This window comes from Clarias gariepinus, chromosome 17, assembly GCF_024256425.1.
Source record: "Clarias gariepinus isolate MV-2021 ecotype Netherlands chromosome 17, CGAR_prim_01v2, whole genome shotgun sequence".
NCBI classification, from domain to species: Eukaryota; Metazoa; Chordata; class Actinopteri; order Siluriformes; family Clariidae; genus Clarias; species Clarias gariepinus.
In genome coordinates, this window is record NC_071116.1 from 18,430,352 (window position 1) to 18,646,697 (window position 216,346).

Consider the following 216,346-nt stretch of genomic DNA (forward strand, 5'->3'; position numbering starts at 1 on the left):
GAAAGTGTATTTATGCATTAAGTATACAACTAGCAATCGGCCAAAGGGGTACAGTAAGTAGTAAGTAAATATGTTGTCCCTGCCTTTTTGTATGAGGTTGGTCACGCCAGTGTCTAGGGTTGCCAGGTCACCAAAGAGATCCAAAGGTCTTTTTTCCCCTTTAAAATGTATTACTACAGTATGTGAATCACCCAACTTCAGTTTCCAAACTGTAGAAAACCAGTCTCTTACATTGAGTTACACTACTACACTGACTGGTAAACACTTATAGTTATATTGAACACAGCACATGCCAAAACACATAAAACTATAGCGCTCTTGTGGTCACATGATCTACAATCAAAACATTCCCCATTTTGTCTGGCAGTCATGCCTGCTACCAATAATACTGCTGAGCCAAAACATGATGAATCACTGGATACATTCACCCCCACGGATTTTACTGAACGCATGACGAGAGACCGGATAGCAGTGTACAGTATGCTGAGAAACTTCAGTCTATGGATATTATCATTTTTTATCAAGGTCCATCTGTTCTTTATAACACTTGTGAGGACACTGCGCTGGCGCAGTTACAGTATATGGGGATATTTACAGCTATCGAGGGCTGTACAATTTGATCAGAAAGTCACACTGAGATTATTTTCACACATGTTGTCATATACAGTAACTATATAAATATACAGTACTATGCTGTATTCAAATGTATTCATCCAGGCTAACAGTATGGCTAATGGCACAAATAATCTCGTTTACCAAAATGTATTTTTCAACTCAAAATTATTAAAAAAATGTAATCATATACTTTAAATTGGAATGTAATAAATTTCAGCTTGTTTTATTACATATATTACCATATTTTTATTTATTTATTTATATACTTTTTAATGCAATTAATTGTGGAGCGGCAGCACAGGGACGTAGTGGTTACCACCGTGGCCTCGCACCTGCAGGGTCAAGGGTGCCTTGGTGGAGTTTGCATGTCCTCTCCGTGCTTGGTGGGCTTCCTCTAGGTACTCTGGTTTCCTCCCACATTCCAAAACATGCAAATTAGGATGATTAGCATTCTGCAACCCTGTACAGGATAAGCAGTATGGAAGATATACAGTATATATATTAGTGTATAATACTATCTACAGTGTACTAGCTGCTAGCGAACTGCTACAGATGACCAGAAGCACAGCAAAGGTTTATGCATTTCAACATTTATTATAAATAATCAACTGAAAGCGTTTTTTTAGTTGCCATAAAATGAACTTTTATCACAAAGCAAAAATTATAAAAGATGCAATTTGTTCACCACAGCAAAGCTTCAGAAAAACAACAAAAGAAAAAGACTGAATACAGCAAATGTCGAAAGGCAACCAGTACCTTAAAATACCAATCCTACTGCAACTAGAAAATAAAAGTTACAGAAACTTTAAAAAATACTGCAAAAAATAAAAATTATTTTATTAGTATAAAGAAAATGTTTCTTCTGTCTCCTTTAAAGCACATTCATGGTACTTTTATTAATATTGCCCCATGGAAATATATTAATTTATTAATAATTTATTAATTCATGGTGGTGTTTGTGTCCACTTTAACTTGGAAACAAGAGCACTTCTCATACAGCTTTAACGGCAAGGATAATACTGGACGTTCACAGACGGTGGTCATGTGATGAGAAATATGCTCCTGAGTAAATCAGCAGATTTGATGTTTTCAACAGAGAGCACGAAACAAATGGTTTTAACATTTCTCTACATGACCTTTGAAAGACGCTGTGAAATAAATTTGTTGTGCGCAAACGTCGCTAGGGTACCTTTAACTTCACGCGTTTGCTTAAGCAATAGAGGTACAGACTCGCACGATCTGTCTTCTGTGTTCAGATACTGAGGGACTGAGGTAATCTCCAGGGACACTGACGAGTCAGCCGGAATGTCAGGAGGAAGTTCTGTTCCTGTACCCTACGCCTAAATGTTTCTCAAGCCACAGTTCGGCTAACTGCATCGCAGACGCGTACATACTCGCCTTGGACCCCAGGCACATTTTGTATTGCTTGGGCTCTAGATTAGTATCGCATTGGACGGGATGATAAACATGCACTATGCCGGGTTCTTGTGAGCGGAGCACTTTTAAATCGGAGTTGATGATCTTGGTGAACAAGTCGACATCCTCCAGCCCCCAGCCTTGTATTGACGTGTCGAAACCCCCAGCTTTCAGCAGGTCGCTTCTGTATATGCAGGCGATGCCGAAGCCATAATCTCGCCAGAAGCCAGTTTTTTTGGTGAAAACAAAGTTGCTGTCTTCTGTATGGCTGCCGGCGAAGACTATTTTGGGATTGTACTGGCTGAAGACGACAGGAAAATAGGCCTGTCTCCCTTCAATGGTGTTATCTCTACAGCGCTGGAGTGCATCACTACTGAAGACCAGATCCACATCGCAGAAAAATAGCAGGGAGCTATTGTTAAGGCCAGAGGCACCCATTTCTAACGCGAGACCCCTAGAAAACTCTCCCGTCATTGGTATCACAGACAGATCTGCTTTGGGATATTTATTATGGTAGTCCTTAATCAAGTCCAAATGCTTCTCTTTGTCCTGGTTGCTATCATTATCCACCAAGATGATTACTAGTTTTATATTCTGGTTAGAAATAAGGCAGACCTTCTCAAAGTTGTCCATGAAGCGCACAAACGTATCGTAGCGACCAGTAAGCGGGACGAGCATGTGCAGCTTCTTTTGACCTTGCTCTCTCATCTCCCTGTTAGACTCTGAAAACTGTAAAGGGTAAAAGATTTTGAGTGAATTCGAAAGAAGTGAAAACGACTGAAAGTCACTATTGATCGCCTCCACTAGTTCGGCTACATCGAGCTGCTCGGGTTCAGTAAAATAAGGCCTACTGAAGGACTGCTGCAAATAGACATGTCTCCGGACAGGCACTGTCACTTTGCGTCCTTTGTGTCTCTTATAGAGCAGCATGAGGTCTAGGATGTACTCAGCACCGTGTAAAGGATTCACCCTCTTATAACCGTACTGGATCTTTTTGAAGTCGATGACACGGCCTCGGACTTTGGAGTTCTCGTTGATCATTTCCATCACCTGGAGCACCGTGTCCTCTAAGGCAGAGCGTAGTACGCTCCCGAGACCCTGTCGAGGCATGTTCTTCTCGCTAGTAGAGTACAGGTACCTGCCATTGAGGAAATCCCACTCGATAACATCTGCTCGTTCGGTTGGTTGGTAGCGGGCATAGGAAGGGGGCGCACCTAGCTGCTGGTCCTCCCACTGCACCTCAGTGTTGCTGAGGTGGCTCATGCTCATGGTCTCACGATGCAGCTGGATGGTGTGGTAGCGCAGCTGGGAGATCTGCCGGCTGAGCATGTAGTTGTGCAGCCGGTACTGGTAAGCTGGACGCTTGTTGGGGTGCAGGGTGATGGCGTTGTGGATCTTGCTGCTGTGCAGTTCCTCAATGAAACCCTTCTTGTGTTCATAGTTCTCATAGAACAGCTCCTGCATCTGTACAGGGAGGAAAAAAAAACACCAATTTTTACAATCTTTAACCTGGGTGATGTAACTTAAAGCAGTTTAAGAGAAAAGGTACACTGATGCTTTAGATACAGTAGGAATAACTATAACATATCATGTCTTCAGTATCCGAATGCTCACTTACAAATGTATTTGTTTGCTTGCTTGAACAGAGGCTGTGCTACTTTTTTTTTTTCAATTTAACAGATGGAACAACATCTGCACAAGATTAGTCTTCCTACCAAGTCTTACAATAAGCTTGGAACAGGGATGTAATTGATGAGTTGACACAGTAGGGGGCGACAGATACACATGACAGGTGTGATAAACGACTGCATCAACGTGCACATTGTCAGTTTTATTTGTACATGAAGCATCTTCGGTTCATCGTCTATACTGCTTTATCATGTACGGTATACAGGGACGCCTAGAAGTAAAGCAAGCTTACTTTATAAGCCTGAATTATATCACTTCTGAATCTTTACCCCTGATATATTTAATACAATAGAGCACATGAAAATCTTGCTTTAATGTAAAAACTCCCTGAGTCTAATTTTATAATGTTTTTAAATTCGCTGCAGTGTGTCTGTTTAGGAAACCTGCGAAATAAACAGAACGTCTTGGCCACTTTTCAAGTAGGTCCTGAGGAACGTCTTTATTCTCTTCTGAAAGGCAGCTTGTCCTGTTATCGAGAAATTGCAAAGCACTTCGTACTGAAGATTTTCCTGTGCAGCAAAGCTTAAAATTACCTCTGAATTTTACTAAGCTTCGACACTGTAGACTCCTTCCAAACATCCTAAATAAAGCTCTACGTGAAAAAGATTTTTGACTTTGTCAGCAATTACGCACAAAATATTAAAACACATTTGGTCTCATCAAAATTAGAATTCAATAATGCTGTAAGGTGATCATGTAATTTTATGTTTAAAACAGAACATATAAATGAGTTAAGGTGAAATCGAATTCTCTAATGGCTCTCAGGACACAATAATAATAAACTGCACAATAATTTATATTGAGATAAAAGTCACATTATTGGAGTATATTAACCTTTGCATGTGAATATGAAGGCAAATGTGTGTAAAAATATATGCAATTTAAAGCAATGGAGGAGCCAGAAGTTAGAAACTATACTATAATAACATCACTACATGATCTGTACGGTTAAGACATGCTGATGCGGTTTAAGTTCAGACAGTAGCAGGAGCGCTGATGCTGCGAATCCATTAGGATAAGATTTACCATGAGCTAATCCCGTTATATTAATGATCTAGGCATAAAATAACTTTATGACAGTTTTATTGTAAATGATTAAATACAGATACCACTAATGGGGGACGATTACATTTTATCTAATAAAAAAGGTCGACATTTCTTTTTCCCCTCCTGCACTAAACCTGCAAGTATTTCACCAGTCAGCGTAAAATGTAATGTAATTGGGCAGTAGAATATAATTAAACAAATGAATACCGTTAAATGTTGTTAACAGCTTTGTCTTTTCATCAAATAAAAAAAAAGGAATGTAGTTTGACATAATCAAACCACTGGCCACGAAATATTTTCATCTATTACCCACAGGAAAGTGAACTAAAGCACTTCACTACACACCAAACAAACCTACTAAAGTTTTTACTATGGTATTTTTTGTCTTTTGGGTGAAGCTATAAACGCAGCTTACTAACAATAATGATAAAAAAAATTGATGGATCTTTAAAAGCAGAGCATGTTCTACTCAATCACTGGGAATTGAAGGTGTCACAGCAGCATGATAGTAAGAAGAAGATAATGTCAAGTGTGCAGAAACAACAGAAAAGCAATCAAAATGAAACCATACATCAAAAATGGAAGGAAGTTATGACACCACAACCAGCAGGCAATTGTAACATAGCTGTGTAGTAAAAAAGAAAGAAAAGAAAAAAAGAAATAAAGAGAAAAAAAAAGAGAAAACATGCTACTATGTAGGATTTAGGAAAGTCGCTTTAGCAGAGAAGGAAGCTCATGTTTAGGACATTCCTCGGCTGCAGCATAATTCCTTCGTTTTTTCACACCAACGTTCCAGACATTAGCAAGCACATTTTCTCTGCTCGATTCCTCCACTTATCTGCAAAGTACTGCTCCACTTTTGCCTGCCAGATGAACTGAATACAGCTTAATCTTTAATTAAGTATGACCCAGAGCAATCTGAATGACTATTTACGCAAGAATTAAAACAAAAGTTGCTGAACAATATTAAAATGACCTTCATGCAAGTCAACAGAATTTTAATGTAGACACAAGAACACATCGGCACTATTGACAGCTACAGTATACATGCATTACAGTACTCGGATTTGACACGCATGTTCTCTGCATAAATCAAAACCACCGCCTCTGTAGCCATTTGTGTACAGTACGAGCATTGTGAGAAATTCTCAGAACGAATCAAGAGAAAACTTTCAGCAACTGCTGTTGGATGAACCTGACTGTATAAATCATGATGGCATTATTCAGACAGGCCTTCTGTTAGTCTAGTCTTTCCAGCCAGTTCTCAACAAATAACCCCAGCAAACACCATTATACATTTCAAACATTAATCGCTTTTCATACTGAATCCATGATTGTATGCATATTGTAAAATTACAGACGCACAGTCTCCCTTAAGGACATGTTTTACAAGCCTAATGTGCTTTTTTTTCTGTTTTTTTACGGCTCATTTATCAGTGCATTAAAATCATTAAATACGAAATGCTATTTTGAAATGATGATTTAATTTTATAAGGGCAAAAAAAGCTGTTTAGACCTGCCTAGCCCTACTTGGGGTATGCAGCAAGACAATGATCCGAAACACACCAGCAAGTCCACCTCTGAATAGATCGAATAAAACATAATTAAAGTTTTGGAGTGGCCTAGTCAAAATCCAGGATTAAATCCAATTGAGATGACCTTAAACAGGCCGTTCATGCTCGAAAACCCTCCAATGCGGATGAACGAAAACAATTCTGCAAAGAAGAGTGGGCCAAAATTCCTCCACAGCAATAGCATTGCCGATTATTACAGAGGCCTTACTGCAGTTGTTGCCACCAAGGGTGGTACAACCAGTTATTAGGTTTAGGGGAAATCGTCTCGAATCACTCATCGTCTATACACGGTTGCGTGGGGCCTGGAGCCTATCCCGGGAGACTTGGGACACAAGGTGGAAACACGGAAGAAACCCGACAAAAACATGCAAACTCCATGCACACAGACCCAAGGGAGGAATCGAACCCGGAACCTGGAGGTGCGAGGCGTCAGTGCTGATCACTAAGCCACCATGCCGCCACTGCTCAGTTTATCTTTGTGTAATATTAAATTTTTTTAGATGATCTAAATCATGTATTGTAAATATGACGAACACTTTTTCACAGCACTGTATTCTTCATTCATTCCATTCATACATTTCTTATCAATTCACAGTTTTCCAAAGGAAGCAGCGTTTACTGATAGAGTCAGGGACATTATTTGATATTGCTAACTCACTGATATTATGTGTTGGCTCTTAGAAACTGAAGTCTAAGAAGTAAGTTCAAGGCTAGCGTATTCATAAAGCATGATAAACCCTGCTGCGCAGCCCACTGACCTTCATGAAAAAGAAAGGAAAGAAATTACATTTAAAAGATGATGATAACCATGTCATGGCACTTACACTCTTTTTTGTATTTTCTAGCTAACTATTTATTTGTAAAGCAATGTAGCAGACTGGGAAATCAGCATGGTGTTCTGAAAGCTGCTATGCAGATTATCTCTCAATCACTAATTCAATTAAGCAAATAAATTATTGTAATCGGGTGCGTTGGCGCACGCTAAATACATTAACACCGGCACATCTGGGGTTTGACAAACCTGTGAAACAATTCCATGAGTATCTATATGCTGTCAGTGTACTGCACTAATATTTATATTGTTGAACGTCCTTTAAGCAAATTAGCTTCAGTTATGACTTACTAGCAGGTCCATGAATATTTGGACAGCGACAGTGATACTACCTTGATGAGACTGCTAAACAACCAATGCTGCTATATGACATATATATCCTGGACAAAGCAATAGGGGAGTCATGTACTTTTAAATATACTGTAGTCTATTATCCCTACAAGGGTGAGTCAAAAATATTCCTCATTATATTAAATATAAAGTTATATTAAAACTTCTTTTGGCTGCATCGTCTTGTCAGCACTTTCCGTTCAAGGCTACTGTCTCCGCAGTCAGTGCTGTGCAGGTTTGAACGTGATATCAGTTCATTTGTAACTGCAGTGCTAGCAAAAATAAATGCGCTACGTGATTAGCATCAAAGAAGTGCAGCATGAAGTGATTAGTTTTTTGGGGGAGTACCTGGTGCCGTTATTTATCGAAGCCCTTGTGTGCAGTGTGGAGACAAAATGTGGACCAATACTCTAAGGAAGGTAAGAGTTTCTTAAAGAGACATGGCTTCATCACTACGAGTCTGAGATTGAACGGAGGATGGAATAGAAACATCCTCAATCGCCGGCCAAGAAAAAATTCTAAAGTCAACCATCAGCTGGAAAATTGATGCTTATAGTTTCCTGGGGTTCTCAAGAGTCAGTACTAAAATATTATCAGAAAAACGATTAAAACAATTAACAGTACTCGTTACAGTGAATGCTTATTTAAAAGATGAAGCCTAAATACCGGATTAAACGCAGAGGACTGCTATCCAAGTTGGATGTGATCTTGCTGTGGGTGATGCACATCCACACACTTCTAGCCACGCTGTCGACAGTCTGCAAAAGCTTTATTATGAGGTGTTAAAGCGTCCTCCCTATAGTCCGGCTCTTGCTCCTGTTTGTACTGAAATAAGTGCTACGGGGACGACGACTCACTCCTGATGAAGAAGTGAAGACAGCGGTGCATTCGTCACTCACAGCTTAGCCTAAGACATTTTTTTAATGAAGGAATATGAAAGCTTGTTAACAGATGGACAAAGTGTATTAAAAAAGCAAGGATATTATGTCAAAGAATTAGGTACAGTAATTATCTTTTCTAAAAGTTCATGAAAGTAAATTCTACAGCTGAAGTGTGGATCATTTTTGACTCACCATATTTTTATTCACTGTTATTTTCATTCTCACCACCATGACTAATCTTGATCTTAATCTTATCATTTTTTTGTGTTTTTGCCTGTGTACACCATCACAATAGATTTGAGATGACACAAACAAGATGTGATTGAAGTGTAGACTTTTAACTTCAATTCAAGCGATTTTAGAATATGATTGCGTCCTTTGTTCAGGAATATTAGACTTTTTTCCCCAAAGTTCCTCTATTTTCATAGGCTTAAAAGTAATTTAAATCCATGGAAACTGTCACTGTATAAATATTTATAGAGCTGATTGAATATTGTTATAAGTTCTAAGCATTCACTCTCTCTCTTCCTCTTGAAGTTAATAAGTGTAAACAAAGCCTTAAGGAACAGCTTTCATTCTGACAGTTTATGTGGCGCATCCACAACAATGTAAACTCCATCAAGTAGACTTTACACAAAGTGCTTGAGGAAATTCGTTTCCTTAAAGCCTTTAAGTTTTGAAACTCAATTTTTTGAAGTTGACTGTAATTTTTTCTTGTGTTGAAGACATGCACAACTTTAAATAAAAGGAACCAAGGCTGAGTAGTTACTACATAAAGCCACTATTGTTTCAACTATAATTTATGTTACAAAAACTCATTATAGCACACTGAAATTCTTTTTACACATTTCCAAGCGTGAAAATTCTTTTTACACATTTCCATGATTCAGCATCCCTTCAGCAAATAGGGTTAAAGGGCTTAGTGGCAGCTCAGCAGTCGACGGGCTTGAACCACAGATTGTTTAAAAAAAAGACTACAAAAAAACCCTCCGTGATGTCACTTATATGGTTTCTGAAGAGCGGTTTTGAAGCTCAAATGTAGGCGCTCTGGCTGCTGCCATCTTGGCAGGACCTGAATCCACCTAAAACCTGGATAATCCATAAATGGGCAAACAAAAAAACAAACAAAAAAACGCCTGAAATCTGCCGGTCTAAGACAATTACCACCAACAATCTAGTGAGTTTAGCTTTAGTGTAGTTAAAATGCCACGGTGGATAAGGTTAATTTATATACACCAGCAATGCAGCTGTCACACACTGGCCACACCAATAATTATGCATCATTCCCATAATTCCCATAAAAGGGGCAACAGTTTGGGGATTGTCCATTAAGCAATCCTAAACTTCCCAGAGTTAACCAATGAAAGACATAAAACATGTTATGTTTGACTAAAATTTTGTTAGATTACTAATAGACCAATCAGATTCCAGAATTCAACATGTGTATAATCATCAACAACGCCTCACACAAGAGCAATGTAGTGAATAACAGGCTATGTTTTTTGATCCAACAGTTTTATAAACAATACATTAATAATGAATAACTGACCTTTTTGGCACAATATAGGCTTCCTTTTTTTTGTTTTGTTCAGCTATCAGACAGAGATTCCTGAAGAAGCCACAGATGGAGAGTATTTTGTGTTGCTATGCAACATACAGACTGCAGCTAGCTTGCTGCTTATTGGCTTTACACTGATTCCCACTTTCCTGTTTAAAAGGCATCCTGTAATATGGGCTTTACTTTTGCATTTTTATCTTCATCTAATGAGCTTTTATATTTTAAGTCAAGCTATGTTGTTGAAAAAAAAAATCTTATGCTGTGTCCTCTGACAATGGTAAGTCTGCTGTACTACCTATTTCAAAGTAAAAAAAAAGCAAGAGCTGGAATTTTCATGGTCAAACAAAGCTTAATGGAATGATGCAAACATTGAAATGCATCAGTGCTGTCCAAGTCAAATGGAGACTTGTGATTATGCAGAATAACAGTACAAAGCTATGATAGTAAAAACCACCTAATCATCTGCTACTCTAATGCACATATCTAATGATACTATCAAGGCAGAAAGTTTTCTCAGTACACTAGAGCCAACCTCTGGCCTCCCAGGAACTCCTTTAATGGCCTAAACATATCAGAAAAACTCTTAGCCAAGTTCCTGTAATGTAAAAGTGGTGGAATTTCAGGAATGCTTGCATGTGTATTTCCCACAGACAGATGCATCTCTTCTGCAAGGTAACCGTCAAACTTTTAACTATCAGACGTTCCATTCACTTGAGTTCATGGGAATGACTGTGATGGTCTTTGAGCCAATACCTTCTTTATAACCTTTGCAATATTCAAATGTTTTACAGCTTAGATTATTATTACCATACTGTGTGTGTAAAGTCTTCCATAAATCGGTTTTAAACGGTCATTCAAAAGAAATTTCATGACAAGTCCTGGTTTGACCTGAACGCCCCTCATAAATATTAACACTTTTAGAACGCTGCATGCCCAATCATAATACTGGACTGAAACAAACTTTTGTATCAATAGCATTACGGTTTCTCATCCTGTGATCACTGGTGAGAAACTGTCGTAGAGGAAATAAAACACTAAATCATTCTTTTAAAAAATTGTAAGATGCAAACGAGTTGGATTGCAAGTGCGGTTATTCTATTTGGCATAATCTATTTTAGTCACAATACATAAAGGGGATACATAAATCAGATCAAAACCAGAAAGTATGCTAACAAGGAACGTGGATGAGAAATTGGGGAATTATGGAAAGTCACAGTTATACACAGTTACACAATACTAATGCCTCATGTCATCCCCCTGACAGCATTGTTACCGCATCATACAAGAGCTTTGTGTTTTTTATTCGGATTTACTGTTCCCTCCTAAGCAAAATCTATAAATGTCTCAGTGGGATTTGACTATAGATATTTTGAAGGTCATTGCCGTCACTGCAATTTGCTTGATTGCGGTCAGGGTTTTAAAGTTGCCTTGAACAGCACTTCTCTCGTAGCTGCTCTGCATCTAAATGATACACAACGGCGTAAACAAATGCCATATTGGATATTATAACATTACTGATTATCAGTTATTCAGGATGTGACACAATTTGCATGAAGAACTGACGGAAAGAAGTGAGAAAAACACAACCTGACGACATGAGGATAGAAATCCTGCAAGCATATGAAGGCTTTAGGCAAAAACACCCACGCAGGAGAACTGCCAAAACACTATTTGTTATTTCTCTATTCATAATTCAAATTAAGACATCGAGACAACCCCTTCTGCATCAGCACAATCATGTTGTCTGGATGACAAATAAGGTTATTGGCAAATGGTAATTATTCTCTTTTAAAGGCCCATCCCATTAGGACGCTGCTCGACTCCGGGCCTTAATGTCTTTATAAGACACAGTGCATCTTATCGAAAGAAGCAATATTGATTAAATGTGTTCCTTTTGTCAGTGAATAATTAAATATAATGTTTTCCTGACTTCACCTAAATCTATTAAGGTAAGAAGTGAAGCTCACTCCATATGCTGCTCTTTATAGTTCGATTTCTGTCCTAATGTAAAGCAGTGTATAATGGCACAAATAAATGCCAGAGTTTCTGTGAAGTACTGGCTCATGGGTATAGATTTCGGTGGGGAAGGACAACATTAATAATGACATGTTTATTATCAAATAAATGCAAGTTGAAAGGCTGTAACACTTGACATATGCTACAGGCTAGTATTTAGTGAATGTATGAGAATAACCCCACAATAGGTAGTTGAGAGTCGAGAACAGCCATCCAGCACACCAATTAGCATCTTGTTTTGAGTGGTTTTAGATGTCCATTTGTTCAAATGTACTCTACACTGCCTGGGCTGGGTTTCAGGAGGGTCAAATTATTGGCCTGCATTAAGCCAAAAAAAAAAGTGATTTAGAATAGGGTTAAAAACTCTCAAGATATAATTTGAATAGCAAGAAAGAAAAAAACTTTGCAGAAGAAAACACTTAAACACTTAAGGTGAAGCTGCATAGTGAAAAAAAAACACGAACGTTGACCTTAACATTATGTTGAATAGTGAAAGTAAAGGCATTTCCACATAAGTGTTCATAAGTACTTGTTAGTGAGTCTAATAAAAATAAAAGTTTCATTCATAATGATTGGACATTAGCGCAATGGAAAACAGTCATGTGGTCTCTATTCTAGAGCAATGTGTACGTCAGAGTGAAAAGGGGAAGCACATGTAGTGCAGTTTTTGGCCAGCCAGTGTAGGTAATATTATTAATCGGTGTTGCTAGGTTTCAGCAAATTGGGAAGTCCAACTACATTTGTAAAAAGCCCTGAAACTCATCTTTCTCTGATTTTGAGAGGAAAACAAGCTCACTGGAGTGTTCTAACCTTTTTCTAGTTCTGCACTTTATAAACACAATTGTGGAATTGTGTCAGATTTAATCTTGAGTATTTGCTAGAAAACAAGATTTTTTAGAAGCCGTAGATTTTTTTTATGACTGGCAAATAGTCATTAACTATCCTTTCCACTGCTACACTTAAGCATAGGGAAGTCAGATTTCTGCTCCAATCAACCACTATTAATGCATGAAGAAGTTCCCATGTTTGACCATTAGATATACTCATACCATGAAATGAGAAACGCTTATAATCTATTAAAGAGCAGCATTTTAATTATTCTTCCAAAGAGGTAATCAGTCGTTCAGTTTAATCAAAAACAGGTCGAGGACTTGATGAAGCTGAGTGGCTGATACAAACAGACAAGCCTCCAATGTTCCTAAAGTAAAATGCATTATGGTTGTCAGGTCTGCCCTGGGCATTCGGTTCACAGCATGTCACATCCATTTTCTTTGGGATAATAGAGCACTTGGAGGAAGCCACAGAGTTTCTAAACTTTTTGAATATTTCTGCTGGGCTCCAGACTGCAAAATATAAAAATTGCTAAAAAAAACAACAACAACAACAACAAAAATACACTAATTAATTTATCACACCATTACCCAGCGTTTACTGGAGCATCCTTTTGTGTATGGGTATTAGGATGGATTTAAATCTGAGAATCAGTAATATGGGGGATGAATTAACAGCTTTTTATTGTGGATGTGCCTGCCTGTGCAAAGCAGTGGGACCTGAGCGTATTCATGTGAAGAAGAGGGATTAATTTCCACAGGAAGGCCTTTGAAGGCTCAGCCTGTGGGGAGGATCACTGAGCGCTGCGTGGTTTCAGCTTGATGAGTATTCAGAATGAATTGACTTCACATACTATTTCTCAAGCTCCTTTTTAAGGCAGCGGCACTCTGGATGTATCATTCACAGACGGGCTTCGAGGCGAGATAACAGAAGAGTATTCGACGTAGCACAAAACGTATGCGCGCCCGCTCCGCTTCAACATTACGCGCTGTGTGAGAGCAGAAGGCTTAGAGAGGCTGAGAGCAATGATTTTCGTCATCTTAAATTGCACAGCGCAAAGCCTCAGACAAGTAAACTCATCAAAAAGTGTTGCTTAGTATAAGTTGCGGTATATGCGGCGGACAGGAAAGAAAATGGCAATAAAACCACACTTCACTTATATATACAGTATATATATATATATGTTTCACTGTTTATTATGGTTTTATTGAAGGATAAATTTAAAGGTGAATGTAAACGTTTAAAAATAATCTCAGTGTTAGACTATTATACCAGGCCATTAGCGTAATTCTTCCCACTGCATATTGATTTCTGCAAAGACTCATGCCACCACACATTAGTCCTTCAACTGTGGCTAATGTGCAATTAGTGGAAAAAGAGAATAAGGCATGAAAATGGCACAATAGTATTATTTATATTTACCGGCTGTACATCAGACTATTAACTAATAAACTGCTGCATACTTGAATGAAAACCTTATTATTTATTTCACACTGTGTATCAATAAATGTTTTTTTTTACTTTTAAGGTTATTATACTTTTATGATGTGTTATCATTTGATTGACATGAACAGTAAAAAATAAGGCAAGCAAAACTGGCTTCTTTATACGAGTCTAGTTTAATTTATTAGATTAATAGGATTTGATTGATAGGATCATCTTTATTCATCCACCTTCTTTACCGCACATTCTGCACAAGGACACCTGAAGACTATCCCAGGAGACTTTGGGCAGGATACACTGTGGACAAGGTGCCAATCCTCTACAGGGCATACACATATACACACACCATGGGCAGTTTGGGAACAACAGTTAACCAAATTTGCATGTCTGTGGGAATGAAACCTGAGTACCAGGAGGAAGCCCACCAAGCATGGAGAGAAAAACACGCAAACCTCTACCCACACACACCAGGCAGGAATCGAAACCTTAAGCTTGGAGGTGTAAGGCCACTTTGCTACCACTACACAACCGATTTATATTAACAATTTATCTTAAAACTGCGATCAGAGCTCAATATTAAAATTGTAAACAAAAAAAAAAATAAGTTCTTCATTTTTGAAATATAGAAAAAAATCCCTTACTTTTGGAGCGATAAAAACTTCTGAATTAACCCCATACCCTAGGTCACAAGTAGGGAAAATCTAACTGGCTTGTTTAAACCCTGGCCAATACAAACATTTTAAAAAAGGAAATAGATTTTTTAATGGTCTTTTGTCTGTGCATGCACACTATATGAATATATAAAAATAACTAAATAATATAACCCCCTGTACGGTTTAGAAAATTATCACAGTTTGTAAGAATAAAACACTTTAAAGTATGAAGAAGGAAAGAAGGGAGGCCAGGGCTGATTGGATGTAGATTCATGCACCCCATCAGTGATGGTCCTGTCAGGTGATTACGCAGACACCCACTAGATTCGATTTTCATTTGGGCCGCTGTCTTTCATCTGAAACATGTCATCAGCAGTGTGACAAGGTTCATCCACAATACAGCTTCAGGTGTAATGAACTTGGATGAGGTGTGTTATTTACTCTGTCATAATTTTTCCGCTAGCTAGACCTAACACACACTTTCCAATCAAAGCACATGACTGTGAGGTTAATGTGAAATGACTTGAATGATACGTTTATGGCATTTTTGATTAACATATTTAATATTCAGACGAAAAATATTTAAACTCACAAACCCCGTAGGATATAAGACTTGAAGAAATATTAAAATTTATAAACGCAAAAAATGTATACATTTATAAATGCTTATCTATTTTTAAACGTGTGTATGATTATTTTGTCATTTATAACACTTCATGATGTTATCTACTTTTCAGCTGTCAAAGTTTCATTGTAAAGCTTTTAGCTCTGCTAATCTAATATGACTATCCAGTTCTGACTGAATCATAGAATCAATCAAAAATCCCATACCACCAATCTTTAGTGTTATATTGTGGTCAATTAAGAACTACTAGCCAAGCATAAGGAATAGACTGTAGAACACTAGAAAAAGGTCACATGGTCTAGTCCAGATTTACCCTGTGGCAGAATGAAGGGCACATAAGGATAGGAATAGAGGTGAAGTTATGACACAATCCCCATCATGCCTGTCGGGGCAGTGTTATGATCTTGGGATGTTTCTGCTAATCAGGTCTAGGTTCACCACCATTATGTGCCCCAAAAATTAGATCATCTGACGACCTGGATATACTGAATGACCATCAACGGATTTTTTTTTTCCCCTGATGCACAAGCATATTCCAAGATTAGGATGCCAGGATTGCTCAGGTTCAACCTGTGAAAGAGTGGTTCCCGAACCACACCACGAGACATCATTTTCACATAAGGATTATGTGAAACCCTAGTCCTTAACCCCTTGAAAATCTTCAGGATTTGCTGGAGTAGGCTTTACACAGCAGTCTGACTCCCCCAAGATCAATACAAGATCTTGGAGAGAAATGAATGCAACTCTGAAATATAGTGGGGCAAAAAAGTATTTAGACAGCCACCAATTGTGCAAGTTCTCCCACTTAAAAAGATTTTTCATCATAGGTATACCTCACCTATGAGAGACAAAATATGAAAAAAAAAATCCAGAAAATCACATTGTAGAATTTTTAAAGAATTTATTTGCAAATTATGGTGGAAAATAAGTATTTGGTCAATAACAAAATTTCATCTCAATACTTTGTTATATAACCTTTGTTGGCAATGACGTCAAACCTCAGAGGAGTTAGAGGACTAAATACTATACAAATATTATTTGCCCCACTGTAAATGTTTTGCCATTCAATATCGAAGCAAATGTCTGTCCAACAAAAGATTGTTTCTTTTAATTTTTTGGCCGGGCAGTGTATTTTTAATAAGGTGTTCTGAAATAATATCTGAACCTAAGAGATTAGTCCTCAGTGATGTGCTGCTTGTTTACCCAGTGTGCAGGGTTTAGGGGCAGCATGGGATATATAAGGCATTTATCAGGTTATAAGGCTTTGTTTTTCCTTCTCAATGGTTCTTACAGAATTCACAGTATTACGGAATGTTTAATCAAATATGCATACATACTGTATAACATGATTAGTACTATCTCATTAAGGGTTTTAAAAAAATTGTGTTAAAACATCTACATATACATCTAGGCATTTGGTGGACGCCCTTATCCAGAGCAACTTAAATTTAATTTCATTATACATCTGAGCAGTTAAGAGTTAAGAGCCTTGCTCAAAGGCCCAACAGTAGCAACTTGGTTGTTGTGGGGTTTAAACCTGGGACCTTCTAAACCATAGTCCAATGCCTTAAGCACTGATCTAACCCTGACCACAAAACAAATTGTAGAAAAATGTAAAATTAACCATGGTCATAAAGTAGCACGAGCCAGAAGAGGTCGTTGTGAGACCTTCGTTGACATAAGAACGATGAAGTGACATCCCATGGACAACTCAATCAGAACTCCATCCAATCTATCTGTTCTGCAGCATGCATGTAGAACCTCAATGAAGTCATTAAAAAGTGTTAGTGATGTCGTTATCTGGACAATGTTATTCTTACTGTGTCCTTATTAGGTAAGAATTGTTTATGTACTCACTTACTCATCGTCTATACCGCTTTATTCGGTATTTAGGGTCGCGGGAGCACTAGAGTCTATCCCAGGAGGCTTAGGGCACGAAGCGGGGTACACCCTGGAAACCCTGGAATTATTTTATTCATGTCCAAAAAAATGAGACAAGTGGGACAGTACCACATCCTTCCCGGTTTCTACTACGTTTCTGCCAAGTTATACAATTCTTACTGCATTCACTTAATTTTTTTGTGGACATACGAGGGAGCATAAGCTACTGTAGGTAAGACCTAGCTTTGGTTTCCTGCTTTTTTATCTGCTTTTTTATTTTTTTCCTGCTTAGTTATCTCAGATGAGCGCTCGAAACATTTTTGTCATTGAAGTCAACTGATTTGTCAGAAGTGAAGAACGATTACCTACATTTTCATTCATATATTCATTTTTAGTTGCTGAATTACATTATGTTCCTGTAATCTCTGGCTTTGCTTTATCCTTATCAACTTTCTTTCCTATGCTTTTGTACAGTGTCACCGATGTTAAAGGCAAGAAGGCATTTTTACAACCGATGTCGGGAAGGTTAAACGTTACAATTTGTCTGTAGTGTCCCTTTAAGCAGTTTGAGGTCCACTGCTTAGGGCATTAAAGTGTATCTTAAGAGAGGCCATAATTCAGTGACAAGTGCTGCTTCCTGCCTGTAAAAGCATTTTTCCAGCTTCAGTTCACCTGGGAATAAAGGCGGATATTGGAAAGCATCACTGCCCGAACATTTCCAGCATACATTATTACAACTTTAGAGGCAGTAGGAGATTATGATGGGGCTTATGTGCATCACGAGCACACAGGAGCAAATGCTCAGCTTTTCCATTAAGGTCTAAAAATATATCATATTTTAAGGGAACTGTCAATTTTCTCAGTAAGAAAAAAAAAAAAACCCGCCGCTGTATACAGGAGTTCACACAGCTGAGGGTGGATGTATTGTTATTGAAAGTGTACTGAAAATCAGGAAAATCTTCCTGAGGTTCAATTTGCTTTAAGCCAACGTCTCAACTGCTGGGTTAAAATGCTGCTGATAAATCACGTCCACAGCAACTGTTTTAAACCCACAATGCAAATGTATTTTTTATTGGAAGCTTCAGAACAAATTCTGTTTTTGTGAAAGAAAAAAGCTCTTCGTGTTAAAAAAAAATTCAGAAATTTCATCAGGCACAAAATTGGATTGCTACTTGATTAGAAATCCAGAAGCCAATTGTCTCCTCTTTTGTAATACCACACAGTGGCGAAATGAACAGAAATCACTCATGGAAATAGAATAAGTGTTTTAGACTTATCTTGTGGCAGCAGCCTAGGGATTTTTACACGCAAAAATCTCTAGCGTTTACACAGAATGGTGCAAAAAAAAATCTTTTTTAATCTGTCGGAAGCAGATCAGCTTGCAGAAGGACCTTGTCAAGGTCAAAGGAAATGGCGAGTCAAAGGAAACTAGTGTAACTTAAATAACCACTCTTTACAGTCATGGTGAGCAAAAAAGCAGTTGAAGAGAAACAGAAAATCATGATCTGATAGTCAGATGAATCTCATAGGCTGATGGAACATGTAGGGGGGCCTGGAGCGAGCTGATTGGCTAAGCTCTCTCAGAGGAGTGTGATAAAAGGTACTCTGCACTTTCAATCGGCTCTAAGCAAATTACGGACGTCTGTGAGCTCACTAAAGCAGAAGGAGCTGACTGTTAGTAGTAGCCTTGATGGGGGAGTGCCCTAATGACATTCTGAATTGGACATGACTAAATTAATGGGAAAATCTGGACAAAAAGAGCTTAATAATTTAGTTATATTTGGTTTGTTTGTTATATATTATTGGATTGATATGTGTATTTTCAATTGCCAAGATATCATTTTTGCAGTGTAAAATGTAGACATGATACATTAGGTGCTTTCACATAATAGTCCAATCGGTAAAAAAATGCATCGTGTAACCACCTCAGTCTGAGCCGATCTGGCCCAACCGGAATAAATTTCCAATCAGAATAAGGGACATTTGATAATCCATTCAATAGGTAAATACTGGCCATGTAAACTTCTGGTTGTTCATATTTGATCATTGGGATAAACATATTGCATGTTTGCTCCATGCGACATTAAAAAAAGCGTGTGCACTTCAAAAAGGTTATATTCTAATTAAATGCTTCGAGCATGTAAACACCGATTATTTCGAATCAGTGTCCATGTGGACTGTTAAGTTTCCAACGCTTCCCAATAGTGGTAACCTAGTAACCCAGTGTAAGGACAATCCTGTATCTGATGATGGAAACTTCAAAGTACTTCAAAGTCGCTCTGGATAAGAGATTCTCCCAAATCCCTGAACGTGAACGAAAGTTGAACTCTCTAATCAGATTAAAGAAACATTGTCCATGTAAACATAGTTTTGAGTAATTGAGAACGATCTTCTCAGTGCTAACATGGTGTTCCCAGTGCAACTGGTTAACAGTGGTGGGTCATTTTGAAAACCATAACCCATTATTTCCTTTAGATTATTACCTACTGTACCACTCTGTTACCCAAAACTCTTTTGCAGTTCAGGTGTAAAACAGACACGCTAACCACATCCTGTAGCACAAACATACTCCTCAGAAAAAACACAAAAGGTTCATTGTGTAGAGGAAGGTTTTTAGTTTTTGTGTCAGAGCAGATTTCGAGTGATTCAATGCTGTACTTGTTAATGAAGACGTACGTTTTTTTGTGTGACTGAATATTAAAAATGTGTGCGTAGATTTTAATCTAGTAATTAAAAACATTCCTGCTGGGTTTATCCATTAACATCTCAATGCCTCCGGTGAATAACATCCACATTCAAATGCCCACCGGCAGAACCCTCATCTCTGAGCATATGATACAAAAGAGATGTTTGTTTTTATTTGTTTTATTAATCTTATAGTGTTCGTATTTCATGCTTGGCCCCCACACTGCAGGGATTAGAAAGAGATCAAATCAGTGCTCTGTGACTGAGCGCACTAATAAAGATAGATGGCAGACTTAATCGACACAAATTATTCCCACTTGAAGGTTCACTACAGTAATGTCCTTCTTTCCAGGGACGGCATGCTACAAGATTAATGTACATCTATATAGCCGACGCTGTTGGAACGGCCTGCGATAATCTGACAAATATTAATGATTCCCAGCACCAGTGGAACCTGGTTTATAAAGCTAGGTGAAAAAAAAATACAATGAAAGTGAACAAGTCAGGAGGCTACAAATGTTTAATCATTCTAACGTTAAGGTTTCAAGGGCACTTTATCATTCATTTTCTTAAGTTGAGTCGTCCATCACGAAGGACCAACCGGCTGCTTGATAGATATTTTTTTTTTGCCTGGATTATACAAACAGAACATCCAAAATATCTGCAGTATAATTATTTTATCCACCATCAGCAATAGACAGTGACTACTGCAATGTTCTACAATCCAAATAATATTCTAGTCGTTTATTAAGAACACGCAGTACGTTTATACTTAATTGATATATACGGATGGAGAAAAAAAAGCAATTTTTAGAAGCACTGGGATCCTTGATAATGATGCTTTATTAATAAGAGTGAATTTCATTCTGACAGCTGTAATGTTTATATATTCCACTAGTGGTATTCATGATGAATGAGAATTATAATGTGCATTAAAAAAGCAAAAGGGAAACGGGTATATCATAGTAGGAATCAAAAATAAAAAAAGATAAACAATCGTTCTTAGAACTACTGTACATCATGGTATCAAGTTCACCTTCAAGTGTTTGCTTTATTCAGGTCAGTGTCGCAGTGAACTAGGAGGAACTTTAGGTGTAAATTGGGTACACACCCTTCATCAAACACCAGTCTATTGCAGGAAACGATATACACTTTCACACACTCTTTTTACGTCACCAATCAACCCATGGTGTGCTTTTAAGAGGCACAAAAAAAACAACGGTTTGAAATAATGACCTCGTTCTGTAAAAAATAGCTCATGAGCTAAAGTTCTACCAACGCCTGTTGAGTGATCTAATCACATCACGGGAAAGGAATTCAGTTTACATACTGTACAGCACGCCAAACTGGGTCATAGCTAAACTTGTACCAACAAGCACTCCGAGATATATTCATTCATAATCTAATGTCAAGCATAAATGTAGTCCGGGCTGAGCTTCTTGTCAGACCTGGTCCATTTTGTAGCCTGTCAGGTTTGCAAGACGAAAACTGTGATTTTGACCTGTGGTTTGAAAAAAACTTGCATGATATTACAAACCACAGCCCTTCAGGCTGTACTGGAACCTGGCAGATGATGTGCTATTAGTACCAGACGGAAGGAAAGAATGATGATCTTACCATTGCTCCATGCCTTTGCTAAATGGGCAGAGGCTGTATAACTGACAAGCACTCTGCTGCTGCTCGACGTCCCAGGAGGATAAGAAAGGTGATGAGTGCACAGAGGAGTAGGCGGTAAAACAGTACAACTGGCACAAAGGCAGCAATGCTTTCACTCATGTTCGTGCATCTTTTTAACCATGTTAGTTAAATAATTTTAATACATGGAGTTGCATTCCAGTGAAAATGCCACACTCTGTCACAGAGACTGTCGGGAAAGCTAATAGGCAATTCTTTAAAATAAAATAAAAAGTTTAGTACATTATACAAGTCAGGTTATGCATTTAAATGAGAAATATTAAAATAATTAATCGAAGCAATCCTTCTTATTATAATTCAGTGCCTGGATCTTTATCACGCATTTGACTTTCTCCTTTCACCTTCTCAAAGAGTTCTACGTGAGGTCGAATAAAGATTTCAGGTATACATATAATAAAACAGTTAAGTTGGCGTGTCTGTACATTGAATATATTTGCGCATTTTGGGGGTATGCAAGATAAAAAATAAAACACATCAAGATGATTTTTGGAATTTTTGTCTTTTGTGTAAGATCAAACTACTGAACAGGTGTATTTGACCGAGCTTGAGGTAACATATAGGCTTTTTTTATCGCAATTGTAAAAAATTATTGAAGAACATATTGAGGAACAGGGTCAAAATTGAAAAATGTGAATTTACCAGGTTTACACTAGTTCCTAGCCACGTCTCTCAATGCATCACTTATGTTGTCACTAATTTCCTCTCCTGCACACAATCACCAGGTCAAATCAAGTTATTACTAAGTCAGATCAGATTGCATCGCGCTCTTACCAGATGTTTATCACGCACTTATTACATGGTCACCGCATCCGGTGGACTGGAATCACACAGAGCTTTTCATCATTGAGTGATGGAGTGAGAAATTGGATCAGTATTTATATTAAATTCTCTGAATGTGACTTAGATGTGCTTATAATTTGCTGTATGCATGCCATAAATGTGGTAAGCACCAGAGAAATGTAATATGAACTTAATGCCATCTTCTACAATGTAGCTTGAACCTACCATGGTCGTAGCACAAGAGGTTGTTGTGAGAACTCCATTAATGTAGCAACAACATCCCAGTACCATGCTTGTAGTAGTCCCTAATCGGTGTTAGTTATGGCAGTTTTTACTCAATACCAATGTTAATACTGCCTTATTACGTTCTTCTTCCGTCTTGCTTTGAAGACGTCTTCTCCAAGGTTTTTTATTTTTGACATGTCTAAAAAAAAGCGGGCAGCTCCACATCAATGGAGATAATACTAGTGGGAATATGGCTCATTGTGACAGGGGTTTTATGTTATAGCTTTAATTCACTGGCCTGACGCATTGATATTGTATACTATACAAACATAATGCACATGCAAACTGTAGGTACAGTAGGGGTCGAGCAACATGTCCCTGAGTGTTACTAAATGAATAACTTTTAATAACCTTCATACTAAAAAAAAAAAAAAAAAGCCTTTCACTGCCGCACTTCAATTGGCCATGAAATATACACAGTGAAATAAAAGGGTTTTTTTTCCCATTAATGTGTGAATCTTTTTAACATTTCATGCTTGAACCATCCACGCCGACACATCATCAATTATAGATTTGCACACACATTTTATTTTCATAACCTTCAATCAACGCCGTTACCTGAACACATTCACGCCATTAAATATTTGCAATATTCCACAATTTCAACAGAAACTTGCATCATCCAAATTTCCTGAAGATAAGAGGGAGAAGAAAATTAGGTTCTTCCTTCTGCTCTATTTCTTTCAATTATGTTGACTGATAAGGTTACTTTAAAATTACATCCCGGTTACTGAAATTATACATTTGGGTCAATTATGGATAAGAGGAAATTACTGATTAAATGTATGCATTTAAACTAAATCATAGTTTTCTCATGACATTAGAACACAATTCTAATTTAAAAAAAGAAACAGTATTTAGTGCATAAGTCCAGCACAGAACCCAAGATGTTGCCTGAGACTGGTTAACACATTTTTATACCAGATACAAATGCATGTTATTTTAGATTCTATGTTGGAAAATGATAAATATTTGATAAAAAGGTAAATTCTACAAGGGTTTCTCACATATTCCATTTCTTTGCACATCTTGGTGTACGCTGCAGATCTCAGCATGTGTTCCAGCTACCAGTTGTTTACATGGCGAAGTGAAAACTGTTTTGGTTCATGTCTCATCTCTACCTCAGTCCTGTAACTGCTTGATTAATCTATATATTTAAGTTCTTGTCTGCCTTTGTTCCAGAGTCAATTGCACCGTGTGTTTCTTTCTTGTGTACCTGGTTCACGATGATGAATCTTCCTCGGATGATGGCGCCCATCTGTGCCTTGACCTTTGATAAGAGACTCTGACAGTGATTCCTAGTTTGCTCTAATTAATAAAGAGCACACTGCTCTCATACACTCGGGTCTTGCCTTTTTGCCTCGCTGCACTTTACAGGGTTACGAAAGGTTAATGGTACTGTAATTGTGGAAGAATCAAAAGCCTGGGATGTTGTTCTATACTGTAGCAGGATGGTTTACCTTCATTGGAACTAAGAGCCCAAATATGTACCAGCTTGAAGACACCTCTGTGCACAAAGTCAGGTCCATGAAGAGATGGTTTGCCAAAGCTGAAAAACTTGAGTGACCTACACAGAACCCTGACCTCAACCCCACTTATTACATTTGGTGGGAACTGGAATGGCAACCGCATCGGCTGAATGAGCACAAATCCCCACAGTTGCACTCTAAAATATAGAAGACATCTTTTCAGAATTGAGTTAAGTAGCAAAGAGAAGATTTAATCTGGAATGCACATAATGATGTGATAATAAAAACTAGAAATTTGAGATGAAAATATGAAAAAACCTTGAGATGAACAAGTCTCAACGAGGAGTCCAAACTGAGGACTATATCAAATAGTCTGACTAGAAATAAGTCTATAAGCTATAAAACTGAAAGTTCACTATGGTGATCAAGTTAGTATAGTCCACTTTTTTTGTCCATGAGATTTGTATATAGTATGTTTATACTCACAAGCCAGTAGAGAAAAACTCCCTGCATCAGCACAGTCCAAGGTTATCTTCATGGTCATTGATTAAAACCGTCCCCAGTCACCAAACACATACAGTTCCATTCACAGCAGTGTCCACTGGTTCCCATGTGACGATAATTTCATTTCATTTTTTATATGGTGAATGGGCTAATCTAATGTGAGTTACTGTACAGTACTTGGATCAGGATCACATTAGAAAAACACTGCTTAGCTGATAGATCCCTTACATACTGCAGATAATAAAATGCATACAGCAGAATTGAGTGCATGTTCTCATCTGGGTTTATGCATTTAAACATTTATACACAAAAGCAGTGGCCAAAAAAAATGGAAGAAAAAAAAAAACAGCATGACCTGCCCTAGGCTTATTATCTTTTCTAACAACCCAAGTAATTTCTAAATAATATTCAAGAACTAAGCTTTGTCTTTTCATGGTACAATAAACAACATTTAGATGCATCTGCTTTAAGAAATCAGTGGGTCTTGATTGAAGGTCAGAGTGACGATAAAGTTTGTTCTGTCTATAACGTGTTCACTGTTTTATGAAATATAGGATTTTGAACCATAGAACCACCTTCTGAATATCTGCAAAGCTTGGAAAGGATTTTACACAGCTGCAATAAAACAGGCAGACTAGATCTGTTTGCTTTTGGAATTCTATATAGGTGTGAGCAAACTGATTTTTTTTTTTTTTTTTTTTTTTAGACAGACCTTTGTTCATAAAGACGGATGATCTGTCTTAAATGGCTGTGCTTAGATTCAGGTGAGCTCCAAATACACTCAATCATAGTGATAACGCTTTGCGAAGCTATAATGTTGTACAAAACATTCCAGTCCTCCTTTAAAATCTGAAAATAAGGCTTTAAAAGTCCCATATTGTGTCTTTTTCCTGGTTGAATAAAGAATTCACATAAAAAATAGATGTATATTGTTAATACATAATTAAATTTTTGTTGAGGCTCAAGTCCTGTTGAAATTAATTCAAAAGTCTAATGATATTCAAACATAGGATATAGTACATAATACTACAGTACATCATTTTCTTATACCACTTAAGAGCTACAGTATATACAGTATTAAGCTGTTCATATTATGTAATTTCTACAGTAACAATTTATTCCCAATAGTCAAAATTCTGAGGTGAACCCTCGCGAAATTGAAACCCTACAATATAAAGAGGTAAAAATTATGGATGGTCCAAGCAAAGTCTTTAAGAAAAGGGACTTGATTTAACTGATTATGTGAAAGTGTAATTAGTTCAAGACAGAGAGAAAAGTGGAGAACAGCCAAAGAACGACGTTTGTAGGTACGATTGTAAAATAAAAGTGAGAACGAGAACGAATTTAAATTCGCCTTGTGAGATCAATGTATTCCTTTCACACTGGCATCCAAATGGTCCAAAGAGTAGAAATTATTAGGCAAAATAGGCCTGTTACAGTCTAACTTAAATAAATAACAAAAGTACTGAATGACCAGGTTATCACATCAGTGAATTTTTTTTCATCAGTAGCCAGGACTCAAATTGTGAAAAAGTGGTTCCTTTATCAATATCTCAGTTAAAAATGTATGCAACGCATTACAAAAATAAATATTATGAGGTTGCATAAGATTGTTGGAACAATACCAAGGCAAATGTGTGCTGCTATCAAAGCTGAAGTCAATCTACAAATAATTGCAGATTCTTTATGCAACTCTTTATAGAACTTAATATTACTAGTCACTTTCTGGTCCTATTGCAAAGATTTATAGAAAGACAGTGCTAGTATTAACTGTTAAACATACAGTAGGTATGTGGTGTACTAAAATACTTGTGCCAGATTTTTTTTTTTTTTTTTTTTTGCCTTTTCACTTTAATATACATACTGTATATACTCTTCCAATCAATTATAGTCAGTTTATTGAATGCTGTATTATTTACCGCTTGGTTTTTGACTGAGACTCTGGGTAAAAACAGAAATAAAAGGTATTCTATGCTATATTAAAATACATTTATCCATACATTATATCTATCTATTATTCTGTATAGGGATGCAGGGGTGCAAGCACACACACACTCCCACAGCCAGTCATGGACAATTTTGGAAATGCTAATGACCTATAATGCATGACTTTGGACTGTGGGAGAAAACCGGTGTCCCCAGAGGAAGACTGGAGAGAACATGCAAACTCCACGCATAAGAAGTGGGGGTGAGATTTAACCCCAAAACCCTCGAGGTGTAAGCCTTTAAGCCACCATATACAGTACAAAGATTTCAGTATTATAGTAGCTCCTGAGTACAGTAGCTCCTGAGTAGCTATTATTGCAAAAGAAAATGTAATGGTGAAGCTACAGTTTGCAGAGTTTTTCTATATGAGTGTTCTGATTTAATCAGATGGTGCAATACCCACAGAATTCACAGCCAAAGCCCTTAGCGGTTTTTTTTTTTGGACAGTTATTTCCAAGATTTTTATGCTCTTATCTCTGCTACAAACTAATGTACAGGCCAGAACAGGTTTTTATGGCACTGTAGTGCTGGAGTCATGCTGATGTATGCTGACACAAATATGACATCACAAAGATTTGGAAGCTGATGGCTCATAAAGCAGTTCACAAAACAAGCTCAGTTTCTTCTTATGGCCTAAACCGGATTAAAGTGAGGGCTGAGGATTTTTTTTTTCTTGAACTTAACATTAAATACTTAAAATTCTCAAGGTTAAATATTTTTTTTTTTTACATATGGGACCCTCTTTACTCAAGTGTAGCCGCAATATGAGTTAATGAAAGAGTGCAGAACTTGCTTTATTAAACTACAGACTTGATCTTTTTTTTTTTTTTTTAACTGCTGTTATGCTTATTATTTGATTTCTCCCGGTGCTACTCTACAACCTGCTTCGCAGAGTCACATCTCTAGCAAAAAATAAAGATATTATTTGTACTAACTCCAGTCATGCAGGACCCTCATGTCCCAACTATTTTGGACTATGCAGATCCAAGCAATTATCACAAAAATGATCAATCTGTAGAGAAAGAACGTGCATTAGACATCATTCTCATTAGTTTATTAGTCGTGCCATCCTATCCCTCCCTCATAATAATACAATTATACAGTACTGATCTGTTGAACCCACAACTGTTGTATGATGTGAGAAAGGGCAAATCTATTAAAGCTTACAGCTCCAGTGCAGCAAGAGCATAACCACAGCAATGCTGATGCAGTAAGGTGCAACTGCAAAGGTCACTGAACGTACTGTACACACAATGAGGTCTACAGCTCTCTAACAAAACACCTGCATATGCTTCCTGCCTGCAAATGCTCTAATATGAATAACATGGACCTGAAACTGTGGTCTATTTTCATTAGAGTCGAAATCTGTTTCTCGTGACAGTATAGTCTTAACTTTGTGTGTCCTGTTGGTTTGGCGTTATTGTGTATGATACAACAGGACTGCTGAAATCTCTAATCTGGTTTGTCAGAAGGTGTTGAAATATTTTCTATAGCAGCAGCTCTGTTACTGTACTTACAGAGGAACTTGTACAGCATAAAAATGTCACTTTTGATATAGTGGAATGTTTTATGAAAAGAAAAAAAGGAAAACAAAAAGCTTTAATAGAGCTTTTTCTGGAAGGAGACTCCAGTATTAGTGCCTTTCAATCCACTGCTTTATTCAGGCTTTAATATACATACAGAGACATAAGAACACACGGATTAGGGATTAGATAACAAATTATATAATAAATAGCTTGTCTGGTACATAGATCATCTGCATGAACACTAATAACTCCACTGTCAAAAGTTTGGACACACCTTCTAATTCCATGGTCTTTCTTTTTGTAAAACAGTGCTAAATGCACCCAATAAATGCAATAATCTCCTTTTAACAGGTAATATTGAGATGTGTCTGCTACTTATGCCTTGTAAAGCTTTCATAACGGTGCTCACCCGAGGTGCTGATTGGAGATTTTTAAGGCTGGTAACTCCAAATAAACTTCTCCTCACGTTTCTGGGAAATTCTTCATAAGAGCCAATTTCATCACGGTGCTTGATGGGTTCTGCTAATGCACTTGACACAATACTGTTCCTGCAAGAACTATTCCAGAACCGCGACCTTCATGTCACAAAATAATAACTATAATTACTGTTGTTGTATGTGTCATTTTAAAGTTCTCTCCAGCAATTCTACAAAATCTTCAGTATTGTTCTAGAATGTAGAAAATAAAATCACAAAACCCAAATTCTGACTGGTACTTTAGTGTCTTAGGTTTTTTTTTTTTTTTTTGGTGGAACCTGACAGTATAAACCCATGAGAGCTGTTTTACAAGAAGCAATACATTCTTGTCGTGTGATAGTAAAGCTAGATATATTTTTTTTATAAAAATATGTCGTCCACTGCGCTCCTGCTGAGTCATTATAAGTGTGCTATACTGTACACAAGGGATTATGGACTTTTGTAAGGAGCTACTTGTTATTTTTCAGAGTGATAGCATAGTCTGGCCCGTTGGGTATTTAATATTATGGGCACCTTTTTTTATTATTTTTTTTCTTAACATGGGTGGCGAATGTTGTATATAATTCCCTTAAAATTGCTCAAATACACTTTCAGGAGCATCTACGAAATGTCAGTCGCCCACGCTAATGATCCGCCCACACTAATTATCCCCTCGCACCAATCGTCCACCCACAGCAATAACCTACCTAGAGCAATAATCCACTGGCCATGAGGTACAGCGCTTACATGATCCTAATTAGCTATTCAAGTGCAAGCTTTTAAGTCTCAAGCATCATGTTATACATTATCTTTATGCTGTTCAAAGTAGGAAAATGCAATCAGTGAAAAAACTGAAACCATGTCCATGTTTGATTTCAATCTGCATTTCATGTACAGTAAGTACAATAATTACAAGAAAACTGTTCCTGGTGTAATTAAGGCATTTAATATACACGTGGTATACCACCCACCAACCTACACTGTCTGGCCCAAAAAAAAAAAAAAAAACAATTGTGTGAAAATGGGTCCTCACACTCCCCGAACCAATCTTTCACCATTTGCGTTCTGGACTTTGCCTGGGCCGTCATCCATAGATTTTTTTTGACCATCCAAAGCAACCCCAGGTCATAACACTGCCTTCAGGAAGCTTGCACATCGGGCACTTTGCATGATGAGCAGTGTTGGGGACGTTACTTTTTAAAGTAACTAATTACATTACAAAATTACTGTCTTTAATAAGTAATCAGTTACTATACAGCGTTACTTTTTGATAAAAGTAACTAGTTAGAGTATGTTTCCTTTGAAGAAAATGAAAACTTCCTTGTGATTCCTCATGCATGTTGTTTTAGTCAAGACCTTTATAATTATTCTTCATTATCACTCAGCGAAGTTTGGCCCATAATCTGTTAACTACTAATACCCCTATCTCACCTACGCGGTTTTGCGCGGTGGCCGTAAGTACATTTCATCATGATTCACCGCAAGTTTTGGCGCTGTGATTAGGTTTCCATCTTTCCGCGTGTCGGTCCTCTCATAGTCAAACCACATAGGTGAGATAGGGATATAACAGCAGAAATAACAGGACGGGGGTTATCGGTGACAGGGCATGTGGGACGTACTTTCACACACACACTAAGGGATTGGATTACACACTCACGGATTACATAAATTGTCTAAATAACGGATTACATTTTTGAAAAAGTAACAAAATAAATAAGTACTTAAATGGCGGACCTAACGCGTTAGATTACTCGTTACATCAAAAAAGTAACCCAAGTACTTTGATGATGAACCCAACACTGATGATGAGTGCATCGCTTCATGGGTGTCCCTTCTTACTGACACACCCATCGCTCTGGAATAGGCTCAATCTGATGATATCAGATCACATCACCTTTTTTTCATCGCTCTAATCTTCAAGTTTACTCTTTAGACTCTGAAGACTTTTTTAAATTAGCCTCATTAACAAGAGTTTTTTTTTTATGAGTACATAGCTGTTTAGTTCAAATCTCATGAATTCCTGTCACATACTGTAGTGAATGTGTAAATGCTCTTACTAATGATTTCATTCGATTTATTTAATGACAAAACTTTACCAAGCATTTAAGTGATCTCTGGTCACGGATATTCATTTTTTTTAACCCCATTTCTTCAGCGAAGTTGATGTCCTCCCAGGTTTTTAAGAAGTGTGTTGGAAGGTTCTTTAGCAATTACACTAATTTCAAATCTCATTAGTTGTTTTCTTCGCTTGCCAAGAATTTGACCTCTCTGAAATGGTGACTTTTTGTATGGCCAGGCAGTGTATAACACTGAACTAAGCACTTTATTTGAACAAATTAGAATTGTGCTGCGTCGACGAACCAGAAAAAGGACAAAATTCTTTGAATCAAGGTGAGAGACTCTCGAGCGTGCGTTAGCTTCGGTGCACTGACTGTCACACTTTGCTACTTCAGTTTCTTTGAACAATTATGCCTCCTTTGTGTGCTTTTAAATATGCAGTGTCAGAGCATCATGCAGGTTATAATGCGTTCCAGTTAAGGATTAAAAGAACAGGCTTTGAAAGGTTGATTTAGCATACTGATTGTAATGCTTCTTGGACCTGTACGGAACATTTTGCTTATCTAATAATCTGCATATTATAAAAAAATCTCACAGACTATGACAAAAAAAAGGGGGCCGATTTCCTCTTGCATTATCCACACTTTCGGCATACAACAATAAACACAGCTTGACCTTGCTCGGTATTTGAAAATCATTTTCTTTGTCTCAATTTCAGACACTTTTCATTCATCCACACTCACTTCCATAGTATCAAATTCAAATGATGAAATCTCGCAGAGAAGAAAATATTGTAAAAGCATATTTGTATTGTTGGGGGGAAAGTAATGCATTGTGTAGTCTGTGCTATACAGCACAGCATCTATGCAAAGGCTCTTGCAGGTAAAACATACACGTACTGATGCTGTAAACATACAGTATGTATTTTGTACATACAGAATAATAAGAATAAAATTATATTACTCATTGAAAAAAATTTAAAAGATGCCGAGCATTGGAGCTACCCATTATGTCAGTTTATGATTGCTTTGTGCCTGAAAAACTGCCGTGATCAAAAGGTGCAATTAGCCGAAACGGCTGATTCAGTTTAATTGCCCTCATGAAAAGCATACGCAACACACAATAACAGAAAATGTATAATATGAACTTTAACTACATAAACATGAACACACAAAAACACAAGGCAGTGCAAACTTAAGTACACAACAGTGAACAGAATTCAGGAAAAACTTACAACAAGAGCACATGATCTGAGATACGTGATTAGCTTGGCAAAAACACACAGCTCATTTAACCTACACACATCAAGGTACCAAATGAGCCTGAAACTAACAACAATAGACTCGTTATTTATTTTCATAGCACATACAGTAATGACAGAGCTGTTCATTCCATTGTTTGGTTTTAGCCCCTTTTCTTTTTGGTTATCTTTTGTATTGATTCATTGTGGAGACAAATGATAAACTTTCAGAGGAAGATTTCTATAGACAACTGAACTTGAGTCTACGTGTTGACAGGTTTATCCATCTATTTCTTTATAGAATACAGCGATTATTGTGGCAGTGGTAGAAGTACATTATAGGGAAAGTGATACCTCAGCCGTTTAAGGCAGTTCAAACCCTAGCTCCACCAAGCTGCCACCGTTGGGCCCCTAAGCATGACCCTTAACCCTGTCTGCTCCAAGGGCTGACCTGGATTTTTATTATGTATTATGGCTGACCCTGTGCTCTGGCCCCAGCCTTTTAAGTGGAGGATGCTTTAATTAGTTCTTACAGAGTGTCAACAGTGTGGGTAGAAGTATGCGGACATGCATTGTCATGTCATTGTCACCGCCCATGAAATGCATTTAATCGGATACAGATAGTCCCCAACTTACATGGCCAAAAACCGTAACCGTGCCTATGGAAATAAATCTCACACGACATATGTAAGTGTTGTCTTTGCGCCTTTAGATTGCGAGGCGAATCCTGGACGCCATTTTGTGTCAGAGCTGTTTTCCACTGTATTGGACTGTGAACTCTTTTTTGTTTTGTTGAGGATTGTCCAAAAAATTTTGATTACCTACCAGCTTTACAGTTCAGCCATTTTCCATCACTGTGTCCCTGGACTGATTCATTAAAACCGATGGGACCGACTAATTTCTCTTGCACCTCCACATACAACCACATACAATATACCAGACTTTAGACATAATTGTAAATATTGTCATCTTGTGCACTGCATTGTCTATGTTTGTACAATAAACGTGATCTACTTCTGAGATTTGTTCATGTCTACTGTACGAATGTTCATAGTACCACACCATCCATCTTCCCATCCCCATGACATGATATTTCCACCACCATGCACAGTGTCAGGTTTCCACCACACGTAATGCTTTGCATTCATCTGACCAGAGCATCGTTGTCACAAACTGCAAATGGGACTTCCAGTGGCTTTCTTTCAACAATGCCTTTCTTTTGGACACTCTTCCATAAAGGCTAGATTTGTGGAGTGTGGAGTGACTCTTCCAGAGTCACGGCCTCTTGACTGTTTTTCTGATAAATGCTCTCCTTGCCCGGCCTGTCAGTTTAGGTAGGCAGCCATGTCTTGTTAGGTCTGCAGTTGTGCTACTGTCTACTCCTTCCATTTTCTGTGAGATTTTTAAAGCTTGGGATATTATTTTTTATAACCTAACCCTGCTTTAAACTTCTCCACAACTTTTTTACTGACCTGTCAGGCGTGTTACTTGGGCTTCATAATGCTGTTTGTTCACTAATGTTCTCTAGCAAACCTCTGAGGGCTTCACAGAACAGCTGTATTTATACTGAGATTAAATTACACACAGGTGGACTCTGTTTACTAATTAGAGTAAAATGAGCTGAATGCAAATGCATGCCACTCTTTACAGATTTTTATTTGTAAATTCAAGTTTAAGGGATATGAATACTTTTGTAGGCATTGCATTTTTTTTCTTGGCTATTTTTGTCCAAATTCAGCCACAGTGGCATCCAAACGATGAGTTGAAATGTTCCTTTAATGTCACATCATGAGCTTAAACAGGGCCATGTTCAATCTATAATACTTTAGACCTCATCAATCTCATAGTTGTTAATAATTCAATTTTGTTTTGGTGAATGCTGTCATGTTATAAAATGAACCCTGCCAACATAAATGTATGAGAACCCCAGTTTGCATTCTGCCATTTTCCTAAAGGATGGATGATTTCTGTGGTGGTGACATTAGCTTATTAATAAGCAGCAGCTCGCCTACAGCTAGAGTACAGCACTCAGAAGTGTCCCGTACTTAATTAAACAATCCTGGCATACATTTCTGATAAGCAAGACAATTAAATTCAAGTTGCTGCCATCAACTGAAGTGTGACATTTATGGAAATGTGCTGCTCGTTTTTCAAGATGGTCTTCAGTTGCTATGGAATAAATACCTGGCAATCGTGTACGACGAGGTGGCATGGGGTTCTGATACAGTATAACATTGTCAGGGTGCAGATACACTTATTGTATCTGGTGACACTGCTTCAGATTGTGCATATTTCCTTTTCCTTTTCAAGTAGCTGTTTTCCTGGTGCAGTCTCTAAAGCTCTGCGTTCGCTGCATCTATCCGTCACCCGCTGCTGAACTGACAGGTCCGAGGTGCTGAGTAGGATTCAGTTAGGTTGCTCTGAGGCTTTGTTGCACTATGCATTAGTCAGAATAACGCTGTGTCAGTAGAGCTCCCTGTGGATTGACCACTCATTCCTAGACTGAAAGACAAACAGCCTTGGCCAAGGATCTGTCATTCTGAAGAGCAGCAATCATCTCCATGTTGTCTCATCTGGCACCTCAAAGGACAAATATGCGACAAACCTACAAATTGTGCTGTCTATTCTTTGTAGATTGGCATTTTCACTCCTGTGCATTTTCTGTTCGTTTTTACGGCTTAGCAAATAGCGACATTTATTTCAGGAGCGGACAAAAATGTAAAAGCTTTGCTTCTCTACCACCTGGCACTTTAGTCTATTTATATCATGATTGTACTCATTGAGATATTATTGTTTCTGCAATAGCATGCTTACTAAAAGCTTTTCGAGATTATAAAGGTGAACGCCTTCCAAAAAAGATCCACTTCAATCCCTCGGGCTTTAGTTAAAGCATTACAGTGCATGTAATCCTTTTATAGCTACAGATCTCGAGCTGTGACTGAGTTCGATGATTGAATTCCAGCTATAGTTTGCTCACACTCGATATGCAAATCTGAAATATTACCACAGTACACAATATATCCTGCCATGCTTTGTGATCATCATCTCTCCTTAGCTATTACGATTTTCTCCATTACATGCACCCCGGTTTCCTGATGGAAATAGTTACCGATCATTAATTGCACCATTATGCACTTTTTTATGAAGCGTATATCCATTTGGCTACAAAAAAAAAACAAAAAATGGGAAAGAAAGAAAAAAAAAAACATTCTGTCTAGCACTCTGAAGTGCTGGCTTATCTATGCTAAAGCCTGCAGGTGATCAGCCTTTACTGCGCAGGATTAGCCTTAGCGTCTGGGCAGCTAGGTGAGCTGAACTCAGCGCATGCTAATGCATGCCTGCAGGCAGTCTAGCGCTGGAGAACACAGAGAAAGTCGAGCACAGAGCCTACCTTAGTGCCCTCCGCTAAAACTCTCATTAACATGCCCTGCTCCAACCGCCTCGGTGCCATAAATCATACTTCTCTCCTTTACACGCTGAATACATAAACAGTACCATTCAGAGAAAGAGAGAGAGAAAATAAAATAAAGAGGGAAATAGAGCGACAGTGTAGAAGGACGCCTGGTGTTTATGATCTTTAACACAGGACTCATTGTATTGCTTAATCTGATTAGTTCAACTGTTCAAATACACCTTCTTCATCTTACACAATGTCCTATATTTGATATTATAGGTATATAATATTCTATACTTGAAAGATGGAGAAACTTCTATCACACAGGGAAGTTTACATTTTGAATAATAGACCACGATATAGTGGTTTAGCAGGAAGCTTAACATTGGATCCAGCAATAAGTTTTGTACCTAAGCTTCCACCAGCAATAGTGAAGTCCATATTATCTTAAACACCTTTCCTGTCATACTGGACTTCCACCTCCTGGTACGCAGCATGGCTACAAATCAGTGCCTACTGTATCTATCCATCACATCACCTACATGAGAATAGGTTCTCTGTTGAGTCTGGTTTCTGTCAAGGTTTCTTCCTCTTGTCATCTCAGGGAGTTTTTCCTTGCCACGTCAAGAAAAGACATGGCCTGGAGGTGCAAGGCCACAGTACTGTACTAACCCCCACATGCCTCCCAACCTTAACCTCAATTCCCCACTGTGGGCCGAATAAAGGTATATCCTATCTCATCTTAAAACGATTACATTTTAACCTTTATATGGACCATCTATGGCGATTAACACCTGTTTCGATTAACATTCCAATCATAGATTAGGACAGACACGATGGTTTCCACACACAGGATGTGTATCTCATGTCCTACATCTTTTAGAGTTGTAATGTTATCTCTTTTTCTATTTTTGTAAATATTGCTGTGAAGCGCATATTATCTCTTAAATCAAGGGATTGCAATATGGTGCTCAATGTGATGTATGAGACTTTACAAAGTTTACCAACATAGATCTTGCTCAGGCCAGTGTTTTGGTATTAATATTGTCTTAAAGTAATTTTCGCATAGGAGCATTCATCGTCCTATCGTCACGAACTGATCATTGACCCTAGACCCTGGAGACATTGGACACAAGGTGGGGTACACCCTAGACAGGGCGTCAATCCATCACAATGCACACACACACACACTACACTACATTACGGGCAATTTGGGAACTTAATCTACATGTCTTCGGATTGTGGAAGGAAACCGGAGTACCTGGAGGAAACTTGAAGCGGGGATCGAACCAGCATCTCTGGGAGTGCGAGGCCGCAGTGCTAACCACATGCCGGCGTTGTGCCAAGTTAATTAGACAACACAAACAAATCAATAAAATAAAAGAACATACTTTTTAAATGCAGCTTGTCATGGCTCTGGAAGGTACAGGTTCTGTCTGAAAACTAATTAACGCTACGACACTGACACTGGAGACTCCTTCCATACACATTAAATGATTGACGCCTTGCAGAAAATTTTACCACAGAAAGAATTATACTAATTCACTTAGTAAATAATAGCAGGTTTAAAAACAAACAAACAAAAAAAAACGGACGCATGAGTTTATAAACCCTTGTTTTCCTTCCATATCGTGTACCTCCCCTCTATAGTACATTCCTTGAAGTGGAGTTGCTATAGTAATTGAATTGGGTGACTGTGTAAAAGAATCCTGTGCAGTATAAAGCCGTCTCAGTGGACCGACTGCAATCCGCATTAAACTATTGCCAGGGTTTGTAATGGAGAGCGCGACAGCTTGGAGTGTAACCCAACACTAAACTGAAAAATTCATCAGATGTCTTATTCCCACCCTTGATTCACATTGCTGGATGGGTGTGCTCCTGTTTTTAACCACGTTCAACATTTCGCGGCCGTAAATCCACATGTAGAGGGTATAAATAGTGCCAGTGGCTTCGATTGGTGAAACCACTGTTGCTTGCGATGGGACTGACATGATTAAACGTGTGCCAGTAAACATGAGTGAGTGTTTAGAGGCACAAGGCTTATCCCTGTTTGGCCTTGCTGCAAATCAAGATAACTCCACCTTTAAAACTCAAGGCTGGACACACAGTGTTTTTTTTTTTACCCCAGCCAGCCAAAAATGAACAATCAGGCCGGTCTGCAGCTCAAGCCGACCGCTTCAACATGACGGATTCGTCCCAAACGAGTGACGTCTGGCAAAACTAGGTGCTAAAGTCGGACCTGCTGCTGACCTCGGCATGCGCCGGACTTTAATGCCAGTACTTACGCATTGCATGCAGGTGGACTGACACAAGGTTGACACTGGGCAGAGCAATAAATAAACCATAAGTGTAAGTCATACATATGGATTAATGCAAGCTTCGAGCCTGCCTTCAGCACATCACCCTGGAGCTAGAGAGAGGAGCTGAATCTAAAGTAACACCCGAGATGTCATTGTCATTCAGCTTCACTGTGCACTGACACATACATCAGTATATATACACACACCAGGGCTGACTATATAGTACTGCCGTAATATCCTTCCCATCCCCCTTCGGGGAAAAAAAAAAAAAAAGACGATGTTCCTGTAGAATAGAAATGTCGTTAAGTCTGCATCTATCTTTCGTGGTTTTTTTTAGATGATGAGCAGAAATGGGTTAATGACAGAAAAAGGAACGTGATCTAATGCTGTGAACACATCGATCAGACAATAAAACTAAATCAGACAACGAAAAGCTGGGCTTCTGACTGCAGAAGAATCTAATCTTTGTGAAATATGGCTCATTGCAAAGGCAAGCGAGGCAATTCATCTGGGCTGAAGTGGGGCCAGTGTGTGTGTGTGTGTGTGTGTGTGTGTGTGTGTGTGTGAAATTGTGTGTGAGTACTGGGCGAAGTCAGCACAGCTCCCACATACAGGCTCTGTCACTCTAGCTGTGGTGCAGGAAGCCACGTTTGCAAACAGAGTGTGTGAATCAATGCACACCAGTCAGATCCACAGCTGGCAGCAGCAAACACAGACATACCAAAGTCAATGCGATAAGAAAGACTAAAAATAGACTCAGGACTAGTGGAGGGTTCATTAGTATCCAATGTGTCAATGATGCATTGAAAGTCGTGCGGGGAACTGATCTGATTTTCTTTGAATATGTGTACGTGTGTGTGTGTGTGTGTGTGTGTGTGTGTGTGTGTGTGTGTGTGTGTGTGTGTGTGTGTGTGTGTGTTTTACAGCTCTTCGTCATCATGTACAGTAGCAGCAACACAATGTATAAAATCACGTAAATCCGGGTCGAGCTCTTCAGTTAATGTTTATATCAAACATCAGTGTAAAGAAAAAAGCTGATCCGGTGCTGATCTCCTGGGATATACAGTACACGTATACACTCTTTAAAGTTTACGCAGTGGTCCTGAGAAAATGCCTTGTTAATGAGGGAGGTCAGAGGAGATGGAGATGGTTTAAAGAAGGCTATGGTTACTCAAATAAGCACTCTTTACAACCGTGGTGAGCAGAAAAAACACACCGAAGAGCGAAAAGCACAATGCAGTATGTCGGAACTTCAAATGGATGAGCTACGACAGCAGAAGAGTTCATCAGGTTCCTGTTCTGTCAGCCAAGAACATGGACCTGAGGCTACAGCAAGCACAGCTTCCTCCAACCCAGACAGGTGAAATAAAAAATAAAATAATAAAAAAAAACTGATGAGGCTTTTTCCGAATCCATTTTTCTTTTTTAGTGTTCGATTTGCAATGCATGAATGAGAAGCTTTCTCTTTTGTATGTACTGTATCACAACCAGTTAGGATTATAGCATTTAAAATTCTGCTTACTTCGAACAAGAAGGAGAAAATTGCGTATCAATTATTAATCCAGAATTTCAATTTACAACCTAATCTAGGTCTAAAATATCTAACAAACGTAAAAGAATATCAGGTTTCCAAAGGGAGACAATCAGTCTCTGGATCATCACCTGAAGTAAGAGTCACTCACCGCATTTAAACACAAAGCCTTTTCCATCATCTCTTCACCCGACTGAGCTCTAAAGCTAACATCTGTGCTGAAATCGTACCAGATTTATTTTGGACATTTATGTTTACTATTAACGTCATTTTATTAGGTCATTAAAAACAGTTAAAGCATTGCCTGCTGTCATCTGTACAGAGTCTAAACTCTCTTCTCTCATTTGACAATGATGATGATGATGTGACAGAGCAGGCGTATGCATTACTGACATTTTGAAGCACAGACGTTTTGATTTTGTTATGATATGCACCTGTCTGAAAACCTAATCAAATCAAAAGAAAATAAAAATAATAATAAAAAGAAATTTATATTTCCACTGTGTGCTAAATTACTCTGCAAACCTGGACTTGTGATGCAAGACTCGTGAATGAAGGCATAAAACCTATTGACATTTACTGAAGACTTTACGCACTGCACTTTGATGAGACTCTTTAAAACATTTGGATGTACAAACCTTTTAAAAAAGGCTGTACATCCATGAATGATGATACAGACCGATGTAATTCAGAGCCCACTGCAGTCGTTTCCGTGAAAATTTGGGTAAAAAACTGACATATAGTTTCTCTGCAACTTGCGGAAGAGACGCATAGGTCTTTAGGGACTGTACACACAATGATTCACCAGCACCACTTGCACATTACAGGAGGGTGGCTGGGAGGTACAGTACAGTATGTCCACATCCTGTAATTTTCTGAAGGAGTTCCTGGGAGGCCAGGGTTTCACACAAAAATCAGGAAATCCGATCAGGGCTTCGGCATAACTTATTTAAGCACTAATAAAATGCTGGGATAAGTACATTAGTGTAGCTAAGGGATTATATAGACAAGTAAAAGTAGTTTTTATTAACAATTTATAACTGTGTTGTTATTCTACACAATCAAATATTCTGTTTTTTTTTTTTTTTTTTCATTAAGCATTTTACAATTTAAATTGATGCATACAGCTCAAGCCATACACATTCAGCACAACCTTTAGATTTAGAACCTCTGGCAGTGGATGAAATATATGACACTCAAATCATTTTTTGTTACTGAGGCGCCGGGGGTTTAAGCGCGACAAATCAATTTAGGAAACTTTCTCTTGTGACAAATATGCATCAAATATATTCAGTTAGAGGCTCTGAGTAGCCGAGTGTAAGCTGTATATAAGCGAGTGTATATAAGCCGTAGTGTGGCACGCTTTATTTATAAGAATTATATTCATTGTATTCACCGGCCACTTTAAAAGAAACAGCTGTACACCTGCTCATTCATACGACTACCCAATTCAGCAATCATGTGGCAAAACTGCAATGCATCAAATCTCACAATATACAGATTAAAAGCTTGAGATAAACATCAGAATGGGAGCGTTTTTGATCTCAGAGCTCTTGATCGTAGTGGAGGTGTTAGTGCAAGTCCCACATCCTGTGAGTGTGGCGTCACAGGTGTAAAATCCTGGCTGATAAGAGATTTCAGTGGAGAAAACACAGACCGGCGCGAGTGAAGAGGAAGGCTAAGTTAACTGGGGAAACCATGTTAACCATGGGGAACAGAAAAACATCAACAAAACACATATCACACCTTGAAGCGGATGGGCTACAACAGCAGAAAATTACAAAAACAGGCTACGGTGGGCACTCAAAGAGGACAGATTGGTAAAATAAAAAAAATATCACCCTTGTTTTAACTTACGTAAAGGACACAACATCAAGCGCATGCATACACTCATTAACAATAATGTTAAAAACATTAACACTATAATTACTGAGGTTTTAGGAGTGTGCTGTAGTGTCTGGCAACAGGATGCTGGCATCTTTTGGGTGCTGTGGGTTACGAGGTACAGTACGGCCTCCATGAGCTTCCCCTGAGTTCTCGATCAGATTGGAATCTGGGGAGTTTGCAGTCTTGGGCTCTCTACTTGTGGGTCCCAGTGGGTAGGCTGTGATGCATTGGACGTTCTGGTGCCTTTCCATAGTGACCAGAACTGATTGTACGGGCTGGCCTTTGGTAACTGTGGTCTTGGGTGATTACAGTCAAAATTTTCAAATAATTTAGAATTACAATATTTTTAGAATAACAATAACGCTTAGCTGCAATGCAATAGAACACGTGGTGTTACGTAGTAAGAAGAAAATATAAGCAAAATGTAATTCCGACCACTATTCCTAATGAAGCAACTTCTTGGAGATGCTTCCTCCAACACACCGAGCACCTCTCTGTTTTTTTTTCAATTAAAGCTACTTCTTACAATATTTGGGAATTAACGTGTTCATTTGTAAGTTTTAAATTTATTCATACTTGTCTTAGAAGCAATTTCAACCGTAATCTTTGTCAAATGTATGAAAAAAAGGGAATATGCCCAGTAAAAATCTACACGTTATGTATTTTTGAGATTACACCCCATGTTGGCATGATTACATCACACAATTCCTGCAGGTTTTTTGGTTGCACTTTAATGCTGAAAATCTCCTGTTACACCTCATCACAAAGGTGTTCTACAGTACAAGTGGGTATAGTCGGATCTGGAAGGCCACTGCAGAACACTGATCTCATTGTCATGTTCATAGAAGCAGGTTGAGAGTTTTGCTTCGTAAATGGGTGTAATATCACACGTGAAGTAGCCACTCAGAGATGGGTGAACTCTAGCTATAAAAGGGTGCATATGGTCAGCACCATTAAGCCGTGGCATTTAAGTGATGATCGATTAGTATTAATGAGCCGATACGTGCCAAGAAGCCATTCCCATAACCATTACACCAACTCCACCAGCCAGGACGTTTGACGCAAGGCAGGTTGAGTCCATGGATTCACGCTTTCCATGCCAAATCCTGACCTAACCATCTGTGTGCATCAGTGGAAATCAAGACTCATTAGAGAAGGCTATGAGCCTGTCCCTATCACAGCCTCAGCTTAAGTGGGGCCCAGCATGGCCAATGCACCACATGGTCTGACGTTTCAATATGCTTTTCTGTTCACCACAATTGTACAGAGTGGTTTATCTAAGTTACCCTCTGTCACCTGCTTCACAGTTGACCTCTTTTATCAGCAATCTGCAGAACCGCTCTTCTCTGGATTTTTTATTATTATTATTATTAATATTTTTGTTGAGTGTTGTGTGTGAAAATCCCAGGATCAGCAGTTATAGCCACTGTACTACGTGTACGGTTGCAAGGCCAATTCTTGTGATTTTGCTACTGTATATACTAAACGCATTTAGGTTTGATTTGAAAAGATGAGTGTGGGTCAATGGTGCAGAATAGCAGCGGCGACATGACGCACCTGGCAGTCGGATGTTCCAATATTTTTGATCATGCCCCAGATTTTTTTATATTTCTATCTTTTGAATTGGCCCTGTTATTTCAATACTTTTGGATGTCTACAGTCCATCTATACACAGGTACATCCATGCATACAGTACCATGCTTTCTCACAGCAGCCATCTGTCAAGGCGTTCAGCACCTCCCTGCTAACACACTGCCTCTTTCTGTGTCGCACAACTAGTTCAAGTTTCCAGCTCGGGCACAGGAACCCCAGTGTACATGCTCATGTAATGCTTTTCTGTACATATTTACACAGCCTTACACTGCACCACACCTTACCATCATCCACGAAGACCTCTACCACACATATTTGCAAACTGTAGGAATTAACAAAATGAAAACGATTTAATAGTTTCGGCTCTAATAAATATCATGTACATTATTTGTGAATTACTTATGAGTTTCCGTGATGCACGATACCAAATGATCGGAGAGCTCTGTACATGACAAGTTTCTCTGGAAGACAAATTATTCTGACTCTGTTCAATGCTCTTCTAATGGAGCAAAGAATTCGCACATTAGGAATGCTAGGCAACGAATGAACTCAAATATACTGAGTTGTAGGTGAAACACTGGTTCTTTTACTAGTACATAATTTTTGACATAATCTCATCACTTTTTAATATTCTTTGTCCATCTGTCAACAAGCTTTAATATTTCCTCATTAAAAAACGTGTTAGGCTGAGCTGCGAGCCACGAATGCACCGCTGACTTCACTTCTTTATCAGAAGTGACTCTTCGACCTTACCAGAGTTGGGTATAACTGTAATCTAATTACTTTTCCTGATAACACAGTAATGTAATGCATTACATTTTAAATGCATGTAATTTTGATAATGTCCATAACATTACGTAACTAGCGTTACAAATGTTTTAAAAAAATTAAGTAAAATGCTTTTTTTTTTTTTTTTACATTTTATGTTGTAATGGGTTCGCTTTTTTTTTTTTGCATGGGCGTCACCACAGAGGTGTAATTTTATTTAGAAAAAAAACAGGAAAAAGAAGGGTTAAGGGAGGGAGGAAGAGAAAAAATGTTTTTAAACATTGTTTAAACAGATGTTTTTAAAGTAACGTGATTAGTAACGTGATTAGTAATCTTATTACGTTTTAGATGTAATAATAAGTAATGTAATCAAATTACAATTTTAAAAGTAGTAATTAGTGATTTTTTTGTTTCCTAGAGTATCGATCTGAATTTTGTTTGCCACCATCACTGCATGCTGCTTTTCTGTTTTGCCTATCACAAGGGATGGCATCCATTTTTTCTCGCACCGCAGTTACAAATGAACTGATGTAACATTCACACCTGCACAGATGACTGTGACTAGGGAGACAGTAATCTTAAACAGAAAGTGCCGCCAACACAAGTTTTAATATAACCGGAGTGCGGGTAATTTTTGACTCACTCTTGTATTAAGAATGCAGACTATTCACAGACAGGTTTGACGTTTGCAACGTTAAGCCATATGGGAAGCACATGCCAGCACAATATCAGCTTTTTAACAACCTGGAGCTTCTTGATGTTAACTGAGGTACCCAGTGAAGATGGCTCATAAGAGCAGATATTCAGCTTTCTGAAATTGCTTCACAGAGCAATCAAAATGGCTTTAACTGAGCTATTCTTTTTTTTTCTTTTTTTTCTTAACACTGCATTTTCATCGTCTACCCAATTCATTCATCCTCATTCCTCGGGGCTCCCAGCAGCTGCCTTATGAAATAGTTCATTTCCTATTTAACGGCAGCGGTGGCATAATCACACTAGAATGCCCATATACAGTAAGCACAGCTCTAACCTCGGATTTGGGAAGTGCAATGGGCTACGCATGTACACTTAATCATTTTCTAAACCTTCATTTTTTAGCCTGTGAGGAACGCACTCGAAAATGAACAGAAGGAGGATAGTAAAGACCTTAAAGTCCAACACTTGACATGTGGACATGACGATCCATCATTCTGCCATTTATATTTGGCTCTCATTTAAGGGCAGATGGCAAGATTAGCACTTTCAGTGCCGCTCCAGAGGGGAGGTGGGTGGAAGAAAAGGAGGAGGAGGAGGGGCTTCTCTGTCGAAAACGTTCCTTTTTTCCAATCAATATGGCGCTTTTCACTAAAAGAAAAGAATTCAATGTTCTCGAAGCAATTACCACAACCATCAAAAGACGCACTTATGTAGGCAGAAAGGTGCAATTATACTGCAAAATGCAATTCTGCTTTCTTCACATGCTGTGGTGTATTTCATACAATTATTTTAATTGCTTTGAAGAAATTTGGTATACTGTATGTGGCCCATCAAATCAAGTCAGATTTTAAGTCGCACAGGTCAGTTTCGCACTCTTGCCAATAGCCAATGGTCAACAATAAATTTTTTTTGGCCATAATCAGTTAATAAATACCGTATCTTCCTGATTCATCACAAGAACTAAGACATTTTATTCCTAATTTTTGCTTTAAAGCACTCTAATGATTGTCACGGTGTGCGCCTGTGATGGGCGTGCGCCCAAATTAATATCGCTCCTCGCTCACTCCGATGCTCACTAGGCGCCCTCTCCTTCTACTGGTGCGCGAAGGAGTAGGGCCGCGGAATTAAGCACGGCTACTAAGCTATCGCCGTTAATGATCCCGGGCTTCTCACTGCGCTATAAAACACAGCGGGGAGTGTAGCTGGGGGTCTGACTGTTGGGAAGCTAGATTTGCTACGCGGTGGATTTTTATAAAAGACAGTGCGAGCAGTGCATGCGAGCAGGGGCAATGTGATGCACCCTAGAAATGCCGCCCTTTGATCTCTGCGAGAGAACAGCGCGTGAACAAGCTGCACGAGTTCCCGCGGCACCTTGGCTCCCGCTCTCGCATCTCCACCGCCGAAAAGGAAAAGGCTGCCGTTAGGGCCCCCGATCACAGCTGGGAAAGCCGCCCAGCCGACGGACGTCCAGGAGAGGTCGCCGTTATCGGGAGCGTGCAGAAGCACTACCTCTGAGTGCTCCAAAGCTGTCACTCTGCCTGCCACCAGTGCTCACCAGCCTGTGCCCGCATGCCAGTGGGGCACTGCCAACCAGACCAGCACGTGCATCACAAGCTTTCCTTCCCTTTCTCTCCATCCTCCGTCCTTTAACCCTTTTTCCTCCCCCATTTTTTCTAAATAAATTACCCCATTTCCTGTAAGGCCTCGCCTTGTGTCCGTGTTTCAAGGTGTCGAACCTAGGGTCGAACCCGTTACATGATCCATACCCAAGATGGTTACTCCAAAAAAACAATTTTTATTTCCTATTACTCCGATATTTTTAGGGAATCTTTGTGTCAAAATAAGACTGAAGGTTCACTCTTTCTTACTACTTCACAAAATTGTTTTGTTCCTGGTAAACAAACTTGACCTGTCCATATCTCAGCAACCGGATGTGATACAGTAATAAACCAAGTATCATAATGGAGCTTGCTGAACCAGGAATCTGACAATATTCATACACTGTAACACCTGATTTGATGTCATAGGTCACAAGTCAGGTGAACCAACCTCTATTACCACATTACCACTTTTTATTTATTCGAAGCTGCCATGACAACGGCGCAATGCTAATGCAGTTCATGAATAGCACGGGATAACAGCCCTTCACTTGCTGACTAAAGGACCTTGAAAGCAATCCTTGCCGTTTTGAAGATCTAATTACAGCACGGCATTAGGAGACCAGTTACGTTATTGCATTATTATGCATGCATGTGCTGTTTTGAATTGGCCATCTGGTAGAACCTGACGCCTTCTGAGATGAAAGATCTCTGCCTTTTGATTTTCGTTTGATTTACTGTTGTTAGTTGGTTGCAAATCTGTCTTGCCATGTGTGCTATGTTTTGCCAAAAATAAAACCGTAAGAACTCGAACAGCCTGCAGAGAAGACTATAACCCTACCGAACACCCTTAACATAAATAGGTACACCATCTCTAAGCCATTAGTGATGGGTCGTTCATGAATGATTCATTCTTTTTAAACGAATCTTTAACTTGACTCAGAGAAACGAGCAGTCTCGGAGAGTGATTCGTTCATTTTCTACTGGGCGCACATGCGCAAATCAACGCAAACAAAAAATTGAGCGATTCTTTCTTAATGACTCTTCTACTCCGAGTCATTCGTTCTTTTGCCACGTGACTCCCATAGATGCTATGTGGTGCAAAAGATTCAAAAGAACAAATGACTCAGACTGGAAGATATGAGAGGTGACCTACTCATTCTGTTTTCACTAGCTGCATTAGTGCTGCACGATATATCGAAAAATTATCATTATTGCGATATTGATATACGCGATATCTGTATCGCAAAGATAAATTTAATTTAATTTAATTTAATTTAATTTAATTTAATTTAATACACAATATTATATTTTCCTAATATCATGCAGCCCTAAGCTGCATTGTAATATTTTAATTACTTTTAATTAGTAGACATATTGGGACTCCTTATATTGAAAATGCAACATATTTGTACAACAAGAACGAAATGAACTAAAAGATTAAAAAAAAGATTTGTTCATTTAGATGAACGAGATTCAAAGAACCGAGTCACTAAAATTATTCAAACTTCCCATCACTACAAGCCATATATACTGTATATATTTACAAGAGTGAGTATATTAAAACTTCTTGGCCGCACTGTCTTATCAGTGCATTCCGTTCAAGGCTACTGTCTCCCCATTCACTGCTATGCAGGTGTGAACCTGTTACATCAGTTCATGTGTAACTGCGGTGCAAGCAAAAATGGCCGCCCCACTAGTAAGAGCAGTGTGCAGTGATTAGTTTTATGTGGTCTGATGGTATACAGTACCTGGTGCTAAAACAATTCCTGGAAGAGTATAAAGAGGAGTATTGGATATCTACAAACAAAATGTGGATCTTTAACCTAAGGAAGGTGAAAGTTTCTTAAAAAGAATCATTACTGGTGACGAGACATAAAGATTACGAGTCTGAGAGGAAACAGGGTATGGAATGAAAACATCCTCAATCGCCAACCAAAAAAAAAAAAGTTCAAAAGTCAACCACTTCTGGAAAATTGATGCTTACAGTTTCCAGGAAGTCTCTAGGACCATGGAACATAATCAGGATAAATGTTCAACACTCAACAGTCCGAATTTGTTCCATCAGACTTTAACCAGATGAATTCCTGATGAAAAAGTGATGACAGCAGTGCATTCATGGCTCGCCGCTCACCCTACATTTTTTAAGAAGGGGATACGAAAGCTTGTAGACAGATGGACAGAGCGCATAAAAAAAGCAAGGATTATGCAGAAAAATTATGTATTTGTCTTTTCGAAAATGTAATGTGTTTCACAGTGGTGTAACTATAGTGTGCTACTGGTTCTACATCCCGCCACATACTGAACTACTGTATGCACGAGATGTGAGAACGCAGACACAGTTAAGGGATCATGTTTTTATCAAATCTAAATGGATACGGATACACTGAAATCGTAATGAAAAATCTCAATAAACTGCGGTGACAAGCTGTCATATATGTAACCACGTACAGTACCTAGTACCATGCACAGTTATTTTGCAGTTAAACATGTAATATACAGTAAATGTGTCAAACCATTGGACAAAATCAATGAGGCAAACAACCATATACTCATGCAATAAAGCAACTGTTTGTCATGAGCTATCTCAGTACAGATACAAATTTTGAAGCCTATTTAAATTCAATTATGGGATTGGCAGCAAACTGGATGTTTAAGTAATGTATCCACATTTCTGTTTACTTTAAAAATATCACTTTGATAAATCACAAACTGGAACAAAAATTCTTTCTTTAAAAGCAGATCTCTCCAAAATAATCAGAGACGAGCAGACCTATTATTAAACGAACAAGACGAGCTGAATGACCAGTCATAGCTGTCCTTTTCTGAGGTTCATTTTCCTCCAAATCATACACATTTCCTCTGTCACTAAATCTCAGGCATTTCTACAAGAGTGGCCAGTGACTAAGCACTGACATAAACTGTTCTCACTTCATAATCACACGACAACCATCCAAAATAATAGCAGCTTGCTTTCTGTCAGGATCATACAGGCCTGGGTTTCAGTATTTACTGAGAACAACTGCTTTTAGCAGTCAATCCGACCAAGACAAACACAGTCTCAAGCCCAGTTGTGATGAACAGAGGAGACAAGTGATGATGATTCTTGCATTTTTTCCCAATGACTTCCAAACAGAGAAGAATAAACAGAAGAAAAGATCAGGTTTGCCTGGATTGCTGTTTGTTAGACTTAGTTTCATAAAAAAAAAAATAAAAAAAAATAACATTAAAATAAACAGCATGACAGTTTAATTTGGCAGAAAGAAAACATAAAACATCTGAAGCAAGACTAAATGCTATAATGAATACTTTCTTTGTTTTTACTTACTTTAACATTTCAATAATGTAAAATGTCACGATGATTTACACTTGAGTGAAAACAAATGTATTGCTCCACCAAAATCCCGCAGAGTTCCATAAGAATCATCAATCTACTGTATATATGTTGTTACTAATACTACCACTACTGCTTCTCATAACATCATCATAATATAATCATCATCATAATTATAATCATCATCATCATAAGAACACCGACAAAGTTATTGTTTATTTAAGTGTCTTGTGGTCTGCACTTTTTAAGGGACCAAAAGTAATCGGACAATTAGTTGCTATGCTTTTCTCTAACCAAGTGTGTGTTATCCTGTTATTATTGCACTTACATGTAAGCAGATCGAAGGTCTAGGAAAAACATAAGTTGTGGCCAAATCGATGGTCTGGTACATAGTTAAAAAGAAAGAACACTTTGGTGAGCTTAGGAACACCAAAACGCCTGTTTTTTTATTTCCCTCGTCCAAAAAATAAATAAATGCTCCAACAGCTGGCCAAGAAAATTAAGAACATATTCTGGCGAGAAGTAGTCGTAGCTAAGTCAAAGTCAATAAAAGACTTTACAAAAGTAATTAATAATAATAATAATAATAAAAGCAGCCCTGCACAACATCAGGATGAAGGGAAGAGAACAGGATAAAGAAGAGGAGAAATTGCTTATGATTCCAAGAATACCAATTCATCTTATGGCAATATAACATTACCCAAATCAAATAAAGTCTGAAGGTCGGCCAGTCTGTACACTCATAGTCAGTATTTAATTCCAATATTCTCTGGTGGTCAGCTAAACTAACAGTACATTTTTCAATGTCCAAATATTAACCTGCCTTATTTTATATGTATACATATAGAGCATCCTTACCATACCTATAGCATCAAACTTCTGTGTTTGCTTAAAATGTGTATAGAAGTGAATCACGTAAAAAAAAAAAAAAGGAATGCATGCTGTGATGGTTTTAAGCAATATTGAACAATATTCAATACTCAATATAGAAGGTCACGTGAGGGTTAGGGTTAACTTAGAGGTTAAAGCATTAGACTATGGTCTGGAAGGTTCCAGGTTGAAATCCCACAACCCCCTTAAATGTATAATGGGATAAAAAATGTAAATTGCTCTGGGTAAGGGCATCTGCCAAGTGCCTATATGTGAAGGGCTTAACATTGGTTATGTCATTACTATGGCTCATTGTCACACATCTAAACTGGAGCACTCCCAATCAGGCTCCATCTCATGAAGCCTGACTGGGCAGATGGTTTTAATATTATGGCTGTTTACATAGCATAAGTTTAATGTTGTGGAACTTCAGGGAACTTCTTTGTTTTCTCACTTAAAAGTAGAAAATAAATTAATTACAAAAACGAGGCTTATCATATTATCATTTTATACTCCCTTAGGCGTCACTGCATGAGTTAGGGTCAAAAGTATTGTTGCCACCTGAAGCATATGAATCTCTGCAGTAATTATTTAACTTCTTAGGAATTTGCTTATTAAAAATCCTAATGGCAAACTCAAAGTGTAGGTAAATAGAGGATGATAAAGCTACTCATGATAAAATTCTCGTCTTTTTTTTGAGTGTTCCTTAAGATAATTTTAAGTTTCAAAAACAAACAAAATATGCATGAGAATTTTCTATTTCATGTCTTTCAATTCCCGGTTTGACATGAACTCCCCATAAATATAAACGAACTTAGAAATTTAAGTGGCACATATCCGTGCCAGTCAAACCAATAATAAATTTTTTATATGAAAGGCGTAAAAAACGATTGACATTTACAGAAGACTTCAAGCAAAGAACGGTGATGGGACTCTTAGCCTCAGTTAAACATTTAAATCATGCAAAGTTTTAAAGAATGCCCTATTGTACATCCAGGAATGTAAGCTGTCGCCAACTTCACGGAAAAGATGCATCTGTCTATGGCACAATTATTCACCAACACCACTTGCACTTTACATGAACCCGGCAGAGAGTTACTGCCACATCCTCCAAACAGTACTGACCTCAAAGTAATTTCCACATGCTTGGGCCATTAAAGAAGAAATGAAGAAAAAACCTGATCATGGCTCTGGTGTACTGAAAAAACTTTCTACCTTAAGGTATCCAACAATAGTGAAACTGTAAGATAAGTGCACTAGCGTAGCAGGGGATTATATAGTAAAATAAAAGGAGTTATTCTGCAGAATTAAAAGTCCTGGTTTGACTTGATTTTTTCTAATTTAATAAGCACAGATCCTTCCAGGTTCTGTTTAAATTCGCATCCAAATAACTATTAAATTATACTTAACCTAGAAGAAAGAGTGGAACATTTACATACTGGACAAGTTTTGCAACTGTTTCTTCCTTGTTATGTGTAACTCATCTAACATTTATTAATGTATATCTATACAACTGGGTCTAATAATAAGTCATGATGTTACATCTAAACTGTCAGTCCACTTCACATACTGTACATACACACCTGCCAAGCAAGCTTACTGTATTTCTAAAGCAGCCTACAGAAGACTTACTGTGTACACCTTTGCACATTTCTATGTTAAATGTATGTTATATTTGCCTTTTTTAAGGAAAGGCTAAATGAAGTCCGAGTCAGCACATTGCAGAATCTAGCAAATAGGATATTTTTTTCTTCCTATTAGTGCAAACATATTATTTCTCATAACCTGGACATTAATGCAAATCTATCACTTGAACATCCAATAGCTTATTTTTTTTGTATAACCCTTTAACAGGAGGAAAATAAAGCATCGTGACAAAAGCAGCGTTACAAAAAATTTGGGCTCTAGTGAGCAAGCCAGATGTTGCAGAGGCAAGAAATAAAAACATTCTCAAGAATAAGAACAAAACCTTAAGAGGAAACAGATGTATAAAAGTTAAGACTTGTATCACTATTTCCATGTAAGGATGTGAAGTTAGATTACCAAGCAATCTGCCAATTAAAATCGATTTCCCTCTGTATACTAACCGTTCCTGAGCCTCAATCTGAGGACCTTGCCTAACTTCCTGATCGCAATCTTACAAACCTCGTCGGTTGAACGCGTTTTCACCAGAATGGAGCCAAACCTTTCACAAACATGATTTGCACACTCTTGTTTTCTATTTACAGCCAGGCTTCTGCATCAAGCATTTGTCAGTTTCCCTGAAAATTATGAAAGTTGTAGGAGTGAATAGAGGCAAATTGTTGTTCTTGTGATTACACACCCCCGGACTCAGCGCAGCTCAATACAAACTCTGCAGAATCGGTATTATAGAATTACCACTGTCGCCTGGGTTACAACACTAAAATTGTAGTCTAATTTAAAGCCCTGAGTAATGCTTTATGAGCACTGCAGAGTGGTACACAGCACAGACGGCGGCCGATGCAACAAAATGAGTTAAATAATTATGTCCCTGAACACAAAGAATAATGATGTAGACTACAAATAATTTAAACGAGTTATTATTTCTGCCGACAAGTTTTAAATATTACTCTAATTTTTATACAGCTCTATGAATTATCAATCAGTGACTCATTTTTTATTGATGGATAACTTCATTTCCTATGTGCTGATCAAGAGAAATTGTCTGCTGCCCAAGGTGTTGTGTACTTGCCTGTAAAAGAATCAGGAAGATCGGCAGAAAATTAATTTTAAATAAGGGTTTTATAAATCTTTAGCTACAGTTATGTACTGTGGTTAAATAAGAGTGGCCAAAGTATTAGAAGCAAAAATTTTAATTTAATGTTTTAATGACGTTCCCAAAAAACCCAGAGCATGTTTAGCATGTTTTGCGATACTGTGTTTTAAACGCTTCAGGATTGTGAAATCTACAATATCTTATATGCTTTTTAACAACAAAACCTAATCAATATGATGTATTAAATTTAATTTCAGTTTAACCAATTATATAAACACAAATAAGCAAAATAATAAAAAAATTAATAATAATAATAATAATAATAATAATAATAATAATAATGTCACATAGGCAAAGAAATACCGCAGACACATACTTTATGATCACATGTTTCTGGTTGTTTTGTGTTAAAAATGATAATAATAATAATAATAATAATAATACAAACATTTTGTGAGTTCTACATTTTTTTGACATAATTCCTTTATTCCGGTAGCAGTTAAATTATCTTGTTCTATGTAAATACACAGTATTTGATGTCTGAAGCCTCCCCGTCGACACACCGCCAGTTGTCAGTTTAAAAATTAGTCTTTAATCAATGCTTTGTTTCTGGCGCAGCTCCGATTCTATAATTCTGAGATTGAAGGGTTACAATAATGACAACCAGGATACCAAGAATAGTTTGTTAGTTTATGTAATGAAATTATTTGCTAGTATTTCTTCATAATTAATATTTAAGTCTTTCAAAACCTTCAAAACTCTTCGAATTTTTTCAAAACCTCCTGGATTTGCCACAGAGTTTTGCATTTCACTTTACAATTCCCCAGTTTTAGCCATTTTTTTGCAGAGGTGAACAGCCAGGCTTCATAAAGCGCAAGGGGTGTCACATACTTATTTCGTCTGTCAACTAAACCAGCTGATTCTAGTTAGCAAAACTCTTCAGCCAGACAGGCTCGAACTCATTAGTCTCATCATCTGTTTTGTGCACAGTGAGAACGATAATACAAGGCATATGTTGTCTTAATACTTTTGGTCACCACTGTAATGTTCATGTGAATTATATTATTATTATTATTATTATTATTAGCAGTAATAGTAGTAGTGGTGGTATTAAGCTGTTTTTAATGTTTGAATCCATAAGTGCATCAGTAGATACATATAACCAGGATATTTTTTATTTTTAAAAGCTTGCCAGAAAGGGTCACAGGGCATCTTGTTGAGGATACAGTTATACATTAGGACCGGAATATCATAAAATGGGCGATTTTACATTTCATGAGAGAGCTCAGGAACAAACGGCAAAGACTATGTCGCATGATGCACTTACAGTGATTAAATTAATGCCATGTGTCAGATGCCAGAGTCGGCTACAGGTGTGGTTTAAAATGCTTTATTTGAGAAATGGCAGACAGCAAGGCAAGGTCAGCAGAGCGGCACAGACATGGGTCAGAGGCAATCACCAAACAGACAGAAGTAGACGGGAGTAGAATCAGTAACCAGAAAATGACACGAAAAAAATAAAACCTACAGCAGAAAAGCAATAACAATGATAAGGCTTGGTGTATCAGGAGGATGAGCTACACTAAGAGATACTTTGCATCAGGTAAGTGTGAACAGTCTGTTTATACAGTGTGTGCATGTGATACAGAGCAGTAATCAGATGAGCCTGAATGCATGAGCATTCAGAATTGTAGTCTGTGGCAGCCCTGTTTCTTGGACTGTTTTCTTTGGAGCTGTAGCAAGACACTGCTTTGATGTGATAACATGCTGACAGTGCAGACATTTTTGTGTGGACTCTTTTAAGTTATAGTAAACCTACGTTTAAATCTATTTACGTCTCGATACAGATACACATCATGAAACTGTGAAAACATCCCTAATGTAATGTAAATGCCGTATAGAAGTATTCAAGGAAATATTGCTGATTTGTTGCTGAAACTTTTTTTTTTTTTTTTAAGTTTTTTATGAGTTGTACTTTACTCTGTGATTGTAATATTTATGCGGTTGGCTTTAAAAGTCTAAGCGTAAAGATATGGTTGTGTCCTTATTAACGATGGAAGTTGCCTAGAGTTACGTGAACAAGCAAAAAAATCCAAAAAATCTCTTGTAAAAGTTGTAAAAGCAAACAATGCCCAAGGGCTCGCTTCAACAGCAAATGGTCTCACTATGAATCACATTATTTTAGCAGCAGGAGTAGCTACAGATGCTGTTTGGGGAATATTTAAGTTAGCTTTTATTTGTTGTGTAAAAGGTCACAAATGCAATAAAATATGTATCGACCCAATATGTGTGGATGCCTGAAATGAGGTCGCTTCACTGGCCATCATGTGCGATTATATGAAGTGGCAAATAACGGGAACGGCGAATATAATAATAAGTATGCCAACACCACCATGGCAAGCAATAAATTAAACATCATGCACATGAATAGATATTAATTATTGTTTAGACTGTCTGAAACTCATCAGTGCTGTTAAAAAGCAGAAGGGGGTGATACCAGAGAGGAGTGAACCCAGGCTGACTCCTGCCAGGGGAGGAGGGGGGGGACTTTCAGGAATCTCCTTTAATCAATATGGATATGAGACCTTGAAAGCTGTTTCAGTTTGCAGTTCGGAGGATTAAACAAACAGAAAAGTCTTTGAATAACAGTGCTACATACAGTATGTTGGTAAAAGCTCATATCGCCAATGAATAAAATTATTGCATTAATCTCTGGAAAATGTGCTTTGGACATCCCTGTGATTCTAAGCGAATAGGTATTGCTTTCATTTACAGTTTAGCAGTAAGCTCATACAGCACACGGGGTCTGAAATGAGATTTGAAATTGCTGCAAATGCCAGACATGCAGGACTGCACTAAAAGAAGTCCTTGTGAACTTTCCAAACTAAAACAACTCACAAAGTTAAAAGATGAAAGACGCAACCCCACTGAGCATCTTTAAATAAGCTTATTGTGATGTTCTCCCTGCCACTTGAATAGTTCGCCTGCAGTTGTTTACTTCAAGACAGCAATGGCTGTTTCCTTCCATGGGAAAAGCAGCTAAACGGTACCACAGCCTCACTCTATATTCAGGCCTACGAACCTCGTTAATAATGAAATGGTTGAGAAGGCGTTAAGATGGAGATAACACACCCGCGACAAGGCAGGCTGCAAGGATGCCTGAAGCTGAGCGCCCTTGATGACATCATGAATCCAACCGAGTTCCAAATAACTGCCAATACCAGCACACCTGTCTTCTATGGGCTGCCTTTAGGACATTCCACAGTCAAATTTAAAATAAAAGCATCTGCTTTAACTGTAAATAAGGAGGCACGTCTACATCCTGTCATATTCTGTTTTGCGATTTTGAGTTTCTTTGCTTCGGGAGTCCAGTCCACTATGGCAAAGTAACCGAGCACGATGAATGCTGCTGTAAATTTGAATGGCTGTTAAATCAAGAGACTTCATTCTCTAAAATGTTTTCATTTCATTAAAACGTCTAAGTGATTGAAATCCAAGAGCAGAAAGATTCTATTAAGTATGTGCAATTCCCCTTCACTGCTTTCGTTCTTTCATTCGTTTCTGATCTAGAGCCTATCGCAGATACACTGGGCTTAATCCTGGATTACATACTTCACCAGGTCATTACAGGGCACCATGCACACAACCACAACCCTACTCGCATCTAAGGGCAATTTAGAGCTTGCAATGTAAGGCAGCCAATCCAGCTACTCTCGTTTCTCCCAGAGGACACCAACAAGTACACCGGGAGAACATGAGTAACTGGACACAGAGAGTAACCCGAGCTCAGGACTACACCTGGAATCCTGGAGCTGCGCATTCAATTGGCAATGCTATTGTTTATTATTTCATCAGTTCATCATCTGTTTCTGGAAAACACATTAACTGTTAACAGCAGCGCATAAGACAGCAGTATGATATGGGTGAATCACACTGCAGCTGTTCAGTTCCACACAAATGAAAGATTATTAATTATTATATATACACTATAGTTTAGACACAACATTTCACATACAGATCATTCTTGTTTAACTTAAGAAAAACAGGAAACAAAGAAACAAGTACATCTAAGCCTCCACACCATGCATTACCAGTGGCTTACCTCGTATGACCAGACACACTGGGTTCCCCCGAATCGGCGCACGCAGCGGCCCACCTCTACATCCTCATGCGTCGTGTACATCTCCCTCAGACATGTCCCGATGTGCGGCACCATCATACGCAGCACCTCGCGGCTGAAAATCATACCCGGGCCACCCATGCAAAAATTCTCTCCAGGCTCCAATGCCAGCTTTCCCAGTTCTTCTGTGGTACCTAGACCTGTCTGACCCAGGTACAGAGGCTTACTGCTGTTGAGCGAGCGCAAGAAGAGCTCCAGCTTTTCACCTAAGATAGATAGAGAGACAGTTGGGGGAGTGATATTATTACATTCGGGTTATTTTAGGGCATGTAAACATTAGCTGTTGAAGAAAATTCACTGTTTTACAGCTTGGAGCTTTTTTTTATGAAGCCAATATGTGATGGTTTGCCACCTCAGTGTTTATATGACAGGGTCAGTAAAAGGAGCACACATTTCATCTGGAACTGCTCCATGCTTTCAGTGTTTATTCAATGAATTCAAACAAGTATAATTCACACTTTACTTAAAAAATTTCTGTGGTTAGAGACTCTTTCTTAGAATTTGAGAAAGCACCACCAATAAAAAGCAACAAGGATTAGCACAAAGCTTCTAAAAACTATAAAGCATATTACTCCAACTCAGCAAATAGAGCATTCCATTACATTTTACTTAGAAAAATGTAATATTACCGTTAATTAAACATGTTTATGAAAATGTGATCTTGGAGAACAAACTACACTTATAGTAGGAGGACAGTAGTAATGAGAAGCACAATTTATCCTCCTCAAATACATGACATTTTTTTCAAGTCATCATGGCAATCTTCGGCCTACTGACTTCATTTTTCGAAGGTCACTGTTCATTTTTGAAAACATGACAAATAATGACATTACGCTATAAACTTTATGCTTGAAACGATTTAAATAAATAAATAAACAAGGACCGGCCCCACATCACATGAGAATAGAATTAGAGAATAGTCTATAATATAGCAGTGATGCACTTGAACATCTATTACAAAAGTATAATAAATATTCATCCAAAACAAATTTTTTTCATGGCTGAATGTAATGCTGCGTTTTATCCTACTGCATGGACAAATAATGGTTTTATGCAAGAGATTTCCCTGAAAGGTGAGCCTCCTATATTCCGCTTATCATCTTTGCAGGTCTTTCAGGGATTGCCTATAGCTCACACTAAGATTTACAGTCCGCCTGAAAGGAAATAGTAAAAGTAAATATACTGCCTGTACTGGTGGCAGCAGCTGGGTAATAATTCAAAGCGTGAACATTCATTAAAAGGTTCTGTAGGGAAGCTGCCATTCCGTAATTGCACGCTTGGCACTAAAAGCACAGGACACACCCCTTCCCATAACCCAGGAGGTGGCTTCTTCACCTCGGACGTAGACGTCATCGTCCGCCCTCATGAACCACTCGTATTTGTCCAGGTAGTGATCGTGCATGTATTTCAACATCATGAAGGACTTCTTCTGCGGCGGGTACGAATCGTCCACACCTGGCAGAGAGACCACCGGGAGAGGGAATGGAAGTGGGATAGAGTCTGAGCCGTGGCTGGAGAAGAACTCCACCTTCCCCGGGATGCTCGGCGCCCAAGTCTTATAAGCGGCCACTGCTCTTGAGTCCAGGTACTTTTTGGCGGTCATGACTCCAACATAGAGAAAATGCTTAGGTCCTGCGTGGTCCATACTTTGGTCCTCATCCTCTTCTTCGTAGCTTCTTTCTCTACTGGAGGATGGCTTGCGCTGGCTTTCGGGCCAGGCGTCATCGCTTATGGGGGTTCTTATGATTTCCCCAGAAACTTTCCCCAGACTGTAGGGTGAGCACTTTTTGAGCTCAGTGACCCGGGGCACCAGGAGCCAGGACGCTGCAGTGAACCCGAGCAGAAGCCCGACTATCACATTCGTCCATGCTTTTCTAGACCTTAATGCCATGATCAAATCAGCACAAGAGACAAACAACACAAGCTGAAGGTGTATTGCTGGGGAACACCGCAATGGAACACAGTGATGCGATCTTTGACGCGCCCGGACATCCTCAAGACATCAGCGAGAAATCAGCGAGTGTCCCCTCAACTCCGTCCAGCCTCGCTCCCCTCCTGCTGCCTTTACATTCTAGTGTCTTTCCTGAACGCGAAGTGTCCTGCTCGACACGGAGACTGAGCGCCGCGTAAACTCTTCATCGTCTCCGACAATCACGCCGCTTCCTTCACCGTTCCCTAGGAAGTGCACGCTACTTCCTTTCCCGCGCAGACTTCCGAAGTGCCATGGTGATGAATGCTCTCAAAGCCCCGTTAGAAACAAATTACCGTCAGTTCCACACTTTGGTTAGTTCTGTGATTACAGCCGAGCCCCCGCGCGCTACCTACACTACGCTCCCGCGTCCTCTTGCTGACTCGCCATGTTGTTTACGGTTTTCTCCGCTAAATAACTTCGCTTGGGTTTTTGTTTTTCCGACTTCGCCACTTTTCCGCCAGCCTCGTCCCGACTGCAGCAGCCCGAAGCCCCGAGCCCGGCTGTGAAAGTAAAGCGAGTTCTCTCTCTCTCTCTCTCTCTCTTTCCGCTGGGCGGAGCGTCTTCCCAAAATAACGGGCAGCTTCAGGGAAATCTAATGGAGCTCTCCACATCACACACATCCACAAACACACACACACACACACGTACGTACATATACGTACTGTACCGACGTGCTAACGGTTTAGCGCTGTTGGTTATACAAAGAATTCTGTGATTCATACAGCGCCTTCCACACACACACACACGGACTGGTGTTATAGTGTTATGACAAGTGACGTACCTGACCAAGAAAAAAATGAATAATAAACTACAGAACAAGCTTCTTTATTTCCCTGACAGGGTTTGACCTGACGCCTCATTTCCCTTCCTTCATGGACTGAAGTTCTTTTAAGACACCAAGCTCACCTTAAAGCTCATGAGAACTTCTTCTGTCCGTTTGAACACGGCAAACTAGACTGTAAACCCAGAACATAACCACACACTTTATAACACCCCACGCTTAGCCTCCACCCTGTAGAATACAAAAGCTCTTCAGTTTGCTTCTATGCTGTTCTCTTCTACACCAAACCAAAAGGGAAAAATCTATCTCTGTCTGACCAGAAAGCAGCTGACAAAACACAAGCTGAGCTGGTCAAGATGGAAGACCATTACCACACAGTGGGCATGCTGACTAGCCCTCAAATGACATCTGCTGAAGATTAAAAAAAAAACAACAACAACTTAAGCCTCCTTAAGAGGCCTTTACTGTAGGTCACTGTTACAAAATAAGATATTGGCAATCATTTAGTGGAGATGACCTGAAGATGATGGTACAGTATAACGCATTAATACTCCGTGTATTCATGTCATATACGAGGTAATATCAAAAAGTTTAAAGATTCGCAGATTAATTGACGTTCGCCGTACACCTCCCTAAGACACCTTAAAACCTGACAGTAGAATTTGCTATTGTCGGTCTGGCCCCTGGGGATGAATTCTTGATGCACAATGCCGCAAATGTTAAAAAAGACAATGAGCATGTATTTGGTCATGGAGATAATGGGTTCTTTCACTGTAAAGACTGTTGCTTCATCTCAGGTGTGTACCCATACACCAAAGTTTCGTCACTGGTAATGATCTTCGACATGAAAAACAGGTCATCCACAGCATGCTGCTGGATTTGGTTGCAGACTTTGAAATGATGTTCCTTCTGCTTTCCAGGAGGATTGCCTAGACTGTGAGTGTGAACTGTTATCATGCACAAGTCATGCACATTTTCGGGGACTGAGCTCGTTGAAGGTCTTCCTGATCTCTCGTTGTCTTCTAGTGAAGTTTTTCTGGACGCATGCCACTCAAAACACCTCAAATAACTCACTGCAGCATTGCCATAGACTTGCAGAATTATATCAAACATCTCCGTGGCAGAGTTGCCCAGTTTCATGCAGAATTTTACATTCTCTCTTTGTTATCTATGATCAAACAGCAGATGTGGTTCAAAAAGCACCAGTTGCACAGCTCCTGATGCATACAGGATCATGTCTTCTGGCACACAGACTTATGTGTTCTCTGTGCATGCTGCCTTATACCGCCATCTGTTGGTGTGTTACAAAACAAGTCTCCAAACTTTTTGATACCTCCTCGTACATTATACATTCATCCCTCCAAAACTCCATCATACTGTATATTTCAGTCTTATGGCTGCTGTCATACACACAACATATTTTACGCTATTAGAATAATCTGTGGGAGAACCTTTGAATCTATGTACTGTATAATGGTGTACCCCGCCTAGTGTCTCCTGGGATGGGCACCAGACATTTAAATATTTGAATCTTAAAACCGGAGTACCCAAAGGAAACCCACTAAGCATGGGGAGAACATGAAAACTTCACACACACAATCGAACCCAGACCCTGGAGGTACAAAGCAACAGTGCTAACCAATAAGCCACCGTGCGTACATTTTCAGCCTAAATGTTTCATATACTGTATATATATATATATATATATATATATTTTTTTTTTTTTTTAATAAAAAAAATCTTATTCTTTTATTACATTATTGTAAAAATCTATTTTCATTTAACTGTACTCTCTAGTGTAATGTATTTAATCAAAGTCCCATTTGTGCCAATTGGGCAACTATTTTCGGTTTCTTTATTACTTGAATAATTTTGACAATAAACGTTTGAGATTTTCATATTTGTTTGCTGTTGAGTTTTCTTAAAAACTGCTTATCTGCAGCATAGCATTAGAAGCTTTCCTTTGGAAACTGTTTCCTTTGAACCAACTACTGCCAGGCCGGATAACAAAGATTGTCTAACAACTTAACCACTTATTAGTTTAATCATCGTTCAACACAAGCGTTTGCCTTTAGAAAAGGTTTTGCCTTAAACACCTGTACTATATATAATGTTTAAAGTGTGACATTTAATATTGACCCTGTGTATTTTCAGCTGATGCATTTCAAAACTATGAAATAAAATATTGAATTAGGTAATTAAGTAACAGCAACAACACGGCAAGAACAATAGTGTCAAGTGCATTTACAAAACCCAACTCCCAACTGAAACTGGCACTCATGAAGACCATTCCAGCAAAGCAAGACCAAAACCTCTTACCTCTGTTGCAAAGAAACAGTTCATTTGTTAACTTCCTTGCACCTTAGATTAGAGCCGTTGTTAAGGCTTTACATAGCATAAGTAGCAGACACATCTCAATATCAACTGTTAAGGAGATGATTGCATCATTTGGATGCCTTCTGCACTGATTCAATATAGAAAGAAATTAGTAGTGTATTCACTGGTGAGTTCTTTATATCTTGCATTGGAACATTGTAAAGGATGAAGTGCCCTGTGAAGTGACAAAAAAACGTGTCCCTTTTTAGCAGTGCTTACCCTATAGGGTTAGGTTACCTGAGACAGTTATTAGTATATCTATATGCCTGTGGATTCCACAGGCCATGCAAAAAAAAAAATAATAATAATAAAATCCTTCGCTTCCTTTTAAAACTGTTAAAGCTCTGTTCTCATCTCTCATAATCCTAGGCATGCCACATGCTGTTGATGGGCACTGATTCCCATGATTTTAATGATAGGAAACATAGCATCACTGTGAGGAGAAGAGTGGAACTGATTTCCAGGGGGACCTATGGGCAGAGTGTGTTTCCAGACAACCTGGGTATGATTTGCCCATGTGGAACACCTTCAGAAATATGACAAATTTAAAAATGGTTCTTATTAGTTTACATATGGTTTGTGCTAGTTGCTGGTTTCACAACCTGTGCACATGATCCACAATAAATATTGCTTTTCCCCACTTTTGAAGTTGCTCGAGCTCTGTACTATTCTCTCACAGTCACAGACATGCCACATGCTGTTTATAGACACCAATTCCCACGATTTTAATGATCAGAAACAAGGCATCACTGTGAGGGGAATAGTGAAACTGATTTCCCATGGACCCTAGGAAAAGTCTGCTTCCAGAGAACCTGGTTATTATTTTCAAAAGATAAGAAGATTCTTACTTGCTTCTGCACTGCAGAATGTGGCACCCAATTTATTCTTATACTCATAAAATAAGTTATGAACATAATTAGCTAATGATTTAGAATACAAAGCCTGGTGTGTCACTGCTGATTACTCAATGAATTCTACCATATAGGCCAATAGAACCTAAATTTGGTATTATAATGAACATTTAAAACAGTTTTTTCATTTTTCGAAATTAAGCACACTAGCAATTAGAAGGTAATTATGATCTGCCAAATTGTTTTTCAGGAGTTCATTATGCGCTCAAAGTGGTGGCAATTTGACGCTGGTGAATTTAGCCTGAATGCTTGAAAGCTGGCAACTCCTAGTCAGTGTTGTGATAATGGAGAGGAACAGCTGGTATGAATACAAAATGCTGCTGAACATTTCTTCCTCTCTCTCTTCCATCTGTCTAACATCCAGCCAGACTTTTTGTGACGACACATAGTGTCCTACGTAACTTAGTGACCCAGGCCCTCTAGTGGTTAGAATCTCTGATCTTGGCATTTCCGTTTACCCAAATGAGCTCAGTAATCACCAGCATTACATTTGTTAGGGCAGTGGTTCCCAACCCTGGTCCTGGGGGACCCCCTGCCCTGCACATTTTAGTGCTTTTTACTGCTTCTAGTCAGAAAAGGCTGTTAATTAGCAGATTAGTTAAATCAGGTTTGCTGGGAGCTGAAAAAACAAAAAAATGTGCAAGGCAGGTGTTCCTCCAGGACCAGTGTTGGGAACCACTGTGTTAGGGCATAAAAAGTACCAGATTAGGCACCTTAGTGACATCCAGGTGATGTGACCAAGTACTAAATTTGAGCTCTAAAAAACAGTTACCTTAAGGAAATATTTCTTTATTTTATTTGAACACAGCTGAAATGTACATTGCTTATAATGTACCACTTGTTGGGATTTATATTGAATTAGAAAAATATTACAGGAAATTTCTTATAATATTTAAATAGACACATTCTGGGCTACAAATCAAAAATTTTTTTACAAATTGATATTTATTTTAATAACTCCATGACTTAAAAAAAAAACAGGGGATAAAGACATGTGTATAGGTGTGAGGGTTCTCTTTTTTCCCCACATGTGTTCCTTGAACCATGCCATGAGATAGATAGGGTTACGCACGCCTGCCACTGAAACCTGCTTCTTCATTAATAAGCAATGAGGGAAATGAGCCTGAGTCAAAAGAAGTTTATGTTAGCTGCGATATATACAGTAAACATGGACATTACTGTTCTCCCCAACAATAATCATCCAGAGAAATTCCTTCAACTTGATGTGGGGATGCTACCAGCCACACACGGAATGTTCCAGATAGGAGCAGCACTTTCTGGACAGAGGCAGTGGCACAACAGAGTATACTCACAGGTAGGGAAACTCTTGAACACACTGAGTGGAATATAAGGCTGGATAATGAGTGGGAAAAATGTAGGTTGTTTTCAATATTTTTTACAGCTGTTGAAAAATTCTTTGGTCACCCTTTTGTTAGAAAGTTCTAGTAAAAAAAAAAAAAATAAAGAACGTCTAAATATATTAGACTTTCACACAAGAGTATCATTTTATGAGGGTATTTAAAATATCTTTAAGATTACAGTATTTTAAAAATGTCCCTTAAAAACTTGGGATTTTCTCCCAATCATCCTTGCAAAAGGCTTCTAGTTCTGTAATAATCTTTGGTCATCTTGCATGCACAGCTCTTTTAAGATCTACCCACAAGTTTTCAATGATGTTTAAATACATTTGGGCCTGTTTGTATTTCATGTTTTGTCTTTGTGCTTGACTGTTATTTTGTCTGTATTTTGGTATTTTGAGTTTTGTACCAATTTTTCCCCCCACTTATGTATATCATCTAAAAATTCTTCTTTTGGTGTTTTTTCCTAAATCGTATTTTTCCCCAGACGTTCATACTGATTTTTCATTTTAACCTACATTAAGATTTTTTTCACTAGTCTTTTTTACATCAATTTTATTTTCCAGTGATCTTTGTTATTCCTCAAGTGATCATTGCACCTGAATTGTTTTTATGCAAAAGTTTGGGCACTGCTTGATAAATAACTGATTTTGGTGATTTTATAATTAAAAAATTTTAACACAGTCTCTGTTGGAAATGGAAAAAATGCACAATAATTTCAGCAAAAATTGATGCATAGTTACTTTTTATGCCATACATTAAACAAAAAAATAAAATAAAAACATTATTATAGCACTGTGCAAAAGTTTGGGCACCCTACATAATCAGTACTAAATAACACCTCCACTTTAAATTCTTTACTTGGGATTTTCTCCCATTCATCCTTGCAAAAGGCTTCTAGTTCTGTAATAATCTTTGGTCATCTTGCATGCACAGCTCTTTTAAGATCTACCCACAAGTTTTTAATGATGTTTAAATTAGGGGACTGTGATGGCCATTCGAAAACCTTAAGCTTGCATCTCTTGAGGTATTTTATAGTGGATTTCGAGGTATGTTTAGGATTGCCCTGTTGTAGAAGACATCCTCTTTGAATTGCCATCCTCTTTCAATTGGAATTTATAACAGCTGTTGCCATGCATCAGATCTAACGAGCTGATTAAGGTCTGAAACCTTATAAAAAGAATCTGAGACTCTGGAACTATTAGAGTGCCAAAACCTTTGCACATTGCCATAATAATGTTTTTATTTTTTATTTTTGTCAAATTTATGGCATAAGGAGTAACTATGCATCAGTGTTTGCGGAAAATATTGTGCATTTCTTCCATTTCCAAGAGGGACTGTGTTAACATCTTTTCAATTAAAAATCATTCAAACCTGTAATGTATCAAGGGGTGCCCAAACTTTAAGACTGTACTTTGTTTTCTATTAAAATATTTCCATATATAATATTTCCAATTTGGCATTTCAATATATTTTTACTGGTGTTTTTTTTTTGTTTTTGTTTTTTTACTGTAAAAATGCCATGTTTATTTAACTGTTTACCTAAATTTTACTTTTTCACAAGTCTGTGTCCCTAAATGTGAATTTTCTACTGGAATTTATCACAAATGATTGATAAAATGATAGAAATTTTAATTTTTCATTGATCTTTGCTTTTATTATTCCACTTGTAATTACATTAGTCTATCTACCTAAATTTTCTTTTTCTACTGGAATTTGTTATAAAAATATTTTTTTCCACTTATCTTGGTACATAAACTATTGTTTTGATTATGATTATGATGATGATTATTGTTGTTGTTGTGATTTTGCATATCCTAATGTTTTTTTCTTGGTTTTATTACAACCCTTACTGTCCAAAAATCTTGAGTCAACCCCATTTCTTTATATATATATATATATATATATTTTTTTTTTCCAAAGAGCCAGACTTGAGTAGTTCTCCAGGCTTCCTGAAGAATCTTTTTGGCTCTCTGAACTAGTTTCAGAGGAATGTTTTTGTTTGTTATGCTGCACAGTGACCTATGAATATTTCAAACATAAAAAATCCATCTAACTTAAACCATGAACCAGTGGGCAGCAAGTGCAGAAGTGTCTGTCACAGTAAAACATTTTTCATTCAATTTAATTTACATAATTGAATTTATTGTAGTATTAATAAATGAAGGAGGGGTCAAGAATTTCATACTACTGTAAATTGTATTTTCCACTGGTCCTTGAATCCATATAAATTTTTCCCCTAGTTTTTTTGGAAAAAAATTTTCTTTTATTAACCCCGTCATTTATTTTTCTGTAAAATAAATGACTAGTCCTTGTACCCAAAGCTTTTTCCCCCCGATCAAAATTTTTGTGTTTATGTGTAAAGAGATGTGAATTAACATAAGCTTATATCTAAGCAGTCTGCATCATAGTCATATTTCAGCATATTCTGTTTTCTATATAAACTTTTAACAAAGTAAGTTCATGTTACAGAAAAAGCTCAGTGTAAAAATCTAATTCAATCTCTATCTATATTGCTGGAGGCTTTCATCGTTTTTGTATATGACTATTTATACTTTAATAAAGGGATCATCCATCCTAGTAGTACATACAGAATACTGTATTATATCTCATAGTCCTTACCCCCTCCCTTTCATCATTATCTATTCAACACAATTATTTGTTTGACATATTCATGGGCTTCAGCCTTAATGTCAAATCTGCATTCTTCCTTCAGGGAGAGCAGAGAGGAAGGAAGGAGGCAGAAAGACCACCATCACCAGAGGGCAGCCCTGACTTCAGAGACAGTGAGCTGGAACAGCATATCACACCACTCACTCTGAAACCGAAGATCAAGCAAAACCCCCTCTATGTGGATTTAAGGACTGTCGACATAGAGGAGAACCAGAGATCTAAACCATCCTGGACCATTGAGGACTATGACAGACATTCTCTGCATGGCAACCTTGCCAATTATCTACAGGTGCACAATAATATTATTTGTATTATCACTTAAAAACAGCATTGAAGAAGAGATAGGTAAAAAAAACTAATGCAGGTAATCAATTGTCTTCTCATGAGTCTACTGTAAATGCCACTACAATGAATAACATTGGACCCCACGTACAAGTGAACATTACTATATGTATCAAAATTATTTACACAGTTATTCTGCTGTATAGTGAGAATGACATATTAAACCTTTAAACCTTTTAAAATTAGAGCCTTTCACAAAAACAATAGAGTCCCTATACACACTAAAAATCTATTTCAGTGGAAAGATCAATAGTAACATCATTTTAATTGTTTAACATTTAATAAACTATACATAAAATAATGTATAATTGTTATTGAAGAATGTAATATATTATATATTGCTTATCTAACTAGTAACCCAGGAGTTTTGGGATAATAATCACAATCGCACTGAGCTTAGGTCACATGTTTAATCTTGTTTACCTGGTGTTTCCTCTGGGATCTCGAGTTATCCCTTAAATCATCCTGGGCGGTGGACTGGTGCATGGACATTGTCCCTATGTGTGAATCTATGTGTGTATACTGTACATCGTGCCCTGTGATGGACTGGTGTTTAATGGAAAAAGCGTTTATTGAAGATGAATGAATAAATAAGCAAACAAATGAATGAATGAATGAATGAACAAACAAATGAATTTCATTTTTGCAGCTATCTGAGCCATTCTCTGTATTAATCAGTAAATAGATTGAACCACCTGTTCATTTTTAAAACATGCACTGTGTAATAGTTATGTGCAATGTTTTAGACCATTTCTTTAAAACATACCGACTCCTAATGATCTTCCTTCTCTCACAGGAAGACCCTAGGAAACTGAATTTTTGGCTAGAGGATCTCTACACCCCGGGCTTTGACTCCCTGCTGAAGAAGAAGGAAGCAGAACTTAAAAGGAACAAAATGTGCCGAATCCTGACTTCAGTTATTGTGTCAGTGTGCGTAATAGTGATTGTTATCACCGTGCCAATTGTTGTGACACAAAAAAAAGACTGATTTGGAAAATTAAAACAGGAAGACAGACATTTCTTTTTACTTTGCCCCATGGTTCAGCAGATTGATAAGACCTCTTATCTGTAAGCACAAGCTATCACTGTTTATTTTGCTACAGTTATGACTGTTACGACTCTGTTTGACGATTCACTATCATGTTAGTTAAATATTTTCTAAGCCTATACAAGAATTTGCTAAAGGTCCAATTAAAGGTAACACAATATACTGTAGTTGTGATACAATAAGGAATAATAGCACCACCATGTGACCAGAAACCATGAGCAATTTTTACATAATGTATATGGGCTGTTTGAGTCACACCAGGACTTAGAATTCTCACAAATTAAGTTTGACATTTATAGGAGACTCTAAATACAGTATGGTAATGAGACTTTTAGCAGCAGTGAAACATTTAAATGGTGCAAAACATTTTAAAGAAGGCTGTATGTCTGTGAATGACCCCAGGCTAGGAGCCCCCTCCAGCTGTTTCCATGAACAGTTAATAAGTGGAATGCTTTATCCTTGAAAATCGCCAAAAAACTAATTTGTAGAGGAGACACATCTCTTCAACACCACCATTAGAGTAACTCAAATTTTAGATAACTTGGAGTTATTGCCACATCCCCGGTACAGTCCTGACCTTGATTTAAGCCATTTTCAAATGTTTGAGCCCCTAAGGAGTTCCTGGGAGGCCAGCGTTTCAGCAGTGAGATGATGTAAAGCAAGTAGTCCGATCATGGCTCCAGCGTACTGAGAAACTTTTGTACCTTGGTATCCAGGCACTAGTGAAACACTGTGGTGAGTGCATTAGTGCAGCAGGAGATTATATAGAAAAATTAAGTATGGTTTTCTCTCATATCTGTGTTCTGCACAGTCAAAAGTCCCAGTCTGACTCAAAGCCTCCTTGTACTTGTTTTGTTAAATTACTTACTGGTAATCATGACAGCGTTAATGAGGAACTGTATGACAAATATAGCAAAATGAAAAAAGGAAGAACAGATAAAGGATAATGGAATGTAGATGATTAAGAAGTCCTAATTTTTCTTTTACCCATGTTCTATTATATTTCATTTGCTTTGGGACAGTGTGCAAATGAGAACAAATGTGCACCTATTACAAAATGAGCACCTGAAATGATGGTAACTGAGTCAGTTTTAGTTTAATAGAATTAGATGTTTATGCACTCATGAAAATATTAATAGTTCAGACATCTTACTTGTTAAAAATAACTATTAAAAAGTCTCAGAGTTTCAGCTGTCAGTTCAGAAATATAATGAATATGCAAAATGTTTGGAGGTGAATACTTGATAATTTGATTTATAATGATTCAGTCTGCCATCCGTAATACAGATATAAACATAAAAAAATACAGATGAGGTCTATACAGTATCACTGTTCATGTGCAGTCACAATGTTTTATGTATATGTCACAAAATATGTGTATAATTAAATATTCATTATTGTTCACAAATTAGTATGAATATATAAACCAATCCCTTTGAAACATACAGTTAAATTACGGTGAAATAAAACATTAAATGTTTTTTTTTTTATTTTGTAAGAATTTCCTCCTCTTATTCTACTTCAGTGACATAGCAAGCTATACGTTTTGAACACAAAGCTGTCAGATATGCTAATTAGAATATACGCCCACACCTAGACATTGATTATATTCACCTTATTAGCAATTTCAAAGCAGGTTTATAAGCAGATCATATTATTATTGTGGGTTCTTATGTGTTGGATTGTTTTAGATTCATACAGTATATTGGTTGGTGTTTTAAATATAAAACTTAAGCTTGCTAGCATATACACTAAACAGCCTGATAATTAAAACCATTACCATTTAAACCACCTGCTTCCCCTTGTGCCACCGGTGCACCACCTGGCTCCTCGTGGCATTGCTCTGCAGGTCTGTAGTGTCTGGCATCAGGACGTTGGTAGTGAATCTTTTGGATGCTGTGGGTTTGTAGGATGAGGCATCCATGGATCAGACTTGTTTGATCCCATTTACATTGATAGCATTTTGGCAGTCAACCTTATCTATAGTGCCTTACATTAGTGCTTTAAAATTTTCATCAATAAATATATACTTACACTGGCTCACCAGGTTACTAACAGGAGTCCCCGTCCGATAAACATTCGAGTTATGTACTTTTGCAGTTACGAATGGACCGCGGTTCTACAAACATTTGTAGATGCAAACAAATCATGGAAGTACCTCATGTGTATTGTATAAAAAATAGACACAGTGCACCAGATACCAATATGTACAATTAAGTACAATATTGTCAGTGTGTAGGTAAGTGTATAAAATGTTCAAAGTCCTGTATATTGTATGTGTTTGTGTTTGGGTGTGAGAGAAACGAGTCAGACTCAGTTTTAATGAATCAGTCCAGAAGCACAATGATAGAAAATGACTGTCCTGTAAAGCAGTTCTGATGGTAAACAATCCTAATTTTAGAAAATCTTCAACAAAACACAGTTTACAGTCCACCACAGTGGAAAACAGCTCTGAGACATAATGACACCTAGGATTCCCCTTGCGATTTAAAGGTGCAGAGACAACACTGTTACATTTGACATGTGTGTAATTAATTTCCTTAGGCATGGTTATGATTTTTGGCCACATGAAGGCAGTGTGGGGAAAGAAAACAGAGATTTAGTCAACTGAATTGCTACTGTATGCTTCACATTGTATATTTGTGTCAAAGGCATAAAATACTCACTTTGTCAAACTTAAGAACAAATCCAACTTATGAACATGCTCCTGAAATGGTGAGTTTGGAAAACTGCTTGGTGGTCTTGGGCTCTTTGCCTGCTAAGCCCCACATTTGGCTGGCTGCTTTTCTATCATGGCCAGCAGTGACATTTTTTAGCAACTTGTGTTGCATTGGCTTAAACAAAACTTTGCCAAATGCCTGTTGAAGTACAGTAACTGAGACATTTCAGTCTGTGTGGTTGACATTAATTGTAAATCTTTTGTTTTCACTACCTTTTGTCTATGACATTATGAGACCAGATAATAAATGAGTAAGCTTTATCATAATTCATTCACATGTATGTAATCTGAGTTTGCAATAGCACTTGACTTTCGTGCTGCTTTTCTATTATTTTCTCATCAAATCGGCATACACTGTACTTTGCTTGAATCTCTGACACTACTTACCCTTTTAACGCTTTCCTTTTGACTCAGTTGCGTTTAGTTTTTTTAAATAATTGAATATCTTATTAAACAAACAGCATTTACAATGTTTAATACAGTGAATATAAACATTTATTACACACTTTCCATTAGCTGCTACAAAAATCAATGTGTTCTTATACATTAATGCGAACAAAGTGCACAAGTATTTTGTCACATCAAGTAAACTACCTGCAAGAAGTACAATCAGTTTGGACCTGTTCATGAATAGGCACTGTACTTTATATATATTTGTCCTTCTCACACATTGAGACAGAGACATTTTTCGAACGCTGGGTCACAGATGCTTTCTCAGTTAAGATGCGGATACACTTACGTTGCACAATCTTTGCAAAAACAGTTTGAAAATCTAAAACACACACATAACAGAGCCGTTTTATCTATAACAAAAAAAAAAAGATTTATTTGAACTACATTTAACATTATTTTATTGAACATGGAAAACTAGAGGTAAAAAAAGGAAGTCATTGAAGTGGTTTACTTGTTTAGCATTCATTAATATTTGAAATAATCTGCAAATCCCTACACAGTACTGCATGTGATGGTAATGATGTACTGCATGATGTTTTATCAATTATTATAATAACAATGGAAACAACCTGTTAAATGAATAAAAGTTATAGATTTTATAAAACTAGTTATAAACAATGGATTAAATTGAACATTTTCTTTTACAAAATATTACAGTTCACAATGATAATGAGATTTCTGAAACTAAATTTTAAAAAATCACGTCTGAGAAAAGTTAGTTTAAATCCAGAGATGAACAGATCAGAACAGGCAAACAGAAAGAATACCAAAAAGTAAAAAGCATACACACTATAAACACAATCGCCAGCCTTGCCAGGCGTAATGGGTAATTCAGTGCCAATGCAGTGCCAGTGCAATTTATAAGTATTTGGGTTTTCAGAAAACATGAAGAAAAAAAAAAATACAAATGTTTCAGATACACATCAAGAACCACACACACGCTAAAAATAAACAAATTCCCCAATATATATGATACATATGATATATATGATGAACATTCCACATCAAGACAATAAAAAAAAAAATGACTGACATCTATTTCCATCGGCTTGCTGTAACATTTTTAATTAACTGCCATTCCTAGAATATTAATACATACTGTATGCGTTTTATAGGGATGTTAATTAATGGTTTGTAATATATTTTTACACTCGACCAAATGACAGGTAGTCTACTTTTAGTCCTAATACTGACATTTTTCTAATAGTATATCTGTACCCTATTGACATGCTGAAAAAGTAGAATTGAAAATCTGAGTAATAATATTTTTTAAGATAAAGCGTGTGAGAGAGAGAGATAATAACTTTTATAAGATATGCACAGAACATACATTTTGATGACTTATTAATAGCTCTATTATAAAAGATATGCCACTGAAACACAGTACTAAACACATTACAAGTTAATAATTCAGTACAAACAGCAAGGCAGCACAACTCCTCATGCTCCACTGGCTCATTAATCTCCTAATTACACCTTCTGTTCAGTAACTGATGATCGTCTAAAGCTTGTGGGCTTCTACTGCACACTTATTCAGAACAGTGTTGCATTACTGCGTGTTGAACACATCTTCCATTCACATTAAATGTTTCCCCGAAGGGAATTTTCAAGGTACAGGAATTCAGGGGTTTCTGTGAATTTGTGTTGAGATATGAACAGGACACGCTTCCAGGCTGTTACGGTTGTCAGAGTGACTGTGATGTCTGTTCACACTTCCAGTGGTCGACGTTACAATTTACACAAAACAAACCCATTCACTTGACTTGCTGTGTCAGTTTGGTAGATTTTGTTCGACTTATAAAGCATTAAACGATTAATAAATATGCAGAACCAGGCAGTTTTGTTTGCAGGGCACATCTAAGCAAAAATGCTGGATAATCCACACGACCAGTGTTAACGGTACAGTGCTACAGTTTGGAACGATTTCAAATATTTTACGTAACTTTACAACCAAAATTCAAAACAACACTCGTCACAGCTAAAGCGTTTCTGCGAAATCTCTACAAGACATTAAACGAGAAAAAAAAAAGGGGGAGGAGGAGGTTTAGCGCCTCACGCTGGTCAGACCTTAGAGAGCAGGCCTGATTCAGGAGCGCTGGCCTTAATGATGTTCTGGATTTCTTTGAACTTTGGATGCTCTTTATCCGCCACCAGTTGCAGGAGGACCGACTCGCTGGTGGTGATGATGATGCCGGTACGCGCGAGCCGCTGAGAGACAGAGCAGGTTTTATTAGCAGAGCAGAACGGTGCAGTCATAAATCATAAATGCTTCTTCAGGCAGTGATAACGGGTTTAATTACAGTATGATAAATGCTGATAAAAGAGTTTTGTTTAAAAAATGTTTTTAAAAGTTGGGGTTTTTTGGTTTTGTATTGTTTGTCCAGTCCTAACTCAGGCCCGGTTTATTATTTTAATTATTTCAATATTGCTTCGAAATAGCTTCCAGTTAAAAATACCACGACCAACATGAGTAAATTTCCCTTTAAAGCTGCGTTTCTACGGCATTGAAAATACACCAGACGTGGATAGTAACGTTCACATTCATTATGGTGATAAAACTAGCCAAGATCCCTGGCAAAAACTTCAGCCATTGATCATTGCCAAGCTCAGTAGTTCCAACCTGGCACACAATTCATTATAGAAGATTTAGATTACAGAATGCTGTTTTTGGACGGCAAAGCCTGAAGCAGCAGGCTAAAAGATTTACGATGTGGGCCAAGACACATCACAAATCCCAATAATAAAAAAAAGTCCACTCAGAAAACTTTAGAAAATGAAACAAACCACCACCATCACCAGGTAACCATGATGGATCAGGAGTAAAACCACATACACGAACGCTCGTTTCTGAAACAATAAGGGGGCAATATTTCCACCATGTTCATGTATAGCCAAGCAGACTCAGAGGTTAGAATACACCTCGAAGACTCGAATACTAATCTTTAGACCACGTTGAATAACGTCCAAGATTTATTTTGTAATAAGATTCTTAAACTTCTACAACGCCTACCGTTCAGTCCGACTACCCGATGATCCTATAACTTTGCTTGATACAGTATAAAGAGTATTCGAGCAGCGGTTTAATCCTTGAGTCTATCCAGCGTTCTTAACTCCTTATTTGTACACTCAACTCGACCAGCTTCCAAAGAATCAAATTTAATTTGCTATGCACCATCAATGCCTTTTGCTTCTCATCTCATAACTGAGTCTCAGCCATACCTTTGAGTACGAGTCAAATATTCTAGAACGTTGAGTCAAACATTTGCTGTCTCCCCTCACAGCTTATACTAATTTCAATTTTAACAAGGATTTAAAGTAATGATTTGAATTATAGTAGAGTGAGAATGATCACTCGATTCATTTAGCATTAACATGACCCAATTCTAAGAGGTGTTCAAGTCAAACCAGGACTTTTGATTGCACAGAATAAAAGAACAGTTATAAGCGTAAACTTCTTTTATTTCTTTATGTAACCCCCTGCTACACTAATACACTCATCCCAGTCTTAGACATTGCTTAGATACCATCTCAGTATGCTGAAGCCATGATCAGACTCCTGGCTCCTTTAATAGCCCAAAACAAGCTTCTAAAAAGTTTTCTGTTGATTTTCAAGGATCAAATGTTCAACTCACTAAACACTCACAGAAACAACTGAGCCACCTTTGCCAGGATCATCATTCAGGAACTTACGGCCTTCTTTAGAACATTTCCACCATTCAAATGTTTTATTGCAAGAGCTAAGAGTTACATCACCGCACTGTGCTTGAAGTCTTCTGTAAATGTCAATCAATTTTACACCTTAATTCACGCAGTCCCGGTTTGACTTGAACGTCTTTGGTACATTACTAAATCAGGTGAAGATGTTGGAGATGACAGACAGGCTATGGACTATATTTCTGAAGTTAACATGGTTAACTCATGACATGATATCACGGATTCACATCACCTCATAATGCCAGGGCACTACAGTAAGTTTAATTCTGAGCTTGGATGATTGCTTAATTTTATTCCTGGGCTTTGAAAATACCTGTTCAAATTGTGTTGGCTGGACAAGAACAAACTGTTAGTATAACCCAATTTATTCACACATTCAGTTGAGTAAATTCAATTAACTTTTTTTTCCCCTGTATATTTCCAGACTAGACGCTTTTCATTACCTCCGACTTGCTCTTTTATTTTTAGGTGTTAACAATGAATATGATTTCCGAGTTATTAATGTTGAGTCTGCACACAAAATGATTTACCCTCTGGTGCAGTCACATCCCCCTTGACACATTTACAAAAATGGAGATTAAAATAGAATGCAGAATTCCACAGCACCAACCATTAATTACCGTTTTAACCTTCCTGGGACGATTAAAGAATCACACACATTCAAAGGAGCCGTGAAATCGGTTTTACTGGATTTATACACTTCTACAGTGTCACTGCTGAGTCTCTGTCTGTCTCGTCTGGCTCAGCCACCAATCATGACAGAATCAGGCCACAGAAGATTGTCAGGTCTACAGAAATGAGCGTGCCTGAAAATGTTCCTGAGTCAGGAAGTGGGTAATCAAAATCATCGCTGACACCTTACATCCAGGACACTCAGGATTTGAACTTTTTCCTTCCGACAGATGCTACAAATCACTGAGCGTCAACCAGACACACACAGGTTCACACAGCCAAGGACCAGCGAGCAAAGTAATAGGAGTGCGTTTGTGTCATATACTGTACATCATTAATCTTGGGTATACTGTGTGTATATATATATATATATATATATATATATATATATATATATATATATTTGATTGGATTATGATATTATTATACAAATATTTGTATATTATTTTATAATATATGCAATTTAATCATGAATATTGTTTGCTTCAGGCATACTGAACATAAACCTATTTCTACTGGTTATTCTGACTGATGTTATATATAGGCAGTTTGATGAACACACATAAAACTGTTTGTATACTAATATATATATATATATATATATATATATATATATATATATATATATATATATATATATATATAATCCGTTAATATAAGAGTAAACATAAAAGAAAGAAAGAGTCATGATTATTCAAGTAGATCCAACAAAGGGGCCCATATCCGCCAAAAGAGTTCAGATTTGTTCTGTAAGTCATACATAAGTCTTTCCAAAGTCTTTTCTTACCAAAAAAAGTCTTTTTAGTAAACAGTTTAAATCAGAAGGAAGATCTAGTGATATTTTACAATTTAGCAGGTATACAGTTGGAGACGTAGTGAATTATCTAGCCAGTATTTTCTGAACCTTGGGCCACTTTTGGTAGGTTCTCACCATTGCAGACCACAAACATCCCACAAGACCTGTAGTTCTGTTATTACTCTGACTGTCTTTTAGCCAATACAGTTTTGCCCTCGTTACAGACAGTTGCTCGAATCCTTATGCTTTCCCCTTTTTTTCTGCTTCCAACACATCATCTTCAGGGACACAATGTTCACCTGCTGCATAATACAGCCCATCCATGTCTGGGTGCCACTGTAATGAGATATTGTAACTGTAGCTACTGTGACAAGGGCCAAATTGTGATGGTTAGACGACTGGGTCAGAGCAAGTCCAAAACAGCAGCTCTTGTGGGATCCAAAGAAGGAGCACCTGTGACCCAGCGACAGCGTCATGGAGGGGAAAGCTCACTAATGCTCGTGAGGGGTGAACGCTCTCCCGTGTAGTCTGTCCCAATAGAAGAGCTACCGTAGCTCAAATTGTTGAAAAGGTTATAATTGGTTACCATAAAAAGGTGCCAGAAGATTGTTGTTTCAGTAGCAAAAAGTGGCATCTACTCAATAGATGACCAAAACCAGTGGTGATAATATTATGGCTGATCGATGTGTATAGTATATTAACGTTACCTCTAGTGCAAACATTCTGTCCATCATGCTTCTGGAGGACGTCGCATCTGCTACGATGTGCACCTCAAAGCCCTTCCCAATCAGTTCCAGTGCTGTCTGTTGGATGCACACGTGAGTCTACACGCACAGTACAAGAAGGGTTTATTTAGAGTGACTAAGAAGCAGGTCGCAGTGTCACTTATCATTAACTAACAAAGGGACGTATATGTCTACGTTTGGCACTTTACAACAAAAAAGGAAAATTGCTTAAAATAATGTATTTGTGTCACTAGATGGCAGTGTCTTCAAGTCTGTGCATTAAAATAAATCAAATAAAAATAAAAATAAAATTGTTTGTGTATATGAACTGAGAAAATTATAAAAATACACAGAATAACGAACGCTCAAACAAGAAGACACAGCACCTATTATTATTATTATTATTATTATCATCAGACTTATTTCAGATATTTGCATCTGATGTATTATACATGTGTTTTTATTCTTTATGAACCACTAAAACAATCATAAAACAGTTTATGCAGTACCGCTCTAAAATACTGCTTGAAATATTTTCTGTGTGATTGTGAGTAAGTGGCTGATAAAACAGCGCCAGATTCCAAAGGATATCTATCGAAGTGCCAATACTTAAAAGCCCGAACACTAATGTCCATGTAGGGTAAATGTTCAGAGATTATATGCTGAACACAAGCAATAAGATTTGCTGCAGCTCTGCAGATATATATCTACAGAACTGGCTACAGCAATTACATCAGAGTGCCAACTAAAATAAAAAATGTACAGCAATGAAAAAAATTATTTAGTAGTTTAATCAGTTTAATCATTTTATTAAGTTAAAATTAATTTTAATTTCTTTAAATAATTACATTAAATAATTACATTCTGTAAAATAAACAGCCCAAAAACAGAGAGGCTGCCTTGCTTAAAGAGAGAGAGAGAGAGAGAGAGAGAGAGAAACAGAGCATGAAAAAATCATTAGTGTCGCTCACCTCCACTCCGAAAAGCACAATGCTTCGAGCTCCTGGAGTCTCAGCCAGCACAGCTTCCACCTCGGGCAGCACCATGGAGAACTTGGTTTTAGGGAAGACCAGCTTGGCCCCGGTCAGATCCAGCTCCTGTACAGTGCTACCCAGGCCTTTTGGGTACTGCTCTGACACGATGACAGGGATTCCCAAAATACGAGCACCTTGGAGCTAAAACACAACATTAACCTCATCTGAACCCTCTGGTGCAATGTCTTATTAACCAGCGAATCTTTTCACTTGTAATTTTCACGCTCATGAGGCCTCCTTATAGCAGGCGTGTGTACTCAAGTGTGTGTGCAAATATAAGACACAACATGGCATTTTCATTTTTATATTGCAAATCAAGCTCAGTAAAGTTACAGTACCATAGATCCCTAAACTGGGCATTTGTACAGTAACTCCAATAGGATTTGGATTTTTGGTAATATTTTTGCTTTTAACTATAATAAATAAAATATGTCCTAAACTATACTAAATTTATTTTTCTCTTAATGTTCATGTTGAGTTGCACTATAACTTACCCATTCTTAAATTTCAGTTTTTTTCTTTCTTTCCTGCATTTTAGTTCTCATTGTTTTAAATTTAAGTTGCATTTTATTGAGTTTCTTATTTTTAGCAGTGTTTTCTTTTTTCAGTATTTACAAATCAAGATCTTCAAGAATTCAAGATCAAGAATTTTAAACTCTAATTCTAAATGTATATTATTTTACAGCAGATTACTCATTGTTCCTACCCAAAAAGACTTTTAAATTTCCATCCTTTTCAGATTTGTCAAATTCTCATTGCTTTCAGTAAAAAATATTTTTTTTAACCAAATGGTGGACACTTTTTCACCACAAGAATAAATAAATTACATAATAATAATAATAATAATAATAATAATGATAAACAGTATGTATATATTTATGAAAACAAAACTTGATTTATATTATATTGTTTATAAAATAAAGTGAAAATGCTCCTATTAGGCATTACATATAATTATATACTATTTGTATTAGTATATCATTGTCACTCAGCCTCTATTTTACCAAGCAGCATAAACTTAATTTATTACTTAATGAAGAAAAACTCCAGATCTTCAGGAAAATCAGAAAAATGAAAATATACAGATAGGCTTCAAGGTCACAGCACCTTCAACATGGTGATACTGTTAACAGTCTGAGAATAAGGTTCACATGAGTGAATCAAGGCAATAAAAATGTCTGATAAAATAATAGATTTAAAGAAGATAAACAGTCCTTCTCTGTCCTTACTGTCTCTGTTTTTAGTGCTAGAACTTCGCATAACAGGTAAAAACTTATTGCTATGGGAAAAACAGAGAGATAAATCAAGACAGACAGAAACAGGATAAATTTTTACCAGTCTCTGGCCAACACTGATGATGTCACCAAAGTACTTGATGGCAGGTCTGAATCGTTCCTGCATGTCGCAGCAGAAAAAAATGGCGGTTGCTGGAGAAAGATTGCCCAGTGTAGTGATCTACAGTAAAAGAAGAACAAATAAATCTCCTTAAGTGCTGTTTCTACCTGACAAACTACAACATTATCTATCATTTTTTTCCATCTCGTTTATTACTTGCGCAATGAACTCAGAGATCCCTCTCCATCATTCAGACATTTACTAAACCTGATTTTATTTAAGCAGCATTAAAAAAAAAGATGCTCATACAGTCTTAAAAACAAGGCTTAGGTTTTGAATGCTGAAAAAGACTCTGTAGTCTAGATCTAATAAAAAGGTCACAATTTCTTCATTGCACTTGAAGGATTAACACAAAGCTGTGACTAAATCCAGACTAGTAGAGCAGAATTCATAGACGGTCATCAAAAAGCAACCTGGCTTTCAGTTAATCCCAAAATACTACAGAGAAATTCTAGATAATAGGGTTGCTACTGTACCGCTATAAATTAAGCAAAATAGATTGTTTTTATATATACAGTAGTCTTGTTTTCTTCGTGTTGATCAAGGACAAATATTAGCAGTCATGCATGGATCATTTACACAGAAACAGATGTCATGCAAAAGCTGGAAGTCTCTTAGGCTTACATGCCCAGTTTGTAGGTTTACTGTTACAACAAGCCTGTTTATGTCAAGTAATTGTGTGACCAATGTGAACTATTACTGGAAAACACTTGGTGGTTGTATGAGACACTTGATCAGTCTAATAACCTGTATACTCCGAGAAAAGGATTCAGTCTAGCCCTTTTTTTCTCTGGAGACATTTCTATATTTAAAACCCATAACAAATGCCTAAACAGAGCTGCATTAGAAAAATAAAATTGTTTACTATACCGGGGACCATTAATGAACATAAAAATGTATGAAGACAGATTTCAATTTTGCTGAAAAATATGTATGGTTGTATAGTAAGCTAGGGTGTCTATGAGTGGCGTTTATGTCAAACTGGGATTTGTGATGAAATGTGTTGCAAATAAAGGTGTAAAACCGATTGACATTTACAGAGAGCTTAAAGCACAGTAATTTGACTCTTAGCCGCAGTAGAACACTTAAATGTTGCAAACATTTTACAGAAGCCTGTATATTCGAATGATGATTCCGGTGGCACGGAGCCTGCTGCTGTCGTTCTCCTGAACATTCAGCAAGTAGCACACTAAACCATTCACAAAGAACAGCATCCTGTGTGGTAGAACGAAATTATATATATATGTATATATATATATTTTTTTTTTTGTGTGTGTGTGTGTGTGTATACATACATATATATATATATGTAAAATGTATAGTGCACCACATTCATACATATATCATATTATATCATATAAATATATAGTTAAAATTAAACGATATATATATATATATATATATATATATATATATATATATATATATATATATAGATAGATAGATAGAGAGAGAGAGAGAGTTAAAATTAAACTATATACATACATATATATATATATATATATATATATATATATATAGTTTAATTTTAACTAATATATATATATATATATATATATATATATATAGATATATATATATATAGATAGATAGATAGATAGATAGATAGAATATATATATATATAGAATCAGGATGATTCAAAATTGCAATACAAATTAAATCAGCACGTAACTATTATGATAATATTGTAATATTGTGCCGTATATATATAGCACACTATTAACCCTGTTTGCTTCCAAGGTATGGTCCGTGATAACGTAATGACGTCACAACCTGCCGTTAAACATGATGTCAGAACGACGTAAACAAAATGCCCTTCAGAACTCGTACTTCCGCGTCACAACCGAGCTGAACGTTTACTACAGAGTGCGCTTTGGGAAGCGGCTCCTTACATCAAACGGAGTGCACTTACAGTATAAAGGGCGTATCAAGCTATTTGTGATTGAACCTCCGTCAGATCAACAAGTTAACACACTGCGTGTAGACAAACGCTGTTAACAGGACGAAATGCAAATAGTAACTGGAGATTATTTTAAACAGTGGTAATTAATCTTGTATAGGATTTAAACAAACAGCTTTAATAATAATAATATTAATAATAATAATAATTAAAAACGTTCACAGCAAACGAGCGTGAATGAAATCCGCCTCACATCCGTCTGAAGAGGAACTAATCGCAGCTTGCATTTCTCCGCTGTGGTGAATCCCTTGGGCAGGTCCACGTACTGTCCCCATTCCTCCGAGAACACCTGGATGAGGAATTTGCGGTGAACGTCAATCTGAGGGCCGTAAATGGAGAGAAACTTCTGGACGAGCACTTCATAGCCGGAGTTCAGAGGCACAGAGGACGGCCGCGAAAACACGGAAAACGAGAATAAAACGTGGACGTGAGCGCTGCTGGTGTCCGCCATGATGAGCCGAGCTGAGGACAGACTGCCGACTGCTGCTGCTGGGGTTCAGCGCTCGGAGATTTATATATCTGTCTACACATGACCTACATCAGCTCTGACCTCCAGATGGTGCTCAGTAGTAAAAATCTGGGAGACTATATATCAGGCGCGCGTGCGTGTGTGTGTGCGCGCGCGCACTCAGAAAACTTGAAAGGCTTACTTAGTCTCTTTCTTTGTTGTTTTGCATTATTGGTACTGTTTTGTGCATCAAAATAAAATAACCTAAAATAAAGTTTCCACGAATGAGTTTTTTTTTGTGCTTAAATTTTATATTATTCTGATATATTAAGTAGGCCTAGTTAGGTGCATAAAACTTTTACACAGAGTACAATAGTAAGGTGGAGATGTAGTGGTTAGCACTGTCAGCTTTTATCTCCAGGGTTGAAGGTCCGATTGAAAGATATGTGTGCTTGGTTAGTTTCATCCCGTTCTGCCAGTTTCCTCCCACCATCAAAAGAATTGCAGTCCAGGTCGATCGGCTTTTCCAAAGTGCACATCCTCGTGTCCTGCAATCCATGGTGTACACAGCCTTGTGGCCCAAGTTCCCTGGGACAGCACAACCCTACATAGGATAAGCAGTTTAGACAATGGATGGGTGGAGACATGGATATTCCGGTTTCCTCCCACAGTCCAAAGACATGAAAATTAAGATAACTGGCATTGCCATTTTGCCTGTAGTGTGTGTATCCTGGGAGATTGGCACCCTGTTCAGGGTGTACACCGCCTTATGCCCAAAGTCTCAGTAAGCTTCACCTAATAGCGTTTACAAGTAATATTTTGGAGGGGTTCATGTTTTTGTTTGTTTGTTTTTTTCCTATTATTTTCTAATATGAGTCTTACATCTTTCACTTGCATGTTTAAAGTTGCACTGAGTAAATAAAGCTGGATAAAACAAAAACTGTATCTGTCTTTACAGTATGTCAGGCTGCAAAGCAACAAAATGAGATTATTTAAAAGGGGACATATTCTTTCCTATACCCACTGTACTATAAGCATTTCACTATTTCACCATTTTATTACTTGTGAATCTGATAAAAAAAAAAAAACCTGAACAGCATTATATTTGAGAATTTCTTTATTATCTTCATTTTGTTATAGGTATGTGCAAACATTTACACTCGATTGTAAGAATGTGCTTTACATTGATTCAAATAATGTCTGCCATTTTAAAATAGCAGTTGTTGATTATAATAAACACTTACTTGTTTATTAATAAAAAATAAAAATCATGCAATAATTCCAGGCTAACTCAACTCCATGTATACAATAGCATTGCTGTAGCATTGAAGGCTATTAAATCACACCTCCAAACCAAATTCATGAATGCATGATTTAAATGGTTATTAAAAGAGATGCTCTTCAGCAAAATAAAAATAATATTAAACATTATTCCAGTACAACCCACACAAAATGTATCATTCACAGTAAATTCTAAATTATGGAAAGATTATGAAGATGGTTATAAACAGATTTAAGATCTTGGTGTAGGCATTCTCATCTGAGGCACAGTAAACTGTCTGAATTAATACATAAGACATTTTTATTACTTTTATTCTCCTGAAGATATATGTGGAGAAATTACCTACACAATAGTGTATATATTGTATATAGTGTAACTTTTTGTGAAACGGTATCAGTGCCATTACCTCCTTAAGATTTAGTTACACTTCTCATACAGCTCCTGTACTGTCAGGTGATGATTGGTCTTGAGAAAGATCCTGTCAATTGAAACCCACCCAATCACCATGATAGTGTCTCATTTCACTTGCTGCTCCAAATAATACAGCAAGTTTATATTCTAACGTTTATAAACCTGCTGATATGCTTATTATGCTGTCTTATTGTCAACCAAATATTCTATTAATAACACCATTTCTTTTGTCACTGATGATTTTATACAGTTTGTTAGGAATCTGTGGAATTTATCCAGGAGGATTAACATTTATGTGCATTTCGCAGTGATGTGTATAAGTATGGACTTAATTGGACTAAATTCTCACATAATATTGCAGTCTCAGTTTCTTCCTGGAAAAATTCCTTGCTTACTGACTTTAATGAAGGTATATGGGTAGCTCGGTGGTTAACTTGCTGGAAGTTCGAACCCAGGCTCTTACAATCAGCATCGAGCCGTTAGAAACGGCCATTGATATGACGGATACCTCTCCAGGTATGGGAGGGTATTTGTTGTCTGATGAACCCGAAGACACAAGGATGGTCCCTTAACCTCCCCACCCATCTCCTCTAGACAGAGACACCTTCCTGGGGTCATTAAGCCTATGCACAAAATCTACACTGCATGTGTGGGGGAAACAAACCAAGCACAGATAGAGCTGCAAACTCTACTGCTCCAACATGCACACGAACCACCAAGCTGCCCCATGCTCGTTAGTGGAATAGTAATTAAAGTAATCAAACCATAACTCATACATTCACAGAAAACTAACATATTTTTAATTTAAAAATAAAATATATATATAAATCCAATTCAGAGGGGGTGAATACCTACTATAGACAAGGGTCCTCCTGCCCAAGAGGGCCAGTGTCCAACACAGTTTGGCAAATCTGCTCAAACACAGCTGATCTGTTAAGTATTAAGTTCAGTGGGTGTATTTGGGTGCTGGTGAATAACAAACTTTGCTGGACACTGGCCCTCCAGGACTGGAGCTGAAGAAAGCTGCTATAGATCATGGGAAGCATTTGCAAGATTGCCCTTGTAACTGTGTCATGGCAAGCAGCTGTGCCTGTTTATTTATTTATTTGCAGAATCTGTGCATGCCAAAATACCTTATTTATTCCTGTGTTGGCTTTTGGAGCAGCTCTCTAGGCTGTTCTGAAAAGACTATTCAATTTATCTCCAATACCCAATCTGTCACGTTTTATTGAAAGTGCCACAGTAGGATAATGTGTTGCTCAGTCCCTCAAAAATTGGTGCATAAAATAACAACTGGAACATGTTCCACTGCTGTATACTGTATGACTATGTGTATCTAAACATCTATGGCTTTATACATTAAAATTCCTTCACTGGCCCCGGAGACTGGGTAAAACATCCTGGGTTTTGTCACTTCAATGATACATTTCACATGTCAGTATAGCAAATATGTAAACTAACCATTTGTAATACTACCGAAACGAAACATGAAAGATGTGTTGGTCTAAGTATTTTTCACCCCCCCCCCCCAAAAAAAAAAGGTCCAGGTGATCCATACTAAAACTATTGCAAAAAATGGAATGAAAAACATCTGCACAACTGGCTCTTCAACGAAGCACTTCTAATGATAAACATCTGTCCGTATCCATCTCTGGAGAGGTATGTAATTACAGACTGCAGCTTTAAATATAGCAAAGTTTTCCATCTAAAGTGAAATCTGATTTTATTGTAGCAGCAGTTGTCATTTCCTGTATTGATCTCCAGTGACGCTCCTCACAGCCAGGAAAGCAAGAGAACTGAGAGCGTCGAGGAGATGACGGTGAAAGATGAAGTCGTGGCATCATTAACGCTAAGAGTCACCTGCTAGACGGACCAAGGAGGTACGAGAACCTGATACCCAGTGGGTCACTGGTGAGAATCCGGCCTCTCATTCAGCTCCGTCGCAGCAATCAGTCTCCTCGCTCTCTGCAAAAAAGGCCATTCAAGTCATGAAAACTCCCTGATTCATTATTAACCGATAAGCTGTCTCAGTGAAATGTTCACAAAGGAAAAAGCAATCCATTATTCATTATGGAGTTATCCAGGCTTGCTTTCAGGCACAATCAAATATACAACACTACAAAAGAGTTAGGCGTGTTCAGGATCTTCCTTATGTCCATTTGGTTTGTCCGAGTAACAGAGCCGTTCACCGAGTATGGCCTACAGCTTCTGCTTGCCCGATGCTATGCTGTCGTAGATGGAGTCTGTGAGAGGAACGTAGCATTTCTCAGTGTAGTCTAAAAAGTAGAGCGGATCAGAGATGTTGGCAGGGTTGAAGCCGCTCTTCACCAGACCGAACTTCAGCTGCTTGAATGTGCCAGTCAACTCCATAGACTCCTAACAGATGGTAAAATAAGAGAACATTATGCCATACAGTGTTTATCTGTCTTTAATGAGTGTACTGCTTCGTATATGCACATGTTAAGCGTCATGCTGTAAGACTAAATCATATAGCTTCATGGTTCAGTAAACATGTTAAAATTAAGGTATAGGCTACCATCTAGTGAATGTTTAGAGCATACTGACTAGCAGGGGGTTTAGACATACAGACATACAGTACTGTGCAAAAGTCTTAAGCATAAAGATACAATGTTAAAATTGGTTGTTTATATACCAACCACAGCAGCAATCCCATTTCCCCTCTCATCTCTTCAGGCATTTAGAATTCAGCATCAGCAGTATATTAATTACCGGCCTGATCATCTGTCATCAACTGTATCTGTTTCTTACTGGTTCATGCCCTGAATTAGATGTTTAAATGCTCCACTAAATGATCCGTATCACCCTGTGATTCATTTCCAAGTAGCTTAGAAATAACAGAAAATCAACCAAAAATCTGAAAATGTTCATAACAGCATTTTAACATGATTTTAAAGTGGATGGTTTTGTACATCAAGACTTTATGAGGGTTAATATTTGTTAGAATGCACGCTATAAATAAATCACAGGCGTTCGAGTCAAATCCGGACTTTTGATTGTGCAGAATATCAGAACACAGTTTTGAGCAGAAAAAAACCTACCTTTATTTTTCGACGTAAATAATCTGCTGCTACACTAATACACGTATCACAGCGTTTCACTCGTATAATTATTTCCTGTACTTTTTTAACCTAGTCTACTGCATCTATTGTGGTACACCATACAGTACATATATGCGACTAGCAGAGCCAGGGCAGTTGAATACTGATAATATTAAATAATATAAATGAATTTAATATTTAAACACTGGAGCAATACAACAGTTAATTTAGCTTTTCCCAAAGTTTTATGTAATCAGATTCATTTGCAGTCAAAGTCAGGCATTGACCTACAGCTTATTGATGCCTGATATTCTTCTCAAAGAAAAGTCCTTTCTCGGAGGAGACAAATTATGTAATAATTACACATAACCTACATAATACAATAGACAGAGATCAGGTTGAAGGCCTTTTAGTATCTCTACTATATAACTCCGTAATGCCTGAAAAATATTGCATACATTGTGCTTTCAGCAGCAGGGGGCAGGATTGCCACAAAAATCTATTTTAAACTATAAAATTAAAACACACAAAACACAACTGTCTGGCTAAAAAAAAAAACACTTATTATCTAGACTAATCAGGAAAAAAGGTTTAAATTTGCCGCATTTTAGATATATAAAACGGTCGCCACATTGTGTACTGTTATCAGCTAAAGAGGGATAAATAAAATATTATTAGAGTGGAATGTTGCTCTATTAAAAAAAAAAAGAAAAACAAAAAAAATGCAACTTCTTTTGAAATCCACTAAGAATTCCTTTCGAAATCTCACCTGTATTCTGATGAAGAGAGGCCGCGCGTAAACAGGTAGGTAAGTCATGACGGTCTCAAACAGCTTCTTTCCATCAAACACACAGCCAGGTTTGATGATCAGTGAAGCCATACCAGCTCGACCCTCGCTGCCTGCGACAGAACATTTCTTTATTCATTTCTTTCATTTAGTGAGACGGAATGCACCCATGAGCAGTACTGCTTATATTAGTGTTACTGCTATTGTAAGTAGCATTTATATATTATATTTGTAATTATATATTCATATCCTATTTTTATTATATTTTCATCCTGGATAATGCAGCATCGTGGATCAGGATGCAAGTAAAACGTGTTAACAGACATTACTAACCTAGATGACTTTTAGAATTTTAGAAGTTGCTCCTATCTGTATAAATTTGACCTTGATCACGAGTCATGAATTAAATATAATGTATCATTAAATAAAGTATGCATCACATTAATATAAATACAGTATGTTTCACATTTCATATACTTTATACAGTTTATTTATACAGTTCATACTTTTTCATATTTCTACCTTATACTCTATTTTATTGTAAAAAAAATACTATATATTGTAAATTATATATTTTACATTCTTTATTTACATTCTTACTTTTTTTTTGCCTTTTAGGTCACAAACATTAGTGTAAACATTGCACTGCATATTATACTGTGCATGGTTGTGCATGTGAGAATAAAAAATTGAATATTGTAGCATAATTTTAGCATTTATACCATGTCTAGTAAAACATACTGCAAGTAAACAACTATATACAATTTTTTATTATTATTAATGAGCAGAGTTTATTTCATCTAACCCATCAAAAAATATATTAAAAGTATTTGAAATGGAAAGAATAAAAATGTATTTTGTCATTTCAGCTGACCTTACAGTACATACAGATGACACAATGTGTTATATACCAATGTGGACTAGTTGATCATGGTGCTGCGCCTGCAGGTTAATATGTACTGTATAGTGTTTGATTCTGATAGATTTCCAATAATGTTTGATGTTATCCCAAAGCAGTAAATAGCTACAAATCAGCCTCTTGGTGGCAGCATTCCCGCACAATTTGAGATGACTCGAAGGTCTAACGCTACATTACTTGCTTCACAACAAAATGCTTTATTCATTCATTTTCTATACCGCTCATACTCTACAGGGTCACAGGTAGTCTGGAGCCTATCCTAGGAAACTTCGAGCACAAGGCGGGATACACCCTGGGCAGGGTGCCAATCTAATCGCAGGGCACACATGCACACACCAGACACACTCACTCACACACTTACTCACAATCTACGGGCAATTTGGCAAGACCAATTAGCCTAATCTGCATGTGTTTGGAAAAGTAAAGAGTATTCTTTCAACAACAAAAAAAAAAGCCATGTTTTCGTACCTGGAACCTCCACCCCATACACATTGACTTCCTGAATAAAGTCCAGCAATCCAAGAATCTCCGTCACCTCGGTGGTGGCCACGTTTTCACCCTTCCATCTGAAAATAACACGCAGATGGTGAAGGGTTAGTCGTAGCTTAATGCTACTTGAACTGGAGGTCAGTACGGATCTATGATTAAAAAAGCTGTAGGTGGTAGAAGATCCTAGACTCACTGTTGGGAAAGCTTTTCTCACATCAAATACTGACAGCCATCCACATATATGTTTTAGCTACAAATGTTGAGTTTAGGTGTGAGGAATGGGGGGATGGAGCAAGAAAGAGAGCGAGAGAAAGAGAACAAAGGAGAGAGATTGAGGTTGGGCATAAAAAGTGAGTTGAAATGAGTTGAAATGAAGGGAAGAGTGAAAAACAGAGAGAGGAGTAGATCAGCAATAGCCTAACAGAAACAAAACACAAGCAAGAAAAACTTGAAAAACCTGGTAATGAATCTTTCCTCAGCATGCTAATTATTCGCTAAATTGGTCTTAAATAGAATACAAACAGCACCTCCAACGCACTGCAACATATCATTTTAATCATGGGACCAACCGTGGTATCAGATTAACTTTAGACCCAAAGTTATAGTTGTTTGCAAAGTGAATTTTGAACCTAGAACTTGTGATGTAACTCTGTTTACACATGCACGTCATGAACACGAAAAACCAGAGACACTTTCGACACGCATTTCCTGTCTTACCTGAAAGTGTCCCCGACTCTGTCCTTAAAGCTGATGAAATCGTCTTGATCCTCTGCCATGAGGTCGCCCGTGTTGAAATAAGCATCTCCTTTCTTAAAAACATCCCTCATGATCTTTTTCTCCGTTAGCTGTTTGCTTCCAGCGTAGCCAAAGAATGGACTTCGGGAATTGATTCTGGACAACAGCAAACCCATCTCCCCTGGATGAACAGGCTCAGTTTAGTAATCCCATCTCATTTTTTAAAAATATTTTAGAAACGTTAGCAATATCAGAAAACTTAGTATTGGGCAACCAACATTACACATTTATAAATCTATAAATGTGATTAATTTATATATTTCTTAAATCCAAGCCAGTATTTATCAAGCCCCTAAAATCCCTAAATTCTTATGTAACCACTTAAATTCATTATATGCATAACATTACAACACAGACAATTATGCCCAGTATTGTGTAGGCTCCCCCGCGTGCCATCTGGGCAGCCCGGGTCCCTCAGGACCTGACTCGGCACGATCTCTGGGGGTGAGCTGTGGTGTGAAGTTTTTGGGTGCTGTGTGTTGTGGGGTCAGGCGTATACCATGATCGGACTAGGATCCTGGAAATTTGAAATAGCTATACAGTAAAATGGCAGCCTTGGACTCTTTGCCCGCCAGACCGCAGTCATATTGGGCTGTGCTGCACTGGATGTTCTGGTGCCTTTCTATTGTGCCCTGAATTTTCACTGAGTTGTGCCGACGTCAATGTACATGTTTCAGTTGCAATTTTAATAACTATTTTTTATGCATTTCCTTCACAAGTCACAGTCAATTGCTCCAAAATCTACAAACCTCAATGTACAAGTTGGGACATTTTCTAAAATGTATGATTTGTTTTATTTACTTGAACCTTTAATTAACTGTCACAAGTACAACGTTCAGGTTTTCACTGACCGACTTAAATATATTTAAAAAAATGTAAAGACATTTATCATTTGGTGCGCATACAAACACACACACTCAAAAGAAAGCTGGGACAAAGGAAGGTTTACCTCCATGTTATATCACCTTTCTTTTTAATTATACTTTTTATTTATTATTTTGGAACTAAGGATTTAAATTGTTGCAGATTTGCAAGTTGTTGTTTTTTTTTTCACCCATTCTTGCGTGATACACAACGTCTTCTGCCCAACAGTCCATGGCTACTATACACCATACCCTCTCAATAGGTGACAGATCTGGACTGCTGGGTAAGCGTACCCACTCTGCGCCTGTGAGGCCACAATGTGGTGACCTGTTTAGAATGAGGGCTAAATTCGTCATGCTGGAATAACCTTAATAAGGGGATACATCTCTCAAAAATCCCAATATACCATTATATGTCAATAGCCCCTTCACACAGAAGCAAGTCATCCATGCTGTAGGTACGAATACTATTTTATACCATAACACTGATAACAGCTTGAAATTTTTTTTGGAGTGTATTACAGGCATCAATTTTAAAAATTTGTTTATATGTAAAATAATAATCAAATTTGTTAGACAAAACATTAAAATTCCTCGGATCCTTTGTCAATTAAATGAATGTTCCAAAGAATTAACAAACTAAAGGTTTTTGTTTTTGGTCTATTCCAGGAAATGGAAATATTTCCTTTAAATATTTACTAGAATATTTACTAGAAAAGGAAAAGTAAAAAATTAAAAGTTTCGTATATAAAACTATATATAAAGCATATAAATCTATTTCCCGAGCTTTTGACCCGTTAGTCTTACCCAGCTAATCTATCACTGCCCCCAAAGGGCCCTTCATGAGCTTCCATGAGAATTCCAGTGTTAATAAGACGTTTTTGGTCCAAACTACCTTTACAAGATGACTGTTAGTTAAAGACTAAGGATTTTTTTTTTAAAAAAAGGTATGCTTTTTCTCACCTTTCTCAACTGGCTGACAGAAACCCTGTTCATCTCTCACAGGTTCATCTCTTTCCATGTTATATTTCACCAACTCATAATTAAACATAAGCTGCAGGAAAAACACAAAAAGAAATGTTAGATTTTGAGCGTTAATATCCCAGCAGGAATCGTAACATCTAATTAGCCTTTTAATATAGCTGTAACAACACTGTGATGACGTCCAACGGTGGGACAAAATCAAGACAACAATGTTTTTGAAAAATGAGAATAACTTGATGAAGGTTAAAATATTGAGATATCATTAATGGCCTTTACACAATATTGTAAATACAACCTTATTTATTTAATATTTTCTTTAATACCTTTAGTATTTTTTGTGGTGCTGCTTATTGTTATGCACATGCATTTACTAGCATCAAGACAGGTTTGGTATTAACACTGTATTGTTTTTGTTGTTTTGATCAGCCAACATTGTTCCGATATATACCGCTTTTCCCGTACGGGTTTGTTGGAGGCCTGGAGCCGATCTTAGAGGAATGGGGCATGAGGCAGGGTACACCCTGGATGCGGTGCCAATCTTCTGCTGTACAGTCCTGACTCTGTTTCAAGTGATTTCCACACTTTTCATGGAATTTTCATGGGAGGCGTGTGTTTCGGATGTTAAGCAGGCAGTCTGATCATGGCTCCAGCATACTGACAAAACTTTCTGCCTTGATAGAATCCAAGCATCCAATGTTTGCTGATCAAAAACTAGTTAGTTAGTTAGTTAAGTGCGTTAATGTAGCAGGGGATCGTATAGAAAAATGAAAGTAGTTTTTACTCTTATAACTGTGTTCTGTTATTCGGCACAATCAAAAGTCCTGATTTGACTTAAACACCCGTCATAAATACAACGGACAGAAAGTGTCAACACACAACATGTTTTAACCTTACACTTTTTATAATAAACCATTTATTGACTCTATTTTTCGTTTGCATTGACTCACAAGGCCAAGGTTCATGAATTCGCAGTGTTTACATAGATAAAACAGGCACAAACCCAAAGCACCTGCTACGAGAAAAAAATGTGTCTGCATGCGTTTTTCCACTGAGAATTTTTTGCTGCTGCTTTTCACGAAAAAGCAGACAGGACAGGTCTTTATTTAGGTGTTTCCCTACCAGCATAGCAAGAGATCTGATTTCATGAATGGTCTGGCTAAAATGTAGATATCTACTTTTTGGAATATTCAGTTCCGTGCATAAAAGTAAAACCTTTTTTTTTTTTTTTAACATGAGAGCCTTAACAGCATTCCTAAAAATAGTAATTGTTACTTGTGTCTTGGAATGAAAGATCATATTATAGTACCTAAGACAGTTTTCTAGGAAGGAATCTGATCACTGGTCCATGTGTTTTCCCACATAAAAATAGTTACAGCAGTTTCTTGAATGTAATAATAATCCAAACCAGAAGATAATGGACTAGTGACAAATTAAAGAGAGAAAATTAACATAATGGAACTTTAGCCAGGACATCAACTTTATTGTGCCTTGGCTTAGATTCCACAAATTGAAGTAAGGGACATTATTACAACATCAGTAGACAGCATGATTATACAGATCAGGCTAAATTCCCTCGTAGGTATTCAGCTCCAGTACTTCAAATCCCTGTTGCCTAATCCCTATAATAACATTCTTTAAGCAGAGTGATCTTATAAATAAAGCGATTTGGGAAATTATTGCATGATGCACTTATTACAGTTTAAATGCCAGATGACTTGTATCTGATTCACACGTTTCATCTGGTTTCATCAATACAGTGGCCATGTGGTCATGTGGTTAAAAAAAAAACTATGGCGGAATCCGTGCATATGGATTGCCAGAGCACACAGATTACTAAACTTTGTCAATACGTCTGCTCAGTTTGTAAATCCTGGCATATGGTTTAGCAAATTTGGTTTAGTAATCCATGTGCACATATTGCAACATACACTCATATGGCAACACGCGCACATAGATTACTAATTTTACTAATACAAATGTATAATAATAATAATAATAATAATAATAATAATAAAAATAATTATGAGGACTTTATCAACCTTAATCAAATTTAACAGAACTGCAAATTATCATTATCATAATGAATCCATCCCAAAAAAATATTTTGTATTCATGTAACCCTTAAAACTCCCTTACCAGCAACACAGCATGAAGTGAGACAACGTAAAAAAATGTTGATCCACGAAAAGCTTGTGTTCTTATTACTTTTGGTCACAGAAAGGAAGAAAAACAATTGTAAAATCATATGATCATGTGTACTTCTTTGCCTATGTGACTCATTTTTTTGTCCGGTCATGTTCGTATGAAAATGGAAAATGGATAAAAATCCTGTGGGGTTTAAAAGCTAAAGTTGTTGAAATTGTCTTTTTGGCACCAGTGGTTTGTGACCACACTCCCGGTTATAAAAACTAGGGGAATCAGCTAGACGATTTGTGTCATCGATATACAGTAAATATTTCTATTAGTCTGTTCCTAACAGAGGAAAGATTGGTTAACCCAGTTTAATTAGCTTTGTTAAAAAAATATATGAATTTGCATCCTAAAATTCAGTTTTAAGTGCAAATGCTGTCTCGGAAACACAGCAGCTTCTCGATGTGTTCTTAGCAAAACTGTACAGTTTAGATTCAGCTCAGGATAGTTTTCCTGGTTAATGAACTGAGCTTCACAAAAGCTTCACAAAAACTAAAAACTAAAACCTAAAAAAAATTATTGATTAGATGATGAGATTGCATTTCATTTACTTTGTTAAAACAGTCTTAAACTAGAGCAAGCAAAATATGACACGTTCAATAACATACTGTATACCGTATGTCGCTACTACTGTAAATAAATTACTGCCATGAACTAAACGCAACCTTATACTGCACACCTGCTGTCTCAGTGCTCGCTCAAAAAGCAGGGAGAACCACTGTAGCGCCACTGAGCAGGCGGCATGACTGTCAACTGCTCAGAGGAATGCTTGGATTGTATATCCATGCTACAATGCTACAAAAAAAGAGCTTGGAAATGTATATGGTAGCTTCTTAGATCTTACTTAGACTAATGTCTTCGCTATATAGTACGTTCACATACAAGATCCCCTGGGGCTTCCAGGAGGGCTAACCTGTTTTTAAGACCAACTGCATCTTTTTGGGCTGCTGTTGAGCTTCATAACTCACTCAGAGGAAACACCATCATACATGATCGCATAGAGGAACGATGATCGGCTAGTGTCATTGTGATTGGCAGATAAGAGGGGGCTTGCCGTGATCCCACACACAGAGCACAACTGATTTTTTTGCACACTCAGGTCTCTTGGCACCAGATGTCTGTGGCATCGCCAGGGTTTATGCTCATGATCTCCGGCCAAGAGAGCGGACGCGCCAGCTTGTTGTACCAGAACTAATTTTCATTACACTGGAAAAGGTTGCGTAACCATCATTGTCAGTTCGCAACTTCAGCGTTTTTTTGTTTTGTTTGCAAACTCTATGGATCTTTCTTTCCTCATCAATATTATCAGCTCTATTGCGTGTGTATTCAGTTTCAGGTTGCAGCAAAAAAAAAAAAAAAAAAATGTGGAAAAGTTCAAGGATGGGGAACAGTTATGCAACTGAAATTATGTGAATGAAAATTCCAAGTGTGCTCGGTTTCAGAAGTTCAGGACAAGTCTGGGACCATTGATCATGCATACGTCAGCGTGATTTGACAGAATAAACCAAAAGGTTGAAATCAGGTCAGAGAAATGATGTTTATTGCACTACAAATGGGGTGCTTTTCTGATTTAAACAATAATTGACAGAGTATTTTAGACCAACCCTTTTTCCTTATCTGCATTTCCATGTCTCATAGCTGTCCTTAAGGGTAAAGTACAGTACAGTACTGTCCATAGACATGTGCTATGCGGGGTTTACATTTTCTGTGCGGTCCAGTCAGATTATTAACATTGCCCTCAAAGAAAACGAGAACTAAACTTAAGTTTAGTCTAATGTATCCCAGCAATAAATACAGTCATACTCTATGTCCTGAAATAAGAACCCGGGAAATCCTTACAACTAAAATAGTCCACGCTCACCTTGTAGAAGATGTTGGAGCGACCGACTGCTCCGATCTTGCCGGTATGGTTCATGAAGCAGAGGTTCCCCTCCGTGGAGCCGTATAGTTCGCACATACGGATCTCTCCAAAACGACTGTGGAATTCTCTCCATACATCCTGGCGAAGGCCGTTTCCCACACCCATGTGCACTTTATGATTCTTCTCATTCTCTGCCTGGTGAGAATTGTACACATGTTAGTGTATTTCATACATGTTCATCCATTTCTTACATCACTCATGTCTGGAATACAAAAATTGGGATCAATTGTTATAGAAAAATAATTAGTGATGCAGTGGAGTGATTATATCATCTCACAAAAAATAATATATTTAATCAGTCCATCATAAAACATTGTTATTATTATTATTATTATTATTATTATTGATACTATTATTTAATTCTTTTTATGCTATAGCAGTTTGCCTTGGGCTGGAAGAGCTTGTGTACTTAAGAATGATGTCTTAACATTTTTAATCTGCCGATCATTACATTTTTTAGAACAATTATGACTTATGTGTGTGTCATTGTTAAGTGACAACATAATTTTCATCTGTTTATTATCCTAGACTTCCAGTCATTGAGCTGGAAAAACTCTCAAAGGAAGTGAATCATTTGGAACAATTACGGTAGAGAATTTCATTTACGCATGGTATGGGAGTTTAACTTCCACTTTAATAGTCTTTTGATTAAACTTTATATTGCTTTTTTGACCTGAACAGGATGTAAGACTGCATGTTATTACACGTTTTTTTTTTTTTTTTTGCACTTCGCACACGGCCAAAACGTGGTATTGGTGCTAAACAGTTTCTCACCTACGTGAAAAAGAACATTTTCAGATAGGATCATATATTTTATTAATTATACATATATTTTATTAATTTTTTTATTTTATACAATTTCTTTTTTAAGGGTCTTAAAAATCTTCTAGAGGCTTACACCAGTTTTAGTATTAATACTAATAAAGAAATATGAATAATTTGCATTGTAAATTATTACTGTTTGAAGTGAGAGTATAAGGCTGAAAAATGACATTTTGGGGCACATTAAAAATCATTTCTCCAAAATGGCTGAAATTCTTTGGGAAGCAAGATTGTTCACTTTCATATTGCATAATCTTTAGAAGTTGCTTCTTTGGAACACACATTTTTTTGTAGTACATGTACAACATAATAAAAATTAAATCACCACCAATACTGTTTTTGTGGCTGCTAGGATTTGACCTGACCCAGGTTGCTATGTTTGTGCTAAGATGATTTTCTGCTCATAATGGTTGCATAGAGTGCTTATGTAAATCACTGTGGACTACCTGCCAGCTCTAATCAGTCTGGCCATTTTCCTCTGACCTGTCTCACATATATATATATATATATATATATATATATGTGAGACAGCAATATCCACAACTGGATTTTTTTTTTTGTTTTTGTTCGTTCGAATTTCTCACCATTCTGCATAAAGCCTAGCTTGAATATTATTGCGCAGGGGAAAACTCAGGAGGACAGGAGTTTCTGAAATACTTAAACTTAAACCGATATTCAGCCCACTGCCACAAACAACCTGTCAGATCACATTTTCCTCCATTATGAACCGACACTTTTGACCTACTGTATATGTATACAGTACGCTTTTAAGCACGGTACCGACTGGCTAGCTGTGTAAAGGAGCAGGGGTCCCTAATAAATTGGCTGATGACTGAGTTCTTAGCAGATTTGATTTTTTTTTTTTAATCAAAAAAAGTAACCAAATGAAATACGGATCATACCTGATATGTACAGTAGGAGGTTTGGGAACATATAAATCTAATATACTATAGACGAAGCCTTCGCTGTTCCTTATTCCCTACAATTGTATGGTATGATCAAGTATATAAAATATTATCAATGCTTTTAGTATATTTAAGTGTACATTTAGTTTATTTAGCATACACTGTGCAAATTACAGTACAGCGACTTCCTGCTTCTTTTGCAACATACAGTACATACAGTACACTAGGCTAAGACTTGGCCAGAGGTGTGTGTTCCAGTTTATGCTGAAATTCTAGCATAGCAGGATCATTTATTAGTTCGCTCTCAGTAGCTGCATGGGATTACAAAAGCTTCCTGTCCAAACAGGTTCACACAACTGCTTACCTAACCTAATCATTACAACTTGGTTTTGTCCCCATTTAGGTCATTTCACCTGAAGATGCCATTAGTGAAAAAAATATGTAATAAAATAATGTCTACAGTATATCGATGTTCCTTAACAGAGTCCAGATTAATAGGATTTTCTTTTTACATATTTAAGCAGCATGGCAAATTATAATACAATCTCAATCTTTGTCCTTTTTCCAAAAAAGTCATATTATTAAATAATGTCAAATATAAATAATGTTTGCATGGTTACAGTACTTGTTATGGTTCCTGTTGTAAAAAGGAAACACAATAGGGGAACTCATCCAGGAACGACTAGCCCCCATGTCTGGACTTTTTACAGTTTCCTGAAGTCTTAGGAGGAGCCTTAGTAGTTAAAATATTTTTTTACGTTATGTCTTTCCTTTAGAAACATGTTCCAAATGTCTCATAAGGCAACAAATGGGCATCTGTGATAATTGTATAATATTCTCACTCTTGATTCCATCTTTCCTAATGTTTGCGCCAAAAACCTCTGTATGAAAAATAAATGTCCGCTTTTTTTTATTTTATTATTTCCATTCCTGATTTCTTAAGCTTAAGTGGACAAAAACTCCACTTGAGTCTGCAGCTGAGAGCTGTGATGTAGGTGGTTATGTGTGGTGGTCAGTTTTTGCCAGGGAGGAGAAGCAACTGGCTGACACAAAGGCCACTTTCATTTGCTGAGAGTAATAGCAGCGAGAAAGACAAAAGGTGGATGAGAAGCAGGGGTCGTCCAACACAAACCACCATTTGTCAGTCAGTCCACAAAGAATGTTAGAACATTGCAGTCATGGCAGTAGAAGCATCATTATGTAAGGGACACGCTGTACCATCATTGGTTGTGCTTTCCTGCATGACGGCCTACACGTACACAAGTACAGGATGTCTTGTAGAAAACATCGCACTCAGACGCCTTCTAGCAGGACCTGTGATTGGATGCCTGACACTTTAAGGTTGCTCAATACCTAGTGACCCATCAGATACAAGAATTTTACCATTGCTGCGGTATACAACAACATTATAGCCTTGATGTTATACCATCAGCAGTTGTGCTTTCCTGGAACACTCATTAGTACATTAATACTAGATGTACCAGCATGTACACTACAATGGAAAAGTTCTTAAGCAACTTAATATTTGGTGTAACCACCCTAAACCAGATTAATAGTTCTAGGTAGACTTGCACACATTCTTTGAAGGAACTTGGCGGCTGAATTGTTCCACACTAGAACTAACCACAGAACTTCTTTAAATCCTTCTGTCTCTTCACGTGATCCAGAACAGACCCGATGATGTTGAGATATGGGGGCCATCACTTCCAGGACTCCTTACTGTATTCTTCTTTAAGCTGAAGATAGTTTGACATTGGATGTACATTTGGGGTCATTGTCTCCCTGTATTTCTCAGCATTGAGGACACTATTAATCCCTCCACCTTGCTTCACTGTTGCCTGAAAATGCTCATTACCGTATCGCTCTCCCGGCCTTCGGCATACAACCCGCCTCCTGCTACAGCCAAATATTTCCAATTTTGACACATCAGCATTTTATTGCTCCCCAGATTCTATGTTTGCGTGCATAGTTAAGTCGGTTAGCTTTGTTTGGACATCAGAATGGCTTTTGGCCTGCAATTCTTGTCACGACAGTTCTGGAAAGTCATCTCCAGACAGTACTGTAGATGGGTGTACCTGGGTCCCACTGGTTTCCGCCAGGTCTTTGCTGATGGCACTGCTGGACATCTTCCAGTGACAAAGGGAAGTAACCATGATATGTCTTTCATCTGCTGCATTAAGTTTCCTTTGCTAACCACTGTGTCTATGATCCTCAACATTTCCCGTTTCTTTGTTGTATCTCGATGCTGTGTTCAGTCTTGCCATTGTGAATGACCTGTGACATGAAACTGTCTTCCACAACTTCACCTTAGCAGCAGAGATTGGCTGTTTTCACAAAGTTTTAAGGCTCCTATGCAACTGTTTCTCTTTTAATTATTGACTAGATTTCAACCTGCATATGAAATTGATGGTCATTAGACCTGCCTGGTATTATTGGTTAATCACAGCCTGACTGATCCTACAAAATCCCTGACTTTGTGAAAGCATGCAAAGATAAGAATTGATGCTGGTTTGAAGCCAAATGTTGGTCACACCAAATATAAATTTTATTTAAATGTTTGCTCACTTTGCATTTTGTAAACTGATAATAAAAAGGAAACAATTAGTGGCGCAGAGGTAAAGTGCTCGCCATATCATCCGGAGATCGCGAGTTCGATTCCCGAGTGATGCCGTAACCTCTTGCAGCCGGAGGTCTAGAGAGAGCTGATTGGCCGAGCTCTCTCAGAGGGGAGGGATGAGAGGTACTTAGTGCTCCCACATTAATCACGGCTCTACAGCCAAAGTCTGTGAGCTCACGCAAGCGGAAGCAGCGGATAGTGCTGTCCTCAGAGTGTGTTACGCCGCCCCCCAACTGTTTAAATTATACAGAATATTATACAATACGCTGCAAAGACAAGGAACTATAAATATGGATGATGTGTATGGAATTATAATTCACAGAGACACATGCCTTTCATTCCAATCCCACATCTTCTTCCCACCATCCTGGTTACAATATATCGCTAATTACGTTCTACTATACTAATCCAAAAAAACAAACAAAAAAGAGAACCAGGTGTGGCTACTGATTGGCTGGAAAGGAAACCAGCACCTAGACTTTGAATCAACACCTCTGCCATAAATTGCTTTAAATATACATGTACTTGCACTGGAAGTCTGCTAAACATCCTACTATCTCCCAGTGGCTTAAGGATGTCATGTTTTTTTTTAAACTTGAAAAAATTAAATATACATTAAGAGGATGTACAGCCAAATTTTACCACAATTGGCAACCTTTTATTTCTTATTTTACTAGCCTGGAGGTATTGCCTGATTAAATGTATAACTGTTATTGTTATATTTATGTAATGTGTTTGGTGGTTGTTTTGAGCCGTGTGGGACGGGGGTGGGGGGTGGGGGGGTATTGGGGGTGTGTGTTTTTTTTTTTTTTTTTGTTTTTTTTGAGTGTTTTTGTTTAGTTTTTTTTTTTTTTTTATAATATATAAATATATTTATTGAAAAATGAAGAAAGGTAAATTGTATGTCTGTAACTGCAACTACTGTATTGTTTTCCTTTTTTCAATAAAAATATTTGCAAAAAAAAAATATATATATACATGTACTAAAGAAAATTAAGATGCTCCATAGGGCAGTGTAAGAGTTTCTATTGTCAGCTAGTGTGATTCCTTGCAACACTTTTTATAGTCACCAAATTTAAAACAAATTGAACAGAATGGCAGATTTTGACAACCATTTTTTTGACAATCGATCTAAATAATAGCTCATTTAAAAAAAATCATAATTTACATTCAATGCTTGAACTGTCAGTTTCTATCTATCTATATATCTATATATATACTGAATATATTATAAAACTGTAACTTTTTGCCTGTTCTGTTTGTCTGTTTGTTTGTGCATGCATCGCGTAAAAACTACTAAACAAATTTTAATGAGGTTTTCACAGGTGTACTTGGCTGAGCTCGGGGTAACATATAGGCCTTGTTTCATTGCAATCAGCCTACGGGAAGAGAAGATATGCTACTCTGAAATTTAATTTGAAAATGCCCTTATATCATACATTTTTTTAATAATTATTAGTTCATCTCAAAATTCAACAGATGGTGCTGTACATTTTTTACTACATACCTCTAAGTGCGCGATTGAAACCTACTTAAAAAACGAGATCTCACGCCTTCATTCTGTGCACTTCACGGTAACACATAAAAATTGTAGTTTACTCCAGAATTCAACAGATGCCGTTGTAGATTTTTTTAATTAAATTCCACACAAACAAAGTCGCGGGCACATCTAGTTTAGAATATTAACATTAACTTCTGCCCTATAATTTAATATGTAAACTGTTATATTTCTATAAATACCTAATATCATCATGTAACACATCAACAGCTTGAACTGCAAATCCAAAATCATCATATAGGACCAACATACAGTATGACAGCCCAAACCAACGTTTTTGGTCAAAGTAAACAAGGTACTGAGCTGTGTCTTACCTTTGGTTGATTGCATAGATAGCGGCACAGCTCCCCGATATATTGGAAAATGGTAACGTTGTACTTTCGGCAGTCGTTCCAAAATTGTGAGGCGGAAAATTTCTTCTTTAAAACACAAGTTGCACCTTTAAAGTTAGAACAAAAGAGGAAATGCATAAGATGAAGCTGTGATAGAAACCACCCAAGAAGCAGTTTGGCATAACATATACTATAAACAGAATATCCAGGTGAGTTGACATTGACTATCAATTGTCTAACATTGACTAACCAAATGTACCAGTAAAACAATGATGGTGTAGTGGTTTGCACTGTCGCCTTGCACCTCCAGGATTCTGTTTTGGTCACACAACAGGAAAGAACCTGAAACCTGGGTGGTTTTAACGTTGATGGTTTTATGGTTACGGCTGATAGAAAATAATGAGCAACACAGTACATGAACACAGAACCAAATTTGCCAACCAATTTAAAACACACAATAAGATGTTCAGCACATTTCTGAATGTTGGTGGGATTCAAAAATTTAACTTTGCTGTGGAATAAAACAACCTAAGTGTCATAGTATTATAGCGGAGCTGCCAGCTCCCGCAAGCACTCGTCTCACCCTCAAATCCATCTTATCTCCATGCTCCGGGTTTCTTTTCTTTCCAAGTGAAAAACCATAATATTTGCGTAATCTGGCTGAACTTAAAACACATGTTACAGCTGCGTGAAGGTGTCAATCAAGCCAAAATAATAGACAATGATTGGAACAGTCATAGTTAGGCTGAATTAGGCCGACGATCTAATGAAACAAATCGACAATTAAATGCTTTTATAGACTGCAGCAAAGTTTCACACCAGCTGGAGCATTAAAAGAGTGACAGAGGGCAGTGACAGTATTATCCTACATTAGAAGGAAAATATTGTCAATATTGATGGTGGCATTTGAATATTTGCATTGAGTTTATTGATGTAACACTTCTCATATTTATACTGTAGGAACACTCAGACTCAACACAAGACTAACAAACATGATTAATGAGAATCACACCCAGTAGTTCCGTAGTTTCTGACTAGTCACTTTATTTTTGAATGCACAGGTACTGTAAATGCATACAGTCTTATGCAAAAGTTTAGGCACCCATTGATAAATAACAGATTTTGGTGATTTTTTAATTGAAAAGATGTTAAAAATGGAAAAAATATAAACTTTGTTCAATTTATGACATAAAAAGTAACTATGCATCAATGTTTGCTGAAAATATTGTGCATTTATTCCTTTTCCAAGAGATACTGTGTTAACATCAAGAGGTGCCTAAACTTTTGCATAAGACTATGTAGAGTATATACAATTTGGGTGGGGGTGGAGGTGGTATTGACTTTCAACCTCCCAGTACCCGAAGGTTGGGAGAGCCCTTGTTGGTTAGGAATGAAAAGTGAAAGATATGGATGAAGAAAAGCAGTTCCTCAATAAAAGTCGTTATATATAGGGGCCAGAGTTCTTTGCTACACCCCTGCTGTCCTACACAGAGCTTCACGAGAGTACTGTATGTAGGTGGTTTGGCTGGATGGTAAGGTACAGTAGGCATTTTTTTTGTTTGGGTGAATATTTTAAACATTAGTTGTACCAGCTGGAATAAATACAGTCACAGGTACATCCGTCGTTTCATTTTCACACTGATACGCTAAAGCACAGTATACTTAACCTAAGACATGCAGGGAAAGGTTTATGGTTATTGTTAGACAAAATGACTGGACATGCACGACGTGGGCGTCATATCTCACTTCAAGCTTTTATGAAAAGTTGGCAGCTCTGGTTATAACCTTTGTGTTCTAAACAAGAAAAGCCAAATCCAGTGAGGTTTATGGCTTATATGGCTTTCCCAAACTTTGACAGCTAGAGTACATTTTAAAAAGTATTTATTCTTCTTATATACAGGTCTTAAGTTGATACACACACTATAACCACAGTGAGGCTCACTAGCATGTGAAGTGTAATTTAATTGCGCAACTGTTTCATAGAAGGCAAAAAAGGGTTCAGCACTAAAAGGTTGATATGGTTTCTATCTAATGGACTTCTCAAATTAAAATCTGGAACCCAGGTTTCACAAACTAGTCCACTTTTTCCATTCTAAAAGTCTTAAAAAAGTTTTAAAGAACATTAGGTCCCTGGGCAAGGATCCCCCACATTAGAATATTTGCATTAAGTTTATTCATATAATACGTTGTATATTTATACTGAAGGAACACTAACAAACATGATTAATGAGAATCACGCCCAAGCACAATCATACATACAGCACAATCCCACTGTATATTTGTCTTTTTTAATCTTCCCTTTCTTCACTTGTTTCCTTCTTTTGTATGAATAATGATTCTTTTTTGGCTGTACTTTCTGTGTTCATTATTTTTCTTCTTATTATTTTTATTATATTTGCTTTTTGCTTTGCTTCCCTTTCAGTAGTTTTTGTCACTAGAGTCACTTTATTTTTGACTGCACAGTTAAATGCATATACAGTACAGTACATGTACAGTATATACAGACTTATGCAAAAGTTTAGGAACCTCTTGATAAATAAAAATGGTTATTTTTTAATTGAGAAGATGTTAACCCAGTCTCTTTTGGAAATGGAAAAAAATGCACAATATTTTCAGCAAACATTGATGCATTGTTCTTACGCCATAAATTGAACAAAAATGTAAATTTATCCTGCCAGAGGTGGTACTATGCCTCAATGTTCGCTGAAAATATTGTGCATTTATTCCATTTCCAAAAGAGACTGGGTTTATAATTTGGTTGGGGGTGGGAGTCTTATTGACTTCTGACTTCCCAGTGCCCGAAGGTTGCTGAAAATGAAAAGTAAAATATATGGATCAAGAAAAGAAGATCCAATAAAAGTTGTTACAGTATGTATAGAAGCCAGGGTTCTCTGCTACACCCTGCGGTCCTACATGAGGCTTCAAGTGAGTGTGTAGGTGGTTTGGCTGGAGGGTAAGGTAGGCATTTTTTTGTTTGGGTGAATATTTCAAATGTCAGTTGTACCAGCTGGAATAAATACGGAAACAGTTTCATGGAACATGAGGTTGCTGGGAAAGGATGCCCCATATTGCCTGGCATCAAATCGAACCCTGTCCTCAGAAACAGATAAACAAGCAAGGTCCCATTTCTACTGAGAACAGAATAAACACTGAATTCAGTGTCCTCGACGTCCAGTCAGTTCACTGCAGGTCATTTATCTTTGCTGGCAGTTGGATCTAATTTTAGTGCACTCACTTAAAAAAGTATATTAATTACAGGTCTGTTAAGCATTTTCTAGATTGCATATGGAATCCTTAGAAGCAGATGGTGGGGACCTAACGCTTTGTGATAAGATTATATATATATATATATATATATATATATATACTGTATATATATAATCTTATCACAAAGCGTTACATTTAAATGTACAATTCTTACATGCATAATAACAAATATAATCGTATAAACGCCCACACAGTTATCATAGAAAAACTGGATGAAAAACTTATTATGAAATACATCACAGTACCAAGAATAGGCTAACCACATTTCATGACTAAGAAGTTCAGGAGGAGCTGAATATTTACATTTCCTCCTTTGTGATTGTGGAAATATTTTATATGCTTTCATCTCAGTTTAGAATCTCATTAAACATGGAAAGCCATATACGTATATATGGTTCATAGTTTAGTGGGCCAAAGTGTACAGCAGAAAAAAAAAAGAAAGTCAATTTTAGGAGAGGCAACATTTAAAATCTACCAACATTTTTTTTTTGCCACGCCTAAACTACATGTCTTTGGAATGTGGGAGAAAACTGGAGCACCCGGAGGAAACCCACCAAGCACAGGGAGAACATGCAAACCTCCACACACACGCACAGACTCGAGGCGAGGATCGAACCCACGACCCTGGAGGTGCAAGTCCACTGTGGCCCGAGTGTGTGTCTTTCTAAGAGTCGTTAACAAATCTTGATATACCTGATATTCGCTACATTTCTGGTTTCAATGTCTTGCTCCTGACGTGCTGTTTATTGATTTCCTGACCTTTACCGGCCTCCTGACTATGAATCAGACTTCTGTTACACAATATGTATTGTTTGTCAAGTACAATAAAACCTTGTTGAACTGCATATGTGTCCTCATCTGTCTTTGTGACAAAACTATTAACATTATTGCTAAGAATCTATTATAAAAAGCCTAGGAACGTCTTTGCCCTGAAAACATGAGTAGGCAATCTACAGTAGAGAGTCTACAAGAACCAGAAGCTGTTAGGTCCACTTCCTGGTATCGTGATCCAGCTAGAGTTTCAGACATGTAAATAAACTCAGCCTTTCAGTGTTAAATTACTTTACTTATGTTAGATGAACTGCAACTAATTTCTTTCTCTAAATAAGACTCACATGTTTTATTAGACATTCCAAAAAAGAAGAATTAACCATAAACTGTTGAACCTTTGAACCATGTAAAGCAAGAAAGATGACTTCAATAACCTGGAAGGAGAATATTTGAGTATTTAGGGAAGGACTGGCCAGTTAACAAATCATTATTGTGAAGCTGCCCTACATATAGCACCTTCAGTTCAAGAGGGCTTTATACTGTAGATACACTATATTGCCAAAAGTATTCGTTCACCTGCCTTCACATGCATATGAACTTGTGTAACAATTCTTAATCCATATTGTTTAGCTTCAACTCTCCTGGAAAGGCTTTCCACAATGTTCAGGAGTGTGTTTATGGGAATCTTTTACCATTCTTTTCAGGCCAGTCTAGCTATACCCTACACCAAACTCGCTCATTCATGTCCTTATGGACCTTGCTGGAAACTGGTGTGGGGTTGTTTTCCAGGAGTTGGGCTCGGCCTCTTCGTTCTAGCGAAAGGAACTTTTAATGCTTCAGCATACCAAGACATTTTGGACAATTTCATGCTCCCAACTATGTGGCAACAGTTTGGGGACGGACCCTTCCTGTTCCAACATAATTGCACACCAGTATACAAAGCAAGGTCCATAAAGACCTGGATGAGCAAGTTTGATGTAAAAGAACTTGACTGGCCTGCACAGAGTCCTGACTTCAACCCGATAGAACACCTTTGGGATGAATTAGAGCAGAGACTGCGATCCAGGCCTTCCTGTCCAACATCAGTGTTTGACCCCACAAATGCACTTCTGGAAGAATGGTACAAAAATCTCCTAAACACACTCCAGAACCCTGTTGAAAGCCTTCCCAGGAGAGTTGAAGCTGTTACAGCTGCAAAGGGTGAGCCAACATCATATTAAACCCTATGGATTAAGAATTGGATATTACTCAAGTTCATATGCATGTGAAAGGTGGCGAGCGAATACTTGTGGCAATATAGTGTAGAAGCAGAATAACTCCATGCATTCACTTACTTCAGGTAAATAATCTTTTTTCAGAATTGAGATTGTTATTTATTTCTACTCTTCATAACTATAATTTGATCACCCCAAAAACATCCACATATTCCGCTTAGACATAAAGGTATTAAAAATATGTCACGGATGACGTATTATAACAAGTAAACATGTGTTACCCAGCTCTATTGTGCCTCCGATGCCTATAAGAGAGGCTGCGCTGTGGTAGAGAGGCAGCGGTGTGTAAATGATGTCCTCTGAAGTGCCGCTGTATAACCAGAATCCCCACGATGCCTTGAGAGACTGCAGGTGAGAGATCACAGCAGCCTTGGGTAACCCTATAAAACATGTGGAGAAATAAACAGTTAACCTTGCATATCAAGTTTTTGACGAAACATTACGGTTTATAATCACAGCAACGTTGAACACTGATTCATTTCTTTTGTAATTCAGGTTCTAGGTTTGTGTCCATACATCAGTTTTAATACGATGCCATTTCTAACAAAACAGCTGAATACCTGGAAATTTCACATGATCACAGGTCACACCTGATATGCTCTCAGATGTTAAACGATCTTAATGATTAATTAAACATGTTGCTTTACTAATAAATAGTAACTGCAATTACTGTCAATCACATTTATGTGGTGGCATTGCACCAGCTGGCACTGAACACTTAGTGGGATCAGGTGTGGCTGTTTAGGAAGTGTTTTAGTAGACAGCATTTTTCCTCTGGGATCATATTTCCCATCATAACCTTTTTTTTTGTTCAATCCAAGAGGTGGAAGCATGTCGGTTTTAAAACTTGCCGGAAAAAAGTCACACCATTAACACACCCCAGAATCAACACTCGATCTCATAAATCTCATACACAGACAATAAGCGACATGTGACAGAGTTCTGTTGGAATTTCTAAAGACGAGCAGATACTGTACTACTTTGCAGAATAACAAGCAATTGTAGCCAGTCTGTGTGTGTGTGTGTGTGGTGTTCGTCTCAAAAAGCTTGCTCATTGCTGAACATACTGTAGACTTTGATTTGCACAACATGTCCCCTTGACTTTAGAACCTCTTTCCATGTAGATGTTAAAAACTAATCATCAAGGTCAGCAGTAGAGCACAAACCAACGATCGGTACTTCAAAGAGTATATCAGTCCTAGTGTTGTTTGTTCTAAGGTCAGTGATTCCACTTTGGCAATAGAGGGAAATAAGTCCTAACCTTTCATACCACTTTCCCAACTTGTACAACACAAACTGTTTTATAGCATTTCTTTGCAGAAGAACGTCTCAGCCAGTATAATATTTGGTGCAAGAATCAAGTTGTTGGTCCATACAAAAAAACAAAAACAAAACAGAGATGAGCTTAGGATAGAAACTTCATTAACATGAAAATGTCTTCGAAATATCAACATGATAAAACGTGCAAGATTAACCCTTTTAGGGAACATGACTTTGTAATTGTGAAATGCTTCTGTACTTCAGTGAACTTCTACAGTATGCCACTGGGAGCTTAATGTTTAGAGTAGGGCCACCTTTGGTAAAAGATCTGAGGGAGAGAACCTGTAACATTAGGGTTCCTGGAAACCCATTCCAGTGCTGGGCCAAAGTGTGGTGTCTGCAAACCACAAGGCCAGTTGGGGTCACCGAAAATAGTGACATTTAGCCATCATATAGGCTAATCATCTACAAGAGCAAGGGCAGGAGCAAGGTGTAATCCCAACAGGGCGGGAGGCATATATTAGACATCTAATCCATCCTAAGTATGTCTTAGATTTCTTTCAGGATTTCTGGGTTTTCTGGAGGAACAGGGAGACAATTTTGTTTCCAAATTGCCCATGGTGTGAAAGTGTGTATGTGGTTGTGCCTTGCAATGGATCGGCACCGCATTTACGGTGGACATCACCATATGGCCTAAGTTCCCTGGGATAGGCTGCAGACTCCCCACAAGATAAGTGGTATATATAATAAATGTATAGCTAGAAAAGTATGTTCAGTGACAATCATTTGTTCCCATAGTGATCTTTAATACCTGTCTACAGGGCCAGGGGGACATGGTATGTCTTGAAGGTCCCTATGCTACACACAATTTTTGTCTTGTTTTTCTTTCAGTCTCAATTATCTGCTTACATTAATTTTTATTGCTCTCTTCTCTCTCTCTCTGTCTGTGTGTGTGTGTGTGTGTGTGTGTGTGTGTGTGTGTGTGTGTTGGACTGATCAGAACTTTTGTTTTTATATATTTAACTTTTTAATATTTATGCACTTCTATCTATTTTTAATCTGATCCATTCAGGACTGTTACACACCTGTGGTCCCTGAAGTGAAGATATAAAGTGTGGGACTTTTAAGAGAGGTGGTTGATCTGAGCTCAGCAGGCACTGGCTCACATGAAGCATCTTCAATCTTATCCAACAGGCATTGAACCCCTGGGTGGGAGCCCTCCTGCTTCATTGCCCATACTGAAATATTGTCCTCCTGCAGATTAGGCAGGACGTCCTTCAAGGTGTCCAACAGGTCTGAAATATATCAAGCACAGATATGATTTTACTAACATTTTAATGTGCAAAATATTAATAAAAAAACCCTTTGAAACATAGATTGTCTACATGTTTGGTTATATTTGGCAAGTAAGATTGTAACATTTGAATTAAGCAATACAAACAGATAATACATTTTGCTGATGTGGTTTTTACTAAAGGTTGAAACTATTTTCATATTAAAAAATAGTTGCAAAACTAAAGCAAAATCATACAAATGTGCAAACAGACCAAAAATTGAATAATGGTAAATACATATGAAGTAGAAATAAGCAAATGTAACCATTAATAGCTAATTTTACCATATGAACATGTCATACCATGCAATACCCTATTTTATCAATTAATTCATTATTTAATGATAATAAGTATGATTATATGTATAAAGTATGATTATAACTATGAGCAGTTGCCTATGTAGTGTATTTAAAGTCTGTGTTTACATACAGTACATATATTGTATATCCAGTGAATGCATAGACAAAGACATATTTCTAAAAATATATATATAACTTGTATCAGTAGTTTAAAAGTTTTTTTTGTTGTTGTTATTTAAAAGTTGATATTCCCAGGCACACTGTACACTATATACACTATGTCCATACAAACTGTTCTTAATCTTGTTATTATTATTATTATTTTTTTGCCCTCTCCTAACATTTTTGTTATCTCCCTGATAGGATTGTTATGTCTTTAACAAAGGTCTCCTTCACTTGCATAAGCACCTCTTTAAACTGCACATAGAGCTTTCAAATTAAAAACTTATATTAGTATTAATGCCCAAACTTTTATCTTACTAATTTGTTATAAAATAAATAAGCAACAGGCCACAAAGGGCCAGCAATCTGTTAAACAACATACACTGTCCTACATAGTTAATACAAGATTGTTGTTAGATCTTTTAAATTTAAGATGAACATCTCCACTTCAATTGCATCTTCATTTCTGATCAATTGTCGATGGTGTACAGAGCCAAAAATACTGTCACTTTACTGTAGTTGGAATAAATTGCTAATCTAACGTTGGTTGTATACCCACACACACACACACATACACACACTCACACCAGCACATCTCATCACCTTCACATATCCATTCCTGCATCTATCTTTTTTAATCCCTAAGGCTGGGATACAGATGCACTTAACTTTATTTGATGGACACAAACACAGCAGTCCATTATGCAATCTGTTTGCAAATATCCTCCCACTTTAACATGACACCATGTATTTATCATGAGACAGGGGGCCTTGATTGGCTGAACAAATGGAAAACGCAGGCACTCCCCCTGTGACGTCAGCAGCTTTTTGCGCACACAAACACAGAAACCTAGTACTGTAGTTTTTTTCGCGGGAAAAAAAAAAGGTTGGAAAAAAAAACCAGCATTAGAGTCAATGCAATCAGATGAAATGCAATCGAGAATACAGAAGATGTGTGCAGTTTTATTCTTAATACGAGACGTCAGAGATGGGCGGAGCCTGTTCATTCGCAAACGTGTAAACAAATCTCTTCTAGATCATATCGGACCTTGAAGTTCGACACGCGCGCAGGGAAACACAACCGCGAAACTCACCCGCGCCAACCACCAGCAGTTTGGCCCCGCACGAGTTGAAGCAGTGCAACAGGGACCTGGATTTGATGTTGGTGTTGAGAAACGCCACAGCGCACCCCAGCTTGGTCAAGCCGAACCAGACGCAGAGGAAGTCGGGCTCGTTGCTCATGAGCATGGCCACGGTGTCGCCCTTCTTCAGGCTGCTGTGCCGCTGCAGCGCGCGCGCGACGCGGTTACTCCGCTCGTCTATCTGCCTGTACGTGTGCGCGCGGCCGTCATACACCAGGAACGGCTTGTCGGGGATCCGCTGCGCCTGTTGCACGAAACGGTCCATCACGGTCATGACGTTCGACCTCTTCTTGTAGAACTCCAGGGCGACCCCGCATCGGACCAGGCTCCACATGAAGGAGAGGTCCCTCCAGAAGTACGGGAAGTACAGGCGCTGCACGATGTGCGCCGAGAGGATCCCCGTCAGCGCCGCGGTCACCCAGGAGATGAACATGATGATCTGTTGGGTTGAGATCACCAAACTCCCACATTCATTACAAATGCTGGTTGGACTTCGAGTCTCACATTTATGAAACGCACTAGACGTCACGTGGCCGAAGTTGTACAACCAACCCTATACATATGGGCGTATCTCTGACTGGGGTGTGTTCAGCCTGGGGTTTATCACTGCCGCTGGCTGTCATGGGACGTTGCCAGAGTGCCTCTGCTGTTTACACGGAACGTAAATGAAAGCGACATGCTACTAGTGCTAGTACCAGTACTCAATGTGTTTAATCACTTAAGTACTAGTAATTAAACATATTGAGTACTGTTAACTTAATTACAATTAGTTCAAATTAATAGACCTTGATGAGTATTTAGAACTTTTTGGTATTTATGAGTTTGTAGAAATGACACTTTTCAAGTTAGCTGAACAAATTTGATATTTTAAGTATCTCTAAGTACTTAAGTAACGGAGATTTTGTGTCTTGACATCCTTAAGGCAATAGGGCCCTGGTGGCTAGGTGTTGTTTCGCCTGCCATGCAAAAGGCCCGGGTTCGATTCCCAACAACTGGATGAAGTGCCTGTCCCAGATGAAACACATGTGGGAGGGTTGTGTCAGAAAGGGCATCTGGCGTAAAACCTGTGCCAAGCTCGTGTGTGGACCAGATTGTCTGCTGTAGTGACCCATTGCCGGGAGCAGCCGAAAGATCAACGACAGTTTATTTGATTTGCAACAACTAACAAAAAAAATGATAATTGCTATTAATTAGTATGAGTTAGGCTATTTAGTAATGCAAGTAAAGAAGAATTAATATGAATGAGTACAACAAACTTAACAACAATAGTTCGGTTTACTTAAAACTGGAAACATCTTTACTTAAAAAATCTGATGTAACTGATTACATCAATTTTTTTTGTGTTTTGCCAACTCATTCAGGTTTACAGTGTACACTTAGAAGATTAGTCTCAGTAGACAAAATATAAAATATTAATATGAAATATCAGCATTAAAAAAGCATTAAAAGATTCTTTTGTTGTTGGCACAAGGTAGAGTTTGATCCAAGGTTAGGGTCTGTGTGGACTGGTTTATGTTCTTCAGGTTTATGTGGGTTACCTGGCTCCCTGAAACGTTTGACCACTTTTGAGTCTGTGCACACATGGTGCCAAGCAATAGACTGCCGCTCGTTAAGTCCTCCACCTGGCGCTCAGTTTTACCGGGATAGACCTGACCACTGTCCTTCGAACTAGCATGAAATGGTTACAGAGGATGATTGGATGTTTGAGTGATTGAATAAATAGATGTAATAATATAAATGTGAATTATTAGTATGGTGGCACTGTGGACTCACACCCTTAGGGAAAAGATAGATAGATAGATAGATAGATAGATAGATAGATAGATAGATAGATAGATGAAAATACTGCTTCTATCACTCACTCTCACTCATCTTCTATACCGCTTAATCCTGTATTCAGGGTCACGGGGGGCCTGGAGCCTATCCCAGGAGACTTAGTGCACAAGGCGGGGTACACCCTGGACAGGTTGCTAATCCATCGCAAGTACTGCTTCTACAGTATGTGATAATAATTGTTTATAAAGGTGGAAATGAATTGTGTACATAAGGTGCACCTGCAAGTAGTGTTGGAGAGAATGAACCAGCAAGTACACAGTATAACTAACAAACATTAATAAAAAAAGATAATGCAATGAATGAAGGCTGGATTATGAATAGGTTCCGGGTTTGATTCCAGCGTCTGAGTCTGTGCGCATTGAGATTGTCTGCCCTCCCCGTGCTACTTGGTGGGCTTCCTCCAGGTATTCCGATTTTCTCCAACAGTCCAAAGACATCCAGATAAGGCTAACTGCCATTCACAAATTGCCCGTTGTGTGTGAATGAGTGTGTGAATGTTGACCGGAAATCCTACCAGGGTGTTAAAATGGGAATAAATACAATGGTAAGGTATAGTTTGGCCTCTAGAATCTCTAGTTGGACAACAGAGGTTCCTAGATGGCCAGTTGGAATTATTAGTGCATAAGATAGTCAGCTTTGTCATAGCACTTAGTTTAAATGTTGATAAGCTATAGAATGATATACTTTACTGTGAATTGTACATTAACCCTGTCACCTTGTGTGGTGAAAAGTATATTTTTCTTTATATTGTACTTTACAAAGTAATTTATTATTAAACGCTATTGATGTTAGTCAGACTTTGATGTTGCTAACACATTGCTGGTAGGATTTCCTACAAGTCTACCTGGGTCTTCAAATCCTGCAAGTCTACCTGGGTCTTCAATAACTACCTGGACTCCATATTAACATAAATTAACATCAGTTATTATAGCTGAACTGCCTGCCACCTAACACACTGTATAAATGCAGATCATTTACTGCTTTCTGTTTCACCCAAATGAGGATGGGTTCCCTGTTGAGTCCGGTTCCTCTCAAGGTTTCTTCCTATTACCATCTCAGGGAGTTTTTCCTTGCCACTGCCGCCCTCGGCTTGTTTACCAGGGACAACCTGACCATTTTGATTCATACAAATTCACATTTCATACAAACTTAAATAATTCTTTTGATTGTGTAAAGCTGCTTTGCGGCAATGACAATTGCTAAAAGCGCTATACAAATTAAATTGAATTGAATTGACATTTACTTGTATATGACTTTTTTATAAATTTGTAAATAAAATAATATATACTAAGCATCTCATGTCTTAATTTGCAATAGAGTAATTCCTTAAATGTGGGGAATAATGTATGTACATTTTCAGTTATGAAATACAAATTTTTACTTTAATGTTCCACATGCAATTGTAGCATTTTTTAAAGGGCAAGTTTAAGAAAATGAAAGTGTGACCATATACTTTTCATCTAAAGAAAAAGAAAATGGAATAAATCTGATTCACCTTAACATTAATATCTTCATAAAATCATGAAACAACAGTTGATTATAAATAATATTATGAACTGACTATCACTCACCTCATGTCATTGGTGGTACTGTTACACAAAAGGAGTTATATTTTGAAATACAATTTTTAAATTGTTTCTGGTTGGGAGCGCAAAATGCAAAAGGTATATCAGATGTCTCTCTTCATTTGTTTATTAATATTTTTTATGCAAAACCGTTAAGTCTGCCATTTTTGTTACTTATTTTATAGTTATAACTGTCAATATTGGACATAAAACTGACTATATCTAATAATTAATTGATTTTTTGACATAATTGAAAACCACGTGGTTCTACACATGGAAGCCATTTAATGTTACCATCATTGGTGTTACTAGAGAAGTAACACCAGTTATTAAATGTATTTAAAAAAATGCATTGAGCTCTACTTTTTGTGGATTTATAAAGTAAGTTACTGCTATTAAAGAAGTTTGTGAAATTGTGAAAGAAGAAATACATTTTAGGAGTTTTTATGACCCAAATTCCACCTTTTCTGTGGAATGACCTAATGTTTTGCTGAATATTTGTACAAGTGCCTAGAGAAAGAAAATCTTTATAGTCATTAAAAGCATTAACAGTAAGTTATTCAATGCAAAGTTATTCAATGCAAAATAAATAAACTGAAATTAATATATATATATATATATATATATATATATATATATATATATATATATATATATATAGACTATAATATTAAACTATAACAAAAAACTTAACACTTTTAGTACCATAATTGTACATACATTGCAACAAGCACTACAAACCTTACCTTGTCATTATAATACAGTATAAAAAAATCTAGTGTAATATGACATGTATAAAAGACTTGATCATTAGACCACATCACCATCTGGTGGCCAGGCTGAATCAGTTTAATACATCCCTCTGTACCACGCAGACGTTGAAGGGAGGGGAAAAGGTGTTTCACCTATTCTTTAACAAAGTGGAAGTGATTATATATTACATTAATGGGGTTTTACACACATGCTAAATTCAATTTGTGGTCTTTTTAAAAGAATATAACAAGTATTATAATGTATCGGCTACTTGAAAAAAATTAGAAACAGACATATTTCACATGTCATAAACACTTCACCATATGCAAAATTACAAAAGAACTAAAGTGCATGGTTGTGCAATCACACAAGTCATACAAGTCACTATATTATTATATTATAGTAATTATTATATTATAAATATTATTATAATTTTTTTTTAAAAAATATACTCAGCAAAAAAAAAAGTCCCTTTTTCAGGACTGTGTATATCAACAATAACGTTGTAAAAATCCAAATAACTTTACAGATCTTCATTGTAAAGGGTTTAAACAAATTTTTTTCATGCATGTTCAATTAACCATAATCAATTAATTAACATGCACCTGTGGAATAGTCGTTAAGACCTTAACAGCTTACAGAAAGCAGGCATTTAAGGTCACAGTTCTAAAAACGCAGGACACTAAAAAGACTTGTCTACCGACTGTGAAAAACACCCAAAGAAAGATGCCCAGGGTCCCTGCTCATCTGCGTGAACGTGCATTAGGCATGCTGCAGGGAGGTATGAGGACTGCTGATGTAGCTAGGGCAATAAATTGTCATGTCCGCACTGTGAGACACCTAAGACAGCGCTACAGGGAGACAGGAAGGACAGCTGATTATCCTGGCAGTGGAAGACCACGCGTAACAACACCTGCACAGGATCGGTACATCCGAATATCACACCTGCGTGACAGGTACATGATGGCCACAACAACTGCCCGAGTCACACCAGGAACACACAATCCCTCCATCAGTGCTCAGACTGTCCGCAATAGGCAGTCCATGAGGAGGAGATGCACTGCAGTACTTCAAGCAGCTGGTGGCCACACCAGATACTGACTGGTACTTTTGATTTTGAGCCTCCCTTCATTCAGGGACACATTGTGAAACATTTTTAGTTTATGTCTTATAGTGTTGACTCTTTTAGTGTTCATACAAATATTTACACATTAAGTGTACTGAAAGTAAAAACAGTTGAAAGTCAGAGGACGTTTATTTTTTTGCTGAGTACAGTATAGTAATGCATTAGGATGAGCTCCTTAGTATGAACTTTGCGGTTGGAAATACTGTCGGAGCTTCTCACCAGTCACAATAGAGAACTCAGTGGTGCTGTGGTACTGTATACTATGATGGTACACTAAAAAACATTTTCAAAAGAGTTTGTCTCCCAAGTAAAATTAGTGGATTATGATTATAGATAAAGTTTACTTGCTGGAATCTTCTATCATGTATGGGTTACTCCAGCCACTGCATCCCGGTCCCAAGCCCGGATAAATGGGAGGGTTGCATCAGGAAGGACATTCAGAATAAAACCCCTCGATGAGGGAGCAGCCGAAAGTCCAACAACAACAACAACAACAATATGTAGGGTTTTTAAGAGACTACAGCATTTCATATGTAGACAGTCCCCTAATTCAGTCAGTATGTTGCAGTAATCTGTAAACATCCAAAAACAACTGTTTCAGGGTTGAATTCTAAATAGCTATGTGCAATATGTAGGATGTAGAATCCCTTGTTCCATACACCAAGTAGTGCCCTTGTTTAGGGTTAAAAGGGAATTTTGGATTCAGCCTTGTGTTGAAAGCTAGTTAACTTTGTAGCTCACATTAGCTGTGAACAAAGTGAGGAGGTAAGCCATGAATCTGTCAGCGTGTTGGCAGAAGCTCATGCTCATGTTAAGTAGCAGGGGGGGAAAAATTTAAAAACACAACAATGATGGTTTAGAGGCTATTTAGAACAGCTTTGAAAAAAATACTAGGCGGATAAAGTGTTGTCTCAGATGACATAACATTATCAGATGTGTTTTCTTGCTGAAAATGCTACAGTGACTGGTTTTGAATGTGGGGCTTACCACCACTGACTCACAGTACTGGACTGTACTGGCCTGCTGTCACCAATGGTAATAAGTAAACTAAGTAAATAAATAAACTGCTGCCAGCATGCTAAATTGTACGGTACAAAAAAAACATATTTTTCATTAAAATTGTACATACAACAAAATGGATGTAATTTTTTGTAATCAGCAGGAATTCCAGAAAAATAACATAATTTAGTCCAAGAAACAAATATCATGTTGACTAGCATAGTTTGCAGAGGCAACTCTGAGATGATGTTGTGTCTGTGGAAATGTATGGAGAACTACATACACTACATACTCGTACAAAAACCTAGTTAACAGGTAAAACATATCTTGGTAGACACCCACTGAGCACTAAGGGAAACACCTGAACAACTACTCATTTATGTAATTATACAATATGTGTTGCAGTGCATAAAACAATTAAGCTATGAGACAGCAGTTTTGGGTAATGCCCAAATTAATTATCTGAATGGAGGGATAAAAATATATATCTCTGTGTTTTTGACCATAGCATGGCTGGTGGTACCAGACAGGCTGCTTTGAGTATTTCCTACTGCTGATCTACTGGGATTTTCACACAAACCTGTTTGCAGAGATAACTCAAATGGTATACTACAAAAATACAGCATTGAGTACTTTGGATTGAGACAACGCAGAATGGCCAGTGCAGCCCAAGTTAACAGAAAAGTGATATTAACTTAAATAACCATCCTGTTCAATTATGGTAAACAGAAAAGCATCTGAAAATTCATGCCTAAGATTAAGGTGGATGCTACAAAGCAAAGGACCATGTCAGGTTTCAATCCTGTCAGCAAGGAACAAAAATGCTGATGCTGCAGGCTTACCAAAACTGAATAGTTAAGCACTGGAAAAATATGACTTTGTCTGAAGAATCTTGCTTTCTGCTGAGGCACACAGATGGTAGAGTAAGAATTTGAAATGAACAGCATGAATCCAATGGACTCTAACTTTACTCTGTCAACAGTTCAGGCTGTTGGAGGTTAAACTAATCAGTTACAGCTTGAATGCCAACACCTATTTGAGTACTATTGCTGATTATGTCCTTGTGGCCACAATTAACCCATCTTCAAATGGCTACTTTTACAGTACCATGATAATTTGGATTGTCTCAAACTAGTTTAATTCACCGTTACGGCATTTGGCAGACACTCTTATCCAGAGCCTTATTACGTGCCTGACCAGCCAGCAGTTCTGTGATGGACGATAGGACTGTAAAGGTGGCTTAGATGAGGGGCACTGCTGTGATTGAAAGGTGTTTGTTTAAAATGAAGTAATCAACCCTAATCATGTTTAGTTTATTTTTCCGAATGCTTTTGGCAGATAAAACTGGCAAACTGACAATAGCATCACCCCTAAAATGTCCTTTGGGCTTTAAACCATGCAACAATAAAGCAAGTGTGTTCTCTACAGTCATGTGTATGATAGAGAAAATTACATTTTTGCTTTATCTCATTATAAATCTGAGTAGTTGAGGGTTTATGAGCCTTAATCAAGGGACCAATAGTGGCAACTTGTTTTATGAACCTGACAGTAAGTTTAATGTTTTTCCGTAATTTTCCCAGTCACCTGATCTGAATCAGGGAGAACTCCTTTGGGATGATGACCCCTGTCCACAGTGGACAATTTCATACCTTGATTAGTTTAATTAAATAATTATCAAGTATTTCTTCACTATAAGTATCTAATCTGTAATTATACTTGAGGATAGGCTAAAAGGCTTAGTATATCTGATATATGTCATCTAAGCTCGCTGTTAGGGAAACATGTTGGGACTGATTGTGGTCATGTTTTCTTAACTATGATGAATAGGACAGGTTTTTGAATTTGCTGAAAACAGATTCTCACAGCCTTGGTAGTATGTTAGATTTTTACCAATTTTTTTTTTTCTTTTGTAAAATTATGTAATCATTTATTGTAATTCTATGGAAGCTTGTGTTTATTTAATTTAAAAAAGCATGAAATTCTTCATCCACTAGATGAGTTAATCTACTTGTAACCCAATCATGGATCACTACTTCTGTCCAATTAATTACAATTTCATGTAACACCTTGGTTATTGGGATTTTTGTGATAAGCTGTGATATATGTGTGTGATATTCCACAAACTGATTAAATGAGAGGTATTCCATTCAGAAGGCTGCACCCTGGTGCCTTTGACCGCATCACAGCTGTGCTCACTCACTTACTTATCTTCTATACCGCTTTATCCTGTATTCAGGGTCGCGGGGACCTGGAGCCTATCCCAGGAGGCTTAGGGGACAAGGCAGGGTACACCCTGGACAGGGTGCCAATCCATCGCAGCACAGCTGTGCTATATCCTGCTATATAGCACTCCCTAACGTGTGATATTGCTTAATTGATCCTCAGTAAAAAATCATTCCTACCACGTTGAAAGGTCCTACAATGTGGACAAAAGCAACAGACCTGGACCATGAAGCAAGGGAAAAAGGTCTCTTTTAAAACATATGGATGGCTGCGTGCATGCACCTTGCTTACCAAAGGAACAGATGACACCAGAGTGCATTATGGAGGGAAGGCAAGCCAACAGACGAAGTGCGATCAGGGCAATATTCTACTGCGAACCCTTGGGTGTTACATTGAAACGGACCACCTACCTAAACCTTGATCCAGTCCAAGTACAGTACACACCTTCCTGACAATGGTATGCAGTGGTACGAAAGAGGATAAGGGCCACCTTTAAAATGATATTTGAGGTCTGATATTCAATTCAATTCTGACCTGAAAAAGGGAACAATTAAATTTTCTGTGGGAAAGATTTTGTTCAGTTAATTTCTTGTGTTCATTTAGTTGCAAAAATTAAATATTTAATATTTTGATATTAGCCTCATTATGTTTGATACACCTTTTGTTTACATGTGGTTTGGTTTAGAGCCAAAGTACAGTATGCACTGCCTGCTATTTAAACAAATGTACGCTAGTTAACGTTATTTGAGGGAAATACTAAAATATATGTAACTGTTTTTGTACTTTTGGTTATTTACAAATATTTAAAATATTAGATATTTTAGTAAAAAAAATGTAGACTTGCCAGTTTACTGGCAACAAGTTGCAACACTGCAGCGAACGCAAAGTAATGAGCTCGGCTGTGCGCATGCGCCGTAGCGCGAGCTGGTATTTAAATATAGGGTTATTCCACCTCAGTGTTCATTCGATCAACGCCTTTCTAACTTAACACAGCTCCGTCTGTCTGTCTGTGTGTCCTACCAGGATGATTTCTTTGGCATTTCTAATTTGGTCGTTATTTGCCGGAGTTGTCGCCGTGTTGTTTTACCAGAGGCTGTTTTACCCGTTCTTCTGGGAGGATTTGATGTATTACTTAAAGGTCCAAAAGGTCGGGAAGGCGATGATGGCGAGGATGAAGCGCGGGGTTCTCACCTATCTGGACTGCTTCGTAGACCAGGCGAACCGCAACCCCGAGAAGCCGTTCATCGTTTTCGAGAATGAGGTTCTGACATACAGGGATGTGCGTGTAAGAAGCAACAAGTTTGCGAATGCTTTCCGGAGCGAGGTCGGGGTGAAACACGGTGACATCGTCGCGCTGTGGATGAGCAACGAGCCCGACTTCGTGTGCGCCTGGTTCGGGCTGAGTACACTGGGCTGCGAGGTGGCTTTCCTCAACTCCAACCTCAAATCCAGATCCCTCCAGCACTGTCTGCAAAGCTGTGGAGCCAAAGTTCTCATCGTGGGATCTGGTATTGCAACACTCAATGTTTGCATTTTAGGTTGAGTTAGTGCTCAGATTTTTTTTTTTTTTTTAACACTCAGTCTCATTTGAACTTGTCTAGTGCTCTACATTTAGGGTCTTCTATCAGGGTCTAGGGAGTGATTAGGGGAGTGCGAGGCTGTAATCTACCACGTAGCACACACACAGCACAGAATAGACACAGTTTTAGTTCCTTTCCCACACTGAACAGGTCTGTAGTCTGTAGTGCTTTTTGGCCTGAGGATCTTGTTGTGTCTTGTAGAACACCACATGCCAAGCTGTGTGCTGAAAAGACATGATTTTTCAGGAGAAGAAACATTTTACTGGTACAAATGCCTCTTAGAATCTGGGTATCGAGGATCATCTGAGACCTTCAGCCCAAGTCTATAGCTCTAGGGTTTGCGTCCCCACACACATTATATGTTGAGACCCGAAATTATACTTTTGCTAAATATATATTTGGGTTGTGCGCATATGTTTCTATAAATATACCGACATTAAACAGTTGTGTTTAAATGTATGTGTGTGTGTGTGTGTGTTTTATTCCCATAGATTTAATTCCATTTATGGACGATGTCCTGCCAGCTCTTTTGGATAATGACATTAATGTGTGGGTAAATGAAAAGAGCTGCTCAAGTCAGAGCGTCAACTCGCTGCTGGACAAAGTCGAGCTGGCTTCAGGGGAAAAGCCACAACTCGACTTTTCACTGCCAAATCTCACGTCTAACTTCCTGTTCATCTTCACCTCAGGCACCACAGGTACTACACTGCTCAGCTCCTTTCCTTATGTTTATGGGTGGAGAAAGTGGTTAGTTGTGGTTTGTGTTCATGGAATTTCACATGCTGAAATGTTTTTGTTTTTTCTTTGCTTTTTTTTTTCCGGACAAGTTGAAAAATAGCCGTATGGCCGAGCCCACCCTAATCCACAAAAAGCACAGCACATTAACCTCCTTGCTTTTGGGTGTACTGTTAACAACATGGCATGTTGACTTATAACCACATACTTTTTTGTGTGTCATTCACACAAAAAATTATAACCCATTAAAAATGGGTTTGTTAGACCGTCAGCTTGCGTAAGTGTAAAACTTGCAGGTCAACCACTGAACCAAAACAATTTTAGGGTTCCGCTTTAATTTTGTTGTAACTTAAATGATTTTGATCAAGGTACTGTTTTTTAAGAAAAAAAAAACTTATAAGGTAAATCACAGGAGCATGGGTTTTTCTATTGTAACTATTTATTGTTCCAGAAATATTTGCATTTATATTCAGATCTAAATATATATCTAAATTGGGGATGCCCTAAACCAGATGTAAAAAAAAATATATATATATATATAAAATTATTCATATTATTCATATTATTATTATTATTATTATTATATAATACTAATAATAATAACCAAAAGTGAAAATAATCATGCGCACAGTATTAAAAACAGAATTAACAGGTTGTCAGTCTCAGCTTTATCACTTTGATATTATTATCACTTTTTATCACTTTGATATTACTATCACACTATTAATCACTTTGATTAATAGTGCTCAACTAGATATGACATTATTAATCATACATTAATGGAAACAATTGCTGTGCCAGGTTGTCTTTATTTTCTCCTCATGTAGACTAGTTTAGCATTATGTGCATCTGCGAAAAATGGTAGCTGAGATATTAAGTCGGATCTTATTGTTACTACCAGATATCAACAGCATATTGATTTGTCCTCTTTAATATAGGACTTCCAAAAGCTGCTCGGGTCAGTCACATCAAGGCTGTAATGAGCATGGCGTTCTTCCGCTTGTGCGGTGTCAATCAAAACGATACCATCTATCTCACCTTGCCACTCTACCATATGGCCGCCTCTCTGCTGGGTATTGGAGGATGCATCGAACTAGGTATGGAATTTTAAGTCACATGAGAATGAGGATGAGCTCTACATACAATACATTTAGAAATGCATTTACTGAAATGAAACATTTAAAATAAAGGATTTAAATAGCCTTTTTAAACTATACATTTAATACTCTTATTTAAGAGACATTAATGCAGTTCAAGGTGGGAAAGAGCAATACAATAGTGCGTGTGGTTTAATGGGGTGCCTCTTTTGAGGTCTACCGGTAATGCCCAACCATGTTGCCATCAGGAAATGCATGTATTGATGACATAAACAATTCCTGGAAGTTTTTTGTTAGATTAAGGAAAGACTGGAAAAATAATTTAAAGTGGTAGTTAAAAAAAGGCCCTAAATTTTATCTATTTATATAAAGCATAAAAGCATTGTTTGATAGAAAACAATCATATTTGATCAAGTATTTTATTATAAAAATTTATAAAATAAATTTTATATTTTATTATTACTCATTACAGTAACACTACTAAACATACTACAATGTACTACAATACATACGTGTATTTATATGTATATATTTTTTTTCTCCAATTATTTCACTTATAAAAATCATCGGGCCGTTGGGTCCGCATTTAACTTTTGGGGTAGGGGAAGGTTTGCGAGAATGCTTCCTGTTTTAGTAAGTCCTTAATATTTTCCTTCCTTACCTTATGTTTCACCATATGAATTATAGCATTGAGTAGGAATTCAATAGCAGTGAGTAGGAATTGATCACATAGTATTTAGATGGAATTCTGGACAATGTAGGAAACTATTTAGCAGTGTGAAAATAGAATGTTGAAAATATTTAAAGCAAAAAATAAGTGGGCTGCTTAAATATCACGTTAAATGAAAGTATAAATATACATGTTCATGCTGCTTAGGGTAAATATTTACTTCACTTGCTAGATTTCTTTGCTCGTAGGAGCCACATGTGTCCTAAAGAAGAAATTTTCCACAAGCCAGTTCTGGAAGGACTGCATCAAGTACGAGGTTACGGTGTTCCAGTATATTGGAGAGCTCTGTCGATACTTAATCAATCAACCCAAGGTGCATTGCGCTCTGCTTTATAAAGAAATGAATTATTATTCAATTTATTTTAGGACAGCATGTTATGTCCTAAAATGTTGTGGTTTGTTATGTTCATGAGCATGCTCTGATAACATGAGTGCGAATCCTTTTTAATTGTACACAGACTCCAGAAGAGATTGGCAGTAAAGTGCGTATTGCTGCAGGGAGTGGCCTTAGAGCAGACGTCTGGAAGGAGTTTTCTAGGCGCTTTGGGAAAATCCGGATTTGCGAGGCTTACGGTTTGACCGAGGCCAGCATTGGCTTTGTTAACTACACCTCTGAAGTCGGACCCATCGGGCGAGCCAGTTATTTCAACAAGGTTCGTTTTAATTTTCAGACTTTGAGGTTGACCATATTTTCCTGGAAAATGTTTTTAAATAAAGGCTGTGGCTAGTGCTTTCTACAAATTATAGCATTGCTTTATCTGCTGGATTAATTATTATGTGTAAAATCTGAATATATACCCTGTGGCTATAAATGGGGATTGATTGCTGAGTGGTTAATATGTTGTTTGATTTCTGCAGTAAATTCTTATTTTTAATGTTTTCTGTATTGCAGCGTAGTCTACCATTTCAACTATTAAAATGTGACCCTGAAACATATGAACCCATCCGAACAGAAAAGGGGTGCTGTTTGAAAGTGAATAAAGGTAAGAATCAGCACGCGGTAGACAGTAAGAATCAGCATTATTCTTCTTATGTAAGAATCATATAAAAATAAGAAATAAGTTAAAAGAAAATAACAAGAGTAGAAAGTAAAAAAAGAATAGTATAGAAAGAGTCATGATAAATAAATGTATATAGACATTTAGTTAAAGTCAAATGTAAAGTAAACATTATAAAAAGAGTATACTGTATATACAGATAGGTACTATAAGTAATAATAATAATGATAATAATAGTAGTAATAATAATAATAAGAATAATGATAGTAATAATGATGATAGTGATCATAGTAATAATAATAATAGTAATAATAGTAATAATAACAGTGATCATTACGTATTTGTTTGTCTCTCTCGCTCTCTATTTCTCAAAAACTACTGATAACTTTCATGTGCTGATAAACTTTATAAAACACAGCAACTGTTACAAATGCTTACAACCAAGACCCCTTCCATACATGTTAAACATCACCACATAAAGGATATCATATTTTTAAAATCTATTATTTTTAGATTATATGTCGCATCCTGTGTACAAGCCCCTGTATATGAGCTGTTACCATAGAAACAATGCCATATTAGATAGAGTGCACTATTAACTCACCGAGAGTATAGGAAAATAACACACACCTTCTGAACTTCTCATCCTATTCAGGCATTAAGCTGTGCTATGGTGTGAGTAAAGAATAAAACACAATGGACGTGCTTTTTTTGGAAAATAACGCATCCTGTATGGGATGCATCCTGATGCAAAGGGCAGGTACCACCATGAAGCTAATTTTCCAGGAACACGGTTTCTTTGGTCTTTGTTAAATAACAAAAAATGTGGTTCATCCAGAGTACGACCCTATGAAGGGCTTGCTGCTATAAAAATTCTAGCTCAGTGGTAGTACGAGCGCTTTATAAACCATAAATTAGTACTAATGTCAGAGCTTTTATTATGTAAAATTGTTCAACGCCTTTGAAACATCAACAGTGCTCTGGTGTAATTAGTATTTAAAATCATTTATCTGTAGCTTTTGTAATGAGAGAAAGTTGTATCTTGCCATGTGATTCTGTTGTTTCAGGTGAAGTCGGCTTGCTGGTGGCTCCCTTGTCTTTCACCAACCCTTTTCTTGGCTATGCGGGGAACAAAACCATGTCTGAAAAGAAGCTGCTGAGAGATGTGTTTAAAGAGGGAGATGTATATTTCAACACGGGAGATTTGATGGTCCAGGATCACAGAGATTTTGTCTACTTCAAAGACAGGATTGGAGACACATTCAGGTATTGCACTGCATTGCATTTACTGTAACTAATAATGATTTTGTGTATGAGTCAGGTTGACAACATCAGGTCTAAGCCATGTCAGTGACTTTTCTTATCGTTTTTAAGTCCTTAGCACCTGAATTTAAATCATTTTAATTACAAGACAAGATTGTTTACTGCAAAACCAGCCCATAAATAAATCTGAGTAGTGCATGAATTGGTTGCATTAGGAAAAATTATGCATGCTATCCCTGATTCTAGTCTTCATGTGAATGAAATCACCCTGCTGAGAACGCTAAGGACAGAGCACCGCCCAACCCCACCGCTCGAGTGGAATTCATGGCCGAGACTAATAAACACTGGCAGCATTTCTAAAGAACCAGGCCAAAATCTAGGCAGCGTTCATTCATGAAAATGCCAGAAGTGACGCAAGGCTCCTTTTACAAAGCCAGTTCTGGAGATGGCTTATCAATAGAGAGTAGTGTACTTTAGAGTAAATGAGTTCAACCCAAAGGCTGGCTGGGAGATTGCTGACTGTGGTATATTAAAGGAGAGACAGCTACCATGTCTGAAAGATGGGAGAACAATAGTCACATTAGCAAGCCAGGTCAAATGCCTAAGCCCTTCATTGACGACACCATGAAGCAGGAGGGCACAAAGGGGCCATTTGTCTTGCTTAGGTTTGGCAGGTCAGGACAAAGCACTATGGTAATGTAGAAAATCTTGGCTAGAATGACTGAGTGTAAAACAAGCTAATCCTAGAAAGGAAGTGTCTTACTGGGATTGGTTTTTCCCAGTGGGGAAAAGTGTTTTTCCCCTAAATCACCAACATCCTTATGCATGGCTGCAGCCTACTTGACTTCATTTACACTGTATTGTTTCATAAAGTATGTGGACATCTGGCTATCACTCCTATATGTAAAACTTCCCTAAACAAAAAGGCATGTGATTGCCTAGAATGACTTTACCTGCTTAAACATGGCTTTTCCTCATTACTGGAAACCCTTTACTTTAACTTAGGGTTCTGAACATGTTCTTACATGACAATGCCTTGAGCACAAAATGAGGTCCATAAAGTGGAAGTGGAAGAACACAAATGTCATGTGCAAACCCTGAAATCATTCCCACAGGACACAGATGGCATCGAGCACAGAATGCTGACTGCACGTCAGGCATCCTCTATGATTTAGTGCAAAAAAATAACCTCTTCAATTATGTGTGTATCTTTTCGAATTTGTTTGACAGATGGAAAGGAGAGAATGTGGCCACCACTGAGGTTTCTGAAGTGTTAGGCTGTTTGGAATTCCTGCAGGATGTAAACGTCTACGGCGTCACTGTGCCAGGTTTATTCAAGATCTATTTGACCTTATTTGACTATTCATGTTCCTCTAAGGTTTAGACAAGCAGGGATGTCATTTATTAGATTTCTCTTACTGTCTACAAAATAATTGGGTTTATTTTACTCCAATCTCCATTCATATTTTTTATTTATTATCATATGATTTAATTTTTTTATTTGTTTGTTTTTTGGGCTTTGGGGTCCTGAATTTTATTTTTTTAACATTGTGGGGTTATACCCCATCACCTGTAACTTACACCTGCTGTACCAGTAAAAAGGTTGGATTTAATTTCTACATTTTGGAACAATACCGGATTTTTATTTCAAAACTATGATATAACACGTAGGGTTAAGGTAATCAAGTAACAACAACAGTTAGCGGATAGTTTAAGACATAAGGGTCAGCTATTCTGGAAAAGTTCTTGCAAGGACAGTTTTCTCAAGTGCATTTGCAAAACCCATCAGGCACCACGGTGAAACTCGTGCTCATGAAGAACATCGCAGGAAAAGCAAGACCGAAACTTACCTTTTGCTGTAGAGGAGAAGCTTGTTTAGAGTAACCAGCCTCAAAAATCACCAATAAACAAACGGCACCTCGGATTAGAGGCATTATGAGACTTTAAAGAGCATAAGTAGCGTAGACATCTCTATCTGACCTGTTCGAAGGAGATTGGTGCACATTTTGGATTTTGGATCATTGTTTTACGAATTGGAAAGACATTTGATATGAATCGAGAAGGACTATGGAATTAGAAGGTGTGTCCAAACTTTTGACTGGTAGTGTTCCTGTACAGCATTTCTAACAATAGAAACTGCCACGAAAGGAAAATGAGAGAAATCCAGATGGAGACTAAGATCTCTAACAAAGCAAGCCATGGGCGACAGTGGCAGGGAAAAACTCTGAATAGGAGAATTGGATCAGAAGAGAAGGAGAACTTGGGTACAAATCTTTAATATGCAGATGAAATTATCCACTAAGGCCAGGGAAAACCTTTGGCATAAACTTTTTTGTGTTTAGTTTTGTTTATTTCTTTTTTCTTTTGGGACATGCAGATTTTTTGGGGGGTTTATTGTGGGACCAACCACATGGGCATCTTATTTCAATTAAATGACACATTTTTTTATGCACACTCAAATAACCCAATAACAAAAAGCATGTGTATAAGGATAGACAGAGAAATAGTGGGGTTTTATTTTGTTTGTTTTTGGTACTTGATAATTTTGGTTCTCAAATTTTAATCTAGAGGGGGGAAATGGGAAAAACATGCAGCATGTTGCATTAATCTACATGAATAATCCTTGTACATACTCAGGCTACGAGGGACGAGCAGGGATGGCAGCTGTTGTCTTAAAGGAAGGCCATGACTTGGATGGAGAGAGCCTTTACAAACATTTGGTACAGAACCTTCCAGCATATGCCTGGCCATGGTTTTTAAGAGTCCAGGTATGAGAATGATAAAGATCACTTCTAATAAATGAAGTTTGTGTTCAAAGCAATTATATTTTTACACTAGATATATCTGTCAGTTATCATATCGCATTGTGTATTATGTCTTGAACATTTGTCTTTAAGACAAACTATGTCTTGAACATTTGTCCTCAAAATTTTCATTATACAAATTTGTCACTTTGTTGTTACTAGAGCAAGTCTTATTTATTATGTCAGGGTTTTTAATTGAGAGAAGACATCTGTTTCAGGACTGCATTCCTTTTTATCCACAGGCTTTCTTGGACGTGACGGAGACCTTTAAGCAGCAAAAGAAAAAGCTAGTGGATGACGGCTTCTGTCCTAAGGCTGTCCAAGCTCCACTCTACTTCCTGGATAACTCCAAGAAAACATACATTCCCCTCTCTCAGAGTGTGTACGATGACATTGTCTCAGGCAAAATACGACTCTGAGCTTGTCCTTTACTGACAAAGTGTTGGATTGATCCACAGTGCAGCACATTCGTGATTGTGTTATTGTTTTTGCAGGGATTAATGTTCAGGGTTTGTGTGTTTTTAAAAAATATATACAGTATATTTCAACTTGGACCTTGGAAGAAAACACTGGATATTTCTCAAAAGCATTGCCACTTTTTTAAAAAGTACTATTGCATTTCGGGTTAAATGTTGGAATGTTTTACATGTGCAAGCCCATATGAAGTAAGTTCTGCACCATGTCTTGCTTGTTTCCGCCTGTTGACATTTTCAACAAACAAAAAAATCTAAGATTCTATTGATATGTTTAAACACTGCCAGTGTGCAGGTGGTTTTTGGAGAGAAAAGTTGGAACTTTCTGTGTGTGAATATTTGTACTTTTTTTTCTTTGGATTTTAACAGGAAATTTTTTTTTTTTTTTTACTTTTGTCAAGAATTACCTTTCTTGCTTTATTTTATGTTAGCATAATTTAACCATGTTTAACCACACAGCTAATGATATTTTACATTGCTAACTATGTAAGTACTGTACATGATATGCTGGAGTTTTAACTAACTTTATTACTATAGGATTTATATAGTACTGTATATGTAATGCCATGTAAGGTCTTTCGTTAGAATGATGTGTTTTTGTTTTTGGATTTATTTCTAAAATTGAAAAGGTTTTCTTTAATTACTTTAGTAAAAAAAACCGAATACAATTAAAAACCAGATCCGTCATTCCCAAATGGCCTGTAGTGTGTGCCCAGTGATGGATTGGCACATTTTCCTGTTCTACCCCACCTTGTGCCCTAAGTCTCCAGGCCCCCACAACCCTGTACACAAAATGGGTGTTACAAAAGAGGAATGAATGGACAAGTATTATTAATAGTGTGGCACAGTGGTTTAGTGTTTAGCAATGTGGCCTCGCATGCCCAGGGTTATGGAAGTAAATGTCCCACGCACACAAAAAAAGGTTATAGTTATTGCCACCACTGCATTTAGTACTTTTTTGCAATCTGAAGTTGCCTCCTGCGAGAGGTCCCATGTTCTGACAGAGTTCCATGCTCCTGGTTGTGTGAATCCTCTGATTGGCATTTACTGTATATTCTCAAAATACTAGTGAAAATAACATTTTACCACTAGAGGTCAGCAGAGATGTACTTATTTCTATTTAAACATTTTGTTAGACAGCCATGCATGTTCAAGCATTAAACCACAGTATGTATTGTTTATATATAGGCCTATTCTGGCCACTGAATACATAGCACTGTCTTGGCAAACAGGAAGCCTCTTAACTGTTATCAACATAATGCTGTAGGGCATCAGTGTGTGTGCAATGACAGATTGGGAAATTACATATTAGTCTCTGGAACACAAACACTATTTAGATACCTCCTAGTCTGCTGCTTTGTGTTTTTTTTTTTTTTAAACTAAGATTTTTAAAGGAGTGTCTAATTTAGGTTTACAAAAAAGAGTAGCGTAAATATTTAATGCTTAGTTACAACAGGGCCAGAGATTATAATCTACATCTCCAGTAAACAACTCCAGTAAAAGAGCACCAGATGCACAGTGTGACAGAGCAATGATTGTGATAAAGTTGTGTTTTTGTCAGGCTACATTTAAGCCATGTATCAAAGGAAAAAGATCAGCAGAAGGACATACCTGACCAAATACTGATTGACTAATAGCTGGATACTAGTGTGTGCCACAGGTGTGCTTATACTTTTACAGGTACATTTTTAGTTCAAAAATTGCCTGTAGTGTATGATTGAGTGAATGTGTGTATGCACGTGCCCTGTGGTGGGTAGTCCCTCCTGGTACCCCTTCTTGTGCCCTAAGTTCCATGAAATACAGTATGTGTTGTGCTATGAATGTATCGGCCGGGCAGCTATTGCATACTTCACGAATACTGTAACATCTCGTAAGCTCTTGACATGGGAGTGTACAGTTTCTATGTTTTAAATGTGCATGTAGTGTCTCCCTAAAGCTTTATTCTATTATATTATTATAGCTATTATTATGGCACATAATTACTGAGGCATTGTTTTGATAAGCTTGCACATTTTGCACAACATTTATTTCTGTCCATTAATTATATTAATTTCTTTGCAAAAGCTTGTATTGATAGTGGGAGAGTCGGACTACTGCGTAAAAGTCTTTTGCAGCACATCCCAACGATTTTCAATGGGTTAAGGTCTGGATTGGTGGCCAATTCATATGTGAAAATGTCTCATTCTCCCATAACCACTCTTTCACAATTTTAAGCCCAGTGAATCCTGGCATTGTCATGCCATAAGTGGAGAAAAAAAAAACATTGATGCAAAAACCATGGTTATTTAGCATATGCACATCATGAGCTAACTTCATTTTGGGGCACACAACGTTGCTGAACCTAGAACTAATCCAACAGAAGCAATTGCAGATAATAGCACTGCCCTCCACAGGCTTGTACAGTAGGCACCTTGTAATGGGTGCATGGCTTCATCCTCCTCCCTTTTTACCCTGATGCACCTATCGCTTTGGGCACAGGTAAATCTGGAGTCATCAGACCACATGCTCCACTGTCCATTCTTTATGCTCAATCTATACAGCTGATTATTACAATGCCCTTACTATTACTAATAAACATAGCTGCGAGTTATACTGTTATTTTTTATGATTTAATTTTACCAAAGGATTAAGTGATCTCTGATCACTGAATTCTTTTTCAGATACAGTAACATTTCTATCTCATTTGTCATTTCATTTGGGAGACGCTCTTATCCAGAGCGACTTACATTTTTTTTTATCTCATTACACATCTGAACCGTACCGTAGTCCGAACCATAGTCCAATGCCTTAACCACTGGGCTACCCCTGGCCCCTAGCTTTGATTTCTCAAAGGTGATGGTTGACCATTTTTCTTCCAGGTTTTAATAAAGTATTGGACAGTTTTAAAACCAATTTTCAACGAGTTTAAGCATCTCCTCAGTTGTTTTCTTTGCTTGGTGCAGGCCATAAATTTGACCCATCTGAACCAGAGGATATGTCTTCTGAAATGGTTGTTTAAGAAAACATAGCATCTGTTGGGATTAAATAACTTGCTTCCAGCTGAAATATACAGTATAGTATTATGTCATATCTGCATCAATTGTCCAATGGAAGGATCTCACCTCTTTGCTTTAGTTACTTCTTTTTGGCCAGGTAGTATATACTCTTCTTATACCTATGTAGATATACTGTATATAATATCTCATACTTCCAGAACCACTCTTTCACATTTTAAACCCAATAAAACCTGGCATCATCATCATTTTGGAATATATGCCATGTTTTCAAGTAGCAAAGCTGGTGCTATGCTGAAAATGGTTGACCACAATGCTAAAGTGAGGGACAAGTTGTCCTAAACTGTCTCTTTGCTTGTCACTGGAGTGTGACCCTGATACTGTACAGTAGGTGCGTGCCTTTAATTTGAGTTCATAGAAACATGTACTGTATGTGGTCTACTTTTAAACCTAGAATGAAAATGAAATTACAGTTTCCTGTTTCATTCTGATTGTTTTAATGATTAAATGCTAAATAAAAATCAAAGCTGTCGAAAGGTGCAATTCACCACAGTCTTTTTTTGGGGGGAGTATCATTGTGTGTTTTCACTGCTGGGTGGGATGATGAGCAGATTATTTGAGGGTTTGAGTTCACAAAGTAAAACATATTATCCAGTGATTCATTAGATATGAGACAAATTCTTTCTCTCTCTCTCTCTCTCTCTCACACACACACTTTTTGCTCGCGCCGACCTGTGGTGCGTGCTGCACGCGGACACCACACGCGCGCCAGAATCCTAAGAGGAGAGCGTGAGACAGCTGCGGCGCGCTCACAAGCTCAACGCTAACGGCTGAAACGAACGCACTGGCTGTCTTCAAACTTTCTCCATCATTTACAAAATATTTCTGGGGTGTGTGGATAGTTTCTTACTTCGAAGGAGTTACTGAAAAGGGGGGTAAACTTTTTTTTTTTTTTTTTAGCTGCCATGACTAAAGCCTAGCTGCTGTCTTTTTTTTTTTTTTTTAAAGACGCGGATTATTTATTGTGTCTCACTGAAAGTGCGCAGAAGGGCTCTATTTCTCTCCGTATACAGTATATATAAAGGATTTTTATGATGTGGTCTAAGAGGAATTGGAGATGTTTGTCTTGGTGTCTGGCTCTGCTGGGTGCACTGGTGGGGAATTTAGCCGGAGAGATGCCCGGGAGAAGCCAGTTTCAGGTGGAGCGCAGCGCACAAGCCGCCGAGAGCCGAGTGCGGAGACGCGGCAAGCAGGAGTCCCTGACCGGGTGAGTGGCTTCAGAACGACAAGCCTCCTGAATCACTGTTACTATAGCAACGCCAGGTGTTTTTATAATTAAAGTGCGTCCTCCAAAAAAAAAAAAAAAAAAAATTAATATTTACCTTCAGGTAAATTACTAAATGTAGCCGATATATATAAGGTATTCTTTATCATTGTGCATATGGACAGAAAATTTAAAACGTCTTGAGGACTCAAGGAACTGTAGTATTGTACTCATTTTTTTTTTTACAGACAGTGTTCTCAGGCAGGTGGCAAGGTGGCATAATGGTTGGCACTATGTGGCGTAATGGTTCGCACCTTCAGGGTCGAGGGTTCAATTTCTGCCTCAGATTTGTGTTTATGGAGTTTGCATGTGCTTGATCGTTCCTCTGGGTACCCTGGTTTCCTCCAGCAGTCCAAAGATATGCAGATTCTTAATTGGCATTCCCATATTGCTCAGAGTGTGTGTGGATGTGAAAGTGTGTTCATCTGTGGCCTGCAATAGATTGACACTTTGTCCAGGGTGTTCAGCACCTCGTGCTCTAGTGTCTCCTGCGACCTTGTACACAGCATAAGCGGTATACAATATAAATAAATGAAATCCAGTGTAGTATGATATCTTTTTTTTGTAATAGTTTTAAGTAAATATTAGTTTGATTATATACACACTTTGAACCTTTTCTTAATAAGATTTATGTACAGATGGACTCCTTCAAGTTTACAAATACAATTTTTTAAATAATGACATAAAATATATTAAAACATAAAATAATATTTCCTTATAGTAAAATAAAATAAATTTTTTTGGTAGAACATCACATCCTGTATTGTTTTACTATAGTAGCTCGATTTTAACACTTTGAATTATGTATTATTAAATGTTATCATTCATTTGAACTATTGACTGTATATAAAGGGAGTTCAAGCCATACTGGGATTTTTGATTGGTCAGAATAACACAATTACGAGAGTAAACTACCTTTATTAGTTGTCTATATAATCCATTGCACTTAATGCACTTATCATAGTTTTTCGCTAGTGCTTGGACATCATCAAAGTAGAAAGTTTTTCAGTATGCCAGAGCCTGCTTTACATCTGAAACACTGGCCTGCTAGGAACTCCTTTAATGGCCCAAACACGTGAAAATATACAGGCTGTATGGGGAATATGGCAAAAACTTCCAGCCGCGTTCTTGTAATGTGCAAGTGGTGTTTGTAAATGATTTCCTGTACAGGTTGGTGACAAGTTGGTGACAAGTTATCTGTCTATTTTCAAGGATCAGGCTTTCCACTTGCTAAATGTTAATGGGAATGACTGCAATGTGCTCCGAGCCACCTGACCAGAATTGTCATTTAGGGACATACAGCCTTCTTTAAGTGAGGTATTACTAGGTTATTAGTTTATAATTAAAAAACTATGAAGCCATAAGCCAACACAGGTAACGCATTGGACCAGAAGTTGCTTAAAAGCTGCCAAAGGTCCAATTTAACTAAGAAGGTAAATAGCTAAAAGTGTTTTGTCGTACTGTCTACACTGATATGGAGTGACATAATTACTGCTTCTTCATCTCCTGGAAATGGAGTGGTAGTGAAGAGAAGGAATCTGACTTGAATTTGAGAGCAGTCACGCTATTACCATGATTAGTACTCTAACACATTTGGATTCACTTTGGCTTATTTACTGCAGCAGCTGTGTATACATGGAAATAAACACTCGTCCTTATCGAGGCATTTTTCTTATTTCATCTTCATGTTATTACTTTTGCATGGTAAGTGACTCAATAAATGGCTTTCATCCAGAGATAATGAGAAGTTGCAGAACTAATTCTTGCAGTCTGGCCATTTGACTTCTCGATATTTAGCAATTTGATGTTGACGTGCCTTACTCAGTTATTTTCACTGTTTGTACTACTAAAGAGAATTGTTTTTTACTGGTTTGTTCATGGTTATCATTGGTTCGTGTTTTTCTCTCCCCCTCTTTATATAGACTATGTTTAAAATAGATTTAAATGTTATATATAGATTGTGGCAGTTAAACTCAGACAAGACGTAGAAATACGAAAAAATGTTGTCCGAGCGTTTACAAATGTAAGCGAAACACACTTTTCTAAGTGGACTAACACTTGACTACTAACCGTTATATTGAGGGAAGGTCTTAACATTTTTCTGCAGGCCAAATGTGTGTGGATCTCGTTTGCACTCCTATTGCTGTCCAGGCTGGAAGACTTTGCCCGGGGGCAACCAGTGTATAGTGCGTAAGTAATGCACCAGATGTTACACACAATAAACTGTCTCTCAGTTGGTCAGTAGGATAGAAGCACAGATTTCTACTTGATTAGCTCTGGAGTAAAAGAGTAGCAAAGCACAGTTTCTAATAATAATTCTAAATAATTCTAAATTCTAAATAAATTCTAAATCTAAAAAAAAAAGGGAAATAGGAAGAGGCTTAATAACAAAATAGAAATGTTTTAGACATAAACTAATAACTGGTTTCTACATTGGTTAGCAATCTATATACAGTATACTTCTATATAAGCACATTTTTTATGATTGTCTAAATGATGGAAATAATAATTTGGGGTCATTGGCATGGCTATATTCTACATTCACTACAAACTAATAGTCAAAGAACAGTCAATAATGAATTCATTAGTAATAATTAATCATAACCAATTTCCCTTCAGTTTATCTTTTATTTAAATAGTTCTAGCGGCACAATCCAGTGTTTCCCCTACCATTCGTGGTGACCTGCCACACAAACATCAACTCCCAATATGATTTTTTTTATTATTAAAATTGGTAAAATCTTAACTAATTCCATGCAGAACATTGATTCACTCAGCTCCTCTCTTACACACAAAAAACACACAAACAGTGGTCAGTTTTGAGACAGAGCCCTCTCCATAAAAAAATTAAGATTGCAAAAGTTGAAGTAAATTGTAAACATTTCGAGTCAGTCAATTAAGTTATTAGCAATCATGTAAGCAGCCTGGCTATTAAGTAAAGCTAAGCTGATGTTAAAATAGAGCTAGGTTGTTGAGGATATTACTACATGCAAAATAAATCCATTAAAAGTTATCGGTTAAAAGTTTTCAATTTGACAAATTCTTAATAGCAATTAATTAATAAAAAATTTATCATTAACATCTCTAATTTACTTTAGGCATTTTACTGTACATATGGAGTCCTAAAATAACTAAAAACAGCAGCAAAAAATAGTGTTAATTATTCTAACCTGTTAATGTTTCATAAAACAAGATTCAGTGAATTGTATAAGAAAACTGTATATCTTATATATATATAAGTTAAGTAAATGATCACTGATCACAACAATCATCTTTACTCTGTATATTCACAGTTTAATATTTCGTATGGAAAATGCGTCCTTAAACTTGAATGCCACATTTGAAGTGCTGTGGTTTATTTACCTGTTTATTTCAGTATTGGTTTTTCCTGTTTCAGTTTGTCATTAGCTTATGTACTAACATTTACCCTTTCCTATTTCCGCTACAGCCATATGCCGTAACAACTGTGGTGAAGGCTACTGTTCGAGGCCCAACATGTGCACATGCCCCACTGGTCAAATTGCTACTTCTTGTGCTTCCAAATCACGTAAAGCTTCCTAAATCACTTCTTTATCCTGTGTAAACACATGAATTCAGCCCTCAGTCTGAGATGGAAAGTTGTACAATGTTTTTTTTTTTCTCAAACATTATAATCTTGGCAGCAAAAGCATTTGCTTAATGTAACCACGTCTCTTTGGGATCATAAACTGCCATGGCGTTTTAAGAGGGTGCCGACAGATTTGTATACAGCATCACCAGCATGGATTTTCCAGAGTTTACACAGCGTCTTTTTCTTTACACTGTTTACAGTTTACTGTATTTTTTCTTAATATACTGCAGCTCAGCAATGTAGCATCAGATGTATGAATGGAGGTGTGTGTGAAGAGGATCACTGCCAGTGTCAGAAGGGTTTTTCAGGAAACTACTGTGGGCAACGTGAGTACATTTAAGGAGTCATACAGTTCATATTGATGTTTTTCCCCCATCATACAGTAAATAGGCTAAGCTCTATATCTGAAGTATGGAATAAAGTTTGCGGACACTTGGGCCTCATACAGTACCTGACATGTTTTTAAATTGTTGACACGAAGTTTGAAGCAGACAATTCTATTGGATGTCTTTGTTTATTGTAGCATTAAAAATTTCTGTCACTAAACTAAGAGACCTAAATATGTTCCATGACAATGCCCCAATTCAAAAAGCAAGGTCTAAGTTTGGTTTGAGATTCCAAGGTACTTAACCTGACTGAACATCTTCGCAATGAGTCAGAACACCATCTGCCCCCCAGGTCTTTTCACCTGACATCAGGATCTGATCTCACTAATGCTCTTATGGCTAAATTCCAAAACCTAGTGCAAAGCCTTTCGAGAAATCTAGAAGTTTTAAACTTGTGGAATTTTATTGTCATTGACGGTTAAAATATTGTAGAAATAGTTAAAAGGTTAAGGCTAAAAATAAGCTGATCAGCTTTAATGTAATCAGTGATACTATTATTAATTCAGGTTGAAACAGGCTCAGTACGCTGTCAAAACCTGTGATAAAAAATCTGGCACATACCTGCTCATAACTTCGCTTCTACTAAACATTTTAATTTCATTTATGGCACAGGCTTAACTTCAGGCAAATACCTAAGAACTGGCAAAGATTCACTAAATTCTGTCCTGCCAGTTTTGCATGATGCTGTGACAAATATGGCGGGACAGACAGACATACATACTGACAGACAGAAAGTTTTCTGAGACTGGTTTTGGGTTCTCCAATGCATGAAATGTAAATATATAATTGAAAGAGTAAGGGCAGACAATACTTTTTTTTATTATTTATATAAATGTGGCTCCTTTAAATGATTTGACCTTAAATATATTTAAATAAAGTATTTAATGTGTAGGAGGACCAGCAAAACTGTAATTTGGTTAGAAAAAATTTAGCTGTTTGTGGCATTTGTTGTTTTACTTGTAATAAATTCCCTTTTAATTTAAGATAATGTTGTTTTCGAACATACAGTGATCACTGAATGGCTTAAACTCTTTAATAGCGTGTGAGATGTAAATGTGCTTAGTAGCACACATTCAGAGCATGCGTAGTGTTACTTGTATTTTTATAAAGGTAGAAAAATTTACAGAACTGGTGTAAATAAGCCTGAAAATCATTGGGTCAATTTTTATTGAAAAAAATCTTGATGTTAAGGGTTAGTGCTTCTAAATCTGTTAATGCTTAACAATTGGATCTTTGTTGACTTTTGCTTATGAAATGGCTTTGGGTTGATTTGGAAAGGTTAAACAATTTGACATGGCATGAAGTGAAATAATATACTTCAAGATGCATATAAAAACAAACCTGCCTTTTGTATTCAACACATGAGAAAGATGATGTGTTAAATACAACACAAATTCTCTTATTCTAATCAATAAATAAGGGTTCTTTTCAGTTATTGTGTTGAAATTTTTTCCCTGACATAAAATAAGCTGAAAAACACATTTCAGAAAAGTTTAATTATAGTGTATAAAATAGAAAATGTCACTATGTGAAGGGTTTCACCACACAAAGATAAACACACACATGCAAAACATTTTTAGCACATGCAGACAGACTTAATAATATCACTGCTTTTCCACTTTATAGACCTGTAAATGGTTTAAATAAACAGAATGTTGACTGCAGCTGTTTTAAACCTCACCCTGACCAGCTGCTAAACCATTCCTAGGTTAACCCGATAGAAAAAGTTATTTAAACGTGTATTATGTACAGTATGCATCATAATGCCCCTGTGGTTGTGTTTCCAGCGGTGTGTGAAAAGAAGTGCCAAAATGGAGGGCGCTGCATTGGGCCAAACCGCTGTGCATGTGTGTATGGATTCACAGGTCCACAGTGTGAAAGAGGTAAGACTGAAATTCATGTTTTGTTTTAATATGGTATTTAAAATTACTGGTTCTTTTTTCTGCTGGTCGTTATGTCAAAATATAGAATCCCAGTAGGAAGCTACAACTGGATGAGCGTTGTAATTCAATTCTAATGACGTTGCATTGATATCAGTTGTTGTCCATTAACACGTCAATTTTGACAGACACAAAGGCTTCCCACGTGCAGTATGTGTGGATTATGTTGTGCGTCTATTAAGTTCTGTACACACAAGAGCCAAATTTCCCTGGTGAATTATTTTTTGCACCTCAATTATATTTTTAGAACCAATAACTTAATAATAAAACACTTCACATCAACAACGGAAATTAACTGTGCAAAGGCACCATTTGTATTTTTTTGCTTGTGAGACTGTCACCAGCCTCTGACGAATAGCAATTCAGTTTGTTGGAACAAAAACCGAGACAAGTTTTTGCAACATTGCAGTTAATAGCCTGGTAGACTTGTGAGCTAGACTTCTTTTGTTCATTTATCAAAGTAGTGGGTGGATAACATTTTACTTCACAGATATTAACTGTTTATACAATCAGTCTAACAGGGCACAACTTGGCAGCAAGAAACACTTGATCACCTGAAAAATAAGTTTAAGAGAAATGTGCTATATATAAGTCGTTTAACAGATTTATATGTAAATATAACAAATGTAATGCCTGGTAGTGCAGGACTTTGAACTTGCAGCCTTCTGAATAAAGGGCCAAGAGTTTAAACTCCGGCACCATTAAGCTGCCACAGGTGAGCTTTTTAGCAAGACCCTTAACCTGCAACTGCTCAGTTGTATAAATAAAATAAATATAATTTGCTCTGGAAAAAAGTGTCTGTCTAATGCCATAAGTGTAAATGTCATGCTATTTACAGAAAAGAATACTATAGTTAAGTATATTAATTACAACACACTGTAGTAAACTGTATATTTACTATAATAATGATTACGTGCTGTAATAAACATTATTTCCTGTAGTATTTTTTCTTATACATAAAATTCTGATTGATTGTCTTTTATTAATTTTTATCTGAAATATAATTGTTTCTGTGCACAGCAAAAACTAAAGACTTTATCTGGTTGTTCCAGTATTTTTGGAGGAGACTGTGCCTCCTCTAGGGACACATGTTTAGATTACTAAATTATGTCTAGATTACTAGATTACTACCTACAGTATAAAAAAAACAGTGTAATTGATTTATGTAATTGTTTTTATTGACTTAGTTATATGTTGGATGCCTCACAGGTGTTGTCAAGCAATTTATCCAGGTCTATGTGTGAGAAAATATATTTATGTTTGTCAGTTCTCATGTGTAAGAATGTCTGGAAAAGAAATCAGAAGTGTGGGATGAGTGAGAGCAGATGTTGGTGAACTTAGCAGTGTTGAATTTTACAGTTCAGGGTGATGGTGGGAAAACCAGAATCCTGGTTCTTCTCAGAGCTCTTGCTCTCTCTGACAGGTAAAACATTGTAAAGCATCAAAACCACCAATGACCAGTATTAATAACTGAAAATGTCAGTTCTGTCCAGGCAAGTCTATTACCTATGTGTATGTGTAGAGGATGTCTGTTTTTGGAGCATAATGAGTGTCTTTGGCTGGCAGGTTTAGAGGAAGGGGAAAAGTTGCACAGGGCTTCTGACCACTTCTAAAGTCTGTCATCAAAGCCCCTATAATCAGAGATGCAGGAATGCTTTTCAAGTCACTCACTGATTTGAACACTTGGCTACAATCACTGGTGTTTTTTCCTCTTCACGACACTCAAACATTGTGAGTGTTACAAAGTTTGTGGGAGGGGAATAAAGGACAGCTGTCTGTGTGAGGTTGGAAAAATGTGAAACAGGAAAATCAAGCTTTAAACACTAGTTATATTTTTTCTATGGATTTTATTATGGTTCTATAGAAATTAATTTCTTGTACTTTTATGTACATACTTATATACATACTTGGATCTAAAAAAAAAAAAAAAAAAAAAAAATATATATATATATATATAATTAAAAAGTGTTTTTTGTTGTTGTAATTTTTTATTAAAAACTGAAAATCCCATAGATTCATTACATAAAGTGAAATATTTAAAGCCTTTTTCATTTTAAAATATATCATTTTAAAATATTTGAATATTTTATTCTGAGTTTTATGTATCTCTTGGAAAGAAAAAAGTGTGATAGGAAAAGGTGCACAAACAACAGAAATGACCGCAGCCTTAAGAAGCGTGTTACGCAAAGATGTTTGAAGAATTTGGGAAAGCTTGGCTAAGGAGAAAAAGAAATGGACTACTGGCATTTTGTTTGGAAATCAAGGTACCAGAGTCTGGAGGAAGAGAGGAGAGGAAAAGTCAGGCAGTGATGATTTGAGGTGGCATTTCATCTGCCAACACAGCCATATACCAGGAAATTTTATGGCAATTTATGTTTCTGTTTGCAGATAAGCTTTACAGAGATGTTAATTTCCTTTCCCAGCAGCACATGCCCACAGTGCCAAAACTACCACTATGGTAGTTAACTGGTTTGCTAACCATGATATTACTGTGCTTGATTGGCCAGCCAACTCACCTGACCTTAACAGCATGGATAATCTATTGGGTATTGTCAAGAGATGAGAAAACCCTGACCCACCCATACAGCCAAGCTGAAGACTGCTATTAAAGCAACCTGGTCTTCATTAATGCCTCAGTAGTGTCACATCGCCTCCATGCCATACCGCGTTGTTGCAGTAATTTGTGCTAGGAACCCGAACCAAGTATGAGTGCATATTTGAATGTGTTTTTCAGAAGTTCTGTATTGTGAATAATTTTTTGATTGATCATAGGAAATGTTCAAATATTTTGAGATTCTGTTTTTTTCATCATCTGTTTGTCATAATCATTGAACTTATAACAACACAAGCCTGCAAATATTTCACCTTACATATAAAACAGCATCCAAAAAATAACAAAGAAAATTTTTTTTTTAATAATATTTAATTTTATCTTTATTTTATTTTTTTAAATGTTTTTTTAGCACAGAACTTTGTTCCCTATTAACATTAGATCAATAAGTGGATTAAGGGTTATTAGATTTATATTTGGATACAGTTTTATGATGTCAAATAATGTGAAAGCCAAGATATTAGCCTTAGAAACAAATGCTATCACATGTCCTAAAAAAATAAATAAAAGCATACAATGCCCCAAGAAAAGGAAAGACATGAGCTTGTGGTAAAACTACAAAAGAGTGCACCAAAAGGTGTAGACTTGCTTTCAGGTGCATGAAATTGACAAAGAGGTCAAAACTCTTCTCTAATGTAGATCATATATCTCTTGGTTTCACAGAAGAGAATAAACTCAGCATCTTGTACAAAAATTGACTTTGGGTTTTGTATGTATAAGGGTACAGCCATGCTTTCTTGCTTTTTCACAACGTCTGGTCAAGTTAAGGGTACACTTAAATAACTACAGTGGAACCTTGGATTACGAGCATAATTCATTCTGGAAGCGAGCCTGTATTCCAAAACACTCGTAAACCAAATTTTTTTAAGAAACTTAAATTATTTGTTCCACAGCCCCAAAAAATAAATACATAATAATAATTAAAACAAAATATAAAGTAAAAATAAAATAAATTAACCCCCACTCTACCTTTTAAAAATAAATCCCTGGGAGGGTGTCAAATTGACGTACATAATGACAGGCTGATACAGAGAGGGAGAAAATGGATCTTTAACCTCTCTAATGAGACTTTCTTTTGCTTTACACGCGCGCACACACGTGTGTTATAAGAAACAGTACATGCGTACATTTTACAAACACAAAATAAAATGTTTTACGCACACACATATGGACACAGTGTTATAGTAAACACTACACGGGTGCACGGATGTTGATTATACCATTAAGAGACGCGCACTAAGACCCAGCAGGGGAGACAATTATCCCCAATTCTACAGCGCAAGAGAGAGAAAAATCGTTGGCTCGGTTGTGATCACGTGACTTTTGGCTTCAAAACAAAAAGCGCATGCGTGATACATGATACTTGGTACTCGTAAACCAAGACTTTCTTGTTTTTCAAGTAAAAATTTATTAAAAATCTTTGCTCGTCTTGTGGAACAATCGCAAACTGCGTTACTCACAATCCGAGGTTTCACTGTAATTTAAAAAGAAATAAGTGGACCCTCTTTGAGAAAAAAAAAAAAAACGGTTGCAAAATGAGCAGAAAAATTGAACCAATCAAAACTAGATTATTCTGATATGAACACTAAGCTTGAAACATTTAATCCAGTCATTCATTATCTATCACAGTTATCCTGTGTAGGGGAGGTTGAAGCCTATCCCAGGGAACTTGGGGCACAAGTGAGGGTACCCCGTGGATAATGGTGTGCCAACTCATCGCAGGGCACAAGCACACCCACACTCCCATACCCAATTATACTCTATGACCAATTTGAAAGACTGCCTTGGAGTTAACTTGAAAATGCCAGTGACATATCTGCACATGTCTTTGGACTATTGGAGGAAACTGGAGTATGTGAAGGAAATTTATCAAGCACGTGCAGAACATGAAACTCCCAAACCTGTAGTTTATTTCCATTCTTTAATAGTGAATCTAATGCACATACTGCATAGCTACTGAGTCCTATTAAGCATTAAAAAAGTCTTTCTGGCAGCTGTGACTCTTTCTGAGTGACCTTCTGTTTTGGTGTCCAAGCTTTTCTGTAAATGTTTATAAGACAGTTTAAAAGTGGTCTCATAGTGGCAGTGCCTAGACTGTTGAATTATCCCAGAGCAGCTGTATGTCCCCTTACATGTCATCTGTAAATGTGAATACAAGCAGATGAGAAAGAGCTTAGAGATACTGTATGTTGTTTACACCGACCCTTGGAGCTGAAACCCAGAGAGTAACAGTAATGGATGTTAAGAACACTGCATCCAACACACTTTGGTCACATTTTCTTACTGTTAGACTTGACATTGTGCCAGGGGAAAACCTTTCAAATACAGGTTTTAAAAAGTTTAAACTATGTTATATTTAAATTATACAAAAGTGGTACTGTTTTGGAATAATACTGTACAGTAGATGTTAACACTGGACACAGTCTACAGTCTGCAAATTATGTACTGGTAAAGCTATTGGATACAACAAGCGTTAATCAAATCAATTTATCTAACAGTTTAAATTGTGTTACTGATAGAGCAATGGAAACTCTAGACATTTTCTCAACAACGGTGAATAAGTTTTACCCAGCAGACTTTCCTAAAACCTTTTAAGTAAGTTCAGCAGGCTCATATGATCTGAATGTTTGTTACTTGGGGAAACAATTTGGTTTCAAACATTTCATTGTTTTGTTTTTTTATTTGATCTTCAGATTATCTTAATAATTCTAAAAAAAAACCCAACCGACTCTTTTCTACAGATTACCGGACAGGTCCATGCTTCTCCCAGGTTGTCAACAAGATGTGTCAGAGCCAGGTGAGTGGCATTGTGTGCACCAAGACACTATGCTGTGCCACCGTTGGCCGAGCCTGGGGTCACCCTTGTGAGGAGTGCCCTGCTCAACCACAGCCCTGCCGCAGAGGTTTCATCCCCAATATACGAACTGGAGCATGCCAAGGTCAGCACTTATCTCACAGCTATCATTTTTTATTCAAATGTTATACCGCACCTCATTTTCCATTTACAGTATAGAGTTTGTGGCCTCAGTTTGCAGATTTTTTCTTAGAACCTAACTTATAATTGTTTTTATTTTGCATGAACCTGTCATTATTTGCTGATTTTTGGATTTGCATTATTTTTTTTAACTTATATGGAAATCTTGCCCCATAATTTAAACAAGTTAATCCAGGAATTAATTAAGTCCTTCCTTTTTTCAGTGCGAGCTTGGAACCAAATGACATATTTCCTAAGGATGTGTAAATTTAGTACACATTTAATCAATAACGACTAAGAATAGTAATGCTCATCATTTCAATAAAAAAAATATATTAAACCTAATTAAAAACATGCTCCCTGGATATGTGTTGTTCACAGAATAAAAAGTTATACAAGATCTGCCTTTAAAAGTTACTTTTGCCTGAATAGTGCCTTGATGGCAGTGACACTGGAGCTTTTTAAGCAATGAATGTTATAATTAGTGTGCTCTGTACAAGTCCCATTTTTCAGTGACAATGTCAAGTGCTTTTTTTTTTTTAATGAAAAAGCAAATGAAGACCTAAATAATTATTCTTTTGGCAGTAATATCTGAGCACATTGCAGTGATTCCTTAAAATAAGCTGCCTTATTATTAGGAGCTTTTATACTAGAACAGACAATAGCTCTCTTTTTATTAATCATCTCACTCTAATATGTTACTATTCCTTTATTGATATCTTAGATTTAAAGATGTGACCCATCACATCAAATTAGGTATGAAGTCATATTTTGGATGATATGATTTTTTCGCATATTTTCAGATTCCTTGTCCAATAATCTTAATTTGGATACCAAGTTAGAAAAACAAGTCAGAAATCCTTATTTTATATAATTTTGTATTTTGACACTCCTTATTAGTTATAACTGTCATTGCTTTAGCCGTAAGTTTACATTTTCAAACATCTTCAGGTCGAAGGGCTCAAAATCAGTGCATCTTGATTCAGAAAAGAATGGTTTTTATAATTGCATGTCACCTACTTATGACTATTGCACCTATTTATGACTATTTCTGTTTTTTTTAATAGTGCAGAGCAGCATGTCATTTGATGCCACTGTAAATGGACAGCTGGGTTTTCTGCCAATAGTTGCATTGTAATTGCTTCGATTTAATTTGTGAGAGATTCATATTCATATATTTTGGGCAACCCATTAAGTAATTAAAAAAAATAGGATATTTTGCTTTGTATGTGGTAGAATAAATGTATAAAAAATAAAAAAAATGGATATACTTTAGTAAAATAAATAATGTTAAAAATAAATAAAGGAAACAAATGACACACACTTCATTACTGCTTACCTGAGGCAATGACTGTTTATAGCTGCAATAGCAAAAGTGAAAACAGGAACTAACTTTCATCAAAGTTCTGTACCATTAAATATAACTATATACAGCCTTAAATTAACACTGATTATCATTTATATACCAGTAAACTGGTGACAAGATAATGTGGAGAGCAAAAGCAAAACTTGTCTAGTCTGATCTTACAGAAAAGCCAATGCAGGTAAATTCTGGCCACAATAGAAAGGAACGAGAACATCCAGTGTACTTGCGTGAATTACGGTACATATAGACGTAACGTCAGTATTTTACATTTTAAATCTTATATTAATCTAAGTTTAAAATGAAATTAAAGGGCTTGGGGAGCTAATTTGGGAGCATATTTAGTGTTTAAACAATAAAAAAATAGGCATTTATAGGCTTTTTTTGACCACATGCAAAAGTTTTTCTCAATTCGTGGGTGCTCAAGGAACGTACCTATAGGAACGAAACTGTATCCTACTGTACTGTAATTTTTATTCTGATCTCATGGTTATAGACTGTTAAAAAAATCAATCGTAGCAATAAAAAGATACTTTCATTCAGTTTTTCAGTCATTCATTCACTCATCTTTAGCAGCTGCTTTATCTTGGCCAAGGTCGATTCTATCTTGGTGCATCTCATTCTATTTTAAAGCATTCTGTCCACACACACACACACACACACACACACACGCACACACACACACACACACTCAGATTTTTGCACATTAATGTATACTTAGATGAATTTGCAAGCTACGTATTTTTTTGAGATTATCAAAGAAGGTCTACATCAACATGTGGGGTCATGTGTAAATAAATACAGACAGGAAAAAGATCACATACAGGAGCTATGAATCAACACAATTCACCTGTGAGACACCATTCTACTAACACAGAGAGGTTAGATAACAAAAGGCTAAATGCAGTTAGGTTAGACAAAACAGTTAGCGTGTACATTTTATATGGATGCAGTGAGAACATCTTTAATATGAATTGTATGGACAACTCTCTATGCAAGCTGATGGAAACAGTGTGTTAGAGTGAATTTTTATGATATATACTGTATAATGTACATGGACTCTAAATATTACTGATCAACCCTAAATCTTTGAGAGGTGGAATTCCTGTGTGGCAGCCTGCACCCGAAGCAGAAGCACAGGCCAGGCTTTGTGACTCTCATGTGATTGTGCACAACTGGGGAGGCAGCATGTTGAAGCAAGGTTTATGTTTCTGTCTGATCTTTTGTCATGCCAGAATGAAGAGGCAGTATTCACAGCAGTCCCCCCACACACAGCACCTGATACAGAACAATTGCTCGGTTTGTCTAATATCTGCCTTCAGAGCGTCAGAGTGCCTTTGTACAGGGACCAGAAGAAAACAAACTTTTAGACATTGTCAGTTTTGCATCTGTGTTTGTCATGCTTCTATTGACTGCCTCCAAAGAAAAGCCTGGAACTTTGATACCCCCCATATACATCTTGGCCTGGGTTTCAAAGTGGATGCTCTGCATACTGTAACAATTTAGCGTATGCTCTACTGCATCCACTAAGATGCTTTTTTCCTTTGCCAAGTCTCAACACCAGCACTGGCACCACAGGCCCATCTGGAATAACTTTGCATGACCTACATCACATTCAACATGGTTAAAAGCAGGCTACTAACAGCAAAGGCGTTTCAGGCACATTATACCGTATCTGTTTATACTAAGTGAATTTAGCGTTCCTACAGTATCAGCTTAAATTCTCTACTGAATCCTCTAAAAGCACATGGACGAAGTCTCCAAAGTGAATCTGATTTGTGATGTTCATCATTGCAGCTGAAAAAAAATGTCTTAAGTAATGATCTTTAGACCTGCTACATCATGCCTCTCTGGTTATTTTGCTCCAAAAACTGAATTGAACTTCAAGGCAGCATGTCTGGGCAGCACATTTCTGTACACTGTACCTCTCAATGAAGTTAAGGAGCCAGACTATACAAAGCAAATTTTGAAATGCTAAATTTTTAACAGACTATTTTAGTCATCCTTCCTGTGATTTTCCAGTGACTTCATGTCTCTCCAGTTTCTGGTGATTGGAGTTTTTTTTTTTTTTTTTTACCTGGAAATAGGACTCAGTGTCTACATTTGTTTGCAGACAGATTAAAATTAATCTACTCCTTGACATCCTCATCAGCTGCTATGCAGCTGGAAGTTACTCTGCAGTCTGTCTCCAAACATTCCTGTACAATGAACTCTTATTTAAAGGGTGTAGGCTATAGCAGGAAAATGGTGGGACATGAATGGTGCTACTGTTTCATACAACACTGTCCCTTGACAGCTTGTATTGTCACTGGTTTCCACTGAAAATTTTAGTTTCTAACCATTAACGAAAAACTGGACTGACCTCAGGTGATTATATGCATCAAGCTACAAAAAAATAACAGTTAACATCAACAGAAACATCAATATAAATCACAGTGAGTTTGAAGATTCGCTATCTGTCTGCATCTATCTGTCTGTACATCTGTCCATCCCTCTATTTATCCATCTGTCAGTCCACTCTGTCGTTCCGGGTATTGTATTTCTTGGACGAGACATGTCCTGGGCTTTTCCTCCCAGGCTGCTAACAATATAAAATACATTGATCAGCTAATTAACTTCAGTACTGAATTTTACAAAATATCTTATTTTACCACAACTATTTCACTTTTATTTAATTTCCACTAATTCATACAAGTTTGCAATTATCGCATGTTTTTAACATTGAACTCATGGCGCAGTCGCTTTACAGTACATTGTTCGACAATATTTCTTTCTACAGATGTTGATGAATGCCAGGCTTTGCCAGGTTCGTGCCAAGGAGGAAGCTGCATTAACACAGTAGGCTCCTATGAATGCAAGTGTCCTGCTGGTCATCGTCTAAATGACAACACAAATAAGTGTGAGGGTAAGCAAGTATGAGTCCTTATGAGTTATTTTTAGCAATCTGCCAATCTGCAAATCAATTCCTGTTATCCTGCATCACTGAACTTTTAAAGTTTCTTTCTATTGTCATCTTAGGAAGTATACTGTATATATATAGATCTCACAGAGTATAGAAATAAAGTTTAATTGAATTGAAATTTTATTTTATTGAATTTAAGCGATATAATCGTGTCTGTAGAAGAACAGTCTTATGGACAGAAACAGGCAATGTTTCTATTAAAACAAACTAACATTATTCCTAAATATAATTATATAATTCCAGTTATTATATGTTTATTATTTTTCTAAGAAATTGCCAACATGAGTACTAACAGTACATTTACTGTTTAATGTAATGCTTTGCAATGGACCATAACTCACAAGTTGTTTAATTAACAAATACAGTGGGGCAAAAAAGTTTAGTCAGCCACCAATTGTGCAATTTCTCCCACTTAAAAAGATGAGAGAGGCCTGTAATTTTTATCATAGGTATACCTCAACTATGAGAGACAAAATAAAAAAAATCCAGAAAATCACATTGTAGGATTTTTAAAGAATGTATTTGCAAATTATAGTGAAAAAAATAACTATTTAGTAGCCTACAAACAAGCAAGATTTCTGGCTCTCACAGACCTGTTACGTCTTCTTTAAGGACCTTCTCTGTCCTCCACTCGTTACCTGTATTAATGGCATCATTTACATTTAGGCAATTGGCAGACGCTCTTATCCAGAGCGACTTACATTTTTATTTCCTTATACATCTGAGCAGTTGAGGGTTAAAGGCCTTGCTCAAGGGCCCAACAGGGGCAACTTGGTGGCTGGGGGGTTTGAACCTGGAATCTTCCGAACCGTAGTCCAATGCCTTAACCACCGAGCTACCCCTGGCGTCAGTTATCAGTATAAAAGATACCTGTCCACAACCTCAAACAGTCACTCTCCACCACAAAAACAGAACAACAGAAACAAAACTGTAGATCTGCACCAGGTTGAGAAGACATGAATCTGCAATAGGCAAGCAGCTTGGTGTGAAGAAACTGTGGGAGCAATTATTAGAAAATGGAAAACATACAAGACCACTGATAATCTCTCTAGATCTGAGGCTCCATGCAAGATCTCACCCCGTGGGGTCAAAAAGATCACAAGAACTGTAGGCAAAAATTCCAGAACCACACGGGGGGACCTAGTGAATGACCTGCAGAGAGCTGGGACCAAAGTAACAAAGGCTAACATAAGTAACACACTGCACCGCCAGGGACTCAAATCCTGCAGTGCCAGACGTGTCCCCCTGCTTAAGCCAGTACATGGCCAGGCCCATCTGAAGTTTGCTAACGAGCATTTGGATGATCCAGAAGAAGATTGGGAGAATGTAATATGGTCAGATGAAACCAAAATAGGACTTTGTGTTTGGAAGAGAAAGAATGCTGAGTTGCATCCAAAGAACACCATACCTACTGTGAAGCATGGGCATGGAAACATCATGCTTTGGGGCTGTTTTTCTGCAAATGGACCAGGACAACTGGTTCATGTAAAGGAATGAATGAATGCGGCCACGTATCGTGAGATTTTGAGTAAAAACGTCTCGGGTTACTTTGCTGTAACCCTGTTCCCTAAAAAAGGCGGGAACGAGATGCTGCGTAAAAACGCTATGGGAAACATCTTGTCATGTTGCCGGTTGTGAAGCATGTGTGTATCAAACACGCCAAATTTTGGGCTTTTATAACCTCGGTGGGTGATGTCATCTGATAAGACGCACCTGCAGGTTATAGATAGGAGTGAACCAGAAACATCCCTTAGATTGATTTGCCCGAACGGACGTCCGGTCACGTAGGCAGTGCGGCATTGGGACGCAGCATCTCGTTCACGCCTTTTCAGGGAACAGGGTTACAGCAAAGTAACCCGAGATGTTCCCTTTCAAAGGCTACACTCGATGCTGCATTAAAACGCTATAGAAACGAGAGTGCCAACGCCGCTGCACTGCAAGTGTCTGGACTCCAAGGTTGTGTAGCGTGTTCGCACAAGGCCGAGAAGGTCTCAGAACTATGTCTGGGTAGCTGACTCGAGGACCCGTGAGCCCGGAGTAGCATTCCGGGCTCACATTTATAGTCTGAACATCCAGACTATAAATGTAACAAATGTGTGCGGAGGGGACAACCCTCCATGTCACACACCTGCTGCAGGGGAATACCTCTTGCTAGTGCAATAGATGAGTCGATCCCCCTGGTTGAATGAGCCCTGATTCCTAGAGGCGAAGTGAGCCCACGCGCCTCATAGGAGAGGGCAATAGCCCAGTGTAGTGGGGGCCGCCCCCCGGTTGCGGCTCCAGACCATGTAAAAGCTGCTCTGACTTACGCCACTAGCTGATGCGGTGGATGGAAATCTGAAGAGCACGTACTGGACACAGTAAGTGAAGTCTCTTCTGCTCTGAAGCTGTAAAGGCGGAGGACAGAAGGCTTTAAAAACAATAGGGTGCATGTTGGGAATGGAACGTTCGGAAGATAGTTAGTGAGGATGCAAAATGGCCCTGACTAGCCCAGGGGCAAAGTCTAGGCAGGATGGGGAGACTAACAGATCTCCGATCCTCTTAGAGAGGTAACGCCATTTAGAAAAACCATCCTGAGGGTCAGAAACCTGAGGCGATGACTCTAGTGGCTCAACAAGGGGGCACAAGCCCGAGGACAAATTTTCCTGCAGAAACTTCAGCACTGAAACAATACGGCAGTGGACTGGGTCTACCTGCTTTGTCATGCACCAACTTTCAAATACATTCCATTTGAGGGCATAAGCTCTTCTTGGGGAGGCAGCCCTAGCACTTAGAATAGTCTTAATTACGCTGGCTGGAAGACCAGCTTGACTTAGTTGGTCCTGTTCAGGGACCGCCAAGGCGTCCAGATGCAGGGGCCGGAAGTCAGAGAGTAGTAAAGAGGACATTTGCTTATCTTGCGAGGCAAAGAGGTCCACCTCCGCTACATGAAATTTTCCCAGAATGTAAATCGCCCTGAGGGACAGGAACCTGGTGCGCTAGCTATTTAGCGGCGCGAGTACTGTCCGCCCTGGTGATTAATATATAAGACTGCCATAGTGTTGTCCACCCGCACTAGGACATGGTAGTCTCAACTGCTGGAGGAAGTGCTTTAGGGCCAGAAATAGATGTGCCGCGCAAGAAGATGGCCTCTCCAGCTTCCTTGGGCTGGACGGTCATCTAAGACCGCACCCCAGCCCATGAGGAAAGCGTCTGTGGTTAGCATCTGCGACGACAAGACGAACTTAGAGTGGGACCCAGAGTCAGAAACCGAGGTCTGAACCACATAGGAAGGGTACAAAGCACCTAGCGCATAGCCCTTATTGGGGATTGGCCCTAGAGTGAAATCCCCTGGTTCTTAGCCACAACTGAAATGCTCTCATGTGCAGAAGGCCCAAAGGTGTCACCGTGGATACAGCTGCCATGAGAGCTAAGATCTCTGAAAGTGATGGTCACTTTCTGTTCTAGCTTGATTTCCTTGAGGGTTTTAAGAATGGATTCGACCAGAGCGGGAGACAGCTGTGCCCGCTTACGCTCAAATTTCATGTGACACCCAAATATGTTGTACTCAAAACAGAAAAGAGCATTCTTTCATGGCGTTGGATCTCAATCCTAAAAAACAAAGATTAGCTAGGACGACATGCTGATGTCGGAGCACTAGCTACTGAGACTGGGCCAGCCAGTCATGTAATTCAAATACGGATGCTCTGGAGTCGTAAGAGCCAGAACTACATCCATGTATTTTGTGTATGTGCGGGTGAGAGAGCTAGACCAAATGGAAGGACCTGATACTGGTAGGCTTCGCCCCCGAAAGCGAACCTCAGGAACCTCCTGTGTTATGGCATTATTTCTATTGATTTATTTTTAGATAGCGGTAAAGCCCGCAAAATCTAAAAAATTGGACGCAGCCCCCCGTTCCTCTTGAGCAACTTCTGTCAGCAGATGCGCACTTTCCGGTTTCATGGAAGTGGAGACCACGCCACTGGGTGATGTGAGAACTGAATCCTGTAGTTTTTCTCTACAGTGCTTAGAACCCAAGAAGATATACTTGGCAGTAGCTTCCACGCTGCCAGTTTCTCAGAAAGGGGCAAAGTCTCGGCGGCTTGGTTAAACGGGGGGGGGATGTTAGATGTTCGGCATCCTGAAACATGGCAGGAAAAAAACGAAAAACAAAAATTTTTTTGGAGACTGGTGTTGCCCGAAACACCAGTGGTGACGGAGCAAGAACACCAACCTCCTGGGGGTGCCAGGAAGAAACACTTCATTCTTTGAAAGGAATTCTGCGTGCCTCTCCCCATTGGGGGGCCACCCCCCACGGTCCTGGGCAAAGGAACCTCAGGGCTTCTTTGTGAAGAAGACAGTATGCCAGTCTGACCTCTTTTGAGGCAAATTGCGTGACGCACCCCAATCTTACGAGGGGGTGCCCGGCTCAAAAACACTCTCCTTGTGTGTTTCACGCCTCGCAACAGTCAGACCCGGATGGCCGACAGTCCCGACTCTTGAGTACGGCGGGGAAGGAATTTCCCGAAGGCTTGTTATATAACTTCGCCTCATGAACCTAGTGGCGACCGAGTTAACGACATCGCCAAGTAGGCCGGGAGGCGAGATGGGGCATCAAGAAGGAATACACGATCCTTCTCCTTGATGCCCCTGAGATTCAACCTCAAGTGCCTTTCCGCGGAAACCATAGCAGCCATAAAACGGCCGATAGCATGAGTCGTCTGCTTTGTTGCACAAAGAGACAGGTCTGTGGCCCGGCGTAAGTCCAATACGCCCTACCTTGAAGAGCCCCGGCAGTACTCAAGTCTCTCAGCAGTCTGACCTGCTGCCTGAAAAGCTTTTCCCTCCAAGGAAGATAAAAAGTCTACACAGCTTGAAAGGAAGTAATAGCTTTTCAGGAAGGATGATGTCCCAGGAGAGAGATAGCCTGGAAGCGTCTCTTCTATCTGGTTGTCATCATATAACCCCGCGCTTCCACCTCAACTATATTTAAATAAATAAATAAGTTGATGGCAGGAAAACACGGGATGAATACAGCTTACTCCATGAAAGGGTTAACTCATATGGAGATTGCTAAGAAAAGGGGAGAAAGCGTCGTTGAGGCTTCGCCCCCCGGCCACGCGACAGAACCTGCTGTCTATGTTTTTATTTTATTATTATTTTTTTTTTAAATATTTTTTTAAGTGCTTAAAGGCTATTACCATCTCCGCGGAAGCAAGAGAGGATGTTTATCCTTGCCCATTCACAAGAAGCGCCAGGGCGCGCTTGAGAGCGGACAGAGGAATTTCCCGATCCGATAAGAACGCGAAAGAAAGGAGTTTTTAAATCTGTCTCTCACTGCTCTGCCGGATGCACGAGTTTAAGCCCCAGGAATGCGCGGTGGCTCGAAGCTTCTCAAGGAATGCAAGGCGCGCGCGTAGCACTTAATCGAAGCAGTAAAGTGTAGAGATCGCCCTCCGATATGGATTATACACACGGAGGGACATCTCGTTAAAACTCTGCCATTATCGGTGAGTTTAAACACTTATTTTGCTGGTTAGACACAGACACGCTCACAACTAGGTGAAGACAAGAATCTGAGGAATGTTTCCGGTTCATTTCTATTTATAAGCTACAGGTGCGTCTTATCAGATGACGTCACCCACCGAGGTTATAAAAGCCAAAGATTTGGCGTGTTTGATACACACATGCCTCACAACCGGCAACATGACAAGATGTTTCCCATAGCGTTTTCACGCAGCATCGAGTGGAGGATTTTTTTTTTCATATTTTGTCTCTCATAGTTGAGGTATACCTATAATGAGAATTACAGGCCTCTCTCGTCGTTTTAAGTGGGATAACTTGCACAATTGGTGGCTGACTAAATACTTTTTTGCCCCACTGTACATGTTTTAGGTTTATTCAGAATGTTATATTTTTATCTGAGTAAGATACAATTTATAAAATAAGTAAAAGTGAAATCAAAAAGATTTGCTGCTGAAATCTTTTTTTTTTTTTTTTTTTAGCATTTTCCTTAAATGAAAGCAATGATATGTCTTTTTGAATAATTAAGTGATCATTAGACAGTATCATATTCCTTCCTGGCACTGTGAACTATTCTGTTCATAATTTGATCACTTCAGCTGAATGTGGGTTTCACCACAAGTAGCTTGAGTGAAATGAGGTTTGGATTGTTTCAAATTCATTAGCAAAAAGAAAATTTCTTCAAAGTTGTGGTGGCTTAACACACTTATAATACCCACAACACTTCTGGCAATTCAAAATTTCAAATGGACCGTACAGACTGTTTTAGCTCATTGTGGTTAGACACGTTACTTTCTGGGAAGTGTTCATGTTTTGGGAAATGCTGCATGTGAGTGCTGCTTGGTTATAGTTTACACAGCTAACATTTCAGTGCTGAGACCACAGTTCAAATGACCGGGGTAAATGTGGAGATTCACTTCACTCCACTGTGAGTCTGTTATCTCTGCCAAGTCCAACACTCTCCCAAATTCCCCCAACAACAACAGGTTTATTTTACCATCAAAATACATCTTTGTGCTGTTTTATCTAACCTAAACATGCTCATCTATCGCATACAAACAGACAGCAATGAAAGTGATGAGTCAAGCCTTGTAAATGTTTACTCTTGGAGCTGAAAAAAGTGTTCACTTGATAACAATTGCTAGCTCCCCCAGCCACCAGACATAAAGAGACAGCAATATAATGTTAAATTTGTTAATGTTTGTAATGTAAATGTTGGTTTTCATAAATGTTGGTTTTCATAAATGTTGGTTTTTAACAAATTATTTAACCAGCTGTTATTATTGCTGTTTTTCTTTTACTTTGGTAGGCCACACTGTGCACTTGGTAATCTATTATTTATATATGATATACCAAGAAATATACTATATAATATGTTTTATTATTTTATATTTTCTAATTTGTATTAATGTCAGAATTTAATAATAATATACATATTCTGAATACCAAATTCATCAAGAATTGTACAGCCTTTATAACAGGAATTCAGAAATCTCTCCTCGTCGATTCTTCCCAGATGTGGACGAATGCTCCACCATTCCACATGTGTGTGAAGGAGGACAGTGCACCAACTCAGTCGGCAGTTTTTCCTGTGTGTGTCCATCTGGATATGTGCTGTCCGCTGACAAGACTCACTGCATTGGTGAGTGTGGACGACTGGTGGACGTTTGCTATGATTAAAGCCTGTCCACTACCCTAACCCTCTCTGATCATATAGCCCCATCCCCTGTAAATTTAAAAAGTACAGTGGAATCTTGGATTACGAGCATAATTCGTTCTGGAAGCAGGCTTGTTTTCAAAAACACTCGAAAACCAAATTTTATATTTCCATAAGAAATAATGGAAACTCAAATTAAAAAATAAATACATAAAAATCATAAACACAAAATATGTAGTAAAAATAAAACAAATTAACCCGCACTTTACCTTTAAAAAAAGTAAAAATAAATCCCGACAGATACATGTTTCCATGTATGCACGCAGGCGCTGTGTGTGTGTGTGTGTGTATATGTGAAGCCTCTCCCATCCTGAGAAAGGGTGTGAAAGTGTGGTGTCAAATTATGCGCGCACACACATAAGAGAGGCTGAGGGAGAAAATGGATTTTTAACCTTCTAATGAGACTTCTTACACAGTAAACCTTTCTCCTTTATTATTTAAATTTCACATAAACACATTAACGGAAAGACTGTTTTGTCTAAAGAAATTAGCAAGAACATTGCTAATGACACTCATGTGAGCGTATACAGCGGAATCACTGCTGTAACATAAAACAAACCAAAAAATGAACTGGCACTTTACCTTTAAAAAGAATTGCGATAGAGCAGTGTTTCTGTGAAGAGCAGAGAGTGTGTGTGTATGTGTGTGTGTGTGTGAAGCATAGAGGGGATGCTTCAAACAAACACAAACAAACAAACACTAAAGACGAGAGAGAAAGAGAGAGCGTATGTCTGAGACCCGGCATGGTGTTAAATTACACGCCCGCACACACATAATGGATTTTCAACCTTCTAATAAGACTTTCTTTTGTTTTACACGCGCATACACACGTGTGTTATAAGAAACACACATGCTTACAAACACAAAATAAAATATGTTTTATACGCACACACATGGTCACGGTGTTGTAGTAAACAGTACACGCGTGCACGGATGTTGATTATACCCATGAGAGACAAGCACTAAGACCTAGCAGGGAAGAGGATTTAACCGCAGCACAAGAGAGAGAAAAAACGTTGGCTCAGTTGTGATCACGTGCTGCTTGGTGTGAAAACAAGAAGCACATGCATGATACATAATACTCGGTACTCGTAAACCAAGACTTGCTTGTTTTTCAAGTCAAAATGTATAAAAAAATCTTTGCTCGTCTTGCGGAACACTTGTAAACCGCGTTACTCGTAATCCAAGATTTCACTGTATTCGAACCATGGAGTGGATAAATAACATTCATGTGTAAGAGGCAGCTAAAAGTCTCATCAAATCAAGGTCTCAGTCAGTCTAATTTCAAATCATTGATTTGTTCACATGTCACACTCAGAAACATACAGTAAATGTCTGTGTTTTGTATGTGTGTGATGGTACATGCTTGTTGAGGCAAGTAAAGAATGCTCAGCTATGATAGAACGCAATGAAGAAAATCATACAGTGTCAGTGACTGGATCTCAACCTGCAATTATACCTCCAGTCATTTCTTCATTCCAACCTGAAAGACATAAGACTCACTGACATTAATCCTCAAAACATATTAATGTTTACATTCACAGCAAATTAAAAAAAAAATTCCAATGAAAATATAGACTTTATTTTGGTACTTAACTAGTGTTGTTTTTTCTCAAAGTTGACTAACTATTACACATTTGAACTGTGCATGTAGAAAGGTACCCCTGAGACTTTTTACAGTGTGTATTATTGTTGGGAGCATACTATAGTGTGTGGAAAGATTTAGTTTTCAAGGTTCTAATTAAATATTTTTATGAATTATTTCTATCTATTTCTAAGCAACATGTGGCTGTTTTTAGAAAGTGTGCAGCTTCTGAAGAGCAGAATGCCTAAGCAAGGACTTTTGTCTAAATCAAGATGTTCCAGCTGTCCAAAGGCATGCTGACAAAAACCAGCAGTCAGAGCATCCGGAGCATGCTGATGTCACATATCTAATAGTTTATAAAGATCTGTGCTTGTATACTGTATAAATATGAACAGCATCCAAATATATTAAAACAGACCTACTTACTGTAGTGTGCTTTTGAACAAGTGGTAGTAGAGGCCTAATGATTATGTGCATTTTTGTTATATTCTTCCATTAATTAGTATTTTTAAACATGTATTAATGGTCAAGAGACTAAAGAACTTGCCTTTGAGAAGTCAGTGACGCACATGTTCAGGGGTTGACTGACCTAAATACTGCAGGAAGTGCAACTTTCTTTCTCACTGTGGCTGCTGAAGTGAGGCCTTTACTTGATTGTGTAATGAGATGTGGATTTGTGATGCGATGACGAGCAAAATCAGTTAAATACAGATTTAGCAAACAAAAAATTGGAGGTGTACTGTACCTCCAGTGTACTTCTGGCCCTTAAGATTTTATTAAAAACATCACATTTAGGCAGACGACCTTATTTTTATTTTATCTCATAAAACATCTAAGCAGTTAAGAGCCCTAAAGGTGGTAACTTGATGGTCATGGGGTCCAAACCATAGCCCAATGCTTTAACCACTGAGCTACCCCCATCACCAAAGCAAGAGATGATATAATTATAACTTTTTGCTGACTTGGTGTGTGTCTGTGTGTGTGTGTGTGTGTGTGTGCATGCATGTGTGTGTGCATGTTTGCATGTGTTTAAGGGCAGCACACAGGTTCCTGTTTTAAAGCCGTACTGGGTGGGCGCTGCGCTCAGGAGATGTATGGGCGCCACACTAAAGCGCATTGCTGTTGTGACAGAGGCCGCTGCTGGGCACAAGGAACTGTGCCAGAGATATGTCCTAGCCGGAGATCTGGTAAGTTCTTCTCCCTTAAACAATAGGATTTTTTTTCAATCACGGTCAAAGAACTTTAAATGTGCTGAATGTCCTGGATGGATGATCATGATTATGTTTTGCAATGCGTAAGGTTCAAGGAAACTTTATTATTCCCAAAAGGGCAATTTGGTTTAACGCCAAGCAGCAACATTTAACAGGGCAAATAAATATGTATAGAGTTTATAATTACAGCTTGTCATTAACCACACTAAGCAACAGGAATAAATCACCTTTTAATTTTATTTGGTCTACATCGTGGCAGAATATATACAGTATAAATGCACCCTGATGATATTAGCCTAAATTCATACCACAAGGCATGGTATGGATCAGCCAAAATGTATCAAAGTTTATCACAGACCTGACCTTATACGAGTCATGAAGTTCATGCATTCAGCAATTTTGCTGCACACCTTTATAATGGCCCGCAAACTATTTTTTAATGTAACAGAAAGTAGCGCATCAGTAAGAACAGATTCAATAAAACAAGATTAAAGCATTTCCATAAAAGTGGTATCACCATTAAAACTGTAAAGCTTATGATATCAGTATAAACGCTGAAATAATTACTTACACACAGCATTAAACCCAAAGCTTGAAACAGAATTTGTTATTGATCACAGTCCATATACTGCTGCACCAATTTCACAACCTGATGGTTCATTAAAACATGATTTTTAAAAAATAAATTATTTATTATTTATTATTAATTAACAATACATTTATTATTAATTATTATTTATTATTATTATAAACCAGTAAAATCACAGACTACCATGTTATGTCCAACCGAGTAGGAACACAATAGCAGTATCATCTGTGAAATTAATAAAACTGTTATTGTTCTTTTCTTAGTAGTGATGACCTGGTCCCTTAAGTCTTTGGACCTGCGGATGGAGTCCCTTCCTGTTTTAATTTTGCAATCCCTATTAAAAGGCACCTATCACAGATGACCTTTTCCTGCTTAAATGTAAAAAAATAGCAACAGAAAAATCTAGGAAAACATGTGCAGATACTAGATAAGGAGTATGTGATATATAAGAAAGTATTAAAAGTTTGTTAAAACAAGTGCATACCTGTGTTTGTACTATTGTTAAACATAGCAACTGGATCTTTTTGTACGTCTCAGATGAATTCCACAGGATGTGCTTAGAAGGAGGATATCCAGATGTGGATCCTGGCATCAGAGAGGACAGAGTTCCTCAGCAGCCCCATGGACATGATGGCCAACCACTTTATCCAACGAATGGAAATGGTCCTATATACCCAGAGCTTCCACAGATCCCACATATTCCACAAATCCCTCAAATCCCACAGATCCCTCAAATCCCGCTGATTCCTCAAATCCCACAAATCCCTCATATTCCTATTAATGGACATGACAATGGTTATGGACAAGGACCTGTAGGTGAGAGAGACACTGCAAAACAAATGTGTAATATTTCAAGACCTTTGGAACATTATATTTTCATGATAATATAAACATATGTTGTACATACATTTTATTGATTTGTATTAATGTCTAAAAACTTGGTTAAAAGTAAAAGGGCTTCACACAAAGATATGCTTACAGAATGTTTGTTTGTTTTCCAGTTGGTTTAAATCAGACAACAAACAAATGCTTACTGATGCCTAACTTGTGTCTTAATGGTCGCTGTATCCCTGTGGGGTTTGGTCACCGCTGTGAGTGTAACACCGGTTACCAACTGGACAGTCAAATGGAGTGCTCAGGTAACCCCAGATCAGCTGTTAGACGAAAGGGGCCTTTCGCAAATTCTCACATTGTTTGTGTGCATAACCGTTTCAAATTGAAATTTGTATTATTTCTTTGTCAACCGATTCTCTGATATCACATGCCTCAATCTCATTGGCTGCACATTAGCCCATTAAATCTTATGATAAACTCACAAATATACTTTTGCTTTCACTATAAAATGTGACAAAGTTTTATCTTCAAGACAACCTGTCACAGACTTTCTAATTGAATTTGTTAAAGCTTGCAATTTTTATTTAATCATGGACTGTAAAATGCAGCCCATTTTCATTCATGACCTGTCAGCTCACCTGTTAACAATAACCGGGGTACCCCTTCTAAAATAAATTACGCACAGCTATAATTTAGTATTTGCTGTGTCCTGTGATTGTACCAGTTTGTGATCAAATGTAATATTTTTTTTAACCAAATTGATCACTGCACAGCTACATTTGTAGATAATGGAAGTATTTAATTGCATCTGCCAAATGTTTTGTGTGTGTGCGCTATAGATATAGATGAATGTGTATCTGAGCCATGTACCAACGGAGACTGTGTAAACACTGCTGGTTCTTACTACTGCAAGTGTCATACAGGCTTTAACAGGCCCCCAGGCAAACAGGCCTGCTTTGGTGAGTCCTAGATAATGCAGCACACCTGTTAGATTCAACTGAGATAAATTACAAGACCTTTAATATAAAGGGTTTAAATAATATTCCACATCTGAAAATAAAATTAATTAACTATAGGTCACATACTGTACCAGAAAGCCAAGATTGGCTTAGTGTGAGACGCTTGAGTTTTTATTCCATAGTGAACTTAAATAAACTGAAGAAAAAAAAACAGATCAATTGAATATTTGTGTAGTATAATGAATATGGAACCTTAAGGTAACTTTTATGTCTCCCCAAACAGACATTGACGAGTGCTTACATAACGGAGTACTTTGTCAGAACGGCCGCTGTCTGAACATGGCGGGTAGCTTCCGGTGCATCTGCAACGCAGGCTTCCAGCTTACCCCGGATGGCAGAAACTGTATGGGTAAGACCTCATCTCTATAGAATGTTCACACGAGGGTCTGCACTGTGTTAGACTGTGGAATGAAAATCATCTTACATTCTAGCTTTTACTTATTTTTTTAAAATAGTTTTAATCAGCGCTGATTCTTTGATACAGATATCACTGAATGTACAGTATATGACTGCTTCCTCTGGTCTTTATTTACCCTATGGAGCTTAAATGTTGGATAACATTGCTCATCTACTTATATAAAAAATATCTTACTTTAAAAATTTCTATGCCTTTTTTCTTACAGACCATGATGAATGTTCCATAACAAACATGTGTTTGAATGGCATGTGCATCAATGAAGATGGTAGCTTTAAATGTGTGTGCAAACCTGGTTTTACACTTGCTTCTAGCGGTCGCTACTGCAAAGGTATGTATTGTTGTCAGTTGTACATCTGTAACACACTTCCATCCAACCTTTTAACTTACAGCAGGTATAAAATACTGATAACCATGTTGCAAAAGTTCTTGTCATAAAATATTGCTGAAATTATTGCATATGTTTGTTTTTGAGAGTATATGCATGTTTTGAATGTGTGTGTTCATTCTCACAGATATTGATGAGTGCTTGGCCCCTGGTATCTGCATAAACGGGCGGTGTCTAAACACAGAGGGGTCTTACAGGTGTGAGTGTTTGGGAGGACTGGCTGTTGGGCCGGATGGACGCTCCTGTGTGGGTAAGAACAAATAAAAACATACTGATACACACACAAACACTCATGTAGTTGTAAACTAGAGGCATATTATTAGCCCTTGGTGCACGTACAGTGCTTGATTAATAAGTTTATGATTCTGTAAGTTATGTGACATACTATAGAAGATATTTGTGTATCACATGTAAATACTAATTCCTCCAAGTTTACCATCAGATACACCCTCACCAAGAGACTTGTTCGAACTCACACATACAATTCCTATATATACAACTCCTGGTTCTTATATAGACGATGAAGCTACAGGGGCTCAAGTGTTCACATTAAACTGGAACTTCTGATGCAACTTCTCGTAAATAAAGGTGTAAAAGTGATTGACATTTACAGTACAGAAGACTTGGCACAGTATGGTGCTGAGACTCTTAGTAAAACATTTGAATGGTGTAAACATTTTGGAGAAGGCTGCATGTCCGTGAATGATGATCTTGGCCGAGATGGCTCTGAGCCCACCGCAGTCATTCCCGTGAATATTGAGCAAAGGAAATACCTGAACCTTAAAGGGGTCATACAGGCCTACATGCACTTTTTTAAACTGTTTTAACTGAACTGTGTGTTAGGAGAGTGCGTACACAACCACTCTACGATGATAAAGAGCCGCCCAGTGGTTTTCTTTTCATTTATTACAATAACATGCCCCTTCAGAAATCAGGCCAATCGCAAATGCCTGTCGATGTGACGCCACACTACAAGAGGCCGCTCCTACAATAGTTGATTGACACTGGTGTTTTAGCAAAGACCCGCCCCGAGTGAGAAGAAGCTGTCGGCCATTGTTTTTCACCACTGGAGCAAAATGGCGCCTAAGCGAGTGTGGAGTACAGTTGTTGGGTGTAATAGCGAACACAGCAGTCGTCATTCACTACCGACATCTGAGCCGCTGAGGACGCAGTGGCTGAATTTAGTTTTTAAAGCTAACGTCCCCGCCGATTTACCTAAATGCGTTCATGTTTGTGCTAAAAATTTTTCACCAGACTGCTTTATAAACGCGGGTCAATATAAAGCAGGTTTCGCTAGGAAGCTGCTCCTAAAAAATGGATCTGTACTAACGCTTTGTTTTCTTGCTTCATCTTCACCAGGCTCAGTAAGTAATTTCTTTTTCTATGACTCTTTGCAGATCGCCTTTTCTAATAATCACGATGAATGCGGAGTGTAAGTTACCTTATACTCTCATAGAACATGGTTATGGCTTCTTCTCTATGTACAGCCGTCTCTACTGTATATAATCCCTAATTGCCCGTTTATAATAAACAATGCATTAAGGTGATTGTCTAGTTGCAAACTACGTACGTAGTCGGAAAACTATATTATGCTTACCTTTGTTACGTTAAATGGTTTATAACGATGTCTGTCGAAGATTAAGAAGTCATGTAAACACATCAGTAAACACATCGCGTTCATATTTCTCTCAGTAAGCTTCTCCGCTTTATGTTGTTGTTGCTCGCGGCAGCGTAACAGCCCCGTTAATTCATGCCCATGCAGTGATGAGAAAGACAAATCGAGTCGATGCATGTCCATTCTTTTAATTTCTGCGTTGTCAGGCGATATTACAAACTTCCGCGTAGTTTCCGTACTTAAATCAAACCAAAAACTACTTAGGAAAACAGGCTCAGGCTCTATATTCCAGCGTTTTCCAGTTTGGACTTCATTATCCACAAAGCACTGCGTTGTGGACAATGCTTTGTGGGTAATGCAGTCCAAAGCATTGCCCGCACTGGACTACACTCCCGTGGCTATACCCCACGTGTGTTGTGAAGACACGCCTCACAGAACTGGGGGGTCGGGCTCAGCAGAGATCATAAGCATTTAAAGGAACATGCACTTAAATAGGTTGCTGAGAACAGAGCTAGTTTTTACCAGTTAAAAGTAGTGTTTTTTTTACACAACCATTGAGAATTTTTTAATTAAATATATTACAAACTTTGAGTAAAAGATCATATTAACATTTACTAAAACATGTTTCTGGATAATCCCTTTAAAAGTTAATGGAGACAAAGAAACAAATCTGTCTGTGAGAACATAGCTTTAACTTCACTTCAAGCCATTTCAACATATTTTGCCCATTAATAGACTTCCTGCAAGCGCAGTGTCCTAGAAATGAAGCAGTCTAATCATGGCTCCGGCGTACTGAGAAATCTGGTAATGGTAATGTCATGGGAGCTTTTTCGCTCTCCCACTAGTTAATGCTGATCTTTCAATTAACCAATAGTTGACTGACACTACTTGTGATCATTTTAAAATACCATTAAAAGAAACTAAACAACTGTAAAACAAATGAGTCTGAAGTCTTATGATCTGAAAGCTTATATCCCAGATACACTGAGATAAGTGCACTAGTGTAGCAGGGGATAATATAGGTTAATAAATTTAGTTTTAACTCTTATAACCGTGTTTTGGTATTCTGTACAATCAAAAGTCCTGGATTGACTTGACTAACACCCCCTTTTAACACACCTAAAACACATACATACAGTAACTCACTGTCAATAACTGAAGCCATTTTTTCGTTTTCAACAAATGGCGGGTTGTCAACAATCTGTTTGAAATTTAGTCTGAAAACTGAGCCAAGCTCTTTTATTGTCTAACTGCTTGTTTAGCCTTTTACTGTATGACTCACATGTTCTCGCTCTCTATTTCTCTTTCTTACTGTCTCGTAATAGGGAGACATTCCTAAAATCAGAGAAACATCTTACTTCAATTACAGTATTACCAGATCAGTTAATTAATTATGGTCATTAGACCCAATGATGGGTATAATTGGTTTAAACCATTATTAGTTAACATAACCGTTAACTGATGTTTTAGTGTGTGCCATGTTTCATTTTATTGCAGGTGTATGCAGTGTTACTGCTTAATCTGTGTGTATGAATTGTATAATGGGCATTGCAGTGTGAAATTGTGTAGTGTTTTCCTGAACTAACTACAGACTCTTAAACCCCTCATTATACTCACTAAAGCAGACACTGAAACAATGACATGTTATATACTGTACGCTGAAATATTTATAGATCTCACTACTGCTTTATTAATCAGAATTGCTGTATTTATCACTTTCTGCTGTTTTGTCCCATCCTTTTATATCCAGACACACACATGCGCAGTACCTGCTATGGAGCTATTAAAAAAGGTGTGTGTGTTCAACCTTTCCATGGAGCAGTAACCAAATCAGTGTGCTGCTGTGCTAGCACAGACTACAGCTTTGGGGAGCCCTGCCAACCGTGTCCTGCCCTAAACTCAGGTAGTTTTTTAAACAGACAGAGTTTAATAGTGTTTTTTAACTCAAGCAATGGTATTAGTCTGTTTTCTATTTAGTCAGATTATGCTGCTTAAATAATTGCAATTATTTGCCAGATTTTGAGTCGTCCAGATGATCTTTTCTGTGTCTGTAGATCAGTGTGGTGAAATAAGCATAGTTTAAAAAAAATGTCAATATTGTTTGTACAGTAACTTGAAATACAAATGTATGCATAAAATGTATGCATAAATAACATCATGCATACAAATGTATGCATGATGTTATTCATACATACAGTACATTTTACAGCTGTCATCACTTTGTATTATTTAAAACTTACTTATTTAAAATTATTAAAATTTGTATTTAATGTAAAATATGTATTATTTTGACAGATCAGTAACTTACAGTATATTTTTCACCAGCAGCAGCTCCCCTGCTCTCACACACAATTTTCTCTGAGAATGGACTGTAGGCTGAATTGGATTTCTTTGTCTAGCTGAATCTTTTCAACCAATGACATTAATTTATATTTTGTTTTAATGGCTATTTTATGCAATCCAGAAGTTAATGTTTATCAGTATTCATTTTAATACATACAAACATAACGCATATCTAATAAGATAGCTAAGCTAAGACTAAGACAGCTAAGACCATAGTGCTTTTTTATGTGGTACTAGTATTAATACCACATTTTTTACTTCACTTTATCCAAAACATATATTTTATATCTGTTGCTATTTATAACCTTTTTTATCAGCACTGATTGGTTCAGTCAGAACACTTTTCAAAACACAGTAGTCGGTGAATTAGATGAGCTGAAACTGTATTTCGGTGTGGATTGATGCCCACCCTTGCCTACTCTTGCACAGTGTTCCCCAAGCGAGGCATTGGAGTCTTTATAATCCTAACCAGAATAAAGCGGTTGCTGGCAAGAAACGAATGAATATAATTTGACTGTAGACCAGCACTTCAGTCTTGTGGTCTGAATCTCTTTAGTGCTTACCATCTAAAGCTTCAGCTCAGATAGCAACAGCTTAATTTATTTTGGAAACTCTTAATTATAACTCATTTTATCTCGGTAGTAGCCAGGGTCCTATTTTTTGATTACCGATGACCAAATTGCATTTTCTGTCTTTGTTTTTAGCGGAATTCAATGCTTTGTGTCAAAGTGGGATCGGATTTTCAGTTGACGGAACAGGTAATCCTCATTTTTTTTTTTTTTTTTTTTTTTTTTTAAGAATACAGTATGAATGGGCTTGTTTCTGCCAGTTCACCTGCAGAGATTATAAAAATCTTAAAATTACTATAAAAACTAATTCTACTGCTTCACCAACAGACATTAATGAATGTGCACTGGATCCTGATGTCTGCTCTAATGGAGTGTGTGAGAACCTGAGAGGAGGCTACCGCTGTATTTGTAATACAGGCTATGAGACAGATCAAAGTGGCCGGGCCTGTCTGGGTGAGTAAGCATGTCAGGCGCTAGGTTTGGAATATTATTTAATCAATATTCACCATATAGTGTGTGGGGATTTTGGGACAATTAAAAAAAAAAATCCTATTAATCTGTTATGAATGTACACATAAGTAAGAATATGATAGCTGTTTATTGTACTGTATTTATTTTGCATTACTTTCGGTACAGCCCTTATAGGATATGTAAGAGAAAGAGCCTGTCACTTGTTTGGTAAAATAAGAGCATAATTACAGTATTATTTTAACATTATATTAATTTACATGTTAAAAAGTACATGTAAATGTACTGTTCATAAGCATTCTATCATCCTTACTCTTGTATCTTTGCCAAAAACAAGGCTATTTTTGTTCTTTTACATCTCTTAACAGCAAGACATACTTTTTCAGTAATGAAGTATTGGATTTTCTACTTTCCTTTCCTTACTTCATGTCCTATGGTTTCTAAAGATTTATTTAAAGAATGTGACTTTGATTTGTATATTTTCTCTGTCCATCTCATTATTTAGTCCCTATTTAGTGGCACTCCATTAAACGTCTGTAATTTAGTGTTCTGCCCTCAGTATGATGTCTCAGTGACGTGTTTTCGTCTATATTTTCTCTTTGCAGATGTTGATGAATGTCTGGTGAACAGACTGCTCTGTGATAATGGCTTGTGCAGAAATGTTCCAGGTAGCTACATCTGTACATGTCCCTTGGGTTATGTCTTCAGACAAGATACAGATGCATGTGAAGGTAAGCTTAAGAAGTCACTTGGTATTAGGCAGTTTCTAATCCTAGAAACGTTAGAAAGCATAGTTTCCCATGAGAGGACATAATTTTCAAATTTCACTATGTTTTCAATGAGATATACAGCATTAAAAAGGACCAGTGAAACGGATGTTTAGGATAAGCTTTCTGTGACAGGTTACACAACGGCAAGGCTAGAAGCTGACTCACCTTACTGATGGTCCATTAGTCCTCTATGTTCAGTTTGCTCTTATCAAGCTTCACAGTCAGAGTCTTAAAATAACTTGGCCATAGCTTATCATATCAGCTGGAAGCAGTTGATTTTGGCCTAAACAGTCTCTCTTGAATTACTCACTCACACGCTCATCCTCTATACCGCTTTATCCTGTATTCAGGGCCGCGGGGGCCTGGAGCCTATCCCAGGAGACTTAGGGCATGAGGCGTGGTACACCCTGGACAGGGTGCCAATCCATCCCAGGGCGCACACACACATTCACTACAGGCAATTTAAGAACACCAGTTAGCCTAATCTGCATGTCTTTGGACTGTGGAAGGAAACCGGAGTACCCGGAGGAAACCCACCAAGCACGGGGAAAACATGCAAATTCCATACACACAGAGACGGGAATCAGCCTGGTCGGGAATCGAGCCCGGACCCTGGAAATGCAAGGCGACAGTACAAACCACTACACGATCGTGCCTCTTGAATTACTATTGATTCAAATAAATTCTACTTGAATAGAACAACACTGTACCAAAGCAGCTTTTTAGAAATACAGATGTAGCTTTAGAGTCCTAATGAGCCAGCCAGCGGTGAGAGCATGAAGAAAAATCCTTCTGTGATGATTTGAGGAAGAACCCTGAGAGAATCAGGACTCAAAATGAAGCCCGTTCACATGTAGGTGATACCAGATATGTCATTATAAATAATCACAGTGTATAGTTGAACAGTAGTGGAGCAAATTCAAAACAGTCTTAAGTAAGTTGAAATGATGATGATGAAGATAAATCGTTAATATACAGTAAGTCCAGTTTGACCACAGAATAATGTGTATGAGTTCTTATGTACAGGATAATGTGTAAGAGTTCTTATGTACAGGAGAATGTATATGAGTATTTATGTACAGGATGATGTGTATGAGTTCTTATGTACAACTTGGTATTTTAGAAACCTGCAGTATGCATAAGAGCATCCTAATACACCACAGTTGGTTGTAATGGGTTCTGTGAGGATCATGGCTATAATAGATCCTCACAGAACTACGCAGACCAGTTTAATCTAAAGATCACAGGTTTAGCATTTTATTAGTATTAATTTGTAAGCATTGGTAAGCCATATCTTAGTCAGCGTGAAGCAGTATGATACTTTTGTGCAACCAATAAAAGAATTTAAGGTTTATTCCACTACTTTATTGGTGCTGGGGTACTCCTGGCCCTGTCCACTATATCCTGGTGTTTTATTGAGTAATAAATTAGTTTCTGAGTTTTATGTTGCTGGTTGGAAGCCCCATTGAAGTCAGGCTTTGTCTAACTGTCACCAGCTGTAGGCAGCTGGATGCTTGTGTAGTGGCAGCAGAAGTGGGTTTTAGCAGGTATAATGGGGCCGCAGGCAGAACAGCTGGATAGAGTTTGGGATAAGATGAGTAAGTGCTTGGTAATGACACAAATATCTGACCATGCATAGTTCTAGTGGCTGTTATAGATTTAGCATTTCTCCTGAAACACTCACAGAAAAACACCACCTTAAACTGTACATTAAAATTATTTTTATTTGCCAAAGCACAATAATTCTCTTTCTCTTTGTTTCTGTGTTATCTTTTAGTAAATGTCTATCCTGTTCCCATTCTGTCTTTATCGCTTACAATTTTTCACTCAGCAACTGCTCATGCACAGGAGATAATTATTATCATCCAGCTACAAGTGGGTCAGAAAGACTTTGGAACTATAAAAACAGTTCTGTTCTTGAGTCATGTGCAATTGAGTCACTATATACACCATGATTCATGTACTGTATGTATCACATCTATCTCATCTCTTACCATAAATGTAATGCTACTGTAACTCAGGAAATTCCACATTGTCTGAGTTTTGCTTACTTTCTTGTACTGTTTCTTGTAGCGAGAGAAAGAGAGAGTAAAAGAACAACAGATAAAAAACATTGTGACATTCTCCAGATACAGATGCTGACTGCTTCTTTCTGGAATGGAGTGACACAACCTTTCCAGGAGTATTTTTAGTTTGGTTTTAATGTCTGTCTTACTGTTTATACTTTCTGTGTAGAAACTGTATATACACACAAGCACTTTATCAGGAGCACTAATACTGAGTAGGTCGTCCCTTTGCTCTTAAAATAGCTTCACTTCTTCCTGGCATGGATTGTAAAGGATGTTGGAAACAGTCTTTGAGAATATGGTCCATATTGACATACTGTAACTACTGTACATCTGGCTTTTTGGTTGCACTTTCCTGCTGAAAATCTTCTGTTCTACCCTATCCCAAATGTGTACTACTACTACTGTAGATTCAGATCTGGTGACCGGAAAGGCCACTGAAGAACACTGATCTAATTTGTAATGTCCATGAAAGCATCGAAGATGGATGAGTACATTGTGGCCATAAATGTGTGCATATGGTCAGCAGCAATACTTAAATAGGCTGTGGCATTCAAGGGATAATTGGCACTAATGTGTGCATAGAAAGCCTCATAGTGCCTCAGCAGAAATCTTCATTAGCCAGACTATATTTTTCCAGACTTTTAATTGTCCAGTTTAGTGGAAAGCAGTGTGGTCTTCCGCTGCTGTAGGTCATCCGCCTCAAGGTTTGACATATTGCGCATTTTAAGATGCTTTTCTGCTCACCACAAATGTACAAAATCGTTATCTGAGTTGCTGTAACCTTCTCACCAGTTTGAACATATCTCTCCATTCTATATTGACCCCTCTCATCCTTATTTCTGTCTGGATATTCTTTTATTGCACCAAAATTGTATACTTTTTTGAAAAGTACACAATTTTATAGTATACGATTATTTAACATATTAATGTAAACAAATTTGGTTAAAACATACTGTTGCTTTTTGCCTCATGATAAATAGAATTAATAGAAGGGCTTTCTCCTAATGTCTATCTACCTCTCATGTTTGTTTCAGACCTGAATGAATGCGAGAGCAGTCCATGTATTAATGGCGTGTGTAAGAACAATGCAGGCTCTTACTCGTGTGTGTGCTCTCCTGGCAGCGTACTTGATCGGACCGGTCTAATTTGCATCGGTAATTATCACATAGAAAGCACTAATATTTTTGTTACGAGACAGTTATAATTTTTGTATGGTAATTTTTTTATTTAGTTCTTAATTTCTTTCTATAACTACAATAAATTCTTTACAAACTTACCAACAGGTCATGAAAATTTGGTTAATTCTAATGCTTGTAACTGAAGGTAATGTATGTTTCTGACTTTGTGAATTATTTTTGTTCAATGTGAGCAAACCTGTAAGTGCCTTTTACAGACTCTCTGAAGGCGACATGTTGGATGAACATCCAAGAAGGCCGATGCGAGATGAATATAAATGGCGGGACTTTAAGATCTGAGTGCTGTGCCACACTGGGCGCTGCATGGGGAAGTCCCTGTGAGCCCTGTGAGAGGGGTATGTCAACCACTGTGGCCATAACATCACTTAAAAAAAAAATTCACTTCATTCTTTTTGTGTGTTAAATATATATCTGTATTATTCTGCTTATTAGTGTTTTGTTATCTCCAAACAGCAGTTTTAATAGTTTTTAACACAACAAAGTTCTCTGAATAAATTCACAGAATATATTTTAAAAATACCTATTACGCATGTCATCCACTTAACCAGAATTAATACAATTTGACAGGTCTTTGGCCTGTGTTTTGACAGAAATGCTGGCACTGCTTGCTGTTGTGAATTTTTTTTTATGACATTTTCCTTCTTGTGTGGCCTGACATTGTTTAGTTTTTTCTAAACCTTTAAGTGTGTTTTCCTGTTTCTGTCATTCATTACTTCTTGTGAATGCACTTCATTCTTTAGCCTTAGGTTAATTTTCCGTTAGCCTAGTGTCATTAAAGACAAACTTGAAATGACCTCCTGAAAACACCAGTGCAGCTGGTCAATCCCAATTCATTCCCAAAAGATCTGCAGTCTATATATAATGATTACAATTTCACTTATCTTATCTTATCTTATCTTATCTTAATATCAAACCAAAATATACGAATTTGGGATATGCCTACTTGTGGAATAGAAAACCAGTATAGCTTGTTGTGCAGAGTTGTATTACTCTAAATTATTACTAATAATCTACAATATATTCTCAGATCTTGTCTGTCAGAGGGGATTCACACGACCAAGAGGGACCATTTGTGAAGGTAAAAGCGCAAAAATCCATTTTTACTGTCAGATATCCTTAGTTTGAAGTGTTGTATGAATCAGATTTTAAAAAAAATCAATTTTTTTTTCTCAGATGTTAATGAATGTGAGGTGTTTCCTGGTGTGTGTCTGAATGGACGGTGTGTGAACACACAAGGCTCCTTTAAGTGCCAATGTCCTGAGGGACTGACTCTAGATGGCACTGGACGACTCTGTATTGGTGAGTCAACACCACTCGTACACGCATCATTAATGCAGTCTCTAATTAAATACTTGTTGTCAAGATGTAAAAAAGATATTTATATTTCATATTTTAAGAACTATTAATATAAAAATTTCACTATGTTAAATGTTTTCAGAGGCCACTAAATGTATAAGTTGATTTTCTAAATTAAGCTGACTAAATAATTAAGTTTTTATGTGTTTAAAGAGAGAGTTCTATTTTCTTCTCTACATAGACATTCGCTCAGAACTTTGCTACCTGACCTATGATGAGGACATGTGCGGTCAGCCAGTGCCTGGAAGATTCAGGATGGATGTATGCTGCTGCACAGTTGGAGCTGCCTGGGGGAAGGAGTGTGAGGCATGCCCGGAGCCTGGCACACGCGAGTATGAAACGCTGTGTCCCAGAGGACCTGGTTTTGGAAACCGTGGGGACATAATTACAGGCAGACCTACGTATAAAGGTACTGTTAAAGTCACTTCTGAAACTAAATCCTGGGCACTCCGGAGAAGGTTTTTCAAGGGAACCCTTAGGTTCTTGGTTACTTCTCTAACCGATGCCTTTTATCCCAGTTTACTCTGTATTTGTTTCAGTGGACAGTGTGTAGACTCTTGGTTGTTTTAAATATTTTCTATTGGAGATTGATGAAGGCTGTTGTGCTCTTGGGTGTTTTCAATGCCCTAAAAAGTTTCTTTTATCCTCTTTTTGTCTCGTGGGTCTACAGATAATTCTTGCGACCTCATGAATTTTTTACACACATGTGCACATACTATATACTGTAAGACCATATATAGACAGGTGTCTGCCTTTCCTTATTATGTCCACTGAATTCATTTACGGTAGGCGCAGGTGGAATCAAGACGTAGAAGCATCTCAAAGACCATTGATAGAAGTAGGATGCACCAAAACTCAATTGCAAGTGTCATAACAAAGGGTCTGAATACTTGTGTATATTTCATTAAAAAACATTTTTAACACCTGGTTTTACTTTGTTATCGTGGAGGACTGTATGTGAAATGATGAGGATAAATAGGATTTTGGATTTGGATTTTGTGTTGAAATGAGGAGCAGCCCAAGTCAGTCAGATACGTCTGACTGACTTGGGCTGCTCCTCATTTCAACACAAAAAAAATACTGTCAACTACAGTATGTGTAACAGTAGTGTAAATACGCAGTAATGTGTGTATGGTATTATATACTGTAAACCCTCTGTTGTAATTGTTAGAATAAATGTATGTGAATTCTGTTGTTTTATTTTGTCCATAATTTTTATTCTTCGCAGACATCAACGAATGTAAAGTCTTCTTGAGTATTTGTACACACGGAACATGCCGGAACACAATTGGGAGCTTTAGGTGTCGCTGTAATAGCGGGTTTACTCTGGATATGGATGGACGGAACTGCACAGGTACCTGCTAGGAATGAAGAACAGATTCCAGATTTGATACCTTTTATAAGAAAAAATAACCATAAATAACAATAAATTCTATAAACAGATTGAACATGAACAGATGTAATCAGTAATAATTACAGCATGGGCACAAAGGGTCACTAAATAGTTTTATCATAATATTGTTCCCAAAAAAAAAAAATCTGTATCTATATATGTATAGTATCTATATGACTATATACCTGCAAATGTAAAAATTTTCTTGACTTTATGGAGAGTATGAGTAATTCTGGAGATAACTGTAAATGTGTTTACTGTTACTGCTGTTTAACTTTCAAAAAAACTTAATTAAGCATCTTGACTGCTCCTATGTTGGCCAACGTGTGTGTCTTCTGTTTTGTGTGAGAATAGATATTGAGGAGTGTCAGATCTCCCCTGACTTGTGTGGACACGGGACGTGTGTGAACACGCCAGGCAGTTTTGAGTGTGACTGCTTGCCAGGTTATGAGAGCGGCTTTATGATGATGAAGAACTGCATGGGTGAGCAGCATAGAGTAGTTTACACTCATCGCTGTTACACAGTTTATTGTATTGCACTGTATGTCAAGTAAAAATTCATTTAATCCTGCTGTTTTGTTCAACAGATATTGACGAGTGTGAACGGAATCCTGCACTGTGTCGCGGAGGCACCTGTGTGAACACCAAAGGAAGTTACGATTGTGTGTGTCCACCAGGTCATCAGTTATCTGAGGATGGGGAGGCTTGTGAAGGTGCGAACTCAACAAACACATACACACAGTATGACTGTGTCAGGCACTTTAATCTGATCTACTGTATGAACAAAGTAGAAAGACCGTCTTCCTTTGTAAAATGCACAAAACACATTTTAAACCTAATTATTTTGTGAGCTTATTTATATTTCAGTGCATTTATATGTATATTTAATTCAATAAAACTTTATTTATACAGTGCTTTTAACAATGGTCATTGTCTCAAAGCAGTTTCACAAAATGAAAAGAATATTTATGTGTGTCACAAATATATATATATATGTGTCTTTGTGTGTGGTGCATGTATGTTCCAGATGTTAACGAGTGTGAATTAAGTGCCACTCTTTGCCCCAATGGGGAGTGTATAAATGTGGCTGGCACTTACCACTGCTCTTGTTTTTCTGGATACCAGCCGATCCCAGACAGAAAGGGGTGCACAGGTAAGGTTTCAAATTCAAATTATATAAAATATAAAAATTAAACTTAAAAATAAAATAACTGTACAACAAAAATACAATATAGAAAATATATGAAGAATATATGAAGAAATATAGAACAATAAGAGCAGCTGTACGAGTAGGTGCATATTTATGTAATTTTTGAGTGGAATGGAGTTAGAATAAATGGTAATAAAAGAATGGTAATGTCCAGGGTTGTGCAATCCACATATGTAAAGTGTCTTGTGCAGTTAAAAGTTATTTATTTAAATTAAAAGGTTTACAAGGTTTCTACATTAAAGCAAAAAGCTGTTTAAAGTATTAAGATTCTGATGTGCGGAACAAAGTAAAAAAAAAAATTTAATGCTGTAAATGCAAAGTAACTACAGTAAGTAACTCAAGTCTCAAATCCACATTTGGTGTAATCACCCTTTGCGTTTTAAAAATCACTAGTATTTTCAGGATATTTTGCGTAGTTTGTAATGTTTACAAGTTTATAAATTATACATCAGTTAATTCTGACCAAGCAATCTGATTGCACAAGAAGCATCCCACGAGGGGTGATAATCGATGTTAACAGCATGTTTAACAATATCTAACACTCCACATCACAGGTGTACGAATTAGCAGAGGTTAAAAAAGTAATAAAATTTTGTACTCAAGTAAAAGTACTGTTACTTCAGTGAAATTTTACTGAAGTACAAGTAAAGTTACCTGTCTAAAAATCTACTCAAGTTAAAGTAAAAAGTAGCTCATTGATAATTTACTCAGAGTGAAAGTTAACAGAGTTACTTTTTTTAACAGCAGGGGTGGGCTGGGGGATTCTAGTGTATTTCAAAAAAGACAAGCAGATATAAATCTCAAACTAGTTGTTTTTAATTAAAGTAACACCTTTGCATAATAAAACTGTTCTCTTTCTTGTGCTTGAAATCAAAGTGGTCACTTAAATATGGCCAGGGGTTTGCTTCATAAGAATTTGATGCCATATTGCTTTCAGCTGGGTCTGCACCACTGCCATCTGCTTTGTCCTTCTCCATCGTCCTTGTGAATTTAGTGCGTTTGCCCCCCACCCCATCAATCAATCAGTGCAGTGGTTTCCTGGGTGCATTTTTTTCCTTCCCTGTTGCATTATTTTTATTTTATTTTTTTTTTATTTGTTTTTTATTCACTAATAAATATTATTAAAAATGTACCAAAGTACAATACTTCAAACAAAACATACATAAGTAAAAGTAAATTTACAGATTTTAAAAACTACTTTCAAAAGCAGAAGTACACAAAAAAACTACTCAATTACAGTAACACGGGTAAATGTAATTTGTTACCTTCCACCTCTGCTAATTATCCAGCATGGGTAAAAGTATGTCGTTATATGTACTGGAATAAATAAAGAGCAGTTGCCTGCCAAAACCCACATTCAAAACCAGTCACAGAAGCACTTTCAGCAAGAAAACCCCTTCTGATACCATTATGTCATTTTAAAGAACACTTTCTGTCCTTTATAATTGCATTTAAATTGTTCCAACCACATCTGGTCCATCCATGTTCTGTTATTCACGGCTACAAAGCTAACTGGTTTCTAAAACTGAATCCTAAATCCCTCTCTAACCCCTGATCCCTACTTGGTGTGTGAGACAAGGAATTGAAGTTAGAATTTACAGAAGATACAGAAGTTAGCTGACATTCTAAAGCGTAATAGGTGGAAATAAAAAGTCAATTAAATAAAAAAAAAAAATTCAAGACTGTCCACCACCTCTATGGTTTATTCTTCTCACTAGCTGGCAACATACTGTAGTACTGATAAGAATTGCATTTCAACTGCTTGTCCAATTTCTGAAGGTTTTTCTCTGTGAAATTATCTGCGTTGTGTTGCAGACATCGATGAATGCACCATTGAGAATGGAGGCTGTGACTTTCACTGCACTAACTCAGAGGGCAGCTACACCTGCAGCTGTGGGCAGGGATATGTCCTAATGCCAGATCAAAGAACCTGTACAGGTAAGGAGATTATCATATGGAAAAGTCTGTTACACAGACCAGTTGTTATCAATGTGTCATGTTTAAAAAAAAAAATCAACATTTTAAAACTTTTCAAGAGCAATGAAATCACATACATATGATTATGAACGCTGCCACGCTCACATCACAACCAGTAAGGCAGTTTATTTTTGTAGTCCCTTCATTTCCACGGAGTCTGCTTTCTGAGTAAGTCAGCATGAAATATAGGGGTAATAACTGGCAGGATTCAAAGCATGAGTCACAGGGAGGAAGGAATGCAAAGGTTAAAATAGGTGCATTCATAAATATGGTCAGTTGAAACACACGCATACACACAGCACTAGTGGAAAGGTACAGAACCGCTTACCAGCTGCTGCTCTCTGTTGATGTGCTTCCAGATGTGGATGAATGCGAAGAAGAGCCTGATATATGTGATGGTGGTCAGTGCGCTAATGTTCCTGGAGAGTACCACTGTGATTGTTTTGATGGATATGTGTCTTCCATGATTACGAAAACTTGTATAGGTGAGTAGATTTGTTCGTATTTGTTGATTTTTTTTTGTATATATTTAGAAATATTTTGATGTTTATATTTAATGAATGAATAAACAAAAGATTCATTAATCAATTACACTTTCAAAGATAATAAAGAAAGAGGAACAGTAACTTTCTTAATATGGCCTATATCTGTTTATTTTCAGTCCTGTTACTTATTCCTGGTTACCAGATTGACTAAAACTCTGGCTATTACCCACACGCATTTCAATGACATTCTTTTGACATGCTCCGAATGTTTTTGAACTTCTAAATGGCGTTCTACTTCCATTTACAGTACATTGCTGTTTCCATTTTTGAGCATCTGTCCGCCATATTTAGCCAGGGCTTCATTTTTTTTTGCTAAGTGTCTTGACATGGAGTTTGGAGAAGGATCACTGCATGCTTGTGTGCTATCTCCAGATGTGGACGAGTGTGAGCTCAATGCTAACATCTGCGTGTTTGGAGAGTGCGAGAACACCAAGGGCTCATTTATCTGCCACTGTGACGTTGGCTTCTCTGTAAAGAAGGGTTCCTCAGGCTGCACAGGTGAGAGGAAATTATATAATAAAATAATTGTATTATTATAATTTATTATCATTTATATAATTAATTTATTTTAGGAGATGATCATGCCTGGAAATAGTTTATATGTAAGATAATAATGTCACTTGTACATGAAATAGGAATCACTGATACAATGTGTTCTTTTAATAGATGTTGACGAATGTAGGATCAATGCGCACAACTGTGCCATGCATGCCACCTGTGTCAACACGCCTGGAAGCTTCCAATGCTCCTGCAAAGAGGGATGGGTAGGCAATGGAGTTACATGTGTTGGTAGGTATCTTTACATTAAATAATCTAGTAGGTAATCTTTACATTAAAGATAAATTACGTACAAATTATGATCAGTTGTAACTTGCAATGTGGCATAGTGGATAGTACCGTTACCATGGACCTCCAAGGTTACAGTAGGTGTTTGAATCTGGCCTTCGGTTTCTGGGCCCTCCCTGCTTGATTTGTTTCCTGGCACAGTCCAAAGATGTATGCTTGTAAAGTGAAATGGGTTGGCACCCATGACCTTACGTAGGATTTTCACACATTACCACAGACGGGTAATCCACCTTCTTTCATGTTTTTGGCTTATTTCAGATGTGGATGAATGCACAAATCAGACCCACATATGCAGTCCTAATGCTAAGTGTATAAACACACCTGGCTCCTACCGCTGTGCCTGCTCAGAGGGGTTTACAGGAGATGGCTTTACCTGCCTAGGTAAGAGTACACAAGAAGACCACATAAAGTGTCGGGAAAAAGTGTAGATCTTAAAACTGTGTTAACATAAAAGATAACAAGCATTATGTAATCTAAAGTAAATTTTTACTTTGTGATTATAATTAGAATAATTACAATTTAGTATAAATACAGTGTCAGGAATAAACTCAGACTGTCTGGTCATTTTTTGTTATGCAGATGTAGATGAGTGCACTGAGAATGCTGAGCTGTGTGAGAACGGCCAGTGTCTAAACATCCCAGGAGACTATCGCTGTGACTGTGAAATGGGCTTCTCTCCAACCCCTGACAGCAAAGCTTGCCACGGTAGCACATTCTACACACACATGCCAGATTTACGACTTTATTCTATTGTTTGCTTCCGTTCTAGGTGGTGGATATGTCTGATCTCACATTCTACTCAATGTTTACTAAGTCTTGTGAGCTAAAATATGTCTTTGCTCAAATTAGTTGAAACGCTGAACAAGCAGGTTTAAAATAATTGAATAAACTACAACTACTGAGAGCATTAGAAGATTACATAGATGAAATACTCTGTCATACTTTGTACTGTAGATATCGATGAGTGCTCCTTTCAGCAACTCTGTGTGTTTGGTACGTGTAAAAACCTCCCTGGCACGTTCCGCTGTATCTGTGAAGAAGGCTATGAGTTGGACCGATCAGGGGGCAACTGCACAGGTACATGTCACTTCAGCACACTGCTTTCATGTATTTTTGAATTATTTCTCTATCCTGTGTGATTTTTAACTCTGTGTTACTAAACAGATGTTGATGAATGCTTGGACCCTATAAACTGCGTGAATGGACACTGTGTGAACACACCAGGCTCTTATGAATGTAACTGCCCTACAGATTATGAACTTAACCCAACTGGAGTCGGTTGTGTTGGTGTGTATGACTATTGCTTTTGTTATCATTACTAAAGGCAAACTATTTTATATTGTAAAGAAACCTTGTGCCTTGTGTTTTAGCATTTATCCTCTTTATTATTTTTTTCTATTATTAGATCCACGTGTAGGGACCTGTTTCCTGGAGGTGGTGAACCGTGGGCGTGCCGGCCTGTCCTGCAGTGTGGAGGTGGGTGTTGGAGTCAGCCGCTCATCCTGCTGCTGCTCCCTGGGCCGAGCCTGGGGAAACCCCTGTGAATCCTGCCCTCCTGTTAACTCCTGTGAGCATGTATATGTTATATTATTAAGTATATTATGTATATTATGATTAATGATAAGTGACCTCTTTCTTAACTACTGTGTCCTGTGTCTTTAGCGGACTATAACACGTTGTGTCCCGGTGGAGAAGGATTCAGGCCCAACCTAATTACTATTATCTTGGAGGGTAATTTTACAGATTATACAACAAAAACAGAATTTACGTTGTTTATTTTAAGCAATAGATGTCATATCGGCTGGTTATATAGTTCTTCAATGAAAATGGCATACGTTTTGTTTAATTTTATAAAAAAACAATCATTTGGGATTTGTTGTTTTAGCTTAAATATCAGGTTGATCTGCCACAGCTTTAGTAAAATCTTGTAATTTTTATGTTTCACATTTGTAAAATTTTTTGTTTTAATAAACATTTCATATTTATGCTGGATGTGCTGTGCAAATTAATACCATTACTACTTTATTTATCATTAAAATATTTTAACAGGTCTTTAGTGTTCTTTTAGTGTCATATTTGATTTAAGAATGTTGAGTTGTTTCTTTTCAGACATAGATGAGTGTCAGGAGCTTCCTGGTCTGTGTCAAGGTGGAAACTGTATCAACACCTTCGGCAGTTTTCAGTGTGACTGTCCAAATGGCTACTACCTCAACGCAGACAGCCGTATTTGTGAGGGTACGTACACGGTGTTAATGAGTATATTACTGTTTTTGTAATAAAATTTTCTCAAGCAGATGATTTGTGAGAATTTTTAATTCCCGGATTAAACATTATTACTCAAAAAACTTAAGATAAAAGGAAAAGTTTACAAATTTAGAAGTCTGTGTATTTAAAGTCTGTGTTGACTGCATCCTAGAGTTTAAGACTGATCTAGTTTTACAATATAATACAACCTACAGTAACTTAGCTTACACTTATCATTTGAGGAAGTCCTTATACTGTATGTACATTACATTCCATTAAATGTGTATGTGTTTACCGTACATGCTCACATCTTTTATTTCTTTTTTTATTTATTAATTGTTTATGCTTGCAATGCATCCAGGCTGGATTTATGTAATCTTAAAAAGAAACTAACTGTCTCGCTTTTGAGTTCACCATCAAAGAGTGTATTAATCCATAGAAGGTGTGATGGACTCATACAGTTAATACACTGATCATATTTATCTGTCTGCAGATATTGATGAGTGTTTGACAAATCCTGCAATATGTGGTCCAGGCACCTGCTATAACACGCTGGGCAATTACACCTGTGTGTGTCCCCAGGATTATATGCAGGTCAATGGAGGCAATAAGTGCATGGGTGTGTATAAAAATTATTAGATGTATTTTTCTGTACGATTGATTTTGCTTAAATTCAATTTCTTCATGCTTTATTTTAGTCCCAGCTTCATGAGACTGATATTTTGTATGTTATTTTTTAGACATGAGGAAAGGCCTTTGCTTTCGCAACTACAATGGCACCACATGTGAAAATGAGCTGGCCTTCAACATTACACAACGCATCTGTTGTTGTGGCTATAACATGGGTAAAGCCTGGAGCAAACCCTGTCAGGCATGTCCCATACCAGGCACTGGTCAGTCTGCTGAACACACACTAAGAGTGGCAGACGTCTTAATAAGATGCATGCACAAGATTGAAACTCATCTCTCTGTTTCTTACTTTAGAGGGGTTTCACACTCTTTGTGGAAATATTGCACCAGGGTTTGAAATTAGCTTTGAGACAGGAAAACCAGTGGGTAAGGCTTTTGTTTTTTTATTATATGTTATATTAAAGCAACGTTTGTGGTTTGCAGGAATGTACTGTATAAGAACTGACTGTTTGCTAGTAACTGATTGTTTAATGTTCAGATATTGATGAGTGTCGGGAGATTCCAGGAATCTGTGCCAATGGCGTATGCATCAACCATATCGGAAGTTTTCACTGTGAATGTCCAAGGGGATTCAGCTACAATGATTTGTTACTTATATGTGAAGGTTTGTAAACCCTTAACATCTGTTTAAACACCTGTTAAACAAGTTTAATAACTTATGTTGTTTTGTTTCAAGAAAGGGCCCGGACTATGTGCAGGAATGCTGTCGTTTGTACATTCTCATTATAAACTTAATGGACCATTAAAAATATTTGTAGCTTTACAGATCATCCACTGATCACGGGCTTGTATTTGAATGGCAGAGTCATTTGTAGCTACTGTACGAGTCAGAGAGAGAAAAAATTGGCCGAACTCTCTGAGGGGTGGCACACTCTCTCCTCTATCAATCACAAACACTACAGTAGCCGATCAAAAAAGAACTTATGTATGCTAACGGGTTGGTTAAGATTTGTCTCCAATGGTGTCACCCAGGATAATACTTTCATCCACACACAAGTTATAATCAAACTTATAGTGTTTTAGATACTGTATAATGATACTGTATAATGACCGCAAGTCATTTCTACATGACCAGTCGTGCACTTTGCGTCTTGACAGCCTCTTCGTGTTTATATTGCTTGTTGCATAGGTTTTATCCTACCATGTAATGGCTGAATGAAAAGTCATTGCAGTGACACAGCTGTAATGTTTGCAATGTGATTTAATGTAATGTTTTTCTTTTTCTTTCGGTTGTTCTTTCTTTCTTTTTCTCTCTGTTTCTGTCTGTCTGTCCATTTTTTTTTCTATTTTTTTTTTTTACTGGTGCACTGGCTGCTGCTTGTTTCACCCCTTCTCCAAATATTTGCTCACTGTCTGTTTGTGTCCAAGCCAGTGTGCTGAGCGGTCAGCTCCACTTCCATCTCCAGACGATGTTTCATTTTCGCTTACAGGGCCTCAACCTAAAATCCTTTCCTCTCCAGTCCTCTCGCAAATCTCACAATGTTGTTGGCCTTTGCCCTGGAGAATGTGATCAATTTCCTCTCTTAAAGTGTCTCCAAGCTGTGTGCGGCTGCCATGGGTTAGGTCTTTAAAAAGGCGCTTGTGTGCACGATTTAAATTCAAACAGTTACCCCGTTTTAGTAGGAAATAAGCTGAATCCAACATGGGCTCTGAAAACAACCATCTTCAATGCAGTAACAATGCTGATAATTGTTGCTGGACATTTAATTGGATGTCCATTGTTTATTCAGTCACCACAGTGTGTATGTGTGTGTGTGTGTGTGTGTGCTTTAGACAACGATGAGTGCAGTGGTTCAGAGATCTTGTGCCAGAGGAATGCAGACTGTATTAATAGCCCTGGCAGCTATCGCTGTGAGTGCTCTGATGGCTTTAAGCTCTCACCTGTTGGAGCCTGTATAGGTGAGATGACTTCATGTCTAATGGTCAGCAAGCAAATGCTGTTTTATATACATTATTTAGACATAATGTATGTCAAATTAGGCATGAATTGATAACGTCCTGTTACTAGAAACGATATTTATTTCATGAGCTTATTTAAATGATATTTCATGGAAAATATACTATTTTTGTAAACTTGAGTTTTAATCGACAAAAAAAGATATGTTAATAAAACTTTTTAAATTGGATTTATTTATGTTTTCTTAAATACTGTATAACATGTCACATTTAGACTAAACACCGTAAACTAAAATGTGGGGTAAGTACATGTGAGCAGTAGTCATTTGTTTAAACTGTCACTGCTATTATATCAACACTTTGCCAAATGATGTTTGTCTTCCTTTCTCTCCTGTTACACTTGTGCACACAAATACTCGTGGCAGACCGGAATGAATGTTTAGAAACCCCCAACCTTTGCAGTCATGGCAAGTGTGTGGACATCCAAGGTGGCTACATGTGCACATGCCATCCTGGCTTCATGGCCACCCCCAGTGGCAAGATGTGCATGGGTAAAGTGAATTTACAGCTACAAGACATATTTATAGTACGCAGTAACTAAGCTAACCACCGTCACCATGCAACACTGAAATAGAGAATTATACAGTGTCTACAAAAACGCTTTATAGATAAAACAGATGTTCGCAAGTCTTACTTTGTACTGAATTAGCTTTTGTATATCAAAGTACAATAATGTTAAAACATTAATACCCCTATCTTCAATGTTGTTGTTTTTTTGTGTTAAAAAACGTAATTAAAATCAGGTGAATGTATTGGGCAAACCGATCTCAGATGAACAACAATATATAACTTTTCACAATTTCACAGTGCAAGTATTAATTTAACAAATTGAAGAAGAAAAAAAAACGTGGGCAATACTAAGTACCTTCTTCATGTCTCCACCGGATTTAAGAGGGTACGTTGCAGCCAGGTATTATTAATTATAAGCCCTTGATTAATTTATCCTCAGCAGGTGTCCAGACCTCTATAAAAGCAGAAGCAGATGTTTGCTGGTCTGGAGTATTCAGGTGTGTGCTAACACAGTGACAAGAGGGAAAGACATACAGTAAGCAGTGGTCTTAGAGATGCAGTTGTTGCTGCACGTTAATCTAGAAAGGGTTTTAAAACCATTTGCAAACAATATAAAGTTAAAGATTATTCAGTGTAAATTATTCAAGACAGGTGCCAATCTTCCCAGGAGTGAAGGTCCAAGCACATTTATCCCAAGGTCAAATTGTGCAATGGTCAGAAAAATACAAAAAAAAAAAAAAGAGCTACATCTCAGACCCTACAGGCCTTACCGAGCATCCTAAATTTTAAAGTCCATAACAGCACAATTAGTCCAAGTTCAGACCTCAATCTAATTGAAATTCTGTGATGGAACTTTTGTGTGGTGTGATGGAAGATTTGTGCATAGGCAAATGTCCAAAAACATCAATGGAATTAAATATGCTTTAAAGATGAATTCGCCAAGAATTTTTCACAACAGTGCAAAAGACTGATAAAGTCATACACCAAACGATTACTTCACCCTTTTGCTGCTTAAGAAGAATCTACAAGCTATTAAAACATTGGGGTACTTATTATCGACATTGTTTTTTTTTTTTTCTTTTTGGCTTATTTTTTTTAAAGTACATAATGAAGTTGTTAAGAAAAAGTTATATGTTGTTATATGTTTGCCTAATACTATGGTCAGATGCATTTATAACAATTATTATGTTCTACACCAGAAATATAGAATTGAAAGACGGGTAGTAACTTTCGAAAATGACTGTACTCATCTATCACTGTAAGATTTGAGTTTATCTGTCCATTTATATGACTAGTAATTGTTAATATTTTAACATAATAATTAAAAGGTTAGCACTTAGGTTTTATTTTAGCTTTGGATTTTCTTTGGATTTTTCTTGGATTTTTTTGTACTATTCAAATTTATGTCCTTCTGCAGACATTGATGAGTGTGTGCATCAGCCATGTAGGAATGGCACATGTAAGAATACTGTAGGATCCTACAACTGCCTCTGTAACCTTGGATTTGAGCTCACACTAAATAACCAATGTACAGGTAAGTGTTTAAAGTTTGATTTTCTTGTATTCTTTAAGGAATAATTCTAAGTACCTATTGGAAACCCATCAAGCACGGGAAACATACAAACTCCATGCACATAGAGATGGAAATCGAGCCTGGCAGGGAATCAAACCCGGACCCTGGAGGTGCAAGGCGACAGTGCTAACCACTACACCTCTTGCATTTCTTTAATCTACATCATTTAATTTAATTAAATATAAAGAAACGAGGGGTACCTCAAGGCTTTTGCACTGTTCATTACTTACAGTATGAGACTTTTTTGAATTTGCAAACCATAAACACGCAGAAGAAAATTGATATTTGTCCTAACATTTAATAGGTCTAACAGGACATCATTAACTGCTTATAAGGCGCTATTTTGTTCTTACTCTGTTTACATGCAGGATAATTCTTTATGAAACAGCTTTAAAAGTAATTGCTTTGTTAATCCAATATGTTTGGTTTTTTTGAGAATAGGAGAATGTTTTATGGATGTTGTGTTGCCATATAAGTATCAAAATATGAATGTTTTATGTTGTTATGTTTTGTTAGATGTGGATGAATGTTCAGCAGCTTATGGTCAGCTGTGCAGAAATGGCCATTGCATTAACAGTATAGGATCCTTCCAGTGCTTGTGTGAAGATGGCTATGATCTCACGCAGGATGGAAAGAACTGTATTGGTACGTTTTTGTTTTTTTTAACTACTAATTTCACCCACTTTTATACAATTTAGAAGATAATTTATCCTCTCTCATTGGTAATGACTCCAGATGTGAATGAGTGTATAATGCTACCTGGAATATGTGCTCCTGGAACTTGCCAGAACTTGGACGGCTCTTTTCGCTGTATCTGTCCACCTGGTTACATTGTACAGCGCAATCACTGTGTAGGTATGTGCCCTACTTTAACACAGCGCTTTTGCTGCAACTCAGTGGTTAGAGTTTTTCAGTTAAATTTAACTTTATTGTGCTAATCTTTGTTAATTTGTATTTTCAGATGTTAAGATTATTAAAACGCTTGAGGTATAAAAACGAACTACTATGTCAAAAAGCACCTAATTATTAACCTGTCTAATTTTAATTGGGAATCTAGCCATAGTAATCTGGCCTTTCTTTGAATCTTCCTAAAAATGTTTGTTTGCATGTGTAATCCACTCTCTGGCATTGTTGTGTCCATCCCATGCCAACAGTGTGTAATCAGATGACTATCCTTTGACGTTGTTAGGTCATGTAACTTGTAAATCCTTGTTTTTTTCACTTTCTTAGTTTACAGTAAAAAGAAAGAAGAGGTATTTTATGTTAGTAATCTAAATAGCTTTATTTTTGGTTGCGATGACTATCTGCTCTACCTTGTAATTCTGCCAGATGAGAATGAGTGTGAGGAGGACCCCAACATCTGTCTGTTTGGCTCTTGTTACAATAACCCAGGCAGCTTTGAGTGTGTGTGCAAACCAGGCTTTGTTCTCTCAGAAAATGGACGTCGCTGTTATGGTAAATCATTCTGATTTAAACAAATGATGTCAACCTGACAATATTTTATGAGAACAGTAAACTTGTGTTTAAACACAACATGAGACTTTTCAAACACACATATACTGTATTCATTTACTGTTTACTGCATGAATCTGCTGCCTGGATAAACATGACAATATAATAGAACATGAGACTTTGCTGGCTCTATAGGGAATCTTACTGTTGGCTCAGATATGTAAAGCATGAAGCATATACTGTATAACTTATTAATAATCTTTATCTTAAATTGATTGATTAAAAACTTAGTACTTTGAGTAGATGGATAGATGGATAGATAGATAGATAGATAGATAGATAGATAGATAGATACTTTATTCATCCACATGGGGAACTTCACAAGATCCAACTGTCCACAGATAGTTACATCTAGAAAATAAGAAGGTAAAAAAAACAATCCTATTAAAAAAAAAGTGTATGTGGGTATGGAAAGAAACCATCAGTGCTTTTAAGTAGTTTAATTTTCTCATTGTAAATGACTTACTTTTTCTTAAATTACATACTTAATCACAGAGGTTAAACCAGCCAGCCAAAAGTTTTATCTGGTATTTAAACAACACATTCTCATCATCTTAGCAACTCATTTCCCTACTTGTTTTTTTTAGACACGAGAGAGAGTTTTTGCTTCACCCGCTTCGAAAATGGAAAATGCTCCAACCCTCAGGCATTCAACACCACCAAAGACAAGTGCTGTTGTAGCACCATGTCCAATGAGGGCTGGGGTAACCCATGTGAGCTCTGCCCCAAAGAACATGAAGGTGCCTTTTATTTTCACACATCTTTGTTTTGTCTTAATTTTGTAAAATTTCACAAGTTTACATGAGGCATCCACTTATGTCATTTCTCTCTCTCTCTGTTACAGTTGGATTTCAGGACCTGTGTCCTTTTGGTTATGGAATCGTTCCAGGCATTGGGGATACAATCATTGGTAAGGAAATGACTGTTTTTAAAGCAGCCCTGTAGGGCTTTAGTCCAGACAGAGCTTAGGTTCTGACTCTGTGATTTACAATTCTCTTGTATAATAAGCCTCTTTTCTAATTTATTACTAAATGACAACACTTTTAAAAACATTTCATTTGACCTTGTGAACTGTGTAAAGAACACAAAATTGTATCTTTTTTATTTATTTATTTGATTTGGTTTATTCTGCCTTGCTTATGTAGCATAAAGAGATTGACGTTGGGTTTTTGTTTTAGTCTAAGCTCTGCAGTCATATAGTTGCTAGATTGAAGTCAACTGTACAGAAATCTTTGTATTGTCTTACCATCTGCAGTCTGGTTTGTGCTTTCGTGTCAAGTCTACATCGATGTAACTGCAGACCAACACAGGCAACACCTGCATACAAGTATAAATGTTTACAACACTGTATGCCTTATTTCAATGTAGGCTCTGCGTAAACTTGACACAGAAGCATAAATCAGGCTTTAGTGTGTGTGTGTGTGTGTGTGTGTGTGTGCATGTGTGCGTGTGTGTGTGTGTGCGTGTATGCAGCCTTTAAGCTTAAATTAGCTAATTTTAGTCCGCTGTAGTTTTGGTTGTAATCTGTGAAGCGAGCCAGTCTACCTTTCTGTAAATAAGATGATATTTTATGCCCTTTAAATAGTGTGATTGATGGGCATTTATTTAAGTTGATGTTCATAGTTTATCAAAAAATATATATCACTTTACAGTTAGGTCCTGTACCAGATGTGTAACTTGGCATCACAAAATATTATGGTTGTGTGACAGTATTGATTGTAGGTAGAAAGGAATAGAATGTTTATATGAGAGAAAAAAGCAGAGCAAGCATATTACTTGATAGTACATTACTTCCAAAACTTAAAGCTAAAACTGTTTCTCTCTTTTGCTAGATCTGAACGAATGTGTGGAAAACCCAGGCATTTGTCACAATGGCCACTGCATCAACACTGATGGCTCCTTCCGCTGCGAATGTTCCACAGGCTACACACTGAATTACACTGGAATGCATTGTGTTGGTGAGGAGGCGTTTGTAAACATTTACCCTAGGCTTTACAGCAAGTATTTACAGCAATAAAACGATAGTAGTTTGTGATGAGGAGAGAATTTTTTAAAAAGCAGAGGCTACGTTCACATCACCAGGCTGAAGTGACTCAATTCAGATTTTTTACCCTAACATGACACAGATCCGATTTTTCTTTTGACACAAATCTGATGTTTTTCAGATTGGAATTGAGTCACTTTTATATGTGGCCCTAAATACAATATGTGACTTAAATTTAATTTAATTTTATATGTATAGTGCTTTTAGCAGTTGACATTGTCTCAAAGCACCTTTACACAATCAAAAGAATTATTTAAATTTGTATGAGATGTGAATATGTATGAATCACAATGATAAGACTGTCCCTGATGAGCAAGCCGATGGACGACGGCAACAGTGGCAAGGAAAAACTCCCTGAGATGGTAATAGGAAGAAACCTTTAGAGGAACCATGAGGGAACCTATCCTCACTTGGGTGAGACGGATAGCAGAGATTGATCTGCATCATACTGTGCGAGACTGGAAGTTTAGTATAACATGAGATGTGTTAAACTTAAAATTGAGTCCAGTTCATTTCTGGAGGCTCAGGTAGACTATAGACGCTCCAGTCCTGAACTATCGAGCAACTGAAGTCACAAGTCTTCAGAGAACAGCTGTCTGCATCAGCTGAGGACAGGACTGTCTTCATGGTAAAGTGGAACCGTCTCCAGTCACCACACGCATCCAGATCAAAATTTCACAGGGAGCCAATGCAGTGTGGAGAAGATAGGGGTGATGTGCTCGTATCTTCTGGTTCTAGTGAAGACTCTTACTGCTGCATTCTGGACTAGCTGAAGCTTGTTTATGCACCTAGTTGAACATCCAGACAGAAAGGTGGTACAATAGTTCAACCAAGAAGTGATAAAAGCATTAAATAGTTTTTCTGCATCGTTTAGTGACAATATATTTCTTTTCTTGACAATATTTCTCAGATTAAAGCATGATATCCTGGTAATATTGTCTACATGTGTTTCAAATGAAAAGCTGGAATCTACAGTATAATTATACCGTGGTCTTTCACTGTTTCACTCAATGGAACAGAAAGGCTATTTAAAGTTACAGTGTGATTAGAAAGCATACTTCTAGCTGCTTATGGTCCTATGACTAGAGCTCCTGTCTTATCAGGATTAACCAGAAGGAAGTTAATTAACATCCAGTCTTTTATGTCCTGCACTCATTGCTCAACTTTAGGAAACTGTTTTTTTTTTTCATCTGGTTTTGCTGAGACGTATAATTGTGTGTCATCAGCATAAATAACAACAGTCAGATCGGATTTTATGAGACTTTTTGCCTCTGCACATACAGTACGTAGGGCACTGTCATCATCAGTCAACATTGGCAGCATGGGGATTTCATCGCAATGCTAGCAGTTGCTTCTAAAACACCTTATGTAAGGCTTATGACTTACTTTCTGGTACATCAGTGCTACACCGATACAAATTTAATACAAAATCTAAAGAGCTCTGTAGAGGTCGGTAACTTCTTACATTCTCTTTTGGGTTCTGTCGTGTTAGTTATCATCATTAGAGTTGATAGGAAAATTAGAGCATGTTCAAAGATTTCAGCAGGCGTCTTCCGACCTCGGTAATGTTTTGTTATTGATTCCTAAGTGCTGCTATCAAGTTCTTATCGATGTTTAAGCACTATTATTTAGTCCTTATTAGTTCTTAAGCATTGCTATTGCCTCCTTATCTGTTCGGCAGCCAAAATCATTGCGGTAAATGTTGATGGAAGTAATGACAAAATTAACAAAGTGATATTTTAGGGAAAATAGTGAAGAATAACCACGATTGAAAGATGCATATGTTAAAGTCCGAAGGACAATAGAAATGTTTTAATGTCTGTGGTTTAATAATTTCTGGTAATTTCATAATAAAGTAAAAAAATATATGTGGCATAGCTCACAAATAAAAAAAAAAAAAAAAAAAGCTTGGAGTGAGATTCTGAAAATATGTGCATGGGTTTTGTGCGTACATGAACGTGACGCCCCTACCCGATACCCTTGCATTTTGTCTTGGCATGCGCAGTTGTGGGGGGCATTGCGTGCATAGCTCGGGTTCTGTATATTCTAGTAGGACAGAGTTAAAAGTTTAATCATACACAAAGCAGTGCAGTGCAGTATTTATAATAATGAAAACATTCAGGGGCTACCACACTAAATTAAGAGAGAATTTAACAAAACACACGCAGTATTATGTGTAATGTACAGTATGAGGGCTTTTGCATACATTCGTATTGCCAAAGTTTAAAATCAAGTCACAAAATAACAGAAATAAATTGATTAGAAATGTATACAAAGTAGTAAAAAAAAATATATATATAAGGGCTCCTGCATACATTCGTATTGACAAAGTTCAAAATCAAGTCACAAATAACAGAAATAAATTGATTAAAGATTTATACAAAGTAGTAAAAAAAAAAAATATATATATATATATATATATATATATATATATATATACAGTGGTTAATCAATCGGACTGTAGGTCCTACCGTCGCCGCGCTCGGCGGTACCGTTTGGCTTTGTGCGTTTGCTGGCTTTTACCGTTGAGTGGCGCTATATAACTACAGACTGACGCCTCATGCCTTAGTTCATTCTCTGCTGGATTAATGAGACACGGAGTTTTAGAACTGCACGTAGTAGCGGATAAAATCAAGTGAAACATTGTAGTTAAACAAATTTATAATCACAGAACTAAAATGACGATACAAATGTAGAATTTAAATTAAATTAAATCTTATTAGGATCAAATTTAAACAAAATAAATGTTAACACAGTGAGCCTTTAAATTTTATCACGTGTAATTAGAAAAGACGCGTGTAGGGTTTTGTGTCGTCTTATATCTTGTGTTCTTTAAATTTATAGTAGATTTATTAACTAAAATAAATGACCATAAAAATTATAACATTGTCAGGACGTTCTACTGCGTCAGCTGATGTTGGTCATTCAGCCCCGCTTGTGTTTGTGCGTTATTATAAGAATGAAATGCATTAGACTGTTATGATCTGTAACGGATTCGACCCATGTTGCACGGGCGGCACCATAAAGCACGGACACGAGGAGAGGTCTTACGGGAAAAGGGTAATTTATTTAGGCAAAATGGGGAAGGAAAGTGTTGAAGGAGGGAGAATGGAAAGAATGGGATAAAGGTTGTGCATGTGCAGTTCCGGGGGCTGTGCCACACTGGCATGCGGGCACACAGCTGACGATAAGTGTTGGTGCGAGTGGCAGAACTGAGCACGCGGAGGCAGCGCTCCTGCACGCTCCCTCGTGACGGCGCTTCTCCCGCTGTCGATGGCCGGCGCGAGTTCTCGCTGACGCAAAAACCTAACCACACTTTTCCTCTTCGACAGCGGGGCTGCGAGGGCGGGCGCGGTGCGGGAGTGAAGATGCCGCGGGAGCTCGCGCAGCTCTTTCTCGCGCTGTCCTCAGCGCGGAGATCAAAGGGCGGAATTCTAATGTCCTTGTTTAAAGTCTCTGGGGCGCGTCACATCTCCCCACTGACATGCTTTTTTTTATATTCTCCATTACATCACGTACTTCCCAGACCTCAGACAAACCTCCGCGCCTTGCTTTTATAATGCGGAGCAAGCCCGAGATCATATTAACGTTAATTATCGCCAGCCGGCACAAATAGGCGGCTCCCGTCCCTTTGCTGCCTATTCAGGGAGCCTACGGAGTGAGGGAGTAGTTATAGTAGATTTGGGCGTACACCCATCACACGCGCACGCCGTGGCAGATCATCATAATTGTCCTAAACTTGTATTTCATAAGGTTTTCCGAGCGGTGGTACAGCGCAACGGGGGTCATTATTTACTATTAAACATTAAACGAATTTACAAAACTTAATGCGTGCGATTAAGCGCTGATTCTACGTAGGAAAGTAAAGAAGAGGATCCTGATGCTCAACATTCCTGAGACCAAACCCCATTTAAATTAAATTAACAAATATTGCATGTAAATAACAATAGCCCACGTTTAAAACAGCATTTTATTTAGATTATAAAAAAATAATCCTGCATCTGTTTTAGGTGTTCCAGCTGCCACTGTTCTAGAATTTAAATTAAATCAAATCTTATTAGGATCAAATTTAAGCACAATAAATGTTAACACAGTGAGCCTTTTGATTCTATCACTTGTAATTAAAAAAAAAGCGTGTATGGATTTGTGGTTGAGGAATTTAAGGTAGCAAAGTGCAGAGTCATAATGACATACAGAGACTCCCAGGATGAACAAGTCAGGCAGGCAGGTATCCTTACAAGATCAGGACGCAAATGGGCAGCTGACTCATCTGTTGCACAAGCTGAAAGTATGCTGAAGCTACGTGACATCATGGGAACGCCATGCATAGGAAGACAGGGTCTTGGAACTTCCCATATCCAGCAATGGGGGAAGGCTGGATTGAAGGATAGAAGGGCCATGATCCAGGCGGAGGTACGGAACCTGGAAGAGGAAGAACGAAGGGCAAGGGCAGTGGAACTAGCATCCCAGGGAGCATGGACCAAGTGGGACCTACCCAAGAGGAAGATCACATGGGGAGATCTGTGGAAACTGGAACCTTTCCGTATCTCATTCTTGTTAAGATCGGTGTATGACACACTCCCAACTCCGACAAACTTGCACAAGTGGGGCTTAAGAGAGGATCCACTGTGCAAGCTTTGTGGGGAGAAGGGTACCATGGCACACATCCTGTCAGGGTGTAAAACAGCACTGGCCCAAGGTAGATACAGGTGGCGCCATGACAAGGTGCTCATGACACTTGCCAACACCCTGGAGCAGGAGAGACGCAAGAAACACCAACCACATGGGAGAGTAATACCATCGATTAAGTTTGTAAGAGCGGGTCAAAAGCCACCAACTACAGTAATAATGAGAACCAATCTGCTGCAAAAGGCCCAATCATGGGAAATGAAAGTAGACCTGAAGGAAAGATTGCAGTTTCCCCCGGTTGTCCAGACAACCCTGAGGCCAGATGCAGTACTGTGGTCTGAAGAGGCAAAAAAGATCATCATCATCGAACTTACAGTCCCATGGGAAGAGGGTTGTGAGCAAGCATTTGAGAGAAAGAGCGCCAAATACCAGGATCTCTTGCAGGACTGTAGGGAGAAAGGTTGGCAGGCATGGCTATTCCCAGTTGAGGTCGGCTGTAGAGGATTCCCTGCCCAGTCAGTATGGAGGATGCTTACAGCCATTGGGGTGATGGGAAGGGAGAGAAAGATGACTGTCCGCAGGATGGGGGAGGCTGCAGAGAGGGCTTCTTGCTGGTTATGGAGCAGGAGAGAAGAGTTTAGCTGGAAGCCAGGGGGAGTAGATGGGCAGTGATTTGGCCACCACTGCTGACCCACCAATGTTGAGGGTGTTGCGGTTTAGGGTTGAAACACCCAATGATCATTGGATACCGCCTGATGACATCAACTCCTCCTGGCTAAGGCTACATTCACCAAGGTGAATGAAGGAGAAGCATCTTTAGATGTAATTAATATCTGTCATCTTATTTCTTGTGTTCTTTAAATTTATAGTAGATTTATTAACTGAAATAAATTACCATAAAATTAAAACAGTGTTAGGACGTTTTACTGCGTCAGCTGATGTCGGTCATTCCGCCCCGCTTGTGTTTTTGCGTTATTATAAGAATGAAATGCAGTAGACTGTTATGATTTGTAACGGGTTCGACCCATGTTACTCAAACAACTCAGTTCAGGTGTAAGTAAATGTCTGTGCTGTTTGGGGGAGGGACGTGCTAATGATTTGGTCGGCTCTGTGTGTGTGTGTGTGTGTGTGAGAGAGAGGGGGGTGTCGCGGTGGTTGATTATTCAGTGAAACAAAGGCTCAGCTGAAAAATGTTAGGCACATCAGTCACTTAACCCCCAATAAAAGGTATTTGAGTGTTATGATAGTTGTAATATAACAGATGCGCACTGAATACTAAACCAGGCACGGAGATTAATAAACCAAGATAGCCCCCATACCCGTTTAAAAAATAAATAAATAAATAAATACCAAATAATATTATTGTGTATAGACTGATTAAAAACAATGCAATTTATGCTATCATAAGGAAAATAACAAGTTCTTCCATTCCAATGATTAAAAAAGGTAACAATGTCAACTTTAGAATCTAGAATCCAGGAGATTAAAATTACACAAATTGAAATCACTGAAAGTCTCCAGAAGAGCCTCAGATTCAAGTGGTTTTTAAAGTGTGGAGAGGTCCATTACAGTTTCTCTGAATGTATAGGTGAGAACAGCCGATTCACACCTGGGGAGGGTGAATCATTTGTATTTGAATGTTGTCTGGCATTGTAAAGCACTATAGTGACACTAAAAGAACAACCCAGGATTAATAGGAATTCTTATACTGCATAAACATTATTTAGCACAAAAAAATTCCTCGCGCTCGGGAAAACTCTGCGTGCGGTTGAGCGCTGGTTAGACTATAGGAAATTAAATCGGAGGGTTTTTATTTAGACTATTAAAAAAATAACCTGCGTCTATTTTTAGGCGTGCCAGCTGCCACTTTTTAGTTAGAAGTTTTCAATACAAAGCTTATAATGCCCACATGACATGACGGAATAAGGCACGGCTGGTGATGATTGGGGTTTGTTGGGTTACAGTGGATTTTACTACGCGGTGTGAGTGCAATGGCCATCCGTCTGCTCGCGCTGACTCTGCTCTCCGCGGATGGCCGGCCCGGCCCCTCCCACCTCTCGCTCCTTTGAAGTCCCCGGGCCCGTTCCATTTGCCCTGCTTGCATGCCGCACTTCCGCGTTGTTGCACGCGCGCTGCATACACAGCGCGTAGTAAAATCCACTGTAGCCCAACAAACCCCGAGTATTTTATAGCGCGGGGTGCAAGCCCGGGCAACCATAGTAACGATAGCTCACCAGTCATGTGTAATTCTGCGGTCCCGCTGCTTCGCATGTCTGAAGGGGAGGCCGCCTAACTAGTGAGCGAGGAGCGATATTGATTTGGGCGCACGCCGTGACAGGCTGAAAAAACTGCTGTTAGATTAATGTGCAAAAACTATATAATAAAACTATATAAGACTACATGCCTTTATAAGACTCAACTTTTATTTAAGCGCACTCACAATAACGAAAAAACGTTGTGATTTTGTAAGTGTTGTGATTTTGTAAGTGTTGTAAGCTGTGCTGCTCTGTATTGTTTTTGGTGAACTTGAGCGCGTCAGAAAATGAACGCAAACGTTTTTTTTAAAGTCTGCTTGCTGTTTTCCCGACGCGTTCATAATCATTAGTCTACTTCTGCCGGTGCGCTCTGGAAAACATAATGCATGCGGCTGAGCGCTGATTAAAACTATGGAGTAAATTAAAGAGGAGAATCACGATTCTGAAGTCCTGAGCCCAAACCTCATTTAAATTAAATCAACAAATACTATAAGTAAAAAAAAAAACAATAGCCCACGTTTAGAAACCGTTTATAAATTCTTTCCGACATGAGTTGGCCCGGTGTTATGCGCAGAGCGCCGGGAGATTTCCTGAAGCTCAGAAATCACTGGGCATTTTTTCTAAATAGCCGCTATCTTTAACAACTGATGGAGGTTTTGAGCTGTATACACACGCATTCCTGCCTAAACAACTCTTAAAACTACACCTGTGACACAATAACAGTAATATTTCAAACATTCTGCAGGCTGATATTTGGAGAAAGGAAAGAATAATGAATAAACCAGTTGTTGGGTCAAAATAACCCAACCAGGTGTTCATTTGTAAACTACATCTCATATGAGCCAACATGAGCAACCCAACAATGTGTTTAAAGTACCTGAAATAATCCAGAACTTAAATAACAATAAACAGATACAGAGATACGCTGTATAACGGTCACTGTTGTATTTACGGCAACGAGCGAAAATGTCACTTTGCGCCACCTGGCGGCCATTTTACGAATGACTTTGAAATGCAACTAATTTATTTTGGCCGCTGACGTTTTCACGCGGCGGTGAGCGCGACGGTAATAACCATTCCAATTGATCAACTACTGTATATATATATACAAATATATATAAAGTGACACTAGCGATGAAATAGTTTGTTTGCAATAGTTGGTAGTGTTTAACTTTAGCTCCATGTCAGTAGCGACGTTGCGGTTTCATTATCAGTTCTTTAGGGCTTGGTATAACATCCTTAAATTCCCTAACGACTCGCTATTGAAACATTGTTGCTAACACTTCGTTATTGGTTCTTGTCAAAATTCACTTTAGTGTTTTTTTCGTGTCCTTACGAAATTGTTTTAATTGTTAATGGCTCAATGTGGGTCTGCTACACTTGAAAAATTAACAAAATTGCTACAGACCGCAATGACTTCAAAACCGTTTTAAAATCGGGAGATGTCGGGTCAGTGGAATGGGGGTATTATCTTGTTTTTGTATTTCTTAAGATTTTGTTGTATTAAAAATAGTTTTTTAAATATTTGTGTGTCTTTTTACAATAATTCTGTTTGTGTGCAGATATTGATGAATGTGCGGTGGGAAATCCATGTGGAAACGGTACTTGCGTTAATGTGATTGGAAGCTTTGAATGCCACTGTGAGGAAGGTTTTGAGCCAGGCGCCATGATGACATGTGAAGGTGAAGCTCTTTTTATTTCTTTGTAGGAAAGGAATTAATTTGGATTTAATTTGAATTTCATGATACTGCTCGTTTTTGTGCTGCTGTATTCAAATCCAGGTCTGACTTTTTTATTTATGGTACAGATATAAATGAATGTGCACAGAACCCTTTGCTCTGTGCATTCCGCTGCATCAATACATTTGGGGGATATGAATGCTCCTGCCCATCAGGCTACACACTCCGATATGATGGGAGAATGTGTCAGGGTGAGATAACAACTTAAACCTAGGATCATATGCAGTTAAAACTGACCTAAAGTGTTTTGACTTTTTTCTCAGTTCTACATCTTAGCTGTCCTCTAACTCTTCTAACACCAGCACTGTATCTTTTGACTCACATTTTCTTTTACACTGCAGATCTGGATGAGTGTGCAGAGGGTTTACATGACTGTGACACCAGGGGTATGAACTGTAAGAACCTCATCGGTACCTTCATGTGCGTGTGTCCTGCTGGAATGGTGCGAAAGATGGATGAAGAAGTTTGTCATGGTCAGAACTCTTGTTTGTCATCGTTACTTAACGACAATGCTATTAACATCCCACTAAGTGGATATACTAAAATACACATATTGTAAATATGTTCATTGACCTCCTTCTTTTGTCTCTATCACACTAGATGAGAACGAATGCCGCACTAAGCCAGGTATTTGTGAGAATGGCCAATGTGTGAACACTATAGGCAGTTACATGTGTGAGTGTGGAGAAGGCTTCCAGTCTGACTCTACACATACTCAGTGCCTAGGTAAGTTGTTTTTCTGTGAACCTGAAACCTGAATGTATAGAAAAGTATCTTTTTAAATGCATGTATGCACTAATATTAATAGTTCTACATAATTTCCTTGTGTGTTTGTTTTTGGTGTGAGTGCATTTATGTTTATTACCTGTCAAAACATATTTGCTCATGCAAGGCTTTATTATTTATTTAGTTATTTATTTATTTTAGTTTTTACGGTTTTGGGTAATAAGAATTTATTTTTCAACAATGCCTTTAATAAATTGAATTAAGCTACCCTTACTTTTTTTCTTTGTACATACTATATATATATATATATATATATATATATATATATATATATATATATATATATTTATTTATTTATTTTAAAATATGTCTATCAAAGGTCCAAAGCACGTTATCTCATATTAAACTCTCATCATTAAATCGTACCCTGTCTTTTTTCAGATTTTAGACAAGGCTTCTGTTTCATCGAGGTGCTACAAACCATGTGTCAAATGTCCTCCAGCAGTAGAATACCCAGTACTAAATCCCAGTGCTGCTGTGACCGCGGCCGTGGATGGGGAAACCAGTGTGAGCTTTGTCCTCTGCCTGGCACTGTCAAGTACAAGAAACTGTGTCCACATGGGCCCGGCTATGCCACAGATGGCACAGGTTTGCCAGTCTTTTTCTATAATTCATCGTACCTAGTACATTCCTTAGTGATGGCAATGACGATGATGCTTTTTCTCTTACGGCTAACATAAATTATGCCTTCTTGTCTTTAGCAGTGCATTTTATGGCAAAAAAGCATATATATATTTTTTTTCTTTATTTACATTTTATGATTTATAATAATCTATTTATGCACTTGTTTCTGTCGTCAGCCTGTTTACTTGACATTTGTCACCTGAGGTTTAAAAAAGTTTTATTGTATGTGAGCTTATCATCACTAAATCTTAAATTCATTAAAAAACTTCAACTTCAACTTTTAACTTCAAAATTAAAATTAAAATTTTATTTGTCACATACACAGTCATACACAGTCATACACAGTATGATATAAAGTGAAATGCTTATACGACTGATGATGACCTAAAAAAAATTTTCAACAAGAATATTAAAGTATGAAATTAAAGGATTTTTTTTTACAAATTAGAAATATAGAAAAAAAAACTTTAGCTGTAAAAAGAATTTTAAATGTACATTGTGTACAAATAATAAAATTAAAATAAAATAAGAAAAAAAAAAGAATGTAAAAAATATAATTAAATATAATAAAATAAAGAAAAGTTAAAGTGGAATGTAGAAGTGGAATCCATAATGTGCAGAATAATGTGCAAAGTCACAGTTCAAAGTTTACAGTTTTGTGGGGTGCAAAATGTGCAAATGTGCCACACTGTATGTAATGCGTGGTGAGCATGGTGGTGGGTGTTAAGTCTTATGTGGTGTTGTGATTGAGAGTCTGTATAACATGTGGGAAAAAGCTCCTCCTCAGTGTCTTTGTGTTGGTCTTCAGGGAGTGGAATCGCCTTTCCTCATACAGCTAATCTCACTAAACACAACACCTAGACATCTTAAATGTTAATGTATACTTTTATATCCACAGATATAGATGAGTGTAAGATTATTCCAGACGTGTGTAAGAATGGACAGTGTATCAACACTATGGGCTCCTTTAAATGTCACTGTGGTCCAGGCTACACAGCTACCATTACAGGCACTGCATGTGTTGGTAAGACTCTTCCATTTACTTTACACAAACACTAAATGCATATAAAAGTACTAAAATATTAACTTATTCCTACCCTTATCCTCCCAAGTTTAAATACTGTATTATAAAGCCTTATTAATGACTTATCTTTTATATTTTAAGACTTGGATGAGTGTGCAATGTCCCCGAAGCCTTGCAACTTTATCTGCAAAAACACTGAAGGCAGCTACATTTGCTCATGTCCACGTGGCTATATTTTGCAAGATGATGGCAGAACCTGTAAAGGTGAGCAAAGTGTCCTATAGTATCATGGTTCCCAACCTGGGGTCAGTGCCTCCACCAAAGATCGCAGGAGGTGAGCGAGCCTATGTAGGGATTAGGTCATGAAGCAATTTTGTAGAGTTTGAAAATTGAATGTTGTGAAAGTAAGACCATCAAATTTCCAGATGGAAGTTAAAACGATCATATGCAAACTATGGAGAAATATAAAGTAAATGTGCAAATTACGGTAATCTTTTTTAGAATATGCTGTTTAAGAATCCCTAATAGTGAAATTTTGGCTATAAAAATGAAAGCTATTTTCTGTAAAGGCATTATAGTGTGACTGTGATTGTCAATTCAGGACGTGTTTGGCGCTGATTACTGTGACTGATTACTGTACTGAAATGTTAGCAGGTCCTCTTGCACAGGATCTTAAACAGGCTGAGATAAATTCATGTATAAATTATTTGCAGTACTGCATGTTTTTTTGCAATTTGATGCATTTATAATAGAAAATCAAAGTTATGTGAGAGAGAGAAAATGATGAGCTGTTGAATTTAAAAAGTAGACTTTTTTTGTGCTTTGAAGATTTGGACGAATGCCAGTTAAAGAGACACAACTGCCAGTTTATGTGTATTAACACCATCGGTGGTTTTGCTTGTAAATGTCCTCCGGGCTTTACACAGCACCACACTGCCTGTATGGGTAAGCAGATTGATAAACACAAAAACAAATATACATAAAAAAGTAGTCTGAACTCTTTTACTGAACTGAGGATAAGTATTTATGTTTTAAGAACTGGCCAAGAGCCAATAACTGTAACTTATATTTCCTCTTTATTTAACTGTTTTCCACTGAATATATAAAAAATAACACGGCAGTAAGGGCAAAACATCATGTCTCTTGTTATTGTGTATTTTCCCTTGACAGATAATAACGAGTGCGCTGCAGAGCCCAGTTTGTGTGGAGCTAAGGGCATCTGCCAGAACTCACCAGGCAGCTTTAGCTGCGAATGCCAGCAGGGATTCAGCCTTGACTCTAGTGGCTTGCATTGTGAAGGTAACATCATTTACATATATGCGAGTGAAAGATACTGTGTGATAGCATTTGGGTTTCATAAATCGCCATGAATCCACTGCTGTGCTTGACAGTGGGTAAGAGGTGTTAAATTTGCAAAAAATCTGCTTGTTTTTTTCCAAACATGGTTCTGCACTCCACTTCATAGGACATTGTTCCGTGAGTCTTGTGTATTGTTCAGATGTCATGGACTTTAACATTTAACATGCTCAGTGAAGCCTGTCGAGTCTAAGATGAAACTCTTGGGCTATTTGTATTTCTTTGAGCGCTGGGTTGTTTAGTCCTAGGAAGATCAGCAACAAGTCTAGCTTGTCTTGAATGTGAAGTTAAGGGAGTTAGATGAGAGATTACAAACCGGAAGCTCATAAGTTCATTATACTAAACATTTTAATTGAATGTAATCCATGACATAGTCAGGCATCGACTCCTCAAAACAGCAGTGATTATAGTGTGACATTAGTGTGACATTCCAACAGCCACAAGGAAAACTATAATACAACAAGGCAATAGTACATAAAGTGTTACACAAAAGTGTTTTATGATCCTTTTTTTCTTAACAGAACAAGAAAATGATAAAAGGGAAAATCAATGCAGCACTTTTATTAAAAAGGGAGTTGGTCTACCTTGTATATTTTGTAAGACCTTTACATGTTATACTGTACATAGTAACCTAAACTCATTCTTCCCGAATTTTAATTTAATATTTAATTTTTACAATTATATATAAATATAATAAACACATTAATATGTTATAGAAAACAAGCAGACATTACTTTTATGCATAGCTTAAAACCATACACACACTATACATGTTAAATCGGACAAATGTTTCAACACTAGTAAAGTCACTTTCTCAAAAAGGAAATGTAATTGCTTCAATCCGCATGAAGTATTTTTTTTTTTTTTATCATAGTAGACTTCCTCACATATGGCTTTACTCCTTTCAAAGAGTGACAGTGATTAGCATTCACTTACTCACTTGCTTAGAATTGTGGCAAGCTGTATTTCTTTCTGGTTCAGTCATGCACATATTGTTTGAGGTGAACCTCTTGACTCCACTGTTACCAAAAGGGAGGTTGCTGTCCTCATTCATTTTTGTAATCAGTGTCATGTCTTTGCAACAATGACGTCTTCCAATTACTTACAATCACAAATAATGGATAAAGATCTATTCCTTCAATGCAGTGCTCTCAGTAGATCCAGCCCAATAATGTGAGAAAAAGCCAGTTTGGTAAATTACATTAATGCATGCAGGTTAGTACAATAAAGTGTTATTTATGTGTTCGGAAGTGTTAAACATCTGTGAAGTCGCATTGGGTTGGCCTGCTTTTTCACATGAATGAACCCTGAGACCTAGAACTGTAGTCAGCTGAACTCATTAAAAGCATGTGGCAGAGGAATTCATCAAAAGTATTATAGAAGCCAAACAGCTTCTATTAAGAGCTGACCTAAATCTACACTCGTGCTCTAAATGCTTAGAGGGAGTTTAACAAAAGTCAAAGCTCCTCATTTTATTGTATTTCTTCAAAAAAAAAAGAAAGAAAGGAAGAAAGAAAGAAAATTAAAAACTTTCACATAATTTAGTTATCTGAAATTTGACAAATTGATTTTAGGCTACATTTATACAACATTCCTCACATTATATTATATAATATTATAATAAGTATAATATTTATGTGGTGTAAGATTTAAATGAAAACTGACATACGGATTTCCTGTAAGTGCACAGATTTTCCAGTTATTAAAATGTGAATGTTCAACTATATCCAGTTGAGAAATATTACTTAAATGCAATTATAATCTACCTTAAATAATCTGGGCCTGATTCTTGTATTGTTTTTTTTGTTTTTTTTCTTCTGGCACTGATAAAAATAACTCGATCAAGTCCAAGAGAGTTGTTAGTCTGGTCTGTTCTGGATCTGTTTTGTAGCAGTTTTAGGGTTGTGTAGACATAAATTATGTAAAATTACGTTGTAATAAGCAATTGTAAACACTGGAATTCCATCAATTTTACCTGCAGCCTTAAACCATTTACCTGCTGTTACACATGAGTACAAGTTCCAAGTCTGTCTTTTGTGGTCTGTGAAATGAGTGGGATGAACAATGAACTATTTAGCAGCAACAGACCCTTATTTTTCTTTAAGTACTGTATATCAGAAACTGCTGCAAACTGCCAACGTTCTTCAAGCCAGAGAATCGGGTTCGCATTAATATTTCACTGCAGCAGTAGCTCATGTTTTCATGGAAACTAGTTTCTATGAAGCTATTACAATACCACGAGAGCATCTGTGAAAAGGAAGCACTACTACCACATCACAGGTTAAAATAGGTCAATTTTTACAGTAATACAATAAAATGTTTGGCTGAAATATGATGGTGTTTAAACTGGTACACTGAATTATGAGGATTTTCATTTAACAATTAATATGTGTTGTGGTACTGTATGTCTGTGTTCACGGATATTGCTGACAGTCTTCGTTTTGTTAAATGGAAAGAGTTTCCCTGCAGTAGAATTCCAGACCCACCCGCTTTGCTTTGAAAGTTTGCCAAACCTGTTCCTTTAATTATTTTTGCTTGCTCTTTTTTAAAATCATTTAATTAGTTTAATATCCCCAAACATAAAATATTATTTAAACCAGATGTAACCCTGACCAGGATTAAGCAGTTTCTAGAGACAAATTAATACATTTCTGAATGCCCACTCCAACCCATACCAGGGAAAAGCACCTGTTAACACACTGTTTTTTAAAAAACTGTTGCATTTTTTTTATCTCATTCCGTCTTGTTTTGGCTTTTTTGTAGATATTGATGAGTGTAAAAGTAATCACCGATGTCAGTATGGTTGTGACAACATGTTAGGGAGTTACCGATGCAACTGCCCCCAAGGCTACACCCAACACTACCAGTGGAATCAGTGTGTTGGTAAGTAACACATAATTTCATTTATTCTGATTTGTTTATTTTGTGTGTGCATCCATGCTTATCTTTTTTTCCTTTTTTTTTTTTTTTACAAAAGGCTAACAGCCACAAATATTTTATTTAATTTCTGACTTTATTTTTGCAATTTTTACATCTGTTTATTTAATATGGGAAACTTTCAAACAGTGATATTGTTGCAAATAAGCTACAGTAAAGGCAATTGTTTTTTTATATTGTCAGCAAGCGTTTACACATTTATATGTTTCTAATTAGGCACAACAACAGCACCATCTATGGGACAGTGAATCTGTTCTTCATTTGAGCAAAATTCACAATAGTCAGTTACTGTATGTAATGTCGTTTGAGTTATGTAATCTCTTACAAGGAACAAGAAATAAAATGCTTAAAAACCAGAGTTCTTTATAAAGCTTACATGTCTGTGGTGTAGATGAGAATGAGTGCTCCACTCCTGGCACGTGTGGAACCGCTTCATGTTTCAACACATTGGGCAGCTTCAAGTGTGCCTGTCCAGCTGGGTTCAGCTTTGAGCAGGGTTCCAGCAGCTGCCAGGATGTGGACGAGTGCACCTCTTTCAAAAATCCCTGCAGCCATGGCTGCTCCAACACCCAAGGAGGCTACAAGTGCGGCTGTCCTTCTGGATACTATAGGATTGGCCAAGGGTGAGAAGGGTTGTTATACAAAGCATCAGGGCTTTTGGGCAATATTACTAGGATAGTAAGATACTGTACATACAGTGGGAAATGGTAAAAAGTCAATCATCCCTGTATGTACTATTTACAATTTGAAATTAGAGGTTGATGCGGATGTTTTGCATGTATGTATAGGCACTGTGTGTCAGCTCTGGGCTTTGGGAGGAGTCAGCTGGGATCTGTCCGCGCATCTGGAACAGCGGAGAATAACAGCCACTCCCCTGAAGGCTGCTTCAGTTGCAATGTTAATAGTCAACGTAAGAGAGGAATCGGGAAGAGGCATGCCATCCACAAAGTAGAACCAGAGAAGGTAAAAGAAATTAAAATATACATATACAGTACCAATCAAAAGTTTTGACACAGGTTTTATTTATTCTTCTACACTCTTCAAATGGAGAGCTCAAATTAGATTATTAAGTAACAACAACGACAGTCAGCCGTTCTGTAACAGGTCTTACAAGAACATTGTTGCAAGGGCATTTGCAAAATCCATCAAGCACCATGATAAAATCATATTTTGAGCCAAAGATGTTAAACATATGGGTCAAAAATTAAGAAATTAAAATTGCTCTGTGGCCTGTTAGTTAAAAAAAAAAAGAAGAAAAAAAAAAAGAAGCTCATCTGTTATTCCACTAGGGGGCAACATAGTGAAATACAACTACATAAACCCAAGTACTAACAAAGCATGGTAATAATATCAAGTTCTTGTTAGCAAGCTAAACATTTGACATGTAATGCAAAAATTGGTAAATTAATTTCAGTTGTACTTTAGTGTGTACCAATACAAAACACGGAAGGTTCACAGAAGAGCAATTAAGCGATTGTATGTTAAAATTTTGTTCATTTGGTAAAGTTTTGTTAATTTGGTAAAATCGAATTCCTTTTATTAGTTTAGTAGGTAATAAACAATCATTGGTCACTTTAAAAGGAATAGCCATATGTCTGATTAATTATGTAGTTATTCAGTCATCCAAACAACATCAAAAAAAAAAAAGGGTAGATGCAATCTGAGTGATTTTGTGGCATGGTTGTTGGAGCCTGGTGGTCTAGTTGAAGTATTTCAGGAACTACATATCTCTTGGAATTGGATTAATTCAATTTAATTCTTGTTTACTTGTATAGCGTTTTTAACAATGCTCATTGTCGCAAAGCTGCTTTAACTGAATAAAAAAAAAAAGTCACAAGTGCTCAAAGAATAGCTGTCTTCATCAGCCGAGACCAGCACCGTCTTCATAGTAAAGTGGAACTGTCTCCAGTCACCACACACACATCCCAAACAGACCACATGGGGCCTCCATGCAACAAAATCTCTAACAAGAAGCGAAGCTCTGGCAGCTCAGGAGCGGCATGTGTAGTTTCACAGATATAGAGACAGGGAGAGAGAGAGAGAGAGAGAGAAGAGAAAGGTTACGTATGCTCAGAGTCATTTAATGTATAAATGAATTTAAATTAAATGCAGAGTGAAATCCTTCAGGACTACTGTAGCTATGACAGCATAACTAAAAGAAAGAGCCAGTAGAAAGCGCAGACATGAGGGCTCCCCTAGGAAGTAAAGCAACCAGTCATGCCACTGTCAACAAACCTGAGTGATCAGTGAGAGTGGGGAAAACAGCATCCAAACATTTCAGTCAGTTCACCATACTGTAATACTTTTTCATTCGTGAGTTCCCCAGGTCTGCTTTTTTACCTAAGGCGAATGTATTGACAAAAATGCTTGGCTATATAAATAGATTTTTAGCTTAGTCTTAATAACTGAGAATGCCACTAATAATATTAAATGTTCTGTTTTTTAAATGTGAGGATAAAAGCACCTCATAATATACAACACATTGTACCTGGCGGACATGCTACAAAAGCAAAAGACCACATCAGGTGGAAACACAGAAACATGAATCTAAAAGTGGCCAGATTAGTTGGCTGATTTAATAAATTGTTTAAAAAAGCAGGTTGTAAAGATGTCCCGGTTAAAATAGGAAGTGATTGTATATTTTATCTGCATTTAGGATAAATGGCCCATCACCTAAAATATATACTCAGCAAAAAAAGAAACGTCCCTTTTTCAGGACTGTGTATTTCAACAAAATTGTAAAAATCCAAATAACTTTACAGATCTTCATTGTAAAGGGTTTAAGCAATGTTTTTCATGCATGTTCAATTAACCATAATCAATTAATTAACATGCACCTGTGGAATAGTCGTTAGGACCTTAACAGCTTACAGAAAGTAGGCATTTAAGGTCACAGTTCTAAAAACGCAGGACACTAAAGAGACTTGTCTACCGACTGTAAATAAACACCCAAAGAAAGATGCCCAGGGTCCCTGCTCATCTGCGTGAACGTGCATTAGGCATGCTGCAGGGAGGCATGAGGACTGCTGATGTGGCTAGGGCAATAAATTGCCATGTCCGCACTGTGAGACGCCTAAGACAGCGCTACAGGGAGACAGGAAGGACAGCTGATCATCCTCGCAGTGGAAGACCACGTGTAACAACACCTGCACAGGATCGGTACATCCGAATATCACACCTGCGTGACAGGTACAGGATGGCCACAACAACTGCCCGAGTCACACCAGGAACACACAATCCCTCCATCAGTGCTCAGACTGTCCGCAATAGGCAGTCCATGAGGAGGAGATGCACTGCAGTACTTCAAGCAGCTGGTGGCCACACCAGATACTGACTGGTACTTTTGATTTTGAGCCTCCCTTCATTCAGGGACACATTGTGAAACATTTTTAGTTTATGTCTTATGGTGTTGACTCTTTTAGTGTTCATACAAATATTTACACATTAAGTGTACTGAAAGTAAAAACAGTTGAAAGTCAGAGGACGTTTCTTTTTTTGCTGAGTATATTTACATCCCTGGTTTAGACAATATGGCAACAATGCCATGACCACAATGCAAATTTTTAATTGAGTAAGCTAAATTACTTTACCTGGTTTTAGTCTGTGCAGGAAGGCCCAGTCAGCCTGGACAGTATAGACATGGAACAGCCTCTGCTACTGGTACTCAACATGTCCCATTGCACCCACAACGAGCACATCCTGGAGCTGGTGCCTGCCCTCAGACCTCTCATTCATCACGTCACTTATAGCATCACAGAGGGGAATCAGGAAGAAATATTCCACCTCCGAGAGCACGAGGAGCTCAGCTACCTGCATTGCATGCCGGAGAAAGCTTTTCCAGGGTTTTATATATTAAAGATAAGCAGTTCTCCACTTTATGATCATGCAGAGCTGCTGCAGTTAGAGGACAACTGGGACAGAGACTACCTCTCAGGTGAGCTAGGGCAGAATCTCCACATGAAGCTTCACATTACACTGCAGTGAAACACACTGTATATCACTTACATACAAAAAGTCAGCAGCTCTCATTCTGAATAATATAACAGTTTTTTTAAAGCGTGATAAGACTTTTTTGTTTTACACAAGTGCCTGCAGTTTACCTATGAGGGTACTGTATTTCATGGTGCTTTCTACATCATGGATTATCTGTTTACGGGTCGTATTCACTAAAGATGGAGCCAAGCTAAAACTGTGCACATGTGGTCTCATCCAAATAAAACATTCTCGTGCAGCTTCAAATCACCTTGTTTTTAACGTCTGTTAAAGACACTTCTTTATTTTCTATAAAAATGTTCAAGTTATGGACATATATATATATATATATATATATATATATATATATATATATATATATAATGGCTATTAAGATAAGATAAGGTAATTCATAAAAAATTTGTCTTAACTTGAAAAAGTCATAATTATATATTTGAAAAGTTAAAAGTGTTGATTATGATTATGTGTTTGTATGTATGTGTGTATATATTATATATATATAATAGGTAGTTCTTTTTTATGAAGCTAGTTTTATATTTATTTTTAAAGATTTTGATATTGGCATATGAAAGTATGTGATAAATGCATAATTTCTAACCAAAAAGTATTACAGAAAAAAAAGTATTACAAAATTTTTATGTATATAAACAATTGAAAGCCAAGATTGTTTTGGACAATTTCTGGACAAATAAATGGTTTTAAGATATTGTATGTACTTTCATAATACAGTACGTATAAAGGCGACCACAAACCTACAGTACATTATTTTTATTACATTTAGTGTATATTTACTAATTTTTCCATTCAGTCACTTAAAAGCAGCTGGAGTTGGTTCTTAAATACCCACTCCAGTATCACCCTCCACTTTTTCTGCAGGGAAAATAATGTGATTTTAGCGACTTTAATAATCGCGTGGCTATTGGCATCAGATGGTTTATGGATTTTGGGAACTACTGCTCTCATGAAAAATTTCATTCATTTCTTTAGAGTTTACTCAATTTGGTGTAAAATAAAACATAAACATCTAATGTGTGGCAGTACTGTAGGCAGAAATGCCTTGATGATGCAGGAGGCCAGAGGACACTGTCCAGACTTGTTCAAGGCTGTGAAATAGATCATTTTCCAGTCTTCAGCGGTGCAGTTGCGGTGGGTTCATACTCAGCGGTGCAGACTGTTGTGCATCAAACTACTAGAAGATCAGCAGCTTTTGAAATTCTTGATCCAACCTGTCTGGTTCTCATATTTTTAGTGTGTGATTAAGCTAATTAACTTCAATCCTTTCGTGTACCAATAACGCTCCAAGGTTAAATCTGATGTCAAAAAACGTTAATGATCCCAGAGAGTGTCTGTAGTGCTTATATGATCTCTGCCATCTCTATGCAGTCACAGTAAACTATAGTGGATCACAAATGTTTTTAATTTGATCAAACCAGATATACTGCTATTTTTCCAAATGAAATGTGCACAGGTTTATCTAAATTTTTTTATATCCTACCAAGGGATTTAATTAAAATTAAACTGTCCAACAGCATCAGCCATTTAAAAAAAATATTTCACTAATTCAATTAAATTCAGTTTTATTTATATAGTGCTTTTAATAGTGGTTATTGTCGCAAAGCAACTTTACATTAAAAAAATAAATTCTCAATTAGAGAACAGCTGTTTGCATTGGTCCAAGACCATCATCATGGTAAAGTGGAACCATCCCTAATGACCACATGCCTTCCAAGCAAACCATGCCGTACAGGGTCTTCATAAGATGAAATCTGCAACCAGAAGCGGGGTACAGGTTCGGAGGGCAGAGGGGGGTCTGGATCACTAATGTAGTAGAGAAGTCAAACTTACTGCATTATGAATGCATTATGCATGAGAGACACCAAAAACAAAAGAAAGCTTAAATGAATATAAATTGATATACAATATCAAAAGACAACTAGACAAGCCTTTGAATTTACAGTAGTTTAGTAATGTCCAGGATTTGATTTTGAATTAGAAGCTGATTTGTCATAAATATGTATTTGCAATTTAAATTACAGTGGAACCTCGGATTACGAGCATAATTGAACTCGTATTCCAAAACACTCGTAAACCAAATTGAATTTTCCCTTAGAAAATAATGGAAACTTAAATTATCCGTTCTACAGCCCAAAAAAATAAAAACATAAATATAATTAATACAAAATATTGTAGCGTTTTTACGCCGGGAAGAATGCTGGAGAGACGAGTGAGCTTATTTGCTACCCAATGCAATGGCTGGGAGTACTTTATTAAGCACACAGCATGTAAGGCATGAGCAGCACCTTCACTCAGGAGCCTATATCCAATTCACCACTAGCTTGAACTGGAGCACATTTCACACGTCACACACCCCTCACACAAACAGGGCCGAAGCCACCAACCCAAACACCTTTCCCCAACATGGTGAACACACACCGACATCCCCGCAAGGCATGCTGGTCGTCAGCCGCCGCCCCGCCCACGCCACAATATTAAGTAAAAATAAAACAAATAAACCTGCACGTTACCTTTCAAAAAAGTTTTTAAAAAATCCAGGCAGATAAGCGTGCCCCTTTGTGCATGCAGGCGCTGTGTATGTGTGTGTGTGTGTGTGTGAGAGGCTAGAGTGTAACAGCCCGTTAATCCATGCTCGTGTAATGATGAGATGGACAAACTGGTCGATGCTCGTCTTTTATTTTCTGCATTGTCAGGTTATAGTACAAACTTTCGGGTGGATCCTGCACTTAAATCCAACAAAAAAAAATACTTAAGAACAAAACTCAGGCTCAATATCCTAACTTAAATCTCAAATTCGCGTTCACACACACCGGACTGCATTACCCACAATGCATCTCCCGCACTGGAATACACTTCTCACTAGCGTAAAGTAAAACAAACAAACAAATGACCCAGCACCTTACCTCTGAAAAGATTTGCGACAGAGTTTCTCTGGAGAGCAGAGTGTGTCTCTTGCCTTTATTTCTGTGCGTGCGTGTGTGTTTGTGAATAAGGGTTTCACACACACACTAACACACGCGCACACACACACACACACACACACACAAACACACCGCGATGAGGAAGAAAATAGATTTTTAACCTCTGTATTGAGAATTTCTAGTATAAGAAACAGTACACGCGCTTCCGAACACATAATAAAATATGTTTCACACACACGTAGTCACAGTGTTATAGTAAACAGTACACGCGTGTACAGATGTTGATTATACTAGTAAGATACGAGCACTAAGACCCAGCAGGGGAGACGATTACGCAGCGCAAGAAAGAGAAAAACCGTTGGCTCAGTTGTGATCACGTGACGCTCGGCATCTAAACAAGAAGCCCATGCGTGAAACATGATACTCGGTCCTCGTAAACCAAGAAAATGCTCGTTTTTTTAATTTAATTTTATTAAAAACTTTGTTCGTCTTGCAGAACACTCGTAAACCGCGTTACTCGTAATCCGAGGTTCCACTGTATATTGAAAGCAGGTTTATGTGTAAATTTTGTCTGTTACAATTTGTTCAAAAGATTTTTTTTTTACATTTAATAGCACTGCAAACAATATCCTTATAAAGTTTGACCATCTTTATGCCACAAATGAAATTACCTTTTTTTTTTTTTTTTTTTAAATGTATGACCTTATAAATCAGGATATGAGGGGGGATTTGACAGACAATGTGAGTTCACTGCAAAAAGAATATCCCCTAATATTTAAGTTTCATTTCATTTAATTAAGTTTACACAAAAATTTGAGAAAAATTACGAAAATCTTTGTGACTATAAATAAAATTGTAGTAATTCATCCAGTCTGTTCAGTCGCTCCCTTTTCCCGAATACACTCGTAATCCGATATGAATTTATAACTATTGAAAGAAAATAAAAAATAAAATAACATTTTGTCCATTTATAAATAAATATTTAGATTGTTGTTATTGTTACTTTTATGCTGCATTCCTCCTTTCTGTGACATGGTTGAGATTATGCTCAGGCTGACACAATGCTCCTGCAGGAGTCTGAACTGTTGTCAGTCTCTACCACACGATGGCGGTGTTGTTCCACCAACAAAAATGAATCCTCCTAACAGAACTGTTCCATACTGTATGATGGCGATCAGTCGAGTTATGAAAAACAGACTCGTGTTACGATGAGTTTACATTTGATTGTTTTTATTTATTTATTGCAATAAAGATGTACAAAGTATTGGTAACCTTAAATGTTAAAATGTTAGAAAAATCATTTGTGACAATTAACAGTACAATATATCAAAACTTTACTCTTCCAACTAAGATCCATTAGATCCACACTTTATACTTGAGCTAAAAACTCAACCGCTTTCCAAAGCTCTCATTAAAAGGCATATAAAAGATAGAAATATAGACACAAAAAAGGAAGAACAAAGTTTTAAAAGTAATCAAAAAAAAAAAAAAAAAAAAACCAAATCAACATGCAATTCATTTAAATCAAAATGGAGAACTCTGAACTAAAATAAATATTTATTTCTACAGAATAATTTTGCCGTTAATTATTACACCACTCCCATCATTTATCTGGTTAGGCTAGAATGTATTTACAAGTTAGTAAAGAAATACAGTGTGAACTAGACTTGGGAGCTACAATGCTGAATTACTTTTGCTTTCTGTAGTTTGTCACGGCTCTGCTGGAGTGAGAGGAACTGGGCTTTGGCTACACATGGACCAATAGGTTGATAGAAATGCAGCAACTTGGGTGGAAAAAACACACGCGTACACACAGTTGATCTGGAAGGTCTAGCACACAACAGCTGTGAAAGGCACACATGAAGTGCCCCATATTCCCATGGTACAGTAGCCTCTAATGCCACAGTGATGTGTGGCTATACATTGAGCACAATTATGTACAAACACACAGTAGGTGATTGGTACATTGTACACGTATCACATGTACTAAATACAAATTCTGTTTACACATGAGTATATATATATATTTATATATATCTATATATCAAGATAGAGAGAAAGTTATAAATATGAGTATATTCATTCAATTCTGCATGGCATATTTGTCACATGGCGATAGGTGATGAGCAGACATTGTCGAGATGCAGTCGTGTAGGTATTTATAGTACAATGTGCCCAACAACACACATCACACCAATAAGCAAGTCTTGTGGCTCTGTGGAGAAAAGCTGAGGGGAAACAAAATACTTTGCCAAAACGTTTGGACAGAAAACAGAAGTGCTTGTTTTTCAGCATTAGTGTTTACATTCAAACGACATTTCAAGCAATCAAGCATCACATTTTATGAAGACTACAGTAAGTGCATGGTGGAGGCAAAAATATTTATGTAACGAACCATTCGTTTGTCGTGAAAATTTCATTCATAGGCAATTTCTTTTCCAGTCAGTGTCTTTTAAATGCCCCGCTCTAGTCATGGAAGTTTCGTCAGTATCTTCCATCTCGGCCTCCGCTAGTACAGTCGAGAAAGCGTGAAGTAAATGGTATTCGACAGTGAACAATAAATGGCAAAAGCACTGCAGGTGTGTGTATGGGGAAAATGTTTGGGGAGCCAATCCTGAGTTTGGATGAGAAATGATTGGTTGGGGGGGTCGTAGAGTAGCACTCATCTCTCAGTTCACCTGCATAGAGGTTCTTCTGCATCTCATGCACTACACCACAGACATGTGGATAACATTCTTATTACCTCAGTCAACATTTCAATACATTCTGGAAACTGTAGAATGGCTTCAAACAGGCCTCGAGAACTACAATGTACAAGACAGGGAAGCCCCTAAATGTTTGCTAATGAACAATTAAAAAAAAAAACAAAAAAAAAAACAACAACAGTAGGATGCTGTAACAGTCCATTACTTTACATTGTAACATTAACAAAAAACTTAGTTTATGTCCAGGTTTCTGACAGGGATATCGATGTGGTTCATTAAAAAGTCTTAGCCTGTAACTACTATACATCGCTGGACTGTAAGAAGAAAGAAAAAAAAACAACAACAACAAAAAAAAAAAAAACATGGTGTCCACTGTATGTGAGAAATTTAACACATTAAGGAAAAAAAAGACAAGTGACATTACACATTCAGTTTTCATGCATCGATTGATCTGTCTACATCTGCATTTAGCTGCTAATCAATCAACCAGCCAGTATGGCTTATGATAGAAGTTAACAATCATTACTTCTGCTTGTAAGGCAAAGTCTTCCTCTCTAGCAGAACTTGCAGATTTGTGGAATTAGAGATAAATGCATGTTCAAGAGGTTACATCAATATTTGGTTGATTGTTCTTTGTACGTCCATCTCATTATAGCAGCTTTGATGCCCCGCTGTTTGGGACGGCTTCCTTTCACACTAGGACTCGTCATCTTAAAGCCATAGGCTGTTCTTCTGCCCCCTAGGGATCAAGTTCTCTACAGTGTTCTGTTTAGAGTGCCCTTCAACTGTACATTTAAATTCACATCCAGAATTAGCGGAGGGTACTACACTAGAAACACTAAACCCATTCACAGTTTAAAGGAAGACCTGAAATATGAAAAAAAAAAAAAAAAAAAGGCAACTGGGGAAAAATATATACCTTGCCAGGAAAGAAACAAAAACTTATATATATATATATATATATATATATATATATATATATATATATATATATATATATTATTATTATTTTTTTAATGCCAAGGATTGGAAACCAACGCCAGTCCACTAGCATTAAACAATCATTAAAATAGTATCATTTTAAACAA

At 37.6% G+C, this 216,346-nt stretch overlaps 6 protein-coding genes and 1 long non-coding RNA gene across 7 annotated transcripts; 4 read left to right on the forward strand and 3 right to left on the reverse strand.

The window, feature by feature from the left end:
* Positions 1-1,189: 1,189 nt before the first annotated feature.
* On the reverse strand, positions 1,190-59,454 carry chsy3 (chondroitin sulfate synthase 3). The gene is made up of 3 exons (XM_053476243.1): positions 58,298-59,454; positions 56,885-57,168; positions 1,190-3,495 (listed from the first exon to the last, which is right to left on the reverse strand). Exons 1-3 carry the CDS (start codon positions 58,851-58,853, stop codon positions 1,924-1,926), a joined length of 2,412 nt encoding a protein of 803 aa, XP_053332218.1. The 5' UTR covers positions 58,854-59,454; the 3' UTR covers positions 1,190-1,923.
* A 4,716-nt stretch (positions 59,455-64,170) lies between these two features.
* On the forward strand, positions 64,171-68,363 carry LOC128505601 (major intrinsically disordered NOTCH2-binding receptor 1-like). The gene is made up of 3 exons (XM_053476118.1): positions 64,171-64,317; positions 67,077-67,322; positions 68,172-68,363. Exons 1-3 carry the CDS (start codon positions 64,171-64,173, stop codon positions 68,361-68,363), a joined length of 585 nt encoding a protein of 194 aa, XP_053332093.1.
* A 3,247-nt stretch (positions 68,364-71,610) lies between these two features.
* On the reverse strand, positions 71,611-82,352 carry isoc1 (isochorismatase domain containing 1). The gene is made up of 5 exons (XM_053476216.1): positions 82,086-82,352; positions 79,872-79,991; positions 78,474-78,677; positions 77,485-77,601; positions 71,611-73,803 (listed from the first exon to the last, which is right to left on the reverse strand). The coding sequence occupies exons 1-5, from the start codon at positions 82,341-82,343 to the stop codon at positions 73,657-73,659; spliced, it is 846 nt and encodes a 281-aa protein (XP_053332191.1). The 5' UTR covers positions 82,344-82,352; the 3' UTR covers positions 71,611-73,656.
* LOC128505673 (uncharacterized) lies at positions 81,793-82,614 on the forward strand. Its single transcript, XR_008355603.1, has 2 exons — positions 81,793-81,974; positions 82,057-82,614. It is a non-coding gene; the product is annotated as an uncharacterized LOC128505673 (long non-coding RNA).
* Positions 82,615-83,439: 825 nt separating this feature from the next.
* slc27a6 (solute carrier family 27 member 6) lies at positions 83,440-112,282 on the reverse strand. The gene is made up of 10 exons (XM_053516345.1): positions 111,736-112,282; positions 109,932-110,141; positions 107,808-107,966; positions 102,257-102,381; positions 95,981-96,175; positions 91,909-91,999; positions 90,005-90,203; positions 89,267-89,364; positions 87,862-87,992; positions 83,440-86,409 (listed from the first exon to the last, which is right to left on the reverse strand). The coding sequence occupies exons 1-10, from the start codon at positions 112,214-112,216 to the stop codon at positions 86,233-86,235; spliced, it is 1,866 nt and encodes a 621-aa protein (XP_053372320.1). The 5' UTR covers positions 112,217-112,282; the 3' UTR covers positions 83,440-86,232.
* An 8,997-nt stretch (positions 112,283-121,279) lies between these two features.
* Positions 121,280-130,572, forward strand: LOC128545786 (long-chain fatty acid transport protein 6). The gene is made up of 10 exons (XM_053516422.1): positions 121,280-121,793; positions 122,357-122,563; positions 123,539-123,697; positions 124,616-124,740; positions 124,886-125,080; positions 125,320-125,410; positions 126,493-126,691; positions 127,919-128,016; positions 129,326-129,456; positions 129,735-130,572. Exons 1-10 carry the CDS (start codon positions 121,310-121,312, stop codon positions 129,909-129,911), a joined length of 1,866 nt encoding a protein of 621 aa, XP_053372397.1. The 5' UTR covers positions 121,280-121,309; the 3' UTR covers positions 129,912-130,572.
* Positions 130,573-134,049: 3,477 nt separating this feature from the next.
* On the forward strand, positions 134,050-209,910 carry LOC128545816 (fibrillin-2-like). Its single transcript, XM_053516486.1, has 65 exons — positions 134,050-134,225; positions 136,390-136,472; positions 137,731-137,829; positions 138,123-138,218; positions 140,066-140,161; positions 145,571-145,768; positions 149,946-150,071; positions 157,147-157,272; positions 159,967-160,119; positions 161,270-161,548; positions 161,734-161,871; positions 162,406-162,525; positions 162,809-162,934; positions 163,209-163,331; positions 163,516-163,638; positions 166,754-166,906; positions 168,051-168,104; positions 168,243-168,368; positions 168,989-169,114; positions 172,257-172,376; positions 172,616-172,753; positions 173,446-173,496; positions 173,592-173,717; positions 173,956-174,183; positions 175,003-175,128; positions 175,522-175,650; positions 175,755-175,880; positions 176,195-176,320; positions 178,193-178,315; positions 178,714-178,839; positions 179,272-179,397; positions 179,566-179,688; positions 180,004-180,126; positions 180,325-180,450; positions 180,700-180,822; positions 180,910-181,032; positions 181,151-181,312; positions 181,408-181,476; positions 181,855-181,980; positions 182,483-182,608; positions 182,730-182,882; positions 182,974-183,045; positions 183,158-183,283; positions 184,453-184,578; positions 185,001-185,126; positions 186,563-186,679; positions 187,235-187,363; positions 187,454-187,573; positions 188,048-188,173; positions 188,818-188,970; positions 189,075-189,140; positions 190,063-190,188; positions 198,721-198,840; positions 198,966-199,088; positions 199,239-199,370; positions 199,498-199,623; positions 200,065-200,271; positions 201,206-201,331; positions 201,473-201,595; positions 202,160-202,276; positions 202,502-202,630; positions 205,451-205,570; positions 206,016-206,247; positions 206,413-206,587; positions 209,225-209,910. The coding sequence occupies exons 1-65, from the start codon at positions 134,050-134,052 to the stop codon at positions 209,606-209,608; spliced, it is 8,721 nt and encodes a 2,906-aa protein (XP_053372461.1). The 3' UTR covers positions 209,609-209,910.
* The last annotated feature ends 6,436 nt before the right edge of the window (positions 209,911-216,346 follow it).

What these genes read in the sequence shown, in the direction of transcription:
- chsy3 (XM_053476243.1), bottom strand. Translation starts at nt 58,853, where the DNA reads ATGGCATTAAGGTCTAGAAAAGCATGGACGAATGTGATAGTCGGGCTT. An exon ending in CGATGACGTCTACGTCCGAG is followed by an intron (nt 57,169 to 58,297) that starts GTGAAGAAGCCA and finishes TATCTATCTTAG; the next exon opens with GTGAAAAGCTGGAGCTCTTC. An exon ending in AGTGTGTCTGGTCATACGAG is followed by an intron (nt 3,496 to 56,884) that starts GTAAGCCACTGG and finishes CTCCCTGTACAG; the next exon opens with ATGCAGGAGCTGTTCTATGA.
- LOC128505601 (XM_053476118.1), top strand. Translation starts at nt 64,171, where the DNA reads ATGGACATTACTGTTCTCCCCAACAATAATCATCCAGAGAAATTCCTT. An exon ending in ACAACAGAGTATACTCACAG is followed by an intron (nt 64,318 to 67,076) that starts GTAGGGAAACTC and finishes TTCTTCCTTCAG; the next exon opens with GGAGAGCAGAGAGGAAGGAA. An exon ending in ACCTTGCCAATTATCTACAG is followed by an intron (nt 67,323 to 68,171) that starts GTGCACAATAAT and finishes CTTCTCTCACAG; the next exon opens with GAAGACCCTAGGAAACTGAA.
- isoc1 (XM_053476216.1), bottom strand. Translation starts at nt 82,343, where the DNA reads ATGGCGGACACCAGCAGCGCTCACGTCCACGTTTTATTCTCGTTTTCC. An exon ending in TAGTTCCTCTTCAGACGGAT is followed by an intron (nt 79,992 to 82,085) that starts GTGAGGCGGATT and finishes CTTTTACTGTAG; the next exon opens with ATCACTACACTGGGCAATCT. An exon ending in TTGTGCTTTTCGGAGTGGAG is followed by an intron (nt 77,602 to 78,473) that starts GTGAGCGACACT and finishes CTGTGCGTGTAG; the next exon opens with ACTCACGTGTGCATCCAACA.
- slc27a6 (XM_053516345.1), bottom strand. Translation starts at nt 112,216, where the DNA reads ATGTTCATCTCCTGGGTGACCGCGGCGCTGACGGGGATCCTCTCGGCG. An exon ending in ACTGCTGGTGGTTGGCGCGG is followed by an intron (nt 110,142 to 111,735) that starts GTGAGTTTCGCG and finishes GATATATTTCAG; the next exon opens with ACCTGTTGGACACCTTGAAG. An exon ending in CTGTCAGCCAGTTGAGAAAG is followed by an intron (nt 90,204 to 91,908) that starts GTGAGAAAAAGC and finishes CTGTTCATCCAG; the next exon opens with GGGAGATGGGTTTGCTGTTG.
- LOC128545786 (XM_053516422.1), top strand. Translation starts at nt 121,310, where the DNA reads ATGATTTCTTTGGCATTTCTAATTTGGTCGTTATTTGCCGGAGTTGTC. An exon ending in CTTCACCTCAGGCACCACAG is followed by an intron (nt 122,564 to 123,538) that starts GTACTACACTGC and finishes TCTTTAATATAG; the next exon opens with GACTTCCAAAAGCTGCTCGG. An exon ending in CTACGGCGTCACTGTGCCAG is followed by an intron (nt 128,017 to 129,325) that starts GTTTATTCAAGA and finishes GTACATACTCAG; the next exon opens with GCTACGAGGGACGAGCAGGG.
- LOC128545816 (XM_053516486.1), top strand. Translation starts at nt 134,050, where the DNA reads ATGATGTGGTCTAAGAGGAATTGGAGATGTTTGTCTTGGTGTCTGGCT. An exon ending in GGGCAACCAGTGTATAGTGC is followed by an intron (nt 136,473 to 137,730) that starts GTAAGTAATGCA and finishes TTTCCGCTACAG; the next exon opens with CCATATGCCGTAACAACTGT. An exon ending in ATGTCCTAGCCGGAGATCTG is followed by an intron (nt 160,120 to 161,269) that starts GTAAGTTCTTCT and finishes TGTACGTCTCAG; the next exon opens with ATGAATTCCACAGGATGTGC.